The 288,358-nt window shown below is 40.6% G+C and overlaps 2 protein-coding genes and 2 long non-coding RNA genes across 9 annotated transcripts; 2 read left to right on the forward strand and 2 right to left on the reverse strand.

Moving 5' to 3' along the window:
* The first annotated feature begins 849 nt into the window (after window positions 1-849).
* Window positions 850-4,954, forward strand: LOC122460161. Its single transcript, XR_006281271.1, has 2 exons — window positions 850-1,238; window positions 3,428-4,954. It is a non-coding gene; the product is annotated as an uncharacterized LOC122460161 (long non-coding RNA).
* On the reverse strand, window positions 4,943-8,787 carry LOC119855530. The gene is made up of 3 exons (XR_006281270.1): window positions 8,640-8,787; window positions 7,112-7,401; window positions 4,943-5,688 (listed from the first exon to the last, which is right to left on the reverse strand). It is a non-coding gene; the product is annotated as an uncharacterized LOC119855530 (long non-coding RNA).
* Window positions 8,788-8,801: 14 nt separating this feature from the next.
* On the forward strand, window positions 8,802-110,255 carry ACER2 (alkaline ceramidase 2). Of its 3 annotated transcripts, XM_038401711.2 has the most exons (8): window positions 8,802-9,207; window positions 13,729-13,843; window positions 14,790-14,931; window positions 15,943-16,080; window positions 28,931-29,068; window positions 29,792-31,479; window positions 32,723-38,054; window positions 38,254-39,395. In XM_038401711.2, the coding sequence occupies exons 1-6, from the start codon at window positions 9,100-9,102 to the stop codon at window positions 29,976-29,978; spliced, it is 828 nt and encodes a 275-aa protein (XP_038257639.1). In that variant the 5' UTR covers window positions 8,802-9,099; the 3' UTR covers window positions 29,979-31,479; window positions 32,723-38,054; window positions 38,254-39,395. The 3 variants fall into 3 exon arrangements, with proteins under 3 accessions (XP_038257639.1, XP_038257641.1, XP_043370295.1); XM_038401713.2 differs by lacking the exons at window positions 28,931-29,068; window positions 29,792-31,479; window positions 32,723-38,054; window positions 38,254-39,395 and adding exons at window positions 41,070-41,154; window positions 41,505-41,605; window positions 110,111-110,255 and having other exon boundaries at window positions 8,832-9,207; XM_043514360.1 differs by lacking the exons at window positions 32,723-38,054; window positions 38,254-39,395 and adding an exon at window positions 41,070-41,410 and having other exon boundaries at window positions 8,840-9,207; window positions 29,792-30,033.
* Window positions 83,570-240,927, reverse strand: SLC24A2 (solute carrier family 24 member 2). 4 transcript variants are annotated; one of them, XM_038401707.2, is made up of 11 exons: window positions 240,430-240,926; window positions 236,646-237,737; window positions 164,048-164,086; window positions 162,456-162,564; window positions 137,044-137,094; window positions 120,485-120,583; window positions 117,435-117,541; window positions 102,483-102,617; window positions 88,319-88,408; window positions 86,412-86,578; window positions 83,570-83,891 (listed from the first exon to the last, which is right to left on the reverse strand). In XM_038401707.2, the coding sequence occupies exons 2-11, from the start codon at window positions 237,579-237,581 to the stop codon at window positions 83,642-83,644; spliced, it is 1,983 nt and encodes a 660-aa protein (XP_038257635.1). In that variant the 5' UTR covers window positions 237,582-237,737; window positions 240,430-240,926; the 3' UTR covers window positions 83,570-83,641. The 4 variants fall into 4 exon arrangements, with proteins under 4 accessions (XP_038257635.1, XP_038257636.1, XP_038257637.1 ...); XM_038401708.2 differs by lacking the exon at window positions 164,048-164,086 and having other exon boundaries at window positions 240,430-240,927; XM_038401709.2 differs by lacking the exon at window positions 137,044-137,094.
* Between the last annotated feature and the right edge of the window lie 47,431 nt (window positions 240,928-288,358).

The raw sequence follows: 288,358 nt of genomic DNA on the forward strand, positions 1-288,358 counted from the left end.
GGCGCCCCCCGTCGTCCAGTGTCTCGCCCCCGATCCACGGAGTCTCTGTGTGTGTACTAAACGCTGGGCCCCTTCGCGGGCTGGCCCGAGCCTGGTCCTTCCCTCAGAGCCCCCGCCACCCAACGGAATTCAAAAGTCACAGAAAAGGGCCCGGGCTCTGCCCCGGCCGCCGGCGCCCAGCGCCCCTCCTAACCGCGCAGAAGGGAGGCCACGCGTGGTAGCGCTCAGCTCTCCCCTGGCTCCGAAGGGGATGTGTGGAAGAGAACCGCTTATTTCTTAGAGTAGCAGCCCTCTTAGTCTGTATTCGCCAAAAGAAAAGGAGGACTTGTGGCACCCTAGAGACCAACACATTTATTTGCGCGTAAGCGTTCGTGAGCTACAGCTCGCTTCATCGGGTGCTCACGAAAGCTTACGCCCAAATAAACGGGTTGGTCTCTAAGGTGCCACAAGTCCTCCTTTTCTTTTGGCGATTATTTCTTACTCCACCTTCTTCTGATTTGCTCTCAATAACCTGCAGGCGGCGGCGGAGTTTCCTCAGTGTGCCAGGGAAACTTGCTGGGGACCCATTGTTCCGCCAACTGTACAACACAGGCTGGTTTCCAACAGCTTGGATCGCTCCCTTTTTGTGGAGGCCGAGGGGAGAGTATTGCCCATTATTAGGAATAAATGAAAACATGGAAGGGGAAAAAATATTCACCTAACTTCAAACTGAATGCAGCCGATGAAGTGAGCTGTAGCTCACGAAAGCTTATGCTCTAATAAATTTGTTAGTCTCTAAGGTGCCACAAGTACTCCTTTTCTTTTTTGCGGAAACAGACTAACACGGCTGCTACTCTGAAACCGTTCAAACTGAATGGTTATCATACTGTTGGCTTGAACTAGTGGCTGTCCCTCTTCAATTTTCTGTCTCTTAACTTTATGAACCGTCACATCTGGCTGCTAGGGGAATGTGGTTCTGTGGGGGTCTGAGAGACTAGATGTAGGAGTCCAAGAGCGCAGCCATAACGGGGCTAGGAAATGCAGTCTGTTGCAGCTGCCAAAAAACAGCTTGTGGATCCAGAAATAGTAGAGCAGCAGCCTGTGAGCCTGGAATGGGTGGAGAGGATGCCTGACAGCTGGGACTGGAAAGATTGAGAGCTGTGTGATGCAGTCTGATGAGTGAGAGTTTCAGAAAGATTTAAGAAAGACAGGCTGCGGCTAAGCGTTGGTGTCAGCAGAGAAACAGATTCAAAATGAAGGTAAAAACAGGATTATGTTGATTCAAGACCAGAATATGTGTTCCCTCTAATTTTTTACATCCATGTGCGGAATGAATTTTATGAGCACCAATGTGGAGGTGATGTGTGGCAAGGGTGGGGCCGAGGGGTTTGGTGTGTGGGAGGGGGCAGAGGGTTGGGATGCAGGGCTGTGAGGGCTCTGGCTGGGAATGTGGGCTCTGGAGTGGGGCTGGGGATAAGGGTTTGGTATGCAGGAGGGGGCTCAGGGCTGGGGCAGAGGTTTGGGGTGTGGGGTTGAGTGCTCCTGCTGGGGGTGAGAGGTTCAGGGTGAAGGAGGGGGCTAAGGGCTGGGGCAGAGGGTTAGAGTGCGGGGGGGCATGAGGGCTCCAGTTGGGGGTGCGAGCTCTGGGGTGAGGCTGGGGATGAGGGGTTTGAGGTGCAGTCTGCCCTGGGGCTGCGGCAGGGAGCGAGGACTCCCTCCAGCCCTCTCTCTCTCCGTAGAAGCCAGGGAAGAGGCTTCTATCCCCTGGCCGCGGCAGCTCCAAGGCTGGGGCCGGGGGAGAGGCGCCCCTCTCTCTGCCTGCGCAGCCCTTGATAGCCTGCTGCACAGCTTAAAGAGAACTTAGCATATGATGTACCTATAGTGGGCAATTCGCTTATGGTACACTACTTGTAACAATATGTACTGATAACATCTGCATTGCTCATTTGTTTGTTTACACATTGATCTTTCCTGTGTCCTGAAAGATTCCTCCTAAGGATACTTCATATGAGTTAGTTTCAGTGCTAATGGAACAACAGGAATACAGCAGTCACTCTGTAAGTGAAATGTCCTAGTGCTAGATATCCAACAGTCACAGTGACCTAAAAGCACACAACTACCCCTATTCAGGAGAGACAGTCCCAGTTATTTAGCAATATTTGTTTCATTCTCTACCTTCAAATATCTGAGTGTTTGATATTTCAATATAGGTGTGCCCCAATTGATTTTCCCTCCAGTATTCATATTTATAGCTTTCAAATGTTAGCAGATATGCAAAAGATAGCCTTTCTTCTCCGAGATCACCCAACATATTGGAAAAGGGCGGAAGTAATGATCCGGTTATTTTCCTTCCAAGTGTTGTGTGAACAAATATTTTGAATACAAAATAGTGGCATGAGCCAAATAAAGGTAGGAAGGAAGAAAGATATAAATTATCTCCTTTTCCGGAATCAGCTGTGGAAACAGAAAAAGAAATGCTTAAAGTTTCCATTGCCCTCTTTGGTTCCTTGTCCTCCAGTCTTGCAACAAGCATGGCTCACTCAGAGCAAAGAATCTGGCCCCTAGTGTAGAACATTGCTAATTCACACTAATGATGGAGACACCTATGATAAACTCATAAATTTTGCAAAATATCCAGTAAATACAGTAAAAAAAGGCATCTAAGGTACCTCATGACAATGTTTTGTTCATTTATTTTGACAAGTGTTCTAATTTATATTATTTCTTAATGTGCTAGCAAATATATTGTAGAATATTTCATAAAAATAATGGAACATGGAATCTTTCATTCTAGATCACTGATTTCAGTCTAGCCCAGGACACTAGTAACCAAAACTTGTAAGCATCTGTTGAATGTTCAGTGGTCCATGGGGAAAGATTTTTATGGGTTCTGTTCAGCTCCTAGCGTACAAGTGTACGTATCACAAAACCACTACCATAATCAGCACTAATTGCTTGCACGCTCAGCAGAGACACCAAAGACTGAATGAGCCATGGAGCATGGACTGCCCTCTGGCCCTTTGAGTATGTCTACACTGCAGTGTAAGCCCAGGGGTCTGTGGGATTTGAGCCCTCAGGCTCAGTGTTTGTAAACTCAGGCTTGAGCATCCATACTGAATATTGACCCTGGATCTAGAATTTCTGGACTTAAGTTTTACACCCACACTCATGCGTCAGCACTACACTATGCAGACCCAAGTCAAACAAGCCTATCCCATGCTTCCTAGCACCCTCCCCACTTGTAGCCGCCCTAGCCCTTTGTTTGTGGTACACTTTAGTAAACTTGACTGTCCATCCCCTGGCTCTTTACAAGATGTCATTGCAGCCTACCAACACATCCTGCTGAGCCATCTTTTGAGTCTGCATACTCCTGGCAAGTGGAGCCAGGAATATGAAAGAGTCACTATTTGAAGACCTTGTCTTACTTGAGCTTGCACTCCTGTTTCAGGAAACTGGCAGAGTATCCATGAGATGCTGGTGGACATTTTGGCGGTATTTTCTGACCTACCTCAGGCACCTGTCGGAGGAGGAGGACGATACATATATAGAAGACTTGAACTGGCTGATGCTGTTCACAACTCTCAGTATAACCGCTGATGCCCCTTTCATAGACCAGCGCTTCTTGAGCAGGACCACAAGCACAGACTGGTGGATCACTTCATCACTCTGGGATGACCAGCAGTGGCTCCAGAATTTTCACATGAAGAAAGCTACATTTGTGGAGTTTTGTGAGCAGCTTGCCCCAACCCTCCAGCATAACGACACAGACGGGGGGCAGCCATGTCAATCTAGAAGTGGGTTGCTATAACCATCCGGAAGCTGGCTACCCCAGACTGCTACATGTCTGTTGCTAACTAGTTTGTTGTTGAAAAGTCAACCGTGGGTAAAGTGGTGGTGGAAGTTTCTGAGGCAGTCAGGCGTCTGACTTACCCCAAGTTGATGGATATAAACAATATCGCTGAAGTAGATGCTGCTTTTGAGAGAATGGGGTATCCAGATTGTGCTGGGGTCATCAATGGGACTCATGCCCACAGTTTGCCTTCCTTAAGGAGTACATAAACCGCAGAGGGTACTACATCGTAATGCAGGCCCTTGTGAACTACAGAGGCTGATGTATGGATGCCAACATGGCCTGCACTGAAAAAGTTCATGATGCCAGGGTTTTCTGCTGATTGGGAGTCTAACTTCATGGACAGGTTCGGACACTGTTCTGACCAAATGATATTGTCAAACGGAGTAACTGTCCCCACTGTTATTCTAGAGGAAACCACCTTGCTTTAGCTTATGAAACTGTATCCTCCTCACAGAGGCCATGCAAAAGAAGGTTTAATTACACCCTCAGTAGGTGTAGAATGAGTGAGCATTTGGTGGATTGAAATCCCACTGGCGCTGTTTACAGAACTGTTTGCACTGATTACACTGGTGTACAGTCTGCATTATTGTGGCTTGCTGTGTGTTTCACAATCTTTGTGAATCCAAAGGATGAGCTATTTGGCACTGAATGGATGTATGACAGTAATGGATTGCTAGACCGGTACACTCAGCCAGAAGGTACACTTATCACAGCTGGAGAAGGATACACATGGGCAACAGAAATCATGGATACTTTGTGCACTTGTGTTATGGACTTGTCTGGAACAATGGAGGAGGGAGAATGGTATGTTTTATGGGTGTATTTGTACAGTAATTTTTATAATAAATGAAGTACTGTTGCTGTAATGCTACAAATGGAGTGTGTGTGATTGTCACGAATGGTTAACTGGATGAGATAACTGCTTATCTAGTGGGGTGGAGGCAGTGGTTTGTGTGTGACATGAAATGTGGATTTTCATTATGGATTGATCTGAATTGATGTATTAAGAACTTGTGTTTGGATAAAACTTCCTAGTTGTGCCTTATCATGTCTTCATTCTTTGAAATACACATTATAGGATGTGATGGAATGATGGCAATAGGCTTTTATTTTATTATAAAAGTTTTTATTTGTGAACATGTCTATTACAAAAAAACCCAACCAAACAATATTAAAGCATTGTCAGCCAGGCCAGCTGCCATTAGAACCCCCAATCACCAGTAATAAACCAACACCAAAATCCATAATAAAATAAAGTGCATAAGACAAACATTGAACAGTGAAGCCAGTACAAACAAATAAATTCTCTACTTGTGCATGTCCCTGGGCCTCCCTTTCTAGCACATTTAGTGCAAACTTGGTGACGATGCCTGGGGGTGGAGGACTGCTGGGGGTATATATGACCTGTCCAGCTACTAGTGTTCAGTCTTGGTTGCATGGGCCACCCAACTTTTGTATTGTCCAATGTGTTCCTAGTCTGCATGACATGGTACCATGGAGAGGGCTCAGGATGTGGTACAGGTGGAGCAGAAGCCTGAACTCTTGTGGCCATTAGCCCTCGCAGCCTCTCAAACAGGTCTTTCCGCCAGACTCTGTCTTCCTCCCTCAAGCAATGTTCCTGCTCCCGAAACTGTGCTGCAAGTCTCCACTGACCTGCTTCAGTTCTCTCCTTGCACTCTGTAGCCCGTCTGTGCCTTTCCACTTGCCATGAATTCTTTTCCCTTTTTGTACTGTACCTGCTTGTTGGCCCTGTCCAGGATGTCCACCTTAAGTTCATCGCAGAAATGTTTTCTCTTTGACCGTTAGAAATCTCAAGCTTCTGCTGGAGTGTGGTTAAGCTGCAGAGGTGGAAGGGCCTGCACAGGTGGAAGGGAGTGAAAGCTGCCATCAAACAGCACATTATTGTAGCAGTACTTCAAAAAAGGTCCACTATATCCTCAGAGAAAAGCGCCTGTGGAATCTCAAGGCCAAAAATTGATACTTTGTAAAACTCAGCTTCATTGTATTCTTAGAGAAGCGATTTGATTCCCAGAAACTCCATGGATATAACTGAGTTAAGCAGAGTGTAAAGAATGTACACACAACGGTAAGGTGAAATTTTAAAAGTATAGCATTTGTAAAGTGCAGAGCATTATACCCTAGGGGCAGGGGTCTGTGTGTCATGGTTTACTAGCTAAGGTTTCTCAGTCCTTTCAGGCATTTCATATTCTGGAGGACATAAGAATCCTGGAGTTCCCTGTATGGCAAAGTACCATTCTATTCCATGCTACCAGTGGCAAGCTAGCCATGTATTCCACAGAGGTTTTCAAGCTTACGATGAGTGAGCAACACGTTAACAAATGGAGTGGGCTGGTGCCCTATAGAGGAGGGTCTGGAAAATATGCCTTTCCCCGAAATGCGACTACCTATCTGGAGTTCCTACTACAGGAAAAGTTTGTAGCTATTAGCACTCAGGATTCATGGGGGAATGAACAGGATGCTGTGTTAGCATCCACATAGATTACTGCATCCCTACGGCTTATGATACAGTCTATTGTGAAAAGAAAAGGAGTACTTGTGGCACCTTAGAAACTAACAAATTTATTTGAGCATAAGCTTTCTTGAGCTACAGCTCACTTCATCGGATGCATCTGATGAAGTGAGCTGTAGCTCACAAAAGCTTATGCTCAAATAAATTTGTTAGTCTCTAGGTGCCAGAAGTACTCTTTTTCTTTTTGTGAATACAGACTAACACGGCTGCTACTCTGAAATCAATCTATTGTGACTACATCTGCTCATGGACTACATGTCAACACACACAATAATACGGACTCTCAAAGAACTGCACAGGCACCTCCTCTCCCTCAAAACTTTTCTGGACTACATACAACCCCTATTAGACATGGATTTAATCACCCATGAACTACATTTCTGCCTCCTTCCTGTATAGATTACAGGTAACCTGTTATGCTGTGGTTGGCCAATTTGTACTGCACAGCATACAAAAAGGAAAGGCAATATAAGGTTCTTACTTTTAACACCCCAGCATATCTTTGTAAGAACATACAAGTATCTAGGAAAAATTTAATGTTTACCGCTTAACTGTTGTTTGCACTTCTCAGTCTCCATTTTAATGCCGTGTGAATAGAGGGAGCAGATGCCAAAATGTTGAGGCGTGCATTTTGCCATTGGTGGATACACACTCTTACCCATGGTTTGTAATCAAAATTGTGTTGGCTCATAAATTGCAAATCTCCCCCATTTGTGTATTAATAACAAACATGGAGCCAAAATATTTACCAGGCATTGGAGTTATTTTTGCCTCTTCTGCTTCTACTTCCACAGCAGGCTGCTCCTCCAGGGGGTCATCGAATGGCTCCTCTGAGTGAGGACATGCTGCAGCTGCTCTGGCAGCAAAGGCTCCTTGGGGACTGGTGTGAGCAGCAGAGTCACTTCACTAGCCTGATCTGGCAGCTGCTGGCTTCCTTCTGGTGGCGTACAAGATTCAGAGGTCAGAAGGTTGCCACTGCTGTCCAGGCTATTGTGAACCACTGGGGGCTCAGTGCTCAATGCATCTGAACAAACTCCTCCTAAAAGAGGCAGGATGATAGGGAGTTCCCAGAGGTGCAGTCCTCATCCCTGGCTTTCTTGGTAGTTGCTCTTGAACCACTTAATCCACTCCCTGCACTGAGCTGTTGTATCCCCAACTCTGCCAGCTTGTCTGATATTTCTTAGTATGCATGGTCATTTCTGGTATTCTTATTGAAATTGAATGTCTTTTTCTCCTCACACCACAGATTTACCAGAATTTGACCACGGTCCTGTGACCAGGTAGCAGTGTGCTTGGCAATAGACTTCTTGTCGATGGCCATAACTAAGTTGGGAGACAGTTCCTGCTGTTTGCAACTCAGCAGTCAAAATAAAATGGAAACATTAAATGCCAAGCAGCTGTACATGCATCAGGGGGATGCTTCTGTTTCCTGGGAGTCAATTGGCTAATCTTGGGATAGAAAGGATAAGGCGGCTAGTGGGATAGTGTTTGCAGACTCTCAGGGTGTGAGACTGGGGGATCTGGTCCAAAGCTCTGTTCATGGTGCAAAATGATGCATTGTGGACCCAAGCCCCAGGGTGACTAGGGTGACCAGACAGCAAATGTGAAAAATCGGGACGGGGTGGGGGGTAATAGGAGCCTATATAAGAAAAAGACTGAAAAATCGGGACTGCCCCTATAAAATTGGGACATGTGGTCACCCTAAGTGTGACTCGGGCTCAGAAGCACCCATCTTGCAGGGTCCTAGGGTCTAGGTTCAGAAGGCTTACTGGTCTGAATCAGATAGATTTGTGTGTAGACTGAAGGGGGAGGTTGGGCATGAGCCTGAATCTGAGCCCAGGTTTACACTGGAATGTAGACATACCCTTAGAGGTTATTCCTCTGGAACAGGCTAAGGCACACGGGTGGGGCAGTGTGGGGAAGCTGGCTCTGCTCCTTTCTCTTTTTCTGTGTGTAAACAGACACCTTTAGTCTGCAAAACTGCCAGACTATGGATTTTCACGAGGACGAAAAAAAAAAAAACCCACCCTCAATCCAGAAGCTGTTCTAGGAAAGATTACTGCAGTTCATTAATTTAAGTGTTTCTAATACAGTCCGTTTTACTTGTGCTGGTGCCCAGATGCAGCGGATGTTGCACTGAAAAAATGTCTGCATTATCCTTTATTTCCCTGCTTGTTCACTTTGTGTCTTAAATGTTTCCGCCCACATTTGTGTGCGTTTCCGAGCCGGGACAGCCTGCAATCCCAGAGATAGAAATTAAGATTTATTAAGTCCCACCTGGTGCCTCCGCTGGGGACCGGTGCAGAACTATCCCGTACAGCCTCGTCTCTTCTGTGCTCCTCCCGTCCGGTCCTGCGCGACAGAAGTCAATCAACAGGCGCTTGCGCTGACTTCAATTGGAGCAGGAGCCGGCTCTGTGTCGGGCGTGGTAAATAGGCCTAAGGCGCAGGCGCTCTGGGGCTGAGGGCGAGCAGGCCGATCAGCTGGGAAGCGTGCGTTCACCTAACTAACCCACTGGGAGGAGGGAGGATGAGTCCAACAGGCTGAGAAGTGCTGCTTGTGGAGCTCCATATCCAGCTGGAGCAAAGGAAAACAGGAGGCAGCTGCTGCGGCGGGTGCTACCTCAGTGTTGTCTGGGTCTTGCTGATTAGTCCAGGGGAGCAACAGCACAGAGAGAGCCCCAGCACAGCCGCAGCGGAAAAAGCAGAAGCCGCCCCAAGACAGATCCACCCCAGTCATGAGCACCCTGTACTTGTGGGATCACCTGCGAGCCGGCAGCTCCGAGGTAGACTGGTGTGAAGATAACTACACTATCGTGGCCACGATAGCCGAGTTTTACAACACGGTGTGTATCGAGTACATAGCTTTGTGTTTGCGTGTGTGTACATCTGTATGCATGCCCCTGTGTCTTACAGTGCCTGCAGTACACTCGGTATTTACTTTTATATCTTATGTTTAATACATACGTGTGTGTGTGTGTGTCTGACTAAGGAATTATTTAAATATTATTGGTACATCCTGTCACTTTCATTGACTTTTAAATTAAAAAAAAAGATGCAAATAACATTTGTTACTTTTTGTTTGCCAACTTTAATAGGAAGTTATCCAAATATAGCAAAAATGCCATCACCTTCTTTTGTATTTCATAGTTTTTTAGTCTTGATTTCAAAGCATTTCCATGGAGAGTTGAAAGGAAATGAGATCTCTTGTTTTTCTAGCTTGGAGAAAATAGCAGCAGTCCCTCAGCTTTCCCTTGCCTTTTTGCACACAGGCTAGAATAAGGTCTTCTTGCATGTGACAGTGTTGATATTTTATTGCATTAGGGCTGTGGTCTTACTGTCCAACTGCATAGCAAGTTATCAGTTTTCCTGTAGCTTTATTTGGGCGGTGGGGGGGTGGGAAGTGTCTTTTGTGATCTGGTTTCCTGTGTCTGTTTTCTGTTGTTTTTGTTTCACCATCATATAAGGCTAACACTTTTATCTTACTGGAACTCTAAAACTTTTTCATTTTAAAATGAAATGGAAAATGTTATGAAGGTTGATCACAAAAATACCATCTACTATACTGATTGGAAATTTTTCTGATCCTAATTCTGTTTATACATCTCTCTTAAATCAACAATATATGGAAAGGGTAAGATATCAGTCTCATTTATGCTGGATTTACCAGTGTAACTTTGACTTCATTGGAGCTACTCCAGATTTCTACCAGCATAGCTGAGATCAGAACTGGGCTCAAAGACTAAACAAAATACAAAAGAGAGTTTTATCTCCACTCACTCCCACATTCTAATTTTTGGGACCATCTAACTTGTGTGACGCTCTTTTCTTTCTTTTGGGAGCAACATGCCCGGGGCCTAGGCTAGTAGCGTTTGCACTGGAGTAGAGGTGAACACAGAATGCTGTACATGGAAGAACTAAAAATTGCTGCTGTTGAAAGTGTGTCTCCCCCCCCCCTCCCAAGCTGAGTAAATTCCTTTCAGCTCCACAGTAGCAGCTTCTTATGTATCAAGTTTAGGGCTGGTCTATAGGTTTATCTATATTAGAAAATTTTAATTTGGTAAATTGCTGGATTTATATTGGCCAGTTCAAGTGCATCTCTGTTGGGCTGGTCTGCACCCATGCTTTTGGATTGATTCAACTATTTCAGTTAGGGGTATGATTTTTTTTTTTTTTTTTTGTAACTGAAATAATTATCCTGTTACAATCACTAGTCCTGAAAGCAGTTAAGCCAGTATAAAGGTGCATTCCACTGGTATAGCTTATTCCCCTATCCCCTTCCTGTAAGGGAATAGCTTTATACCACTATAACTGCATCCACATTAGGGGGGCATTGTACAGCTTCACAGATTTGTATGGAAAGTGTGGTGTACACTGGGATCCTGCAAATTCTGTGTAGGGCTTCCTTCAATTTTGATGGGTAATCACGTATGGAGGGCTGGCAGGATGGTACCCTGAGTTTCTCTGACTCTTTTCTTCCCACCTCACTGTCTTTTGGGGGTTTCTCGAACCCATCTTCCTAAAAACTTGCCTAGCTCCTTCCTCTTTGTCTCCTGTTCTTTCTGGCTTTTTTTTTTCCTTTCCAGGTTAGCAACCGATTGTAGCACTGCACGCAGTTACAGAAATATATTTACACACCAAACCCTCTGCTGAGCGAATCCGTGAGGACTACATGATCTCAGTCCCTGTCTTTTTTTTCTTGCTAGCTCCACACATTTAAATAAAAGCAAATCCCACATTTGAGCCCAGCATTGCTGATACTATGATTTCCCTAGAACCTCTATCAAGGGTGATCTGGTATATGGGTGCCCTATGATATCTTAGCACTTTGGGGAAAGTAGTCTGCTATATTTGCCCGTGTTGTCTCTGCACAAGAACCTAAAACATAGGGAGGAAGTTTTTAGGATAAACAAAAGAGAACACGTCTTAATGAAAGCAAATGTGACTTGGAGCAGGCTGGAAATGAGATGGGAGAGGGTGGTGAACACCCTCTACAGCAAAATTCTGAGTAAATTAGCTAAAACATGAATGGTAATACTATAGAATGTAGTCTTGGAAAGTGCAGGGGGTGCACCAGGATGAATGATCAGATTAGGTCATTAAAAGACAGCTGTTCACAGATATGATGGAAATCCTGACCCAACTCAAGTCAATGGGAGTTTTGCCACTGACCTCATTGGAGCCAAGATTTCACTCCATACCTCTAAAATGACTTGGGATAACATGGCTATGGGCCTAACCCAAAGCCCATTGAAGTCACTGGAAAGACTGCCCTTGTCTTGAATGGGCTTTGAATCCGGCCCTAAAAGTACTATAGCAGAACCTAGATATTATTCACTTCTCAGCAAAGATTTAACAGCACAGTCCTGTAGTCACAGGACAAAGGCCTTGTCTAAATACAAATTTTGAAACAATTACCTAAAGATATTTTAGAATTTTATTTAGCTAGACTGGCGCAAACTGTGTGCATACTCCTAAATTGAGTTTAAATCAGGTATGTATAAATGTCGTGGGTATTTTGGGTACGGGGAGGTTGTTTTGTTTTTAATTTGGCTTTTGTAAAGCTATGCTGTATCTGCGGCATTGCAAACCTTTGTGGAAGTCCTGGGTAACGAGAACTGGACAATCTTTCTTTATTGTGCCTTTGTTTACGCTCTTGGGTCTTTTGTTGACCAAAATGAGGGAACCAAATGTTTCAGTAGTGGAATTTGGTCCAGTTTGTGATGCAGCTCAAAGCAAAGAATGGTTACGTTAAGCCTTTTAATACAGTATATCAGGATCCCCTTTTCTATATAGTTTATTTTGATAAAATCAGAAATTCAATACAGTGGCTTCTAAAGATGTACTTCAAACCTCTTCCTGCTAACCATATATTGTTCTGTAACAGTCCTAGATGCCAGTCCTAAAAAAGCCACAGAATCCTTTCTCCCTCTTCTCAATATCCTGCTGATCTAGCTTTTTTTATTTTTAGGTGAAAGGAGAGGTGGGTTGGTCAATTTTTTTAATGTAAGTTTTTGTTGCATTTCAGCCTTTTCAACATTTTCATTGTAATCTTTTCTTAAATAAAAAAAAATTATTTTAAAAGTACAAGTGAGCTCATCTCTATATCATATTATCTTCTCAGTCTCAGGCTGAATGCTGTTTCCAAGGGTTCTGCTGACACAGATTCACAGTGTTTCTAGTAAAGAGTGTGCTTGCTTTTTCTAAATATTTTACTTTACTTAAACCTAAAGGTCAAGGCTTCTGAAGAAAATGTGATCCTCTGAGGAGGCATCTTTAGTTTGATTTAATGCTTCTTGCATACAGTGCTTGCAAATGAATACGCTTAGGAGCCCCTCCTTCAGTTCCTGTCATTTTGAATGCTGGTTTTAGGAACGCATTTTGACCCTTCCTGGGAATGTAAGTGAGGTGATTGAATTTTAATCTCTCTGAATTCAGTTCCTCTGTAAAGTGAAGACTATATTTGAGGACGTGAGTAGAGAAAAATATAATTGAAGGAGCAAACACACCCATTAAGGGTCCAATCCTACATGATTTGTCCACCTCAGACTCTCATTAACTTCAGTGGAAGGTTGAGGGGCACTGGGAATATATGATCAGGCCCTAAAAGGCCAAACTGGCCAGTATAAATTATAGGTTTCAAAGGCAGCTGTAATTCCCCCCCCCTTTTTTTTTTTCAGGGGGACGGTCTTTTATGACCAAGCTCTCTCTCCTGCCTGAGTAATTGGGCTAGGCACTGAGAATGTAATAGAGGCAATGATGAGGAATTCTGTCTCCCTCCCCTGCCTCTCACCTGAGGAGGAATTTGTAGGGTAGATGGGTCCAGAGCTGCCTGTTACAGCCTAAGAGCTGCAGCAGGGTTCCCCAGCCCAAGTGCCTCCGCCTTCCTCTAAGGGAGGACCACATGATCTGTATCCAGGCAGTTCCACAAGTTTTCATGCAAGGCTCCCTCAGTCATTAAGAAGAGAGTGCCACCAGTTAAGATTCTTGTTATTCACCTCTTGTCATTATATATTTTTTGAATTGCAATGACATGAATATTTGATAATGTATTTGTTTAATCACAGCAATGTTGCTCATGGGATAAATTTACAAGGTATTTTAAGGAAGGGATCATCCACATTATACATTGATCCCAGTTCTGATGGATTTATACTTAACATTCTCAAAGTAAAGACCTCCACTGCAGAATCTGGGTCAGCTTTGAAAAAACAGAAAGACATACGAGTTTTGGTGAGTTGCGGTTGTCATCAGATCAAGCAACAAATGTGCTTTTCTAGATGGTTTTAGACAGCTTACAAACTTGAAAAGTTTATTTAATTTTCCCCCTTTACTTAATACATTTTATTTTATTTTTTCTTTTCTAGATAAGCAACATCTTGTTTTTTGTTTTGCCACCCATATGTATGTGCTTATTTCGTCAATATGCAACCTGCTTCAACAGTGGAATATACTTAATATGGATTCTGCTAGTTGTTGTTGGTAAGTTGATTAGTGTGTGTGTGTCTGGTCATGCATGAACTGCAAGACAGAGGAAATTAGGTTCTTTTCCTGCCCGCATATCATGTTTTTGAAAAATAAAGCAACCCTGACTTCTAGTGAGCAGTTTGTTTGAACTTACTTGATCCTGAAGCATGTGCACTTTTACAAAGGAAAATGTACTGTGACAATAGAGGTTGGCTGGAACTCTGGCCGGCTTAGCTCCATTCTGCCCTTCCTTTGCATAATTGCTCTTGCTACGTTTGGGCTTGATCCTGAGCTGTGCTGAACACCCACATTCCATTACTTTAGTAGAAGTTGAGGATATTTAGCATCATTTGGGAGGAATTCAGGAGCCTTTTGTTTGTAACATGCTGATAATTTCTCTCCATAGAAGTGGATGTTTACCCATTTTATGTACAGAGGATCATTAATGTTTCCATTGGCAGCAACAATGGAAGATTTTGAAATACTACATAGATGGGGCAAAGAATTATTGTGCAGGTTGTATGGCTTTATAAAAGAGCATGGGATTTCCACCTATAAATCATGCTAAGGTTTAGCCACCATCTGCTGCTACCCTTGTTCGACTTTCTCACTGGCTGGGAGGGGGTATCTCTATTTTTAGTTTGTTTAATTTGGAGTTGTGGGTTTTTTTAAAAAATAATATTGTGCCCATTTCAATTAATAGTGATACCCTGATGTGCTTTTTCCTGTACGTAAGCTCCATTTTGCTATTTAGAGCTGACACTTGCCCCTTTCATAAATTGGTTGTTTTGCAATAAATTTTAGCTGCCACAGATTGTAGTGTTATTTAAGTCTTTCTACCATTTCCAGGAAGAATGATCTCCATATCAAAGCATGTACTATTAGGTCCATTGTTAAGTGGCATATTTTAGTGCTATACACTACTATAACTTCATATTGGCTTTTTAATTGATTCATCCAGGAATTGGATCTGTCTATTTCCATGCTACACTCAGTTTCCTGGGTCAGATGCTAGATGAGCTGGCTATTCTTTGGGTCCTGATGTGCGCTCTGGCCATGTGGTTCCCCAGAAGATACCTCCCAAAGGTTTTTCGAAATGACAGGTAATATATATGTATGCAGTGTCATTGTAGCTGTGTCAGTCACAGGATATTAGAGTGACAAGGTGGGTGCATTAGTGAAATAGTGTAATGAGCTTCAAGACACAATCAGGGAACCAACCTGAGCTCTTTAAGATATATTTTACCTGAGTTAATCTCTTTTATTGGATCATCATCTGTTGGTGAGAGAGACAAGCTTTCCATCTTACACAGAGCTCTTTTTGAGGTTTGGAAAAAGGTACTTAGAGTGTCACAGTGAAATACAAAGTGGAACAGATCGTTTAACATAAATAGCTAATTATACTGGGAGTATTGCCAAACCTGAACCTTAAACAAACAAAAAAAACCCCACAAGGCAGGTCCCCAAAAATCATTTGGTTTTAGAAACATGACATATATTAAAAAATCTAAAAATAAAGATATCTCTGTATTAGCTTTATGAGGTTTTGAACCTTTAGATTTCAGGTTTGCAAGCTTTTCTCTACAACCAAGATAACTAGAAAATACTTTATTTAATATAAATAAATAAATTAAATAAAAAAGCTGAGATTCTCACGTAACATGATTCCAGTAGATAGGGCTTTAAGGAAAATAATAAATGAGAATTGGCAACACTGCACTGGTTTTAGACCTTGTAACTCAATTGAATGCAGTAGAATATCTCACGAATTATACTGAAATAAGAGAGATCAGAATAGGGCCTCAGTTTCAAATATTTATGATCAGTGTGCATATAAAATATTAAACTCTCAAGGTTGCAGTCTTGCGAAGATATATGCACGAGACACACATGTATGCAAAGTTAAAGTCTTTGCCAGATCGGAGCCAAAGTAGGCATTCTGTACACACCATGTTATCATAATGTGTGTTGTATCTTATGCCTATTCAAAGAAATAAAATTTTGTTTACAACAATTTTAAACATTTTTAAGATCTTATTGTTGCCTTTTCTTGTTTATCTTTAATGTAAGGCTTTAATTAAACCAAAATGTACACCTTTTCTTTGATTATTCAGGGCAAGGTTTAAAGCTGCAGTCGGTGTCCTTTCTGGAGTCACTACATGCCTTGCATTCATTAAGCCTGCTATCAACAACATCTCGTTAATGACACTAGGTGTCCCCTGCACAGCTCTGCTTATTGCCGAGTTGAAGAGGTAGGCTTCTTTCTTCTGTATGTGAAGCAGCCTTTTTTGATGCTTATTTTCTGAGGGTTGCATTCTAGGTACAAATATACTTTTGGGCAGTTCACCTTCCAGATGCATGACCCACATAAGGGCTAGGCAGAATCTCAGTCTGTGTACTCAAGGGACTCAAACCCCCGCCCTCCACCCCCACACTGGCAGGCAGAGAACTGGGAAGCACTGGGCACACTGTTATCAGTTCTTGCAATTTTATCACAAGTCTCTCAACATTTAATGTCTTTACTTAAAGCCCTAGCTCCTGGACACACTTGGTTGTGGGAATCTCAACTTAATTTTTTTTAAATGAAAGTTTTCATGGTTTTCTAGTCTTCATGGTTGCAGAGAAAATCTCAAAAACCTAAACCCTAAAGGCTCCAAAGCCAGAAGGCAAATAAAAAGACCCAACATTTACTGTTGTTTTACAATCTCATGATTTTTGGGCTCCTGATTTATGATTTGTGAATCTTTGGGGTTGGCAACTGCTTCTCTGGCCTGGTCTACGCCATGAAACTTTGTCATGTTTGTTCAAGGTTGACAGTTTTTTGTACTGACATGACCACAGTTTGTCCTGGTCTGCACTGACTACTGAACATGTTCAGCATCTCGTATCAGAACACTAGTTCAATGGTGAGGAGGCATGGTAACATTGCTTAGTGCAGACCAGGCCTCTGAGACAGGGTGCTGCTCCTATAGCCATGCAGCTGCGCAATGCCCCCAGTGCAGGGCTGGACCTATAAGGCATAATCTAGCTGTTGGTCTTTCTGCTATACCGGCAATGGTGTGAACTCAGGCCTTGTCTACACTACTGCGTGGGGTTGATCTAACATGCGGAAATTCAGCTATGTGTCTAGCATAGCTGAAGTCGACGTACTTGGATCTACTTACCGCGGTGTCTTCACTGCGGTATGCCGACAGCTGACGCTCTCCCGTCAACTGTGCTTGTGCTTCTTGTTCTGGTGGAGTACTGGAGTAGACGGGAGAGCGCTCAGCAGTCGATTTATCGCGTCTAACTACCCATTGTCTACAGCCAAATTCTAAGATGCAACCGCATTTGCTCCAATCCCTCAGTCGGAGACAAACACCTACAAGATCTCTGTCAAGCATTCTTAAAACTACAGTACCCACCTGCTGAAGTGAAAAAACAGATTGACAGAGCCAGAAGAGTACCCAGAAGTCACCTACTACAGGACAGGCCCAACAAAGAAAATAACAGAACGCCACTAGCCATCACCTTCAGCCCCCAACTAAAACTTATCCAATGCATCATCAAGGATCTACAACCTATCCTGAAAAATAATCCGTCACTCTCACAGATCTTGGGAGACAGACCAGTCCTCACTTACAGACAGCCCCCCAACCTGAAGCAAATACTCTCCAGCAACCACACACCACACAACAAAAACACTAACCCAGGAACCTATCCTTGCAACAAAGCCCAATGCCAACTCTGTCCACATATTTATTCAAGTGACACCATCAGGACCTCATCACATTAGCCACGCCATCAGGGGCTCGTTCACCTGCACATCTACCAATGTGATATATGCCATCATATGCCAGCAATGCCCCTCTGCCGTGTATATTGGCCAAACCAGACAGTCTCTAGGCAAAAGAATAAATGGACACAAATCTGACATCAGGAATCATAACATTCAAAAACCGGTAGGAGAACTCTTCAACCTCTGTGGCAACTCAGTAAAAGATTTAAGGGTGGCAATTTTGCAATAGAAAAGCTTCAAAAACAGACTCCAATGAGAAACTGCTGAGCTTGAATTAATATGCAAACTAGATACCATTAACTTGGGTTTGACTAGAGACTGGGAGTGGCTGGGTCATTACACATATTAAATCTATTTCCCCATGTTAAGTATCCTCACAGCTTCTTGTCAACCTTCTAAACGGGCCATCTTGATTATCTCTACAACAGTGTTTTTTTTTTTTTTTTTTTCTCCTGCTGATAATAGCTCATCTTAACTAATTAGCCTCTCACAGTTTGTATGAAAACTTCCAACTTCTCTGTATGTGTATTTATATCTTCTTACTATATGTTCCATTCTATTCATCCGATGAAGTGGGCTATAGCCCACGAAAGCTTATGCTCTAATAAATTTGTTAGTCTCTAAGGTGCCACAAGTACTCCGGTTCTTTTTGCTGATACAGACTAACACGGCTGCTACTCTGAAACCTTTAGTATTTCTTGACTCTTTTGTAATTAAATATGTAATATTCATGGTGTATGAATAGGGTGGGTTTTTTCCATTCGATTTTATCAGACTACATAACAGCCTCTCCTAACTGTAATATTTTTGAAAAGGTATCATTAAATCCTTCTTGATGAAAAGCACCACTGAAACACATCCATCTCTGTGGTATGAGGAATGTGGGAACTGAGCAGTGCACTGCACAATAAAGGAGGGGGTGGGGAAATTGACCAAGGAGGCTGGTGGAGTTGGCTAAAATGCTAATGAAAGTGCCACGGGATTTTTAATGTTCATAGAGAGCCATTTGGAGGGATATCCTGTGTGACTTTGGGCAAATCACTTAAACGATCTGTGCCTCAGTTTTCCATTTGGAAACTGCATATAATAATTTTGCCTTTATCTCCCAGGGAAGTTGCAAGGAGAAATCATGAACTTGTTAGGGACTCAGACACTTTAGTGTCAAGTGTCATAGATATGCCTATAAGTAAATTAATACCTTTTTGTTTTAAGAGTTTCACATGGAAGATCGCATGGAACTCTGTTATTTACCTTTAGAAGAATGAAAGGCTTGAACACTCCTGCTTTTGAATCATTTTCTTATAAGGGACTCAAGGGAGCTATCAGTTTAATTGTGCAATGTGGGATCTAATACCTGTAACATTTTTTGATAAATTGCTAAATGTAAAAGCAAAGAATTAAAGGCATTATTTTAAGCCATACTGATCCCTGGGAGATTTAAATACAGACGCATTCTCCTAAACCCAGAAGAGGTCATCTAATCCCTTTTTACGATATAAAAAATATGAACATTATTGAAAACCAGTGGGATTTTTTCCATGCAAGTGCAGTCAGTAATCCAGCTGTACGTTGAAATCTGATTGCTCTGATGTGGAACCTTCACTATGAAACTATTTTGGGTAGAGAGGGGAAAAAACTAATAGACCAATAGTTTCCTCTGGTCCATGTAGAAGAAGATATTTGGGCCTTATTTATCATTGCATTACTCCAATTTTATGCCGATATAAATTGCAAACTGGATAGTGATGAATCAAGCCTTTTGTGTTTCCTAATGAAGATTTTTCTTACTCTAATTCAGTGGTTCCCAAACTTGTTCCACCACTTGTGCGGGGAAAGCCCCTGGCGAGCTGGGCCGGTTTGTTTACCTACTGTGTCTGCAGGTTCGGCCGATCGCGGCTCCCAGTGGTCGCGGTTCGCTGCTCCAGGCCAATGGGAGCTGCTGGAAGCGGTGCGGGCCAAGGGACATACTTGCCGCCGCTTCCAGCAGCTCCCATTGGCCTGGAGCAGCAAACTGCGGGCACTGGGAGCCGCGATCGGCCAAACCTGCAGACGCAGCAGGTAAACAAACCAGCCCGGCCTGCCAGGGGCTTTCCCCGCACAAGTGGCGGAACAAGTTTGGGAAGCACTGAATTAGAGTAAGAAAAATCTTTGACTGGATGCCTCTGCATATGCAGACCAAAAATCTCTTTGCCCTTTTCTGATGCCTTATTACAACTATTTAACCTTGAAGTGGAAAAAATCACTGCAAACACTACAGAAGAAATCTGTTATTATTTCATATAGTAGCTAGCATACAAAATGCATAAAGCTACCTTTATATCCTGTCCCCTCTCCTCAGGATTTGTTTTGATCGTCAGCCAGATCAAATTCAGCCTTTTTTAAAAATCTATCCTGGTTTGCATTCTACATGTAGTAATAAGTTCAATGGTAGCCATATAGGTGTTGTTATGCTGGGAAAATCACTTTATATTGATATACTTCTTGTGAAACAAACTGAATACAACAGCAACACAGAAAGCTGGCAGTGGAAGCATGAAGTCCTTTGTGTACAAACAGAGAAGTTGTAATAATTTTGAATGTCAGATTATTTATAGATGGCTTTAAAAAGGAAATATCAAATCCTAAAATTAATGTGCAAAAGAATGCAAGAGGAAATCCTTAGGAGCAAGATTGTGCAGCATGGTATCTTTTCTGTTGCTAATCTATAGGCTATAAAGGAATCTACTGTCAAACCTTATACCTGTTAATAAAGGAGTCTACCACCTAATCTCAAATGCACATTAAAAATTCAAATGTAACAGAATAATTTTAATAGTAAGAAAAATCTTTTCTATCTTTTTATGGAAAAATATCTTACTAAATCTTTAATTTGCAAACTCAGATGTTGTATCACTGTAGCTCCAACATCTTTAGAAAACTGTCACCTAGTAAAGTGTTTTTTATATTTTTTTTGTTTTGAATTTTTGCTGATGCAAAAGAATGTATACATTGGAAAAAGTCAAAAAAAATTTTTTTTTTATTTTTTTATTTTTTTATTTTTTATTTTTTTTTAAAGATTCCAGTGCCAGTCACAACTCTGCCCAACCTCTATATATGGGCTGGAGACCCTGTTCTCCTGCCACTTCAGCTACTCCTTCTATTCCCCCTCTCAATACAGAGTGAGCTGAGATTATATTATGTAAGAAAAAGTTGCAATGAACTTTTGCCAGGGTACAGAGTTAAGGTTGTCATAGCAGCAATAGAGGGAGAGGGCCTCTGACCTATATGTGATGTCTTCTGCTTTCAGATCCACACAGGTAATGACTGATGTTGGAAACCACTCAGAATTCCCTCAGTTGTCATGCTGGAATTTCAGAATTGAGGGTGACAAATTTGTGTGCGAGACCAGGAATTTTTACTTGTATGTACTGCAATTAGTTGTAAAACGACAAGGTTACTTAAACTGTTAGCTCTTCGGGTAGAGGCTGTCTTTTTCCTGGGTTTGTAGGATCCTGGTTCCTAGGTATTTCCTTATTATAAACAGTAATAATAGTGTTCATTGCAACACAAGCACAATATTTACTTTTTGTTGCTAATAAATGTTTGAGATTTATGCTGAAATCTCTGTGTCCTTGGTCCTGAAATACCAGGGGTTTTATTGAGTCTGAGGAATGAGATCTGCAAGGAATAGACAGGCTCTTGCAGGCAGCTCCAGGTCATGGCAAGGGGCCAGGTTTATAAGGGAACTTATGCTGAACTGTTTTCTTGCTATGAAATAAAATGCAACCTTGAAGAAAAGGGACAGAAATCCTTTTGAGAGTGGTTTTTGACCAATGGCCCTACTCTCGGTAGTAAGAACTATGCTTGGCAGTGTTTACAGAATTGGGCCCCAGGAAAATCCACCCGATTTTAAAAACAAAAACCAGAAGCATAATTTTCTTTTTGTAGAAAGACCAACAAAGCCAAATCACACTTCATCCTAGACAGCATATAAGAAAAAGGTCATGTCCCAAGAGATCTCATATTGTATAATTCCTGTATTGAACTCTCTCATTGGCTAAGTAAGATTTAATGCCATAAGGAACGTAGGCTCCTGAGCAAAACTATGGAGACCATAGAATTCAGTACTGCCCCCCAAAACTGAGGTGAACAAATTTCATTACATTTAAAAAAAAAAAAAAGTATTCCTACTTTACAGGCAAGGCAGCCTAAGCTAATTCCTTGTACATACATTGGCACCTGCTTTTGAAGGCAGAGCTGATCAGCTACAGGCCAAGCTGCTTATGGCCACAACAGATGGCTCTTTTCCCTCCCCAGTAGGAACTATTGTATATGGACAGGTTTGTTTCCTTCATCCATGGTCAAACCCCATCTTCTTCTTCAAGTGATTGCTCATGTGTATTCCACAACAGGTGTGAGTGCTCACCACATGCACTGGTGCCGGAAGCTTTTCCCCTAGCAGTACCCATGGGGGGAGCGCCCCAGCGACCTCTGGCATGGCGCCTCCATGGCTTGGTATAAGGGAAGCTGCGCGCTTCCCCCCACCCTCTGTTCCTTCTTGTCGCCAGTGAAGGTGCATCGGAATTACTCTGCTCCAGCTTTGCTGTAGCTCGTCCCCAGAACTGCTTGTTCATTCAGTGTTAGTACCTGTAGTTAGTTAGCTGCTCAGAGCGCTTGGACCCTGGGGCATGCCCCACGCCCCGGGTTGTAAGTCATGCAACACTTGTAGGCAATCTGTGCCAAGGAGCGACCTGCACACGGACTGTTGACGCTGTTTGGAAGAAACCCATATCGGCGATCGTTGCAAGATTTGCAAGTCATTCAAACCTCAGACCAAGCGGGAAAGAGACATTAGGCTCCGGACCATTCTGATGGAGCCAGCGCTTACTCTGACTCTGGCGTGCTGCTCCAAGCTGGCACTGGGCACTGTGACCTTCTGGAGCCTTTGACCAGTCGGCACCGCTTCCCGTCCATGGGGCACAAGAAGGCAAAAAAGATGCCTTCTTCGCAGTGGCAGCAAGGAAAACCCAGGGCAGAGGCTAGACCCATGTCGGGCAGTCCTCGATCCCCTCCAGCCTCTAGGCCTATGACTCATGTAGAGCGGAGTAGTCCGGTCGCTTCGGATCATGCCTCCCCGGGTGTCTGGATGTCCTCCATGCCGGAGGCCCTGCAGGCGGCCCGGGACGTCATGTCCATGCCGGTACCACGAGCGCTGCTGATGTCGGTCCCGCACTCCAGGGGCAAGCCACCGCTGGGATCTTTGCAGTCACCCCCGGCTCGGTACTGGTCTCGGTCCGTGGAACGTTCCCGACGCCATTTGCTGCCTAGCAACCATTCAGGGCAAAGTCCACGTGGATCACCCTCGACTCCCACGAGACTGTCTGGTTGGGTGCCATCCGACCGAGACTCTCGGCACTGCTCCACTTCAAGGAGTGAGTACTAACGGGACCGAGGCAGACATCACCAGAGGTCCTCATCTCGGAGGGGTTACCGCAGCTGGTCACGGCACAGACATTGATGCCATTCCCGCTCCAAGACCCTGCCAAGGCATCATCTCCGCAGCCCTGGGCGTCGATCGCTGCCATCGCGGGTCTGCCTGTCGGAGCCAATGGCAGAGCAGCTGCTACTGACAGTACTAGTCCTCCGTGTTGAGATTGGGGTCCCGTGGTCATCGTCGCTCCCGGTACCAGGACAGCAGCAGGTCGTTCGTCAGCCTGGCCTCCGCTCATAGTCGGCCCTCCGTGGGCCAGGCCAGCCGGGCCGAGCAACCGGGCCCACCGGTGCCACAGCAAGTGCAGTGGCTCCGGGCCCCGTGGGTGGCCCAGTGGTACCAATGGGTACCGTGGCCCCTGATGCAGCCCCGGTAGCCGGAGCCTGAGGCATCATTGGCCTCCCTCTCCAGACCTCCAAGGAAGGAATCACTGGGACGTACATCCGCGGCACCGTGCCCGGAGACCAACCAAGTGGTGGACCCTCTGATGCTGGCAGACACCCAAAGTACCGCACCAGCTTCCTTGCCCTCCCCAGATGAGGCGATTACGGCCCCGCTCCCCTCAGTCCCGCAGGAGGACTTTAGGGCCCACCAGGAACTCCTAAAAAGGGTGGCATCAAACCTCCACTTCCAGGCAGAGGAGATGGAGGAGCCCTCGGACTTCCTGTTTAATGTGCTGTCCCCGTCGGCACCAGGTGGGGTAGCATTGCCTCTCCATGTAGGGATGGCAAAAATTTCAAATGCCCTTTGGCAAACGCCGGCCTCATTGGCCCCCACCTCCAAGAGGGCGGAACACAAGTACTTTGTACCCACCAAGGGACATAAGTACTTATACACCCACCCGGCATCCAACTCCCTGGTGGTCGAGTAGGTCAATCACAGGGAACCCAGAGCCAGCCAGCCCCTACCCCAGAAAATAAAGATTCACGGAGGCTGGACTCTCTTGGAAGCAAAGTTTATTTGTCCTCGAGCTCCCAGTTACACGTGGCAAACCACCAGGCTCTCCTGGGCCAGTATGAATTCAATCTGTGGGGCTCCCTGCCCAAGTTCGAGGACTCCCTCCAGGAGCATGATAGGAAGGAGTTCAAGGCGCTGGTGGAGGAGGGTACAGCGGCTGCAAGCGGCTTTGGATGAGGCGGACATGGCTGCGCAGTCCATGGCCTCCACTGTGTCCATGAGAAGGGTGTCGTGGCTCCTGCTGTCCGGGCTGTCCAGTAAGGCACAGGTCGCCATGCAGGATCTCCCATTTGACGGGAAAGCTCTGTTTGCGGAACATACAGATACAAAGCTGCATGGTGTAAAGAACTCTCACACAACCCTCCAGACTCTGGTTATCTATGTCCCGGCTCCGGCTAAATCTAAGTTTAAGCTGCAGCAGACTCCACTCAGGCCTCCACCCAAAATATGAGGCCACCTATAAGAAAGCTCGGGACTATAAAAGGCGCCCTCAGAGGCAGTCAAGGCAAGCCCCGCAATCTGGGTCCTCTAAGGGCAAATAGGCGAGGAAAAGACAATAACGCTCGGGGGCGCCCTGCCAGTTCTCCTCAGGGATCCACCCTCAATAAAGCTCCAGTTAAAAGGCAAGGGGTTCTGCTTCCACTGTTTCCTTATCCCGAAGGCCATAGTGGGACTCAGGCCAATCCTGGACCTGCGAGATCTGAACCAGTTCATGGTGAAGCTCAAGTTCCGCATGGTCTTCCGTGCCTCCATCATCCCCTCCCTGGATCCCGGGGACTGGTACGCTGCCTTCCACATTCACATATTCGAGGGGCACAGACGCCTCCTCCATTTAATGGTGGGGCAGAATCACTACCAACTTATGGTCCTCTCGTTTGGCCTGTCCATTGCCCCCAGGGCATTTACAAAATGTATGTCAGTGGTAGTAGCCTACATCAGGCGCCGGGGAGCGGTCCAGATTTTTCCCTATCTGGACGATTGGCTGATCCAGGGCAGCTCCGGTCGAGTGTGAGGGATCATGCGTTCAACGCATGGAGTTTATCGGGGCACTCCTGGACGCCTCGTCGGCCACAGCTTCCCTCCCACCAGACAGGTTCGAGACCCTGAAGGGGCTCATCAGCACGGTCACAAGGTTCCTGGTGACAACAGACAGAGCGTGCCTCCAGCTCTTGGGTCACATGTCAGCATGCACGTACGTGGTCCGCTGTGCTAGACTCCGAATGAGGCCCTTCCAGCTCTGGCTTGCCTCGGAGTTCTCCCAGGCCAGGGACAGGATGGACAAGTTCCTCACCATGCCCAATTTGGTGATTGCCTTCCCTATGGTGGTGGTCCACCCCAAGCAACATGCTCCAAGGGGTCCCGTTCTGGGACAGGGCCCTGTCACTGGAGCTGGTGTTCGATGCATCGGACCTGGGTTGGGGAATGTTCATGCTCACGTGGGGAATGTTCGGACCCACGGTCTGTGGTTGTCTCAGGATCTGACCCCACACATAACGTCAAGGAGCTCAGGGTGGTACACCTGGTGTGTGTGGCCTTCCGCTTCGTCGGGGTCCTCATGGACAACATGTCCTCGATGTTTTATATCAACAGGCAAGGTGGGGCCGGGTCATCTGCCCTCTGCCGTGAAGCCCTCAGGCTGTGGGATTTCTGTATAGCCCATGGCATCTACCTAAAGGCCTTCCATCTACCGGGCGCCCGGAACGCGCGGGCGGATCGCTTGAGCTGGGACTTCTCTCGACACGAGTGGTCTCTCCACCCAGAAGTGGCTCACCAACTCTTCCAAGTGTGGGGATCTCCCCAGGTAGACCTGTTCGTGACTCGGCAGAACAGGCGCTGTCCCCAGGTCTGCTCCAGGGGGTGACTGGGACGGGGTGCTATCTCTGATGCCTTCCTTGTGTCCTGATCAGGCCAGTTTTCTCTATGCCTTCCCCCCCCCCCCCCCCCCGTTCCCACTGATCAGCAAGGTCCTGGAAAAGGTAAAGATGGACAAGGCCTGAGTCCTCCTGATTGCCCCAGCACGGCCCAGGCAACATTGGTACAGGACCCTCACAGGCCTGGCGGTTGCTCCGCCATGGCCATTGCTGTTCCGCCCAGATCTGCTTTCCCAGGACAGGGGCTACCTCCTCCACCCCAACATAGCAGCTCTCCACCTCACAGCATGGCTGCTCAATGGTTAGGTAGGAAGGAGAAAGCAGGCTGCCCTTCACGTGCTGCGCCTACTTGGCAAAGTGGTCCCGGTTCTCCAGATGGGCAGCTGAGCAGGGTGTCTCCCCAGTGGCCACCCCGATCCAGCTTATCCTGGACTACCTTCTCCACCTATAGCCCAGGGCCTGGCACCCTCATCAGTCAAGGTGCACCTGGTGGCCATGTTGGCATTCTATCCGCCAGTGCAGGGGCACTCAGTATTCTCCCATGCTATGACTGGCCGGTTCCTCAAGGTGTTGGGCTGTCTGTTCCCATACACCAGGCCCCCAGTCCCACAATGGGACCTGAACCTGGTGTTGATCCATGTCCTGGGGCCCTGTTTGAGCCACTAGCCACGTGCACCTGGTCCCACCTCTTGTGGAAGGTGGCCTTCCTGGTTGCGATCACATTGGCCAGGCGGGTCTCGGATCTCCGAGCCCCCATACACGGTGTTTCATAAGGACGAGGTCCAGCTCCGCCCACACCCTGCATTCCTCCCGAAGGTGGTCTCCACCTATCACTTGGGTCGGGACATTTTTCTGCTGGTCCTCTGCCCCAAGCCCCACGCGTCCAGTGAGGAGTGCCGTCTTCACACGCTCAATGTGTGATGGGCTCTGGCTTTTTACCTTGAGCGGACCAAGCCTTTCAGAAAGTCCTCGCAACTGTTCATCGCCTTGGCAGAGCACATGGGGTGTCGGTCGATCTCCACTCGGTGGCTTTCCAACTGGATCACTTAGTGCATCCGCACCTGTTATGAGCTGGTGGGTATCCCCCCGCCACCGATTATGAAGGTGCACTCGACTTGGGTGTAGGCCTCGTCGGCTATCTTCTTGGCCCACGTTCCCATCCAGGATATTTGGAGGGCTGTGGTCTTTGGTTCACACGTTCACCTCGCACTATGCGATCGTCCCCAAACCAGGGATGATGCCGGGTTCAGCAGAGCTGTCCTCCGTCCTGGGAACTTGTGAACTCCTTCCCACCTCCAACAGAAATAGCTTGGAATCACCTATTGTGGAATACACATGAGCAATCACTCGAAGAAGAAAAGATTTTACCTTTTCTGTAACTGATGTTCTTCGAGATGTGTTGCTCGTGTCTGTTCCACATCCCACCCTTCTTCCCCTCTATTGGAGTTGTCTGGCAAGAAGGAACTGAGGGTGCGGGGAGCGCGCAGCTCCCTTTATACCACGCCATGGAGGTGCCACTCCAGGGGTCGATGGGACGCTCCCCCCCCATGGGTACTGCTAGGGGAAAAACTTCTGGCACCGGTGCACGTGGCGAGCACGCACGCCTATTATGGAATACACATGAGCAACACATCTCAAAGAACACCAGTTACGGAAAAGGTAACTGTCTTTGAACCCAGATTGAGAATTTCATTTCTGAGGTTCAGAAGAATGCAACATCAGCTAAATTGTTCTTGTCAAAAACTTTGGGGCTGTTTAAACTTTTGGGTTAGCATCATTTGGAACTGTAGATTACTTGAATTAATGTGCAGAAAAAACAGCTAGTCGTCCGTCCCCCCCCGCACACACACACACCCCTGAAAGCATAGAATTCTTCATATTTATATAATTTAAAAAATGTTTGCTACGTCAAAGGGGCAAGTGAAAATTTGGCTCAAATTTTCCAAACTTTTACTCTCATTCTAAACCCAAAGAAATGTTTTGATAACGACAGAATTTTAAAAATTCAGCTACGTTTTCCTTGTGTTCTAACTGTGCCTGGGACCAAGTTGTTTTTAACCAGTTCTTGAAAACCGTACTCCAGTCTGAGTATTTGTGGCAAGGCTAGTATTAGACCACAGTGCCAAAGACTTGTAACCACTTTCCATCAGCTTTACCACTAACAATCAGAAAAACTCCTCTGTGTTGAAATGGTAAAAGTTGTGCTTAAATATTTGTTCTTTCCTTCAGACAGAATGCGGTTAGTGTGTTTCATGTTTTGACACCAAACCTTTCACTTATATGGGTGCCAATTAATTAAAATCTTGGTCTTAAAGAAAAAAACTAAAAAATAAAGAATTCAAGTGTAGTTCTTGTCTGGAAAGTGATGACATGGGGGGGGGGTTCCATGTTTATTGTTTCTCCGTGGCACCAAATACATTTTGCTCAGTTTACAAGTAAAAAGAGTAGTTTTTTTTTTCTTCTAACTGCTTACCATGCAAATTCACCCTGAGATCTGAAAGTTAAGCTGGGCATTTCTCATGCATCATCACCAGTTTAAAAAAAAAAAAAGATGCTGCACTTGGCATTTAGGTCCCTATCTTGCAAAGAGAACTGGGTAGGCAGATTCCTGCTTCCTCGTGATTCTTGTTGCAGGATTAGGGCTGTTGCTGACGTATGAAGGAAAATGGATTCCAGCTCTGGCTTCCAGAACTTTTACTTTGTCTGTAGTCCTAACAGGAGTGAAAACAATTTTTTTTATCCAAAAGTTGCTCAGTAATTAAGAGTATTCCAGAGCAGAGCTACTGAGTAAAGGTGCCATTTTGTTTGCATAGTCTCTTTACTCACCTCAGATTGATGGTAAGTAGATGGTAAGTAAAGCTCCTCACCATATGACTTTTTCAGAATGCTGCACTGGATGCAAAGCAGCTGCAGGCTTCTTAAAGGTGTGCAGCCTGGCGTTCCGGATTCCATGCCAAAACTCAATATAGCCAAACCACATAATAACTGATAACAGCTTTTCTTCCCTTCCTTACATCATTTTTTAGGTGTGAAAACTTGCGTGTGTACAAGCTGGGCCTCTTTTCAGGTCTTTGGTGGATGTTAGCACTTTTCTGCTGGATCAGTGACAAAGCATTTTGTGAGATCTGGTCTTCATTTAACTTTCCGTATTTGCACTGTGTATGGTAAGTACTGTGTGTAAACTCTGTTTTTTCATTTAAGGAACAGAAACCCTTAATAGAGATGTATGCACGTAGGCTGTCTTGTGCATTGACTGTTGTTCCTTTCACGATGATGAACAGCTTTACTAGTAAAAGACTCCCAACCAATAGTGTTCAGACATCCCATCCACTTGATAGATTTATGTGCCCCCCGGCCTATTAAGTTTCTGCAGACTCTAACTTCACTTTTAATGAAAACTAAGTTTCTTATGAATGCTGAAATAACCTTCAAAGTGTAAACCAATGCAGTGTTATCAGTCTGAAACAATGGGTCTGAGAAGAGAGAAATCTCTCCATCCTTAAAAAAGCCATGACAGCAGACAGGTAGACAAAGAAGGTCAGAGCTCAGTGCCACTCCTTCTTCACATCTATTCACCTGTGAGCAAAAGTCCCTTTTACTCAAGACCATATCTCATTGTTTTCCCCCAAAACAGTCTCTTTTGCAGCATATTCAAAGATCATCAAGTTTGGACCAAGAATGTTACAATTCACTGCATATTTGTAGTATAGTTATCTATATGCTACATCTTGTTAGTCCAAAGAGGACAGGGATTGACACTAGCCATGCTCAGGAGGGACAGGAGAAAGGGATAGGGGCTGATTGGTCTGAAAACTTGGTGATATATTTGACACCTTTACAGAAGCCACATGAATGGTTTTTTTTTCTTTGTTTTCCATTCTCCTCAGGCACATCCTCATTTGTCTTGCTGCTTACCTAGGCTGTGTCTGTTTTGCCTACTTTGATGCTGCCTCCGAGATCCCTGAACAGGGCCCTGTCATAAAGTTCTGGCCCAGTGAAAAATGGGCTTTCATTGGTGTCCCCTATGTCACCCTCCTCTGCGCACACAAGAAATCACCTGTGAAGATTACATGAAATCAAGCACCTAGTGGAGGGGACAATCTATTTTTTCATCCCAGACAGTATTTAGGTAAAGGTAGTGGCTCGGATTGTTTTTTCTGACTAATATGCATATGGCGTTCACAAGTGTTTTGTTAACACATGGTAAAATATGACCTTTCCTCGCTTTTCTGGAGAGGAGGCTAGAATGTTTTTTGTGATGCTCCTGAATATTTATGTTAGAACTCTGTATTGACACTGGTTGGATTTGTTTTGCACTCTGATGATATAATTCTTTCCAAATATCAAAGTTAAAAATATTTTTCAAGGTCGGCCAAAATAGCTGACTGCAAGAGACTGATTCTCTTTTCATATTGGTTCTTCCAGAACTCTATTTAGTGGAGGAACAGTGAGGGGGACAAAGGTGCCTTTAAGGCATCTTTGTTCCTCCTCTATTCTGTGCCCAGCTCCCAGTATACATTAGAGCAGTTCTGAGCATGCACCTGGATGCATTTACTTTGCACCTGGATGCATTTAGCCATAAGTGGCCACGGTGGTATTCCAGCTACATGTTTTTTTCCACAGTCATGTCTCCACATGTGGACTGCAGAGGGGGTAGTGTAGAGCCATTGTGGCAGCTCTGCACTGCATGGGAAATTCCCCAGTAGCTAAATACTTTAGCAGAACTGCAGAAGAGGGTGGTAACAAAGGAAAATCAGACCCAGAATTGTTACACTGGTGTAAAACAAGGGTAAGTGAGAAGACAAATAGGCCTTAAATACAAATAAGAAATTCAGGAACCCTAAATTCCTAATGTTTTCCTCAAACAGTTCAGAATGGAATGACTAAATTATTTTGGCTAAATTATTTACAGGATGTTAATGATTATCAGCTTGTGTGGGGTGTAGTGGAACCTGGTAGCCACTACAAACTTATTTAAAAATACATATATTCCCAATATGCATATGGAGAAGGTTATAAAAATCCCCTTCTATCTCTGGGCTTTCATTTTTTTTCTCCAGATGTGGTAAAGTTTAAGGGTGAGACTTTCATAAGCATTTGATATTGGCCTACCTGCTTCCACAAAATTATATGGGAGTTGTACCAATACCTTCAATGGGCGCAGTGTTCAGCCAATTTTGAAAATCCCGCCCTAAACTATTAACACTAAAATTTGGATCAAACTATTAATAAATAAAACAAAACCCTATACTCCAAGTGCAGTTGGTGAGAGTTAGCTTCTGGCTAATGCCTTTCAAGTAGAAATAAATGCAGTTGTATCCTAATGCCCTGGTAGTTGTATTTAGTAAAGGTAAATGACCACTTAAAACTATATTTAGGGCCTGCATGTCCTTCCAATAAGCAATGAAGTTTAAAACTTCAAAGATTACATTCTTTGAAGGAATGTGTGGTATAATTGTTGCCATTTGTATCAACCTGTCTTGTAAAACAATAGGGACACCCCAAAGGGGTAGCATCTGAATGCAGTTTAGTTTTAAAGCTGCTGTTTGGTTTTTGACTCCTAGTTAGGGCTACGGTTGAAAGTCAGGTTTCAGAGTAGCAGCCGTGTTAGTCTGTATTCGCAAAAAGAAAAGGAGTACCCGTGGCACCTTAGAGACTAACAAATTTATTAGAGCATAAGCTTTCGTGAGCTACAGCTCACTTCATCGGATGCATTTGGTGGAAAAAGCAGAGGAGAGATTTATATGCACACGCGCACGCACACGCACACGCACGCACGCACGCACGCACACACGCACACGCACGCACACGCACACACACACAGAGAGAACATGAAACAATGGGTTTATCATACACACTGTAAGGAGAGTGATCACTTAAGATAAGCCATCACCAACAGCAGGGGGGGGAAGGAGGAAAACCTTTCATGGTGACAAGCAGGTAGGCTAATTCCAGCAGTTAACAAGAATATCAGAGGAGCAGTGGGGGGTGGGGTGGGAGGGAGAAATACCATGGGGAAATAGTTTTACTTTGTGTAATGACTCATCCATTCCCAGTCTCTATTCAAGCCTAATCTTGCTTGAATAGAGACTGGGAATGGATGAGTCATCATGTTATAATTCTTGGCAGCCACACTATCAGAGGCTCGTTCACCTGCGCATCTACCAATGTGATATATGCCATCATGTGCCAGCAATGCCCCTCTGCCATGTACATTGGCCAAACTGGACAGTCTCTACGTAAAAGAATGAATGGACACAAATCGGACGTCAAGAATTATAACATTCAAAAACCAGTTGGAGAACACTTCAATCTCTCTGGTCACTCGATCACAGACCTAAGAGTGGCTATCCTTCAACAAAAAAGCTTCAAAAACAGACTCCAACGAGAGACTGCTGAATTGGAATTAATTTGCAAACTGGATACAATTAACTTAGGCTTGAATAGAGACTGGGAATGGATGAGTCATTACACAAAGTAAAACTATTTCCCCATGGTATTTCTGCCTCCCACCCCACCCCCCACTGTTCCTCTGATATTCTTGTTAACTGCTGGAATTAGCCTACCTTGCTTGTCACCATGAAAGGTTTTCCTCCTTTCCCCCCCCTGCTGCTGGTGATGGCTTATCTTAAGTGATCACTCTCCTTACAGTGTGTATGATAAACCCATTGTTTCGTGTTCTCTGTGTGTGTGTGTGTGTGTGTGTGTGTGTGTGTGTGTGTGTGTGTGTGTGTGTAAATCTCTCCTCTGCTTTTTCCACCAAATGCATCCGATGAAGTGAGCTGTAGCTCACGAAAGCTTATGCTCTAATAAATTAGGTTGAAAGTCACTTGCACTGAAATCTTGCAGGCTGTTTTCACAAGTTTTTAGGACAAAATGATGCAAGGAAAGAGTCACTGATTTTCTGAGACTTCTGTCATCTTTAACTATTGAGATCAGCTGTTCTTCTGAGAGTCTGGCTGCAACTGAACTAGGAGATAGGCTCCTTACTGTTTGAGATCCAAATCAATACCAAAACCGTAGGGGTAGGGTTTCAAGGAATTGGATTTGAGGTTCTGGTTGTGACCTGCCTCTCTAAAATATTTAACTTCTAAGCAATATCTTACTTTGTCACCAATAGTAGGAGCCAATGTGATATAATCTCTACTGTAATATAGAAAGTTTCCCTCTGTTTAAAATATGTATTGCTACTTACAGTGATAAAAGATGATCCTTAGTTTTACAATATATATTTTGAAAAATCAAACTGAAGTGCTCATACATTAGTTTATTTCATTTTGTTAAATATGCAAATATAATAATTGTTATAGCTGTAATAATTATTCTTTTCCAGTGAGCTGAAGCTTTTATTGCTTTACTTGGGATGAATTTGGGAGTTCTGAGTGTTACCCAGTTTTGGTCGATATATAACTAGCCTCAGGGATATTTCTGTTTTAACCTTATTCCAACACCTAACTCTTTAATTTGGATTAGGTAGGAAGTGTGTTGGGTAGTTTTAGGAAGCAAGGCATAGTAATTTATGATGAGTGTTCCAGTGCTGTTTGGTGGAACTAACTCTTCAGTATCATGTACTGAGGGCCTGATTCTTGCTGTCTTATATCAGTGTTGACTCCGTTGGCTTCAGTGGAGTCACTTCTGACTTACACCGGTTAAGCAAGAGGAGAACTGGGTCCTGGAACTTTAAGCATCCTCTTACGCTTGGCTGCTGTGGTCACAGAAATGAACTTTATAACAGTTTTTACTTGGGAATATGCTACTGAGAGATGAAAACCCAGATCCTCTGCTATGGAATGGTGCAGCTTGTGGAGCAGGGGCAAGGGAGTTTGTGCAAAGATCTGCTCCCGCAATGCTGGTCTGGCTGTATGCTGGTCTGGTCCCCTGGTGTAGCTTAAGTCAGCCTCGAAGGATCAGCTGGGTGTAGAGAAGCCTCAGCCAAACCCTGTATCCCAACAGCAGGGAAGGGAAGGAGGGTGAAGGAGCCAGTACCTTGGCTCTACACCAGCAGAGGGTTCCCATATATGAAGCTGTACCTCCCTTGGTCAGCTATGCTAGACTTAGGGCCAAAATCTGCCTGTGGTGTATCATGAAGTGAATATTGCACACTAGAGAGTTTGATATAAATAGTCCTGTAGAAAAACATAGACCATTTCAGCTCAAATGCTGCTGAGTTCTTTACTACAGAAGTACAAAGGGAGGAAGCATCCTCAAAGTCCGAAGAAAGTGATATATCACACCAGATTGATCAGCCCTTCCCATTTCAAGAGCCGCTATCTATGTGCCAGAATAAACACATTCCTCTATTTATTAGAACATGGTTCTAGAGGAAAGACAAATATAACGTGGTATGAACCAAAACGTACTCTGCTCCAATGAATACGTTAGTTTAATTGGAAAAATCATGAGTGACTAAGGGGATGAAAAGACACGGCCCGATTCTCAACTGCCCTACGCTTTGTGTTGTTGTTTCCACCAGTGCAAAGTGCTACCGAAACACTAGCATCAATGCAAAGTGCTACCATAACACTACTATCAATGACCACATGAGATACAGGGCAGTTGAGAATCAGACACCCCCCCCCCCCACACACACACCAAAAACTCTTTCCAAATCAATGACTCTTTCAATCTTCTTAAGTTACAGTGGGGTTTTTTTCCTCTCTCTCCTTGCAGTATAAATCATTTAGGCTGAGGGGGGAAAAAAACTCTTTTAAATGGGATCTGCAGCCACCTTTTTTTCACTTTAATGGTCCAATCCTATTCCCATTAAAGTCCATGGCAGAACCCTAATTGGTTTGCAGGAGCAGGGCCTTATTTCCCTATATTTCAGAAGTATAACAAAAACTAAGTAGAGATGGGATACACACAGGTCCATATTTTCAACAGATCTTTGATATTTTTTTGGGGGTGTGCCCAATTTGAAGCACTTAGGGCTTGATTGTCAGAGGTGTTGGGTGCCCAGAGCACTAGATGAAATCAGTGAGAGCGGCAGAACCTCTGACAAATCACATGTTAGGGGTGAGATTTTGTGTGGCCCCTCTAAGTGCAGCAGATAACTCTGAATCTAGGGGGAGGGTGACTAAGGCAGCCTTAACCATCTTTGCACTGTTCTGATCCTTGGCCATTCCAGGGACTGAAACAGCCCCCAGAATAACTTAGACCCCTCAGGGCTATGTAAGTTATGTCAGACTCCTGGCACTGCCCTATGGGTAGGGCCCTACCAAATTCACGGTTCATTTTGGTCAATTTCATGGTCATAGGATTTTAAAAATTGTAAATTTCATTATTTTAGCTATTTAAATCTGAAATTTCATGGTGTTGTAATTGTAGAGGTCCTGAAGGCAGCAGAGCAGAAGTAAGGATGACATGGTATGGTATTGCCACCCTTCTGCGCAGCTCCTGGCAGGGTGCTGCCTCCAGAGCTGGACGCCCGGACAACAGCCGCTGCTCTACAGCCACCAAGCTCTGAAGGCAGCTCAAAAGTAAGGGTGGCAATACCGTGACCTTCCCTAAAATAACCTTGTGACCTCCCTGCAACTCCCTTTTGGGTCAGGACCCCCAATTTGAGAAACGCTGGTCTCCCCTGTGAAATCTGTATGTTATAGGGTAAAAGCACACAAAAGACCAGATTTCATGGGGAAGAGACCAGGTTTCACAATCTGTGACACATTTTTCACTGCCATGAATTTGGTAGGGCCCTACCTATGGGTCACAGCATTGCCTGGAATCTCCACAGTACTGAATGTCGTGGCCCTGTCCTTCAATTCACCCCTCCCACTCCTGGACCCACCCTCAGTAAAACCCCTGTGTCGGGATTTGTGAGCGGATCCTCACAGGGCAGCCTTATGGATGTCTTGTGTAGTGCCTGCACTGGGGGAAACATAGCTTAGCTGGAACCGGGGCTTTAAAGCTTCTTTATGCCTGTCCAGTCCATTTTATTCAGGGTAAAGGGGCCAAAGAGGGGGTGAGGATTTCACCGTAGGTGTGTCAATATGGGCACCCCAGACCTAGGGTTCACATTTTGCCAATAATGTGTAATAAAAAGAAATACAAATCTGCTGTGGAACAAGAAGTAAAATTAGTGGTTTAGCAATATAAAGCAAAGATGCTGTCTCATACCAGCAGGCTTCACACTAGCCTTTAGTTGATAACATAAACCACATTTGTTAACATTGATTGGCGTTCAGATACAGAGTATTTGTTAGTACTCAAAATAACCATGAAAATGCAAATAATTGTGAACAGATCAGAATTATATGTAAAATGTATATTACATTCCCATAAACTTGAAAAATAGATGTTAAGCATTTGGCTTTTCTGAAATGTATTAAAGCCTGAATAGATAGAAATGAGCATAGAGACCACCCTCAATCCTTAATTAAATTCTAAATTCAATGGTTAGTGTTTTCCACCAATCTGATTTTTCCTCAACATTCTAGGCCAGATCCTCAGCACTTCTTTGAGCAGCTTCAGCACGTAAAAAAGGGCCGGGAAGCCAACTTAACTAGTTACTTGGGGAATCCCTGGGTGATATAGAGCCAGTGACAGCTGCATGTTACTCATCTTTGCACCCCATCCCTAGGGAAAAGAGCATGGGGCCAGACAGTCACTGCACTCTGATTCTACCCAGGTGCTGGCATGGCCCCTTAAGGCTGTGAACAGCTGGGTACAACTTAGAGCAACACTGACCATCTGGGCTGTTCTAAGTTGTGCTGTAGGTGGGTGTTTGAATTGCACCAGGGAGGCTAGGATCAGGGAGACTCAAAAGACTTGTGAATTCACATTTTCCCCTCTCACATCCCACTAGTCCTACACTAAGCTCTGCCAGACAAGAGGATCAGGCCCTTTGTGTTAAAGTAGCCGGCAGCACATTTCTGCAACTGTGACCAAAGAATGGCATTGGACTTCAGCTTGACTCTCCTGTTAACTAGGGCTTCATTCCTCTTCAGATTATGTGCAATAATCTCTTTTTTTTGTAAAGACATGTTATATTTCCTATCTGTGTGCTAGAATAAGGTCCCCCCCAACTTTGCTAAGAAGTCTTACTGATGGACAGAATTTGCCCAGGGACAAAAACAGGTGCACCAGCAGGTACTGGCTTTAGGAAACAATGTTTTCGATATTACAGCAATTGGTTGGAATAGCAGATTTAAAGTATTTTTACTTTATCTTCGTTGTATAACTTTTCTATCTGAATTCATTCTCAGAGATAAGGGGCCAAATTTTGCAGCCCTTAATTGAGTCAGACTCCCACTGAAGTTAATTGGGAGTTCTGTACCCACGCTTAAAGGAAACCTATAGATTACAGGCATATGCTATCTTTCTTGGGAGTTTAAAGCAGGTAAGCAACTTGCTACCTTTCTGAAAATTTTGGATCTTCTAGAATCTAAGAGTCAGATCCTACCTGTGATCACCCCCATTCTCTTCAGTGGAGCTGTGTTGATTTATACCAGCCGAGGATCTGGCCCTTCTCTCGTCTTGTGACTGTGGGAAACAAACAGTTTTTAAATTAAAATCTTTTGTATACAACCTGTTTGTTAGAGTTTATATAATAATGTTTGTTACTCTCTACTATACAATTGCTGTATTCCTTCCCTCCCTCAATAAAATTAGTGATCGCTCAGTTTATAATACTTCTCAGGTATTAAAATAGTTTTACTACCAACTCTTCATCAGAATGGTGTTCACTTGCTGGAACCTATCATTTTTATATTGCCTGATAAATCTCCAGTTCAGATAAGGTCTATTTAGTACTGTGTACTAAACTGTTTTGTATATTGTAAGTCATTTTCAGCATTGTTTTTGAGACTCGTGATTGCTGAGATTCACACTACTAGAAGTGATGATAATAAATTCTACTCATGCTTTTTATTAAATAAAAAAAACAACTTTCAGTGTTTTAAGGGCAGGCTGTGAAATCCTGATCACTAATCTCACTGTTCACTGGGAAGTAGTTTTCGTAAATGAGTGGCAATGGAGCACCTAGTAATCTCAGAAGTGAATGAATGCATGTACGTGTACTCTGTTTTGTTAAACTAACCACTGGCTTCTGTACTTATAATATATTCTTATGCAAACAAAAAACATTCCATTTGATGTACAGAAGTCTGTTGCAGAACTTACTGTGTAAGGAGGAATTCCACTCTAAATAAGGTTTCAGAGTAGCAGCCATGTTAGTCTGTATTCGCAAAAAGAAAAGGAGTACTTGTGGCACCTTAGAGACTAACAAATTTATTAGAGCGTAAGCTTTCGTGAGCTACAGCCGATGAAGTGAGCTGTAGCTCACGAAAGCTTATGCTCCAATAAATTTGTTAGTCTCTAAGGTGCCACAAGTACTCCTATTCTAAATAAGTGCTCTCAGTCCACCTTTTTTAAATACTGACTTTTCAAAATGTAACTGTTGCACTTTAAACTCCTTATAAAATATTCAATTAATTTAATCTCTTCTGTCAAGGCCACATGGTTCTTTGCTTTGTTTTAATTGTGCATTGTGGCCTTATGAGCCATAATGAAAACAGAACTCTGTGAACTTCAAAGTAAAACTTCTCTCTTTTTTTCTGAACTAAGGCCCTGATTCAGGACAGCCCTATCCAGGAAAGCACTAAAGCTTTAAATATGTGCTTAGGTGCTTTCTTGAGCTGAGCCTAAGGTCCTTATCCTATAGACGCTTAAGCACATGTGTGAATAATCTCTGGCGTGTAAAGTGACTTGAGTGCACGGGATTGGGGCCAAAGGGCCCAATCCATTTCCCATGGGAGGTAAACTGGGCCTTGTGTTTTTAGATTCAGCTAGTGTATGGTAAGATTACTATAGTTGACTATTGTTTTTTAAGATTGTTGTTCAGAATCTTGATCACTTTTGTAGGGGTGTGTTCTTTATAAACAAAAATATTATTTTAGGGTATAACTATTTTAATATAAAGACTGTGTGTGTATGTATATAAATAAATACAACTTCCTTCATACAAAATTGTTAAGCCTTACGGACTTCAATGGGTCTGATTTTCAACCCCATGCTAGAGTAATTTAACCACTGGAATAATTAACCAAGTGTCATGGTTGATTCTCCATCACTGACTATTTTTAAATCAAGATTGGATATTTGCAAAAAGATCTGCTTTAGGAATTATTTTGGGGAAGTTCTATGGCCTGTGTTATACAGGAGGTCAGAGTAGATTATCATCATGGTTCCTTCTGGCCTTGGAATTTATGTGCATTTACACACAGGCAAATGTGTGTCTGCTTTTCACAGGCATGTCCTGGAGGTACACAGGCATGTCCCGGAGGTAAACAGCCTTTACACATACATGTTCTTTTAAATATCTGAACATGTGCACAAATGTACACCTACTGGGGACTGAAAATCAGACCTAGTGTCTCTAAAAGGGGCAGTAAACGTAATACCTGTATTTTCTGTTTTACTTGAAGACTATGTATTGAAAGTTTACAGAAAGTGTGTAATTATTTTGCAATATTAAATTACCTTTAAAACAAATATTATTTGTATCTTTAAATTTCAAATGCTTATAATAATGTGAAGGATTGCATATTACAGTCAGCTATATTAATACAGGATGGTACAAGCTGTAGGGATAAGGTAAAGGGCAATGAAGAAGACTTTTACAAGTGTTTCAAGGGAGAGAGAAACACTAGATTGGAGGTAAGATCATTAATAAATGAGGCTGGAGATTCCATTACTGATTGATTAGCCTACTGGACTGACTTTGTATTTTTATTCTACTTTAAGAAAATAAAGAAATGTTATGTATAATTTAGTGCTTTTGAGTAAAATAAAATAAAAGGTAGGCAAACAAATACATAGAAAAATGAGTAGTCCACAAATCAGCAGTTCAAGCTGACTTGAACTCTTTGAGGCCAAAGAGAATCGGGAAAGTAGAATTTGGGAATTGAGCAGGGAAGATTCTGGTATTGATCTTCAAAATAGAAAATAAGCAATTGTCACACAGTGTGTCTTACGTAGTGAAATAATGGTCGTTCATTGGCTTTCTGTATCAACCTCCTCTCTGATCTTTTGTCTTAAAGACAACCTTTCTTGTGGCTGCTCACAGGGTGACTGGACTTGGATGTTGGGACAGGGAGGAGCCCAGGTTGCTAACACAAAGATGAACATTGATGTGTGTGTGTCGGGGGGCAGAGATAGTTTATCTTCCCGTTGCTTGTTGTTAGTGTCAGATAGCTTCACAGGAGCTCCATGCTGTCTGGCTGTTTGTTCGGGTCCAACCTGTGTGAGGAAGGGCTTAAGGAGATCCAACAGGAACATTTTGTCATACGTGTTGGCAAAGCACCAAAATCACAAGAGTCTCTTAAATAATCTGACCACTTCCTCTTCACTGTTCTTTTTTTTTTTTTTTTTTTTTTTTTTTAAAACACATGTGTTGGTGCTGTATGCAAAGAACATGGGGAAGTCTCTATTCCCTTGTCTATGGCCTGTAGCATTGCATCCCAACTGGATCCACCCACTTTATAGCTGTCTTGCTGCTTTCGGAGCCTAGATTCCACACCCCACTGTTGACTGGAGCTGGTTAAATAATACAAGATGTGACTTAGACTTGTAATTCACTCTTGTTTATTGTGTTTGCACTCACTTGCTGGCTATTTGCAAAAATGTGAGTAACTCAAAGAACTTTATGAATTTTTGCATGAAAGGTTATTCAAGAATTTGTAAGATTTACATTATTATTTTAAGAGTTTCAAACATCCAATCAGGATGCAAAAACATCTGATTTTAGGTGAACAATTGCATTACATAGACAAGAAACAGACAGTATTGTTCTATGAATAGGTAGGAATAAATCTGTTTGTCAGAAATGGAATCCGTTCACAAACAGGAAAAAAGGGCTCTTTGCTGGATAGCTTATTTGCATTGTATAATTTCTACACTTCTGTGTAGATCTGTGTATTTCCTTCTGTCTTGAAAAAAACATAGAAACCTTTAGTGTGATAAGAGTTCACAGAGCCTCCTCTTCATAACAATTCTAGGTCTCTGTAAGCAAACATATAGTAAAACCTATGTGAAAACCACAGGCCTAGATGTTCCTATGCCACTCAGAGGCTGTTGCTGCAGTTGTGGTTGGCCAGGTGTCACAGACTGAGTTGCTGGGTTGATTATAAACTACTCTGTCATACAGGGTTTCTGTCATATCTACAGATGGTTTTTCCACATCCCTTTGGCCAGGCAGCAGAATCTTCATCCAACATTAATGGAGTACCTCAGAAGTGGACAATGGGAGAACGTAAGCATCAGATAATAAAAGATGTTACCTCTAACAAGAGAAAAATAGTGACACTTTATCCCCCAGATTATAAACACACTTTACCTTTGGTTTTATGAACAACTACTCTGAGGGAAATTATGTTGAATTATTTCCTTCCCATTTTGAGGCTCAGACACATAGTACAAGTATGCACAGTGTGCCACATTGTACAGGTGTATGCAACGGTACACCTCTGACTCATTGTTTATATTTATATTTCCCTGCTTGGCCAAACAGCGTCCACAGGGATCAGATCTCTGGACTTGAGAAATTATTAAAATAATCAAAGGTGGTGCTGATAACTTACTCGCTATTTATCTTATTTACAGGAGCAGCTAGAATCCCAGTCATGGACCAGCACCCATTGTGCGAGGTGCAGCACAAACAGAGAACAAAAAGGCCATCCCTGGGCTTACAAAAGTAAATCTAGGTAAGGGAATTTGTTTAAAATGTGATTTTAAATATGATAGTTTGTGTCTCTCAAAAATCTAATCAGATATTTGCACCACAAGATGGCAATGTTGCACTAAATGCAAGCTGTGCCTGAATACAGTTATTCACAACCCATAAGGGATTTCAAACTGATGTTGAAACATGCAGAGGAGAGCTGAGAAACTTAACATCTTTAATGAAATTAGCTAAGGAACCTCTTTACCTTCAAAACAAAACAAAACACCAAACAAACCAAAAAAAAAGACTATGCCGGGTCATTTTCTACTTCAGTACTGACTATAAATTTACAGTATGTATAGAATGATTCCCAGTAGGGGATGACATGGTTTACAGAAACTATCCAGCATTGGAACATAGTGCTAAATGGGAAAATGCTGGATTGTTGTATTTGTTCTTTTTCCCTATGCTTGATGTTGGGAATGTTACCTGCTTTTTAACTACTATAGAGCCGGCAGATGGCTCTGCATCCAATGAAGTGAGCTGTAGCTCACGAAAGCTTATGCTCAAATAAATTTGTTAGTCTCTAAGGTGCCACAAGTACTCCTGTTCTTTTTGCGAATACAGACTAACACGGCTGCTACTCTGAAATCTGTCAGAGTATTCCTGCGTACATATATATAGAACTGACTTAAAAAGCAAACACATAACCCCACTTTCCACAGCCCTGCTCTACTGCATCATCTTGACTTCCTTCTACCAGCACCTATAATTCAGTGAGGCACATAAAATTTCCTCCTAGGATGGTGTATTTTGCCCTATAGAATCCAGTTCTTGTGCTGTACTTGCTGTCATGGTCTTTATTGATCTCTTTCCTTTTCTCATCCTGTGGGACTCCAGCTGTATACGTTGACTCTGGTTTAACAAAAGATATATATTTTTACATCTGTCTTAACAGCCCCTCCACCCATTCCCTGTTTTCTCTCCTCTTTTTACTGGTAGGGGATGGCTTACTCTAAATATCAGGTTTAGAACATCTAGACTTTCAAAACTACAGACAGATATCCTGCCAAGGTCAAGTCAGACTCTTCCGGACAGATTATCCGCTGGCAGACATCTGCAAAGCTCCACTGACTTCAGTGGAATGATGGCAATTTATATCAGCTGACGATCTGGCCATTAGTATTTATCCTTGGGAAGCAGATACATTCAGTCCCATGCATTTTCAGAGGTGACCTTAAAGCAGTTCTGTGATTTATTGTGATCCTTGTTCTGTTAAAGAATTGCAAATTCTGCTTCCTGCTGTGACGGATATCAGAGAGGGAAAGGGGACTCAGGGGGAAGTGGCTGGGTCTGTGGACATCAATGCATTCATAATACTTTGGCAGGAGAGAGGCAGCAGGCAATGCTTGTGCGAACCTGTACACTTTAATTTATTACTGACCCAGAGCTTTAATAATACGAGCACCAGGATAAGTATACCAGCTAATTTGCTTGCTCAGCAAGTTGCAATAAAAGTGTGACTCACAGGATCCAGGTGGGGCCTGTTTTTCAGCAGCATAGGAGTGCTAGAGTGGATCTGATCCATGGTGTTAAGGAGGCTGAGAAGCATAGATATAATGCATTCCACTCCAGAGCCAACTAATTAGTTGAAATGTTAATGAAATCACTGATGCAGTAACACATGACTTAACTTGACCATGTGTCCCTGTTTCCAGGTCAGTTTTTACAAAATATGGTGCCTGTGCACAGCCCTAACCCTGCCTTTGCACCACAACATGCATCCTAGTTTTTTCTACTTTTGAAGCTCTTATCCCCTTTAACACAACAGAGCTCAGGCATATCTGTGACTCCACAGTCTCATTTCAAGTGCTGTCTGTAACAGGGTGGCCTGTCCTTTTAAGGGCCCATCAGCCCTGTTCAGTTAGCGCTGCCACACCTGTGCTGTGTGTTGGATTTAGGAAGCATAAAACCCATCAGTTGAGGGCTGACTGAGGAGAAAAACTGGCAGCCAGAAGCCTGGCTGTGACCGGCTAGAGCCCATTGTAAGAGCATGAGCGTGGGCCTGGACTGGATGGATTGCTGAGCGAATTAGAGCTCAGGTGAGAGTCAGACAGGCTGTTGCAGCTGGGAGCTATATGTTGATCCTAGCAGGGCTGAAGTTGCCTCTGTGCCGGGCTTTTGGCGGGGTTTATTGAGAGGACTCCATTACGCTAGAAGGAGCGGGGAGGAACTCTCGGAAGTGGTGTGGCTGGAGTAGGCCAAAGACTGCTGGGGGCAAACTAAGGCAGAGCACAGCAGTGCTAGGTTTTGCGGTAAGAGGGTGCTCTGAGGCTATGGTTCTTGTAACAACACCACCAAAACTCAAGGTTTTGTTGAAATGGCTTCAGCCTCCAGTTTGAAACAAATTATGGCCCAGCTGTGCAGGCCAGCCTGGGTTGGCAAAGTGTCGCTGGAAGTTGGTTCTTGAGGAGCATTTCACTACAGTGCCAATTCAATAGCATAGGCAGGGCAATAGATAGGTGCTGTCATAGAGTTTAGGACCCAGATTTAGGACTTCTTTAACAAAGGTTTACAGAACCAAACTTAGAAACAAATGCTGTTGTTTAGAAAAAGGTCATTTTCATGTAATGAGTCCCCTGCCGTCGTCTTCACAGCCAAAGCAGAGCAGCAATGTGCGACTGCATGAACACTCCAGACGGTGAAAGTGACTCCTCAGTTTTCAGGTCTGAGCTGTGTGAAACACCGAGAGGGGACAAAAATACCCGAGGCCCAATCCTCAAGACACTTGCATTCATGCCTGACTTTACTGACCTGACTAAGCCCATTGACTTCCTTGGGAATTACTCACATGAATAACGTTACTCTCAAGCTTCTTTGCAGGAATGGGATCCTTAATGGGTTATTCGTGAGTAAGGCCCCAGTTCTGCCCAGGCTTATGAATATGTTTAACTTTATGCAGTGTGTCAATGGGATTACTCGCAGTGAGTACCCCTCTACTTGGGTGAAAGTTCTAGCAGAATTGGGGCCGTAAGTAAAAAATAGGCCTAAATTTCAATCATGGCAACCTAAATCCATTTTTAGGCAGTTGAAGTACCTGAATGTCAAAAGTACAATGTATCCACCAGCCCCATTGAAGTCTAAGGGAGCTGAGGGTTCTCTGTAGCTACCCCTGCTCTGTCTAACGTGAAATATTTAGAATCCACAATATCCCTTTTTATTTTTTCTTTTATTTACTAAGAAAAGTGTCTAATCAGCTGAGGCTGGGTTGTGCACTAATGCAGCTGTGCGGGGAGTAAGATGGGGCAAGGTTCCCTCCTCTACTTAAAGGGACACATTATAGCTACAGGTATGGGAGTGAAGGGGCTGCACAGAAAATATAATCTCCAACCCCAGCAGCAAGTGGGCAGGGAGCAGGTTCCATTCCCCAGCCAAAAGAGCTGTGAGGAAACTCTGTCAATCCACCAATGCAGAGAACCCCCTCATGATGTGACCCACCATTTCGGCAGTTCTGCCTAACTTCCTTCCTCAGAGCTCAGTGCTCTGGTGTGGTGAGGACTTGAGCCTCCAAGTCAGGCCATGCTGTATTTCCACCCCTTCAGGGATAGGGACGTTCGAAACAAGTAATGTCCAATGGAATAATGGTGACTAACATCTTCCACCCCACCTGGGCTCCTCTGCACTTTCACTTCTCTTCCAGAAAAGCTGCTCCCACTGGGCTGCTTCCCTGGAGTCCTTGCTCATTTTTCAAGGCCCAGCACATGAGTCAACACCACTCTTGTAGCTTTCCCCCAATTTTCCTTCTGCCTGGCTCCTGACAAGCCCTTCCCACAAAGAAGAAAAGGAGTACTTGTGGCACCTTAGAGACTAACAAATTTATTTGAGCATAAGCTTTTGTGAGCTACAGCTCACTTCATCGGATGCATGGATTTCATCTCATGATGAAGGGATGAAGTGAGCTGTAGCTCACGAAAGCTTATGCTCAAATAAATTTGTTAGTCTCTAAGGTGGCACAAGTACTCCTTTTTTCTTTTTGCGAATACAGACTAACACGGCTGCTACTCTGAAACCTTCCCACAAAGAAGGAACTGCAACCCACGTCTCTCCTGGGTCTCCTTCCTTTTAACTCCTCCCTGGGCCTGATCAGTGTCTCAAGGGAAAGCTAACAGAGCTCTCCAGCTCTAGTTAACTCCTTCTCAGTCAATGGGGGTGGAAGTATGCCACACTCTGAAAACTATAACTGAAGCACAGTTCCCCTTGGGACTCCCTCTGGGTGGCATAGCATAGTAAGGCCCTGATTCACTGCACACGGGCACAGTGCCCCGCTGAATTCAGTGAGGCTCTATGTGGGCACATAACTTTGCAGGATTGGGCCCTAAACTCCTCCTCAGCATGAGTAAGGGAGACAGAATCAGGTCCATGCTAATTATATCAATTAATGCCAGGGGTGAAAGTAATTTAAGAGACATACCGGTATGCAGGGCTGGGGTCCTGAGTGGCGGGGTGGGGCTGCAACCAGAAGGGGGGACCTCAGGCAGAAGGGAAAGGGCCTTTAAATCTTCAGGCCCTTTAAATCGCCGCTGCTTCCCCAAGGCTCCATTAACAATTTAAAGGGCCCGGAGCTCCACCTGTGGTAGCAGCAGCCGGGGCCCTTTAAATCACCACCGGAACCCTGGGGCTCCCGGCTACCACCGCTACCCCAGGACTCCGGCAGCAGGGCTCTGGCTGCTGCCAGGAGTCCAGGGCCCTTTTAAATTACCGGCCTGTGGAAGCTTCCCCCTGCTGGTACTGTCGGCTGTGTACCAACTCTTGCCAGTACGCCATACCAGCTTACTTTCACCTCTGGTTCATGCAAGATTTTTTTTTAATATTTTGAAAGTGTCACAAATACATAGTTTGAAATGTAACTGAAGAAAAACTGGAATTCCTTGAGGAATGAGTGAGTGTGTGTTAACATGTCATTTCATTCTGTTCTCAGGTCCTAAATATTTCCAATCCTTTTTAAATGACATTCTCTATTTGACCCCATAGACCATCAGTCCATGTTTCCTGCTTGGATACAGAGACTGTAACAGATATACAAAACTAAACCAGCCGATCAAAGAGTTCGAACAACCTTTTCTTGATCTGTGTGGGAATCTGAGCCAGCTGATGTCACTAAGTTCCTCTCTGCTTCTTGTCTCCCTGTTCCTAAATTGCAGCATGGCATTAATTCCCAGAGAGTGCACATTTCTCTTTGCACTGGGCGAAGATGCCCTTGCCCAAAGAAGGTGCACTTATAAGAGATTTAAGGATAAAGAAAGAAACTTGTGCCAGGTTTCTGCCACAGGGCATCTTTCTTCATTTCAGTTCAAGAGCAGCAGACTGAGGAAGTGGCGTGTGTGTGTGTGTGTGTGTGTGTGTGTGTGTGTGTGTGTGTGTGTGAGAGAGACAGACAGACAGACACTCCTAGTCATTTAATGAAACAGAGCAATGTCTCATAAAACACGATATGATGCGCCCAGGAAAGGGGCATCTGTAATCTGTCTATCAAGTGCTCATTCAGTACACTACACTATACTGGGTTCGTTTTGTGTCATTTCCCAAATTGTGATGGACAAGGGTATATATTTCCTCTGAGGGAAAAGAATAATTCAACTTACAGGCGTTTAGTGTAAAGCACTCCAGAAACCAGAATAGAACAGCTCTCTGTTCTACCTGTATCAATTTGATTTAATCACATTTATTTTAAAAGGGGGGGGCACTACAGAGAAAAATGTATAGAAAAGAGGAAGGGCCATATACACATGCATGTAGCTCTGTAGCTTTGTAAGACTATAGGTGCTTTGTAGCAGGGATGCAGCAAGTGTGTGTATAATGGTTGGGCTGAGGGATAGTTTAGTTGGCTCTGATTAGACAGTCTTGCTCTTTGGCCTTCCTACTTTGCCCCCTCCTTTCAATTTGTCCAAAATAGAGAGTCTCATACGCTGCCTGCCTCTCCCTCTTTGAATCTGTTCACTAGTTTTCTCTTGCTTTCTGCATCAAATTAAAGCTTGTTGTTCCAGTTTTCAAGGCTGTACCTATTCTAGCCACTTTTCAATCTATAATTCGCTATCTGTACAGCTGTGCTGATGTTAGCAACAAGTGGAAGCTGAATGTAGGCAGGACAGAGGAAACTAATATAAACTAGATGGAATGGTTATAAAAGCACACGATTCCTGTCTACGCTACAGCTCCCACCCTTGCTAACATCGGTGGTGAATTACAGTTATGAAGTTTGCTCGTGTGGAAAAGTTCCTACACCATAAACTGCACAAACTGGATCAGATACACTAAGAACCAGTTGGAACCCTTGCCCATTTCAAGAATCAAATTTTGGCTGGAATCAATCATGTAAGAGGGTTGGTGCTCAATGATGGAGGATATTTTCATATTGTTTTGAAACCAGAATTGGAAGTAGATGTGTTGGAAGTCTTATGAATTTTACTCATGAAATATCCAGGCTAATTGTGCAGACTCTAGAGCCTTGGATAATTCAGATATCTTTGCAGAAGTATCTCAGATTTTTTAAGGGGTACCCGTAAATAAATTTAAAATATATAAATCAGGGTGAAATCCTGACCCCACTCAGTTCAATGGCAAAACTCCCATTGATTTCAATGGGGCCAGAACGTCACCTTTTAAATGTATCTGACATTACAATAAAATTAATCCTTGGTTAGGCATTGAGAAAGAATGTGCAATGCTGACAAACAAAGGAATTGCCATAGTGGATCAGAACAGTGGTCCATCCAATCTTGTATCTTGTTTCCAGCAGTGGTCAGTGCCGGGCACTTTAGGGGCAGGAATAACCTGTCCATAAGGAAAGTGTGACAGGATCCCCAGGGTGCAGCCTGGGACTCTGGGACCTCTGTGCCCCCTTAATTCTCCCGCCTGGGCTGTCTCTCACAATGCCTTGCTAGTGACAAGTAGCAAACCCCTCCAGGCGCTGATATCACTCAGCACAACCACATGTGGAGCCCTACACCCAGCTAGATTGCATGAATGCTCCCAGAGCCACTCATGAATCGCAGAGAAAGGCACCAGCCAAATCCTCCCAGCCTTGTACCTCAGAATATACCATCTTGCACTGCTCAAGACGAGCAGTGCAAGCTTTACCACTTCATCAATGGAAAGTGGACATACACTACTTTTTGTAAACCTGAGCAGATTTACCAAATATGTCAGGGAAACTCACTGGTAAAAATAAACAGTAAAACAGGTTTATTGACTATATAAAAGAGAGATTATAAGTGATAGGCAAAAAGTCAGAGTTTGCTACCAAAGAAAACAAAATAAGCATACAATCTAAATCTTAAACCTTTAAGACACTAGGCAGTATTTAGAAAAAGCAATTTGCTCACCCGACTGAATGTTACAGTTCATAATACACAGGTTTCACTCTTGAAACCTGGGCCAGTCTCTGTTGGAGTCTTCTGAGCATCCTTTTTGCTTGCAGCTTCGGGGATGGAGGGAGGAGGAAAGGTGAAGCTGCATGGAGGCCACTTGTTCTGTTTTATACCCTTAGTCTATGTGCTTGGAGAACACAAGTTCAGGCATGTCTGGTGGGCATTGCTGAGTCACAAGGTGAAGCAATACCCCAGGTGCGTCTCCTGTGAGTGAGTCATTGAATAGTAAAAAGAAAAGGAGTACTTGTGGCACCTTAGAGACTAACAAATTTATTTGAGCATAAGCTTTCGTGAGCTACAGCTCACTTCATCGGATGAAGTGAGCTGTAGCTCACGAAAGCTTATGCTCAAATAAATTTGTTAGTTTCTAAGGTGCCACAAGTACTCCTTTTCTTTTTGCAAATACAGACTAACACAGCTGCTACTCTGAAACCTGTCATTGAATTGTAACTCCTTGGCTGGACAATGGCTGGTGATGTCTGTTCAGCACCCACCTGAGTGTTGGTTACCGCCCTTGTCGTTGTCTCTGGAGAGCTAGTATTTGAGCATTTCCCAAACCCATAATATATTTAAGTGAAAACCTTACAACACAATTCTTATAATTTCATATGCATTGATGATATACATATTCGGATAGAACCATGGCTTTCAACTGATCATTACCTTTCCCCTGGTTTACCTCACATGGCCTGGTTTAATGCAATATCACAATTATATGTACATGATGAATATGGGGGTTTCAGGGTGTACCCCCAAGGTTGAGTGCCACAGAAAGTTTTCTTATTAACCCTCATTAGTTAGACGTTGGCTTATACCCTGAAGCATGAAGGGTTTGTATTTTTTCTAAAATGGAGTGTTTTTTGTTGAAGTTCCTTGCTATTTTAACACTGTATGTTGTCATCTATATAAATGCCCAGTTCTTTTTTTGAATCCTGCTAAGCTCTTGGCCTCAAAGATATCTTGTGGCAATGAGTTCAACAGGATAATTGTGTGATGTGTGGAAAAATATTTATTTTGTCAGTTTCCTGCTTTTCTTATATATATCATTTCCTGCTTTTCATTTTCATTATTCTTGTGTCATACTAAGTTTGACTAGACGTGCCCAAGTCTACTCTATATCCTCAGACTATAAAATGGCATTTCCTAGCTCATTGTTAATTATTCTTTTTTATTATATTTAAGACACTAAAATGCTTTTGCTCTGCTCTGTAATTAGATACAGAGATTAGACAATCTTTTATACTGTACCGCAGTTTTCTTTTAACAGTGTTAAGCCTTTGCATTTAAATAAGGAAATAATTCTCATGACTTTAACCACTTTTCTTCTTCTGTGTTTCTTCTTATTTAGTGCCAGAATTATTTATTATTATTTTTCCTTTTGGAAGCATGGATATTGTGTGAAGAATCATTGTATCTCGTATACGTGAATGATTATAATAAGAATCTAGAAACAATGGATATTACTGTGATGTAGTTAACTGCAAGGTTATGCAATTGAACATAAAATCAAGAGTTACTGCAGAGCTCAGATCTGGCTCCTGAGGGTAGGGACTGTCCTCTTGTTCTGTGTTTGTATAGCATCTAGCACAAAGCGGTCCTGGTCTGTGATTAGGGTCCCTTGGCACTACCACAATCCTTGATTGGCAACCTGTATTGGCTTTGTGGCTGATTTGATGGAAACATTCCATGAAGAGCTTGTGTTTTTCTCTGTTCTTTATATATTTGCCTTTCCTCAGTGAGTCTTTGAGTGAGTGGATGCATTTGTTCCTAGAAAATAAAATGAACCTCCTAATGGGACACTGTTTTTGGATTTTGTGGTCATGTGGCTTTGACATCACGCGTGAGTGCAGAACAGTGCGCCTCAGATGCTTAGAAGACCCTGGACCTTGCAGTGTCCTAGAGAGTGATTGTACATAGTGTCTTCTAATGTTGGGGATCTAGGTAATTTATCTAGGGGTATATATGGATACCATAATATCTGGGTACCAAAGTACACAAGTGTCTGTAATAATATGACCCTCTAGTAGCTGGCCAATGTAGAGGGTAAAAGCCCTTGATATTGATGTCATCTAATGGAGCATCTCCTTTGCTATGGTGATGGTGGGCTATGTTTCTGGAACACAAGGTTTTGAGCTCCCGTGCAGCCATGAAGTTGTTATCCTTGCCCTTTTCCCAGCATAAATCACTCAGCTCAGACTGTGCACTACTGGAAAAGACAGCAAGCAATCCAGTGATACTGATGCTGTTGCTGTATGTGTGATGGGTGTTCTGGGCACACTATTTATCTAGACATGTCTCACCTTGTGGATCTAAAATACACAAAAGGCATCTCTTGCTTTCTGTCCATGACCACAGCCAGGGCTGCCATGAAGAGATCCAGAATATGAGTATGAATATAGGGTCCTCGTCCAAGGACCAGAGATCATCCAGCATTCAATGTTTATTCCATTCTGATTGACAGTGTACCGCACAGTGGCAGTAACTAGGTGGAATTGGATAGGGTTCTTTTAAGCTTTTCATAGGCTTACTTCAAAAAGAGAGATTACGTATGGGGAAGTAGTTTGACAGATTATCTGCATCTAACAATGGTTTCTTAAGCACTATTCAGACTATTGTATGTTTTAGGATGTGTGGTGAACTTCCCCTCTTAAAAAGTGTTGTTGTCTGTTACTAGCATCCCAGATGCTCTCAACTCTCCTCCATCAGACAGAAAGGACATGGATCATAGTCACAGGTGGTGGCTGGAATTCTTGCAGTGCTATGAATGCGACAAATTCTGAAATAAGAGGTATTGGGTTACTGGCCTGTGTTTGGTATGTAGTCCTGTGTTTGGTATGTAGTCCCTGGTGTCCAGTCAGGCCCTCTTTGATGCAGGCCGTCATCTCTGAAGTAGGCTGATCATTCTTTGCAGCAAGAGGTGCTGGGTTTTGGAATCAAGTAGAGGTGTTCCGTGGAGCATGAATTAGCAGATGCTATGGCAGAAAAAAAGTAGACTCTCTGGGCCTCTTCCACTGTGTGGGTGTGCATGCCCAAGAGACAAGGATTAGGTTTGAGGTTCTGATGGAGGTCATAGGTTCTAATCCAGTTGTCTTTAGATTGATGAGTTGCAAAAGTAGGGGGAAGAGGTCTGTGGTGCTGGAAGATTATAACACATTTGCAATGAAGTTAATCCCTGTATGGAGCATCTGTTTCTCCTTGGTTATATCTTCATCTGTACCTTAATTGTCAGTCTGAGAGTTATTAAAAATCAACAGCAATAGAGTTTTCTAATTAGATTATTGATCAAAAAAAAATCCTGAGTCATCCTTGTTTGTGAGATACTTTATTTCTAGTTACTTGATTTCACATGCCTTCAGTAAACAAACAATTAGATTTCCCTCTTTAAAACACTCACATCAGCCTTTTAAAGTGGAGTCAAGGAAAGTTTCCTGAAAGTAGGAAGCTGCTCAGTCCACTGTAGCCAAATTAAAATGGGATAACGAATAGGTATATAATAATTTATCCAGATCTTGTACCTTTAAAAAATATCTGTTCTTCTTTAAAACAAAACCAGCCCCCTCCCCCCCCCGTGTATTCAGCTGCCACAGTGATGCACCTGATAAATATGTACACAGAGGTGGAGATTAAGGACTATTTTTCTACTCTGCAGAGGTTCCTTAGTTTCTCTCTCTTGGTATGCTGATATACCTGGACTGGGTGCTTGAATTTCATACCTACTTTTCTTATTTCTCCAAGTTCACATTACTCCTAAGGAAATTCTGCGCACAATATTTTAAAATTCAGTATATTTTATTGTCAAAATAACACAATATAATCATACCAGTTTCAATTATTTTTGGTCATTTATTTCAAAATACCTGTCAGCAAGTATGTCTGTAACAATACAGACAACAAAAAAATTCAAGAAATGTTTTTTGACAAATAGATTCCTTACTAGGCATATTATTACAGAACTCGGAGTAATAATTCATTTAAACTACAATACAGAACTGTATTTCCCACATGCCTCAGAAGCACTGCAAAGGCTTGGGGGAGTCAGGGATAATGGAGGAGGTGAGGGAGAGGGAAGTAAATTGCTGGGAAAGAACCTGGGTGGAGAGTTGTTGGGTATGGGTGGGAAAAGTATGCAACAGGGCCAGGGAGGGATTGTTAGGGAGCTTCCCCCATGCAGACCCTGGCTGACCCCTTGCCTCTCCCATCAATCAGGCACATCTGCCCTTGTCCCCATGTGTTCTTGCACCACCATGTGTCCTTGCACCCACTCTCCACATGTGTCCTTCCACCCCCACTCAGACACCCACCCCCACGCATCCCTATGTGGCCCTTCACCCCTTCCCCTGTCCCCATGTGTCTCTGTGCCCCCACCCAGCCACTTCCCTGTACCTGTGTAGCTCTACATCCTCTTCCTCCCCCGTGTGACCCTGTGCCTCCACTCCCATTCAGCCCTTGCCCCAGTCTGTCCTCCCCCACTAGTCCTTATGAGCCCCTTTCTGACTCCCCAGCAGCCCCACGCTGTCTGTCTCTCCATAGCCCCTGTCTCCTGATGCGGTCTGCTGCAAAGAAGGCAGGCTTTTTCTCTTCCCTCGATGGCCAGGAGCTGCTGCTGGGGTCTATTGCCACAGCACCCTCTGGTGGGCAAAAGGCGGAACTGCAGAAATTATTTTCTGCTGAGACTTCAGAGTAGCAGCCGTGTTAGTCTGTATTCGCAAAAAGAAAAGGAGTACTCGTGGCACCTTAGAGACTAACAAATTAATTAGAGCATAAGCTTTCGTGAGCTACAGCTCACTTCATCGGATGCATTACAGCTCACGAAAGCTTATGCTCTAATTAATTTGTTAGTCTCTAAGGTGCCACAAGTACTCCTTTTTTTTTTTCTGCTGAGAGCAGCTGCTGTTCTTGCACCAGTGCCCTCTGGTGGGGAAAAAGGCAGAACTGCAGCAACATTTTGGTAGAAGCTTTTTTTTCTATGCAAAAAATTAAAAATATGCATGGCTCATTAATTATGTGTATGTGCAGTAGCACAAAATTCCCCCAGGAGCATCACATCCTACATTTCTTTCTAGTTTTTGAGGAATGGGGTTGCCTATATGCCCAACCCCTATCCCACATACGTTGCTGCATGGCCTAAAATTACACACATGGGCTCTATTCATTTTTTAAAAATTGGATCTGATTTTTTAAAGGGACCAGAGGTAATTGTGGGAGATTTGCATTAATTATTTATTAATAATCCAATTTTTTGTCTTTGAATGCACTGGATTGAGCAGCTTCATACTTTTGGGAAATGTCTTGAGTCCTTTTAAAAAAGCTGATGTAACTGTTTTAATTTCAACAGTTATTACACTGCTGACTGCTACTTTTTGCTCACCTTGATAGATTGACTTTGAACAAGATATGCCCTTTGTTATATGGAGAACTATACATAGAGTTAAAATGCATAATTTTCAGGGATTGTGTATGCATGCATATGTGTTCTCTTTTTTCCCCCTCTGTATTAGTGGATTTGTCTTGCTTTCATTTCTTTAGATGCACTGTGGAAGTGGCCATACAATTGCAGGTGTCTCCCCTAAAATAAGAAACTGAGAAAGAGAGAGGGTGGAAGATCAAAGCAGCACAAAACTTGCAAGCACAGAGAAAAACTTTTCCTCTTTCTCTTCCACAGTCCAAAGATTCCTAATACAATAATTCCTATAGGAGGATCATGCATCTGTGTGACATACACATATCTGTCTATATGAGGATTTTGTCTTCCATATGAGGATGTTAACAGATTAAGCATCACAACACACCCTATGACATTAGGAAGTATTATAATTACAGATTGGAAGCTGAAGCACAGAGATATCAAGAATCAGCTTTTGAAATGAGGCCCGAGGTCTGGACACTCAAATATGTGTGCACAATTACATGTGTAAATGGGGGTTTAGATACCTAAATAACTATTTGCATAGGCTGTTGAGGTAACTGCATAGGCCAGGACCTCTACCCACTAAAACTTTGGCCCTGCATAACATATGCAAGGTCACACAGTGAAATGGTGGCAGAGCTTGAACTAGACCTCACATCTCCTAAGTCCCTGACCTATGCCTTAAACCACAAGGCCTGACAATCTGAGTGAGACTTTTCAGATTCTTTAGCTAGCTGGGCTTAGGAAATGGCATTTTGGCTCTACAGACAGACCATTGGAAAGAAGAATGTGAGCCAAAGCTAGCTTATGCTCTCTCTTTAATGAAGAGTACACTGCTCAGTGATGCAGCCCCCTCCCATCCCATGCTCACTGAGGGTGTGTGGTGACCTTAGTATTTGTATTGGTGGTTTTCTTTGTCGCAGGATTTCTTTTCATGATCCACACTTCCTCCAGAAACAACGAGGAGAGAATCTGCTGGAGTGGCTTCTTTATGTACATAAATAACTGACTCTTATCGGCACAAACTACAGTGATGATGCCAGTTCACATCTGACTTCTTTTGTGATACCACTTTATATCATGACATCTCACATAGTAACTCCTTTCAGCTTACTATCGGTGGACCCAATCCTGCTCCTGTCAAAGCAGTGCAACAGGACCTTCAGAATCAAGACCTTCATAGCATGCCATGTTATCCTGTGCTATATAAGGTGTTAGCTTGGAAGATGACTCATGTTGCATTGTAAAATTAAATCAACTGTCCCCACACAAAATCCAAAAGTGGTCAGTACAGAAGCCATGGTGGGGAGGGGAAAAAAGAGGACTAAAAGGGGGTAAGATGAAAGGCTCCCCCCCTGAAATTGTGCAGTATTGTAACCATGGGATGAACATCACTACAGATGTATTTCTGTGTTCTCTGTAACTTCGATCTGAGGGGTTTAAAGAATCCCGTCATCAGGCTCTGGTACCTCAACTTTCTCTCATTGTCCTCTTGACAAAACCATTGAAGGGAAACTGAATAGACATTTCTTTAGTGCTGCTTAAGGGACTTTTTCCTGTGAGTCTTAGTACTTCTGGGCTTTAGCACTGCCTTTGACCCAGATAAGATCTCATACATAGCTCTTTCCAAACCAGTGGAGTCTGAGATTTCGTTTTCCTCACAGAGCCAAAAGAAATACCTTTTCCAGCCACAGACCTTTAAAAAAGGAGCAGCTATAAGAATTCATATTGTATTTTTTCTGATAGGTTCTTGAGAGAGATGGATATAATTCACCAGGGCTCCTCTCCAATTATCTTATAAGAAAACTAAAGTGGAATATAAAATGTGTTCTAACTATGTAACATTAATGAAGAGTAAATCAGATTTGTCTTAAACAGAAATATTTTATTATATCTCAAACATGTTTTAGCAGAGGAAATACATTTGTTTAATGGACATTTTATTGAAAAAAAAAGATGCTCTAATTGAAATTATCAAGTAATTTTTAATGATTAATTTTAAGTTTTGCCTTGATTTGTGTCAAAGCTACAAACTGCTTTGTCCACAGTAGCATTTTACCACTTGTAGTTACCACATTGTTGAGATTCCCTCTGAGACCTTTTCTACTTAGCTTATCCAGACACCTTGCCCAGTTCTGGGAGAACACTTTATCCAGTTCTCTGGAGTCCAAAACACTCAGTTCGACTCTGAATTTTGTCACTCAGGTTCCTTTATTTTGCATACAGCAAAGCTACACCGAGTGGTCAGACTCAAGCATAGGGGGGTGGGTAAAGGGTGTACCACACATCCAAAGTTACACAGACAACCTCTTTCTTTATCTATACTTACACATTACTTTGCATTTGCTATACATTAAATCACACATTTTTGGCTTGGCTTGGTTACTTTGCAGGAACCAATCCTTGTACAGCATGCTCTGTCCATATGCTGTTCACGTGGAACCTGATTTTACATGCCAAATTTATCTTGTCTGTAGTCCCTAGCATGAGGGTGTTGCTGCTTAATTTAGCTAGCACAGACATCCTGACTCCAGCACACTGTTTATCAAGCCTCTATTTATAACTTAACCTTCCATTCACCTTCCCAATTATGCCCACTGAGAAATGAGGCATGTTAGTTATGTCAGGACAGGCCTACTCACATTAGCTAACACCTGGTTTAAAAACAACAGAAACCCCTTTTTTCCTGACGAAGACAAGGCTTGTGAGTCCACTGAAGTTAAGGGACTAGATCCTTAACCTATTTAAATTGTCAGTGGAGCTATAGCAGTTTACACCAGCTGAGGATCTAGCTTCTCACCATGCATACAGTTAAGCATATGCATAAGTCTTTGCAGGGTTGGGATCTTGGTAGAAAAATTCATGACTGAGGCCTGGTTTTGTTGGCATAACTGTTCGGGATGTGGGTTTGGTTGGCTTTTTTTTGCTGACATAACTATGCTGGCAAAAGCCCTAGTATAGTTGCAGTTGCAGGTACACTGGCAAAACTGTCCTTTTGCTGGAATAATTTATTTGGCTTAGGGAACTGGTATAGTATAAACTATACTGCCAAAAAGCCTTTATTTTTTTGCTGGTATAATTGTGTCTACACTAGGGCTTTTGCTCTTGCAGATATAAAATGTAAAGAACTTGGAGAGTAAGTTTCCCAGACCTGAAGAAGAGCTCTGTATAAACTCAAAAGCTTCTCTCTCACCAATAGAAGTTGGTCCAATAAAAGATATTACCTCACCCACGTTGTCTCATCAAACATAGTTATAGCAGTAAAAGTTTTAAGTGTAAACCAGGCCTTGATGGCTGAACAAACTAAACATATAGTAAATGTAGTCCAACCTATAAAACATTGCATGTACAAAGAGCTCACATAAACCAGAAACAGCAATTTAGTTGAACCATATAATCTTTATATAAAATATTGAGTAATTTTGGCACTTTCAGTACTTTTCTATTCATTGATATAATTTAGATATGAATTTTTAAAGGATATTGTAAAGTCAGGTTAAATTTGACCCTAAATTAAAGTTATGTAAAAACAAACTTCTATAAAACTGAAACCAATCTAAATGTTTCCATCAACTACTTTTTTTTCCAGTGGAAACTATTTAATGTAAACAAACCTTCTCCTGGGGTGTTGGCAACCCAAAGCAGAGTTTCCACTAGAATTGAGAATCTGAAAATGAAATTGATTTGAAATTGGCTAGAAACATAAATGCAATTAGAGCCAAGCAAAAAATGCACAAAGTAACCAGCATCAACAGTAAATTCTATTTTGAAAAATTCTTAATGAAATCCTGGCATAGCTGAAGTCCGGGAGTTTTGCTATTGACTTCAGTGAGGCCAGGATTACACCCATAAGCATTAGTAACCAAATGTTATTTATAATATAGCTCTTGTCTACGCAGAATTTGTGCACCTTAGAAACTAGTTAATTCAGTAAACAATGCTGTGGGGACACTCTTATGCCAGTTTGAATGCCTGAAATCAATGCATTTTAAGGTGTGGGTTTTTTTAATCTAAATCAATATAAAGCATTCTTAATCTGAAAATGTCTACTCGAGGGATTTGCTCCAATTTAACTACATCGGTTTTGATTTCATTATATTAGTTCACAAAGTGTGTGTGGGCAAGATCATCAATAAGGTAATTAAGAATGTTTATGTTTTTAGCCTGATAGCATCCCTTTAACATGCTTGTGTTTTGTGACTTGTTTAGGTAATTTTTGTGGAGAAAGATGAAGCCTCATAATCTCTTGGATTATATTTTCAATATTTTAAAATTTGCATGAGGAGAAATAGCTGAGATTTTGATCCTTCTTGACCCTGTTCCTTTCTGAAAAGTTTTATTTTCCATTTCAGTATCCTGTGGTGGGTTTTGTTTTCTCAACTAAATCTGTCTTAAATCCATACGTGTAATACCCAAATGATGACTCTCTGTAAAGAAACTATTTTGCAAAGATAATGGCATTGGATAATCTGCACGTACTGATTTGCCTTTGTGGAAAATCCAGCTGAAATTGTTCCGCTGCTCTGTCGATATTAATTATTAATTAATTAATTAATTAATTACTGCAGTGCTTGGGAGCGCTAGTCATGGACCAGGACCCTATTTTGATTGCAGCCGGACAGTTAGATTTTGGAACAGAACAACACATCTGTTGGTCTACTGACTCCTGAGGCTTCTGTTCCTCTAGCTAAAGTCCAGTAGAAACAGACAGTTTGTCTAGACTAGAGTTGTTGGTTCTGTTTTAATGCCACTTAATGGATTGCCAGTTGCCTGTTAATTAACTAGAGTTAAAACAAGCCTCCAGCCTAAATATATGTGATAGGAATAACAGAAACTTGGTGGGGCAGTTCACATGACTGGAGCACTGTCATGGATGGGTTAAACTGTTCAGGAAGGACAGGTACGGGAGGAAAGGTGGAGGAGTTGCACTGTATGTAAGGGAGCAGTAGGATTGCTCAGAGCTCCAGTTTGAAACTGGAGAAAAACCTGTTGAGAAACTTTGGGTTAAGTTTAGAGAGCAACAAGGGTGATGTTGTGGTGGGCGTGTGCTATAGACCACCAGATCAGAAGGATGAGGTAGATGAGGCTTTCTTCGGACAACTAACTGAAGTCTCCAGATCACAGGCCCTGGTTCTAATGGGGGACTTCAATCACCCTGACATCTGCTGGGAAAGCAGCACAGTAGTGCACAGACAATCCAGGAAGTTTTTGGAGAGAACCGACTAGGGCGCGTGCTCCTTTTGAGCTGCTGCTTACAAACAGGGAAGAATTGATAAGAGAAGTAGAAGTGGGTGGCACCCTAGCAGCAGTGACCATGCGGTGGTTGAGTTCAGGATCCTGAAGAAAGGAGATTATCAAAATATGGACTCTGGACTTCAGAAAAGCAGACTTTGACTCCCTTAGGGAACTGATGGGCAGGATCTTCTGGGAGGCTAATATGAGGGGGCAAGGAGTCCAGGAGAGCTGACTGTATTTTAAAGAAGCCTTATTGAGGGCGCAGGAACAAACCATCCCGAAGTGCAGAAAGAATAGCAAATATGGCAGGCAACCAGCTTGGTTTAACAGTGAAATCTTCGGTGAGCTTAAACTCAAAAAGGAAACTTACAAGAAGTGGAAATTTGGACAAATGACTAGGGAGGAGTCTAAAAATACTGCTAGAGCATGCAGGGGTGTAATCAGGAAGGCCAAGGCACGATTGGAGTTGCAGCTAGCAAGGGATGTGAAGGGTAACAAGAAGGGTTTCTACAGGTATGATAGCAACAAGAAGAAGGTCAGTGAAAGTGTGCAATCCTTACTGAATGGGGGAGGCAACCCAGTAACAGATGATGTGGAAAAAGCTGAAGTACTGAATCCTTTTTTTTACTTTGGTCTTCACAGAGAAGGTCAGCTCCCAAACTGCTGCACTGGGCAACACAGCATGGGGAGGAGGTGAGCAGCCGTCAGTGGTAAAAGAATAGGTTAATAACTATTTAGAAAAGCTGGATATGCACAAGTCCATGGGTTCAGATCTAATGCGTCCAAGGGTGCTGAGGGAGTTGGCTGATGTGATTGCAGAGCCATTGGCCATTATCTCTGAAAATTTGTGGCAATTGGGAGAGGTCCCAGATGATTGGAAAAAGACAAGTATAGTGCCTATCTTTAAAAAAGGGAAGAAGCAGAACCCAGGGATATCTTGGAGCAGGTTCTCAAGGAATCCATTTTGAAGCACTGGGAGGAGAGGAAGGTGATCAGGAACAGTCAACATGGATTCACCAAGGGCAAGTCATGCCTGACCAACCTGATTGCCTTCTATGATGAGATAACGGGCTCTGTGGATATGGGGAAAGCAGTGGATGCGATATATCTTGACTTTAGCAAAGCTTTTGATACAGTTTCCCGCAGTATTCTTGCCAGCAAGTTAAAAAAGTATGGATTGGATGAATGGACTATAAGGTGGATAGAAAGCTGGCTAGATTGTTGGGCTTAACAGGTAATGATCAAGGGCTTGATGTCTAGTTGGCAGCCAGTATCAAGCGGAGTGCCCCAGGGGTCAGTCCTGGGGCCAGTTTTGTTCAACATCTTTATTAATGATCTGGATGATGGGATTAATTGCACCCTCAACAAATTTGCAGATGACACTAAGATGGAGGGAGAGGTAGATACTCTGGAGGGTAGGTATAGGGTCCAGAGCGACTAGACAAATTGGAGGATTGGGCCAAAAGAATTCTGATGAGGCTCAACAAGGAGAAGTGCAGAGTGCTGTACTTAGGAAGGAAGAATCCCATGCACCACTACAGGCTGGGGACTGGCTGGCTAAGCAGCAGTTCTGCAGAAAAGGACCTGGGGATTACAGTGGACGAGAAGCTGGATATGAGTCAGCAGTATGCCCTTGTTGCCAAGAAGGCCAAACTGGGCTGTATTAGTAGGAGTATTGCCAGCAGATGGAGGGAAGTGATTATTCTCCTCTATTCGGCATTGGTGAGCCACATCTGGAGTGCTGTGTCCAGTTTTGGTCCCCCCACTACAGAAGGGATGTGGACAAATAGGAGAGAGTCCAGTGGAGGGCAACGAAAATGATTAGGGAAATGGGGCACATGACTTATGAGGAGCGGCTGATGGAACTGGGGTTATATAGTCTGCAGAAGAGAAGAGTGAGGGGAGATTTGATAGCAGCCTTCAACTACCTGAAGGGGGGTTCCAAAGAGGATGGACCTCAGCTGTTCTCAGTGGTGGCAGATGACAAAACAAGAAGCAATGGTCTCAAGTTGCAGTGGGGGAGGTCTAGGTTGGATATTAGGAAACACTATTTCATTAGGAGGGTGGTGAAGCACTGGAATGAGCTACCTAGGGAGGTGGTGGAATCTCCATCCTTAGAGGTTTTTAAGACCCTGCTTGACAAAGCCTTGGCTGGGATGATTTAGTTGGTGTTGGTCCTGCTTTGAGCAGGGGATTAGACTAGGTGATCTCCTGAGGTCTCTTTCTAATATTCTATGATTCTATACCCACATGAGGAAATCATAGGGTTGACAAGGACCAGCTCACATGTCTTTGAGCACCATTGTTATAAGGCTGCAATAGGTGCTAAGTAGTGTTTAAAGGTGAACACATTTGCTAATCATGCCTACTTTTCCCAGGGTAGATGAGGTCTCATTGGCTCTGTGGCTGGTTTACTATGGGTATGACACACACTAGCTCCATTCAAGTGAACATGCTAAAAATAGCAATGTGGACATTGTAGCATAGGTGCCAGCACTGGCTAGCCACCCAAGTCCAAGCTTACCAACCTCCAGGGTGGCTAGTCTGTGTCGCTGCTATTTTTAGCATATTTGCTTGAGTAGAGCTAGTGTGTGTCTGTCTACCTGGGCTAGGAGGCATATTCCCAGCTGCAGTCTTGACATATTGTATGTGTCCTTGGGAAAGTCACTGTTGCCCATATTTTCCCAGTGCACCCAGTTTAGGCATGTAACTCCCTCAATGCATACAAGTCAGGGTTTGCGTGCCTCTAACTAGGTGTTTACATGCAACCCTGTACATGGTAACAGAGAGAGAGAAGTTTCAGAGTAGCAGCCGTGTTAGTCTGTATTCGCAAAAAGAAAAGGAGTACTTGTGGCACCTTAGAGACTAACAAATTTATTTGAGCATAAGCTTTTGTGAGCTACAGCTCACTTGAAAGCACTATAACCAGCCTGCCTGCAGCATTTATAAGGAGGTGAGCAGGCTGGTGTAGTTGTCGCCTAGCTTAGGGATTTTGCCATCTCCTTGTTTTCAGTAATTAGATCTCTTGCATGTGTCCATGAATGCATCTGCTGCTAAGCATTTAATTATTGACTTGATTCCAAGAAAGAGCGCCCCTGCAGCAACTTTGCTGGTGCCACATATTAATCCCAGAGACGATAGCAGTTTGTGTGCAGTAAAGAGGTGACCTGCTGTAGCAGCCATGCCCTCTTTCTGGGCATCCTGAGATATTCAAGCCTCTCATAGAACTCATTTTGCCATGGATCTCCTTATGGGCAGTTTGTGTCCTATGGGGAAAGCTGGGTTTTCCTGGATTTTCCTTTTTTTGCTTCCAAGAAAAATCTGTTCACAGAGACCTTGTGTCAGGCTCTGTGTCACTAGCTTAGCTCAAGCTAAACCATGACAGATGTCAAAGCAGCCTTATGCTAATAAGATTTTTTTTCCCCCGATGAGAGAGTTAATTTGCCAGGGCTGACTTTCAGGTAAAGCAATGTGTGTTTTTGAGCAGTGTCATCTTTATTCTGGCACCCAAACTTCAATGGAAACCAAAAGGAAACTGAGAATCTCTGATTTATACCAATTAAGCAAACTTTGGTCCCAGCATCACCGGTGGTCCAAAAAGAGCTGGCTCTCCTCCTTGTTTCCAGATGCCTAACTTGCATTAAAGGCAGCTAAAAATATATATCCCAGATTCGCAGATGAGATAAATTGGCCTTAATCCATATATTTGAATAGAGCTATGCCAAAGTACACCATCTGAGGCTCTGGCTCTTGTTATATACTTTCCTAATGTTGCTTTTCTGTGTAAGCAATTGCTCCAGTTGCCACAAGGATGTTACATGATTGCAAATGAGGATAGTAGGAAGAAAAGCAATCAGGGTGAATTGATGTAAATCAAAGTAATTTTAAATTTTGATCATGATTTAAATCATAAAGCAAAAAACATTGATTTAAATAGATTTTAATAGTGTTTTGCATTTGCACTTTAAGAAAATAACTAGGGCTGTCGATTAATCAGTTAATTCACGCGATTAACTTAAAAAAATTAATCACGATTAATCACATTTTTAATCGCACTGTTAAACAATAGAATACCAATTGATATTTATTAAATATTTTTGGATGTTTTTCTACATTTTCAAATATAATGATTTTAATTACAACACAGAATACAAAGTTCTCACTTTATATTATTTTTTTATTATAAATATTAGCATAGTAAAAATGATAAAAGAAACAGTATTTTTCACTTCACCTCATATACAAGTACTGTAGTACAATCTTTTTATTGTGAAAGTGCAACTTACAAATGTAGGGTTTTTATTTGTGACATAACTGCACTGAAAAAACAAAACTATGCAAAACTGTAGAGCCTACAAGTCCACTTAGTCCTACTTCTTGTTCAGCCAATTGCTAAGACAAACAAGTTTGTTTACATTTATGGGAGATAATGCTGCCCACTTTTATTTACAATGTCACCAAAAGTGGAGAACAGGGTGTTTGCATGGAACTTTTGTAGCCAGCTTGTAAGGTATTATGTACCCAGATATGCTAAACATCATGTGTCCCTTCATGCTTCGGCCACCATTCAGAGAAATGCTTCCGTATGATGACACTCATTAAAAATAATGCATTTAATTAAATTTGTGACTGAACGTTTTTTGGGAGAGGAGTTGTATGTCTCTGGCTCTATTTTTACCCACATTCTGCCATATATTTCATGTTATAAGAGTCTCGGGTGATAACTCTGCACATGTTGTTCGTTTTAAGAAAACTTTTGCTGCAGATTTGACAAAACGCAAAGAAGGTACCAATGTGAGATTTCTAAAGATAGCTACAGCACTCAATGCAAAGTTTAAGAATCTGAAGTGCCTTCCAAAATCTGAGAGGCATGAGGTGTGGAGCTTACTTTCAGAAGTCTTAAAAGAGCTACACACCAATGTGTACAGAACCCGAACCACCAAAAAGAAAATCGAGCTTCTGCTGGCGGTATCTGACTCAAATGATGAAAATGAACATGTGTCAATCTGCACTGCTTTGGCTTGTTATCGAGCAGAACCCATCATCAGCATGAACGCATATGCCATGCAAACGTCTGTTCTTACTTTCAAGTGATATAGTGAACAAGAAGCTGGCAGCATTCTCTCCTGCAAATGTAGACAAACTTGTTTGTCTTAGTGATTGGCTGAACAAGAAATAGGACTGAGTAGCCTCTAAAATTTTACGTTGTTTTCTTTTTTAATTCAGTTTTTTTTTTATCATGAAAGTTGAACTTACAAATGTAGAATTATGTAAAGAGATTGCACTACAGTACTTGTATTAGGTGAATTGAAAAATGCTATTCTTTTTACAGTGCAAATATTTGTAATAAAAATAAAGTGAGCACTGTACACTTTTTATTGTTATAATTGAAATCAGTATATTTGAAAATGTAGAAAACATCCATAAATATTTAAATAAATGGTATTCTGTTATTATTTAACAGTGCAATTAATCGTGATAATTTTTTTAATTGCTTGACAGCCCTAAAAATAACTAAAGAAAGGTTGATTCTCATTGCTGGGTGACCACTAAAACATGTTGATTTGTAACTAAATATAGCCTTTACACTAAAATGTGTGTAAATATAGCAGCACCAAATTAAGAAATTATATAGCTTAATTTATGTTTATTCAGATGGTTACATTTTTATATTCTTGTTAGCCAATGGTGAATGATTTACTAGATCAATTTTTTCTTATAATTTGTGTCGAGCTCTATTTGGATGAAAATTAAAATTCAATCAAAATACAAACAACATTAGTGTTTATTTAAAAAAAAAACAACTAATAGTAAATGTGCTTGATACTATCTTTTGTGTTTGTGAGAGACTATTCGTGTTGCAAATGCTCCCTAACTTATTGGGTAAAGTGTTTTTGGACCCTGGCTGTAGGATCTCTCGCCTCTACATCTGCCTGTTCCCCAGGCACCAATCAGTTCCCTCACCCCATATTCAGCTCTGCTTCTCCTTCATCCCCCTCACCCAGGCCGGAGGGGCTGTAGCAGGCTTCCCTCTCCCTCTTCCAGGCAGTCTTGTGTAAAATGAGTTAGCAGCTCCAGGCTGGGAGTAGCAACACCTAGATTCTATTTCTGGCTCTGCCATTGACTCACTTTGTGACCTTGGACACATCTATTGGTTTCTCTGTGCCTCAATTTAGGCATCTGTAAGTCAATTTCAATATTGTTTCCCTATCTTACAGGGATATTGTGAGACTTAATTGATTGGTTGTGTCACAGAACTGCAAAGATTATTATATGTTATTTGATATTTTGTTGACTTTAAAGTCTAGTTTAGAATTATTGCCCTCGTTTCTTGAAACCTAAATTTATTTCAAGTGAAATTACCTTTTTTTATATAGTGTGTGTGTGTGTGTGTGTGTGTATTGCAGTTAACTTTTAGCCTATGGGCAACTAGTAATTGGAACATAAGAGTCTCATACTCAATATTTTTGGCTTTGAAACTTTATAAATATAAATAAGTTGTTATGAAGTATTAATATACCCTCTCCAAGCTCAGGAAAAACAGACGCAATGAGTAAATTACTAGGAACCTGTCAGCATTTGTGCTCCTACACTTTGAAAAAATGGAAGAATATAGTAAAGAAAAACAACTCTGTTGTTTTTTTTTTAAATCGGAGACACAATTACCTTACAGAAAAAGAAAAGCTCAGTCACCACATAAATAACAAGATTTATTCATTGCAGGTGGGATTTTCTATTATGTCATTGTTACACTGATGTACTATCATTGATTTTAACAGATGAATGCAATAGCTCCCATACCATTTTTAAATGGATTGTCTAAAGCATTTTAAAAATAGTTTATAAGTAACATACTTGACATTTACACAATACATGATGATATGATGTGGGGTTAAGAGTTTTTTATTGGTGCTCATTTATATAATCTGAACCTACCTCATTACTGCAGTGGCATCATTAATCATAATTAATGCAACTTTCTCAAACTCATGACAATAAATCTTTTAAATCAAACCTGCTAATCAAATATTCTTTTTTCTCTATCCAGCAAAGTGCTAAGCACATCTATCTTCTATAGATTGCAAAATAGTGATTCCTCAGTCATTACATTATATTTTATTTACATTCCCCAGTTACAGCCATATGGAAATTCTCCATTTCCCTTATTACAGTTCCAGTCCCATTCTGGAAATCATATAGATCATATTATGCAACATACTATTTTTCATAGAACATTTACTTCTCAATTAGATTTATAGTTTCCCAAATTCTACAACCACATGAAATGATGTGTATCTGGAGTGATTTTGTTCATCTCAGTGGAGATACTCTGTATTTACACTAGTGTAGCTAAGAGCAGGATTTGGCCCATCATCATTAAACATTGCAGAAATATGTAGGTAACAAAAATAGCATGTCACCATTCGCCATTTTGGATATCACTCTGATGGTTCTTGGGTAAAGCACTATGGCCTGTGCATTTTTTTGTTCATTACTATTAGCTAATAACTGAATTACAGGATGTTGTTTTGTCTTTACACTTTTGAGACTTGTATAACCTTCCTCCATAGCCACTCATTCAGGATGGACTGTTGGATTAATATGCAAAAACAATAAGGTAGATCCTCCATTGGTATAAATCAGTGTAAATCTATTTAAATCTTTCTACTTTCAACCTTCTCTGGCATTATTTTTTACCTCCTAATGATAGCAATTGCGATTTACACAGCAAACGGAGGGAGTATGGTAATATGGGTGCTTTATACACAGATATACAGACAAACCTTGCTTTGAAGCAGGACCGGCTCTAGTTTTTTTGCCACCCCAAGCTCCAAGAGCACAACTGCTCAAGCAAAACAAAAAAAAAAAAAAGACAGCTGGAATGCTGCCCCTGGAATTGTGCCGCCCCAAGCATGTGCTTGCTTTGCTGGTGCCTACAGCCGGTCCTGCTTTGAAGAGCTAACAGTCTAAAGAGGATGAAATCTATCCCTGCTGAGAGAGCCAACATAGGGTCTATGCACCACTTAAATCTCACTCTAGCCATACAAGTGGAATTTAGGTGCAGCATAGGCTTTGTGCTGGCTCTCTGCAGAGGAGCAAATGTCACCTATGATGCCCAACATAATGGTTCTCCAACTCCTTTTTTCAGAGGTATTCCAAAGCCTGAGAGCATGTGCAACGCATAATACGAACCACAGAAGATTTAATTGTTGAATTCTGTTGCATAGACACTCATGCTTCTATGCAAAACAAAAACAAATAAACATTTTCACTTATTTAAAGAAAACATTCCAGATTATGTTAGTAAGACATGTCTACTGATTAATCATTTTTCTATGTCTGTGGGTATGTGGGGTGGGGGAAGTGGGAGTAGTAGTTTCTTATGTAGGATCTTGCATCTTTCTCTTCCATGCAATATAATGTTGTTCCAGAGACGTGAAATCTTGCTGTGGGCAATTTTGAAAAGTTGAATGCTGTTGAGGTTTCAGATCGATGCATTTGAATGCTGGCAAAATCTAAGCCCAACTGATCCCCCTCTGAGCAATTTCTCCCTTGCATTTCAGACAAGGCCAGACACACTTAAATGCATGTCGAGACGACACCCCGACTCCACCTATCAAAGGTTCATTTGGACTGAGAACATGTTTGTTCTTTTCCAGATGATTACAAATGGCAAGAAGGCTGAGTGCTTGCATAAAAGATACACAGCGTGAGCTTAATGAGCTACCTGATAGGCATGACAAAATGAAAGCAATCCAGATTCCCACTTACATTTTATCACAGGCCTTTAGAGCAACTAGCATGTGAAGCAAGACAAACCAAACTGCCTTGCACTGGTAATACTTAACAATGACATGCTGTGCCCCTAAGAGCATCCCTATGCCAGAAGGCAAGGGACTTCCTGGTATTTAGCAGTGAATTTTAGCTGGCCAGACCAACTCAGTGTTCCCTAACTCATTATTGTTCGTGATCGGTATCCAAAAGGTATTATGTCATGTATCATTGGAAAATGAGTCACTCATGATCATTAATATTCTTACGTGGTGTATGTATGGTCAACCCACAAAGGATTACACAGATAATCAGTAAAATGTGTTGAAACCAGGCATAGCAGGAGAGTTGATAAACGGGTTTTTTTTTTCCTGACAAAGAAACATAGCTCTACCTGCATGAATGTGTCTCCCATGTACATTGAATAAAGTGTGATCAAAGACAAAGAAAAGCACATTTGCATGCCAGGCAAACAAAGTCATCAGCAGAGCATATGGGGAAAAAAGTGATCACTTGCCAATCTCAACAGGGGATGGAGACTGCATACCCAGGAAGGCTTTCTGCCTCTTGAAAGTAGGGCCTGTGAACTTTGAGAATATACATTTCAAAGGTAGACTAGACTATAGAGAGAGGGCAGAGAACCCTTAAGTTATCCTTTACCTGAAGAGACAAGGAAAACCAGTGCCTTAGACTTTGTAGAGATCCTGTCTAAGAGCTACTCAGCCATTGCTGGAAAAGGAAGATTGATGAGGAAACTGCCTTGAACAAGGACTGTAGCTTGTTAAATTAGGTCTTAGTCATTAGAAAGCATATTTTTAATTTTGTTTGTAACACTTTCTACCTTTATCCCTTATATTTGAACTCACTTAATACCCATCTTTTTGATTAAATAAATGTGTTTTACTTGTTATCTAACCCAACCCAGTGATTTGATTGAAGTGAATATTAACTCCTGTCAAGATGATAAGCTGTCTCTTGAAAGAAGCAGCATGGTTAGTATGTTCTGTGAATGTGGGCTGTGCATTGCAGAAAGATATCTCTGAAGACATTGGAGGCTGGAAATTCACTGATTGTTTTCTGCTAGGCGAAGTTGGGGCTGGGAGAGCCCTGAGGAGTTTACTGGCAAGACAGGCAAGTTGATATGTCAGGGAGTTGTCATACAGTTTAGATGCAATAAAGCTTCTTCTTGCTGTGGCTAAGCAGGGGAACATGGTGCTTCACAGCTCTGGGTATCCCCAGCAGCTTGCCACACATAGGACACAATGTGCACCCACCTTCTTCTGAAATGAAGGATAACCTGAAGCTTGTCAGATCACTTTAATAGTCTGGTTATCCATTTAAATCATCAGCAGGGGTGTCACTCAATTCTCAGTACACAGGAACAGCTCAACCAATTCAAACAAACCAATCCCTCAGGACTTTTGCATTTCATTTCATTTAACCAGGAGCTTGCAGGCCAAATGACTTTCATGGTTGTTTCATGTACCTTGTGCTGGGTCATAACTTGGGAGGACTATGGTTCTAAAACTAAAAACATAAAGTGGTTCTGTTTCCGACAACTGCTGCATCATTATCCATTGGCTAGGCGTTTTTCTTTCTGCTTTCCATGTTGCTTTCCACATTATATACACTATATTATATGATGCCTGCATTCTTGGTCAGTCTGTCTCTATCCTGCTTCCTGAGTTCCTTTAGCCTGAACATTTGTAAGCGTGCTGTAGTAGTGACAAGCCATTGTTTAGACCTTTTTCCTGGACAGTTCGGCTGCCTTTCTGTTTGAAGGCATTGTTCCAGGGTCGGATCTCTTTCTCTCAGTGCTTTCTCCTATAACACAGAATCACATGTGCCACAAGTGATTCCATCTCTAAATCAAGCATCTTTTATGTTGCCAAAGTTATATGTGGATGCTAGAGTTCTCAGTTCCGCAAGTATCTATTCCCTCTTCTGTTTCTTGGTTTCAGGTAAAAAAACTGTCTTTCTACAGTCTCATTCTGTCTGGGATCACTATTCACCAAACACTTTTATCAGCTGTTTCAGTCATTTGGTAACAAGCTTTACTCACTTCTCATCCTTTCCCTCAATAAAACAGTAAAAAAGCTTTCCTGCCTTTCCCCTGCTCCCACTCTTTATTCCCCATGATCAGCTCTGTATACAGACTCAACTTTGTGCTTGTGCAAGATTTTTTTTTTTTTAATCTGGAAATCCAGCTTTTCCAGTGGCCTGAGTCCCTCTATGCTGTCTGTCTGCTCTGTTTCAAGGTGCTGTTTTGTTTTCCTGTTAACCACACTTTTTTCCTTGCTGGGGTTCTCACTAGATGTACTGCTGCCACCGTGTTTCAAATACCATGTTATTACCAAGCACATGACAGAACTTCATGTTTCTAAAAGTTAAACCAGCTCTTTATTATGAGAACAATTTACAAAGACCTTGCAACAACAGCTGGCATTCCAGCCAGATATGCAAACAGATTGCCTTCCTGGTGCTGTCTCTAAATTTTTCCCTCCTGCAACCTGTGCTCCTCGTTCCAAGTTCCATACAGGTTGCTGAAGGTTGAAGAAATTCTTCAGCCACTGGGGAGAGCAAGCGGTTGGGAGTCAGGACTCCTGGGTTCTATTTCCAGGCCTAGGAGAATGTGTATAGCATTAGGAGTGAAAAGCACTAGGCCATTATGGATTAAATCCATCCTTGTGCAGAGAGCCATTAGCAGATCTATGCACCATTAAACCCTTCAAACACGGCATATGTGGTGTAAATGTCTTGTGCTGGCCTTATGTACAGGGGTGAATGTCATCCTGTGGGTCCAGTGGGATTGGGGCAAGCAGCTGTAGAGTTCAAATGGAATTAATTGTCATTATCAAAATCATTCTTGATTTATGTGCATTTTCCAAAATTCAGGATTGGATTCTTCAGTCAGCCATGTTGTACCAGCTAGTTGACACAAAATGAATTTCAGCCAGCTAAGTTGCCCACAGGAGAATTGCCTCTGTTCAGGGAGAATCTCCATTGCTGTAAAGCTAGCACTGTAGAGGTGATGTAGTTGCCTCCTATGATTGATCCGCACCCTAACCCAATGTACAGGGAAGAATGGGGTGTGCTGGGGGTGGCAGGGAGCATGGTGGTGCTGAGCTCTACTACACTGATTCTCTGCTAGCGTGGACTCCTTATGGAGCTTATGCTACTGGCAGAAATTAGAGTCGTCCACCTGCTGCTCTAACTTCTGCCAGTGCTGGGCATCCAAGGTTCAGGGAGTCGTAAGAAATTTCCTGCCTCTGCCATGGTCCATAACATCTGCTCATACATAGTGGAGAACCAGGGCCTCTGTCTTTGATAGAAACATATGCCTTGATAACGAACAAACATTTTGCATTCTTCCTGATGCAGTGATGCTTGCAGTCTGGCAAGTAATTATTTAGTCAATGTATTATAGCAAGGTATTACAGTCTTCTTTACTCACACTTGATATGCAAAGTGAGTTATAACCTTATCATCAAGGCAGAAATAAATAAATAAATAAATACAGCACAATGCTTTATTTACAGGGGCCTATTGTGAGGGCCGAAATTATAACTGGGTTAAAAATGAGATAAATTCACAGAGGATAGGTCCATCAATAGCTGATACCCAAGATGATCAGGGATGCAACCCCAAGGTCTGGGTATCCTAAGCTTTGCCATCCTGTATCACCACAGGGCTTTATAATCTATAGATCATATAATAATTTCATTTAGCAGCACAATAAAAGTCAAATTATTTGCACTAATTTGACAATTTATAGTAATCTGGATTACTGCAGCTTTCTACAGATTGTATTAGCATGATAATATTATTTCTGCTCCTGGGATTCTGGTGGTGTTACTCTTTGTTTTGTTAGTTTACATTCATTGAATCATTATGAAAGTTGAGTACTTAAACTCCAAGAGAAATCGGTTTGTAAATATTTTAAGTAATGTGGAGGGTTCATGGCCATAACATCAGATGCACTGCATTTCCTTTCCTGGCTCCTCCTCATTCAAGACAACTTCAACTACTGTATTTTCAAAAGTATTCAGCTCACATACTCTGCTTCCTTCCCCAGACCTGAAGACCTATGTAGTTTGAAAGCCTGTACTTTCCACCAATAGAAGTTGGTCCAATAAATGATACTACCTCACTTACCTTGTCTCTCTTTGTTTAATGGCTGGATGGACCTTTGGTCTGACCCAGTATGGCCATTCTTATGTAGTGGTACAACCAAGAGAGGTAGAGTTGCTACCTGCTTTTCAGTTCCCTCTAGAGTTAGGCAATGGTGGGTGGGTTGGGGACAGGCTGAGAAGTTTGTTTATGGGCACAAGGATATCCCTTAAATCCTTCAGGGATGACACTTTCATGGAGTACTCTACAATTCTCCATTGATGGTTTCTAAGCAGGACTGCCTTATTTCTTTTGCCAGGGTAGGATGCTTTCCCACACCACTCAGTGATAACTTCAGCAGAAATCATTACAGTACATAGGCTAGCAGCATATGGACCTGGGTGGCTTCAGGATGCCTGCAGCAGCTATGTCGTCTCTGCTGCCTTTACCTTGTGGAGCATAGGCATCAACTTCTCCTGGCACCAGTGAGTGCTCGCACCTCCCCACCCCGCCCCTGCCCTGCCCCCTTCCCCTAAATCCCCGCCCCAAATCCGCCCCCTCCCTGCCCTTATTGGACTCTTTCCCTAAATCCCTGCCCCAGCCCTGCCTCTTCCCCGCTTCCTCCCTCGTGCACCGCATTCCCGCTCCTTCCCCCTCCCTCCACAGCTTTTTACGCTGTGAAACAGCTGTTTCACGATGGCAAGCACTGGGAGGAGAAGCGGGGATGGAGTGCTCAGGGGAGGAGGCAGAGGTGAGTTGGGGTGGGGAGCTTAGCTGCCGGTGGGTGCAGAGCACCCACCAATTTTTCCCTAGGGGTGCTCCAGCCCCAGAGCACCCACGGAATTGGCGCCTATGCTCTGGAGGGAGATCTCAACTAAAATCATCACCGCCTGTGGAAAACAGGGCCAGTATTCAATACCATTGCCCTATACTACTAGAATCATGCAACCGAGCAATTTCCTCACTTAGGAAAGGGATAGATAATAAGACAGAAAATATCATAATACCACTATATGAATCCATGGTACACCCACACCTTGAATATTGTACGCAGTTCTGGTCACCCCCATCTCAAAAAAGGTATATTAGAATTGGAAAAGGTACAGAGAAGGGCAACAAAAATGATTAGAGGTATGGGAAGGCTTCTAGCTGAGGCGAGATTAAAAAGACTGGGACAAAACAGATGACTAACGGGGTATATGATAGAAGTATGTAAAATCACGAATGGTGTGGAGAAAGTGAGTAAGGAAGTGTTATTTACCCTTTCACATAACACACCCAATTAAATTACCAGGCAGCAGATTTAAAACAAATAAAAGGAAGTACTGCTTCACACAAGACACGGTCAACCTGTGGAATGCATTGCCAGGGGATGTTTTGAAGGCCAAAATTATTACTGGGTTAAAAAAAATGAGATGCGAATAGGTCCGTCAATAAATGATCAGGGATGCAACTCCATGATCTGAGTACCCTAAGCTTTTAACTGCCAGAAGCTGGGAGTGAACAATAGGGGATGGATCACTTAATAATTGGCCTGGTCTGTTTATTCCCTCTGAAGCATCTGGCACTGGCCAGAGTCAGAAAACGGGATACTGGGCTAGATGGACCATTGGTCTGACCCAGTTTGGCAGTTCTCATTTTCTTAATACATTATGAATGGGCAAGGGAGACAGTGGTGAGTTGTGCTCATCAGCTGCTGAGCCATTTGCTCATGAATATAGGAGACTTTGCTCATATGCCACTCCCATTTTCTCTCGTTGAAAAGTGAGGCCCATGCTTAAATACCGTGCTGAATCTCGGTCTTGATCTCTGTGTGCCTCAATTCCTTATATGTAAAATGGGGATAATAATATCTCCTTACTATGACCCTTTGTCCGTACGGTCTACTTAGGTTTTAAGCTCTTTGGGGCATGGACTTTTGTTTATTCTGTGTATGCACAGAATGTATCACAATGGGGCTTCAAACTCTGTTGAGGCAACGAGGTGCTATTTTAATGCAAATAATTAATAATAATCTATACTTATAATAGAAGTCATAGAAATGTAGGACTTGAGGAGACCTGGAGAGGTAATCTAATCCATCCCCCAATTCTGATATCATTATAAAGTAACAATAAATCATTTAAAATGTGTATTTTTCAGATCTGTAACAAGAGAATCAAGACAGAAAGAATACTAAAGAAAATGACATCTGTTTAAGTCTTTTTTTTATATTTCACACTCAGAAGACTTAGTTACATAAAGTGACTTATATGAGGAGCTGATTATCAGTAGTACAAGGATGATACATTAGTGTGAAAGAGAGTACACAAGCACAGTGAAAAGTTCTGTAGTTATAGAGAAGTAATACATTTGACAGGAATGGATTATTTCCAAGAGCCTATGTATAAATAAATATAGCTTTCATACTATGTACAAACTTGTATTCAGAGAATATATCGATGCAGAGTTATAGTACAGTTTCATTCAGTGAATAATGATCAATACATACACACACACACCCTCGCGCCCCCCCCCCACAAGCTTGTAATTATCTTGGGGCTACATGAATCGGTTTTCCATGACAAAAGATTATTTTATATAAATAAATAAATAAATAAGGCTCGGGCTCCAGATTTCTTTTCCTTTAAGTTAAAAATAAAGGAAGGAAGAGTTTGAAAACTGCTGCATTTAAAAAAAATACTTTATTACAAAAATAACATCTAGTTGTCATTTATAACATACTACTAAAATTTTCAAGTGACAACATACGGGCCTGATCTTGCAAATCCTTAATAACATAAGTAGTTCTTACTCCTGTAGTAGCCTCTTTGGATTCAGGATTGCAGGAGGCGGCTCATTATGAGGAACTGAGACCAGATAACAAAAACAAAAAAGTAACATCTGCAATGCTTATTTTTGACAATAATTTCAAAGTTGTTGTGATTCAGCAGATAGTTTGACCCGGAAGAATTTAAGATACTCTAGGAATTATGTGATAAAAGTATCTTAGTGTCTGTAAACTTAAAACACAAGGTGCTTATTTTACTGAGGTTTCGTTTGGGGAATATATTAGAATAGTGATGCGACTTAATTGCCATATTAGGCCTGAGACTGAATTCTTTGCAAACCCAAAACATCCAGTTTGGGTGTACAAGGACTGCAGGATTAAATGCCTTGCTGCAAAATAATGCACATCATTTTGTAAAGTCATGCTGCAAATATTAAGAATATGGTTAAATTCTGCTCTCTCTTACCTCATTGTCTTTAGTAAAGTTGTGCTTGTGTAACTGAGGGTAGAATATGGCCCAACGTATATGTGTTATTCTACCTAGCTGAGGTCATTATGTTAATTACCACATTAACATTTGATTCCTGTTTTGTCTTTTTGTCATCAGAAGAGAGGATTGTCTGATATTTGTAAGAAAGTGTCAGCATTTTGATAACATATGATGACTGACTTTAACAATATTTTATATTAAACATTATGTAACAGAGATGCATAATAGATTATTTATTTAAAAATTAATGCCCATATTCAGAAATCCAAAAATGAGCTGTCTTTTTTTAAACGGCTTTACTTTACACTAAGAAAATTATGCAACATAAAATACTATAAAGTGCAATGTCTTTAAACATACATACAAATTTCATTTGGATTACTCTGGTTTGATGATTGGGAGTATTCGCTGTAAATCTATACTCATGTACAGTAGCATTACCCACTCCTAACTCATATACATAGTGTGTGTGTGCGTGCATATATATGTGTTAGGAGTGAGTAAACCTACTGTACATGAGGTTTTATATCTATAAACGTCTTATTCTGTAGGGCATCTTGTTTAGAGCTGTGTAGTCTTCATGAAATCATGAATAAAAACACACAATAGGCCTAGTACGAGCTTTGTCTACATAAGGAGTATGGGACTGTCTTATATATGGCATTTGTGTCGTATGATTACAATGATTTGTATAACTTTGGTCTGGAAGGTTTTGGTAGGCTACTTCTTGATTTCATTCATACAGGAAATGATTAAGACTGATACACAGACATTTCTGTACTTATGGTAACAAATTAAGAAGGATCATTTTGATGAGTGAAATTAACTCCTGTGCAGAAGGCCAGTGCAAAACCTATGCACAACTTGAATCAATCTTAAGTGCTCAAATTAGGATCAAAACCTTCTAGGCTAAAGTTATTCAAATTATTTTATACATTTGCAATACCTCAAGCTACCCATCTCATTCATATTAATCATATTAAGAATTAATTGGTCCAAGAAACACACACACACTATCAATTTACTAACTGCTTCATCTTATTTACAAGGGAAGGAAAATAACTTCCCAAAATACAAGTGTTTAAACTATTACATCTATCTGTAATTAGTGTTGACTGTATGCTCTAAACTGTCCCTGTATGTATTTCCAATGTATATATTTTACGTTGTCTATTTTTCTCTTCAATAAAATGAACACAACTCCCATTACAATTACACCTATTTTGCCTGTGTGTCAAAACCACATAGATTCCAGAGGTAAAATCCAGGCCTCACAGACGTCCATGGCAAAATTTCTGTTGATTTCAGTTGGGACCTGGATTTCACCCCCGGACATGGTGTGTCCTGATTCATACCCTCCTGCAAATCCATTAGCTTCAATGAACTGACTAGTTAAGAGCAAGATAATATTTGGCCAAAAACAGACAATATTGAATGGTCAGCATAGCAAGACTCAGTATCTAAAACCATTGGGAGCGTGCATAATTTGTTTACTCAACAAGATGATCTCAATCTTTCCCAATTTCTTGTAAAATTTTTTTCACAATGTCTATATGAATAAACAGCATTTCTTAAAATAAATGTCACCCAAAATAATGACAGTCAAATAAATATTTTATCTTTTTTGCTACATCCATTAGATCCAGTTCTGCTCTCATTTATACCTTTGAAACCCCAGTGATTTCAGTATGTGTGTAATAGAACAAAATTTGTCCCAGCCTGTTTATTTCTAATATCAAACAGCATATTAATGGAACTCCATGAAGTCAGAGCTCCAAGGTACTTAAATTTTTTTTCTACTCCCATTAGCCTTGCACAGCCAATACAGTTATTAATGGGTGAGTTGACTTCTGTTCCTTTCTGTGCATCAACAAGTGTTTATGACATTCCAATCCAACCTGTGTAATGTAACATTACTGAAGGCAATGCGGTTGCCTAAATGTCACTGAAAGCCTAATTTGGCCTGCAGAAACTTTATTACAGGTTATGACATGTGAGAAAGAAAGAACTAAGCTTGAATCTTGGATCCTAGGCTGAGTTTTAGGGCTGACAGTTAGAAAATAAGCGTGATATAGAATCAATGACCCACAATAAATATGGAATGACATGATGCCATTTTGCAGAATCACTGTTAAGCAGCCATATTTCCCATATTCCTTGAAAGATATAGTGGAAAAAATGATAGCTGCATAAAATATCCCACTTAAAAAGATTTCTAGGTACTTCAAATCTTTATAGAATTCAGGGTAATCGTATATGTAACTTATTTTCTGGTAGATCTTCACATATAGTGATAACAGTAATACTGTATTAGTATAGTGACCACAACATTCTTCAGAGTATGTGATGCACACTACATTTTAGGTGCATTACCATAACTGCTATTATATATGACCTCTTGATAAGCATCTGAATAACTTGTGTCACCAGTGTATTTTAATTCTGTGCTCTAGGAATATGTACACAGTGAGATCAATTGAACAAACAAGCAGAATACAGACAGGCACACAGACACAGAAGGACTATCTGCATTTGGAAACTAAACTGGCTCACAGTAAAATGCTACAGTTAATGTTGCCTGAACTGTTTGTTCCTGTAAAGATTTTTGCATGTTCACACAGCAGCGTCTCCAAGCACCACAGTTCAATGCATCCAAATTACCTACCCCATAGTTCCCAGCACAGTTGTCTCCACAACTGGTGTTTTTCTGTAACTAGCAAACGCTTGTAGGACCTAAGCAGAATTTTGCAAATATGGGGCCAGAGCCTCAAATGGTAGAAACTGGTGTAGTTCCACTGAATTTAGTGGAGCTATGCTGATTTGCATTATCTGGTAATCTAGCCCATGATACCATTTAAGTTCTATGGGAACTCAGGTGATTTCTCCCAAGAATTGTGTCCATTTATAGTAATGTCAAATGGAGTTGTACCAAAGTAATGAATTTGGGTTATTCAACTTCACGTTTTAGGATCAGACTCTGATTTTACTTATACTAATGTAAATCTGGAGTTATTTGGGATTGACACTTCTAGAAATGAGAACAAAATTTGGGCCTTAGCACCAAATTATATGTTAATTTATACTCAGACAGCCTTCATGAGGTAGCCAATGGGGTGTAAGACAGTGCAGAATTTTGGCTCTTTAGGCTTGATCCTGCAATTACTATGCAGGTTCAAATCCCCATAGAAGTCATTTAGAGTTTTACCTGCATGAGGCCTGCAGGAACCTATGTTTACTGTTTAGGGTAAAACACTCAGAAATGTATATGGGAGTGATTAATTACCTTATTGATTGTATGATTGTTAATCATAATACATTACAGCCATTCTGAAACCTTATGTACGAATAACAACTTACTCATTGAACAGAGTCATCGATTTCAATGGGACTATTCACAGAATAAGGTGTGGCTTAATGTAAAGGTATCAGAATTTGGCTCCTAGTAAATTTGCTACAGTTGTAAAACTGAGATTTCCTATCAGATATCATACATTTTTCACAGAAATGAATCTGAAGCCTGGACTTATTATGGATTTTCAATAAATTGAGTTTCAGTAAATTTATGATGTCCTGTCAACTTTCCAGTTTCAAGACTTTCAAACTCTTTCTCTGTGTGATGAAGGGACATGTTTCCCTTCTAATGCCAATTCTTTCCTTCCTTTACCAATAAAGCTATTGACTAATAATGGAAGAGAACATCAAGAAGAGAGTCTCCTGAAATAGTTTACTCAGCCATTTATGTAAAAGGCTGTCTTGATAAGTATTATAATAAGCTTTCACAGCCAGCTTCCATAAAACATTAGATTACTTCACAGAAAACACCCAGAGAGCAGAGCTGTCTCCTATTACCGCTGGACTGGAGCTGCCACCCACAGCACTATTATTCCATCATTTGAATAATGATTTGCCTGATAGACACAAGGCAGCAGAACCTGCAAGTTTTCTTGTTCTTGGGGCAGGGGCAGGGAATCACTTTTAATGTCTTCCAAGATAAATGTGTTGGCAGAGGCAATCTAACTCCAACTTCCTTGAAAGGGAAAGAATGAGTCAGATATTTTAACACAGCATACAAATGCCGTTACAGTATGCCAGCCACTAGGCCTACTCAAAAACTCACCTTAGAACTGTCTACGTGACCATTTGTCTGAAACATTTTCACTGAATACCATCTTGAAAAAATTATTGTTCTTTCTCTACCATGCCACAGTGCTGTACGATATTCAGCTGCTAATGACTTTACTCTCCAGAGCACGTCACAGCTCTCCTACTGCAACTCCTGTCATAGATGTAAATCAGAATGGTGGCTTTTCCCCTTCTGAGTGTGGAACAGATTCTGATGGTAGTTGAACTAGTATAAATGTGGCGTAACTACACTGAGAGCTTTAGTGCACTGAACTGAGATCAAAGTCTGGTCTTGTGTCTTTTATTGTTTTAAATGTCAAACAGGTGTGTTTGAATTTTTTTTTAAACTAAACCACAAATGCCTTTGTAAGCCTGCTCTGTTGGTCACTTGGTATAGAACTCCCTGAACACTAAATACTTCCTGTCTTTATAAAATGATTTCTGTGCCATGCCTGAAAGATAATTTCCTATTAAATAGAAATCCACCATTACAATACATTACATCTACCTCCGGAGCCACTGCTTGTTTGTGAGTTTTTCTGCTAGTTTTGACTGCATGATCCAATCTATGCCTCACGTGGCTGTGGAAACATTTGACGTAGCCCCTAATCTGCATATAAGCCATGCTTGGAAGATCAGCCTGAATAAATATGTTTCACTAGGTTGTTTAATTATACTGGTCAATTTTAACTTTCTTTTGAATTAAAAATGTATTCATTTTTGTCCAATTTCTCCTCTCTCTCCTTCTTACCTCCCTGAATTTCTCCTTTCAGTGTTGTGCCTGCACCAAGACCTCCTGGGTAATGGGGAAAAACAGCTGCAGGAAACTGTTAGGCTTTGCAGGAAATGTGAGATGTTGAACCTGGGGTATGTCCACCTGGACCAACAATTCAAGGTCAATGTCATTTTCTAACAGGGAAAGAATATCACCTGAAGGAGTGACTCACCTAGTCCAGTGTAAAAAGATTTTAAATCTCATTTGAAACATGATGTGTCTGCTTTAAATTACACTCTTGTGAGTTGTTTCATAGCACTGCAGAAAAGACTTTCCATCACAATGCACCTTGCTAGATGTTTCTGGTACTATTCAGATATGTATTGTAGCTTCAGCAAAATGCGTGTCCTCTTGTGAGTTTGTGCAGCTCAGTATATTGTGTATGATTACACATACACACAGACACCTCACCTAAAGGTGCAACACACTCACAAAGTCCTGCACATATTCTTTGTGGTCATCAGCTCTTTTTATTCCTCTCATCTAAGGGAAGAAGCCCTGGGGCCACTTGAAACCTTTGTTTTTGTTAGATAAAGCTTCTGTGAGTATTGTCATCTAAGATATCACAAATGATTTGGTGGTTTCCTCAGGATACATACAAGAATTGGGGCCAATTCTACCCTCACTTATACCTGTGAAAACCCTCTGAGATCAGTGGGATTTTAGTGGGATAACTGAGTTCAGAATTTGGGCCCTGCATTTTTTCCTCACAGGGACTTCCATTGCTTTCTGCTGAGGTCACTGTAAGTATGTACACCTGCTTTTACACAGGACTGTATCCATTTAAAAAATAGTGCATGGTGCCAGTGGCACCACTGTACGTACGACTGCAGCACAGATAAGGGGATTTCAGAGCAATAGGTGATATGAAATATACCGGGCAAACTTCTGCTCACTGTTACACAGGAACAAGTCCCACTGAAAATGCAAAGGGCACTGCAGGTGTATAATTAAGAGCAGAATCTTGACTTTGTATGCAATTCTGTACCTAGGTATTAAATCCTAGGCACACGAAGTGAGGAGCAGACTCTGTAGTAACTATAACTCCTAATTTTCTTGCTTTTGTTCATTAATATCTTAACTTTAATTATATAAACTTTTTAATTTTTGTTATAAATATATATATTTCTTACTGTTTAATCCACTGTTGTTTTCTCTGTTTTTATGCTCTACGCAGATTTAGTTACGTAGAGATATAAACATTCGTACCAGGAATACAATGAGGGGCAAAAGTGCTGAACGCATGGGATACAGAAAGAAAAGCCTGGCCATAACATCAGAACAGTCAACAAACCAAAATGTACTGAACCCTCCGTTTATAATCCTGGGCATAATATTTCCACTGCAGGGGGGATTTAAACCAGAAACAACTCTGAAATGGGTCACTTTTGGAAAACAGATACACAATGAAATTGCATAAACTCTAACCAAACACAGACCTTGGAAAAAACAAACAGGCATTACCTAAAATAATTTTTACTCAGGTTTCAAGTGTCCCATTTTATATCCAACTATAGGAAATGTAAAATCTTTCTCTGTAGGAACACTGATTTCTCTCTCTTTCCTGGGCCTTTTTTGTTCTAGTTTTGGACCTACTTCTCCTCTCATGAGCAGGAATGGGCTCTCTTCTTTCATGGGCCCCCTTAGACCACCATAATTAACACATGCTAACACTTCAGCGACTCTAGAAGATTCCTGCCTCGGTTTCATACGGCAATCCCTCCATGTTACAATTATTAATTAATTAATTAATTTAGTGTTAATTATGGTGGTCTAAGGGGGCCCATGAAAGAAGAGAGCCCATTCCTGCTAAATTCTCAGACTTACAGGGGTAGATCCTCAGCTGGAATAAATTATCATAACTTCATTATGGAGCTGTGACAATTTACATGAGCTGAGGATCTGCCCCAAAGCTGATAAGAAAGTATGCAACAGTGAAGGACTTATTCACGACAAATTATGGTGGAAAATAGTCTATAAAAGGATATTCAGTTCAGCAAGTAGGCAGCTTCCCATCATGCAGCTGCATCTAAATTTTATATGAAATACTACACACAAACAAATCCAGCCTTCTTTCTTATATGAAAAGGCAAGCCTATAGTGGTGATAGCATCAGAAAGACATTGGTACTATTTATAGTATTGCTGCACTATAGAAAAGTAGTGAATTCACTTAGTAGTTGTGTTTTCTACTTGCATGCTGGGATGATGCTAGAAGAGGCCAGTTTGGGTTTCAAACCCCCAGTTTGGGTTTCACTTTGACTATCTTGAGTCAGCCTACAGTGCACAATCAGTGCTAGAGCCAGAGTGCCTGGACGCTGCAGGATTTAGCAGGATTCTATTGAAACATCATGTTCACTTTGCCAAGGGCTTCTAAAGGTCTGCAATGTGGCTGTCCAAAACTGTGTGCAAGCTCACAGCATATGAGTGCATCTGAATGAAGAGATGCATAAGTCCTTTTCTTCCTGTTACTCATGCAGATGCTGTTGGCTAACATCTCCCACTGATACATTCAACAGGTAACTAGATAAATCCCAAACTAGAGGTTTGTGTTTCCCCAAAATGGATACTAGGGTTCTCCTTGCAAGGTTATACCTGTATATATATATTATTCTTTGTTTCCACATGTAGGCATATATTAATATAGAGAAAGAGAGATATGGGGAAACATAGCATATGTGTAGTATATATAATAACTTGCATTGTTATAACACACATACAGGACCTCTATCAGTGAACAGTGAGATCTTCCAAGTGACATGCAAAGAAGCCTAAAGGTAGCTGATCTCACCTCTTACATGTAACTGTTTTGTTCAGTAGCAAATGCATCAGCCAAATAATTTTTCCATTTCAAATCCAGCCCTTTTTATCCTCTGTATTTATTTATTTTTGTTGTGGATCCACTGTTTATTCTCAGGAGACGCAGTCCATTGCAGATATTTCTTTTGTTCGAGAAACGGCACTTCCTACTAGATGGAGACAGGGCACAAGATCACTTTGTCCTCCAGAAGGACACTGACAATCAGGAATATGAAATAGAGACCAAACATGGTGAAGCCCAAGAATTTATTCATCCTCCACTTGCAGAGCGCAATGGAGAGGATGACAAAGAGTAGCATGATGAAGAGGAGGACAATAGCACAGAACAATCCATTGCTGCTGACAGTCATTGGGGTGAAGTTGTTAATTGCAGCATACAGGAGCCATGGAAGGGGAAGGCTGAAAAACACAAAGAGAAATTGGAAATGCCATAGAGAAACAAAAAGTGGTATTAAGAATGCTCTGGAGGCACTTCAACATAAAGCTGTTGATTTAAACATAATGAAGCCCATCTAATAGGTTAGGGCAGGGACACAATAAGAGCGGCATTAGGTAACATACTAAAAAGAACAATTTTGTACTGGGCCCTGAGGAAGGGACTAGATTGGGCTGAGCAGCAGGTGTGACTAGGCCGACACACATCCTGTTTCTCAGCAGCAACCTCCAGCAGAGGCCAAGCCACAAATTGGCAGGTTGCAGAAGACTGGGCTCAGTGTACAAAGTGGTGAGGAGAATGCGATTGCCTATTTTTTGTGCCTGCACAGCACCTAGCATAATGCAGCCCTTTGGGCACTTCCAAAATATAAATATTTACCACTACTTTTCTGCTGCCCTCTCCACTGTTGGGAGGTCTGCAGCTGATGAGTGGGCAGGAAATTAAGGTAAATGAGTTCTCCATGCTCCCAAGTTCTCCTATACTTTCTTGACTCTCTTTTCACATTTTCCCCAATCTTCTCTCTGATCCCTACTCAGGCTATTCCAACCACAAGACTCCACAAAGGGTGAAGGACCAGGCTCTCATAACTTGTGTGGAAGAAAACAGAGCCTTCACTCTTTTCCTGGAAGCAACAAAATCAGAGACAGCTTTATCCGAGCAATTGCAAGGGAAGAATACAGCTGACAGAGAGCATCTTCTGCTTCAGTTTCTCCGAAATACAAGCAATATCATACAAGCATTTATACTCTTTTGTGGCACGCATTAATTGAAAACATCTACATTTTTGTTTATATTTTGTCCTGTCTAGTCCAGCATTTTCTCACTTCCCCTTCTCAAAACATTGTTATCTCAAGGCTAGGTCACACTGACTCTGCACTGCAAATTCTTGCTGCCCACCTGCTTCCTCGTGTGACAGGGTAATATTCTATCAGCCAAATACTCTCAGCTTCAGTGTGCTGTATGTCAGGGGTCTGACAAACAGCACATTTAAGGGGACAAGGATCTGCCTAAAGAATTCCCTGAATTTTTTGGCAAAACACTTCATATGCTAGAAAGTGAGCGTGCAACAACAAAGGAATGTCCCATTGAACTGCACAAAGCAGAATTTGGCCTTTTATATGTACTCATCTGGAGGTGTAGGGAAGAGGATTGTGCCTTTTACCCTGCATTAACTATAATTTTACCCAAAACACTTAGTGGGAAATGGTGGTATATGTTTGTTCCTATGAGTCAGTACAGAAATGGAAGTTCTTGTATGGAGATGACTCAATCCCACAGTTTGTTTAGTTTCCACTCAAATACAATTTTAAGTTTCTCCCATGACAGCACTTTATCTTGTTAAAAGAAACTACACTTTATTCCTATTCTTTCCTCAGCAATGCTGGTGTAACTCAGTTGATATCAGTGACGTTGAACCGGAGGATGTCAATGAGAGGACATTTGGCCCAATAACCTGCTATTTTCACATTAGAATCAATCTGATTATCAAAAATATAATGTGAAATCTCCTCCTGCTGGCATCCGATGGCAAACAAATAACTTTGGAGATGGTGCTATTAGAGGTGGCCAGATTCTCAGTTCTTATTCTTAGGGCAGAGATGGGGGGACAAAGGTGACTTTAACCCCCTCCCCCACATCCTGTATTCTGAGGCAGCCAGGAACCTGCCTGGCCCTGATGTAAGTTAAAACAGCCTCAAGGAGCCTTTTAACTTGTGTTCAGCTTCCTATGGCCCCGATGGGGGCAAACAATGCATTACACCTGTCCATACCCCTGATCACCATTATACCAGGGGCTGGAAGCAGGGCTGGTGTAGAACCCTTTTGCTCTATAGGGATGCCCCCTGCACAGAGTGTATTCTCAGGGTGCCATTTCTGTCCACTTTAAGGCCTCCTCACACTGTCAGAACTATGTGAAGGGGCCTTAGAATAACAGAATCAGTGCCTGAATGTCTGGATTAGTCAGGATTTATCTGGAGGGTGGAACACTCAGTAGTACAGACTACAGCTGGGCAGGTACTGCAAGACCAAAAAAGCATTCATGATCACTGATCACACAGACAGCTGTAGTTTGGAAACAGTGAACAAAAGGGACCAAATCCCAAACTGCTGACTAAAGCAAAGCATGCTTTAAATACGACACCTGCAACAATATTCTTAAATATTTTAAAAATGTGAAATTTACCTGACTGAATGGTTCTTTAAACAAACAAAACAAAACAAACACACAAACAGCAAATTGGAGGCTCATCCAATTGATTTATAACAAGCTTATTTAACAAATATTCACTTTTGACCTGATTATACAGTAACCTTGATACAAATCAAGAAAAACAGTAAAGCATGTTGCACGTGTAAGATACTGTATTTTGAAATCTTCTATTTCCATTACATGCAAACGAACAGAAAGTAATGGTAGCCAACACTATGACAAAACAATGTAAGTTTTTATAACTTAGCCATAATTATCTTTGTGCAGTACTTACCCCACTGTGATGTCAAAGATGTTGCTTCCAACAGAGCTGGATACTGCCATATCACCTAGGCCTTTTCGTGCCACAATAACACTGGTAATTAGATCAGGGATAGAGGTGCCTGCAGCTAACATAGTCAATCCCATGATTTCTTCACTAATGCCAATGGTCTCGCCAACCTAAAAAGTATTGAGAAAAGTACAAAAGAATACAGAGAGGTCATGAGAGGAATGGGCGTTCTTTGCTGTAAATTTGGTTAAAATGAAAAATCAGCTAGGGGTATATTCTAGCCTCAATCTTTGGTAGTATGCCAATGGAAAGAGAGTAGAATATGCTCCCTAGTTTTTGGAACATGACATTTTTTAGTTTTGGAATTAAATCATCAATATGACCCTACTGACAGAGTGACTTTCCTAATACTTACTGCTAGTAGGGAGAAAAAGAACATGTTTATACTATTAATAAAGCAGTCAGAATGGGGAGAAGTGGTTGGTTGCTTCTTTAGGGCCAAATACTGCCCTGAGTTGCATGAGTATGCTCATGGGATGTAAGAGGATAGGGGTCTGTAGGTAGCAGGGCATAAGATCTATGTGCTAATGACAGTACATTGCTATTGTGCTCGCTAGTCCCTCGCAGCTCCAAATGAGCATTTCCCACCAGTATGGGCATGTGGTTAGACCCTCAGCTGGCTAACATGTTTTGCAGGGTCCTGGATGTGCTAGCAGGATATGCACTCTGCTGTTTTTAAGGGCGCAACAGAGTGCATATACTACTGCTTATTCTACCCTGAGCCATCCTACCTTGTGCTGACAAGATGGCTCTAGGACCCATCACACAGCTAATAAAACTTTACTCCTCCTCCTTGACAACCATGGCTTGAGCAGCTAAGGGCAGCCCTTAGCTTCCAAGTTGTACAGGCAGGGACTTTGCTTTTAGTTGTGTGTAGCTTTACTGAAGTACAGTGGCATTTAAACCTACTGCACTAGATAAATAATAAGAAATTACTAGTGTGACCAATTCTTTTATGTCTTATAAGGCAAACCATCCCCACTAATGGCAACATCAGGGTTTACAATAGAATTTCAACTGGAGCTTGCAGGGGTTGAATCAAGCTACATGGTTCAGCTGGTGAATCCCACAGAAACCGAACACTGCATGATTCGCCGAGCTCTGCTTTTCACACAAGAAGAAACACTTAAGAAAAATATGAGGCCAAGGAAAATGACACTAAAAATTAGACAAACATGTGGAAACAGGCAAAAAGACAGGAAAAACTGAATAAAAATCAGCACTATGGAAAAGCTATTTCGTTTTGTAGGCCCTTTTACAAGGATTCAGCTCACTCAAATGTATTTCCATTAGGGCTGAATCCTACAAAAAGACAAAAATCTCCATTGAGTTCAACGGGAGTTTTGCCTGAGGAGGGATAGCAGGAACTGGGCTATTGTTAAGGATGAAATCCTCCCCAGCAAGCATGCAGGGCCTTTGCAAGACTCTTTGCTCCAATTAAGCCCTATGATGTTAATGTCAGGTGAGAGGGGTCATGGACAGAGTAACTGAGGAAGGGGTCTACATGCTAAGCCCATATAGGCCTTTGCATCATAGTTCCAGGTTAAAGAGGAATAACCCATATAAGATTTTCAAAGATGCATTATTTACATAGCTATCAGTGAATGGTTATTGCTGCTTCTAATGTGACCAGAATGATCAAATATTTATCAGCAAAGTGTAAAGAATCCACCTCTTTCAGGGCCACCTTTCCAGTCACTGAGTAGTACCTTACTCTGAGAATCATTCCAGCTTGCAGAATAAGGGTCTACTCAGTATGTGGTAGGGTTGCAGAATCTGGCCCTAAATGACTAGTCACAAATTGAGACACATTGGAAAGCTTACGTTTCACATCATTATCATTCTCTTACCTGATGTGCCCACCAGACCATTAAATAAGAAAAAACTGCTATCCAAGTGATTGCTCCAAAGAATGTGACAGGAAAAAATTTCCTGGAGGACTGAAAGAGAAATAAAACAGAAATAGTGGGCATTTATGTTAAATATTGACCAATGCATATACAGCCCCTAAACAAATTCAAAATTACAAATATAGTGATCTAAGAAAGTTAGAAGAGGGTTAAGTAGCTGAACCTCTGCATGCCTTAATCCTGCAGTTCTTACACAGGCAAACCTCCCACTGACTTCAATAGGAAAATAGCCTACGTCAGGATTGTAATATTAGACTTGGTCATACCGAATACTAAATATTGGTTTGCCATTCATTTTGTATATCCTTAGGCTGAAATTTGCTTCAGTGCTTCACTGAATCAGGGCCTTGGCTTTGAATTTACTAAAATAACTTTTATTCATAAAGAATCAGTTTGAAAGTGGAAAACAGCTTTAACAGGCTATGATATTCTTAAGAGCCATTTTCCACTTTTGAAGTGATTCCTTGTGAGTAAAAGTTATTCATATTCAAGCTAGTCCTTATCTTGAGGTCTCAAAGAATGAGTATCATTATCCCTGTTTTACAGATGGAGAAATGGAGGCACAGGGAGTTTAAGTGATTTGCCCAAAGTAATCCAGCAGGATAGAGATGGAAATTGAAACTAGGTCTTCTGAATGCAGGCTAGTGCCCCATCCTCAAGGCCATGTGCACACACTCAAAATATGCAAGGTACAATTCATATAAAAGGTAAATTTTTGCCAACAAACTCTATAGTGAGAATGTATTTTTTGTACAGTCAGTACCACAGAGGTTGCTGCAGAGTCCAGAATGATAAAGAAGTACATTTTGAAGTTTTTAGCTTGTCATATTTTGCTTGGAAAAATAACCCTTTTTATTTTCAATTAACGTGGTAGGATGCAATTAAGATGTACTCATTACTGTGGAACCCCTTTGCTTTGTTTTGTAGAGAGGATTGTTATAAAAGAAAGGTAAACCTGTACACACAATAATGTCTTTGAAGCCCATTAATGAGTTCCAAAATCTATATCACACCAAAGCAGATTCATTTTTAATTAGGATTTCTCCTTTACTAATGTCAAGCTTTGAATGACCAGTATTCTCATAACAAATTAATGGGTTATATTAAAATTCATGACTTATTTTGGTCTCTGTCCCTTTCAGTGTCACATCCCCATGGCCTTTCTAAGCCAGGTATACCTGTTTAAATGGGAGATCTTAAGTTAACTAGTTTGGCAGGGTTAATCTTGATTGTAATTCCGTTTGGAATAATCACAATGTAAATCAAATTATGGCTTGAGACTATATTTGTATTGTGAATGAATGCTTCAGCATTTGGTACTGCTGGCACAGCATGCTGAAGAATCAGAGAGGGCAGTGCAGAACGGAGAAGAACGTTGGCAACATGTGACCTCCAGAAGAAGGAAGAGAAGAACCCATGTGCCCCCAATGCAGATAGAGGCAAGAAACCGTTTTCAGGCTCTCTGCACAGGTACTACAGCGGAGGATGGTTTGGAAGAGTCATGTGAGGGAAGGGATCAGAGGGAGACCCCATCAACCGGAAGGCCTGAGATGCATTGTCCTATGGATGGGGGTTTCATGAACACCACTCCCAAGAGGAGGAGAAGGGTGGTGGTGGTCAGGGACTCCCTCTTAAGGGGGATGGAGTTATCCATCTTCCATCCAGACTGGGAAACTCGAGAAGTGTGCTACTTGCCTGGAACTAGAATTCAGGATGTGATGGAGTGTCTGCTGAGACAGATCAAGCCCTCGGACCGCTACCCCTTCCTACTTCTCATATGGGCACCAATGATACTGCCAAGAATGACCTTGCGTGGGTCACTGCAGACTACATGGCTCTGGGAAGAAGGATAAAGGAATTTGAGGTGCAAGTTGTGTTCTTGTCCATCTCCCCTGTTGAAGGAAAAGGCCCAGGTAGGGATCATTGAATTGTGGAGGTAAATGCGTGGTTGTGCAGGTGGTGTTGGAGAGAAGGCTTTGGATTCTTTGACCATGGGATGTTGTTCAATGTAGAAGGATTGCTAGGAAGAGATGGGATCCACCTAACGAAGAGAGGGAAGAGCATCTTCTCAGGCAGGCTTGCTAACTTAGTGAGGAGGGCTTTAAACTGAGTTCGCTGGGGGATGGAGACCTAAGCCCTGTGGTAAGTGGGGAAGTGGGATACTGGGAGGAAACATAAGGAGGAGGGTTCAATAGGGGAGGCTGCCTGGTTCAAACTGAAAAAGTAGGGCAATCGGCTAGTTATCAGAGGTGCCTGTACATGAATGCAAGAAGCCTGGGAAACAAGCAGGAAGAATTGAAAGTCCTGGAACAGTCAAGGAACTATGATGTGACTGGAATAATAGAGACTTGGTGGGGTAACTCACTTGACTGGAGCACTGTCATGGATGGACTGGCAGGGGAGAAAAGGTGGAGGAGTTGCACTATATGTAAGAGAGCAGAATGATTGTTCAGAACTCCAGTATGAAACTGGAGAAAAGCCTGTTGAGTGTCTTTGGGTTAAGTTTAGAAGTGAGAGCACAAGGGTGATGTCATGGTGGCCATCTGATATAGACCACCAGACCAGGAGGATGAAGTAGAAGAGGCTTTCTTTGGACAACTAACAGAAGTTTCCAGATCACAGGCCCTGGTTCTCATGGGGGACTTCAATCACCCTTACATCTGCTGGGAGAGCAATACAGCAGTGCACAGACAATCCAGGAAGTTTCTGGAGAGTGTTGGGGACAACTTCCTGGTGCAAGTACCGGAGAAACCAACTAGGGGCCATGCTCTTCTTGACGTGCTGCTCACAAACAGGAAAGAATTGGTAGGGGAAGTAGAAGTGGGTGGTAACCTGGGCAGCAGTGACCATGAGATGGTCGAGTTCAGGATCCTGACAAAAGGAAGAAAGGAGAGCAGCAGAATATGGACCCTGGACTTCAGAAAAGCAGACTTAGACTCCTTCAGGGAACTGATGGGCAGGATCCCCGGGAGGCTAATATGAGGGGAAAGTAGTCCAGGAGAGTTGGCTGTATTTTAAAGAAGCCTTATTGAGGGTGCAGGAACAAACCACCCTGATGTGCAGAAAGAATAGCAAATGGCAGGTTACCAGCTTGGCTTAACAGAGAAACCTTCGGTGAGTTTAATCACAAAAAGGAAGCTTACAAAAGTGGAAACTTGGACAGATGACTAGGGAGGAGTATGCAGGGGTGTAGGCAGGAAGGTCAAAGCACAATTGGAGTTGCAGCTAGCAAGGGATGTGAAGGGTAACAAGAAGGGTTTCTACAGGGATATTAGCAACAAGAAGGTGGTCAGGGAAAGTGTGGGACCCTTACTGAATGGGGGAGGCAATCCAGTAACAGATGATGTGGAAAAAACTGAAGTACTCAATGCTTTTTTTGCCTTGGTCTTCACAGAGAAGGTCAGCTCTCAGGCTGCTGCTGTGCTGGGCAGCACAGTATGGGGAGGAGGTGAGCAACCCTCACTGGTGGAAGAACAGGATAAGGACTATTTAGAAAAGCTGGACATGCACAAGTCCATGGGTCCAGATCTAATGCATCCAAGGGTGCTGAGGGAGTTGGATGATGAGATTGCAGAGCCATTGGCCATTATCTTTGAAAAATCGTGGTGATCAGGGGAGGTCCCTGACAATTGGAAAAAGGCGAATATAGTGCCCATCTTTAAAAAAGGAAAGAAAGAGAACCCGGGGAACTACACACCGGTCAGCCTCATCTCAGTCCCTTGAAAAATCTTGGAGCAGGTCCTCAAGGAATCCATTTGGAAGCACTCGGAGGAGAGAAAGGTGATCAGGAACAGTCAATATGGATTCACCACGAGCAAGTCATGCCTGACCAACCTGACTGCCTTTTATGATGAGATAACTGATGCTGTAGATAGTGGTGGATGTGATATTCCTTGACTTTAGCAAAGCTTTTGATATGGTCTCCCACAGTATTCTTGCCAGAAAGTTAAAGAAGTATGGATTGGATGAATGGACTATAAGGTGGATAGAAGGCTGGCTAGATTGTCGGGCTCAATGGGTGTGGTCAACAGCTCAATGTCTAGTTAGCAGCCGGTATCAAGCAGAGTGCTCCACGGGTTGGTCCTGGGGCTGGTTTTGTTCAACAGCTTCATTAATGATCTGGATGATGGGATGGATTGCACCCTCAGCGAGTTCATGGATGACACTAAGCTAGAGGGAGAGGTAGATAAGCTGGAGGGTAAGGCTAGGGTCCAGAGTGACCTAGACAAATTGGAGGATTGGGCCAAAAGAAATCTGATGAGGTTCAACAAGGACAAGTGCAGAGTTCTGCACTTAGGATGCAAGAATCCCATGCACAGCTAGAGGCTGGGGACCAACTGGCTAAGTGGCAATTCTGTAGAAAAGGACCTAGGGATTACAGTGTATGAGAAGCTGGATATGAGTCAACAGTGTGCCCTTGTTGCTAAGAAGGCTAACGGCATATTGGGCTGCATTAGTAGGAGTGTTGCCAGCAGATGGAGGGAAGTGATTATTCCCCTCTATTCAGCACTGGTGAGGTCACATCTGGAGTACTGCATCCAGTTTTGGTCCCTCCACTTCAGAAAGGATGTGGACAAATTGGAGAGAGTCCAGCAGAAGGGAACAAACATGATTGGGGTCTGGGGCACATGACTTATGATGAAAGGCTGGGGGAACAGACTTATTTAGTCTGCAGAAGAGAAGAGTGTATGTGTGTGGGGCGGAGGGATTTGATAGTGGCCTTCAACTACCTGAAGACAGGTTCCAAAGAGGATGGAGCTCAGCTGCTCTCAGTGGTGGCAGATGACAGAACAAGGAGCAATGGTCTCAAGTTGCAGTGGGGGAGGTCTAGATTGGATATTACGAAAAAATATTTCACTAGGAGGGTGGTGAAGCACTGGAATGGGTTACCTAGGGAGGTGGTGGAATTTCCATCCTTAGAAGTTTCTAAGGCCTGGCTTGACAACGCCCTGACTGGGATGATTTAGTTGGGTTTGGTCCTGTTTTGAGCAGGGGGTTGGCCTAGATGACCTCCTGAAGTCTCTTCCAACCCTAATCTTCTATGATACTATGAGTCAGATTTTAAATAACAAACATTCCTTAAATTCGCTCATTGTTTTGGCTCTCCCTCACATCAGATTATTTTTAATGAGCCAGAGGTAATGTTTTACAAGCTTATGTGAATGATCAATAGGACTGCTTATGTGAGTAAGCACTCTCCATTGGGAATACTGGTTCCACTGTCTAGTGTGTAATTGTGGCTTGACTCTATAGCACTTCTGTTTGTGAAAGTCCTTTAAACTTCACTTTTAATTTTTGGGCCCATGGACTACAGGTAAGGCTATGATTTAGTCACGGAGGTCACAGCAGTCACAGATTCTGTGACTTTACCAGACTTCAGTGACTTCTTTGGCTTCAGCTGTCAGGGGCTGAAACCAGGGCTGGAGGTGGGACTGTGTGCCCCTGCTCTGCAACTGGGGCTGGAACCAGGACCCCGCAGCCCCTGCCCTGCAGCTTGTGGTGGGGGCTGCAGTTGGGGCCGTGCACCCCCCTCGTGGCTTCCCAGGGCAGTGGCCCCCCAGGCTGCAGCTGGGGCTTGGTGGGGGCTAGAGCCGGGGCTGCACACCTCTGTCCCACAGCTGTGGCCAGCTCCAGAGCAAGGGCTGTGCGCCCCCATGGCTGCGCCCCACTCTGTGGCTGCTGGAGCCGGGGCTGTGCCCCCTGCCATGGTGTGGGGCTCAGCCTGTCAATCCTCACCTCTATAGGACTCCATTCCTCTCCCCACCTATCCCTGGACACCGGTTATTTTTGATAAAGTCACGGACAGGTCACGGGCTCCCCTGTGGAATATCTGTTTATTGTCTGGGACCTGTCCATGACCTTTACTAAAAATAACTGTGACAAAATCTTAGCCTTAACTACAGGCCATTTTCCTGCTTAGCAAAACTCTCTAAACAGTAACTTCCTCAGACAGTGCATTCAGATCAAACCATGAGATCTTAGGGGAATCCTGCAGCTTCCATTTGAACTATCATTTCAGAATGTAAAATGTCTAATACATGCAGCCTCTATCTGTTCCTCCATTCTCTGGAACACAGTTCTCCCCACACAGGCATGTGAGTAATTTCCAACTGCAGGGAGAAAATTAGGCTCAGAAATGTACTGAATGTTCCCATTACTTTTCCTGAACATGACTGCAATTAGAGTCAGAGAGCATGCACTCTTTGAATATTATCAATTCAGCATGCTTAAGTCAGTCTAAAGATTTCTTTTTCAGGGAGCTCACAGAAATTCAAGGCCAGTTCTACTATACATTACTCCTCACAGACCAGAACCCACTCAACCCACCCACATTAGGCAGAACAATATTCAGGAACTGTTTTGTGTGGGTGACTGCAAGCTAAATGGAGTGCGTGTAGATGCTACTTGTGCCAACGGGAGGTTTGCAACCTTTTTTAATTTGCAGACCCCAAAAACATTTTGAATGGAGGTGCGGACGCCATTGGAAATTTTAGACATAGTGTGTGGTGCCCCATGGGGCTGTGGACCAGAAATTGAAAATAACTATTCTATGGGAATGACAACCTTTCATGGACCCCTGAGACTTAGATTGTGGACCCATAGGGGTCTGCAGACCACAGGTTGAAAACCACTGGTGTATGTAATCCGTCTCCCTGAGAAGTGGTAGCTAAATTGACAGAAGAATTTTTCCATCAACCTCGTGCTGGTCTACACCAGGGGTTAGGTCAGTAGAGCTGTCTCTCGGGGGAGGGGGCTGTGGATTTTTCACACCCCTCAGAAACACAGCTATACCAAAGTACTGTCCCAATGCAGGCCAGGTCTGTGTACCTTTCCCAGGCCTGAAAAAGAGCTCTGCATAGCTTGAAAGTGTGTTTCTTTCACCAGTGGAAGTTGGTCCAATGTATTACCTCACCTACCTTGTCTCTCTAATATCCTGGGACCAACATGGTCAAAACAACACTTCTGGCTGCTGCAGCGAGTATATGTAATTTTACTTCAGTGGGAGTAGGACTGAGCCTGAATGGGGCAAATGATTCAAAAGGATTTTTTTTTTGTAAAGATCCATTTCTTGTTCAGTATTTTCTACTTTTTGGATTATTTTCTTATTTTGTGTAAGTTTGTAGTGTTTTCTTCAACTGAAGGCAGTGAGAAGATGAGGTGGTATGCATGTTGTTGGCAATCAGCTTTAAAATTCTAAGTAGGAGAGCCAATCAGAGCGGAGGGATTTGCATATTCTTGTTGTCAAAAAATAACAATACTGTGAATTATTCAAATTCTCGCTATTGACCAATAATGGATGTCAGTCAACCAGAGTACAGGGCTATCCATACCATATGGTTATTGTAAAATAATGATATAGTGTTTATGCAAATCAGACAAGGAATCAACCATAATGCAGGAAACTGCAGAGCTGAGAATTATGTCAGTAACTTTATAGCATACATGCACCCTGACTGTCTGAGCCAATTTTGTTCCATTATAATTAACTGATAAACAGTAGTTCAAGGCTATGTGTACTTTAACAGACTTTACAGTTTAATTATCTATTTTTAAAAGAGAAAACATTATAACTGGGAAAGTGCAAAATGTAAAGCCTGTGCCAATTGTAGAAGCTGAAATCATGCATAAATATGGTAATAATTTGCATACAGATGAATTTGAAAAAGAGTGGGAGTACTGTTTTTTCTGAGGCTGGATCCTCAAAAAAAATTAGATTGTAATTATTGTCAAAGTTTTGGATATTCATCCCTGTGAGTAATTCACAAGCTCCTGGGAAGGAGCAGAGCTGTCAGTTCTAAAAATTTTCGTGGAAGAAATAGTCAGAGCTGTCAGACAGCAATGTTTCTCAACATTTCTTTCCAGTGGCGTATGCAGCTGTTGTGATGGTTGCTTTATAAAGATACTAGCACCCAGTTTTGTTACCAGTTGGCTCTGCTGTGGTCATGGTAACAGGACAAATCAAAAAAGCATGGTTCATACAGTAAATATGCCATTTCCACTTAGAGATGTCAACTGAATTTAGTAGCTTGAATCTAGATTTGTTGGACTGGTATTGCTTCTGCATAGTGCCTTCTTTGCTCACATATTTTTCCTGGGGCACATATGTATAGAATTCCTAAAGGTCTTTGAAAAATATCAGAGCTTAAAACGAATAGGATTATGATCAAAGAATGTTTTCAGCAAATATGTTGTTTCTTAGACCCTGATCCTGCAAGGTGTTGAGCTTTTGTTTGGCAAAAAAATAAAGGATTTTTTTAACCTTTGCCCACTTTTATAACTGGTGCTTTTATTTTATATTTAATCTTAATACCTCATATATTTGTCTCATATGTACATTTATTTGTGTGAACTCTCTATTCTCTATTACTATAGGCATTTGATATAGTTTATCATTCATCATATTTTGCTCATTTAGTCTCTGATCCTGAAATGGGGTCTGTGTGGGCACATCTTTGTCCTTGTCCAGAGGCCTGTAGATGATAATGGTTCTATTTGTTGAAGGAAATGTTCACTTATATGGAGTCTCATTGTAGTTAATGGGACTCTGCACGGCCACCAGGGATGGATTAGGGTTTTGTGGGCACCTGGGCCAGAGCAAGTGGGGGCCCCTCCATACCCCTTTGGCCTGCAGTCTCCCCTGAATATCCCGATGTTTCTGCTGGGGAAATGGGGTTGGGGCATGGGTGCTTGCCCCGCTCCACCCGCCTGGCACTCCAGCCACACGCCCTGACCTCACTCCCCAGCTGGAGCACCAGACAGGCAGAGCGCGGCAAGCCCCCACTCCCTGACCCTGCTCCCCAGCTGGAGTGCCCAGCGGGTGGAGCAGGTCAGGGTGCAGGGGCACCCATTCTTTTGGGCCCTCCAGTTGGCCAGGGCCCCTGGGCACAGGCTCCATTGGCCCAGTGGCTAATCTGCCACTTATGGGCATAACGATTTGCCTCATGTTGGCATCATGGCAGAATTTGAGTCTTATTATTTTCTCTTTTTTCAGAGTGGAAAGGAGGGAGGCAGTTGGGGGCAGGGTCTAGTGGATTGAGCACTGAACTGGGATTCAAGATACCTGGTTTTATTCCTGGCCCTGCCTCTAGTTTGGTGAGTGACTCTGAGGCAGTCACTTTACCTCTCTGTCTCTCAGTTTCCCCATCTGTAAAATGGGGATAATGATATTTATATTCTGTGTATAGCTCTTTGAGATCTATTGCTGAAAAGCACTGTACAAGTATGAGTTACTATTATTACAACATCTAGCTATTATTATTGTTATTAATAATAAAGGCATTTGAACAAAAAGCCAACCACTAAATCCCCATGGAATAAATCAGTCCCTAGTGTACTGCCAGTTACTCCAATAGCATTACAGTGAGGATGGGTCTAGCTCCATAAGCGGCTGTCTTAAGTAAACAGTTTATTAAGCTAGCAAATGCTTATTAAAATGAGTCATTTATTGATTTAATTATGGAGCTGCTTTTCAACTAATATATAGACCACTGTAGTTACATTTCTAAAAAAAAAATCATTATCTGTACATTGGATAAAATTCAGGAAAAACAAAAACAAAGACAGGAGGGTTCCTACTGATTTAAAAATTGTATATTTCATGTTAGAGAGTTTTGCTAAATTTGGCGTTCATTAGACTATAAGGATTTAGAGAACTGACTGTAGTTTGCTCTAGTGCTGGTAAACACTATTAATACTTCCCCCTTCAGCTCAGCTAAAATATATTTCAGAAAGGAAGGTAAAAGAGAAAAGAAAACACACCCAGAAGAAAGGGAAGGACAATTTTCAGAAGTGGGCACCCACAGAGGACATACAAAGCTCTATATGGACTCTCAAATCTGCACTTACCACACAAGTGCTCATTTTATGTGCCTAAGTGCCAACAAGAGCCTCCAAATAGGGAATTCAAATTTCCTGTTAAAATTATCATATTTGCAAATTGTGTCCAAAGTGTTTAGTTTGCCTTCAAAATCTATTTGAATGTTGCAGTAGGTTTGCTCAAATCTTTGACTCACACTGTACATGTAAATCTGAATTCTGAAGTGCACTTTGAACCATCATAATCAATCATTAAGTTGGGTGGTACGGGTGGGGGAGTCAGGCAGGAGTAAGACAGAGAGTTTTAGACACAAACAAGCTAATGAAGCATCTATGACAAGTTAGGCAGCTGGGCACAGGGAGTTTCTGCAACTATCTGGTTAATTCTTTCACAGTAATGTTCAGTGTAAACAGTTAGTCACATTGATACATCCTGTTACCTCTCCAGTTATTATTACATGTGATTCCAAACTGCATATAATATCAACCTCTGTTTCCTGCTATTCGTGACAAGTCATTCCTTTCTGTGAATCAAATTCTTCTTTAGTTTCTGCCACCCTTTGACTTTCAGTATATACATTTATACTTCATTCTCTAAGTTATGATATAGTATGTCCTACTGGAATAAATTCTTTTTTGTCAATGGGCCAGATCTGGCATGTGCACTTCTGATGCAAACCTTCACGTGACTTTTACAGTCACTTGAATATTAATGAGATTTTTGATTTTCATTAAACATTTTTGTTAACAACTGGTTATACAATATAAATGTTTGAGGCAAATGAATAAAATGATTACAAGGAGTGCTTCAATTAGTTTGAGATTTTTATTCAAAACAATGCACACCACTTCCCAAGTCTAGGTGTAATTGAGGATAGAATTTGAAATCCTTTGTGAATAACTTTATACATCCTGATTCATATTAATAGTCAATGAGATTGCAAAACAAAGACCAATACAAAACTGAAACCTATATCATACTGTATGCTGTTATGTTATTAAATAACACATTTTAAAATAGTTGTTTGAAATCTAAAAGAAAAAACCATGAGAGCACAAAAATTAGATGGGAAAAGTGAAAATTTATGCCTTTTGAGAAATCTTTATCAAAGAACAATTTGACAGTCTTATTTTAACTTGTGTTCTTTGCACTGAACCGAAGTATTTCAGTGCATGGGAGGGGAAATGTGATGGGAGGAAGAATTCAGAACACTGATTTAGACCCTTATAAATTTGTGCATCCCCTCTCTTTGAAGTTTTAAATTTATTTTTGAACTGAGAAGAGGAGATTAAAGCACTGACTGAGGCATTAATCCAGCTATTGATTTTTTAGCTTTGATGAGTCTATAAGCTATTACCGTTTTGATATGTAAATACAAGAGAACGAGGACATGACAAACTATTACAGTCATTTTTATTAATATCCAACCTTCAGTGACTGCAAACACAAAGATCAGGATGAAATTAATGGATGGTCTGCATGTGGAAAGACTGCTGGATCTCATCCTAAAGTGATAACCAAGAGATTGTAAATAATATAAATAACTGGGCCAACTCCTAAATCCACCTTATTCAGTTTTTACTTAGTCCTTACTCAGGCTAAACTTCTTTTTAATGAAAGTTTGCCTGAGTAAGGACGAATATAACTGCATGTTATGTGTGTGAAAATGTTTAACAAATAACAACTAAGATTACTGTTCCTGAAAAAGACTACAGAAAACAATATATTTTAAAATATTTTTTACTTTTTTTTTATTTCAATAGGATGACTTGTACTTAACATAGGACGTGCTTAACTCTCTCCTTAATCAGGGACATAACTGCCAAATGATGATGAAATTTATGCCTTAGGAGTAATTAATCTTTTGATATTGTTTTTTCTGGTTATTTTTCTTCTTGCCTTAATAAAACATTTGAAACAAACAAGCCAAAATAAAATAAAATAAAAGGCAAATGTGGGTTATAAATTGTCTTGGAGGACTCAGGGGCGGATGTAATAACTGAAACTACTTTTAACTTGTTTTTTGAAGCTATCTAGATTTCACACAGATGGTATTCATGACCATTTTAAATTTAATTTTACTTGTGTTAAAACATCTTAAAAATAAAAAATGTTTTTTAAAAATTGATTTTTATAGGCCTAATCCCTCTTTCAGTTAGACCTTTACAACTTGCTTGCACTGGTCTCAGAACTGAATTTGGCTTTAAGTATTTAATCTTCCACTGTACTGTATTGTAGAGTGAGCCCATGCTGTGCAGTGACCCTGTCAGATGTCACAAGCTAAGTAGGGTCAGATAAGCTAAGCAGAGTCAGGCCTGGTCAGTACTTGTGTGGAAAATCTAAGTGCTGCAGGCAGTGGTTTTAGGGATCCAATAGGTGGCAATCTTCCCTTTGAATCAATACTGAACCAATACCTTAGCATGGTGTTCAGGGGTGAGGAGCCATCACTGGGATGGGATGTAAATCAAATGTTCTGATCTATTGTGGTCAATTGTGGTCTAATGGCCTTTTTAGTAAAAGTAAGCATGTTAACCCCTGTGTATTGGCTCTGATAATTATATTCTGCCTTCCTAAAACCCCTGAAGTGTCAATTAACTAAGGAAGAGCTCTGTGTAGCTTGTAAAGCTTGAAAGCTTGTCTCTCTCACCAACAGAAGTAAGTCCAGTAAAACATATTACCTCATCTACCTTGTCTCTCTATGGTACTCTTCTTCAGTTTGCCATAAACTGCTGTGCCCTGTTAAATCCAGGCGGGTGCTGCATTACCTACCATTCCTTGCAGGGGTGTTGTGGGGCTTAATTAACTACACCCTTGGTATACACTTAAAATTTAGATCAACCTAGATGTGCTTCTCTGGTGCGTGAAAAATTCATACCCCTGAACACCATAGTTATGTCGACCTAATCACAGCTAGGTTGAGGCAACAATTCTTCTATCAACCTAGCTACCACCGCTAGGTGAGTTGTAAGGAGTTTTAATGTCAATGTAGGTAATAGATGCCACTGTAGCACGTATAGTGTAGACATGCCCTAAGGATCTGATTGTCCCCCTGACATTCGTGGGCAGACAGTATCATCTTAACATTACAATCCTTCTTTTTGATAGCGAGAGTCAGCTGTTTCCCTAGTATTGTGTCCCACATTCCCCTCTCCTGTGCATGTTTCTTGATAGGGTCCAAGATCTGAGACTGAGAAGCAGGAGACTCAGAGACCAAGTCAGGAGGACATGCATCATCATTCTTTTAACTCACAGGGAATCAGTGGAGATAGTAATACTGGCTGAGGCTGCATTCATTTCTGATAGGTTTCAGAGTAGCACCCGTGTTAATCTGAATCAGCAAAAAGAACAGGAGTACTTTTGGCACCTTAGAGACTAACAAATTTATTTGAGCATAAGCTTTTGTGGGCTACAGCCCACTTCATCGGATGCATAGAATGGAACATATAGTAAGAAGATATTTACACATACAGAGAACATGAAAAGATGGAAGTTCAACCACTCTGAAGACTGAAGCGCCACTAGGGGTGGCTAAAGTATGTTTGTGGCATCGAATCAGAGAGCCATGTGGGTCCTCAGGACTGTTTGCTCTCAGGAGAAGCCCTGTTAGCACTTTGGCCACGTTGATGAGTTGCTGGAGGAAGGAGTGATGCAACATGGACCTTTGTTTGTAAAGTATTTTGAGCCTAAGTTGAAAGACGTGCAAAGTGGCACTATGATATATAATCATTTTATTTGACTAAATCTGAATGTTTAATTCTTAAAGTGAGTATTTATAGAAAGCACAGACTTTACTGCTGTTTCGGAGACACTAGGATACAGGAACTGTTAGTGGTCTGCGCGTTCCTGAAAGGTAGACTTCCTATGGTGTTAAGTAATGCATAGTGGACATCAAGAAATGCAATTATCAAGGCCCACAAGAAAGAGTTTATCTCTTTGTGCCATAAAATATTTATGCATATAATGGCAACACATTCACAATGATACCTCCCAGATTAATACTTGGTTTAAGGTTGATGTTTGCTTCAGAATTCTGGTGTTGTATTTTCTCCACGAGTGAAACTGCTGAAAAATCACAAACTCTACTTTTACATTAATCCACTAGGCTTTGTAAACCGCACAAAGTTCATTATCACATCTTTGCCTTAAAATAGAGGGATCCTAAACTATATTAAAACTATGCCAAAGGGGGTTAAAAATGTTCAAGAAGACGGAGAAGTTTGAATCTGTTCAATGAAACTATCCCATTGTGCAAAACACATCAACTTATAACAACAGTGTGGTACTCACAGGCTTTCTGACATCTGGCAGGGTAATCCACAATGGAAAAACAATGGGGAAAACAGCAAGATACATGAACTGTTTGCGTAGGGTGTCAGGCCAGGCCAGGCTGAGAGGCTGCTCTTCATCATCATCTTCTGAATTCTGTCATAAAAATGGAAATGAATAGAAGGTAAATTGGGTGAATAAAGTCAGCGATCTCTTAGGAGAAAGTCATGCGAACTTCACACCTTGAAGAAAGACTCATTGGCTCCAGCTATATTACAACTATTGGGCTTGAATTGCCAGTGTTGATGCAGGAAGGTGCAAGCTGCACCAGCCTGTGCCCCAAAGGGTTCTACCCCTGAAGAAGGGCAGATTATGTTTACACTGCCAGGAGCCTACGCGATAGCAGCCAGGGCGGTGGAGCACTAAACTGCAGCTAGAGCATCACGTGAATCCTGCTGGCAAAGGTTGCCTGGGGATGCAATGAATCAGTGGCCCCTCCATTGCCAATGCTAGCCATTCTTTGGGATTGCACTGATCAGCTTCAGGCATCTTGGGAGAGTGGGGATGTAGCCCAGTGGGCTAGTTTACTTTATTATATTCACTGCTACTGTAGCCCAGTGGGCTAGCTCACCTTCATTATATTTACTGCTTTGCATTATATTCGGCAATAATGCGAGAAACCTACAGGCCCGTATCCTGTCAGACATTAGCTTCAGCAAGTTAGCATACTTATGTCTGGGACCTTTCACCTAGATAAATGGAACTAAAGCATAAGGTCCATGTATAACTGCGACCTTTAACATAAAGGATGCATTAAAGCAGGTCGGCATAGGGGCTTTCCTAACTTTCATACCCTTTTAAACTTAAGAGGTACACCACAACTTAGAACTTGGAAAGAACCAAAATAACTAGTTAGGACAGAAATAACAAATGTGATACCTAACCACAAAAGGGCCATGGTAACGAATTGATGTATATAATAAATTGAGATCACTGAAATACTAACCTATAAAGAAAAGATACTCCAACATTAGTGAGGTGAGGAAATACAAATAATAAGAAGGGAAAAATCCCCTACTGAATATGCATTGAACATAACGGCATCAGGGTAACATATATAAAAGTGGCATCCCAGCCTAGGGGCAACAGGAGAGAGAGATGTAGTCCTTGGGTGGTTCCAGAAAGATGGCCACTGGTGATGATGGGGAAGGTGATGCTAATGAGGAAGATGATGGCTAACATTTCAGGTTGTTCTACAAGGGATGATGTGAGTATATGGATGTGCAGATGTATGTTCTGTAGTATCTCTATCTTACTGAGTCTGGGGTCTTTGTAAGTGTACTAAATGTATTAATAAACTATATTTCCTCTATAGTTCCTATATTGTGAGTGTTGCAACTGTGCACATCAGGGTTCCCAACTATATAATAATTTAAATAATACTGGGCCTGATCTTGGGGCAAGAACCTGTCAACCCTCAAAGTGATAACTGGAGATTCTTATGTAATTAATATAATTAATCTAAGATCAGGCTACAGGGATTGTATTCACTTTGTGCCTCTGACATATCTCCAGACAGACTTCCACCACTGATTCCTCCATCCTGGGTTATACTGGGCAAAACCAGAGTAACCAAGGTCTGAATCAAGACCATCCATAATGTTTTGCCCTCTGAGCTTCCAGTAGCACATCAATTTTTTAGCAACTAACCAGCAGAACTTTAGGGAAAAACTTTCACCCACATGATGGATCTTCACTCCAATATTTTAATCTCTCTACACAAGATGGCCATAGAGTGTCCATGTTTGTTGTTTTTTGTTTGTTTTTACACCCTACTGTTAACTGGTTTTCAGCCACTTGTTTTACCACAGGATAAGCTTGGAGGGATGTCTCCTGTGACATAGGACCTTTATGGCTGGCCACATCACTTTTCCTGTTTCTCTGCCCTTCTTTCACTCCTCAGCATGCAGGTGACATCAGACCCTTTAGGACTGCCATAGAATGCCACTAATGGGCATGACCTAGACTACTTTGACACTTACATCTGTTTTCTGGCCTTTTTGCCCAAGAGGCCAAATTCATCCTTGGTGTAACTCAAAGAGGCGATGTCAATGGGGTTACACCAGATCCAATTTACACTGCTATGTAAGCCAACATAAAATTCAGCCTGAATGGTTCTGTCCCAGAAAGGGCCTGATCCAACCCCCCTGAATTCACTGGAAAGTCTCCCATTGAGTTCAGTAAGAGAAAGCCCAAAAAGCAATACACAGTATAAGTTGGAGTTTCCTCAGAGCATGCAGGATGTGCCTACTTTTAAAAGTCATTTTAAAAAGAGATTATAATTGAGATCTCAGACCTTTCTGAAAATTACATACTATTCTTCCAATACGTTTATACTGTGCTGAGGAACATTAACATCACCTTTCTATGAGTTAAGACCCTGTGTTAACAGTGCTTAGTTAAGGTTTTTAACAGTGCTGCAAGAGGCTGGTTTCAGAATCTACTTGATTTGGTTTGTTAATTGCACAGCTCTGTAATTTTTGGGTTTTATTAATAGTTCTGTTTCAAAATCCATTCCTAATTATCCAAATGTTTGGAAGGACTAGAAAATCATCCATTTGATTACTCTACAAGTAACTCAAGGTTGTCATCTCTATAAAGTGATCATTTAAAATGTTCCTATCAACACTAAGGGACAAAAAAACCTGATTCTGACTGAATTTTTCCCAGTTTTATATCTGTATCACTTCATTGACTTCACTAGAGTTTTGCCAGATTTACAAAGATACAATCAAGCCCATATCCACCATTCCCTCTTGATGTGTTCATAGATGCAGCTGCCTTACCAATTATACACACATGTTAAGAGAAGATCATATCTTGTTAGTCCCTATACTTCTAGAAATTCCCAACTAATCTGAGTGATTAAAAAAATGACAGTGAACTGGAGTGTCACAGGTATTTATCATGACAAGATTTTACAAACAGATATGGATACAATTTGTCACACTCTCGCCACAGAACGTTAAGCATCTGAACAGTTTAAGAGACTGGCGTGCCCTTTTATCTTTCTGTACACTGCCAAAGTAGACAGATGCTCAGCACTTCATTTCCATAATCTATGGCAGTTTGATCTCTTTAGAAAACCTATGCAGGTGCAAGACTACTTCCTTCAAACCAAATCTGTTCTCTCTGTCTCCAGATTCTGACAGAAGCAACTAGGGGTGCGGGAATCAGATGAGGCTAGATACCTAGCTTTGAAATAATGATTATTGAGGTAAAATAGGAGCACAAAAGAAGCAACTGAAAGGTTGCCTAGGTAACTCTTTCTGAGTGGCCTGGGTATATTTCAAGCAGCAGACTCAGCAGGAATAAACCTCCATAAACATTAGTTTCAAAAACAGCACTGAATGACTAAGTATTTTCTGAATTATCATATTTAGAGATTAGCTGAGAGTAATAGTCCTCTTTAATCATTGTAACTTTGTACATATATTGATATGTATATGGACACACACACACATTTGTAGAACATGCAGATGTTAAACACACAATTCGTGTATGCAGTACTGTCCATTCTGATCATATGCCTTTTGATTCTGATCTTTCTTCTGTGTAAATGAGAACTAACTCAACTGGCAATGCAATTACTCATGATTTATCCAAGTATTGATGAGTTCAGAATGAGACCCATTGTTGTCTTACATGGGCATAGAAAATATCACAAACTTTGAAACGTCAGAAGCTCACCACATAATTCTACAGAGGGATGGAAAGGAGGCTAATTATAGTGACAAATTTGGAGCTGGTGACGTGAAGAGCGAGTTATCTGAACTAAATCAAAGCCTCTTCAATTCAAAACAAAAGCTTTTATTGTTTGCACATACTGGGAAAACAGTGTCATTTTATTCTCTGGTTTCTCTTCACCAGGTTTTAGGCACAAGTCTGCAGTTTATGTGGCAAAAAATTTAAAACTCACAGTTATAAAAAAAAAATACAATGACCCACAAGGCAACCACATGACACTGTGAATGGCTATGGAATTATGAACAGGTGGCAGCTTCTGTAATTCTGCATGTGACTCTGGGTTCTAAACAGAGATTTTGCAGATACTGTAGTAAAGAAAAAGGGAAGCATACACTACAATTGGTTGCAGGTCTCTCATTCTGGTGACAATACTTAGCAGAAAGATATTGTACACATCACAAGTAATTACCACCATTCTAGGTCTGAATTCTGCCCTTAGTCATATGCATACCAGTTCCACTGGCAATAACGGAAGCTGTGCATACATAATAGCAGGCACAATTTGGTTTTTAAGGTCTAATCTTTCATTTCTAACTTGCAAGAATAAAGGATGCAGAATCAGGGCTTGATTTGCAGAGTTAATGAACTCCAACAACTCACATTGAAATCAACAGAAGCTGAAGATGTTCAGCATCTTTGAAAATCTGACTCATGGGGAAAAGCAACACTGAGTTACCCACAAGAGTCTGGAGTGGAGAAAAGGAAAAAAACCCACCATGCCTCTGAGACAGTATAAGTGTTACACTCAGAGTCAACTCATCCAGAAGCAAACTAGAGAAATACAACCTAGATGGAGCTACTATAAGTTGCTTCAGAGAGCAGCCGTGTTAGTCTGTATTCGCAAAAAGAAAAGGAGTACTACTATAAATTGGGTGCATAACTGGCTGGAAAACCATTCCAGAGAGTAGTTATCAGTGGCTCACAGTCATGCTGGAAGGACATAACAAGTGGGGTCCCGCAGGGATCAGTTCTGAGTCCAGTTCTGTTCAACATCTTCATCAATGATTAAGATAATGGCATAAAGAGTACACTTATAAAGTTTGTGGTTGATACCAAGCTGGGAGAGGTTGCAAGTGCTTTGGAGGATAGGATTAAAATTCAAAATGATCTAGAGAAACTGGAGAAATGGTCTGAAATAAATAGGATGAAATTCAATAAGGACAAATGCCAAGTACTCCACTTAGGAAGGAACAATCAGCTGCACACATACAAAATGGGAAATGACTGTCTGGGAAGGAGAACTGTGGAAAGGGATCTTGGAGTCAGAGTGAATCACAAGCTAAATATGAGTCAACAGTATAACGCTGTTTAAAAAAAAGGAAACATCGTTCTGGGATGGATTAGCAGGAGCGTTGTAAGCAAGACACGAGAAGTCATTCTTCCGCTTTACTCTGGGCTGGTTAGGCCTCAATTGAAGTATCGTGTCCAGTTCTGGGCGCCACATTTCAGGAAGGATGTGGACAAATTAGAGAAAGTCCAGAGAAGAGCAATAAAAATGATTAAAGATCTAGAAAACATGAGGGAAGATTGAAAAAATTGGTTTTGTTTAGTCTGGAGAAAAGACGACTGGGGAGGTGGACATGATAACAGTTTTCAGGTACATAAAAAGTTGTTACAAGGACAAGGGAGAAAATTTTTTATCTTGAGTCTCTGAGGATAGGGCAAGAAGCAATGGGCTTAAATTGCAGCATGGGCAGTTTAGGCTGGACAATAGGGAAAAAATTCCTAACTGTCAGGGTGGTTAAGCACTGGAATAAATTGCCTAGGGAGGTTGTGGAATCTCTGTCATTGTAGATTTTTAAGAGTAATGTAGACAAACATCTGTCAGGGATGATCTAGATAATACTTAGTCCTGCCTTGAGTGCAGGGGCTTGGCTAGATGACCTCCTGAGATCTCTTCCAGTCCTACAATTCTATTATTCAATGATTCTAGGAGTGAAATAACTCAAGCTAGACCAGTCAGAGATGTCGTAATATTTCTGAATTAAAACCATCTGTGGGATACATTTTTGTGGGAGTATTTTCAAGTGTAAATGGATTTCCGTGTCCTTACTAAAATTCCTGGTTTTTAATAATTAACAATGAAACTTCATTTTGATAATCCTTGGCTGCCTGTATGATCAGAAGTCAATGTGCCAGTCTAACAATACTAAGTATATTTCCCTCATGAAATGACAAGAAAGAAATAAAGCAAGTAGGACAAAAAGATTCATTGTCTGGTGAAATTCAGTTGAGAAAAATGTAAGCTGATACCAATCTAGCACAAAGGGCACTGCCAAGGAAGAATGCTAAAAAGATACATTTGTGAGTGTTGTGAAGTACTTAGATATTTTCATTGCCTGGATTCCTAAACCCAGCCTAATAACAACTGCAGTTGCACAGAGGTCAGGTTAAGGTTAGGTTGAAAATCAGGCCATACGTGTGTAAAGGTCCATCTGTCCATACAAATATACATTTGTGTAAACAGATGGATGTGCCCACGAATTTTGCTGGAGCATTTTAGAGGCCTTATTTGAAAATGTGGATCAGAATATGCCAAGGAAAATATAACTATACATGTTATGAATAGAACTAATTCTTTAGTATTCTAGATAACCATCAGAATATATTTATACTATTCTTTTCAAACTGACTGCCTCAGTGAACTGTCAGTGAAGAGAATAACTTACCATTATATTCTTTATAGTATTCCCCATTAAACTTATTATACTGTGACAGGTATTAAATAAGTGGGGTATTTTTATTAAGAAATGTGTGAACTTGCTACAGTTGTTCATAAAACAGTAACTGTACCAAAGATATTACACGAAAAGGTAATTTGTGTGGTTTACTTGCTACACTAATCTTAATCGTCTCACTATTCTTTTGTGCTATGCTCCCTGCCCTCTCTGCCTGCATGCTATATTCACCTGTTTTCTCTCATCTTATACTTAATAAATTTTTTGGAGTAGGGACCATCTTTTTTATGTGTGCATGAACAGTGCCTAATACAATGGGCCCAGATCCCTGACTGAGCTTCCAGGTCAGTGATCTCCAAACTGCGAGGTATGGAGAAACATTTGGGGAGCATGGCAGGGCCCTGCCCTGCCCCCATGGGGGGCGGGGAGAGAGTGCTGGCCAGCCCCACTCTGCCCCCAGCTCTGCTCCGGCCCCACCCCCAGCTTGGGCCCCTGAACACAGTCCCCGGCTCGCGCTGGCAGCTCTGGCCCCACGCCCAGCTGTGGCTCCTGATCACAGTTTCCTGGGGGGGGAGAGAGGGAGCAGGGGGAAGGCATACAGCTTCCATTATGGGTAAGGAGGGAGGGGCGACGGAAAAAGTTGGGGGACCACTGCTATAAGTGCTACCGCAATACATATAAATAAATAAATAAATAAATAAATAAAAATGTATTGAGAACTACACTAGACAGATATCCCCTTTACAAGTTATATTGTGGGTCAGTAGGGTATTTTTGCAACAAAAAAATTCAAGTTTTTATTTTACAGAAATGAAGGTTGAGAAAATAATTTTGGAACGTGTCTCATATTTTAATTTCCACAATAAATTTACTTTCAATACTGTCTTTTGAGATGCTCTCTCTAAAGTCTGAGTCTGGTTTTTCTAGACTTCAGGTCTTGCATGTATCACATTACTATAAATGAAAATGACACTCTCCTCTAACTTCAGTAGCTTTTTCTTCACTGTAACTCCTCAGACACCATGTCCTATTAGTTTACTCATAATCAGGCCATTTCTGAGAAAACTATAGAGTGATAAGTAATGACTGTATGACTCACAGCATTTCAACAATGCCAACAGATGGTGACATTTCATCAGTAACTCTTTTGTTTATAACCAACAGATTATACCGATTCCCATCTGCCAAAATCATCGTATATTCACTGCTTCTAGCAAACAGCAGAGAAGAATTGTCTGTTTAGAGGTTTATGCTCAAAATATATTACTCAGGAAAAACAGCTGTTCATCGAGTAGTGCGTCTGAAACTGCATTTTATTTTGGATGTAAAAAAGTCTGAAAAACAAATAAAATAACCCACCCCAAAATTTATCAGTGTTTCCAAGTGTGAAAATACTTATTAACTGCTTACAATAAATTGAATAAAAATTGTAATAATTATAATAATTAACTGCTTAAATAAATACATCTTATAACAGGTATCTCATATGAGTTAAAAATATTAAGTTTTGAGGCTCATTATATTGCCCAAAATTAGACAAGGACTATATATTTTTATTTTTGTGCTTTTCTCCTGTATACTGATTCCTGACACAGATAATCAGCACAGAATTAGGATCAGGTTTCCAGTGAAAATGGTAAAGAGGCAGACAGGGACCATTTATGATTCCCTTTGATCATGCTGAAGGATAGATATCATACCATGTGTAAGAGTGTTCCTACCCATTTTCTGCTTCTTAGTGTTGCAAAAGACTGACGTGGCTATTTGTTTCTAGACAGTGGACACCACCCATCAGCATGAACTTTCTTTATGAGGGTATTAAGATAAAAATAGAATGACATCTCAAAATGTTGCCTGCCTCAAATTGATATCTTATTGTTCAATGTTAAGATCTACTTTTGTTCTTCAAAAAAGCAAATCTCAGGCTATTTTATGTCCTCATCGAGACAGAGAGGGAGGACAGCTAAGTGGATTAGAGTGCTAGTCTCGGTCTCAAGTCTGCTCCACCATAGACTTTCTGGATGATCTTGGGCAGATTACTTAGCCTCTGTCCCCCAATTCTTCATCTGTAAAATGGGAGGATTATAATACTTCCCCCTACTTAACAGAGGTGTAGTAAGGCTAAATAAATTAAAGTTTGTGAGGTGCTGAGTTCCTACAATAACTGTGGCCATATAAATACCTAAGACAGAAAGAAGAGCAACCTTTCTTTGTGGAATCATGTGGCAAAAATTCAAGTTATGCTACCCTGTACCTATTTCTTCTTAGGATACATGCCATTTACATAGGTAACTAACATTAATGGTAAGGGTCTATGTCAATCCTCCATGTACTGTGAAACCACCAAGAGGAGGTGAGATTTCTTTGGCTGGATTTTATGCTGATAAGGAATATGTGGAAAAAAAAGAAAGGAGTACTTGTGGCACCTTAGACACTAACAAATTTATTTGAGCATAAGCTTTCATGAGCTACAGCTCACTTCATCGGATGCATTTGGTGGAAAAACACTGAATGCATCCGATGAAGTGAGCTGTAGCTCACGAAAGCTTATGCTCAAATAAATTTGTTAGTCTCTAAGGTGCCACAAGTACTCCTTTTCTTTTTTGTGAATACAGACTAACACAACTGCTACTCTGAAGGAATATGTGGATGATTTTTAACCCATATGCCATTACTGCAATCTGTACAACTTCCAGGTCTACTGTTGGAATCCTGGGAAACTAGAAAATCCTGAATTTGTACCCATTTATTTCCCTCAAAGTTATGCTGCAGCATTCACTGGTGGGTATGGAAAGAGACACGTAGAGTGCTGTATTACAAACTATGCTCAGCAGGCCTGCAAATGGAAATAACAGTCATAGTGATCTGGAGATGCAACTGATGACTAAGCCCGTCTTGTAGCCTCTTTCCCACTGTCCTATTTTTCAAAAAAAGGGGAAAAAAAAAGGTGTACAGCAGAAAAAATGTAGAACACATCAATAAATAGGCTTGGGAATACAATGATCAATCCCATTTTATGGCAGTGCAACAATCTCTAAGTTACATAAAAGTTAAGGTGACAAGAGAGATCTGTGCAATTATTTCAGGCTCAAAGAAAAGGCAAAGAAGATTTTCAGGCAGCAGAAAATATATGCTTACTGATCAAAAGAATATCAGGCACTTTGGGATATATTATTACCTTTCAACAAAGGCTTTTGTCATCTCTTCCCCTTTCTTTCCCAAACTGAAGCATTTAAAATATTTTGGGAAACACATCCAGTGACTGAGAATACGCCTATAGATTCAAATCACACTAATTTGATGAAAAGGATCACACATTCCTTGGAAGGGAATAAATGCCACAGACAAAAGCTTTGTCCTGAAATGCACTAACCATGTACTGCTCTTTGGTGAAGAAAGCTAAATCCACTTTACCACAGTTGCTCAAGTAAGCTGTTTAGTAAGCACAGTGAAAACACTGAAGGCTTAGTGATGTGTTCTCATTGCATCCAAGGTGCCTTTTCTTTTCATGAAAAGTTATCTTTGAGATGGTTGGCATATATAAGTTTTCCAATTAGGTTTCCATGGAAACTGGTGAAAGTGTGTGTGTGTGTGTGTGTGTGTGTGCGCGCGCGCGCGCGCGCGAAGCGGGAGGAGAAGGTGTTAACTTGAAATTGGATGTTATTTTTAGGAAAGCCACAGGTTATAATGATTACAGCTGAAGCGGCTTAATCAAATACTTGTTAAGGGGGTCAGGGAGGGAGAACTTTCAGAAAGATCATTTCTCTATGTGGTAACCTGTAAATTATTTAATGAGATACCATCACTTCCTTCTAGTCCTCTTTTCATTTTGTCAGACATGCTCAGTACTAAGCTAGAAATATACCGTTTTATATAATAGAACTTTCTCCTTCATGGAAATCTGTTAAAGGTCAAAAGGATAGATACAATAACTAGGACTAAATCCAAAGTAAGATGGAATACATTGCAAGAGGGAAGAAAGCACAAGTTGGCCAGGACAAAAAAAGGAACATTTTACAGATTGAATTAGAAAAAAAAATTATCCCAGTGTATTTTTTTCCCTCTCAAGAGGGCTGAACCAGCACTCACCGAAGTCAATAGGAGTCATTCCTTTTGACTTTAGTGGGACTTGGATTGGACCCAACATTAATATAACTGGCTTGGATTGGTGGACAGGGCTACAAGGGAAGGCCTCTCAAGACTCCTGCAAGCAGTGACAGAATAAGCAGAGATCCAGGCTTATTCCATGGATTGGAGCCCTGGTCTGGTAAGAGATCCAGCAGAAGTTAGATCCTCTGCTGGAGAAAACTGGGGTCAGGAGGTGAGAATTTGAAGATGGGACTGGGAAGAAAGGAAGGAGCAAGAGACTGAGGATGGGGAAGAGAGAAAGATGAATGAGGAAGACAAGAGAGAGAAAAGAAAAGGAGTACTTGTGGCACCTTAGAGACTAACAAATTTATTAGAGCATTAGCTTTCGTGAGCTACAGCTGACTTCATCAGATGCATTTGATGAAGTGAGCTGTAGCTCACGAAAGCTTATGCTCTAATAAATTTGTTAGTCTCTAAGGTGCCACAAGTACTCCTTTTCTTTTTGCGAATACAGACTAACACGGCTGCTACTCTGAAAAGAGAGAGAAAGACGGTCTGAAGTAGGGTGAAATTCATCTAGCCTTCTACAAGTGGTTAATAGGCCTTGTGCTTGCACTCTTCATAGGAGTGAATTTCAACCAGAGTGTACAACACTAAAAAAAAAAAAAAAAAAAACAAGAGAGGGAAGGGAGGAGAAATTAGACTCAGGAAAAAATGTACCCAAACAAAAGAAAACAAAAAGAAAAGAAAGGGGGGGGGGAGACTAGGGAGAAGGAAAAAGGAAAGGGAAAGAAGGAAGAAAAAACAGAGGGGTGTCAGACAGAGTTATCTTTTTAAAATAAAGTGTAATTTCAAAATGTTATAAAATAAATTAAAAAAAATTTTCTTTGCTCCTCCAGCTTTAGTCTCCGATCACCCTAAGCAGCCCCTGTTCTCTTCTTTGCTGGGAGACCTTTGCTCATTGTTTTAATTTAAAAACAAGTGTTTGTAAACAAGAAGAAAGAGCTTATCTATAGACACTTCTGGGGCTGGTATATGGAAAACGATAATTCCAGTATTTAGATTGTGGATGCATTTCACTTCAGATAAATGTGCATCAAATACAGAACTTCACAATATTATGTTTCTGATCTAGAGATTTAGATTGAGCTATCACAATTTGGACTAATGAAGGCTAAAATTTCCAGAAATGAGACCCTGTGTATTCTTGACATGGGAACTGAACAACAGAAATATGATATGGTAGGCACAAGACAGAAGATAATTAGTTTCCCTTGCAGATCTTGCCGGCTCAGAATGCAAATAGGCTATGATAACGTTCCATAATCCAGTTTCTGGCAGTAAAATTATATCCTGAGCACACTTGTTCCCCAGCCATCAGTTTTCAGGACAGTGGTTTTCTCCTGAAGGCAAATGTGGGGCTTGATCCTTCAAGGTGGAAAATGCCTCTGACACCCTCAGTTGCTGTACCAGATGACTGGCAGATAGCTAATGTAACACTCATTTTTTAAAATGGCGCCAGAAGCAGTTCTGGTAATTACAGGCTGGTAAGCATAAAGTACCAGGCAAATTGGTTGAAACTATAGTAAAGAAAAGACTATCAGACATACAGATTAACACGATTTGTTGGGGAAGAGTCAACACGGCTTGTGTAAAGGGAAATCATGCCTCACCAATCTATTAGAATTCTTTGAGAGGGTCAGCAAACATGTGGAAAAGGGTGATCCACTGGATATAGTGTACTAGGACTTTGAAAAGGTATCTCACCAATGGCTCTTAAGCAAAATAAGCTATCATGAGATAAGAAGGCAGGTCATCTCATGGATCAGTAACTGGTAAAATGACAGGAAACAAAGGGTAGGAATAAATGGTCACTTTTCAGAATGGAGAGAGGTAAATAGTGGTGTCCCCCAGGGATCTGTATTGGAACCAGTGCTATTCAGCATATTCATAAATGACCTGGAAAAAGGGGTAAACAGTGAGATGTCAAAGTTTGCAGATGATACAAAATTGCCCAAGATAGTTAAGTCCAAATCAGACTGCAAACTGTTATGAAGGGACCTCACAAAACTGGGTGTTAGGGCAACAAAACAGCAGCTGAAATTCAATGTCAATAAATGCAAAGAAATGCATACTGGAAAACATAATCTGAACTACACATGCAAAATGATAGGGTCTATGTGAACTGTTACCACTCAAGAAAGAGATCTTGGAGTCATTGTGGATAGTTCTCTGAAAGTATCTCCGCTCAGTGTGCAGCAACAGTCTAAAAAGCTAACAATGTAAGGAACAATTAGGAAAGGGATAGATAATAAGACAAAAAAAAATCATAATGCCACTATAATAATCCATGGAACGCTTACACCTGGAATATTGCATACAGTTCCAGTTGCCGAAGTGGAAAAGGGCACAGACAAGAGCAACAAAAATGATTAGGTGGATGGAAAAGCTTCCATATGAGGAGAGATTAAAAAGACTGGGACTGTTCATCTTAAAAAGGAGACAACTAAGGGTGGGGGGATATGATGGAGGTCTATAATACCACAAATGGTGTGGATAATGTGAATAAGTAAGTGATATTTACTCTTTCAAATAGCACAAGAACCAGGGGTCCCCAATGAAATTAAAAGGCAACATAGTTTTAATGTTCCTTAAAACAAACATAAGGAAGTACTTCACACAAAGCACAGTCAACTTGTGGAACTCATTGCCATAGGCCAGAGTTGTATTGTGAAGGCCAGAATTATAACTGGATTTAAAAAGGAATTTGATAAATTCCTGGAAGCTAGGTCCATCAATGGCTATTAGCCAATGTGGTCAGAAACACAAATGAATGCTCTTGTCCTTAAACCTCTGACTGCCAGATGCTGAGTCTAGATGATAGGGGATGGATCATTCCATAATTGCTCTGTTCTGTTCATTCCCTCTGAAGCATCTGAACACAGTTGGAAGACAGAATACTGGCCTAGATGTACCACTGGTTTGATTCAGTATGGCCATTTTTACATTCTTATCAAGATTCTTTGTGAGGGGCAATTGCCCCTTTTACATAAAATTGCACCTTAATTTTCACTCTGCCCCCCACTCTTTTTACTTCCCATATCCTTTTTTCTGCCTCTCCTCTTCATCATCTCCTACTCTTCACTGAGTTTTCCTTCCACTCTACTCAAAGCCTGTCTTCCCCCTTCTGTCTGGTCTGTGCTACTTTCCCAGCATTGACTGGGCACTCCAGGAAGACCTGTTCCTTCTTCCTACTCCTTAGCTTTAGGGTAGTACTGCAGTTAGGCCCAGCTAGGACAAATATTCCAACAGTGTTTGAGCCAAAGACAAGCAGGGGTATCTTTGACAAAGGTCAATGTGCAAAAAAGAGAATTAGTGTTTATCCGATTCTTACAGAAGCATTTTCATGTTATGACAATCATAAAAAAACAGAACAATTTTTTAAAATTCCAGCTTATATGGAATTTATATTTATACAAACATATTTTTATGGATAATTAGCAGTGACTGTTTCAAGTGGCAATCACTAGAAAAGAAGAAAAGTAGAGAGACTGTGGAAATGGTGCCAGGAAAGACTGCCTCAAAATGTAACTGGTAGTATTTATAGATTCATAAATTTCAAGCCAGAAGGGACCATTGTAATCATCTAGTCTGACCTTGTAGCATGTATCTTTTAGAAAAACATCCTATCTTGATTTAAAAATGGTCAGTGATGGAGAATCCACCACAATTCTTGGTAAATTGTTCCAACGGTTAATTACTCTTAGTGGTAAAATTTTACACCTTATTTCCATTCTGAATTTGTCTATCTAGCTTCAACTTCCAGCTGTAGTCCAGCTGAGTGGTGACAAAGGCATGAATAACTGAGGCCAGGTCACTGTCTAGTTGCTCTCTGCCTGTGCAAGTGAACCCCTAAAACTTTTCTTCCAGACTGAAGGAGCTGAAGGTGCAGATCCTCACACAAAAGTTTTTTTTTCTCCTGTTGATAATAGCTCATCTCAACTATTAGCCTCTCACAGTTCGTATAATAACTTCCAACTTATCTATCTATCTACCTATCTATCTACATGTTCCATTCTATGCATCCAATGAAGTGAGCTGTAGCTCACAAAAGCTTAAGCTCTAATAAATTTGTTAGTCTCTAAGGTGCCACAAGTACTCCTGTTCTTTTTAAACATAAAGTAAACCATGGTATGAACTTCAATGCCAAGAATTGCTTTTTACGGGGTTTTCTCTCTCCATAGTGCCTTGAGCTGTAGGTTCAGGTCTAAGAGCATGAAACAGTAAGATCCTATTTGGTAAAAGCCAACTCACTAGCTTTCCAAAATAGTGAAAACAGGCAGGAATATGTTTATCAGGGTAAAGAAAAAGAGAGAGAAAGAAAATAAAAGACAGTAACCTCTTCAATTCCATGGACAATATTTCCATTTTGCACTGGTCCTGAACCATCGTTTGGTGGTGTTACTTCAACTTCCACTTTTGCAGTATTTGGGAGTTCAATTTTTTCTGTAACATCATCCATAAATGGGAAAAAAACAGAACAAAGAAACAGATAACAAATCTGTTAGTGACACTGCACTTATATTTCAGTCTATTTGAATTATCAAGTGTTACTAGTGAACTGTTTACCTTTATATATATACACACACATATATAAAAAATAAAAGATGAGAGAGAAAAATTCTGGCCTTGTTACACTGGTTCAAACCCATGGAAGCTATAGATGTAATTTAGAGACAAATTTTGACCTTTGGGAGCTTTGCCTGAATAAGGATTGCAGGATCTATTAAAAAACTGATTGCGTTTTAGAAATGTTCTTTTTAATGTTTACATTCTTAATTGCAACTTAAGAACTCTTTACTCATGCAAAAATCTTACTAAATCCATGGGAAGTCTAACACTTTTGAGTCAAAACTGACATTAAATCATTTTATCAGCAAGTAATAAAATGTAGGATGCTGCACTGGCAGATAGACAGATGGATAAACTCATAAACAGCTGCAGAAACTTAACTAATGAACTTTGTCCATCTGTCGTTAAGAAAGCTGGAGTTTTGTCACAGCTATCATGAAAGTCGCAGATTTTGTGACTATCATGTGGTTTTTGAAATATATTTGTCTTCTGAATAATAGCTAATGATGGATGGTAAAATGTTACTAGACCACCAAGAGCTTCAAAGGTAAACCTTGGGCTGGTCAGCAACTGTGATGACACAAGGGCTAGATCAGTGGGCTTTTGGCAAAACTGTCATCTCCTCAATGGGTCATAATTTTGCTCACAGGTTAAAATAAAAAATAACTTTTCAAAATATGGAGACCATGACTCAATTTCTAAATATTGTTTCTGGAGTGGCAATTCCTATCTTAAGAACTATTCACTTTTATCATCAGATATTCATATACTTTTTATTTGCACTAAAAATGGAAAAAATAAAACAATGCGCAGGACTTTCAATACTTCTACAAAGGAAAGGTCTGATCCTGCAGTTGTTGGTGAGGTAAATGGGAGAGAGTAGGGACTGCAGGATCTGGCCCTATTTTTGTGTAATGCAATTCCTTTCCCCATGATCATCCAAGGAATCTTCTAAACAATAGGCATGTCAAAATTTCAGCTGTTATTATTAGATAAAGATGGTAATGGCCAGAAATGCTTGAACAATCAGAAGTCATGAGGAAGTGCCTCTAACAACAGCTGACACAATAAGATGTATTTTATCTGATGTTGCTGTACAAAGAAGTAAATATAGCTGTGTGGCTGCATTACTGCTGCACTCAGATTCTTCCTGAATTAAAATCTGAGATCACAGCAGCAGTGCAGAGTGCACTATATCTGTGATTATTTAACTGCTTGCAAGGTATTTTCCTCAGCATTATGCTATATTAACAGAGTATTCCATCCAATTGCTTGACTCAGTGTCAAAGTGCATCTAGATATAGAGTGAGGTCATGGAAGTGTCAAACTGATCCCATTTTTACCAGATACATTTGATCGTTTTTTGTATTTTTTTCCCACTGCAATGAACATTAAGTGGTAAAGCAGTGGCTAAAAGAAACGAGAAGGTGACTTAAGTTGTTGTTGTTTTAACAATGTATAAGTTTTGAGCTGAATATTCTTTGTGAAAAACAGAGTAAATGGGGTTTCTGTAGTGGGTATACACAGGGCTGGGAAGGATGGATTTTTTCCAATTCATAGTCCGGATATGAAGAAGCTGTGCAGCAACTCTGCAGCTGCCATGGCAGACTGCAGGTAACAGTAGCCCACTATACAACTAGTCCACAAACCTTTTGGCTAGTGGATCAGCAGTTTGTGCAAACCTACCAACCACAAGCCTGCTCCTCGTGTGGCCCAGCCCCAATATTTTCCCCATAGGAAAGTTACCTTGCAGCAGTTCTCTGCAGCAGGCTACTATGAACCCTCATTGCAATTTCCCCCTTGCACAACAGAACCATTACTATCAAGGTTTGCGTGCCAATGTAAGATAGGCAGGATTTGCCTCTGACAGATCAAATTGCTCCCAGCAACAATCATAATACCGCTCTGAGGGCAACATTTTGCTCTTAGATCCACACACTAGATCTCAAATCCAATATTCTATTCTCTTCTCCTGGGAAGTGTGGAGCTACATGTCCCACATAAAATGCACATTTATTTCAGGTGTATGAAAAATGTATATAAGTGTCTAAACTGCACACCTGGTGGATCTCAGTGAGTATTCTCCACATACCAGTGGAGAACCCAGTACCAGAGTCAAATGGCCTGGTAATGCTATAAATAAATAAAGCATCATTGTCAAAATTTGGCTCTTACTTACACCTGCCAAACATCAATGACATCAATGAGGTTCCAGGGGCATAACCGAGGATTGAATTTGTCTCCATACTTCTATCAATCTTATTTTAGCACATTTACAAAATTAGTGCTACATTCTTCTCTCCAACCTTGCACAACAGCTGTCTGGATGTTTTATTCTGCTTTCTCCTCACGCACAGAACTCCCATTCATGTCTATGGGGATTTCATGCACAATTCTTTAAGGAGTCAGAATAGAATACATGGATGAGAGAGGAAAATTTAGTCCTCTTTGGCTCAAATGACTGACTCTAATTGCCTATCAGAAATGACTGGGCCAAAAATCCAGAGTAAATATTGTAAATGCAGAATAACACTTGTATAGCTTGAATCTGACCCACTGTATGTAATAGTTCATTGGTCAAACTATGAGTCAAATTTTTCACTCAGTTATACCAATCCAACCCATTTGGAATTACAGGTGCTACACATCTCTGAAAATCAGGTTCCCATTTGGGAGTCCAGACATGGATTTAGAGGGCTAACTTCAGGCTCTCAAGTCTGAAAAAATGTAGGTTTATTTATTTTCTTGGGTAAATAAAGTAACACATAGCAAATATACCCCAAACAGTAAGAAATAATTCTGTACTCCTATACTTACCCGCATGATTAGTAGCCCCATTCCGTCTTTCGCTGTCTTCCACCTGGCACTTCTTTTTGGCAATCTTATGAAGGATTGAGGCCTTCTCTTTGAACTTTCCTAAAAGAAAACATCAACATTGTTCAAATGCAGCTATTCTGAGATGCTACATTTCTCTGTAATAGCTTCCAGCTTTTGCTCTATAAATCAAAACCAAGAATTAATTTCTATCCATCCTAAATAGATAGTTAACTCATTAAGTTAAGAATTTTAAAAGATGTTTGTTCATTCCCTAAAACTCAAAGACAATAAAAAATATTATTTTTCTGGTGATGCAGTCAATCAAGTTTGCATAACAAAAGTGCTAATATAAAAAATTAAAGATGAATTGCAAATAAATTAAAATGCTGTAAATAAAAAACACAATTTCTGGTTTGCTATAGGAACATAGGAATTGCCATAGTAGATGAGATCTGTGGTCCATCTAGTCCAGTATTTTGTCCCTAGTAGTGACCAATACCAGAGACTTCTGAAAAACTCATAAGAATCCCCATAATGAACAATTTCTAAATAACCTTCCCACAGGCTAATTTTATTCCCAATCCCTGCCAGTTAGTGCTACATTCTTCTCTCCAATCTATACAGTAGCTCTCTGCATGTCTTGTAATGGTTGGTTTATGCCCTGTGTATCATAGTTTATGATGTATGTTGTAGTTGTATGTTTTTATCCTAATATATGTCTTTATGATTTATCTCTTCACTCCCTTTCCTCCCTCATTATAAATACTACTGATTAGGTAGAATGCAGGCTTAATTCAAAACAACCATATGACATGAAAATCCTAGCCTACAATTCTTGGTCTCCCTAAACTCCCATTGAAATCATTTGGAGTTTTGGGGGTGCAAAGACTTGCATGGTTTAGGACAAAAAGGTATTTCATTAAAATCAAGCAATACTACCCAAAGGATACTTTATGTCAATTAACTACAGAAAGTAAAGAGAAGCCATGCATAAACAAACTTATAGATTTACATTACAACGTCACCACTTCCAAATGTAAGTCAGAATTATAATAAAATCAGCCTGTGCTGTTTACATAAAATGGACAGATGAATCAGAGGTCTAAAATAAAATAAAATAAATACCTCTGCTTTCCCTGTCAAAAAAATATTGGGAATGTTTAGAAAACTGGATATCATAACGGAATAATTAATGTGCCAAGAGGTCAGCAATAATCATTTATGTGGGAATGGAATAAATGGTCAACCACAATCCACCTAGTGAGAAAAAATAATAAAAGAATCTTATAAAAATTCATGTGCTTTGCCCTTTCAGTTGCACGTATTATTCCAGAAACATTGCACTGTAAAGTAACATGTGTTCAGCCAGAAGAACAGTAGGGAATATCATAGGCAGTTTCTTTTTCAGTTGCTAAAAAAAAAATGTATATGGGATTTTGAAATTCTCAGTTATATTGTGCACATGGTGAAACAGAATCGTCTGCAGAACAGAGCAGCAGTGAAAAGTAAGAGGCCAGCTCACCTCTTCATTGTGCAGGGTCAATGCCAGAGAATATCATTCAAAGGCATAGAGGAAGAAGAGACAGAAAGTTGAATAAAGAAAAAAGGATAGAGAAAGGGAAGAGCCTGCAGTGTGAGATGAATTGAAGAGGGAAAGGAAAAGAAAAAAGGAGAGAACAGTCACACCAATTATTTTATAATGTAATGCCGAAAAAGTCAAGTATTTCTATTTACAACACAGGAGTTATCTTAAGTGTGTGCACAATTTTGTGCATGCCTGACTTGAGTGAAAAACATGGTGTGCACAGAAGTTGTGGAGGATTGTGTGCTTGCACTCACACAGACATGGCAGTTTGCACACATGAATTGTGGGTTGCAGTGTCCAAGATGGGTGCATAAGCATTTTTCAAGATCTGGCCCATAATGTCCCAGGTGTATTATTATATTCTTGGGAGCACAGGTAAATGAAAGGAAGAGTCTTTTTAAAAAGTCTCAGCTTGTATTTTGTGTGGAACATTTATTCTTCACTGTCATTTTAACTTGTGTTCTAAGACCCAGCATCCCTGCTGATGTTCATGCTATTTTATGATAGTTCCTTCAGCAAGAATCATAGAAATTGTTGATGGAAAAAGCCTATTAGACTATCATCTAGTCCAGCAGTGTCCAATAGAAATTCGATGCTAGCCACACTGCTAGCCACACTTGTGGTTTTGAATTTTTCTTATTAGTCACATTATAAAAAAGCCACATTATAAAAAAGCCACATGCATTAGCCACAAATCAATAGCCTATTAGAGGCATGTGGCTAGTGGCGAACGTATTGGATACTGCTGATCTAGTCCATAGGCTTAGCTACGTGAGAAGGCTGAATTGGTTTAATTTAAAGTGTGATTTTAAACCAGTTTAGTTAAACCAGGGCAAACATCTGCATAGAGGCTCTTATTTCAGTGCAAGAATGCCTTTGTGTGGTTTAGTTTCTGTCAGTTAGGAATTGGTTTAAACCAAACCGAACTAAGCCACTCTTAAACTGAACTAAAGCTGCCCACACTTTTGCACTCGTTTGATATCAGTTTAAAAAACAATTTAAATTAAACCAGTGCAACTTTCTGCTGTAGACCAGGCCAATCTTTCTCCCAGTATCGGGTTTTTCTCTCCAATACATTCTGTAACCTATTTTTAAATGTCCAAAGAGATGAAGTATCCATTACTCCCTTTGCAAAATTATTCTACAGCCAGAGATCACTTCAAGGAAGTGCTTCTTAACATTAAGAGAAACTGTTATCTTTCTTACTTTTTGCCCAGAAATCCTAGTTATGATCATTATATCACTCTACCTCCTTCTTCTCCACCCTTGGGGCCACAATGTGACTGGCCTCGCATTGGTGCCCAAGCGGTGGGGAAGAGTTAGACCTTTGTGGAGGGACCAGCCAGCAAATACATAGCAGAAACACTATCCCAGATGAACACCTGTGCACTGAGGACGGGTGGGAGGAAGATGGGGCAATGCCTCCCCCAACATCAGTCTGGGAAGTTTGCTGGGCACAGGAGGAGTGCATGATTCACCCTTTCACAGGGAGACAGTACCCCAACAAGGAATCCTGAATGAGCCAGAATGTTTCTAATCATTTGCCCTTGGCAAAATGCTTAAAACTTTTCATTTCACACCTGGATTTTGTCACAGTTAACCATGGCTTTGTCACTTTAAATCTGGATTAGTGCAATACACCCTAAATGGGGCTTGTATTACACCTATGCTCAATGATTTGCAATGACCACCAAATTATTTCCGGGGGAGTTTAAGGTATGGGTTTTGCTCTATAAAGAGCTAGGTGCTGTGGGACTAATTATCTGAGACACTGTTCCTCCCCTCATAAAATACTATGACAGCTGAGATCAGCCAAAATGATTGAGTTCATAGACTCCTGGGAAGCGCAGGTGCCCTAGAAATTTTTTCCCACCCTTTGGGTTAATATAATCCAGATCCAATGACCTACAAGAAAAGCTGCAGGGTTCATCTGCTTTCTTAGGCTTTTTTCATGGAGTGAGGGATGTTGAATAGGATGGGAAGGGAGATAAAAGGAAGGAGGAAGAGAGGAGAGAAGTTCTAAGCAGTGCTCTACATTGATTATTATGTACTTAGGGCTTGCCTACACATGAAAATTAATCCAGAGTAAGATAGTGTGTGAATTTAAAATGGATCAATTGTTCCCGATTAACACCACATATAGATGTCTTATTTCAGAATTAAAGCACCTTATTCTGAATTATCCTAATCAGTGGAATTCCAGAATAAGAGCAACCACATATGGTGTTAATCAGGAATATCTTTTTCAGAATAACTTCCCGTGTAGACAAACTCTTAGATTACTTAGGTCTTGTAGTTTGTATAGCACCTAGCACAATGGGCTTGAGTCTCCAGGTGCTACTGTAATACAAATAAATAATACCTAACTACTGAGGGGTAACTCATGCTTTATATCACTTTGGGTGCTATACAATTCTATTCAGATCCATCTTAGGGACATGCATGGTTTTCCCATGGCACCTCCTTGCCAGATATGTCCCTTTAGCAGCAGAGTGCTGTGGTTCTGAGTAGTTATGATGATGTACACTTTTCTTCTTTAAACAGAAAATTAAAGAAGGGCTGAAATGTGTAGGAGTGTGCATGTGCATGCATGTGTGAGAGACAGAAGATGAGTGACTGTAAAAATACAATTCCCCTAATAGGTGATCCTTGCATTCTTTCTAAAAAGATGTAAAACTCAGTGACCGCTTAGGGCCTTAGTACTATAATTAGAATTATTCTGAAGAACAAAAAGGGACAGGACAGACATTTTTTCCACATTCCTTTTTAGTGTAGACCAATGACTCTCAACTTTTAACAGGTGAAGAGTACTAGTTCATTAAACAAAGGGCCCAACTCTTCATTCCTTGTGAGCAAAAAGCTCCCAGTGACTTCAGAAAGTCCCCAAAATAATTACACATCATACACCGCCCAGTACTGCAAGGAGTCAATGGAGATTGTGCATGCTCCCCATCTCTTAGGAGGGGCCCAGGTTCAGGCCCACAATATACAAATGTATATGTAATGAGAATATCAGAAAGAAATTCCATCTCCTCTTAGTTTGCTATCACAGAGTAAATTTAGATTCAACCCTTCCATCTGTGTGTTTTCTGAGTGGTTGTGTTTCAGTTTCTGTATCTTTAAAAAACAACGTAATTGCCATCCTCATTAGGACCTATTCGTACATGAAAAAAGACCTGTATTCTAGGCTAGGCAGTAAAGCCATCTGCTTGAGCGCCATTGCTCTGGACATTTTGAGTAAACTCGTTGTTGGAGGGCAAGAGAACTGATTCAGTGAGGTGCTGAAGTCAATCAAAAGGATGGCTGGACCAGTGAAGCAATTCATTTAGATCAAAGATCCAGACAGAACTACAGATCCATTCAAGACTTACTTGATAAAATTATTGTAAAAAGAGAAAAAGCAAAACAAAGGCATTCTGTTGCTAATTTCCATCTGTGATCAGGACAAGCCCAGGAATGTGTACAGTGTACCTGGATTTAGAGAGCCATTAGTGAGACAGGTCAGACTGAGTTTGCATTAAGATGCTGTACAATCAATATATTGGTTATCATTGGCTTTCAAATGGCTGTTTTGATGATACATAAAGAAATATCCATTTTGATGAATTCTGTTTTTTAAAAAAAATCAATAACTGTACCATTTACTTACCTTTCAACTTCCTTGTTTTCCATTAACCTCTGATAAATGCAAAAAGCTGCATATATGCAGTGTTAAGTCTGCAGATAAGATCTCAAAGTCAGGAAATGACAAAGTTCAGGTGGCCCATACAACTTTAACTTTGTCCATTTGTGCTTATGCCTTATGATAGAATGTAATTACTGACTAAAGTCTCTGAGCTCTTGTCATAAATATAAAGGGAAGGGTAAACACCTTTAAAATCCCTCCTGGCCAGAGGAAAAACTCTTTCACCTCTAAAGGGTTAAGAAGCTAGGATAACCTCGCTGGCACCTGACCAAAATGACCAATGAGGAGACAAGATACTTTCAAAGCTGGAGTGGGGGGAGAAACAAAGGGTCTGGGTCTGTCTGTGTGATGCTTTTGCCGGGGACAGAACAGGAATGGAGTCTTAGAACTTAGTAAGTAATCTAGCTAGATATGCGTTAGATTCTGTTTTCTTTAAATGGCTGAGAAAATAAGCTGTGCTGAAGGGAATGGATATTCCTGTTTTTGTGTCTTTTTGAAACTTAAAGTTTTGCCTAGAGGGATTCTCTATGTTTTGAATCTAATTACCCTGTAAGGTATTTACCATCCTGATTTTACAGAGGTGATTCTTTTTACTTTTTCTTCTATTAAAATTCTTCTTTTAAGAAACTGAATGCTTTTTCATTGTTCTTAAGATCCAGGGGTTTGGATCTGTGGGCACTATGCAAATTGGTGAGGATTTTTATCAAACCTTCCCCAGGAAAGGGGGGGTTAAGATTTGGGAGGATTTTGGGGGAAAAGACATTTCCAAACGGGCTCTTTCCTAATAAAATAAAACCGGTTAGACGTTTGGTGGTGGCAGCGAAAGTCCAAGGGCAAAAGGTAAAATAGCTTGTACCTTGGGGAAGTTTTAACCTAAGCTGGTAAAAGTAAGCTTAGGAGGTTTTCATGCAGGTCCCCACATCTGTACCCTAGAGTTCAGAGTGGAGAAGGAACCTTGACAGCTCTGCTTTGCAGTATTTCTCTTTCTTTTACTCCTACGCTATACCTCTTGAAACTTTGATCTTTTCACTCTTCTGGCAAAGGGGTTGAAATCTTTTCTCTACTAAAGTCAATGGGAAAATTCCCATTGACTTTAATGGAGCTCAAGTTTCACCAAGAATGTTCAGACTTACAGCAAGTGTTTGTATGGGAGACTGCTAATCACAGACCTCCACTTTTGAAAACTTATGGTACCTCTTCTCTTCCAGATATGCACAAATTTTCGGGTGATTATCATTGCACAAAGATTTATTCAGTCATGTAGTGCAACATTCTTCACAGAGACAAACAGTCCTACAGACCTTACTGTTCTTTCATGGGAGTGGGTCATTGTCACCCCAGAATCATAAAAAGCTTGGACTATACTTTAGATACCTGTTACTGGCCAATTAGCGGGAAAATATATTGTCCAGTTTTGTAGTCAGTACACTATTTGCCTATCTAGCCCATGAAACTTGGTTCAAAGAACTTATAAAACATATGTCTTCTACAGGACTCTTCCAAAGGTTCACTGCAGATATCACTAAACCATTGACTCCCAAAGGTAACAAGTGTATGTGTTTGCTACTGAGGATTGTTTTCACTAATTTGTTAATTTATATCATATGCCTTACTAGAAAGCCTCCACCATCACTAAATATTTATTTAATTATTACAGTCATGATCAAGGTGTGCTGGAATCCTTACATTAGTTGAATCTTAACCAATAGTTGCAATTGTAACTGAGTTTCTTTTGTAAATCCAAATTGTAGCACACCTTTAAAATACACCAAAAGTCACACTGGCCTCAAAATTGGTAAGCTAAATCTGGAACAATTCTACAAAAGCTGTTCTACAACATCTTAAATAGTTACTTATTGTATATAGTGAAAAAATGTTTCTTCAATGAACCATAAGTGAGCTGGCAAAGTGAACCAGAAAGACCAAAACCCAGAAACCATATTTTGTGATTCAAAAAACAAAGCAAAACTAAACAAACAAAAAACAAAACACTAATAGGGTTAATTCCTAAAAAAAAGAGTGTGATGCACAAAAAGCTACTTACAAAGCAGGTACCTTTCTGACAGCTTTGGAATTTAAAACGAATGGATTTGTTGCAAATCATTTGAGGTGTTAATCTCTTTCACCTTCCTCAGAATCCAGCAAGAGCTGAAGGTACACAGCTTCTATCAGGGTTTGGGTGCCAATGGAACACTCCCCCAAAATCTACTAACAGGCCCACAACTTTACAGTGAAAGCTATACGAGGCAGTGGAGTTGGAAAAGGAATCCTGCAATGTGATAAGCCACATGCTGCTGTGTTTTATTTAGTGCACTAACCGATATAAGGCTCAGGAAAAAAAAAAGGATGACAAAAGGAGGTGTTATGTAAAATATAGCAAGTGGAGATTCTATTTTTTGAAAAATCCAAATGGAAAGCTCTAAAATACCATACTTTGATCTAAATTAAGTTTCTAGAACACTATCTCCTGTTTGGTTTTTTTGGGAAGTTATGTAGAAACAATGACAGGTTTCAGAGTAGCAGCCATGTTAGTCTGTATTTGCAAAAAGAAAAGGAGTACTTGTGGCACCTTAGAGACTAACAAATTTATTTGAGAATCTGTTGCATCCAATGAAGTGAGCTGTAGCTCACGAAAGCTTATGCTCAAATAAATTTGTTAGTCTCTAAGGTGCCACAAGTACTCCTTTTCTTTTTGCTGAAACAATGATGATAGATCTCTTGGAAAGCTAAAGGGAACCAGAGGGTCTCATCAGTATTAAATGTTGCTACAGAGAAAACAAACTAAAACTTATTACCTCCTTACTTTCTTTATGGGTAGAAAATGTATAGTATGGTCTCATAAGAAATATCTGTATTACCTACAGTACATGAAGCTTTGGAAATTGCATTATGCCAATCCATAAAGGGTGCTTTCTAGGTTCTTTTAATACCAATAACACACTACATGCAACATATGTATGGCAATATGTAGCAGTTACCTACTTTCTTCATAGCATATTTATAGGAATAAGTTCTCTCATGTATTTTTACTTTATAACTGCAAGACTTAAGAAAAATCAGAGGATAATGAATGTAGTAATTGTAGCATTTTTTCAAATGGTATATTTAATAAATATTTTAAGATTAAAAAAATCCCACCAACCTCTTCAACCCTCAGCCCATAATAAGAAATGAAATAAATAACTTTATTGAAACAAATATCTAAGATGAGATTTTCTGCAAAAGGCTTAAATGTAAATACCATAGCTGAGTGGGCTGGGTTAATGAGCCACTGAAGGAAATTGGGTGGTGTATTTAAACAAATTAGTCACCAATTTATTTCAAGCAAAAGCTTCTTTCAAGGAAAATAGTTTATAATATTTGTTAGCTAGACAATCTCATACAAGCTAATTGCATCTGGATGCTAGCTTTGACTGGACACCTGGCTAAGTTGGCATCTCCAGTTGTAAAGAGTTTACTGTGTTTATCTTGACTGAGAAAATAAATCAGCTTTGTAAACACACACACACACACACACACACACACACACACACATTTTAACTAAGAAACTTGAACATGACTTTGCACCTAGCATAGATAGAAAGATCCACATTTAAAAATGTATTAGTTGGTCATTGTCTATTCTCGGCCTGGGCTGACCATGAGCAGCAAACATGTTTCAAACAAATTCCAATCTGGACAAACTCTTTGGGGTGTTGGTTAAAACACACTGAGACACACCTCATGAGGCACTGTGTCTATTCTTCACTTTTGTTCAAGGAGATCAGAATTACATACATAATGTGAATAAAAAGTACTGCCGTATGCTGTTTCTTTGTCCACTCATTTCTCTTCCAGCAAGGAAAAGACTTTCTCCAGAAGCCCATATCCTTAATTAACTGTTCAGAAGCTATGACAACATATTAAAAATGTGTCAGTAATCCATCTTGAGTGGAGCCTAACGACAATCAAACTTGTCTACATTAGTGCAATAAAAAGCCTTGGAAAAGCTTTCAAAACATTTACAAATTGTGACAAAGTTCCTCCTCTACCTTGGTGGGTCCTGCGCTTATTGGTGGGTTTTGCTCGCCTCAGAGATTCACAGTAGCCCTCAGTTTGGCCACTTTTTTGGCTCAAATCTGCTGTTCACCCAGATAACCTCATCACTTGCCAGCATGGGGAAAAGAAAAGAGAACACTCCCCACAGTCTCTGCTGGTCCACCTAGTGGGTCGGGGGACAGGACAGGGACCTTCCCCTCTGGTGGAACCCACAGTCCAAGTCAACTCCTCCTGTATCCAATAGAGAGTTGAACGGATGGGGGGAACCCAGGCCCGCCTTCTACTCCAGGTTCCAGCCCAGGGCCCTGTGGATCACAGCTGTCTATAGCGTTTTGTGTAATACCTGTGTGACAGCTACAACTCCCCGGGATACTTTCCCATGGCCTCCTCCCAACATCTTCTGTATCCTCTCCACAGGACCTTCCTCCTGATGCCAGATAGCGTTTGTACTCCTCAGTCCTCCAGCAGCACACCCTCTCACTCTGAGCTCCTTGCACGCACCTCACTAACTGGATTGAGAGCCTTTTTAAACCAGGTGTCCTGATTAGCCTTAATTAATTCTAGCAGCTTCCCAATTGGTGTCCTAATTAGCCTGCCTGCCTGCCTGAATTAGTGTAGCCATCTGGCCTGACCCTGTCACAAAATGCAAATATCATGCAAATTTTAAAGTTCTGAAGTAGGCAAACAGTACACGTACGTCCAAAAATCATCAGTTCCTCTTCAAATCCGTCACGTATCCTGATTATGGATACATAAATCCTCCCACACAAGTATATCAATTCTCTCTTTTCCCTCATAAATTTTCCCACTCCTCCCAACACATTACTTTTCTTTCCTCTTCTGTTCTTAACCATCAATTCTATTTCTCCCTGAAATTCACTACTGCACATACCTCCAGGCGCTCCCTTTCAGTTCCTCCTCCCTTCAATGAAGCTGCTGCCTTAGCAATTGCTGTTGTTATACCTGCAGCTCCCTCCCCTTACTCCCTTCCCTATCTGGCTACTCATCCCACGGCCTGGTCAAAAGTCTTCCATCCAAACATTTGTTCACTAGAAAATGGGGTTTTTCTACTCAATGAAAGCGTTTGCAGAAAGTATTTACTGTCCTCAAAAAAACTCCATTTTTTCCCATCAGAAAGCCATTTTCCTTCAGCTGCGGTTGAAAATTTCAGTTTGCAGCAGTTTTTGGTTTTTCAATGGAAAGATGAAATTTTCATGGACAATTGCGATTCAAACTAAACATCTGTGGTTTTCATCTACATTTGGCACAGAACTGCCCCCACCCCCATTTTCTGATCAGCTCTTCTCTGGGCTCCTCCCCTAGTAGCTTCTGGGTACCTGATGGAGAAGAGGGATAAAAACTAGTCAGCAATCAGATCACAGCAATCAGTCCTGGCTACTCTCATGCTATCCAAAGCTGGAGACTCAGCAGGGCAGGCGGAGGAGCCAGAAAGTAGACTTTAAAGCTGAGATTTTATGATGAGTTGACATTTTCAGCCCTGAAAATACCACAGTAATTGTGGTATATATTTGATGTAAAAGGGAGACAGAAAAAAAGTGGAGAACTAGTTACTCTGCTGAAGTGCTGGGAGCATTCTCGAAACAACTTCATTTATTCAGTCTCACTACGACATTACATAGCAATAGCCTACTTACTGTGAGCAACAGCAGAAAGGGGTAAGTGCTGAACAGTCTGAATTTGTAAGGCCACTACAGCAGTAACCGCTGGTTGTTACCAGTCAGAATCCACTCCCATTAAGGCAAAGTGGCCACCCTAGCTTTTGGGCTATTTTGTACTGATTCTATAGATTTTGCTTCTAATTGCTTGTGTCATTTCTAAACAACTGTGGTGAAATGGAATCTGAAAAGCCTAGAATTGTACTTTCAATGACGCTGTTCATATCTCAGCGAAGAGACCAGTTTTAAATGGAACTTCCATCTGGGTATAAGCCATTCTGAAGAAGTGAAATGATAAATGAATAAAATACAGTATAGTTCAGTTCTAGTCAATGGGTTTGGGCACTTCAGTATGATTTCTTTCTGGTCACTGGGTATAGATTTGAAAATGAACTTGAGACTCCATGTGGTTCATGTGAGATTATGAAGAATACTGGTGATACGTCAGGCTATGTCTATACTAGAAATACTTTACTGTTATAGGAACACTGGTTTACGATACCAGCAAAGCACTCCTAGTGTGACTGCAGCAATCCCAGCAAATCTGCACTGTTTACTGGTATAGTAAATCACACCCACAAACAAAATAAGTACAGTTTTGCCAGTCTGAATATGTCTACACTAGGGGCTTCTGCTGGCAAAGAGATGACAGTCAGGGATTACACCTATTCACATCCCTGACCACCATAACTATGCTGACAGACATCTGTAGTGTAGACATAGCCTTAGATGTAAGAGAGACAGAAGAGAGGGTAATCAGATATTCTGGGCAAGACTCCCTGTCACATTCTGCTACCTAGTTAGGAAATAGAATTGCTATCAAGTGTAGATATGCTCTCTGGATCTGGAAATGGGATCATGAGGAAGAAAAAGGCAGGAATATGCTCTGCCAGATGTCATGAAAATTACTAAAGGTTAATGGAGTTTAAATGTTAAAATAATCTTTACAAAATTATCTTCTAATTTTTAAAGGATCATAGCGATGGCATAGCAATGAGACAATAGTACATTGAGTAGCCATGCAGTTGTGGTTTCAGATATAATATTAGATTTGGGTTCTTGCCTGCTGATCTTGACTGGCCCCCAAAATTTCTGCCTTCATTGAAATCAGTTGGGTTAGATGGATGTAACTGAGGGCACAGTTTTTCTGAATTGGTACCTGAGGAAAGTATTTAAACTGCTCTGCTCTTCTAGTATTACCATTCAGATATGTATGGACCAGTCTAGACAATAGCCAGGTTTCATCCATATTACTTTTCCTTCCAGCTTGAAGAAAAAATACTAAAAAGGAAGGATGGGAAGTGACTTAATAGTTTCACTGCTGCCTCAATGTAGTTGATATATGATGGTCCATCTAACTTGCACAACACTTTGAAATGTATATATTCCAATATAACATTACAAAGGAAGATCAATGCATTCCTGTGCAGCATAGAATCATCAGTGTGGATCAGTTGTCAAGACATTAAAATGGGAAAGTTCTTCCAGATAAAGAGATAACAGAACTCTCTTTTATACAAAAGTACAAGATTTTGAAATGGACAGATCATTTAATCAAGTGTGTGTGTGTGTGTGTGTGTGTGTGTGTGTGAGGGACTGAGAGGAGGGAGGGAATGTATATCCATTTATGTTATTGTAATAATGATTTATACTCATTTGGCACTAGATTCTGCTCTCAATTAGAACAGTGGAAAACTCGAATATCTCCACTAATTTCAGTAAACAATTGTAAACAATTTCATTGTTGTAAAGGGAAGAACTTCAAAATGAACAGAAAATAACATTTTCAATTCATACAAGTCACGTCTACCCAGTGAGAGTCAGTATTTAACAAATCCAGAAATATGAAAGCAGTATGGTCCAACATAGGAAAGAAAGCATCAGAAAGAACTGCAGTTCAATGCAAAAATAACATAAATAGGCAGGCACTTTGAAATTCACAGTTGTGATTTCAAGATGGCTGTGTTACAGGAAGTAAAGTTGTAACATTAAATACTTTTCAGTCAATCATCATATAGTTAGCTTAAGCTAACTTGCACATACTACAGTGCTGTACATATTGACTTAGATTTTTCTAAACATTAAGAGACACATGATATTTTATGGCTATGACATAACATCACTCTGACAACATGCAGCTACAAAATTGACATTTTTCCCCAAGTTGGCTGTGGAATTTTTCTTTTGCTCTGTCTGTTGGAGCACTGCATAACAAAGATGGGTGCAGTTTGGTCTCAATAGAACAAATATTACCTTCCCAGTCTATCTAGAATACGAGCTAGGTAATTTCTGTTATGGTATCTAACTTCATGAAGGTGGAGAGGAGACTTATGAATGTCCTAGTCACAATTAAGTTATCCTGATTCTTCTACAAATGAAGTTAAATGTTCAAAAAGAATCAGGTACCATTAAGCTTAGAAGAATTGTTTAATATTCTTCTGCTTCTTTGAGGCATGGTATACTGAAGAAGTAGGTTTTACTGTATGACCTGGAGATATAGAGGGAAGGATTTTTCTCAATACCCTTTGGGAAGATATTCCAGAGCCTTGAATCTGCTGTTGAGAAGGTTTGACCTCCAGCTATTGAATATATACCCAGGCTCTGCTAAGTGTAGAACAGATGATCACAGTGGACATAGGAAGTCTTGGAAGGAGAGGCAGTCTTTGAGATAACATGGGCAGATTCCATTTAGGGCTTTGTAAATCAGAAACCTGAATGGGGAGGCAGCGTAAATTGCAAAGTATAGTAGGTTGTCTTTGACTCATCCTTCATAGGAACCAAGCTGCCATATTCAGTAATAGTCATAGGTGGCAGGTATCGCAGGCCGGGGGAAGTTGAGCCTCCCCAAACAGCCAGGGGTGGCCCCGCCCAAGCTCTGTCCTGAGGCTCCTGCTTACTTTCTGCTCTTCCCCTGTGGCCCAGGTGGTTCACGTGCCACCTGGGGCCATAGTTTCTTCTTTAACTTCTTACCTAGGGCCAGTTACAAAGCATGACATCAGTCTGAAGGTGATAAATTCATGAAGCATTGTAGCTTGGTCATTTTCTGAGAGAAATATATACAGCATTCTTACTAGCCTAAAGTGGAGAATTATGCTTTCGATAGCAAATGCTATTTGATTGTTCTGGGTCAGTATTGAGCCCAGGGTACCATGCTTTTTCTGTTTCTGTCTAACCTATTTTTCAATGGAAAATTGGGTTCTCAATTTTTTGTTGAAAAACCAAACACCTGAAAATCAAAAAGTCTGAAAAGAAAAATCAAATCCCAAAATATATTATTCTGGAAATGGAAACTCCCAGGAGTTCTCTACAGGCCAGGTTCCACAGCTAGACTTTATCTCACATGATGCACTGCGTCTACTCACCAAGAGGGGGACCATGGTACCTCATGGGAGATGTAGTATGGTTAGAGAGCCCAGCCTCTAGAGGAGAATGGGGACATGATGCACCACAGTGGCATTTCTGAATCAAAATATTTAATTTGCAATCAAAATATGCAGTTTGATTTTTTTTGTCAAAAAGTTAAAATTTTCTGCAAGAAATTCTCCCTCCCCCTCATTTTCTGACTATGTCTAACAACCTCACTGTTGCTTGGGAACAATATAAACCAGAAGCTGCTTTATTCACTGGGATATCTGTCATGCAGAACTGTCTGTGCTGAATGAAAAAGGATATATAGAGCTGTGTGACAGCTTTTGATTATTACAGTTCCACAGTATAATTATATTTGAAATCAGCAACTTTTTTCAAGCATTTTATTCACTGGTGGAGGCAGCAGGGAAGAGGGGCTGTCAGAAAGTCAAATACTATGGCTGAGTAATGTACTGATCATTAATAAGCTAACATTTATAGTCATGCAAGATAAGGATAGTCCAATCTTATGCTCCAGGCCATAAAGTTGACTGCCACAAGGTAGGAAATGAAATTCCTCTCTCCTTATTTCACATTCAGGTACATCTGAGATACTAACAGAGGCAGGATATCAGACTAGATGGTACAACGTTTTGATCCTGTTGGGTAAATCCTTTTGTTGCTAATGGCAGCTTGTAACTTGGTTAACGTAGCACATTATTTTATTTCATATGAAGTCTATGCTATTCTGACAAAATAGGAATAAAGTAGTTTGAATTCATACAACACATTGTATTAGGCTATATCTACACTTAAAATGTGTAGGTGCAGCACTTCAATGTAATCCACCTTTCTGAGAGGCAGTCGCTAAGAAAACAGAAGAATTCTAGTACTGTCTACATTGGTGGTTAAGTAGCCTTAACTACATCTCTCAGGGATGTGGATTTTTCACACCCATGAGAGAGACAGCTGTAGACTAGCCCTAAGTGTACCAGATGGACAACCATGCAAAGTGCGGCAAAGCTTCAACTTTCATGGTCTTCCAAACGGGTCGGCAGCCAGCCCCATCTAAGGAAGAGGCCACATCTTGCAGCATGGGAGGGGAAGCTAGTGAAAACTGAGAGTACTCACTGACTTGCAGGAGCAGGCCTTTGGGTATGAGATGCTACTTGTTTTATTTCTCTGAGGAACTAACGCATATACAAGAAATAAAAACAAACTCATAATAAAACAAATAGTTTTGAAGGCTTCTCTTCAAAAATCCTAAAATTCAGCTTGATTTTATATACTGAAAATATCTCACTAACAAAAAAAATTGAGCTATTTGTCTCATATATGCAGCATTAGAAATGAATATGAACACATGGACAATTTTTACACAGCCTCAAGCTCGTCTTTGACTTTGAATGTGCAATTAATTACAAGTCCAAATGCTACTGTAACCACCCAGTTGGCAGATGCAATCAGTAGTTAGACAATGGTCCCTGATTCTGCAAACATTTACCCCTCAACTGAGGGAAACATCCCAATTAAGGAAACATTGACTGCACTAGTACTTAAACATGTGATTAAAGTTAAACATGTGTCTCAACGCTTTCCTGAGTCAGGGCTATAAGCATTGACCTTCTAAATTAATCCCAAGACTCCCATTGGTTTCACTGGGCATTGGATAGGCCCTAAGTACTTCCTACTTATAAATGTTGGCAGGATTGGGATCTTAATGCTAACATCTGTGTTGAAGTTAACTATGCCCTCAAAATTATGCCAGAAAAACTGGAGGGCATTTTAAAAAATCAGGTTAACTCATAGCTGTTGAATAATTCAGAAAACTGAGGTCATTAAATAATTCTTCTCAGACTTTGTGGTTAGGTCATCCATAAATGAACATATCTTATTGAATGTGTTATGTCAAAACCACAGTATAAAAGATATAGATACAAGTATACATTATATATTAGTATATACTTACTAGTATATATGTATTATTTACTTTAGTGAAAACATTATCTGTTGTATGTCTTTATCTGAAAGAAACAAAACTGCAAATGCAAATGACAAAAATATGAAAAAGAATGATGACAGATCACACTGTCAGTGAAATCATGCAAAGAGGAAATACATAATCCCCCAAAAGAAGGAAGAAGGAAAAAAAGAAAAAGCAAATACACCAAGGCAATAAAAAAGACTTACAGAAAGCGAATACAAACAATTCTAAAATATTTCTTACCTTCTTCAGTCATTGTGTCATAATATTTTAGCTTTCCATATGATCCAAGCTCTACAACATCACAGTAAAAGACATAAAGATAAGGAACCAGCAGACATTCAAGAAATCTACACATTTGCACATGTGCTTAATAAAGTTCAGAGGGATTATGTAAAATTTCTGCAGAATTATAGGCATAAATGGATTGTTGAAATGGTGAACCGTGATTTTTTTCACTTCAAATTTCAGAAGTCACTTGCTACAGTTAAGTGACTTGACTGGATGGGATCTGGGGACAAGCACTGTAGTTAAGGACTAAGACTATGTCTACACTAGAGACCTTACAGCAGCACAGCTGTTCCGCTGCACCTGCACTGCTGTAAGGTGTCCTGTGTAGCTCTGTGCTGGCGGGAGAGAGCTCTCCTGCCAGCATAATTAAATCCCCACTACGAGCGGCGCTGTCCACACCGGTACTTTTGTCAGAGAAACTTATATGGGACAGGGGTGTGGTTTTTTCACACCCCTGACTGACAAAAGTTTTACTGACAAAAGTGCTAGTGTATGACATAGCCTAACTTTCAGAGTGACGAGTGGTTTGTGGTACCTTAATTTATTTTAGATACCTTAAAGAAGTCTGATTTGCAGAAGTGCTGTGAACCTGCCCTTTGAAAATCAAGTTCTTTTAATGTGTTTCAAGTTGGGCACCTAAAAATTGAGACACCACAAATGACCTTTTTGAAAATGTATGCCCTAATAAATGGGACTGGGTCTCTAGGTTTGGAATCTAAAAACAAAGGTTCTAATGGTGGTTCTGATGCTGACTTGCTGTCTGAACATGGATACGTAACTTAGACTTAGTTTTATCATCTGTACAGCTAGAGAATTTATATTTACCTACTCCAGGGGATTCTTGGACATTTACTTAAATAATGTTTGTAAAGCGCTATACATGTACATAGTATTTATTAAGGCCAGTCAGTGGCAGAAGACAGACTAGAACTTAGGAGGACCCTCCTGACACTCAAGCTTTTGCTTATTCCTCTAGATAATTTGGCTTTTGTGAGGCATCACCTCCTCTTCATCCTGAAGTTTTTTAAAGTTCATTTTTTTTTGGTGAAGCTGTTTCTTTCAAGTTTTGCATGATTCATTATGAATAATTTACAATCTTCCAAAATGTTATGTAAAACGATATTTGAGGGATTCAAAATCATGCAAAATGTACTGGAGAAAAATTTTGCACAAATGTGACATTTTTCATCAATTTCACTCAGTTCAACCTTTAAAGTAAAACTTTAATAATTGCACTTCTGAGTACTCAACACTTAGCAACAATAGCAATCTTAAGATTTATAGATATGTAACAAGTTGATGATGGGATTTTCAGATCAATTATTCTTTCCTCATATTCATGAACGCATTTAATAAATTAATTATAAAAATGCTAGCCCATTATTTTGTTCTTAGCCCATTGTTTGGAGCTGATGTACTGCATATTCTATTCAAAGAGTTTTCACTTGAGTAAATTTCAATAGACATCTTGATCTTAGTTTTCATTCTAAGGTATTGTGATGATATGCAAATCTGGTATTTAAAAAGATCCTTTGTTTATACTAACAATTTCAAACTTGACTCTGTTAGATGAGCATTTCTGAGCCCACTTATGTGATACAGGGAAAACTATATGGCATAAAAACAAAGTCTACAGTCTTTTTTTTATCACTATGATTTTTAAAGTGCTGTACACTTATTCATTGTAAAAGATTGTGTTACATGAATAATCAACATATTAACAAAAATTGATCATATGTAATATGTATTCATATCTGTACAGTCTCTTGTTTTCTCCATGAATATGTAAATATGCACACACACACATACATGTATATAAATGTTATCGTTAGTCTCATTTAGAGCAAAGACAGCAGTCTGTAAAGAAAGGATTTTATATAGTTTTGTAAAAATCTTTCTGTAACAAAGGAATTTCTAGTCTGTACATGCTGGTTTTAACCCTAAATAAATACAGGTGATGATTTAGCACTTGAATTCCTTACCCAAGCAAAACTCCCACTGACTTCAGTGTGGATTTTCCGTGAGTAGGGAGCCCAGGACTCGATATATTGTTTAGTTAGAACTCTGGTTATCTTAACTACAGGGTTCAAATTAACTTTTAACAGTTCTTCCTCTTTTAAACTTGCGCTCCCTGATGATTGTCCCAGTTCCCCTGGGATCAGATGCACTGAAGACTGGGGAGAGAAGCCAGTGGAGGTTCTTGACAGAGAGAGGAGTGAAAGGAGGCCCTAAAGGAAAGAGGAGCAGTGAAATTGGACCCGGAAGTAGATGCATGGGAACAAGACAGCTGATAAGGGGATGGATATAGTAATCAGGAAGGAAGGGTCCAGTAGGAGTGGGGAAATGGAATAGGGGATAGGAAGGGAATACAGCACTGCGGGAAAGAAGGCATCACCCAAGAGGGGTTGGGGAACTGTCAAAACAATTATGTGGAACGGTATTAGTGTAAGACAGGGGACCTGCTGGGAAAGAGATGAGACACAGAGGAGATTCCAACAATGGAAGGGTGAAGAATGTAAACCCAAATACCCAGGCAGCAAAATCACATTAGAAGGGCATGAGAGGAGATACACTAGGGATCAGGTTTAGATCTGGGTTTGCTGCTGTCCCCACTGAAAGGAGGGACAAACAGACAAGAAGAAGAAAAAAAGACAAACTTAACACAAATAAGAGAGGGAAAGAAGACATATACACAGTAAGAATGCATGATGCCGGCACTGGTTGCATTCCTGGAGTTTAGATATAGCAAGTGTGCTGCCAAGATCAGTAATTTCAGACTAAAAGGATTTAAAATAGTTTAATTCCCACATTGTTAGAAAAACTACTGCCTGTGCAACTCAGACCTTGCAGGGGAGAATACATTCCCCAAAGCTTTTATAGTCCTGCTCATGCTTTGCACAAACAACAGGGTAATAAGCACACTGCACACTGACGGCACTATTTTGCAGTCCACTGTACTTACTGATGAGAATTATCCCATTGACTTGAATAAGACTACTTGGGTGAGTATGTGCTAGTCAACATCATTATACGTAAAAGAATTGGATACTAAATAGATACAACAAAAATGACAGTAAAAATGTTAGCAACGTCCGTTCTGTCACACGTTGCCACTTGATATGTCATCTTTGGAGTTCCATTGATGCAGGCATTTCCAAGACTACAGCTCTCGTATGGGAATTGCAGCAATGACGGGTCACAGTGAATAGAGCATGACACAGACCCACTGAAATATCTGAGGATTAAAATCCAGTACACAGACAATGTAGGATGCAATATGATATAACTAACTTTAAGATTCCCTCCTCAGATTGAGCCTACTTTTTGAAGATTTAGGCCAAAATATTCAGACTTGGGTGCCAAAAGTTAGGCACCAAAATCTATACATACAAATTTGTTGTTAAAATATTTCACATTAATATTAACCTGACATAAACCTTCCAACAGGTAGATTTTACTTAGTACATATTTTACACCTATTGTGCAAAAACTAGGCAGTCTTACTGCCACCCATGTCTCATCCCTGGAGTGCATCTGACCTTTGGGATTCATCTGTAATCTTCTCATTGTAATAGATTTTTCATTTTTATTATCTTGCCATTGTAAGATATTTTAATTAGGGAGGGAGTGAACTGATTTGGATACAATAGGGACCTACACAACTGTTCATCCAAAATTCAAACTGAATTAGACTACCTTTTTTGGGTTTTTTTGGAGGCTTTAAAAAACATTGCATTTCTCTGAACCTCCTGATTTCAGTCAGAACTGGAAATGAAATATTGTGAAAAAATTATTCTTGATGCTGTTTATGATTAGAGCTGGTTGGGATTGTGTGTCTGGGGATTGTTTGAGCCTTTGTTCCCTGGATCATCCTGGATCATCTTTGATCAGCTCAATCAGCCTTGTGATCACCCTCCCCTGTGTGATTAACAAGGGGGTAGGGCTGACCTAGGAGAGAAGGTCTTAAAAGCCAGAGGCTAAGCGACCAAGGGAAGCTAGCAAACAGGGGACCACAAATAGGGGACCGCAAACAGAGGAGTTTGAGAGGGATTTTGTGGGAGGGAGTCATAATATAATTGCTATGGTTAGGAAGGGATGCATTGCCAGTGCCAACACTGCTTCTGTCTCCTCCACCTAGTCCTGTATCCAGACAGAGAACCTAACCATGGATGCCTCTACCCAGATCCTGGTGTGGTTTGGAGAGACTGTGGCCAGCATTTCCCACTCTCAAAAAGCCAGGCTGTGAAAGGTGTGAAAGTGTGAAAGGTGCCTGCTGGTGGAATCTCTCAGGAAGCAGATGGGAGAGCTACAGGAGGAGGTGGCTAGGCTGAGGAGCATCTGTGCACACAAGAAATTCATTGACAATATTCATGTGGAGACTTCCAAGGCTGAGGATGCTATCCAGCTACAGAGGATTGCTGTCATACCACCGGAGGAGGAGGATAAGGCTCTGTCACAGGGAGGACACTGGCTACTCGTTACTTCTGGCAGCAGGCAAAGCTCCACCCCTACTCCCAACCCACCCACCATGATGATGGAAAACCGTTATGCTGCCTTGGCAGTGAGCGATGAGGAATCACCCCCAAAGATGGAGGAGGAGAAGCCATGTAACTCCGAGGCTGGGAGGATCACAGCCACCACTCCCAGGAGGAAACGTAAGGTAGTTGTGTTGGTGACTCTCTTCTGAGTCGGAGGCACCCATCTGTCGCCCTGCCCTGGCATCCTGGGGGGTATGCTGCTTGCCAGGGGCCTGTATCCAAGATGTTATGGAGGCATTGTCAAGGATCATCCCGTGCCTCTGACTACTACCCCATGTTACTCATCCATGTGGGCACTAATGATACTGCAAGGTATAACCCTCAGATCAGATCAGATCAGATCAGATCAGATCAGAAGTGACTACAGTGTGTAGTCTGGGTGTAAGGGTGAAGGAGTTGGTAGTGCAGGTGGTGTTCTCTTCATCGTTCTGGTCAAGAGTAGGGGCCCAGGCAGACACAGATGCATCCTGGAGGTGAATGCTAGGAGGTATTTCTATCCAAGGAAGAAAGACTGATAAGCAGAGATGGGGTCCACCTATCAAGAAGGGGAAGAGCATATTTGGATACAGACTGGCTAACCTCATGAGGAGGGCTTTAAACTAGGTTCAAATGGGGCAGGTGACCAAAGCCCACAGGTAAGTCAAAAACATGGAGACCTGAGAGAAGGGTAGGCATTTGAGGGGCTCATGGGCTGTTGTAGGAGGGATAAAGGAGAGACAAGCTAGAACTGTGGGGGGATGAAATCAAAATCAGTATCTTAAATGTCTGTATACTAATGCGAGAAATATAGGGAATAAGCAGGAAGAACTCAAAATGCTAGTAATTAAACTCAACTATGACATAGTTGGCATCACGGAGACTTGGTAGGATAATATCAATGACTGGAATATTGGTATAGAAAGGAAGAGCAATTGGTATTGCTGAGGAAGGCAGGTAGGGAAAAAAAGAAGGAGGTGTTGCCTTATGTATTAAAATGTATATACTTGGACTGAGGGTGAGATGGAAATAAGAGACAGACTTGTTGAAAGTTTCTGGGTAAGGATAAAAGGGGTAAAAACAAGGGTGATGTCATGGTCGGGGTCTACTATAGACCACCTGACAAGGAAGAAGAGGTGGATGAGGCTTTTTTTAAGCAACTTACAAAATCATCCAAAGCACAGGACTTGGTGGTGATGGGAAACTTCAACTACTCAGACATCTGTTGAAAAAACAATACAGCTGGTATAGATTATCCAACAAATTCTTGGAATGTATTGGAGACAATTTTATTTTAGAAAGTGGAGAAAGCTACTGGGGAGAGGCTGTTCTAGATTTGATTTTGACAAATAGGGAGAAACTGGTTGAGATTTTGAAAGTGGAAGGTAGCTTGGGTAAAAGAGATTATGAAATGGTAGAGTTCATGATTTTAAGGAATGGTAGGGGGAAAACAGTAAAATAAAGACAATGGATTTTAAGAAGGTGGACTTTAGAAAACTCAGGGAGTTAGTAGGCAAGATCCCGTGGAAAGCAAGTCTAAGGGGAAAAACAATTGAAGACAGTTGGCAGTTTTTCAAAAAGACCTTATTAAGGGCACACAAGCAAACTATCCCACTGCATAGGAAAGATAGAAAGTACGGCAAGAGACCACCCTGCTTAACCAGGAGATTGTCAATGATCTGAAACTCAAAAAAGAGTCCTACAAAAAGAGGAAACTAGATCAAATTATAAAGGATGAATATAAACAAATAACACAAGTATGTAGGGACAAAATTAGAAAGGTCAAGGCACAAAACAAGATCAAACTATCTAGAGACATAAAGGGTAACAAGAAAACATTCTACAAATACATTAGAAGCAAGAGGAAGACCAAGGACAGGGTAGGCCTGTTACTCAATGAGGGGGGGGGGAAACAATAACAGAAAATGTGCAAATGGCAGAGTGCATAATGACTTTTGTTTTGGTTTTCACCAAGAAGGTTGGTTGAGATTGGACACTAAACATAGCGAATGCCAGTGAAAATAAGATAGGATCAGAGGCTAAAATAGTGAAAGAACAAGTTAAAAATTACTTAGACAAGTTAGATGGCTTCAAGTCATCAGAGCCTGATGAAATGCATCTTAGAATATTTAAGGAGCTGACTGAGACGATATCTGACCCATTAGCAAATATCTTTGAAAAGTCATGGAAAACAGGAGAGATTCCAGAAGACTGGAAAAGGGCAAATACAGTACAAATCTATAAAGAGGGAAATAAGGACAATACAGGGAATTACAGACCAGTCAGCTTAATTTCTGTACCCGGAAAGATAATGGAGCAAATAATAAAGCAATCAATTTGCAAACATCTAGAAGATAATAAGGTGATAAGTAACAATCAGCATGGATTTGTCAAGAACAAATCATGTCAAACCAACCTGATAGCTTTCTTTGACAAAAAGAAAAGGAGTACTTGTGGCACCTTAGAGACTAACAAATTTATTAGAGCATAAGCTTTCGTGAGCTACAGCTCACTTCATCGGATGCATCGGATGCATCGGATGCTGTAGCTCACGAAAGCTTATGCTCTAATAAATTTGTTAGTCTCTAAGGTGCCACAAGTACTCCTTTTCTTTTTGCGAATACAGACTAACACGGCTGCTACTCTGAAACCTTTCTTTGACAGGGTAGCAAGGCTTGTGGATAAGGGGGAAGCAGTAGATGTGGTATATCTTGAATTTAGTAAAGCTTTTGGTACTGTCTCACATGACCTTCTCATAAACAAACTAGGGAAATGCAACCTAGATGGAGCTATTATAGGTTGGGTGCATAATTGGTTGGAAAACCATTTCTGGAGAGTAGTTATCAGTGGTTCACAGTCAAGCTGGAAGGGCATGTCAAGTAGCGTCCCGCAGGGATCAGTTCTGGGTCCGGTTCCATTCAATATCTTCATCAGTGATTTAGATAATGGCATAGAGAATACATTTATAAAGTTTGCGGACGATACCAAGCTAGGAGAGGTTGCAAGTGCTTTGGAGGATAGGATTAAAATTCAAAATGATCTGGACAAACTGGAGAAATGGTCTGAAGTAAATAGGATGAATTCAATAAGGACAAATGCAAAGTACTCCACTTAGGAAGGAACAATCAGTTGCACACATACAAAATGGGAAATGACTGCCAAGGAAGGAGTACAGCAGAAAGGGATCATAGTGGACCACAAGCTAAATATGAGTCAACAGTGTAATACTGGTGCAAAAAAACCAAACATCATTCTGGGATGTATTAGCTGGAGTGTTACAAGCAAAACATGTTACAGTGGTGTAGCTGTGCCACTATAGCACTTCTAGTATAGACTAGCCCTTAGTTTTTTAGATTTTCTCCCTACATGCTTGTGCTATTCTTTTGTACTCCTCTTTAGAAATTTTTCCACATTTCCATTTTTTGTAGGATTCCTTTTTGATTTTCAGATAATTAAAGAACACCTGATGCAGCTATACTGACCTCTTACTAATCTGCCAATCCTTCCTCTGCATCAGGATAGTTTGCTCTTGTGCCTTAAATACTATCTCTTTGAGAAACAGCCAAGTTCTCCTAACTCCTTTTTCCCTCAGATTTTCTTCCATGGAATCTTACTTAACCGTTCTCAGAGTTTGTTAAAGTCTGCTTTTTAAAAGTCTACTGTCTTTATTCTGCTGCTCTGCTCCTCCTTTTCCTTAGAATCACATCATCTATCGTTTCATGATCACTTTCACCCAAATTGCCTTCCTCTTTCAGATTTGCCACCAATTCCTCCCTCCTAGTTAGAATCCAAGTCTAAAATGGCTGACCTTGGTTACTTTTTGCACACTCTGAAACAAGACGTTGTCCTCAACACATTCAAAGAACTTTTTGAACAATGTTTTGCCATATTACTTTTTCCAACAGATATCTGGATAGTTAAAGTGCCCCATTACTTATCAGGTCTTGAGTTTTGGATATTTCTGTTATTTGTTCTAGAAATGCTTCATCCACCTCATCCTCCTGATTTCATGGTCTATATTAGACCCTCTACTACCATTTTGCCCATATTTCCCCCCCCCCCCCTTTTATCTTCACCCAGAGACTTTGAACTGGTCTGCCTCTCACCTCCTTTTAGACATCGGAACAAGTGTATGCATTCTTGATATACAATGTAGCACATACTTCCTATTTTCCCTGGCTGTCCTTCCTGGACAAGCTTTTCCCCTCTACAGCCATATTCCAGTCATGAGATTTATCCCACCAAGTCTCTGTCATAATTTTCCTTGTGTACTAAGACTTTCAGTTCTTTCTATTTAGTCCCCTTTTGTGTATAGACATCCTATGACCCTATTGTAATTTTCCACTTTCCCCCAAACTTCCAGCCCTTTGTCACGGTCACCATTTTTTATACTTAACTGTGGACTTTTGTAACTTGCCCCCTTTGAACTTAGTTTAAAGCCCTCCTCACTTGGAGAGTTAGTGTCCGAAGGTGTTGTACCCCTTCTTCATCAGGTGGACCTCCATCATTTACCAGCAGACCTCCTTGACAGAATGGCATCCCAGGCTCAAAGAAGCCAATGCCCTTCACTCAACACCATCAAGGCAGCTAAGCATTCATCTCCATGTTGCATCTGTCTCTGCTTAGTTCTTTACCCTTAACTGGCAGAAAGGACAAAAACACCACCTGCACCCCTGACTGCTTCACCCTTATTCCCAGAGCCCTGTAGTCACTACTGATCTGCTCAGAATCACAGAATCATTAACAAAGACCTCTCCCCAATTTTGCTTCCAGCAGAATCCACCTTTGAACCAAAATATTGAGCCATTTGCACCACATCATTCTGAAATGGAGGGAAGAAAGGGAGTGGTGAAAGGAAAATATAGAAAGAAAATTGATACATGATGGGAAAATGGTACATGACTCAGCTAGTGAAGTTGAAATAAGCATTCAGTTAATGAACCTCTAGCCCTAAAACATCTGTGATTCTACTTTCTGGAGAACATAAACATTTCTGAAAAATGTTCATCTCCAGATTCTGGGCCTCCCTGCTGATATTGAGAAGAATGGCCCAAAGGCAAACATTTCACAAATAATTAATAAATACCCCTTAGAAAATGAAACTCAGTTTTGTATTAGAGACTGAAGAGATTTTTCATACAACAGGATATACCCACAACTCCACTGTGTGAGAATCAGCAAGTAGCTGCCATTGGTAACTTATGTGTATTCTCCTGTGACCTCTTGACTGTACGTGGCTTAAAGCTAGCCATGGAAAAAGAGAAGACCTAATATACCTAATACAAGAATCTTTATTTATCTTATCATTCTGGTCCACTCAAAGTCAAAGATATTCTCTGTACTGTCTTGGTGTCATTCAGCTGTGCAAAAGGGATGCCACAGAGAACTAACATAAGAGGTTCAGCATCACCTGTATGCTGCAGAACTGTGCAACATGGGAGAACTGGAGGGTCAGTGACAAACACAGATCTAACAGCTAAATTATCTCATGTATATGGAAGGAGGCTTGAGAGACAGGGATTGAAGGCACAGCAGTGGGCTATTGACAGTGTAGTATTGACAGAGCTCTGCTGGTGCTCCCTGATCTGTGGAAGGGAATTCCATTCCTCTGACCCCACAGATGAGAGAGGTCTACTGTATGTTCATTTACAGCTCTTAGGCCTTGTCTACATACAAAAGTACCATTTCAACTATCCTGGAATGAGAGAAGAAAAACTTATACCAGTGGAAGACACCTATATATTGGTGTAATTGCATCCAGACCAGGGATTGTACAAGTATAACTATCTTTTTGAGTGGGGGAAGAAGGGGGAAATCACACCTCTAACCGAAATAGCTATACTGGTGTAAAATCTGTGTGTATACCAGGTCTCAGGCTCTGTGCTCTAAGGTGCTGATTCATCAAGTAACTTTAAGAACCTAAGCAGTCCCACTGGCTTGGGCCTTGCCTAGCTCCTAACTTGACCTGCTAAAAATCAAGGTAAAGCTGTTAAACTGTGTCTACATTGATGTTAAGTGCAATTTTCAATTCAGGTAAACTCTCTCAATTGAGCTAACTCAAAAGCATCTTTTCTTCTAATCTAGACAAGGCTTAATGGAGTGGAAAATCAGGTTTATGTCAGTATAAATAAGATGAATATAGCTCTATGACTGAGAAGACTGAGAATAGAGGCTAAGATCTATTGAGAGATCTGTAAAAAGCCTAGAATGCATTTTCTGAACAACTTGAAACAATTTATTTTGATAATTGTGTTTTGATTACATTGTCTTGTAGTGAGAAGGTGGTGGGTTTGGCACATGAAATGTAAAGAGTTTTGCAAAAAGACTCTTGAATGGAAATTTTTGTGTGTGTCAATATCCTACACTTTTTTTTAAAAAAGTGTGTAACTGCATTTTGATTAACTGTATATTTGGAAGTGACTTTAAAGAAGTAGAGAACTATTTTTTATCTTTGCCACATTGTTTATGGATTGGTAATCAAGATTTGTGCATTCATAATAGTCAACTTCTTCTTGGTTATATTCTAAGGTGGATTTCCCAGCACAATCCACCATACAGTTTTCCTATTTTGAGGATTTTTTCTCATTTAAATCCTTTGTATTATAAGTTCTCATTTGTTTTTTAAAATTTTTTAAATGCTTTATGGAGTCTTCTTTGCTTTTCATTCATGTCTCCTAAAAGAAGACAGAAGATCAGAGAGGGAGGAGCAATAGAAAAAATTCATATCATGACAACAAAAGGGATTAGGTTCTCTCTCTCTTCCCAATCCCCTTTGCAGTCTCTGCTAGCCATTATTGCTTTTGAGGAAATTCAATTACCTGAGATCTACTCCTAAACAAATGGTAATAGAGGCCACTTCAAAAGTTTTACTAGACACTATTCTAACAGCTATTCAATCTAAATTTGACTCAAAGTTGGATTTGGTCTCATCAAAGACGTTAGATTTAGAACAAAGAACCACCACAGTTGAAAAAATGCTAAACATCTAGCAGAGAAGATTAACAGAGCACAGGTGAAAAATGAGAGTTCTAAATCTCTAGCAGGGATTTAATAAAAGCTAATACTATTGTACATTGAAAGTCTATATAATCTACTAATAAAAGGATATTAGGCATTCTGGAATTTAAAGAAGAAAGAGTTATTTTGAAATAATTTCTTGTTTGTTCAATCTCACACCAAATTTGATTCCACTCCCCATCTTTTAAATATTCCGTAAACCTTTTAAGTCGTTCTTAGTTTATTCATTGTCTGTTTCATCTGTCTCAGATGGCATAATCACAATGACTCTGATATTGCTTTATGACTGAGAATGTATTATGACCGCAGCATGCGGAAGAAAAGGGAACAAATTTTTTTTAACAAAAAGATCTTATTTTTTTCCTGATATTTGCTGAAGTACTTAAAGCCAGAGAAGAAATGTATTGGTACAGAAGCCTAAATTCTTGTTAGACTTTCAAGCTTCCATGATCTTTCTTGCAAAACTTAGACTTTTCTACTGTGTTTGTACAGCATCTATCACAATATGGGGCACTGGTCCATGAGTGAAACGCAAAGGTGCTATTGCAATACAAATAACAAATAGTAATTGTAAAAGTACATCTTTTTTTACATCGATAATGCCAATGTCATCTCATTAACACATTTAAGCAAAAGTATTTAAGGGTACTGAGGACAATATGCTAATCCTCCTTTTCTTTTATCACACCTTCTACTTCTTGTATCATGTCACTAAGTACAGACCCATTATTCCTGGATGCAGAGCTTGCAGATATGATCCTGCTCACATTGAAGTTAAAGGGAGCATCGTCATTGTATTCAGTAGAAACAGGATCAGACCCCAACATCCTGAAGAGACATTACCCATGTGGCTGCTGCTTTTATGCTAAATAAACCAAGGAACCAATGACACTTTTTGACATTCTATTTTATTTCATAAATACTTTTAAAAAACAAAACAAAACCAGAACAAAACTAAAGCCCTCAGATGTGAATTGATAAATCAACTCAAAATATTACTTCAAAACAAAAATCTCTGCACTATTCTAAAATATCATTTGACTTGCTCCAAATGCACATATCTTTGCAGAAAGTTCAAACTCTCCAGCTGTCAAAATAAGATTTATTTCTGATATGTACCACACGGAAAGCTAGAAATTCAATTTTCTATTATCTTTGGCTTTGAAATCCAAAGTAATGCTCTGAGATTCCCTGAGGAGAAGAGCTATTTAGCTTGTTTCTTTCTCTGCTTTATGATAGGTATTAACAGGACTACATAAAATACCATCTGTAACTAGCCAAACACATTTGCATTTAGTTGCACACAATCCAAGATCTCTGTTGTTGCTCACCTTTTGGCTAAGCTAACCACAAACATTTTTCACATAGTCTTAGTTTGTGGGGGTTTTTTAAGTTTTAGGTGAACTAAAATGTGGCTGGGATCCTAAACCAGTAACATATTATTTCTAGAGGCAAAAATTTCCAATAATTCCCCATTGAAGAAAAATGTCTAGAATCTCATTCTCCTTTGCTTTCCTGAAAAGTCATGAGGTTTCTGTGTTCAGTCTACAAAAACACTGAAAGTAGGGCATTTTGCTGCATTGACTATCTAGAAGATCAGGGTTGGAAGAGACCTCAGGAGGTCATCTAGTCCAAACCCCTGCTCAAAGCAGGACCAACACCAACTAAATCATTCCAGCCAGGGCTTTGTCAAGCCAAGCCTTAAAAACCTCTAAGGATGAAGATTCCAGCACCTCCATAGGTAACACATTCCAGAGCTTCACCACCATCCTAGTGAAATAGTGTTTCCTAATACCCAACCTAAACCTCCCCCACTGCAACTGGAGACCACTGCCTTCTTTGCTTTAGATGCTAGGGAATCTCTTCAGATCTTTGCAGAGGAATGACAGAATCCTCAACTCAGTGAGATCTCCTCTTTGTCAATAAAGATCCCTGACACATTTTAAAAGTTATAGGGATGCTTGTCTCAATGGGAACAGGGGAAAGAAATATCTGCAAGGTTCACCCTACGAATAGTTCTGCTCAACTCAGTTTCACATAAATGTAGCCATTAATTCTTTTACTAATAAAATGCAGGCACTTTTGTGATGAAAAAAAAGCAAATATAATAAATCACAGCCTTTCAGCACCAGTGCATTATATAATAGGATATTTTGGAGGTGGAGTATAGAATGAAACAATAACTCATCCAACTGAAGAGATGCAAGATATAAATCTGGGAATTTGTGCAAGACACTATGATTTTTCAGGCAGAGATTCCCCCCTGTGTATGGGTCACACCTTTCTCACATGGCAACAGGGGAGTCAGTCATAGGAGCGTATAGGAGCATTCTTCCTATTGTCCAGACCCCAAGCAGAACCCTTTGTTAGTCTGGGGATTCGTGAGTCTCAACAAGCTGGAAACGAGCGGACTGGGGAGGGTGGAATTTGTCCTCCTAACAGCCCTGCAAAGATTCTGCAGGAAAATTAATATAACCTCAAGTTATATTAACTTTCTGAAGCCCCCACGCCATGACTGAAATCCCTCTTTGAGTGGAGCACTTTGAACAGCCACCAGTAGGAGAAACCACAGCTACATTGCCAGGGAGTAGGAGGCAAAGCTGTCAAGACACAGAGCCTATGTGAGATGGGGCCTTTGTACAGATGGTCCTGCCTCTCACTTTTCAGAGTAGCAGCCGTGTTAGTCTGTATTTGCAAAAAGAAAAGGAGTACTTGTGGCACCTTAGAGACTAACAAATTTATTAGAGCATAAGCTTTCGTGAGCTACAGCTCACTTCATCGGATGCATTTGGTGGAAAAAAACAGAGGAGAGATTTATATACACACACAGAGAACATGAAACAATGGGTTTATCATACACACTGTAAGGAGAGTGATCACTTAAGATAAGCCATCACCAGCAGCGGCGGGGGGGGAAAGGAGGAAAACTTTTCATGGTGACAAGCAAGGTAGGCTAATTCCAGCAGTTAACAAGAATATCAGAGGAACAGTGGGGGGTGGGATGGGGGGAGAAATACCATGGGGAAATAGTTTTACTTTGTGTAATGACTCATCCATTCCCAGTCTCTATTCAAGCCTAAGTTAATTGTATCCAGTTTGCAAATTAATTCCAATTCAGCAGTCTCTCATTGGAGTCTGTTTTTGAAGCTTTTTTGTTGAAGGATAGCCACTCTTAGGTCTGTAATCGAGTGACCAGAGAGATTGAAGTGTTCTCCAACTGGTTTTTGAATGTTATAATTCTTGACGTCTGATTTGTGTCCATTCATTCTTTTACATAGAGACTGTCCAGTTTGGCCAATTTAAATGGCAGAGGGGCATTGCTGGCACATGATGGCATATATCACATTGGTAGATGTGCAGGTGAACGAGCCTCTGATAGTGTGGCTGATGTGATTAGGCCCTATGATGGTATCCCCTGAATAGATATGTGGACAGAGTTGGCAACGGGCTTTGTTGCAAGGATAGGTTCCTGGGTTAGTGGTTCTGTTGTGTGGTGTGTGGTTGCTGGTGAGTATTTGCTTCAGATTGGGGGGCTGTCTGTAAGCAAGGACTGGCCTGTCTCCCAAGATCTGTGAGAGTGATGGGTCGTCCTTCAGGATAGGTTGTAGATCCTTGATGATGCGTTGGAGAGGTTTTAGTTGGGGGCTGAAGGAGATGGCTAGTGGCGTTCTGTTATTTTCTTTGTTGGGCCGGTCCTGTAGTAGGTGACTTCTGGGTACTCTTCTGGCTCTGTCAATCTGTTTCTTCACTTCAGCAGGTGGGTATTGTAGTTGTAGGAATGCATGATAGAGATCTTGTAGGTGTTTGTCTCTGTCTGAGGGGTTGGAGCAAATGCGGTTATATCGTAGCACTTGGCTGTAGACAATGGATCGAGTGGTATGATCTGGATGAAAGCTAGAGGCATGTAGGTAGGAATAGCAGTCAGTAGGTTTCCGATATAGGGTGGTGTTTATGTGACCATCGCTTATTAGCACGGTAGTGTCCAGGAAGTGGATCTCTTGTGTGGACTGGTCCAGGCTGAGGTTGATGGTGGGATGGAAATTGTTGAAATCATGGTGGAATTCCTCAAGAGCTTCTTTTCCATGGGTCCAGATGATGAAGATGTCATCAATGTAGCGCAAGTAGAGTAGGGGCATTAGGGGACGAGAGCTGAGGAAGCGTTGTTCTAAGTCAGCCATAAAAATGTTGGCATACTGTGGGGCCATGCGGGTACCCATCGCAGTGCCGCTGATTTGAAGGTATACATTGTCACCAAGTGTGAAATAGTTATGGGTGAGGACAAAGTCACAAAGTTCAGCCACCAGGTTAGCCGTGACAGTATCGGGGGTACTGTTCCTGACGGCTAGTAGTCCATCTTTGTGTGGAATGTTGATGTAGAGGGCTTCTACATCCATAGTGGCTAGGATGGTGTTTTTAGGAAGATCACCAATGGACTGTAGTTTCCTCAGGAAGTCAGTGGTGTCTTGAAGATAGCTGGGAGTGCTGGTAACGAAGGGCCTGAGGAGGGAGTCTACATAGCCAGACAATCCTGCTGTCAGGGTGCCAATGCCTGAGATGATGGGGCGTCCAGGATTTCCAGGTTTATGGATCTTGGGTAGCAGATAGAATACCCCAGGTCGGGGTTCTAGGGGTGTGTCTGTGCGGATTTGTTCTTGTGCTTTTTCAGGGAGTTTCTTGAGCAAATGCTGTAGTTTCTTTTGGTAACTCTCAGTGGGATCAGAGGGTAATGGCTTGTAGAAAGTGGCGTTGGAGAGCTGCCTAGTAGCCTCTTGTTCATTCTCCGACCTATTCATGATGACGACAGCACCTCCTTTGTCAGCCTTTTTGATTATGATGTCAGAGTTGTTCCTGAGGCTGTGGATGGCACTGTGTTCTGCATGGCTGAGGTTATGGGGTAAGCGATGCTGCTTTTCCACAATTTCAGCTCGTGCACATCGGCGGAAGCACTCTATGTAGAAATCCAGGCTGCTGTTTCGACCTTCAGGAGGAGTCCACCCAGAATCCTTCTTTTTGTAGTGTTGGCAGGAAGGTCTCTGTGGGTTAATATGTTGGTCAGAGGTGTGTTGGAAATATTCCTTGAGTCTGAGACGTCGAAAATAGGATTCTAGGTCACCACAGAACTGTATCATGTTCGTGTGGGTAGAGGGGCAAAAGGAGAGGCCCCGAGATAGGACAGATTCTTCTGCTGGGCTAAGAGTATAGTTGGATAGATTAACAATATTGCTGGGTGGGTTACGGGAATCATTGTTGTGGCCCCTTGTGGCATATAGTAGTTTAGATAGCTTAGTGTCCTTTTTCTTTTGTAGAGAAGCAAAGTGTGTGTTGTAAATGGCTTGTCTAGTTTTTGTAAAGTCCAGCCACGAGGAAGTTTGTGTGGAAGGTTGATTCTTTATGAGAGTATCCAGTTTTGAGAGCTCATTCTTAATCGTTCCCTGTTTGCTGTAGAGGATGTTGATCAGGTGGTTCCGCAGTTTCTTTGAGAGTGTGTGGCACAAGCTGTCAGCATAGTCTGTGTGGTATGTAGATTGTAATGGATTTTTTACCTTCAGTTCTTTCGGTATGATGTCCATCTGTTTGCATTTGGAGAGGAAGATGATGTCTGTCTGTATCTGTGCGAGTTTTTTCATGAAATTGACAGATTTCCACTCTATACGGCTAAATTCAGTGCCTTGCATAATGACAGGTTTCAGAGTAGCAGCCGTGTTAGTCTGTATTCGCAAAAAGAAAAGGAGTACTTGTGGCACCTTAGAGACTAACAAATTTATTAGAGCATAAGCTTTCGTGAGCTACAGCTCACTTCATCGGATGCATTTGGTGGAAAAAACAGAGGAGAGATTTATATACACACACAGAGAACATGAAACAATGGGTTTATCATACACACTGTAAGGAGAGTGATCACTTAAGATAAGCCATCACCAGCAGCAGGGGGGGAAAGGAGGAAAACCTTTCATGGTGACAAGCAAGGTAGGCTAATTCCAGCAGTTAACAAGAATATCAGAGGAACGGTGGGGGGTGGGGTGGGGGAGAGAAATACCATGGGGAAATAGAAAAGGGTACTTGTGGCACCTTAGAGACTAACAAATTTATTAGAGCATAAGCTTTCGTGAGCTACAGCTCACTTCATCAGGAGCCACTCTTAGGTCTGTAATCGAGTGACCAGAGAGATTGAAGTGTTCTCCAACTGGTTTTTGAATGTTATAATTCTTGACGTCTGATTTGTGTCCATTCATTCTTTTACGTAGAGACAGACCTAAGAGTGGCTATCCTTCAACAAAAAAGCTTCAAAAACAGACTCCAATGAGAGACTGCTGAATTGGAATTAATTTGCAAACTGGATACAATTAACTTAGGCTTGAATAGAGACTGGGAATGGATGAGTCATTACACAAAGTAAAACTATTTCCCCATGGTATTTCTCCCCCCATCCCACCCCCCACTGTTTCTCTGATATTCTTGTTAACTGCTGGAATTAGCCTACCTTGCTTGTCACCATGAAAGGTTTTCCTCCTTTCCCCACCCTGCTGCTGGTGATGGCTTATCTTAAGTGATCACTCTCCTTACAGTGTGTATGATAAACCCATTGTTTCATGTTCTCTGTGTGTGTATATAAATCTCGCCTCTGTTTTTTCCACCAAATGCATCCGATGAAGTGAACTGTAGCTCACGAAAGCTTATGCTCTAATAAATTTGTTAGTCTCTAAGGTGCCACAAGTACTCCTTTTCTTTCTGCCTCTCACTGTATCTGTAAGATGGTGGTCAGGTTCTACATCCTGTTCCATGTAGGGGTTGGGAGGGTAGACCTGGCACCTCAATACAACAAGTAGGGAGAAATAGTCGCAGAGTGAGCCTTGCAGCTATTTCCTTCCCCTGCTCCCATTGAGATAAGCATCCCTATAACTTTTAAAATGTGACAGTGACCTTTATCAACAAAGGAGAGATCTCACCAAAAAGATGGTACCCTCAAAAACATAATGCCCATTAGTGGCAGGCAAGGGCATTGCTTCCATACTCATTTAGAACTACTGTTTGCATCATCATCACTGCTTTCAACATCTTCCTGGGTTTTCCTAATCCGAAAAGTGTCATTCTAGATAAGGCTAGAACCTTATAGGATCTGAGGTTTGACATTCATAAGAGAAAAATTCAATAAAGGTAATTGATTCTCATGTTGTTTGCTTGAGACCAACTGGTGCACATTTTATTGGGGGTTCCTTTTTCCTTGTGGAGCTGATTAGAAACAATAAATCATTTATATCCTTTAGAACATGTCTGGATCATTTAGGTTGCATTTGATGATACACAATTCTGTATCATTTGCAGTTGGCCTGCCACCAAAATTACACTAAGTGCTTCTTTGTTTTTGTTGTGAGAGTCCTTGACAGAACAACAGTTTAAAAAGGTAGCCTTTTTCAATAAGGAAATGGAGATGCGGGGTAGGGATTTATATTCTTCATTAGTCTGACAAAGAAGGCTGAATACAGATGGGCACACAGGCCCCTTACGCCCTCAGAGTAACTGTAGCTACCCTAAATTATCCTGGGAATGGTCAGGTGGGCACAGTATGGAGCAGCTTCTCAGCCATGGAGCAGCTGCTCATCCATCTAATGGGTGAGCACCGCTAAAGCAGAGATAAGCTTCCCACCACCCTGACAAGCCTTCCACAGGTTTCAGCCCCCAAGTCTCCCCTGCAGAATTCCTACAGAAACTACTGTAACATTGGAGTTGCAATAAACAGGAGCAGCCTATACAGGGAGATGAGAGCCTCAAGGAATGTGTGGTCACCAAAATGGAAGTGGTGGGGATGGAATTGGAGGAGTCTGGTTCTGGCCTCTGAACCCAGTTGCTTGTTGGTTGATGGGCTGTTTCCTGCCATTCAGAACTGTCAGCTGGTACTCAGGGAGAGGGCACAACTTGGTCCCCTCACTCTCTGTCCAATTTGGACCCTCCACTGTCAGTTAGCTGGAGCTTAGGGATGCAGGGGAAGGCATTTTTTCACTGCAGTGTCACTTCCTGGCAACCCCCTTGCAATATATAGCATGGGGAGAACAGAGTCTTGGATTCTACCTCCAGGGATGGAGAGAAGCAGCTGCTGACAGCATGCTGGCTGTTGGTCAGGAGGGCCCCCCTCCCACTTCATGACTGCATGCAATATTGCTCTGTGGGTATGAAGCCTGGGCAGGCTGCAGAGTTTTGGCAGGTCTCTGCAAATGCTGAGTGTGCATCAATCAGGTTTTTAGATGGTTAAAATGATGACCATGGATTTGATTGTGTGAGTTGCTGGATACCTCACAGGTCAAGCTCACAAGGTAGCTACCATGGAATCAATTCAGGAAGGAGAGGTAAAAGGGAAAGGATTAGGAAACAAAAATAAATCATTCTGACTGATCTTTTCTTTGGCTTGTGGAGGCAATTTTCAAAGAAACAGTCTGAATGCTAGAGGTTATACTCTTGGGTGTTACTAAATGTAATGCCTGCACAGTCTTTCTGATGTTAAAATAAATAAGGCAAACAGGCTTGCGCTTACTGAAAGATCTGAAGGATCCAGATTTATAGAAATAGCCTATAGAATGTAGTAGGGATGAAATCAATAAGGTTATTGAAATCATTTGAAGCATGCTATGGGATATAATAGAGAATGATATCCCTTCCACAGAATTTTAAAATCAACGTATAGATTTTAATAGAGAATTATATCCTTGTTATAGAATTATATGGGTTGGTTTAAAAATTCTTTAGAAACATAACATTCTCTTTTAAATCCTATTGGATTTTTTCATACAGCCTAGTGGTTTTTACCTCTTCTCTGGAGGAAAGATCAACCTTCCTATTTTTTTTAATTTGATGTTCAAAGAAGACCCCTGCTTCCCTGCGTTAAATTGGTGAAGGGTCAGAATTTAAAATACCTAAGGTTACTTTAGCATGAGATCTGTATTTCTAAAACAAAGTGTGAAAGGTAAGATAGAAGCACAATGAAATGCCCTTTTGTATATTACAAAAAAAAAAAACCCATGAAAGGTCTTTGCAGACAGATCCTGAAAAGAGATTTGGCAGGTTTTTATTTCGAAATATAAAAAACAACAGAAACAAGTTTCTTAGAATAACAACTAAGCCATAGTAGTATGGTGTCCAGAAGATTAAGACAATCCATCTGTGAAACACTTAGGTACTGCAACGATGGGCGCAATAGAAAACCCCCAAAATAGATAGATATGGTAGATGGCTTGACCTGTGTAATCACTGTCATCATTTAATAGCAGTATTTGAACAAGAAAGAAACTGTAGAGACTGGCAAGAGGCTAGTACACAGGAGAAGAGGAGGGGTGGGATATTCATAGACCTATAAATTGCTCCTAATAAAAATAAATTGAGGGATTTTCTGCATCTTCCCAGCAGTAAGGCCCTGATCCAAAGTCCTTTAAAATCAATAGGAATCTTTCCACTGTCTTCAATGGCCTTTGGATCAGGACCTAATTATATATAAGTCTGTACACTGAGTCTGATCCTGCAGCCCTTGCTGTCATGAGTAATATTGATACAAATAATTCATCTGACTTCACCAAGACTATCAAGTGAGGAAGGGTTGCAAGATCAGCACTTAAGCAGTAACGAATTTGGCACAGGTCATTTCCTATAGATTAATGACTGGCTGGGAATAGTTGATGGCCTGAAGCACAGACAATTATTAATCTTAATCCCCAGGAAATGTCCTGCTGCAAGGTCATTATTGCTATAATAAAATAAAAATGGGGAAAAAAATCAATGCCACATTGATTTTGTTTTAGTGATGCAATTTCAATTGATATGCAGAGATCATTTCTAGCTAATGAAAGTCCTGTACACTTGCCAGACAGAGTGGTTAAATTGATAGCAGTGAACATCTATATTATGGCCAAGATTTTCAAAAACAGAAGCCTAAATTAGGCTTTTAAATCCATATGTGGAAACCTGCCTGATTTTCAAAAGTGCAGAGCACTCAACAGCTCCCACGGATCTAAGTAGCTGATATTAATTATTATTATCATTTGTATCAAACCCACATGTGTGTTAAGCACTTCGCAAAACAAAGAATCGGACAAAATTCTTGTCCCCAAAGACCTTACGATCAAGAATTCAGACATGACACAACAAGCAAAGGTGACAATGAACAGGAGGGAAATGTTGTGAGGAAGGACAGGATCACACCAATAGAATCATGTGGTTGTGACTAATAATTCATGTATATTTTGGGGTGAGTTAAAACAGCTTTTGTTATTTTTTTAACATGTAATTTATTTCTTGTTTTCTTCCCAGAAAGAAATGAAGTTTTAGGTATCTGAATAGGTAATAGTGGTGGCTTGACAAGTGAATTATTTAAGAGTGAATATGACTAACTATTTTCACTTAAGTACATTAGGTGCCAAGCAAATATTAGGTTACATAGGTCAAACTAACTTTTTTACTTAATAGACCAACTCTGTTTGTGCATTCAGACCCACATCCGCTGATTTTAGTGACAAAAAATAAGTTTTGACTTCTTTTCACTCTTGATAGCCTTACAGAGCTCTGGGAGAATGAGCTGGATTCTTTTCTGGCACATCCATTTTCTACACATTGTTTACTGAATTACAAGTGCAGAATTTTTATTACTGATGTTGATATATGAGCGAGAAAAAAAAAATAAAACATGTCTTGAGTTTCGAATCCCAGTGTGTCAATGTTGTAGAAGGTTTAGTAAACATCTGTAGAACTCTCCATGTGTCTGCTTTACAAACCTCTTGGAATGCAGAAGATCTGAAGCCCTGAGACTGAAGTGTCTCTCTGAAGAAGTTTGAACATAAACTTGGTAAGCCACAGCAACGGAATATGAAATCAGATAGTTATTTTCACATGCTTCTCCTAGACACAGGCTAAACAGTCATTACCATATTTATGGGCAAACCAGAGTTAAAATCCTTGTCCTATTGAAGTCAATAGGAGTTTGATATTTGCACATGCAGATAGTCATTATGGTGCCTAACTTGACATCTGTACATTAAATTAGTGTGGTCTATCACAGTAATTACATTTGCAAATGTAGGCATGCACTTCAAAGACATTTTTGCTTGTGCAAGTAGGTTTCTACTTTTTGAAAATTTAGCCCACTGTGTTTCTATTAAATGAAACAAAAAGGTGAATAGACTTTCTAAGAAATCTAGTTGGAAGCCAAGAGACTGTTCAATTCCAATTTATAAAGAAAAATCATGCCAGGATGGACATGAAGGCATGGAGAAAAACATGGGAAAGGTGACAGAGATGGTGGAACACTGAAGGAAGCTTCCTCGGATATAATTTCAGATTACTGCAAACACTGTATTAAATAGTATTGACTAAATGCTTATTTTACTAACATGGATTAACTACTATATACAGCCAAACATTATTGAGTTATTTGCTACAGTAATTACATGATCTGATTTTTAAAAGAGCCCAGCACCTACTGCTCCCAAATTAGAACACAGATTTAGAAAACTCTCCTTCTGAGACTATTCTAAGAGAGGATCCTAAATTCTTCTTTGATACATGTTATTTGGAGCAAGCCTTGCAATGGGGAAGAATCATGGACAATGGTATATAGAGGAATCAGCTAGGTCTGGCAAACATATCAAGTAGGGCTAGGCAAACAGGTTCTAGATAAATAAAAACTGGCTGATCATCAATCTTACTTCTGAATCTTTGTTCAGGCCTGTATTTGGGTTCAGTTAAGAAGTCCATTGTGACTCCCTCTCCTGCCAGAACCTTCCAATTTTCCCTTGGTCTTCAGTCTCTCACAAGGCCCTCCCCTGTTGACTGGCTCTCCCTAACTCACTTTTCTGCAGCAATCTACATAGCCTCTGGTAACTCCTACCTTTAAAAATGAGTTCAGGAATCCCATTTGTCTCTAGGCCCAGGTGCCTCCACTTTGAATTTCTGTATGTTCTAGCATGTGATGTGATTGGAATAGTTAAATCAGAGTGTGCAGTAGCACAGATGCAGCTAGGGACATACAAACTTATCTTTAAGAATGGGAATGGAAAATGGAAGGGTTGTGGGGAAAAAAAGAGAGTTTATAAGCTGTGGTAGTTGATATATAAGTTTCTGGAGGATGGAAGGCCTGCCTCACCAGTGGGTGGAGATAGGACCTGAGTTAGGATTGGGAAAGGAGTTGCAACATTGAGAATATCTGCTTGCTTTGATATTAATAGATTCATATATATCCTCTTGTATGGTTATTCAGGTGAAGGATTCCAAGTGGATTGCCCCAATATGTTTCCTATGAGCCAGTTTACTAGTTATGATAATAGGACTGGGCTCAGTCTGGGACTGACTGTATGCTGCTTAAAGGGGCAGACTTCGGCAGTTACATAATGCAGCATCTATTAAATGAAGAAGTGCAGCCTCAATTACATCAACAGAGAGAACCACAGGACTTCTCTAAGACCAAAAGCAGTGGAGGCTGCTTTCAGGTGGATAGGGTCATATGATTTGTGTTCTTAGTGTCCCTGTGGTAATGGTATAATTCTAACAAAAATCATAACCATATTTTTTTGGCAGATTAAAGCAACAAAGGGTTTGGATTTGTACTATAAACCTTTCTGAGTGCAGAATTAATGGTGTGGATAACAGGGGCTAAAATATCACACTTTCATTTTGCATAATGAGTGTTAACTTGCATGTCTGGAGAGTGAAATGGAAAGGGAGATTTACTGCTTCAGAGAGATGCAGAGCTGGGTTTATATTTTTTTATTGTGTGAAAAATGTTTGCAATATAAAGACATACCTAGTGAAATCTGATTTCTTGGTATGTATCATGAAAAGCAATTTAAATGTATTAGGGTACTTCATATATTTTATAATCACTCAAGTTTGGAAGTGAATAGGGCTTTCAATATTCTTAGAGATTTAGGACCATTTGAGCCATTCACATCTTTTAGGAGGAATTATAACTTTGAAAAACACATGATTGCAGAAGACATACCTTATTGCAGCAGGGAAAAGTCATATAATCGGAACACACACTTCACAAATAAATACCTGGGTTTGGATTTTTGGAAATCCACCTGAAGGGAGTGGTGGACAAGGTGACACTCAGATTCAGACCAAACCAATATATAATTATGTTTTCCATCTAGAGGATCACACAGTGAACACATTCCTCGGCACTTTGATAATATCAGCAAAAGTGAGTGTGTGTGTGTGTGTGTGTGTGTGTGTGTGTGTGTGTGAGTGAGAGATGGAGATGCAGTGGATGTATGGGAGGGCGGGGGGAAGGAGAAAGTTGCAGATCAATAATGGCTCTGAGTTGATTGTGGATAATCGTATTCTATCTGGTCTCAGTGAATATCCATCCAAAGCCAAGATTGCAATGTTTCAAAGTTGTCTATATTCCATATTACAAGTTAGTTCCATGTTTAGCTTCTCTGTGATATACTGACATCAAAGCTAGGAATGGAAAATTGACATCCCGTATAAGTAGCAGTAAAAACATCTTTCTAATTTTTACATCCCTGCCCAACATGAACTCTGTTCAAGCCCAAACTAGACAGAGAAAGAGAGAGAGAGTTAGTACTTACAGTGCATCCACCAGACAGTCATAATTATTATTGGTATCGCAGTGAAAGCAATCCCTATATGTCACAATCCTTCATGGGACTGTGTATACTGTGGCATTAGAGTGCAAGCCCTCAGAGATTGCAAACAACAAAAAAAGCAAAAACAAGCAAACCAAAACCAAAAAGAAAGTAGTTCAGGTACAAAAACATTTTTGTGAGTAAAGGGGAAAATCTTTTTTTTTGTTTTATACAGCAGAGAAAGAAAAAAAAGTTATTGGGATACCTTCGGCAAGTGGGTCAAGCGTGTGAATCATCAGCTGAAAAATGCTGTTTCTCATTAGACTGTTGTGAAGAGATGCAGAGCTCCCGCCTCGCTGGAGACGTGGCTTGGTCTGAATGAAAAAAGAAAAAGAATTTAGCCTTTTCTTGAAAATGGATCCAGTTACACTATGAGCTGTATTAATCTCCGAGTGAAAACATTTCTGATTTCCACCGGTCACATTTTGTACTAAGCAATGTCACGTATACACCCCCTTTCAACCCAAAGGATCCACTGGTCATTCATCAGTAGACTGGGACTCAAGAGATGTGGCTTCAATTCCTGGTTCTGCCACAGACTCCCCTTGACCCTGTTGGGCAAATCAACTGACCCCTCTGACTTTGTCCAGCCTAGGATTTAAGGGTGTGTTGTTAGAATGTATAACTAATATATTCTAAAAATCTAACATAGACAAGGCAGTGTAGACGTTATGTGCTAAATTTGTCAAGTTAAAACCTAGGGCTGATTCTTTTATGGGAGAGAAAGAGCAGCTGACAGTCATGGCAATCTTTAGTTTCATTGTGAAACCATTTAGCTCTGTCCTGAAGTACACCAGCTTCTCATTTCAAATGCCTACAGTCCATTAGATATCCTCAAAATGATGTAGAGAAAGGTAAAAAAAAATCCCATCTATATGATAGCATCTTAGACAGGCCTTAGATCAGTTATAGTAACAAAGAAAAAAAGAGTACTTGTGGCACCTTAGAGACTAACAAATTTATTTGAGCATAAGCTTTCGTGAGCTACAGCTCACTTCATCGGATGCAGTGAGCTATAGCTCATGAAAGCTTATGCTCAAATAAATCTGTTAGTCTCTAAGGTGCCACAAGTACTCCTTTTCTTTTTTGCGAATACAGACTAACATGGCTGCTACTCTGAAACCTATAGTAACAATGTGTGCCTCTGCTTATGGTTTTCCATCAGATGCTGTTGGCAAGGTTGAAGAAAAAAAAAGGACTTTCAGAATGGTGATAAATAATGCACACACATGTGCATACACAGACACACAAAATATAGAGCTAAAATAAAAGATCTTCAATATATTTTAACAGGCTTATAAACACCTAGAAGAGAGTTTCTTTCTTGTGCCGACAATTATATAGTGTAACAGCAGCTGCAGTTGTACAGCCATAAGATTCTTAGAGAATACAGCCATTTTGTGGATGGCAACGTTCATAAAACATTCCATTTAGTTGGATAATAAATAATAATCAGGGCCAACAATTTGTAAAAACTAACAAGTCCCTGGCAAACCGATTAAAAAAAAAACAGATGAAGGAAATATTCTGTTTTCAGTTAAAGTGTATACAGGGCACATACATTAATTCTTGGTGCCAAATGAAAAATTATAGAAACCGAATACCAGAATTAACTTGTCACTTTAACTTGGAACTTAATTATTTTTAATTGTATAGCAGCATTGGGGGTGGGGGTGGGGGTGGGGAAGGATGATAGCTTATTAAAATGCTGCAGTGTGCCAAAGCAAAGTAAGATTTGTCTCTCCCACACCTTCCAGAAACAAATGCCCAGACATAAAAATATAAACTGCTGCCTACCATCAGTGTTTGGTCATCCTTGTCCCCAGCATTAGGTGGCTGCATGCATAGGGGAAAAAAAATAAATGTCACATGGCGCATGCATACATTTTCAGAGAAGAACATCAAACAATGGAAGAGACAGTTAAACAGCATGTACTTGTGTACTGAGTGACAGATTCTATGGACTACAATGTGATTTCACAGGTCTTGAACTATGTGATGTTAAAGACCTTAAATATTCTGTAGGTACTAAGTAATAGGGGATTCTTTTGAAAGGTTCAGGCTGAAATGCTCCTGAAACCTCTTTATCATTGGCTACATAATTTGCCTCTGACATGTCAGTGAATTTCAGGATCTCAATTATAACCAGTGGGCTAAATCTTGAAATCCTCATTTTTTTTATACAGTCTTCAGTGAGGCAAACTCACATTGGCTTTGATAGGAGTTTGCCTGAATGTTGAGTGTAGTAAACTCAGTAAGATCCATCAGGATTGGATCATTATTGATAAGTGATGATCCTGATATCTTAAAAAAAAGATGTTCTGAGTCATTATATAAGCTTATTATGTTAAACACCCATCTTAATGGGACTCAGCAAAATGCCATGTAGCCCTAATTGACAGGATCAAACAGTTAAGAGCAGACAACATGGCAGCAGAGTATTGATCTCCCATGTACAAGAATCAGACTCTAGGGTGGATTTTAAAGACATTGCAAACTACAAAATAGGTGACTTGTGTCCCACAGATATTCTTTCAATCTTCTGAGTACAATAATGGCAGGACAATGACTTTTATAGGATGAAAAACTGGGGAGGTCTTTGAGTTTCTCTGTTTCTATAAATGTTTTTGGGAGGATTGTGATAATGGACAATAAACAGAGTCATAATGGTTTCTTAAATCTGCTGAAGCCCACAATACAGTGTTAATTCACCAGAATATACACACAAAAGCACCAGTGAACTATGATTAATAAAACACTGCATAGTCTACCTGTGTTACAGTCAACCTCATGTGATAATGTCCCTTCCCTCAAAAAGCAGTGCTGTAAACCATTTCCTCCATACCAAGTTTTCTTTCTTTCTATCAAACAGCTCAACAAATGGTGCTGTATACTACAGCACAATCCCCAGGGGGAATTATCCAGTGCAATGAGCTCAGCTTTTTGACACACATCGAGATTAACTGTCAACACGCCTTTTCAGTTAGCGAATTTAACCTTGGGGGTTAAGTAGAAGAGAAATAATTATGAGCAAATACTGATACTGAATCAGTTCATTTTTGTTCCACAGTGAGTAGAAGAAGAACAGGACTTAATTCTTTATGTCCAAAATGTCCCCAGCTGAGAACTCAATATGAAGAAAAGATTATGTGAGAAACGACTATCTTTTGGTCTGTAATGGATTTCCCCCATTTCTCAAGCCAGGCTGACTCAGTGCAAACAACTGGGAAATAGCACATGGGGAGAGAGCTTTTATTAGAACTTAAATAAAAGAAAAGAAAAAAAAAGAAAAGAAAATTTCTGCAGTAAAAAGGTCAACAAAATGTGCTCATTTATCTTTAGACAGTATTTTGATGAGTATTGTTTAATAATGGTGTGTACATATATACATACATATACAAATTCTATAAATGTACACATATATTATTCACATATACTGTCAGGGGTTGCTTTTGTATTCATCCTTCCCCACAAATCTGATCTGTGTTCATACTGGGGAAAATTCACCCTAAGGTGAAATTTTCACCTGAACAGGGACCAGCCCAAGACCACTTAAGTAGCTCTTGAGTTCAGTGGGCCTAATCATGTGAGTCAAGTTACTCTTCTGCGTAAGTGTTTGAAAGACTGGATCCTTAATATGAATGATAAAAATTATCAACAAAGGCTTTTGTATTTGAGGAGCTATGTGGTCTGGTCCATATCTTGAATTTTGAAAAAAGATACAATCAAGGATGAGAAAATATTACTGAGTTGTAGCCATTTATTGGACATGATCTTGCAAGGTGCAGAGCACCCTTGACTCCCATTAATGTCAATAAGAGCTGAGAGTGATCAGTTCTTCTCAGAAGCACCTACCACTTCGTAGGATCAATACATAATCCTATTCAACACCCCTTCAAGTCAGTGGAAAGACTGCCAATGACTTTAATGGGAGCTGGATCAGGCCAGGTAGGTATATTAAGATAAACAACTACCTTGCTTAAAATAAAATGTATAGCCTGTACATTTTAATTTGTACAAGATAATCATTGAAGTAAACAGAAATACTGGATTTTGGCAATACATATTCCATTTACATTTTAAAAAAAGATTGCAATAGGATGGAAATACACTTCTGAAATGACAAAGGTATTCTCTCTTATTACTACTGCAAAATGAAGTATAAAACTGTTAAATGGATATCTTTTCAAATGTGGTAAATAATATATTTGTTCCTGAGCTGAAACCTTGTATTTCAAGTTGCATTGCAGAAGAAATGTTCATGACAAAAATATAAATAGAGGTTTGGGAAGAAGATGCTCACACAAAACTTTAACAGCAGCAATGCAAATAGTGGGCCCACATTTGAGTTACTGAGCACTATCAGTTTCCATGGTCTTCAGTGGTAGGCAGGACATTTCACATCTTGCAGGACTGGATCAACAGTCTTGTACAACTGAGCATACTCTTTGGGCCTGATCTTGCAAATACTTATGCACGACTAACTTTTTTCACATCAGTGCTCCCACTGAGCTCAGATATTTTTGTCAATTATTTTAAAACCTTTAAATTTATTTTATATTAATTATAAACTCTTTAATACTGCAGTGCAAGCACAATTAGTTCAATTTGATGACTGACATGAATAAAGCTTTTTATAAACTCCAAATGATATCAAACAGACTATCTGTATTTGTGTTGTACAGCATATGAGCCAAAAAAAAAATCTAGTGGAAAAAGACTACACCAATACAACATTTCTGTTTGAAAAAGATACTTTTGAATTGACTACTAGTGTTAATGTTAAAGAGACACTGTCAACTAAAAATCACATATTGCACAGAAGCAAATTGTATTATTTGTTATAATAATGTCTTAAAATCAAATATATTTGTCCCTACTTATGCCCTAGTTTTATCTTTTCTTTTTTTTTTTCCAGTTTGGACAATGAAAAATCAGCTAAGCCAAGCCTATTTTTCTTTTGTTTCCAGTCAATTTCCCAGTCAGGTTCTCGGTGCTGCAACATTTGGATATTGAACACTTCAGGGGAATATTTACATTCAAAAATATTGTTTTATTTGGATTATTTTAATTGGAGAAGCCTATTTTTATTAGTCTTAGGTTTTATAAAAGCTTACTATTGAATATAAAATTTAAAATTTGGCCCAAATTTAAATTGATTATGTCCCTTTAAACCAACTGTGAATTCAGGTTTTTTGTACATAGCTACAATGATTTTAATCTTTTATTTAGAAAACAAACGTTCTGTACAAGAACGTGTGCACTTGTATCAGGACAATCACCACATATTAGCTCCTTTTTAAACGGCAATTTCCATCCTTTTGTTTTGACTTTTTAATTTCTGCATTGCAGATAGTTCTAGAACAGATACTAGGAGATGAGCACCATATTCTTTGCAATTCCACATCATAATTAACTTACAGCTGTTGGTAGTTTTTATAGTAATGCAAAATACATGCAATTGCATTCTGATATAGTATCTAGTGGACCAATCCTTATTGTGCTTACACAGTAGTATTCTTCTATCTTCCTATCCATATGATGGCTAAATATGTAAGGTTTTTAATACCTTACCTTAGAGCCCCAAGCATTTATTTCAGGAACAATCCTATATCTTTCCTGCTTGCCATTAAGGCTGGAACATTGGAAGCCCTCCCATGCCTATCCCTATGTCTACACTACCATTTATGTTGGTATAATTTATGTTGCTCTGGGGTGTGAATAATCCACCTCCCAGAGTGATATACATTACACCAACAGAAGCGCCGATGTGGACAGTGCCTTGTTGGTGGGAGAGCTTCTCCCACTGACATAGCTACTGCCACTCATTGGGGGTGGATTAACTAAGTTGATGGGAGAGCTCTCTCCCATTGGCTTAGAGTGGCTACATATTTCATAGATAAAGCTTTATATCCGTTTTTCAATTTTTTTTGTTTAGCCTCTTACTTTAAAAACATCTAAACAAATACCCTTACATGATGACACCATAAATACCTTCACCAACTGGTATAACATTGTTTGACACATATCTGACAGGGTCTATGTAGATATTAAATCTAATACTCAGGGGGTAGAGCCTGTTCACAATGCCTAACTGACTGAGATTATCCATCACCTCTCTCTCTGAAATCCCAACATCCAAAGAACTGACTCAAATTACATAAACTGTTAGCAAATACTTTTCCACAGAGGCACAAGGGAATGGGAAGAGCAAAAGCATGGCCTTGCTTCCACCTGCCTTTACTTACCTCCTTCTCATGCTCATGCATTAGGGTTAACCAGAACCTGTCTATAATTGCGACATAATTTAGTTAGACCCCAAATTGACATTAAAGTCCATGCAATTCTTTCTTTAAAATAATTTTGATTGTTCTAAACTACAGATAATAAAAATATAAATAATGATTTATTGTACTTTCTCTCTCAGTAAAACCAATGTCCATATACGAGTAACGTGCTGGCTGGAAATCTGTGCAGTGAAAAATCTGTGTAATCCACAGATGGCATTGTTCCTCTCAGAAAATATTTTTCCCAAAGAATGTGCCAAATTTTGAAGAATTCTCACCAAACAGCTACATATTCTTGTACACATTATAATAAACTAAAAGAGATTAATGATTTACTGGATGAACCATCACTGGAAGTACATTATGTGCAGTGACTGGTAGAGTATAGTGCATTACGAACTGTATTTAAACTCTGTAATCTGGTTTCTCTGATTATTTTTCTGATATAGAATGTGAGACCAAGGTTAGGGGCTTTACAAAGAAGTTATCCCAGGTATATTTTTATGGATGTCTTCTTGCATTGCTTTTCATAAGTAGTATATGGCTCATTGCAATTATACAGGTATCAGTAAGTCACACAAACATTATTTATGTATTTCCTACAACCCCTGTGTGAGGTTGGTAAAGTATTATTAGCCCTATTTTGCAGAAGTGGAAGCTGAGACACCAGAAAGTTATGGCCAACATTATTAAATGTGGGGGTATAAAATTAAGCACCTAAATCCAGATATCCATCTTTAGGTAGCTCAATTTGAAAATTTTGGCCTATGTAACTTGACAAAGGCCACAGATGGAATCAGAGCTGTGATTGGACTCATTCCCTTCCTGTGTGCAATTATAGTTTCCCGTGTTTAAGAAAGATGAATTCAAACTGGAACAGATGCAGAAAAGGGCTACTAGGATGATCCAAGGAATGGGAACTAGCTTCTGAGAGGAGACTCAAAGAGCTTGGCTTGTTTAGCCTAACCAAAAGAAGGCTGAGGGGAGATATGATTGCTCTCTATAAATACATCAGAGGGATAAATACCATGGAGGGAGAGGAGTTATTTAAATTAAGTGACAATGTGGATACAAGGACAAATGGATATAAACTGGCCATCAACAAGTTTAGGCTCAAAATTAGGTGAAGGTTTCCAACCATCAGAGGAGTGAAATTCTGGAACAGCTTTTCCAAAAGAGCGGTCAGGGCAAAAAACTTAACTGGCTTCAAGACTGAGTTTGATAGGTTTATGGAGGGGATGGTATGATAGGACTGCCTACAATGGCATGTGGCCCATCGGTGACCGCAAGTAGCAAAAATCCCCAACGGCCGAAGACAGGACACTAGATGGGGAGGGCTCTGAGTTATTACAGAGAATTCCTTCCCAGGTATCTGCCTGGTGAGTCTTGCCCACATGCTCAGAATCTAACGGACTAACAGACTAATATTATTAAGTCTAATAGACATAAATGAACCAACTCAGATGCAGAAAGGTGGCTGATAGGGAACTTGTTGGTAAGGCCTATCACTGGTAACATGGTCCTTTGTAGTAATGCATAACTCAGCTCTGCTAACAACCACTTAACACTAAACTTGTTATGACAGTTTTGGAGGAGAATTACCATTGTGACAGGAATAAAGCCCCGAGAATGAATTAACACCACTAGCGGGGGTTAAATAATTCATGGACCATAGAGAGGTTCTACAGTTCTGAAGGTTTGAGTAATACAGCAGGGAGCAGCAAATAAATACACAAGAACAGTCTACTAAGAAGTAAGGCCCTATGTTTAGGTGTTAGGCTGGGACTTGTGAGACCCCTAAAGAATTCTCTGCTGCACCACAGGCTTCCTGTGTGTCCCTGGATAAATCTTGTAGCGTGGTCTCTCATACACTACATCCCTATAGCAGGAAAAATAATGTGGATGGGAAGTGTATAAAAACAAGCCTGAGAGCTGAAGAGTAGACCAGAACCCACACTGAGATAGCTGGGGAGGGCAGTCTATTTAAAAGAAAGAATACTCTTTAATTTGCACTATGAATGAGCAAATACTTTGCAGTTGTTTGAATAATCGAACCCTGACTCCTGCAGCCTTATTTTAGATGAGTTTGTTATTGGTTCTGACCGTTTCCCAATATTTCAATATAAGTGCCTAGATTTTCTTGTAATGTACCATACTGTTGTACTGACAATTGTCTGGTCATTCCAGTTAAAAATCCCCTCTAGTTAGCAAAGAGAAACCTTTTGCCCTTGTTGAATTAATCATGCAAAGAAAATGATAAGATAAGCACTCTGAAATCATTATGCTTTATGCAACTTTAATCTGTCTGGAACTATCCCATGAAAAAGTCGTTGGTTTTATTAAAAAAACCCAGTACTCCTATTTCTATTAATCATACATCCAGCTCTCAAATCACCTAGTAAGTATGTAAAAGCAGTTGTAAATACATACAGCACAGACTATTCTCCTCACAGTCTTCACCTACACTTTGGGAAAATGCAATTTCTATCTAGCTAAATCATCATGAAAAGTGCTACTCTCATGTAAGATTTCTGGGGCTCCAATCAAGTTTTGATGAGCATAAGCCACAACCTATTACACAGTGTTTCTAGACACAGAGTTTTTATATTAACCAGAGTCTATGCTAAGCATGAAACAAGTGTATTTGATTTTTGGAGCAGCATAGTCTATCCATGTGTAAAATAGTCTGTTGCTAATGTGAAGAATAAGCAGATTAAACTTCCTCTTGTTTCCATCCATCGGCCTCATAAATTTGTTTTATTGATAACTGTATAGGAAATACCTTTGTTTATATATGTTAGGTAAACACTGCAAAAAATATACTTGTGGTGTCTCTGTTTGGACTTTTCAATAGACCAGGCAACATCTGAAAACATCTTTATTCTGGTTATTATTTTTCTTTTAATCAGAGATTGATCTTATTAAATGGGAAAGAATCACCATGACTACTGGTGACTAATTCATGTTCATAGTGTCCCCTTTGCATATCTGAACTCTTTTATATCTAGTCATGGAAATCTCCTCTTCATATCACACACATTCAGGATTTCACTTATTTTTCAGAATTCTGGTTAAGAGGAATTATTTATAAAAGCTACTCTTTCTGGATCAAAGAAGCTTAGCAATTACATGACAAAGGTAGGGAGATAAGGTAAAATCTGGATCTGAACAGTAATGAAGAAATGAATAAAGAACTGGTTCTTGTTTTGGTAAAAACAAAGCTTAGCTCTGATTCTGACTCTCACACCCATGTAACCCCATTGAAGTCCAAGGGGCTACACTGGTGCAAAACTAGTGTGAGATCAGAATCAGGCCCAGAATGTTTAGTGCCATCAGAACTTGGCACTTAAGCAATGTGAAATACAGTTACATCAAAGATCATTTTTATTTTGTAGTATGTTTTCTTAAAATGTTATTTTTTCATCTTCAACATGCTTCAAGCTAATGGGTCATATACCACTGAAACAGCAGCTAACATGGTGGCAATTCCTGGGTCTCAAACTTTCTCTAGATGTTATTGGTGGGTGGGTACACTACAGTTTTCCTAGAGGAAATGCCCAGAGGCACCCTCAGGTGGAGTAGAACTGCCATAGCAGCTCCGAGGCTACCCCTCTTCTATCTTTTGGCACAGAGGCCATTCCCAGGAGAAAGGTTAGGGTGTGCCAATGATCTGGAGAGCCTCAGGACTGTCTCTGTCCCTTGGCAGCCTCAGCACCCAGAGATCTTAAAGTGTCTTAAAGCCACATTTGCCCCACCCCCCCATGGTCTTGTACCAAATACAGCTCTGCTGGGCTGGAGGATCTAGGCCCAAGTCACTTTCTTTAAAACAATCCAACTAGGCTCAGGATGAGATGCTCTAACAGGATCAAACTCTAGAACATTTTTAGAAAAAACAGGTAATGTTATGTCCCATCCATACCAGCCAACTGCATTATCAGTAGCCATTTAAAAACAAAACATGCTTAAGACTGTTTCCTTACACCGAGGGAAACAACTGTAGATTAGCCCTTAGTATCATTCCCCACATTGGCTTCCACAGCATTGAAAATCACAGAAAAGAAGTTGATAAGAAAAGTACTAAAATCCAAAACTTTAAACTAAAACTACTAACTGTCCTTGAAAAAGAGGACAAAACAGAATTAATAACAGACAAAGCCTTTCGTCTTTCATTTCCAATCTGATCTCTGTCTAGTGCCTTGTGGAAATATTTCCTCAAAACAAAGGACACACCAGCGGGCACTATTTGGCATCCTTTTTGGCATAGCAGCAAAAAGATACAAGACTGAGCAGGCCTGGAGACTGAGTGGGTCTCTCACCAACAGGGCAGAGACATCCTGTCTAACAGGATTCTGAGGAAGTTGTTGGCCATGCTGTACCTTTTTTTGTAGAAGAACAGATTTCAGTCTCCAGGGCCATCAGTTACACCAGCAATTCATCTGTACACAAATATTTTAAAATAACAAAGACATAAACAGCAGAGAGGCTCCTATGGCAGGAACTCATTACTATAAAACATTTGGCTACAGAATAAAACCAATTAGTGTGCAATGTTGCAAACATTTAAAAGTGAAAATTACTTTCTTCACTCTCAGAATCATTATTCTGGACTGAAGGGATATGACTAGAATTTTCTTTAAAAAAAAAAGTAGCGAGGAGTAAGAAAGCAAAACACAACCCACCAATCTCTTTGACCATGGAGAAACTGAACTTTGTATCCACAGAAGCAAAAAGCCAACCTTGAATATATCCTTTTATCAAATAAGGGCAGACACTGAGAGATTGCAAATTTCATCTGTCAAAACTTCTCCTTTTTGTCCAAGAAAATGCCATAGCTGTGGACAGAATTCTAAGCTTCAGAGGTTAGAATTTGTGGAATGCACTCTAACTTATCCCATATAGACCTCAGAAACAGGGGGTTGAATTCTGTCATCAAAGGTAGACTTGGAAGCCATAGCTAACTTCTTGCAACAGTCACTTCACACAGAGAGATGATTATGAGTACTGGAACCCCTGCCTTTTCTCTAGGTAAAACCTCGAGCTCATGAAACATTAACAGAGTCACTCAGTCATATCGTGGACCATGAAAGGAAGCCACAGAAACAGGGTCACACAATGAAACCAGTGGAATTGTCAATAAATGGAATCCCCACGTCTGATAAGCAAACTGAAAATACAGGAAACCAGCTGAACAAAAGACAAAGATGATGTATCCAAAAGAAACAAGGCAAAACAAAAACATATATATATTACACGTACACATGAAAACAAAGAGAAAGGGATTCTGCTGAACAAATCCTAGTTATACACAAATCCTAGTTATACACAAACTTGTGGAACATAATTTAGCAAACAGTCGGATATAGTAATACTTCAGATTTTGCTTACATAACATTTATGTCGAGAAAACAAACTTCTCTGGTATTATCGCTGCCAGGGGAACTTCCTGCAATGATAGTATGTTTACTATTAAATTGAAATGAAAGAATTACAAGTCTTTACAGGAAATTCTTCATTATAAAGCATATTGCTTCTAGTGGGGACTACAATACTACTTCATTTAATTATTTCTGGCATTTTATCTATCATTCTCTGAGCTTCTGAACAGAACAGAGAATTAATGTTGTATCTACTTTGTTCTTTTTCATCAAGGACCTCACAGTTATTCTGACATTTGTGTTGGCTGGCTTCTTGATATGAATATATATATTCTTTTCCTCTTAAGTTGTTTTTCTTTTTCATTAGCAAAACAAATCTATGGTTTAAAGTCTACTAGATGTGCCTCACCAATGATCTGACAAAGGATCATTTTACCCGCCTGATAATTTCTTTTCTCTGAAATACAGGCCAATTCAGCATTCATGTAAATTAATGCGACCAAGAGCCCACGTGTTGAGCTTATTACACCTGTGGTTATGGGATGTTCTGATTTTGGGGGAAACTAGAAATATAAAGAAGTGTCCCAGCTTTCATTTATTTAAAAAAGTTTTGAGCCCTTTTTCTTGTGAAGATAGCCTTGAAAACACAAGTTTACATAAATTGATGTAAGCCAGTCACTAGGGTTAGAAAGAACAAGCAGCTGGACTTCATTTCTGCACCAGAACTTTGGGAGAGAAATAGAACACCCAAAGATCTTCTCCCACCCAGCAATCACACTTATGTAAAATGAGTTGGTTAAGTTGAGGGTATATCCCAAAGAATCATCCTGCTGTCCTTTGTCCAAAAATCCTTAGGCATATTATTATTTGTATTGCGGTAATACCTAGGAGCCCTAAACATGGATCAGAACTACATTATGCTAGGTACTGTACAAACACAGAACAAAAAGTACAGACCTAGCCTACTGGTGTGACCATGATGGAAAGTAATGGGTTATGTTTGGAGTATATGTATATGTGTGGGAGAATGGCAAAAAAATCATGTTCAAGTGCAGTTGTGATATTCACATAATTAGTGCACATGCAAAGTTTTCAGATATAATTCTGTCTACTGCTCTTGAAATGTCAGATATCAGATTAAGGTTCCAGATTAGATAATCACATGGACACTTTATCAGTTTTATTGCTTTTTAAAAACATCAGTATCTGAGAGTGAAAGATGGCAGATGTTCAGCTTTTAATAGCTATATCACAGTCAACAGTCACCACCTCTTGAGGGTCTAACAAAACATATCCTTTTAGCAATTTCAGAACTTCCAAGATTTTACCTCTTCTAGTCTGGATTCACATCTTTATATATAATTGTTTTAAATTTGGGCATAACTTGATTTATATAGGGCTAGTCTCTCCTGATTGCCACAAATACAAGTAATCTTTTTTTCTCACAAACTATGTCTGTGTAAAGACTTATCAATGCTGATTTACAGAAGTACTTTCCACTGGAGCAAACATGAAAATTGAGAACACCAATACGAAAATAATTTTTAATCAGCAATTTTCTGTCATTCCTTTACTATTATTTCACATATATTGGTATGAACAAATACTCCCACGTAGTACAAATTCCCATTACTATTATGAATGTTATAGCACCAAAACTAGTGAAGGCCTTGCTGGAGATGTCTGCATGGCTAGAAGTGAACCAAATTTAGGCTTGTTAGAATAATAGCAGTAGGTATTAGCCAACCAAATAAACACATTCCTGACCTAAGAAGATGGTCAGGTACACACAGCATTCTCAAGTAACTATGTAAACAAATTCCTAAGAGAGGGCACAGGGACAGACTTCTCGTAAGATAAGAATGGAATAACAGGATGAGGATGTTTTCTTCGCACTTGCAGGTGCAAGGTAGGTGGTGGTAATTAACAACATCTGGAATGTAACACTAACTTGTTTGTATCGAAGTATAAATGGTGAAGTCTTAGGAAGGGCAACTTCATACCAGCCTGGGGACAGAATCGTGTTATGCTGATTGAGCCTTTACCGTGTCATGGGCAGACATGTGTTAATGCTCATGACCCGCTGGATGGGGTGTTAGTACTGTGCTTTGCTGATAATAAACCTGGCCGAGTGCTTTCACCACCAATCTGAGCTTGTGGTCTTTCTTTATGAGTAACAAAGGTCTGAATCAGCAAGCTGCACTCTTTGCTAGATAACACCAGAGCTCCAAGAACAGGAGCACAAGCAGCATTAACAACACTGCAGCACCAGCACCACTTAGTAACACTAACAACAAATATGTTTGGTGCTTTGAAAACAGGTAAAAAGGCAAGTTCCCTGCCTGGAAAAGTTTACAATCTAAATAGATGTAAAAAGAAAGGAAGGAGGATTAGCAGGCAACTGAAATAATGTGAAGCAATGCTGAAATTAAGCAAGTCTTAGAGTCATATTTTTTTTACTTTGGTTTGTTAAGTTTAGTGGCTATGATTCTCAGTCATTTATTAATTATTGCTTCTGCTTGATCTTGCAGCAAAGTCATAATATCATGTTGTAAGACACTACGGAAGACTTTGTTACGGCCTAGCCAGGGAACTTCCGCTTTCTCAAGCCAAGAGGTTACTGTGGGACATAGATAGCTGCTTCGTTATTGTGGGATAGAGATAGTTCTTGAAGGACACAGCTTTGCATGGCCCTTCGCCAGGTAGTGGAAAGCCCCCCTTTGAGAAGTACCTAATTCTATATTCATGAGCTGTGTTTTTGTAGTGCTTATTAACACTGACCGTCTGCCCCTCCGTTGGACTCTGTCCCAGGCAGAGCTCCGGTGTGCTGGGTTCCCCGCCTTCGTGACTTCGTGAGTCCCCGTTGCAGGTGGGTCACTAACCTTCAGTAAAGCCAATAACTCACAGCTGTGTGATAGCCTCGTTTTTCTCAGAGTACTCCTGTCAGACCTGTGATGCTTCGAGCACTGTGGCCCAGAACACGTGTGTGACATCACAATCTGTTGTCATAGAAGTGGCTATCACATTATAAATTCTGCTTTATGGCTTCATTACAGGATCAATAAGGACTGATTGTAGACCAGTGGTGTCCAATCTTTCCAACCTGAAGGCCAGACATATTAGTTCAAAAAAGTCAACTGGTCACAATCAATTCTTTGGTGCAGATTTTCTGTGCTGATACTGCCCACAATTCCTATTTCAAGGATTATCTTGGAATGGGGATGGTCCTCAAAAAGCACAGAGCTGGCATAAGCTGGTTTGTGTGTCTTCCTTCCCTGCAGCTTTTGGTGTTGGGATCATGTTGTGAGCAGAGTGGACAGTAGCTGAAGTGAACTATGCTCAGGCTATCCTGAGCTCATATGTGGACCCTTGGGAACCATAGCCAGTTGGTGCAAATTAGAGCAGTACCCATGCTGCTCTAGTGGCACCACGGGTGGAGCAGAGAACCAGGGAGCTGCAAGTGGTTGGGCATTCTCAGCTTCTCATTTCCCTCCCTCTCCTGGGCTGCTGAGTCATAGAGAGTAGCAATTCTTTGAAAGGTGTTTCCTTAGGAGCCAGAAGAGCTAGTCGGGCTCCTATCCTGTTTTTCCCTGGGGCTCCTACAGCCCAACAGGGAAAAAAACAATGAAGCAGCTAGAGATATGCATTATTCCTCCCCTGCCATGAAACAGCCAGCTAGCAAGGGAGCTGTGGCAAGGGAGGGACAGCAACTGCTGACAGCGCTCCCAGTATGTCATAGCTGCTTAAGTGGCTGCAGGGAGACAGCTGTAGAGGCAACACCTCCTACATCCTCCATGTAGAGATTGTGCTGATTCAAAAGACTTCAGTTTAAAAACTGCAAATGTGGCACAGGGAGCATGTTTTCAATTAATAATTAAACACATTTCTTCTTAAGAGTCACCTTCAAGAGCCACAAATTAGTGCCTCGAGGGACTCAAGTTGAACACTGCTGTAAGCAGAGGGTGAGGGGGATAAACCATTTTATGCTTGTGTCTGATTTAATAGGTGTTTTCAGGAAGGAGGTCACTCTTCAAGAAATTTCTCTTTCCCTGGATGTCATCATGACTTTTCACCAGTCACTGCACCAAGTTTAAATGCTCCTAAAAAAACAGGTAGAGGATACTGTTGTCTGCACAGCTGCTGCTGCATAATTTCTTCTTAACGGTACCTCTATTTTTAGTCATCGGTGACTCATTCTTGCATGTAGGTTCTGAGAGAAAAACTTTCCCTTTGGTTTTTTAAACTCTTCCTAAACTGGTTGTAATTCCAGGGTCTTAATCATTCATTTGATGATTGTTATTTCAACATATCCTGGCCAGAAAAGTAGAATGGCCACTGACGTATCCCCAGAATACCAGACATTTGAGTACTTCCCACCTATGAGACCCCAACCCCACTGCATCATCCCACCCCCACAGTTTGTGTGAGGTTATGCAGCACAGAGGATACAATTTTAAAGATCACTCTATACCCACCAGCGTGACCTAGCACGCATGTCATGGCTGTGGGGGAGGAGTAGTGTGCTCTTCAAAATGGCATTCTCCATGCACAATACCAGACAAAACCATGTCCATTTTTATAACAGTACTGGACAGAGGATAAGCCACACGAAAACAGGACTGGCCAGCTTAAAACTGGATGAACGGCCTGCCTACGGAAAAGCATGATTCAGCTTTTGGGGTCAGATTCCTGAGTGCCTGATTTTCAGATCTCCATCCTCAGGTAAAGAATCCTCAGGAAGAGGACTGTTTGGTGTGTTGGGTTTTTTTTGGTTTGTTCAGGTTTTTTCTTTTTCTTTTTTAATAATTTTTTAATTAGACTTTATTAGATTCTGGAGAACCAGAAAATGAACTGTCCTTTCTTGGAGCATGCTTTCAATTTGAGCTTTCTTTAGACCTCCTTATTTCCCAACAAGGATCAAGCTCTGTCAATGGCTAAAAGTCATAAATGACTTTTGCTATGGTTCTAAAGATTTTACAGGGTACAGCTCCCATATTATACAAATATGAAATACTGACCTTTGCAAACTTCACTTCCTTAAAATAGCATACAGGGTTATCTTAAAAACCTTGATAGAAACATCTGCAGCAACAACAGATTCAGTTATGACTAAATCATATATACATACAAGGAGATATAACTAGATCCCTGGCCTCCTTCACTTCAAATGCATAAGACTTTTAGTACTTAAGCTAAAGGAGAACCCATTTAAGCTGATAGCCACAGCAAGCCTCTTTATCATCCCCATGGTCAACATCACTGTTGATGGGAAATTTTAAGGAAAAAAAGCCTATTCTAGAGTCACATAGTCTGTCAGTATGAAAATGGAAGATCCCCTTTGCTTTCATACCGCAAACATATTGTTCTCATTCTTCAGCAAAACTACACAAAGGGCCAGTACTGGCCCCCCCTCTGGCCTTTTTGTCTCTCTAGAACACAAAGGGAGCAAAAAGTTTCAGTTCCAAAGGTGGTGTAGATTTGGCATGACCAGCTTTACATCAATTCTTCCCAGCTATCCCAGCGAGAGTTGGAGGGGGAATGGCCATAAGACCTTATGTTTCAGCCATTTCTGGCTACATAAATGCCCCTAAGGGGCCCATACAACTTGGATCAGCAGGGCCACAGACCCACAAGTATAAAAATAAATAAAGGTTCTTAATGATGGGCAAAAAAGAAACTAATGACATCATGATGCTGTAGGATAAGAAACTTCTTTTCCCCCCATTGTCATCTGTTTGCAATAAAGATGTGTTTAAATAAATTTAAAAAAAAAATAGCAAACCGATACAACCTATTTGATCTTTGTTCAATTGCAATTTTAATGTGAAAAAGACCTTTAAATATTTTTGGATATGTGCTAAGAGAAATTGAAAATGATAGTCTTCAGAATTGAACTGAAAAACTAACAATTAGGATTTTCTGCCCTTTAATTTTCTCTGCAACATGTTTGTAAATGTAGAATGCAATCCTACAAGCCTTACAGATCCACTGGGACTTCTTGTTTAAAGATTACTCAGATAAGTAAGATTTTCGGGGAATGGGCCTGTAGTTTCTATGAGCAAATACATTAGGGTTTTATAAGCTCAAAAGGGCTTGTGAGAGTAATAATCCCTAAAACCTATTAAGCTATTAAGGTAACCAAATAAAGTATCTGCATTTTGGTCTGACTCCAATCTAACTGTGCAGCATGACACTTTCTTACAGATGTAAAGAAGACTGGAGAAATAGAGCTTTCCTCTCTGAAGAATATCACTTTTTATTTCAGTTTCACTTATAAGAGGACACATCACAAAACCTCAGCCATTTTACAACATTTGCTTTGTGGGAGTGTTATGCTTTCCATACACAAAGATTAACCATATACTTTCAGTCTGAATAACTTATTTTACAGGAAGAAAATAAAACAAGGAAGAACAAGGTCAAGTCAAGTGAAGGGATTTGCGGGAAACTTTTCAAACTTCTTTGGGCTGAGACAATGAATGGAAAATTTCAGTTCCACCAGAGTTTTTCCTCAGACAGTTATGAATATAATACAAAAATTAACTACTAAGATGGCTCTATTTCTTTAGTGCACTTTCAACTAAAATTTAACTCAGGGTCAAATTTCCAAAACTGGAGGCCTGAAGTCCATAGACAAACAACAAGCTCCTCAAAGTGCACTTTTGATCAGCAGTTACCATAGCTGTGTGTGCACATTTCTAACTGCACACACATCAGAGTTTTAGGTTTGCCAGATATAGAAACTGATCATGCAAATTCCAACTCATGTGAAGAGTGCCATTATGTTGTTATTATTAAATTGGGTTAACAAAAAGTATGGCATTTATGGTTTCAAATATTGTTATACATGATGTGGCTCTTTTGGATTATGTAACTAATAAGCAATGTTATTGATCAGCAAAGAAAAAGTATAGAAGTATCTTCACTCATATTTGATATATCCCAAGTTAAACTAAGGTAATACGTTACACCCTTGAGCATTGTATCCTTTAAATTCAGCCCTACTTACACCTGTTTGCTGGGGGTGTAATTGGCATTATTTGCAGAATAAGGAGTTGGAAGATGAGCTTAGCAAGCTACATTTTCTTGCTATGCTGTAAATTACACAAACTTCCATTCCTTTAGACTTTCTTATGCTCAGCTAGACTCTGCAGGCCAAATGTAGGGATGACGTATACAGTGACATATTAGTAAGTGGATATGCTGAGTTCAACTCTAAGGGCTTGGCTACACTTGCGAGTTAGAGTGCATTAAAGCAGCCCTGGGCGCCCTATCTCACTCCCCGTCCACACTGGCAATGCACGTAGAACACTCTGACTCCACGGCTAGAGCATTCCTGATACTCCACCTCGGTGAGAAGATTAACACTTGTTGCATAGTGGCTGAAACGCCCGGGTGTCAGTGTGAACGAGGTGTTGCATTAATGTGCTCTGATCAGCCTCCAGAAATGTCCCATAATCCCCTTAAGTCAAGTGGTCACTCTTCTCATTGTTTTGAACGCGCCTAGGAATGCGGATATGCCCTTTGAAAGCTCCGTTTCTGACAGCCGGCTCCGAGACAAAGCAAGCCTTTACTGTGGAATGCTGTGTGTGTGAGAGAGGGGCAGGGAGAAGGGGGAGGTCTGCTGCTGTCTGAACTTACAAGACAGCATGCTGACATGCTTTCAGCCCCCCAAAAATCCACTCTGTCTTCCTCCACATACACACAACACACTCCCTGTCACACTCCACCCCCCCTCCCATTTGAAAAGCATATTGCAGTCAATTGCATGCTGGGATATCTGCCCATAATGCACCGCTCCCAATGCTCCTGCAAGTGCCCCAAATGTGGCCACACCAGTGGGCTTGTTCCTGTCAGTGTGGACAGACTGCAGTGCTTTCCCTACTGCGCTCTCCGAAGGTTGGTTTAATTCAAAGCGCTCTACTTCTGCAAGTGTAGCCATACCCTAAGAGAGTTTAGAGGTAATTTAACTGTTGTGGGAAGGTGAAGGTGTATTTTACACCAAGTTTAAGACTTGCTCTAGACCCCTTTACACTCACCTCTGAACTTGCCCCTCCCCTTTATATAAACAAATTATTTTTCTATTACATCCTGGATCCAATCCAACTCCCATTAAAGTGAATGGAAATCTTGCCATTGACTTCATGAGAGTTGAATCAGCCTGTATATAAATAAGAAACAATGGTTTGCCATAACAATAATTGAATAATGTAATTAATCAAACAAGAGATGAAAGAGACCCATCATATCATTCAGTCCATCACTTTGTCAATTAAAGATTGTTCCCTTTAGTATATTTTCTATTGTTTTATCTAGAATATTTTAAAAGTCCCCAAGCAATGGGTTTCCACCATTTCCCTTGGGCAATTCCACAGGCTAATGGATTTTACTGTCAGGAAGCTTATTCTGATACTCTGCTTAAATTTTCCCTTTCTGAATTTCATCCCACTACCCCTCATTGTCTATTTATCATACTAAATAATTGCTTTTGCATCTGGGAGTTTATGCCCTTTAAACATTAGTAGACTGTGATCACACCTTTACAACCATTAGCCATCACTTAGCTGAGACATACATATTTTTTCATATTAAAGTCTTTTAATCTTCCATCATAACTCAATTACTGCAGCCAATTTTTGTAGTTGTTCGAGTTGAATTCCTTTCAATTTGTCAAGAAATGAATGCATGTCCAGTCAAACCAATTCCACATCCCTTCAAGGAATGACTGTATCTGGTCTAAATTCACTGGTTTATTTTATCTACATACTGTTTGCACAGTTTTACCTGTCACAAAGTAGTTGAACTGTGTCCACAGCCTATGCTTTAGACCTCATTTCTCAGAATGTTACAGCACCGCCACATGTGCTCCACCAATGGTAGCAGCTTTGAAGTTCTGTTCATCTACTTCTTCCATAGGCATTTCCATGCTTCCTGCTAAGTATGGAATGTCTTGCCATTTCTTGTCCATCAAGCCATGACCCTCCCTTAAATTCAAGATCAATTTAAGGACTCACTTCAGCATTGCCCACAAGAGGTGAGTTGATAATATGACAATCAATGAACAATAAAACCTGTATTGGTATCCCCTATAGGCTTCGATTTCCTTCCTGTCTACTCTGTCTTGATTGGACTGTAAATGCTTCAGAGCAGGGCTTTTATGTCTTAAACAGTATCAAGCACATTGTTGGTGCTAACCAATAATACCTGTATCAAGACTTTGATGGAACTCATTTGATTACATTATAACACATAAGGGTTGGCTCTCGGGGTTCTGTTGCCCTACGCAAAACAGTGAATGTCCATATCTGATAGCCTCTAAGCACTGACACATTTGCTACCTTTGTAGCCACCTCTTCAGCTTGTGTGGTAGAACCAGCCTTCATTCTGCAACATGGAAATGCTTTAAAATAATATTGATTAGGGGCCGTACTATAATCTTAGATGTGACAACTCACAAATGTATCTTGAAAAATCCATTACTATTCATGTGTGAGCAAAAGCAGTAGTGGATTTACCACAGGAGGCAGCAGTGTATACTATGTTCCCATGATTACACTCTGAAAATATTTATTTTATATTTTTTGTGGTGTCTGATTGCAAGAAAATATCATTTAAAAGGCACCATGTCTATCTGGTAAAGATGTAATCATAACCTAATTTGCTTTCTCTTCTTGAATGTGCAATCTCCATTTTTGTCAATTATTGCATTAAAAGGTATTCAGTGGTAGCCTTCTTTCCAATCCCAACAACATACTTCTAATTATAATTCACAGATAAAGACTGAAAATGCGTTGCAACTGAACCAACCAAACAACATTGGCTCCAATAAGGAGCAGAAAGGAAGGATCTGTTTCCATGGCAAAATATAATTGCAGCACAATGAATTCTGTAGGAATATAGAGAAACTGGAAACAAGGCACCTTTCTTTAGAGGTCAACATCAGACCAGAATGTATGGCTGATTTTTTTTATTTTTCTGTTCCTCATTCTTTGATTTCATCTTTTATGTTGGTTGATGTTCATTTACCATAAACTACATCAGATGCAGACATTTGTAAATAAGCAATAGATAATTAAATCTAAGGCTGCGATAGCAAATATTAAGGACCCACAAATATTCAGTTTACTGTGGATGCTTAAAAATACTTTATTTGGACCTGATTTTTCAACTGAGTAGTGTTTACTTATGGGGGTAACTCTACTGGTACCAATCAGTTACTTGCATGAGTAAGCACTACTAAACATGAGTAAGATTACAGAATTGGTCCTTTACCAATATATTGTTAGCACTTTTGTTATAGTACTATTGTATGGTTCTTATCTTTTCTAGCTGTATTATTGGCGCAGACTGCAAAGTGCCAATCCAGCTTTAAAAGTATTAGTAGCAACATTGATCAAAGTTAACTTCCATTGGTTCTTCCAATTTTTGAGTTTGTTTTGTTTTGTTTCCATGTGTTCTTTTTAAAGATCTCAAAATATCCGTATCCAGGGAAGCATTCAAGAAGATAAGAGCTAAATATATACCTATTGCTCATAGGTATATTCAGAAAAATACATTCCTCTAAGCCATTTTGCATAAATTTGTTTGATTTAAAAAGGAATAAAAGTAGAACCGGATATTAATCACATTTAAATACAAGATCATTAAACTGTCCAAATCACTCTGGCCAAAGATGCTTTATAGTCTGCTTAAACCTGCTGTGCTGTCCCTATGCAAATGAAAAAGATAAGCAGGATCTGGCATGCAATCAGACTAATCTCCTATCTCCATCTTCCTCATGATCTGCTACACAGCTGGGACACAACTGTCCCTGACAGTACAACACAGTGAGATCAGACAACGTTCCTAGCCAACTTTCTTCTACTGGTCTTTGCTCCTGTCTGAGCACTCCACTATTACAAAGCAGTACCTTACTGAGCTCCTCATACATTATTTCCTATGTAGCTTCAGAAGTAGCTCAGAGTATTTTTTCTGTGGAACAGAGATTACAGACAGCATGGGAATATCTGTTCATAAAACATTGCTGATTTAGAGCTTCGTTATGATTATTAATAAAATGCCTTCCCATATTACTGAAGGGAAAACATTTTGTTTTCATCTTAAACTACAGCTTTGTGTATTACTAAATACTTTACAGCTTGCAATACAATGGGACGGAATTTAACATCTAAGCCAATTTATTAAAAGGTGACCTTCACAGTAAGACGTTGGGGTTCTTTTTAATTGTACAGTTTAAGAAATGGATGTGGAATGGCACAAATAACCAAGGTCAGAGGGGTATTTAGCACATCTTAGAAAAGGTTCCTTCATGTCCAGACTTGCAACAGCTATCTGGAGCCATAGGTGATATCACTAGGCGTGCTATTGCACCTACCATAGAATCCTATTGTAGATGGGAGCCTAATCGCAGCAATGTAGTAAGGGAATTCCTTTCCCCTCAACACACATAATTTTGATATAAACTATATTCATTCTCAGACTAAGTATATGGGCCTGTAACCATGGCAGCTGCCTCCCATGCACCCACTGTTGGCCTTGGATCACACTGCAGGCAGCCTGCCTTAGCTTCCCCTTCTTAGACTGTTCAAGTAAACTTCACTTCAGGCTATCTCTTGGTGACAAAATACCTCTGCATAGGGACTGGGTTTACGAATACAAAATAAACTGTAAATAAAACTCAAACCCCCAAAACAAAGTCCATTCATAACTCTACACCCAAAGTTTCTCTTCCTTTTCCCAGGCCCCCCTACCTTGAGAATTCTACAGTATCTCCCTTGCATGGACAGGTCTCTCTCAGACTTCCCTGCCTACCTACCTAGAGAGCTCTCTACTGTAGCTCCCTGAACTTCCACTCCTTCATTGCACCCTGCTGCTGCTCTTTATAGGGCGATCATCCTGATGTCTCCCAGGTGTAACTCATTCTGTAATCAGGGTCAGCTAGCTAGCCCCAGTGTTCCAGACCTTAAGGGGCAAGTGAGCCATCATTTTACAGAGCCATATTCAGGTCTCCCATTCCTATGTGAACATTCAGAGTAACTCCATTCACATCAACAGAGCTACCCCGCTGCGATAACCAAGAACAGAATTTGACCCATTATACCAGACCTTATTAGGTTATTTTAAAGAAAATTCTGAGTCTGCTTATCTATAGTGGATCTGTGGTGTATCTGTTTACTTCAGTGAGAGAGTTCCCTGAATAAAGACTGATTAAAGATTTCAGGATTTGACTCACATATTGCACCCAAATAAAATAAGTAAAAACCAACTAAGGGTTCAATCCTGTCACCCTTATCCCATGAGTAATCCTTCTCTCATGTGTAATCTCAACAATAGGTGATTTGTGGGACTAATTATTACTCATAATGGCAAGAGTTGCAGGCTTGGGGCCTAACAAATCATAAGGAAGAGAAGTAGTGCCATGGGCATGTACAGACTAGGATATAAATAACTCTAGGGTAGGACTCAATTCTTCAAACTCGTAAGCATCTGTTTCATTTTACACATATGGAGTATTCCCAGCCAGGCACATGTAAGTTATGCTGCATACATTTAAGTGTTTATAGGACTGAAACCTAAATTTTCAGTCAATCTGATGCCTGCTTTCCTGTTTAAGGCGTAAACTGCACTTAAAAATTCTGGATTTAATTAGTGGCAGGGATGATGCTTCAAGACTTCTGCTGACAGCTTGCTCTAGTGCTCGGAGATGTTGTGGAAAGGAATGGTAGCCTCCCAGCACCGATGTCCTCTACTAGTAGGGAACTCCTTTATTTGGTGGTTGGTAATAATGCCATTTAAGGAGATAAGGGCTGCTGAGAAGTTCTACTGGCAGAAACCTCTTGAGTGGTACACAAAGTCATGGTACACAAAGGATGAGGTAAGAGATATACAGATCAGGTATCTCACTGCTATTTGCCCTTTTCCCTGCATGCTGGTTAAGCTCAGTAAGGGACTCTATTGAGGAAGCTGGTGAATTTGCGGAGATCTCGCCAAAGACATTGCCATTATTTATTTTTGGACCATTAAGTATTAAGTAATGGACATTTCCTTGGCACCAAATAAGGCGTAAATTTAATTATTTTAAAACAAGCTATAAACTGTTAATAAAGACCAAGTAATAGTCCGAACCAGGACAAGCAGTCTTAATGCAGTTTCAGGAAATTTAGTTAGAGAACATGCAGGGCCAGAACCAGCTGTGCACAAATACATGGGGAGGGCACGAGAAGTGACCCTTTGCAAAAGAGGCAGATACTTACAATTTTTATGATTTCTTGAGCACAAGGACTGCTTGCTGCTGCTACCAAAGTGGCATTGTGTACCCCAAACCAAAGATGAATACATGTTGCACCCTCTTAAAGGGAACTGCAGTTAGCCCACTACCCCTGTAAGTAAGGGAGCTCCAGGAAGTACAGTGCCTCATGAGGCACAATGCTTTCAAGAGCTCCCCATTTGGCACTGAAGCTTCATGCTACTCTCAGTGCAGAATAGTGCATAATAGAGGACAATCTAGTCTAGAGCTACCAAGGAAAGTTGAAATACCTGAGAATAACTCCAGGATCAGAAATCTTTGGTTACTGGGTGAACAAAGACAGGTTTCAGAGTAGCAGCCGTGTTAGTCTGTATTCGCAAAAAGAAAAGGAGGACTTGTGGCACCTTAGAGACTAACAAATTTATTTGAGCATAAGCTTTCGTGAGCTACAGCTCACTTCATCGAAAGCTTATGCTCAGATAAATTTGTTAGTCTCTAAGGTGCCACAAGTACTCCTTTTCTTTTTGGGTGAACAAAGGCTGGTGTCCCAGTTAACAGTATCATAGTGCATTTAGGAAGATTCTGGATGTGAAATTCCATCCACCTACCAGTTGGAGAAAGCATTTTGAGTCAGGTGCTTCTCCAGTTAATCAAGGTGATAATGTGGAGAGAGACTACTGCTGCCCTGTAGTCATGTGTTCTTTTCCTTTGATTAACAACAACAAAAAAAACCCACACACAACCCCCCCCCCCCTGTTGCTATTTAAGAAAAAAATCCTATAAAAAGAATTTAGGAAAGCCTGTTCATGTATCCCCGATATATCTTGGGTATCAACCCTCAGGAGAGTTACATTTGATGTATTGGTTTCAGAGTAGCAGCCGTGTTAGTCTGTATTCGCAAAAAGAAAAGGAGTACTTGTGGCACCGTAGAGACTAACAAATTTATTAGAGCATAAGCTTTCGTGAGCTACAGCTCACTTCATCGGATGCAAAATGCATCCGATGAAGTGAGCTGTAGCTCATGAAAGCTTATGCTCTAATAAATTTGTTAGTCTCTAAGGTGCCACAAGTACTCCTTTTATTTGATGTATTAAAATTGAAATAATCAACTATTGGAATGTAATAGGTGTCAGGTGCGAAGACCTTGTACAGAAAAATGCAGAGCTTTCTTGCTGAGTCACCACAAACCCAGCATCAAACCCTAAATTGAAATCTGAGTAATGCTGCAGAGTCATACCGGCAGGTGGGGTCTAACTGGCTTCAGGGAAGCTATGAAGTGGATGGTGGGGGTAACATTTTGAGCCAGAGGTGACTAAGACAGAAGAGCTTTTCTGGGGAAACTGCAGGAACAACCAAGCTAGGGAGGAATGAAACTGAGGCTGAAATTTACGCAGAATTGAAGTGAAGTTCAGCAATTCTGTATTAACTGAGAATGGACACTGTTGCTATGTGCTGTAAAACAGCTCCCAGGGCTCAACCCAGAAGTGTCAGCTTCTCAGTGATGGCTGAACTGGCACCTATGTATAATTTGTACATGAGTTTGTTAAGTTAGTAATGTTCTTTACAATAAGTGGGACATGTTATCAGTCTGATGAATGCTACTATTCGTACTATCATTAAACACCTAGAAAGACACTGTGGGGGATCAACACTTTGCTATTTGCAACATGCCACTAAATTGCATGTTTATCAACCTTTTCAAGCTGCTTGGTCCAGCCTTTGCAAGGATAATGGTGTCCTAAACTATCAGGATCTTAGCTTCATTAAGTCAGATAAGACTTTGATCACCTTAGCAGTTCTAGCAGAGGTGCGGGAGGAGGGATCTCAAAGAAGCTTACAAGTACTTTTGATATATCATACCAATGTCTGTATTATATGAGGTCTGAAGAAATGCATCCGATGAAGTGAGCTGTACCTCATGAAAGCTTATGCTCAAATAAATTTGTTAGTCTCTAAGGTGCCACAAGTCCTCCTTTTCTTTTTGCAAATACAGACTAACACGGCTGCTACTCTGAAACCTGAAGAAATATAGAAAGCTTCAAAGTTTAAATGAAGAGAAAACTTATTTCTGTGACATGAATATTCCTTTAGGGCTAAATTCTGTCTCTGCAAGTTCTCTGCCAATGGGAGTTGTTGTGTGGGTATCCCAGGGTAGAGTTTGGCCCTTAGCCCTGGATTCAGCAACAAGTATGTGCTAAACTTGAAGAATGTAATGAAGTCCCATTGTCTTCACTGGTACATAAGTAGGTGCTTAAGTGCTTTCCTGAATAGGGCCTTCAAATATAAAGGGAGCAGGCTCAGGTTTCAAATGTGTCCACTAAGTGTGGATATTGCAGTCTTGGTGACCAGCTTGCAATTCCTGAGACCAAATTTTCAAAAGTAACCTTTTTGCCTCATTTTTAGAAGGCTCAACTTTATACACCTACGGCCTAACTTTAGACACCCACAACTCCAGCTGAAGTCAGTAGGCCCTGAGAGTGGGTTACTTACCTTTCCCTTGCTCTTTTTTCCTTCCACAGAAGGCTGCAATACAGCTGTACCTTCACTGCAATTTTTGGACTTTTGGGCAGGAATTATTAGGCCTGTTTGGAGCCTCAGACTTAACTACTTGAAGCTCTTTTCTGAGGTTACATGTTTAAAAAATTGAGATTTAAACAACAATTCTGTCGTGCCTACCACATGGAAGCATAATGTTCTATGTATGCAGGAAAGATGCAGCCCTTAAGAGGGCTCTCTGTATAGGAAGTCAACTGCCCTCATAGAAACGTATGAAGAATTGACAAACAGGATGACAACTTAGAATTTTTGTTTTTTGAATTATTGCAAAATATAGTACCTATTCAGGAAAACTTTCCCCGCCCATAGGCAGTGTTTTCATTGCAAACACTGCACAGCATAGGTGACAAAAACTGGACATTCAGTGGAATCGTTAGGTATAAAATAAAAGTTGTGAGGTGATTTATGGGTTGCAAGGCCTGTACCTAGATGCTTCCTGAAACCAAAATGAACAAAGCCCATAAACATTAAAATAAATGAATTACTTCAGCCAAACATTTTTGGAGGCAGTGCCATGTCGCAGAAAGAGCACTGGACCGAAAACCATGAGTACTAAGATGTACTCCTGGCTCCATCACTAACCTACAGGAGCAAAAGACTAACTCTCTCTGCCTCTGTTTCCCCATCTACAAAATGAGGATAATGATACTACTTATCTTTCTTTGTAAAATGCTTTCAGGTTTACAGATGAAAAATAAAGGTTCTAAATATTATTTAGCTCAGTCACACAGTACCTTCACTACACTCTTGTCAATAAGTGTTTTGTTTCTATTTCCATCCGCTTTTAGTGGCGGCACATCCATTTTGGGGACTCTTCTTTTTCGATGTGGCAGACATGCACATTTCAATATCCACCCTTTTTAGTATCTGCTATTATAGATGCTCAAGGCTACTGTTTGTTCCTTAAATTCATAAATACATCCAAATTCCAAAGATCTATGGCATAGATCTAAATTTATATGCAATATTTTCTGTTGATTCTATTATCTTCACAAAATTAAACTTTTCCTTTTTGAATACCTTAATGAACGTCTTCTGAAATAAACACCATGAACAAACAACTTGAGCTGCGAGGACACTATCTATAGGGACCTAATCAGTGTAACTAGAACTGTCAGAGTAAAATTTATAGCATGAGGATTTTCCATTAGTGTGAAATAAATGTGTAAAACCTTCCATTTATATTCTCTGGAGTTCTACTGCTATATTAGATAAACTTTCCATTTAATGCTCTAGCAAGCTTGAGTTTTCTGAACAAAGCATATTGGAAAAGTATGTTATCTAATTAACTGAATGAGTTTCACCTGGAAATTGTTTTCTGATATACTTGGTTCCACTAATCTAGAGGGACCGATATTTCAGCAAGACTGTTGATCAGGCAGATAGTCACTTTGCTGTGTCTGAAATGTATGCCCTCAGATCTTCTGGTTTATTCCCCTGTTCTTCAACTACAGTTGAAACTGTATTAATTATATAATGAGACTATCTGGGAAGGAATTAGCTACCCTACCCTGCCAAATGAAGCTGCTGTCAGTAAGTCAATGGTAAAACTTCCATTGATTTCTATAGAGTCCCAATCCTCAAGTTGAGTGTGCTAGGCACATTGCGGAATTGGCTATACAACTTGCTGTTGATTGGGATGGTCTCTAAAGTAGTGGAACCAAATCAATAAAATAAATTCCATGTAACTGTTACCCCTTTAAAAAGCTTTACTGATAACAATCTGGGATGAAAGATTCTGAAATTAAACAGTCTAAAAGCAGAGTTTTCAAAGCTTTGGAAATATGAGATATACAACCATGGGATATATACCCATGTAGCTGTGAAATCAGGATTTTGTTCTTAATTCTTATATGCAGTTAATGCTAACTAATGAAATGTATTCACAGTAAATACATCTGAGTTACCTTACTCTGCACTCATAATTTCTCCCATCATGGGTCTAGAAATTGTGGTGATCATGGAAACTTAGCGTCTTATGAATTCTAAAAAATGCTTCAATACCTTGGCATGCATTACTGTAGGCCTCTCTCTTGGTGATTAAAACCAAATAGCAAAATATACATGTGATCTTCAATCCTTACACAGGCCTGTCTGTTTTTCACAGAGGCAAGGGACATTTAGTCAGATTTGGGATAGATTTATGCTGGTTGTGTTAATTGGAAATGGATTGTTTAATTATTCTTAGTTTTTGTACACAGGTGGAGAGATTATTTAATCAGCACATTTGGTAAATCTCAATGAATGAATATACCCCTTCTGCTTTAGTTAAGCCTAATACCTAAATTTGATATTACTCCACCAGAGTTTTGTTTGCTTGTTATTTGAACAGAGAGCTATCCTCTCTCCAAGGTGAAATTTAACCTAGCACCCAGGCCCCACTCAAACCCTTAACCTATAGCTTAGGTGGTACATAGGGCTTTATGCAAGCAAATTGCACCCTATGGAAAGTAAGGCCAGAATAGCATTAAGTCACTTGTCAGATCAGCATATCTGTAGGAATCCAAATCCTCCTTTCCCTGTTATGGGCCCTATACATTTTGTATCTGAAAAGACTCTAGGTGAAGTAAGTCAGTCTGTTTTTCAGCACCAACCTTGGCTGTAACTCAGTTACATATGAGTGAAATCACGTCCATTGTTATAGTTGCTTTTCTGCCCTGCAGACAAAGGCTACAATTATATTTACTCACTCAGTGTAGTGTATTCCATCCTGTATGTCGAGGGCAAGATTGGTATGGACTTTGTATTACAGAGCAGTAATTAGTATCACCAGTCTTCTCTGTTCCCTTGTGTTAATGGTCATTGAAGCATGGCTATGCTAGGCTTACTGCAATACTATTAAATATATGATGAAGGAATTTATTCTTCTACATGTCTTAGTTAATATCTATCTCTGGGTAGTGTGCATGCTACAGAATGTTGATTGCTCTAAACATTCTGAAAATCTGTAACTATCATCAATCTTTGATATTCACAACTGCATGTGACAGAATAAAACACTTTCTCAATCATTAGTGGCTGACTAAATTGCCTTATTCTTATCAAATCCACAAGTTGAAACTTGCTCAAAAGAGTCCTTTTCTTGATATTGGTAGAAAGCCTGCCTGTTCAACGTTCCCCTCTGACTCCAGCCCTTCTCACTGTGATTTTGAATGACACACTAGCACCCTTATTTAAATGTGAGATTAATGAGATTTTTCTGAAGTTCACACATTCTGCTCTCTCCTTATTTAAATAACATAGGGCAAGCTGCTTTGCAAGTTTCTCACTATTCTTCCTGTACTTCATATGCTTAACTGGGCTTAATGAGGAACACTGAAGGTTAAATTCTACGGATGACAAAATTGGTGCATTGATTGTCTGAGGATGTCTGTGTATGAGCAAGGCATTGGAAATCAATCTGAACACCTGCCTGCATGAGACATAGCATGGCTCTGACTGTGTGGGATAAGGAAGCTGGTCTGACATTCACTGCAGTCTGTTCTTCCCTAATGACTGGTCCACCAAAATCTCTCCACTGCCAAGATGACAGCCATGCAGTCTCTGAACTCCAGTCACCAGAGAATGAGCAAACCAGCAGGCAAAGAGGGCACTACTGTAGGCCTCAACCATAATGACTATGTCAATGAGGCAGGCAACAACTCCCTGACACCAATCATTCAACAACAAACACTTTGTCCAAACCATGGGAACAACCATGGGTATTAGGATGACTCCCTAATATGACAACCCGTTCATGGGCCACCTTGGGGAAGAATTTCTGGAAAAAATGCACCACAAAACCAATGATAAACCCTAGATATATCAATAATATTTTCATCCTTTGGACAGATGACCTAAACTCCCTCATCGACTTACACCACAACCTCGACAACTGCCACCTGTTCATCAAACTCTCTAGAACACTCCCACACCAGCATGAACTTCCTGATCAGCTTCAACAATGGAACCCAATAAACAACCATATACAAGAAACCCCTGTATCACCACACTTGCCTTCACGGATCCAGTAATCATCCCCAACACACCAAAAAATCTATTATCTACAGCCAGGCCCTCAGATACCACAGCATATGGTCTAAGAGAAAAAGTCTGAGATTAACACAGTTAAAACCTCCTTGACCAAACAAGGATGCTCCACCAGAGAAGTACATCTCATCATGCAATGTCCAACCCAAATACCACAAGAGAACCTACCTCAATACAGAAAAAAAACCCACACCAACTGCGCACTCCTAGTTGTCATGTGCCACCCCACACTGGAACCCATAAAGGTATCATCAAACAGTTACAACCCATATATGATGGGGACTACTGCCTGAAAGAAATCTTTCCTGAGCCCCCTCTTCTGGCCTTCAAACAACACTCCAACCTTGCCAAGCTCATCATCCGAAGGAGGTACCCCACAGACCTGGACACACCAACTCAAAGTGGCACCAGATTCTGCCAGAACAACAGATGCAAAACCTGCAGATGTATCTCCACTGCTACAATGATCAACACACTCCACACACACTTTTCAAGATCCATCAGTCCTACATACACCTATTGCAAAATGTGGTTTACCTCATCCAGTGCATGAAATCTCCAGTAACAACTCTGTGAGTGAAAACAGACATTCACTACACTATCGAAGGAACGCCACAGAAAAATGATAAAAAGCCAAAAACATTCTATAATCTGTGGGTGAACACTTTTCACAGAGTGATCAGTCCATATCTGACCTGTCAGTCCTCATCCTCAAAGGAAACCTGCAACACACCTTCAAAAAATGAGCCTGGGAGCTTACATACAGAACTCTAATAGATACTAAAAATCATGGTCTTCATATAGACATTGGTTTTATGGCTCATTATAACAATTTTTAACCTAACACTCTTTTGTACTATGACTGCAAAGATATTAATCGTCCACTTCATTTTAAGTGACTTATTGCAACACGTATTAACCTTTTTTGCTTAACAATCTGTCCAACCTTGTATTTAGCAATGACACTCTGAGTACCATTCTCAGATCTGAAAAAGAGCTCTGTAAAGCTCAAACGCTTGTCTCTTCCACCAGCAAAAGTTGGTCCACCCACCTTGTCTCTTCTCTACCGATAGCAGTGTATGTAGGCGCCTTCTCCCTCGGACATAAAAGCAGAAACTTTGAAGGTAGCGACTGAGGGACGCCTTAGAGGATTCCAGGTTCTGCACCCAGATACTATGGGGATTAGTATCATATAAACATGAAAGACAGAAGGAGCTAGCTGGCTATTTAATGAAGTGAAAAAATATAACTTCTGATCTGATTCTTTGATGTTTTTATTTTAATGGCCCAAGTAACAGCTAAGATAGTGACAGTGCAAAAAGTAGCTATTGTTAAAAATACATTTCAGAAAACAATCTTTGCTTTAGCCAGTATGTCTGGGCCTTTGAAAACTATGTTGCTGTATCAGACATGCTGTCAGCTGCTAGATACCTACAGCAACAGAAGAGATTGTATCTATGTTTTGTATCTACTGCTCTTTCTAGGCATCTATACTGCACTCATTACTGTGATATCCAGGAGTGATATCTGTTCTTATTTATGAACTCAGTATCCATGCTATATTAAAATAAAGATTGTTCAAATTATCCTAGTTTAAAAAATGCTAAATAGAATTAATGTAGTCTCAACACTATGTTACTTGATTTCAGCAGAGTATTTTAACTCCTTATTAAACATAAGAAAAAAAATTACACGGGTGTGTGTATTGCTTCTGATAATCATTTTCCTTCAGAGGTCATCTACTCTAACTGAAGAACACCAACCTGTTGTATTGCTCTGCTTACCAAAGAATAAAACTTATATTCTGAATTGGTCTCCACAGATGTGTCCTTGAGATGGAGAGATGCTTAACCAGATAAATCCCTACTCTAATACCTGCAGTCAGCTAAGATCTAGAAAACCACAGTTTAGTAATCTGATCCAAATTTCAAACCACTAAAAAGGTAGCAAGATGTCCAGAAAGATATTGTATTTTTTCATTAGAATTCAAGAGTTATGCAAAGGGTGGTCCCAATCCTATTCCTGCTAAATCAACAGGAGTTTCTTAGGTGGAGTATTTACAGGATTGAATTACGTGGGTTTTTTTGTCTTTTTTTTTTAAATCACTAACCATATGCATTAGACATAATTTGTCTAACAACAAAGGATACCTTGAGAAGATAGATGGGAACTAGCCAAACTGGGTACATACTGCAAACTTTTACCACAAATGTTTGTTTAAATTTGTAGAGAAATTTGCTTTGACAAGCAAGATTTGGAGATTTTTTTGATTTTATCCGTAGCCTACTGAGTTTAATGGTTTGCATGTGTTAAAAGGTGACACGGTTGTTGTGCTGACCCAGCAGCATGTTAGCAGGTGTCAGAACCTTGCAGGGAACTGCCCACGGATTCCTGCTGACTCATAGCTGGAGGGGGCTTCATGAGTTCTGCTTTGCAGGTAAGGGAGAGGGGGATGGCTCTTGGCCAAAAGCACCAACTCCGTGACTGCTCCGGGGCTGGAGCACATGGAAAAAATAGTGGGTGGGTACAGCCAGAGGTGAAAGTAAGCCAGTACGCCCCGGTACGGTGTAGCTGAAAGAGCTGGTGTGCCATACCAGGACCAGCTTTCCCAGATGGCAATTTAAAGCCGTGGGGTAGCAGCGGCGGGGCTCCAGCGGGGATTTAAAGGGCCCTGGGGCTCCAGCCCCTGCTACCGCCCCAGGGTCCTTTAAATCCCCAATGGAGCCCTGGGGCTGAAGCCCTGGAGCAGCAGCAGCGGGGCTCTGGAGGGGATTTAACAAAACCACAGGGAAAAGTACAAGAGAATTCTATTGACTTAAAGAAACAGCAGATTCAAAATTGGGGGGTGGGGCCAGGGCCTTGGGAAAGGGGTGGAGTGGGGGCAGGGCTTGTGGGGAGCAGGAGTCGAGCATCCCCGGGGAAATCAGAAAATTGGCACCTGTGCTCTCAGCACAAAGGTGATCTACTATCTGAACAGTTTCTAGAGAGGAAACAAGGAGCAACCATGCCTGGGGAGAAGGTAGGGTTTGGAATTTATTATACTGTAATTAATTTCTTTGTAAATGACGTGAGGAAGGAAATGAATTTTGCTCCTCTACAATACATATGGACTGCTTTGGAGCAGGATGGAGGATGACAGCTACCTGTTCTGATGTTGGCACCACAATAAGTTTCATGTTATTGGTTGGTGTGCCTGCATTGACTTAGCATCCCAAAGCAAACCTGGAGTTTTGAGATAACACGAGCTATAGCTAGTTTGGGATACATTAACAATTATTTAAAATTAATTAGGGCTGTTTCTAAAGTGACCAACCCCAGATAAACCAAGGCTTATTTCCTACTCAATCAGCTTTTAAAAAATGCTTGTTATTTCTTCTTACAAATTCCTAGAATCCTATATCTGGAGCTTAAACCACGGAGAGCTAGCAAACACCATCAAGAAAGAGTCAGCAGGGACTGTTTTTAAACCACAGCCCTCTGAACTCTCCTATCCTAACAAGTCCAGAGACTCATCCATGCTATGTCATGCAAGCATTTTAATCAAAATTAAGTCGAATACAATTTAAAGTTCCACAGCTTTAATAGCATTCACTCCCTGGAAAATCATAGCATTGATTTATTATAAGTAAATATAATATATTTTAATTTATCAGAACCTATACCCCCTAATATCTCTAGGTGAATTAAATATCTACCACTGTCTTTAACAAAACCACAGGGAAAAGTACAAGAGAATTCTATTGACTTAAAGAAACAGCAGATTCAAAATTTACTATGACATTTTTCATTGTTGGCACAGTAAAATCCATTTCATGTGCTTTTTGAACAGCTCCCACACAAGTAAACTACAAGTTTTAATGATATGAGGCAAGATACACAGAAAGTTTAAATATATGTTATGGCATGGATATTATGTCATATAACTGGATTTCACAGAAATCCATAAATTATCCTACTTTCATTGTAATAAAAGTAAATTTCTCTCATTCTTGCAAGTAATTTGCATATGCAATTAGAACATCTCTTTGTGCAAACCACACAAATGGGAAATTATGGTAACATGTGAACACAAGTACCTGATTTGTGCATGGAAGCTCAGTAACTGCAATTGAAAATTGTGTACAAATGGAAGTTTACATTGCTTAAAAAGAACGGATCCTATACAGTATGAGTGAGATTCCATGATTTGCCTCTTAGAGATGCAGAACAGAACTTGCAGTCCAAGGAGAGGGCTAATGGCTGTCTTCCATAGTTCCTGGAGCAGCAGAGTCTTCCCTGTCTGATATGGGACTTTTAGGGATCCTTTAGGCCACTTTGGCCCTTGTATGTAGTGTACTGGGGCTGGAGCTGAGGTGAGGATCACACCCTATGTTTAATTACTGTGTGTCATTTGTTTTTTTCCCTTAAACCACATCAATTACAAATGCATAGATTGTAAATCAAACCAATTAAAAATAGAATATCTAATCTGGATTAAACAAAAGCACGTAATTCTCATAATATTTTATGATAGTGTACAAGCATTCAATTTTATACAATTGGACACTTCAAAGATGATTGTACTGACCTGAAATAATAGTCTTCAAATCAGCATTAAGTAAAACCATAGAGGAGGAATTGTACCTTGAATATCTGTATCATACACATGATAGAATTCAAGTAACCTTTCTTAGGGCTGGTAAAGTGTGTCATACAGGAGCACACTGCTGTCCATGGTATTGAAAAGAGCTTTTATCACCAGAACTAAAAGCATTATTCCCAGAAAAGAAACTCTTAGTTCAAATGGAGTTCAGGTTGTAAGTATGTATCAATAATTTAAGAGAGAAATCCTTAGAACATGGCAATTTTAAAGTCTGCTAGGGTCTTGCTAAGAAAACCTAATTAAATGGGAGGTGTTCAGTTACCACAATGATGGGCACAAAAATCCCGTTTAAAAAATACAAAAATTCAATTGTCTTAAATCTTCCACTTCCCCCTATTTTTCCCCCTTGCAAAAAAAGTTAGACTCATAGTTACAAAACTTCCCAAACACTGGAAGATATTGAAATATAGTATTCAATGACATGCCTCCCCAAGTCTATTGTGCTATTGAAGCAAATTGACATGTTAAACATTGTATATCATGCTAGTGCAGCAAAGCATCTGGGTGGCTGAGGATACCTTAAACCTCACATACTTTAGCATCTGCAGCCATCTTAAACCACTTCCACATCAGTTTATATAGCCAACTAAACAGTAATAAGTCACCAGGACCAGATGAAATTCACTCAAGAGTACTGAAGGGACTCAAATACGAAATTGCAGAACTATTAACTATGGTATGTAACCTATTCCTGAAATCAGCCTCTGTATCTGATGCCTTAAAGGTAACTAATGTGACGCCAATTTTTAAAAAGGGCTCGAGTGGAGATCCTGGCAATTACAGATTGGTGAAGCTAACTTCAGTAGCAGGCAAACTGGTGAAAACTATAGTAAAAAACAGAATTATCAGAGATATAGATAAACTTGATTTCTTGGGAAAGAGTCAACATGGCAGCAGGTTTAATACAAACAAGAGGAAGTACCGTTTTCCACAACACACAACTTACCTGTGGAACGCATTGCCATTAGATGTTGTGACAGACAAAAGTATAACTTGCTTCAAAAAGGAACTGGATAAGTTCATGGAGGATAGGCTCATCAATGGCTATTAGCCAAGAAAGTCAGGGATGCAATCCCATGCATGGAGCAACCCTAACCCTCTGACTACCAGAAGCCGGGTGCGAAAGATAGGGGTGAATCACTCCATGTTTGTCCTGTTCTGTACACTCCTGCTGAAGCTCTGATATGGGCCACTGTCAGAGACAGGATCCTGGGCAAGAGGGACCATGGTCTGACCCACTGTGGCAGCTCTTATGTTCTTATAACTATTTACACAGGTGCTGCAACTGCAGCTAGCATTCTAGCTCTGTGCACTCAGAATGACTTCCTTGTGCCCTCTCCAAACTCTTCCCTCAGGCCACCTGTGCTCCTTTCTCTGAGTTCTAGGCAGGTTGCTACAGCCCCCATGCAATGGGACTCCAATCTATGCAGTGAGTATATATCCCCCACCCACAGAGATGGCACCAGTTCCTTTGCCGGGGAACGTGCTCAGCCATGGAGGAAGCATAGAAGTTGACTCGGTTCAAGTTAAAAGAATGCAATGAGAAGAATAAAGCATTTAAAATGTACTTTACTTATTTGACGACTATAGTTTAACACTAATCATTTATGATATTTCAAAATGTACTAACTACACTACAACAGATATAGTAAAAATACTGACTGACTATAGTCTTGACTATAGCAATCTGCTGTTAAATCTTTGCTGAGAAAGTAGAATGCCAATTTTTGGATTAGTGATATATGGTTCAGTGGGGTTCTACTGTATTCTCATTTAAATCAGATTATCATTTTTTAATTCTCTCCAAGATAATCCCCATGGCAAATAGCACACAAAGGATATTTAATTAAAAATGTATAGCTGTCTTCAAAAATTATGTAGTCTGCTTAATGTAGGTAATTGACTCATTTCATTAAGATCAGTTTTTAAGAAGAGGTTGGACAAATATCTGTCAGGGATGGTCTAAGTTTTCTTGGACCTGCCTCAGCATAAGAGGCTGGATTTGATGACTTCCCAAGGTCCCATCCAGCCCTACATTTCTGTCATTCTATGATTAAATGATACATATGTTGAATAAGTAGAGACAAATTCTCCTCTTAATTATATTATTGCAACCCCACAGAAGACATTGGTATTGTACCAATGTTAATGACAGGAAAATTTGATCTGTAATCTCTTTGATTTGTTATATTGAGGGACCTGTGTGTTCCATAATTCAGCAGCTGGGCAATTTACAAAGAAATCAGAAAACTTGCCAGAAAACTGTTCTCCAGAATCTAGATATTCATTTACCCAAATAAATTAATTAAATAAATAAAAATAAAGCAATCCAGCCCTTAGGGTTGTGAATATAACATTCCAAACATAAACTGCCGCAACATTGTCTCTGAGTCTGGTGACAACCTGAAACTATAAATGAAAATTTTGTAATCTGTCCTCATTCATGTGGTATTAATTCTATAACATAAGGTTTACAAATTAAACATCAGAACTGCTAACACTGTTGACTCCATGAGAGCTTTGTATACTGAGGGCATGCAGGATCAGCCCATTGCCTTAAGATGGTATTCCTTCTTTGAAAATCATCAATTGCCACTAAAACAGGTATTTCTGCAGTCCTTGTCTTCATTGTCTTCCTACAGTAATAAAAAGAAATGGTACTTTTAAGAGAAGGTTTTGATTTGAATCAGCAGGACCTTACTGACCTTTTCAGAATTCAACAGAGTGTGAAAAGTGATTTCTCTCCCTTCACACTGATAATTGAGTACCTGCTGGCTAATAAAACAGTTTGGCTCAACATATTCTCTAGTTCCCATGCTGATTACTCACTTAAGGTAATTACTGATTTCTAAGCTTTAAATAGAACACAGGAAGCATTATCACAGGTGCCTAGCTCACTTAAAATCATTATTCACTGTTCATTGTTTTACTGAACATCTTTGCATAGATCCACTGAGATGGTTATTCTTGAATTGGTAAAATCATTTGGGGCTAGATTGTGACTTTAGTCTTTGCAACTGAAGTTAGATGGCTGTTGTATTTCTCTTCTTGCAGTACATGAGCAGTCTGCACACAGTTCTTATTAACTTACTACAGGAACCTAGGAAGGGACTGATTGATCTACTGACACATCATATTATGTTCTTGCTTTGAATTTCCCTGTTTTATTATCATCTTCATTATCATACAGTACCGAAGATGATAGTGCACTACATTTGTGGAGGAAAAGAATTATGACTTCTCTATAAGCTATCAGATATTCAGTCAATCTTATAACAACCTCCTTCAAAGATATTTTGAAAAGTTTCCACAGAAGGAAAGATAAGAAAAAGAAAAATAACTCCCAGCAAAGTGTAGGTCTTGTTCAAGAATGCTAATCATTTCCCCCAAATGTTTTCAATCATGTACTAGTTGGTCACAAATCTTCATCTTCCTTTGTATTGGGCTTAGTGAGACCAGTGAGAGTGAGAGTACTTAGTGAGAGTACCAGAAGCGATTTGAAAGCATACTGCTTCTGGGCAGGTTTCCCTAAAAGGAATTCCACTGTGCAACTTCACATTCACCAGAAGGGTGGCGAAGCATCTCTGCATCCCTTTTTCTGGGGCAATTGCTCTTGGCTGCATAACCTAGAAAAAATAGAGCTGGTCTTGGTCAGAGTGCAGGTATGCAGGCATTCTGCATTCTATATGATGATAATACTATGCCCACTGGCAGAAAATATACTCCAGGCATTGACTTAATGTCAAAGGAAATACACTAGAGATTGTTGTGCCCTCATCATCTCCTGTTAGGGTTTGAGGTCCACGTCAGAGGAAAATCCATCAGTCCTGTTTGGTAGATGGATGTAGAACACTTCCCACCAGAATAAACATCAGAAAGGCAATTATACCAGAGTGGTACCCAGCACTATGAAAGCTGTGTTTGGTCCCCATCTCCTACTTTCAGGACTGCCATTTGCTTGTTGCTCCTGTACATCCCAAGCAATGTGGGAGCAACATACTTGATACTACCCAGATGCAGAGATCTGGCAAAACACCACTGAATATCAGTCAGTGCATACACACATTGCCATACATGAACAGATGCATTTCAGCCACCATCACAGAATAGGGGCCAGATAAAAAGTAACCAATTATTGGGGTAGACCAGACTCCTTAGCCCCAGTAGGTAGGTGGTCAAGGAGAAGGTCTGTATTCAAAAGGGCTGTCTGGCCTGCTAGCCAATTCATGGCCCTGGATTTTTGTGGAGCAGCTCTTTCTGCTTCAGTCTACAAGCTTTGGCAATGCTTTACTTGATCACTTTGGCCTTCAAAGGGTTATGCATGCAATTTTCTCAATTATTTTGCCTGCACCTTGTGAAGTGCTGCATGTTTGTTTGTCAGCCTGCTCATCGCAGCCTTCTGCACCAATGGACAAAATGGTCAACAAAGCCAAGGGTGTGTGACTAGTCATGCACAACCTAGTACCCCTTTAAATAAATCTTTTTGCAGGTCTACAGTCTTTATTCCTTGCTATCTCTTCACTCGTTCTGTTCTTTGAAAGCCCTGTGGCAGTGGGCAAATGGTGACAGGGACAGGCAGAGGATGCTGCTGGGGGTCCCTAGTCACAAACCTGCATTCAGGTGTGAGAATGATGGTCTTCCATTGTTGACTCAGAGTAACATTGCCATCTATATCCTTCTCATGCATCAGAGCAACCTCTTTGGGGATAGTGCTGCTCTCCCCAAACTGGGGAAAGGGGAGAAAAGGATCCTTAAACATTGCTCACTCCATTATTGACTTGATAGTATGCTGTTACCAGCTGGTCATCCAACTGTGCAGTAAAAGGCAGCATCACACACAAAGAACAATAAACTTTGCATCCTGGAATGTCCACGCTGTTTCTGATGACACTGGTGGGCTGGAAAGGTGCACAGCACTCACCAGAAGAGAACTTGCCAAATATAACAGCAATATAACTGCGCAGAGTGAAACATGTCTCCCAGGTGAGTCCCAGCTTGAAGAGGTTGGTGTGGATACACGGTAGTAAGAGGATTTATTATATGGACCTTTGCATTTGTGATTTGTATATGTTCACGAAGTATTGGGTAGGAAGATTTTAAAAATAAGTAACTACATCAGTGAAAATGTATATTTCAATAAAGCTCTTATGAGCAATTTCCTGTTTCTGCCTCTTCCTTTTGAATGCATTAAACCAATAATTAGTCCATCTTGATCATCCAATTCAGGAAGCCACATCTTTTCTGGCAAGATTTATTAGGGAAGACATGCTTTTATCATTAATACATGGCTGACATTAAAAGTGCATTGCTATACTGTCTCCCAGTTGATTTTTTCTTTACAATTTACAATGCATTTGGCAGTCATTTTCCACAGTTTGGTGGTTTTATGATTTTCTGCTACTGCTGCTACGCTAGTGATGTGTTTACAGCTGATGTGGAAGTCAGGGAAATACACTTCATTAAAATGCTTTTGGCTCTGTAGGCTGGATTGCAGAGGAAAGCAGTGGCTTCTTTAAATAACCAAAACAAAATTTGCTGTGAGGCTGCATAGCTTTGCTCTTTTAATACCTGCCAGGCATTAGGGAAAAAAGCTTGTCCTACCTAGCACTGTTGCTAGCTATAGCAAGGATTTAAGGCTCCATGTCAGCGAGGTCAATCCTGTATTAGAAACATTAGTCATTTCCATGAGAACCATTTGTGATGCCACATGTAAAGAATTATGATGGTGTCACTGCACAGAGAGGAACAAAAAGAAGAGAGGTTGTAAAAAAGACAACTTACATTATGCCTATCCCACTAGCTGCTCTAAATATTTGTTTCCCATTAAGAGCTCTGGTTGATTAGTGACTGATTAAGGACTTCAGGAGTGGGCTCAGTAACCAAAATAAAAGTAATTGATACTACAAGTTACAGGATGGCAGGTTCTAGGGCTCATTGGCTAAGTCATCTTAACGCCAGCTGATAGAAACCTACATAAATATGAGGAGTTATTTCTGCTGCCACTGGGTCACGTTAACTACAAATAGAATATAAGAAGGGTTGGAACCACTTTCTGGGGCAGAGGGAACTAAGTGCAAGGAAAAAACCTAGAAACAGCCAGGCTCAAGAGAAAGCTTAGGCTGAAGTTTGCTTAGGTTTTTTTTAAAATAAAAATTAATAAAGACAAAACCCAAGAAAGGATCATAGATATGGATGCTATATTTAGAGCAGATTAGAAATGGAACCTACTTGTACTATACAATACAGTACTTGCATCAAAGAAACATTTTCAGTGGAGAAATTGTTAGTATATTCTTCAGGATTTTTTTAGCAGCCTATAAATACTCAATGACAAATTCTGTGTTTAAGCTTCCCCCAGTTTTAAACAATTATGTGTTCAAAGGATACCTGCTTATGTCAATTGATTTTTCACAACTGGTTAAAATGGTAAACCTGTTTTTATATAGCCTTAAAATAATGCTGTCTTACTTTATTTCAATAATTCTAGATTACAGTAAGATGGCCAATCAGGGTATATTTCTTCCTGAAACAAGACAAGTAATATGACTGGTATAGTATGATAGTTTGATGTACACGTTCACTCGTTTGCAGACTTCTCTGCACTATTGAAAGAGCATTTTATTGGTTACACATTATTGGAATATAGACAGAACAGCAGCAGTAGCCTGAAGGAAGACCCCAGATTAATTCAACAGGTTTGGCAGTTACTAAATAAGGGCTTGTCTACAGGGGGAAATAGACCGGAATAGGTATTGCAGAATAGCTAGTCTGCACTAGCCCCCCTATGTGGACATTATTATTGCACACTAAAATTGCCTTTGTGTGGTTCAACTTAGTGCACTCTTCGAGAGCAGAATAAGAGTGTTTGCACCCGCAGCTAGTGCTGAATAACTATTGCTCTTTAAATTCACATCCTAGCTTATTTCACAATAGCTTTGCCATGTAGACAAGCCTTCATTGTAAATGAACATTGGCAGACATGACATTAAAGATACTCTTAATGTCCCATGCAATTAAAAATATTACTACAGGCTGAAGAAAAACTTGAGTTTCAGTGTGTATATGGGATAGAGGGAAGAGGTGGGTTGGAGACACAAATAACTCATAAAATAAGAATGATAATTCAAGCTCACTTTCCATCTGTAAGCAAAAGAAACAAACTGATGAACTGAGGAGTGTTATGTATCACTGTTCACTGAGGCAGCACAAGGAGGTGACTGAATTTTAGCATACATGAATGAAAGTTAACTCTGAGTTTACCCACCATAAGGAAAATAAAGGAGGCCTAGAAATTAATTAGAAGTCATCTAGCACTACGTAAAGCTTATAATGATTAGGCTGTAGAAAACTGAGACTCAGGAAAACAAAGGGATCAGGTCAGAAATTATTATAATTAGCTGGGAGGTCCTGGGTCTCAATGTAATGTCATTCCTATGGGAAAAGATTCATTCAGATATCTTAAGCTGATATCTGTTGAAGAAAGATTGCTCATGGAGTGTTTTTATTAGGTTTCATTGTTTAAAGTGAATGTTGCCAGGTCATTGTTATTTAAAATAGTCAGACTATTTCAGTTCTCTTTATATTGCATATGTTCAAAAATCCAGCAGACATTAATTTGTCTCTCTGCATGTTTTCAGAAACAAGGCAGCTCAAAATAAACCATCACATAAAAATAATACTGTAATCAAATATTTGTTTAATCCCTTTCTTCTCTAGTCTAGTTGTTCTATGTACTAAGGTGTGATTCCACAAGCAAAGTGTCAATTGTCAGAGACTGTCTATATCATTTGCATTTGGGTATAAAACCTTTTCCAGAAGGTATTCAGTTATTGTTGTTAGAAAGCCATTTTATTCTATTTTGTTAGAATCTACTATATTTAATCAGTTTAAAAAGTTATGTTTGTATGAGAAAATCCTGTGAAATATCATCATTGCTTTGCTCCTATCTCCCACCCAAGAGGTTAAGATTCAAGCAACAACAAAACCCAGTATGTCAGATCCACATGTTGCTACTATAAAAAGAGATTTCGACTGGAAATCTGATTAACTAAGCCCACTTTAAGCAACAAGTATCAAGGGGTAGCCATGTTCCACAAAAACAATAAGGCGTCCATCTGAAGAAGTGTTTTTTTACCTACTTTAAGCAATGTTTCTGCTAGCTAATTACAAAGCTCTTACCATGGTGGGAAGATGTGATTGTTTTGGGTGATGGTTTCACATATTCAAAAATAACTTCCAATACACACCAACAATATATTTTTTAAATTATGCTAACTGAATGCTAGGCTTATTATTAAGAAGGGAAAAGTTAGGAAATACCATAGTTAATGTTGCCTGCATAAACTTAAGTCTGCCTTCTTGAATATATATGCATTATGCAACAGTTTTGGAAATATAATAATGTACTAGTTCTTAAAAATACAATAGAATATAAAGTCTTTTTCTTTTTCTATTTCCTTTGTAGCCTTCTGATCCTGATACCAGCCTTGTGCCTCACCATAAATTAGAATGATCTGAGAACTACTTTAACTTATCCTGGCAGCCTGAAAGACCATTCCAACAGCTTGGAATTGCTGGGACACTGGCTATGACTCCTTTCACTCAGATATCCTGTCTATAAGCTACTATGGCCTGTCTACACTTCCTGAAGATCTGCCAATGCAGATGGAATGGCCGTTAATTTCATTGTAGTGTTGCTCTGTACAAAGCACCCAGAGCAGGACCAATGGAGCTGGTCTGTAGTATAAAAAAGTGACAAATATCTCAAGCATTTTCAACAAATACATCATATTTTGCACCAATAACAGAAATAATTTAAAGGTTTTCCCCCTATGCAGCTTAAAATTTTCTTTTAGATTTTTTGCCCCTTCACTGGAATTTCTTGCATAGGAGGCTTAGCCCTAGTCTACACTGAGGGTAGTGGGGGATCGATCTAAGTTATGCAACTTCAGCTACATGAATAACGTAGCAGAAGTCGATGTACTTAGATCGACTTACTGTGGTGTCTCCACCGCAGTGAATTGACTGCTGCTGCTCCCCCGTTGACTCTGCCTGCGCCTCTCATGGCGGTGGAGTACAGGAGTTGACGGGAGAGTGCTCGGGGGTTGATTTATCGTGTCTAGACATGATAAATCAATTCCCACTGGATTGATCGCTGCCTGATGATCCGGCAGGTAGTGTATACATACCCTTAGAGTCCAGGCAGACAAATGACTGCAGAACCACTAAAGTAACTTCACATTTAGTTACCTCAAACGTTCATATCAGAAGCTTGATTTAGTAATGCTGCATTGAGCATTTCAGAGCAGTTACTTAAGGTTATAATACACACGAGACAATTTCATCTGCAGTATCTAAAATATTTATTGAGAGGCATGTAATTTAAAATACATAGTAATATGTGATCAATGCCAGTGAATATGTTTTGAATTATTCTCCCTCTCTCTTTCTTTTTTGGGCAACTTTTCAAACAAGCCTAAATGAAAAGGCAGTGAAAACTAGAATTTTGCATTTGAATACACATGGGACTGGATTGACACTTTGCTATCTATCCACCCTGACGAAGGAGCTATACATACTCACAATGCCCCAGAAGCAGCCCAGAGGCTGAATTGTGGCTCAGTCATCATTCAATACCTGATTCCCCCTTGCGCCCAATGGATGAAGAAAGCCATACCATTTCCTGGACTGGTGCAGCTTTCTTTCCTTTCCATTCCAATTCAGCAGCCCTGGCTGGCACATTTTGGGATGAGGTCAGGGCTGAACCAAAGCTCCACCTATTGCCAACCAACTTCCTGCCCACCTACACAGGAGGGGGAATGGTTACTTCCATGTCCTGATCCCGATTGCGACTCGAGATGTTGGTAGATTGTGCAGGAGGGGAGTAAAGGTGTTCCTTATGTCTCTATATTCCCGTACATGAGAGCATAAGCAGCTCACAATTGAGCACATTGTACATAAAAATCTATGTAAAATAGCCTTCCACTCATTCAATACTGATCAGTGTTTCAATATGAGTGATGTTCTAAGTGTTAATTAAAAATAAAATGAGTCAGAGGGATTGGGTGCTTTGTACGATTAGTGATAGGATACAACAGGTTTCAACCCTGAGTCACTGGTTCAAATCCAGCCTAGGCTGGTAGGGTCTGAAATGTAATTTCCATCTGTTGTTCAATGTGAAATGAGATTGGTGAGTTTAGATCAGGACCCCGCAGCTCAGAAAAAATCTTCCACAACTGTCAACTTTGATGGCAGTGTCCAAAGAGAGATTAAATTATTGAATAGGCATGAGGCCAAAACTACCCTTTTAACCTTAGAGGGTTAAGCAGCTTGCACTGTTTCTACCCTGGTTATGCCTGTTCTGTGTATCAACAGAGAACCTCAGGGCTCACAACTCAAAACCTATCCCAAACTCTAAAATTCATAAAAAAAAATTGAATTTTTTTTTACAGTGCTACATGGCAGCTCCTTTGGAAGTCACCAGCAACTTCTGGTTCCAGAATAAGCCATGTTCCCATCTGGAAGCATAAATTATATATATCAAAGAATAGAACTCTGTTAAAATATATGTATTAAAAATATTTGAATTCCTATGAATAAGCTCTCCTGTGGGTCTCTCTTTTGCCTTCTATGTACAGACAGAGTCTGTATATACCATCAAATTCCCTCAATAAAAGAGAAGCTGAAAAATAAAATTAAAAGAAGGCTTGTCTTTCAAGATGCCTAAATATACTTAATGAGCTTGAGTTTCAAAATGTTCAGTATGCAACAACACGTGCAAACTTATCATGCAATTTTATGTCTTTTTATGCACACAATTACTCTACCTGTACATGGAAATAATTGAATTTGTGAATGTAATCCATTATGTATCCACACTCATAATAACCTGTGTGTTCAAATTAGTTATTGAATTACACCCTCATATTTGTACATCCAGCTTTATTCAAATACATATGGCTGAAAACCAGGCCATATATATTTGAATAAACTCAACAGGAGTGTACATGATGACTGATCTCTGTCCTGACATTTATCTTCAGGAATGAAAAAAGGATGGATAACTAATTAGCTACACGGTCAGGAACATGTTATCTCTTCTCCTTACAAGTGAAAATAAATGTCATATAGGAAATAACATATAATGTTTTAGCATATATGCAATGTATATGTTTTAGTTCTCTGCCATTCAGGTCTCAAACTGCTTTAGATGGTGGGTAAAATTTCCAAGAGTGCCCAAGATCCAGATTTTGAAAGATATTTAGGCATTGCTCTACTCAGCATTGCAATGCCTAAATTACTTATGAGCATAAGTCTCATTTTCAAAAGTAACTTTGGGTATGTCTATACTGCAATAAAACACCGGTGGCTGGCATTTGTCAGCTGACTTGGGCTCACAGGGATCAGGCTGCAGGGCTATAAAATTGCAATATAGACATTCTGGCTTGGGTTGGAGTCCAGGCTCTGGGACCCCACTACACTGCAATTTTATAGCCACATAAGTCCTAGTTAGCTTACACCCAGCTGCAGGTGTTTCATTGCAGTGTAGACATACCTTTAGGCACTTAGGAGCTTAAGTCCAGTTGATTTTCAATGAGACTTAGGCTCCAAGGACACTTGGACACTTTTAAAAATGTTACCCATTAGGTATGGAAAATTATGATGCATGAAATATATTACAGTAGATACCAACTTATAAAATATTTATTTGTAAATTGATGTTATCTAGGTAACAACACACTTATGTGTGGAAATAGCAAAAAGCATGAGCATCCTATGTATGGATACATTCAATATATGTACTGTGTACATATACTTGGAGAATATAAACATTGCATGAGTCATTTTCTCACCATGTGTATAAAACCAATAAAGCTTAGTATGCTTGGACAGTGTGGTTCCTTTCTCTGTCAAATATTTTATTCATATTCACAGTGTGCACTGTGCATGTGAGATAAGACAACATAAAACTTTAGCTAAATCTTAAATCTCAGCATGATAAAATGTGAAGCTGCCTCAGATTCACCCTGTGGAGGACTAATATTTTTCCCTACCCACACAGCAAATAGTATTTAGCAGGAGTTTATTTTATAATTTTATTTTTAATCCAATTACTCTTAAAATCTGAAATGGTTCAATTTCTGGTATAACCACTTCTTCCAACCCAAACCTTGTTTTAGTATTCTTTAATCTGTACTGTATATTACACAGTTCCTTTTAACTAAACATTTTGTTAGTAATTAGCAGCACAGAACCTTTCAGCATTGGAAGGTATTTTTTCTGTATGGGAAAGTACAATTTAACTACCTACTTCAAGTGAAACAACTGCTGCAAGCTGAAATAAAACGGTATAAGCTAAATTTGATTCTGGAATCTTATAAAAGGCAGTTTTGATGTCAAAAGGATGAAAAGGTCAAACATAGACAACTAAACTGGATCCTACATTGCACAAATTAATGCTTCCAATACAAAAACAAATAAAATAAAAAGTCTCGAGGCAAGATGGATAAGACAGTGGGAGTTTTGCCAGTTACTTAAATGGGATCAGGAACTGGCCATAAAACCAAACTTTTCATACTTAGCTACCTAAAGTTAGGCACCTACAGCCATATTTAGACACCTATACCTAATCAGGAGAGCACTTACTCATATACTTAAATCCCACTGGCTTAGAGGCTATGCCTACACTTGGCACTCATAGACTCATAGATATTAAGCTCAGAAGGGACCATTTTGACCATCTAGTCTGACCTCCTGCACAATGCAGGCCACTGAATCTCACCCACCCACTCCTGCAATAAACCTCTCACCTATGTCTGAGCTATTGAAGTCCTCAAATCATGGTTTAAAGACTTCAAGGTGCAGAGAATCCTCCAGCAAGTGACCCATGCTCCATGCTGCAGAGGAAGGTGAAATATCCCAGGGCCTCTTCCAATCTGCCCTGGAGGAAAATTCCTTCCCCAAATATGGTGATCAGCTGAACCCTGAGCATGTGGGCAAGACTCACCAGCCAGATACTCAGGAAAGAATTCTCTGTAGTAACTCAGATCCCACCCCATCTAACATTCCATCACAGGCTATTGGGCCTCTTTACCATGAAAAGTTAAAGATCATTTAATAGCCAAAATCATGTTATTCCATCATACCACTTCCTCCATAAACTTATCAAGTTTAATCTTGAAGCTAGATAGGTCTTTTGCCCCCACTGCTTCCCTTGGAAGGCTGTTCCAGAACTTCACTCCTCTGATGGTTAGAAACCTTCATCTAATTTCAAGCCTAAACTTCCTGATGGCCAGTTTATATCCATTTGTTCTTGTGTCCATATTGGTATTGAGCTTAAATAATTCCTCTCCCTGTCTGGTATTTATCCCTCTGATATATTTACAGAGAGCAATCATATCTCCCCTCAGCCTTCTTTTGGTTAGGCTAAACAAGCCAAGCTCCTTAAGTCTCCTTTACTGAAGATGTGATTCCCAGCTTGAGCAGACATACTCACGCTAGCTCTCATCAAGCTAGCATGATAAAAATAGTAGCATAGCTGTGGTAGCCTGATAGTGGTGAGCGGCAACATGGATTATGAGATCCACTATGAGATCCATTATGAGACCCCATGAGATCCAGGTGGGTTTGTACTCAGGGCAGCTAGCCTATGTTGCCACTTGCCACTGACCATGCACTACTATTTTTAGCATGCTAGCTCAATGAAAGCTAGTGTGAGTATGTGTATGTAAGCTGGAAATCACACTCTTAGCTCCAAGATAGATAGATATAGCCTGAGAGTCAAGCATGTGCTTGAATGCTATCATAAATCAAGGCCTTAATATGGTCTGATATTCAGTGGTGCTGAATAGCTGCAACATCTCAAGTCCTTTGAAAAGGTGATGTACTGTATAACAAACCAAGAATCTGTGAATAATGAAAAAGGGATCTGCAGGTCACTGGAGACACTATCCCCTATGCCACATGAAAAGTGTTCTGATACACAAGTGAAATCCAATACAAATGAAACAATTCACTGAAGTTTTCAACTTTTTCAGGAGATCTTATAATTCTATCAGTTTTTGCAACAGACATTTTAAAATAGAGATGGGCCAAAGTCAAAATCACCAGAGATCTAAACATCCTCAACATTTGGGGAAATTCAGATCTGGATCAGAATTTTGGAACTGCCCCTCAATTATAATGAATCAAACCAAAACCCTAGATCCAAATATCCCTAAATCTTGGGGGAAGGTTGGATCCAAGAACTTAGATGTAAGGCTAATGCTGCTTTAAAAGCTGTTAATTTTTTAAAAATCATCATGCAATGTATATGGTGAATAATTTACATATATACTACGTGTTATGGCAGCGGTTGCCAATGACACTGTTACATGTAATGTGACAAAGTTCCTGCTCTACCTTGGTGGGTCTTGCGCTTATTGGTGGATTTGCTCGCCTTGGAGCTTCACGGCAGCCCTCAACTTGGCCGTTTTTCTGAACCCACAGTCCAGGTTGACTCCTCCTGTGTCTGACCAGGAGTTGGCAGGATTTGCGGGGAACCCGGGCCCGCCCTCTACTCCAGGTTCCAGCCCAGGGCCCTGTGGAATGTAGCTGTCTCGAGTGCCTCCTGGAACAGCTGTGTGACAGTTACAACTCCCTGGGCTACTTCCCCATGGCCTCCTCCCAACACCTTCTTTATCCTTACCATAGGACCTTCCTCCTGATGCCAGATAGCGTTTGTAGTCCTCAGTCCTCCAACAGTCCGCATTCTCACTCTCAGCTCCTAGTGCCTTTTGCTCCCAGCTCCTCACACGCACACCACAAACTGAAGTGAGCTCCTTTTTAAAACCCAGGTGCCCTGATTAGCCTGCCTTAATTGATTCCAGCAGCTTCTTGATTGGCTGCAGGTATTCTAATCAACCTATCTTAATTGTCTCCAGAAGGTTCCTGATTATTCTGGAACCTTCCCTGTTACCTTATCCAGGGAAAAAGGGACCTACTTAGCCTGGGGCTAATATATCTACCTTCTATTACTCTCTGATAGCCATCTGGCCCGACCCTGTCACAGTAGTCTTATAAGTTCTTTTTCTTATGGTTCAGGCATAGTTCTAGTCCTGGTGGTGTTGTCGGTTTTGTGATGGTTTTAGTGGGAGCTGAGACAAGCCACAAGGAAGTTTGTTTTCTGCTTTAACATTTCTAACTAGAGTAAATTCTTGAGGCCGAGTTTTTCCCTAGGAACTGGCCTCTGGTCTTTGGACCGAGACTCTTGAAAAAGGGGATTGCCTGTGTGCTGTGTGCTCTGTTCAAGGACTGGTGTATATCTGTAATTAAAATAAGTCACACTAAGAATATAACCACATTCCCAACACTGATTTCTTTTCCAGTGGGAAGCTGACCTGCAAGGTCCCATCTCCGACCACTCAACAGAGAGACAACACTCCACATATGCTGCAAATACGCAGTTTCCTAGACCCTTCCTCAATTTTGCTGTTGTATATACAGAATAAGTGAATTGAAACTTTAACAAGAGTTTTAAAAGCATCTGAATGTTGATCAGCAAATCATTGCACATTAATGTGAATTAATCTGATAGTTAAAATGGAAAAAATTTTCTCTGGTCTTTTCTCTTGATCACTCTCTACAGTTCTCTTAACAATAGTGACAACATAAACCTCAACTCTCTTGCAGACACTGAAGAGACAAAAATTTGTTCCACTCTCAACATCAGCACAAGTCATTTTATTAATGCAACAGCTATCAATGAACTGGATAATTGCTGATGTGTCCATTTAATAATCTCAATGAATTTCTCACTTCTGCCACTGATAATGTCAGATCCACTAAATTGTAATTCTTCCTATATTAGAATTAACACAGACAGAGTAGAACAATAACTTAGACTTCCTAATAGTGTTGGGTTTTGTATTCTTTATTTTAATTGAATAGTGTCTTACTGAAACCTTGTATACATTAAACTCTTTTTTTTCTGATTTAAAGTACGCAGAAGTAGACTTAGCGAATTATTCTTTTGAATTCCATGTACCCCTTTCATATGGCTTCTTCTGAGACTATTTGCAAAAGGTGTGGTTCAGCATGCAGAAAACGAGTGCTCAAAAAGAAAAAGAGCTGGGGCAGGTGAGAAAATACAGTATCCTCTGGTATCAGTACTACATTCCCTACTATCTTATACACATTTTATACTCATGCGACTCCAATGGAATTACCAGTCAGCACATACAGCAAGCTAGAACTGTCTAGGGTGACTAATTTGAATCACTGATATCTGGGATGTGATTTATGTAACAGCAGCATTCAATAAAAAGTTTACTAATGATGACAAGCATATCATCTGCATATGCTACTTCTGACATATAGCAAATCTTATTAGAGAAACTGATTGGAAAGGACATCTAGAAACATGTCTTCACTATTTCAGTTGCACATCTAATCTTATTTCTTGAGCCCATCAATTTATCTTATTTCTTCTAAATTATATACTAAGGGTCACATAGTGCCATTGGTCTACTCACATAAGTGCCACTGATGCCAACAGGAACTCTGTCACAGATCAAGGGAAGCATATTTCTATTAGTTTTAATGATGCCCATTACCAGCACACAGACTCCTAACATAGATATTTTCTGAAATATTAAGTTCTCTGATGTAGCCTGCATATTTGCAGGATGTAAATTTACATGTTTGATGTGCAACTTTGCCCACAACAACAATATATTTGGAAAGCACAGTGCCATATGTTATGAAGCAAATCTCACAGGGCAATATACAAACACAAAAACATATATAAAAGCCAGCTGCAACTAAACAATGCTTATAAAGTGCTAGAAATATTTCAGTACATACTTGAAGAAACTATTTCCACTCACTTTCATGCTGTATCTAAACCTTAGAACATTTTAAGTAAATTCCTTTTTGGAAAAATTGTACAGAATTTAATAGAAATGAAGCCAATGGGGTTCTATAGAAATCAGTCTAAATGCCTATAGAATTTGATGGAGAATGATATTTTTTCTAAAAAAAATTCAGAATCTATTTTCCATATGGAAAAGAATAACTTGTGTATAACTTGTTCGATGCCACAACAATTTAAATAACATTAGTTTAAATGTTCTGGAAACTTTACTGTAATGACATAAATGTTTAGGAATGTAGAGTTATCCTGAGCACTGGATGACTGGCACACTAGTAAACATGCATGCTTTCACCCAATTAGAGAGCCCTAGAGAGCCAAACGACTCTTTCATGCTCATCTCTTTTTCCACAGAATATGTTGCAGTACAGTCACAGTTTCTCTTTTCCTACTGGCCTGATCCAAAACCCATTGTAATCAATGGAAAGACTCCTATTGGCTTTGGCTCGAACCCTATGCATTGGGACTTTTGAATGGAAGCTTTTTTTTTATGATCAAACAGGATAGTGCACGACGTGCAGAACATCTCACCTTATGCATAAGAAATTCAACCTTAAAACAACAGACGCCATAATTGCCAACTTTTCCTTGCGGCAGGGCATTCATTCCCCAAACATTTAATATGTTTCCTGTCTCTCTCACTTTTCAATAGTTAAGTCGCACTTCGGCAGCTGAAACAAGAACCCTGCCCTGCAGAACAGACCAGCGGTCACAAATGTTTTATTAGCACGGATTTCACCTTAATAGAAAAACTGTCTCATGCTCCACCTTCCCTCCCATTCACAATCCTGTAACATCTGTAGCAATTATAGCAATTGCCCACATGAGCAAGTAATATTAGAAAAGTGTTTCTGTGTTTTAGCTTTCCTTACCACCATGGAGCAGCTAGAAACAGGGAGACCAGCACCATGACACCAATCAGTTCACTGTAGTGCAATCCCCGGTTTATATGTGGAATGGATGGAGTGCTCCTAGCCCTTTTCTCTGTTCCAAAAAATACATTTAAGACACTGTCCTTTGCAGACTGCCAGGAAGTGTTTCATGGTCTACAGTTTGAGAAACCAGTAAAGTAGACCCACTGACACAACAGCAGCAAGGGAAAATAGAAAACAAAAAACACAAGAGCTTAGGAAGATTGGGAAAGTTAGTTCTCCTTGTTCATAGGATCATCTGTTTTCTTTTCCCTTCTCCCCCACTGCTTTCAGTGAAGTGCTGTACAAACTAAAATCTAAGGAAGCCCAAGAACGTGTCATCTGGTTCCAGCCAAGGTTTAACTCCCATCTCCCCCCTGCAATTTCACCCTTACTTCAATGAAACTGTTTGGTTGCTCAGACCCATCTCTCTCAGCTCCGGAAACTGAAAAATTGGCAATGTTTGAATTTCAGGTTTTTGGGTCAACTTCATATATTCTACAAAATCCATGATGGCCATGAAATAACATATGATTAAGAATGAGGTCTGAGACCAAAATCAGCCCTGGTGCAGGCAAATCGAGTTCCTTTTTTGATACCCTCCCCCTATTTCCAAAAGCTTTTATAATAAAATTAGTAGCTTAAAGCCCATACTATTGCATGGATGTAATTCAGTGGTTCTCAATCTTTCCAGACTACTGTACCGTGCCAGGAGTCTGATTTGTCTTGCGTACCCCAAGTTTCACCTCACTTAAAAACTACTGGCTTACAAAATGAGACATAAAAATACAAAAGTGTCACAACACACTGTTACTGAAAAATTGCTTTCTTTCTCATTTTTACCATATAATTATAAAATAAATTGATTGGAATATAAATATTGTACTTACATTTCAGTGTACAGTATATAGAGTAGTATAAACAACTCATTGTCTGTATGAAATTTTAGTTTGTATTGACTTCGCTAGTGCTTTTTATGTAGCCTGTTGTAAAACTAGGCAACTAGATCAGTTGATATACTCCCTGGAAGACCTCTGCATATCCCCAGAGATATGCATAACCCTGGTTGAGAACCAATGGTGTAATTCACAAAGTCGTGAGCATAAAAAAAAACCAAAAATGGCTCAGAACTTAAAAAGTGGATGGTGATAAATGGCAATATTCTAATAAAAAAGAGCTCTCAAGCTTATTTGTAGCTGTTTACATTGCTTCATACTGAATCCCCATTTTAGGCTTCAGAGTGATGTTTGGGGTTATATGTATGCTGGTTGTGTTGAGAGATTTGTGTTGATTTGTGTAGGTGGCAAATGAGGGGTATGAGTTGTGGAGAGGGTCTATTTGGGGTTACTGTGTATGCCAGTTGTGTTGATCTATGTGGGAGTAGTGTTGTGCTGGAAGATTTATGTTGATCTGTATAGGTGGCATATGAGGGATATGTGCTGCAATGAGGGGCTGTGTGTGTTTGGGGTTACTGTATATGCTACTTGTGTGGTTGTGGGATGGTTGTGTTGATTTGTATCTGGGGTGATGTGCTGGGAGATTTGTGTTGATTTGTGTGGCCCACAGTTGGGCCAAGTAATCCACCATCTATGCAGTCCCCTCATACAACCAGTTACACTGTTGCATGTAAATTAGCTGTGGAGTAAGGGCAGCGGTTGGTTGAACTGCCCCAGATATCACAATGGTTTAGGACTCTTGGAATGGTATAGATACATGCCTTATTGTAGCTGTACACTGCACGAGTATAATTCATAACATCAAAATGGCTGAGAACCTAAAAATGATTTGGTAACAGACTGTAAATCTCAGTGATGATTCAGCCTGGTGATATTCTGAAAAAAAAGAGCTCTCAGCCATGCTTCTTGCTGTTTCTGTCACGTCACACTGACTCAACAGACATTTTCAGTTCAAGAGAGTGACATTCCTGTATTATATAGATAGCAATCATGATTATTTTTCACTTTAATTGGGCCATCCATCTAAGGATGTCAAAGTGTTTTACAAACATAATTAAGGTAAGCATTATCACCATTTCACAGATGAGGAAACTGAGGCACCTGGAAGTGAACTGACTCGCCCAAATTCAAACAGCAAGTGTGAATAAGCCCTGAATAGAACCCTGATGATTCTCTTATTTCCCAGTCTTGAGATTTAAGCACCACACATGCAGACCATGCTTCTTCTATATACCACAAGTTATTTGAAAACAAAAATGTTAGTTAGTTGTGGAGCACTAGACTTGTCAATGACACTGAATCTGCATAACTGTATGCTAGTTTTTCCTTTGGGTTTAGAATTGCTGAATACTGCTAATAAGTACTTCCCATTGTTATTTTAGGAGCTGTATACAAATTAACTCAGCCATTATAAATCCTCAGTCTTTTGCATTAAAAGCTAATCAAAGCAATGAACAGAGAATCCAGTCAATAACAAGAAAAGGAGTACTTGTGGCACCTTAGAAATTAACAAATTTATTTGAGCATAAGCTTTCGTGAGCTGCAGCTCACTTCATCGGATGCATCGGAGCTGTAGCTCACGAAAGCTTATGCTGAAATAAATTTGTTAGTCTCTAAGGTGCCACAAGTACTCCTTTTCTTTTTGCGAATACAGTCTAAAACGGCTGCTACTCTGAAACCAGTCAATTACGTAGTTCTCTGAAAGTAATAGAGAAATGATTATCTAAGTTTAGCAGACATGAATTCTTATTGAATTTGTCTAATGTGTTTTTACAATGAGTAGTCTCCATGTACGCATTGAACTTAACTTTTATATGTACTAATGCTACTCCACCAGTAGCCTATTAGTCATATGCAACTCTTTGTGGAGTTACATGCAGTGCTTGTGACCTGGTCAGAATATTTGTGGAGCAGCCTTTCCATAGGCTTAACTCACATATTAAAATGTATTTTAATTTACTTAGTGGCAGCACGAGGCAATGAGTTTGCATCATCCTACCATGTTACATCAATACAAAATGTCACCATATAGCTAATATAAAGAACTGATGCAGTCTTGGGAATGGTATATTTGGGATAGGTATGATCAAGAAAGGAAGTATCTGGAGGTGTGAATTCCCACACCATCAAAACTGGCTATGCCTCTGAAGCCCCAATTGGCAGAGGGACAAACAAACAGGAACTGGACAGTGAGATGAAAGGAAATTGCACCTCAATTTCCTGTGGCAAAGTCACCTTGAAAGGGGAAGGAGGAGGACATGGCAGCCTGAGCAGTGGGTGGCTGTACCTACTGTTGCTGCAGGAACACAGCAGGAGAAAGACCAGCTGTAGGCTGGGTGACAGGTCCAGAGAGCAGCCTGACCACATGGCCCCAGTTAGTGTGCACTGCACTGCAGCTGAGAATCGGCTGGAGGCAGAGCCCCAAACGGAAGGACATCCTGAAGTAGTGACTGAACGGGGTGGTGCAGTGCGGCTGTGCAATGCATGTTGTGTCCTTGGGAGTGCACAGTGCTGCAGCTACTAGAGAGATAGCAGGGAGCAGAACTGCCAGAACCCCAGGTGAGGGGCTGACCCAGGGACCAGACACAGGACAGCCGAGACTCAGCAGAGAAATCTGGGCCAATACTAGGACCACGGCAGCAGATACTAAATGCAGAGACCCAGACTTGGCATTCGCACTGTACAGAGGCTCGAGCTGGGGTAGTTTGGATTTGCACTAATCAAGGTGACTGTTACTGATAAAAGGAGTGTTTGTACTGAGATGGCACTGCTGTGATTCCTGGGTGAATCACATAAAAATGAAATAAAAGAATGAGCCAGTAGCAACTCTCAATCCCAAACCAGAAAATAGTTAGCAAAATATTAGATTAATTTAACCATAAACACTTTCTCTTAGTAGAGAAATGGGCCTTGCAGATGGCCTAAAGCTCGACAGACTTGCACAATTCCAGACCAAGGGAGGGAGGTAGTTTCCAAAGTTGAGGGTCCCCAGTGGAGAACATCCGCCAATAGGTCCCTCTCTCATAGCAAGAGGGCTCCAGCTAAAGTGCGTTCACTGATTACAGCTGTGGCAGAATCAGAACAGCAGTATTTAGGTATGTTTCCCTGTTCTAATAGGTACTAATAAGATTCCTAATTATTATCTGTCAAATTATTAATGTAAAGAAAAAGTTAATCAGCTCTCTCCATTTTCTAGATATAAAGGCTGATTTTTTTAAAAACCTAAATTATCTAAGGTGTCCACTTATATATTTGTAAGAATATATATCAAATTTCATTTAATAAGTTGATCTTTCAAGCCACTTTGTTATGGATACAGATGTACAAATGACGTTACCAGAAACATTTTAATGGTCCTAAAAGTGTATATTTTATCATTCTAAAATATTTTTCTACAATGAATCCTGAGCATATTTGATAGCAATATTTAGAAATGATTTTTCTTCACCAGCTGATGCCTATTATATAATGTCATTTTCCTTGCTATTACTTTAATAAACAATTTAACTGCATCCTTTACAACAGTAGGAAACACTGACAATTGTTTTGAGTATTTAGTATCTAATTTGATGAAAAAGGTTTCATGTTCACTTTGCCAAGGAACAGTCATTTTAAAAGGCAAAATAAGAAATGTTAGGTTACTGTAACATTAATGTCCTGCTCTGTCCCCTTAGCAATACTTTATTTCTGAAAACATTTCCTCCAATGCAAATACCATTTACTGGTCTGTTCCAATTCTGTGTTTTCAAATAATGCTATCCATTCTGTCAAAATAGGCCCAGGAAAGTAGAATAAAAGATAACAGTTCTATGTCTTGATATTCTATCACTCACAGACTAGATTACTAGAGTACCCCACCAGCAATACAATAGTCACTTTGGTTTTGAGATTCATAACTTTTCTCCAAAAACTACATTTTGGCTGGAAATGATTGAGCCTGATCACATGGGGGTGCTAAGGGCCCTTCTCTCCAACTTATGTCAATGGGAGCAGAAAGTGCTCAGTACTTCAGAATGAAGCCCTTTGTGCCTGTTCTCAGCCCAGAAGTGGTGTCTTGGTGCATGTGTGGGTTTGTTTGTGAAGGTCTGAAGAAAATCAGTCCAGCCACTTGGAAATTATGAGATATCTGGGGGTGGAGGGAGGAAACAGAATCATAACTCTGAATGTCCTGACTTTTGGGCCCAGTTCTGCTTCCACTGAAATCAATGACAAAATTCTGACTTGCTTCAACAAGTGCAAGATCAAGCCTTTTTTGCAGCTCACACATAATATTAATGTAAATATTTTTCTTTAGCAGAAAAGAATTGTGGTCCCTATTTTGTTTGAATATCATGCATTTTTCTGAAAGACATCTTCTGTGGAAAAAAATGCTGTTAATCACAAAAAATATTCTTGCACGGGAAAATTATTGAGAATTAAGAAATGTTTTCCTGTCCTTCCCTATATATACTCGTGTCTTTGGCAATAACTGAGTACTCTGTGCAAGTTCAAAAGCTTGTTTCTCAGACCAACAGAAGTTGGTCCAATAAAAGACATTACCTCTCCCATCTTGTCTATCTGGATTAGTAACATTTGAAAAACAGTTGCATTAGTAGCATTTAAAAAACAGCCTCTCACTCAAATGAGCATCTCCTGTTCTTGTAGGCATTTCTTTGCTAGTCCCCACTATGCTGCACTATTACCATGTCTCCCACCTTCTTTGAAATGCTATGGCTGCTACCTTGTGTCAAGATTATTTTGCAGTCAAGATGCTGCCCATTGATTTACTTTCAGATATTAATCCAATCAGGCAAGCAGAAATAAAGCTTCCTACATCACATTGTAAAATGTTCTACCAGGCTTGAAAGCCACTGGTTTCTAAGAAGTTTAAATGAAAGAGATAATCACATCTAGACTCTTAAATCCTAAACTAAAGCATGAGTTTGCAATTTGGTTCTTGCTTGTTACTGTACATACGCGTCTAAGTGCTGTCATCTGCTATTTTAAGACTAACAGTCTACCTTGTTTTTTGTATTTATGCATCAACATTTTTTCACCATGGTCATCAATATAGCAGAAAAGGTTGCATGGCTTTTGCCAAACAAAAGCCACCCCTCATAAATGTGCAACTGCAGATTAGCACAACCATAAGATTTAATGAAACAAAATGATTTTTTTCTGTCTGGGGTAATCTATTTGGGGCTCACTGTGGCAATGGGAGCCCTAACCTAGCTTCCCAAGCTTCTTCAGGGGATGGCTTTCCCGAAAGCCAGTCCATTTGGGGTTTGTCAGGGAACTGGACTCTTTATGGAACAAGTATCTGCACTGGACACATGCCACCTGCTCAATTACAACTTGAACTGTACATGCTCTCCTATCCCACTGATCCCTGAGCTGCTGTGGAGAAGGTGAAACCCTCCCCCGCCCCCCATGCCAATATGGTAGTGAGGGAAAAATTTCTTCCCGTCCCAAAAAAGGTGTGTGTGGGGGGAAGGACTCAAGCTGGAGAACAGGGTTCATATACAGGGTTTATATAGCCCTGCCCCTTCTCACTCCATCCCCCTTCCCTCCATCACTCACTCTCCCCCACCCTCACTCACTTTCACCGGGCTGGGGCAGGGGGTTGGGATGTGGGAGGGGGTGAGGGCTCTGGCTGGGGGTGCAGGCTCTGGGGTGGGGCTGGGGATGAGGGGTTTGGGGTGCAGAAGAGGGATCTGGGCTGGCTCAGGGGATTGGGGTGCAGGGGGTATGGGCTCTGGACTGGGGGTGTGGGCTTCAGGTGGGGCCAGAAATGAGGGGTTCAGAGTGTGGGAGAGGGTTCCTGGCTGGGGCAGGGGGTTCAGAGTGTGGGAGGGGCTGCGAGCTTCATCTGAGGGTGTGGGCTCTGGGGTGGGGCTGGGGATGAGGGGTTTGGGGTGCAGGAAGAGGCTCTGAGCTAGGGCAGGAGGTTGGGGAGCAGGGGGTGAGGGCTCTGGCTGGGCATGTGGGCTCTGGGGTGGGGCTGAGGATGAGGGATCTGGGGTGCAGGAAGGGGCTCCAAGCTGGAGCAGGAGGTTGGGGTGCAGGGGGGTGTGGGCTCTGGGGTAGGGCCGGGGATGAGGGGTTTGGGGCACAGGAGGAGCCTCAGGGCTGCGGTGTGTGGGAGGGTGGAGACTCCGGGAGGGAGTTTGGGTGCGGGAGGGGACTTGGGGCTGGGGTAGGGGGTTGGGGTGCAGAAGGGAGTGCGGGGTCCCAGCAGCACTTACCTCAGCTCCCAGGAACTGGCTGCCAGGTCCTTGTGGCTCCTAGGCACATGGGTGGCCGGGAGGCTCCGTGCGCTGCCCTTGCACCCGCAGGTGCCGCTCCTGCAGGTTCCATTGGTCACAGTTCCTGGCTAATGAGAGCTGCAGAACTGGCACTTGGGGTGAGGGCATCGCGCGGAGCCTCCCTGGCTGCCCAGGAGCCTAGGGGCCGCAGGGACCTGTTGACCGCTTCTGGGAGCTGTGTGGCGCTAGGGCAGGCAGGCAGCCTGCCTTATCCCTGGGCCCCCGCTGCACCACTGATTGGACTTTTAACGGCCTGGTCAGCAGTGCTGATCGGAGCTGCCAGGGTCCCTTTTTGACCAGGCATTCCGGTCAAAAACCGGATGCATGGAAACCCTAGGTCTTGATCATTCTCCCATTATTTTGCCACAGGAATTTTGCCATTGTCGTCAATGGGAGAAGGTACCACCCATGTATCTATAAATTCCAGCCAGACTGGTTTCATTATTCCTCATTCCCAAAACAATCTTGCTTTGGATTTGCATCTTGAGTTGGTGGATTTAATTCCTACAGAGACCATTTTTTCTGGTATCTAATATATAGGGAAGAGAATCATTTGTTTAATTAATTCATGCTTTTCAGATTATTATTTTCATGATTAATTACTATTTGTATTGCTTTAGCACCCAACACAGCCAAAATCAAGGTCTCGATTTGCCAGGCACTGTACAAACATATATGAACACGTGCCCCCTACCTCAAAGAGTATACACAACAAATTGAAACAAGATACTACAAGTGGGTATAATAAACATTAAGGAGGACTAGGGTAATATGAATAACATCATGCAGATATATGAGTTAGCTATTGCACAACATGATGCTTTCAAATTATTTGAGAGGTTTATCTTGTAATGGATACCTGGATAATACGAATTATTTCCAACTACCCCATACTCTACTTTTGCAGTACTATTGCAATTCCAGAGTTCCAAGAAATGTTAAAAAAAAGTTGTTTTTCATTAAAAATGTAAATCCATCGTAAGTGTTAACTAACTGATCACTATGACAGAACTGAATCTGACAGGAAATCAAAAGGATTTTGATTTATTTGATCTTTAAGCACCTACAGAGTAGATTGATTGAACAACAAAATTATCATAATATCAAATATCAACCCCAAAGAAAGTTCAGACTCACACCCCCAGTCCCTGCGAACACAGAGAATCTCAGATTCCTCCCACACAGTTCTTCAAGCAAAAGCCTGTGTAAGTAGATAGGCCTTGAAGCCCAAATACAGGATCTGTCAGCAAATCCTCTGCTTCCTTAAAGGGTGTTCTACATTAGCTAGAGCTGTTCTACAACTATGTAAAAGGGTGAAATGTTGACACTAGGTGGTTATGCAATAAATGTCACTGGTAATACCATTTACTTTAGACTAGTCTCACAGCAGTAAGCAGTTAAGAGGTGATAAAGCAGGATTAATTCCTGAGCAAAATTTATGATTAAATTGCCAGTGAAGCTTGCAGTAATATTTCCTGATGTGCTCATTTCTCCTACAACATTAAACAATTCTACACTGTTCTATTTTTTCTTTAAGTGTTAGTACCTTTTAGAGCTGTTAATACCATCAAGCTTATGTCTTTTAAGCCTGTTCCCTCACCTCACCTTAAAAACAATCAAGGTCATAGATATTTATGGCTATCTACTTAAATGAATATATTTGTAACTGGGTGGAGAAGAGTAGATTGGTAATAGATCAATGCATAATATCTTAACTGAAGAAATAATTCTTCTCTGAATTTCATTGATAAAATTGGCTCTCTTTGCGCATACAGTAGGACTGTAAAAATTGCCAAAGTAAACTTTCAGTTACAGCTGATTTCAGAACAGTAGTGGATTTTTTTCTAAGATGCTTTGGAAGCAATGTGAGCTCTGAACCTTGCACCTGCTGTTGTACGAAACACAATCAAAAAGAATAACTCCTCATTGACCTCTGAAGACATAGGACCTGTTCCTGCTCCAGTTTAAATCAATAGGTGTTGTGCCACTGACTTCAATGGGGTCAAACAGGGACCATTTTATACTGGCTGTAGAGCTGGCTGGAAACATTTAGACAAAACATTGCTTCATTGGAATTCAATGATTTGGCAAAAACAAAATATTTCACAGAGACAATCTGATTAAGTTCTGCTGGAACCCCTGCAATATTCCATCAGAAATCTGCCCACTTTCCTGCCTAGCTCTTCAGCAACCCACCTGATGTGCTGTTGATGACTCCAGGCTTCCAGGGTCTGTGGCTCTGGGACAGCCAGACATGTGAACTGCCCTGGGGCCAGGAAACCCAGGCCTTCCAGGACCCACAGTTCCAGGACAGCCCCGCCATGTGGACTGCCTGGGGATGGGGACCATTCCCTTTTGTAAAGAATTTTGAAAGTTTTGTTCCTAATTGAAACAAAACCAAATTCTGAAATATCAAAATCCATCCACACAATAGAATTACCTTTCTCTGCCCAGCTCTAATTGGCAGCAAAATAACTGGTCATTTCCCCCATGGTAATAGATATTATAGACTCATAGACGTTAAGGTCAGAAGGGACCATCCTGATCATCTAGTCAGACCTCCTGCACACGGTAGGCCACAGAACCTCATCACCCACTCCTGTAATAGACTCTAAACTCTGGCTGAATTACTGAAGTCCTCAAATCATGTTTTAAAGATTTCAAGGTACAGAGAATCCACCATTTATTCTAGTTTAAACTTGCAAGTGACACATGCCCCATGCAAAAAGAAAAGGAGTACTTGTGGCACCTTAGAGACTAACAAATTTATTAGAGCATAAGCTTTCGTGAGCTACAGCTCACTTCATCGGATACAGACTAACACGGCTGCTACTCTGATGCCCCATGCAGCAAAGGAAAGCAACTCCCCCACCGGTCCCCCCCTTCCCCTCCAGGGATTCTTCCAATCTGACCCAGGGAAAAATTCCTTCCTGACTCCAAATATGGTGTTTAGTTAGACGCTGAGCACATGTGCGAGACCCATCAGCCAGCCACCTGGGAAAGAATTCTCTGTAGTAACTCAGAGCCCTCCCCATCTAGTGTTCCTTCAGGTCCTATGTCTTCAGAGGTTAATGAAGAGTTATTAGTTGATTGGGTTTGGTTCTACAGCAGGTGCATGTAAAATTCATTCATAGTGTCATACAATATTTTTCCTATCAAATGGAGCTACTTTTCTAGCAGCACCAATTAGCGCTGATGTAATTAAGGGTATTTCAGCCTGATTTTGATTAAGTTTGACTTACCCATAATAAATTACTCTTAATTAAAATTTAGCACAAAGGATTAAAGTCTAGGAGCATTTTCAAAAAAAAATATCTCTTGAGCTATTTCCAAGCACTGCCATGCAATTAAAATAGAGTGCTAGTTCCATTGCTAGTTTTAGTTCCTGTTGTACAAGAGAAGATTACCTTTTATTAAATTAAGTATTGGAGGACATCAGCCTACTGCTACATAACACAGAAATTCATAGCAATTCCTTCAGATCTTTCCTGAAGATCTACCTCTCTAACACAAGAAAAAAAGAAATCAGCTACACAATAATAACTAGGTTGCAGAACAGATGAAGACAGTTGGCACTTGATCTAATTATAATAATAAAAATAAGTAAATGTATAGAAGTATATGAAAATTGTATACATTGGATTACATCTTATTCCCCAAACCCATCACATGCCACTTGTCTTCTTCTACTATAGGCTCTTTATGGCAGGGACTGTGATTTCACATGTGTTTGTACAGAACCTGAAGAAGAACTCTGTGTAAGCTCAAAAGCTCCATCTCTCTCACCAACAGAAGATGGGCTAATAAAAGATATTACCTCACCCACCTTGTACAGAACCTAGCACAATGGGGTCTTGATCCAGACTGGGGCCTCTGGATGCTACAGTAACAAAACTGACAATAACTATAAAATGTGCAAAGATGATACAATATGGGGCAAAAGCATTTTGTAATATGGAGTCAGAGGAATGCGTGCTGTTTTCAATGGCTCAAATTATCAAACTCTTAACAACACATGTACACATAAAGTGCCATTACTATGGCTTTAAGAAATATTAACCTGACTTGTTTTTAATGCATGGTTGTTTTAATAAGATGATTGATCTATTTCTGACCAAAGGTGTTAAATCTTCAGTCTTCCTTTCCCTTTTGTAATTAACACTGGTTATGTGATCAAAAACTTTGTGGGTGGCCATGATGTAAGAGCATTTAATTTGTCTCACATTTTCATGCTGCCACATTTAGCCTTCTAACCCAGGGGAATACACACAAAAACAAGATAATCTGAAGGTGAAAATCACTATAATCATTACTCCTCTGAGGATCAATTAATGGTAGATGCTAGGAAAAACTGAGAATATCTATATAATGGTTCCAGCTGCTGCCTAGAAACAGCTAGTCAGAATCATGTACATCAGTGAGAATCGTAAGGTTTAGCACCCACTCCATAATCTTTAGTGCAACTTTAGTAGCACCATATATCACTCTCTGAGCTACCGCATTGATTTACATAGAAGTTTCCGCAATTTTTTTAAGACAAATACAAGCAAATAAGGTGTAAACGCAATGACTAAGTCTTGATCAGGCCAGAATTTGGCCCACTAATTTTAATGATGCAACATTTGCAAACTATGAGGAAACTCCAGTCTCCTCATTGAGTAGGCATGCAAGGTCCCAAATGTAGCAGGACTGCTGCATGTGGAGTGGGAAAGAGGCGGGCTGGCCAGCTGTGGAAAGGCTGAGGGAGGGAGATTCCAAACTCCTTATGAACCACAAAATAGTGCTTCACAAACTCTCTCTCCATTGTCGCACTAGAGGGAAGCAAGCATGCTGGGATAGGGTAGGTTCATGGCTAGAAGTTTTACAAACTATGTGGCTTCACTGGTGAAAAGTCCTGAGTAAAGTAAGCTCAGCAAGCCACAACAGGTACTTAAACGCAAGGCTTTAGTAGATGCCACATTTACTCTGGCTGTGCATGGTGACTAAGATTTTACCATAAGCAATTATATATTGGATCCAACCTGGTAATATTGAATAGGGTAATTGTTTTCTATTATAATTATAAGAAAGTAGGGTATTGCCTAAAGATATCTGAAAGTTTCACTTGTTAATTGCATGTCACTTATAGTACAATTAGTGTAATTTACTGAAACATGCCAAATCTGTATAGAGTACTGCACCTTTTAAAGTAGCATATGTGACACTGAATGTAACCTATTAAGACTTTTCAAAACAAGAAAGTCAGCAATAAGTTAATTTCAAACCATGTCTCACTGGTAAAAATAATTTATATGTTAAAGATAATTTTTCTTAATATGCAGACACTTATTTAAAACAGGCTGGTACATAACTTTAAGCCTATTTGTCAAGAATGTTATTCTCTCTGAAACAGATGTCATTTCATAACGTTTCTGTGCCACCCACATACTGTTTTTAGTTACCAAATGAAGCTGGTTTTGGATATTTATCAGGTGATGAGATTTGAGTCTTGCAGCAACAATGAATATCCTTGTCACAAAATCTTGTACAAAAAACCTGAAACATAGCCCTCCGCAAAATGGTCCATTACTTAAAATGATGTGCTTTACTTATGCTGTTTTAACTGGACTTAAAACTGAAAACAAAAGAGTTCTGAGAGAAATTCCAATTTGAACTAAGGAACAGATTTAATGCACTGCCAGAGGCAGAAGATGGCAAGATACAGACTGTACCCATAGAAAAATGGGCACTACTCAGAGACCATAGGATTCAACCTGCAGCTTGGATATCACAGCTTGGATATCACAGGTGGATATCAAAATAGACAAGACAAAGAACTGGATAAGCCAAGAGACCTGGTGTCTCATCAAGGAAAGAAAAGAACTAAAAGAAAAATTCCCAAATGCTAACACCAACGAAATACTGAAAAAAACAAAGGAAGATAGGAAACCATAGGGCTATTTACCAAGTGACTAAACCCTGTGTGGAAATTTCAAAACAGGAAATGGACCAATAAAAAGCAAAGATGGAAAAATGCTTGCAACTGAGATATAACAGATGGGCAGAGCATTTCAAAGATGTCCTCAACAGACGCAACTTCACTCCCGTACCAGATTTTGAAATGTGAACCTGACCAACTTGACATTAACAATGGTCCAATATAGATGTCACAAGTGGGCTGCAGTCAAGAACCTGATAATAACAAAGCAGCAGATGACGACCAATTCACAGCAAAAATGCTAAAAGCACCTGCTACCAACACCCAAATGAAACTGATATAGCTGTTCAATTAAGTTTGGGAAAAAAGAGATCCCTCCGGATCAGTGGAAACACTGAATCATTGCTAGAATACCACAAAAAATGTGATTGTACTGACTGGAACAACTGGAGAGGAGTTACACTACTCTCTATTATAGAGAGAAAGCTTTTTACAGTCTGATACTACACAGGATGAAAGTGACAGTGGATGTGAAGCTTAGAGAAGAACAGGCTGGATTCAGGTCCAAGAAATGTGTAGATCAAATATTCACACTAAGAACCATCATAAAAGAACATATAGAATGGCAAGTTCCCCATATCATCAATTACATTGATTTTCAAAAGGCATTTGATAGTCTGTACAGTTGTACATTGTGGAATATTCTTCAGTCCTACAGAATCCCAGCTAAAGTCATCAACATTATCCTGGACACGTACAAAAAGGCAATGTGCTCTGTAACGGTGAATAACCAAGCAACAGAATGGCATGAAACAGGGCTGAATTTTATCGTTGCTATTGTTTGGCATTTCCACTGACTAGATAATGAAGAATCATTGAATCATAGAACTGGAAGGGACCTCAAGAGGTCATCTAGTCCAGTTAGGGTGATGAGATGTCCCAATTTTATAGGGACAGTCCCGATTTTGGGGTCTCTTTCTTATATAGGCTCCTATTACCCCCCACCCCATCCAGATTTTTCACATTTGCTGTCTGGTCACCCAAAGTCTAGTCCCCTGCACTTGTGGCAGGACTAATTATCTAGACCATTCCTGACAGGTGTTTGTCTAACCTGCTTTTAAAAATCTCCAATGATGGAGATTCCACAACCTCCCTATGCAATTTATTCCAGTGCTTAATCACCCTGACAGTTAGGAAGTTTTCCCTAATGTCCAACCTAAACCTCCCTTGCTACAATTTAAGCCCATTGCTTCTTGTCCTATCCTCAGAGGTTAAGAAAAACAATTTTTCTTCCTCCTCCTTGTAACAATCTTTTACATATTTGAAAACTGCTATGTCCCCTCTCAGCCTTCTCTTTTCCAGACTAAACAAACCCAATTATTTCAATCTGCCCTCATAGGTCATGTTTTCTAGACCTTTAATCATTTTTGTTGCTCTTCTCTGGACTCTCTCCAATTTGTCCACATCCTTCCTGAAATGTGGCACCCAGAACTGGATACTCTACTCCAGTTGATGTCTAATCAGAGAGGAGTAGAGCAGAAAAATTACTTCTTCTGTCTTGCTTATAACACTCCTGCTAATACATCCCAGAATGATGTTTGCTTTTTTTGTAACACTGTTGACTCTCATTTAGCTTTTGATTCACTATGACCCCCACATCCCTTTCTGCAGTACTCCTTCCTAGGCAGTCTTTTCCCATTTCGTATGTGTGCAACTGATTATTCTTTCCTAAATAGAGTACGTTGCATTTGTCCTTATTGAATTTCATCCTGTTTACTTCAGACCATTTCTCCAGTTTGTCCAGATCATTTTGAATTTTAATCCTATCCCCCAAAGCACTTGCAACCCCTCCCAGCTTGGTATTGTCCACAAACTTTATAACTGTACTCTGCATGCCATTATCTAAATCATTGATGAAGATACTGAACAGAACCAGACCCAGAACCGATCCCTGCGGGACCCCACTCATTATGCCCTTCCAGCATGACTGTGAACGACTGATAACTACTCTCTGGGAATGGTTTTCCAACGAGTTTTGCACCCACCTTACAGTAGCTCCATCTAGGTTGCATTTGCCTAGTTTGTTTATGAGAAGGTCATGCGAGACAGTATCAAAAGCTTTACTAAAGTCAAGATATATCATGTCTACTGCTTCCCCTCATCCACAAAGCTTGTTACCCTGTCAAAGAAAGCTACAAAACGTTTTTTTCCACCCGCTCTCCTGCTGGTAATAGCTCACCTTAAGTGATCACTCTCGTTACAGGGTGTATGGTAATACCCATGGTTTCATGTTCTCTGTGTATATAAGTCTCCCCACTGTATTTTCCACTGAATGCATCCGATGAAGTGAGCTGTAGCTCATGAAAGCTTATGCGCAAATAAATTTGTTAGTCTCTAAGATGCCACAAGTACTCCTTTTCTTTTTGTGAATACAGACTAACACGGCTGCTACTCTGAAACCTATCAGATTGGTTTGACATGTTTTGTTTTTGACAAATCCATGCTAACTGTTACTTATCATCTTATTATCTTCTAGATGTTTGCAAATTGATTGCTTAATTATTTGCTCCATTATCTTTCCAGGTACAGAAGTTAAGCTGACTGGCCTGTAATTCTCTGGGTTGTCCTTATTTTCCTTTTTATAGATGGGCACTATATTTGCCCTTTTCCAGTCTTCTGGAATCTCTCCTGTCTTCCATGACTTCTCAAAGATAATTGCTAATGGCTCAGATATCTCCTCAGTCAGCTCCTTGAGTATTCTAGGATACATTTCATCGGGCCCTGGTGCCTTGAAGACATCAAACTTGTCTAAGTAATTTTTAACTGGTGCAATAGTGCAACAGTAACAGAAACTCTGGTATAGGATAGGGAGATGGAAAATGTCTAGAAGACCAGACTTTGCTGATAATATTGCGCTATTGAGCAACAACTCAAAAAAGTTACAAAGATAGACAAACCGGCAAAAACAGCAGGCCAAGAAGGGCTCAAAATTAATTAGGCAAAAACAAACATAATTGAAACCCAGACACTAACCACTAACATTTCATTAGAAGGCAAACATATCAAGAAAGTAGAACTGTCCACTTACTTTGGAAACATATTGGCCAATGAAGACCTCAAGAAGGAAGTGAATTCAAGGGTAGGAAAGGCAACCCATCCACAGCATTTACTAAACCCAGCAACATATGGAAATGTAAGATATACAGCACCAGAACAAAACTGAGAATTTTCTATTCAACCATAAGCTTAGAATCAACATATGGCTGCAAGAACTGGAGATCTACTAAAACTAGAAAACTAGACACCTTCTAAAGAAAGTGCCTAGGAAAGATTCTGGGCATTTGTTGGAAAGATTTCATCATCGATGAAGAAACCTGAGAAATCTCTAACCAGCAGCTAATTTCCAGTAGCATCAGATAGAAGGGCTGGACACATTTGGGGCATCTTACTCCAGATGCCAACACACAGACTCTCAAGCTGTCAAGTGGAAGCTAATTTGTGTGAGGAAACAAGGGTGCCCATAAAAAACCTTAAGAAGAACCCTTAGTAGCGAGAGCAAAACAGTTGATTTCAACAATATAGAGCAGATAGAAGCAGAGCAAATGACAGATAATTCATACAACAAGAGAAGACTACACCACAAAAAATGGATTTCTGTTTGTGATTCAGTGCTCACAATCAACTGGTGCCAACTATACTTCTCAGATCTATGTGAAACTTTCAACTATGTGAAACCTAGACACAACTGGTGACACAAGCATTAGAAATATCCTTGAAAAAGACTAACAGGCAGGCAGACAGATGATTTCATATGTAATTAAGATCTATTTTTAAGTTAATAGGAGATATTAATATTGGTTTATATTTAAACACAGACAGGGTGATTTACACCATGGGCAAACAAAATGATTTAAGCCTAAAAATACACCCGAAGACTCAGAAGATTGGTTTTTATAGGATGAAATTCACCCTGTGCTATATACACTACTTACGCCCTGCTTTAGCCTTAATTATGAGGGCTCCCACAATGGGGTGAATTTCCCTCTTAGAGCTTAGCAAGTTTCTTGCAGACTTTTACTGAAAGGGACTGATAATCAAAGTATTTCCGTATAATTCAACAGGACTTTTAACCTTTTCAAATGTTTTTCATCTATCACTATGACTATCTAGGTTTTTTACTCTTTGAGGTTGAGATTTGTTGCTAAGCCACTTAACCCTTCAGCTATCCAGCTTTATGATTTTTTATTTAGACCTCTCAGAACTGTGTTGACCTGCTGTCAGATTACAACTAAGTCTTAAAGTTAAATACCATAGATAACAGTTTCCTTGGCTGACCACTTTCGAGCTTACCCATGGTAGAGCTGGTACTGCACATTTAGAAGAAGCAAGAAAAAGGAATAGGAGAATTTTCTACTGAGTCTTGCAAAACCCAAAAGCATGAAACAGCTTTGCAGTAAGAGTCCCTGAGAACACCCTTACTCACTATCTAGCGATTGCAAAGAGCTGTCTCACTATTCCATGCCTCACAGAAAAACATCAAACAAAAGACAATATTGCATTAGGAACAATTACATTTGTTGCTTTTGAATATAAATATGCTTATTTTATAACATACAATATTATTTTGCCTTGGATACCATGGCACTTTCCCTATGGAGGAAGGGATAGTATGGAAGTAAGGCAGTTCTGCCTTCAAAGATCAAGAATACCAACTCTGCAGCTCTTCTAATCTCCATTGGTTGGGAAGTAAGCATCCATGTGCCACTGAGATTAACCACTCAATAAGTATTTTTATTCTCTGTTTTAGGAAATGATTGTACAAAGTGAACCCTTGAACATTTCTATAGGAGAGACTGCTGTATTTTCCAGTTTTTTTCATTTAAAAAGCAATACAATGCAATTATCTAACACTATAGAGTCATGATAAATAAATGAATGCAGAATTACAACAGGATTCTTATTGAAGCACTTACTATATGACATCCCCATTATTACCAAATGAGTTAATCCTGATCATTTTTTTCATATGAATACTAAAGGAATTGATAGTGAATAGATTATTATTTCAAAGTTTTAATAGAAGTTTCCAAAATCTTTTACAGCCTGACTCATACAAATATACACACACATATATATATCTGTGACTATTCTCTCAGAGTCCACTTTCCCAGTCTTTTCACAAATATGGTGCAAAGCTAATTTCTCTAGAAAAAAGTTGACAATTTTATGATTCTTTAATACCCATTTTACTTTAGCTATACATGCACATGAGTGAACCATTGATGGAATGCACAAGCTGAAATGGGTATGGAGTCAGCTTTAAGAAAATTAATTAACTATTCAAATATAGTAAATGAGTGAACTTTGCAAAATGGCTTTTGCCTAATTAGTCAAATCTATCAAGAGTACTTTAGTGTGCATTCAGAACATTTCATTTGGCTTTCAAATATTTTATTCTTCTGTTCAGTAAAGAATAAATAAATCCTTATGATATGCGTACAACACACTATGTTACTTTATAGACTGAAATAGACCGACCTGGATAATCCAAATCAGTTGACAGATTCCATTTTTATTTGGATGAGAGAAAAACTTCAAATAGTATATCATATGTCTTGTATAAGAAGATTAATAGATAAAGTAATCAGGGACTGATCAATTAGGAATACTCTATATACTGCAGCCGCTTCCTACAGAAACATTTAGTATAAAATGTGATTGTATTACAATTCCTTACCAGAGATTTCATTCTTAAGAAGCAGACGTATTTATACAACTTTTGAAAGACCCTGTATTATTTAAGGCAAATAGCTGTTTGCTATTTTCCTTCCTTTTTCATTTTCAAACAGAGATGTTGAGACAGAAAAAGTTGACAGTTCTGTTTTGGAAAAATGGATGGAATACAAAGGCCAAAAGGAATCTCTTTATTTAGAAACATTATTATATATATGCTAAAGCTGGTCAGAAAATGAAAAACATTTCATTTCCCGCCCCCATTTTCATTTGAATGTTGTTTTGATGGAAATTTTTCTGATCATTTTCTATGTCTCCAGTCCCACAACTAATAGCCACTAGGTGTACTGCAGTACCATATGAAGCCCCATTAACTTAGTTGGCATTCTGCATGGGTGCACCAGTCTGACTGTGTGCTATCAGCAGCAGGATTGGAGCCCATATGTATATCTATCTGTGTCTATACAATACACACACACACACACACACACACACACAGAGATCAAGATCGTAATTTTTATTCTGTTCCACCATTTTGTGGCTGCTGCAGACACACACAAAATGGTGGCTAATTCTATCATACTTTACTGAACAACAATTTTAACTAATGAAAAAATCTGACTGTATCATCTATGTGTAAATAATCTCCCTCTGCCAACATCTCATATTCATATGCAACTAGGCTCTCGATTAAACCCCACCTAGATGACAACATGCAAAGTTTGCACAAGTATTCTAAAGCCCTGAGACAAAATTCCATGCTGCCTACATGCAGTATTTATAAATTCAGCTTTCTAATTAGCTTAAATACCTCCTTTTTAAAGAAACTCTCTCTGTATAGTTATCTTCACCAAGTTGATGATAACCAGATCCATTGAATATCATTGCAAACATCCCCACATTTCATCACAAGGCCCAAGTCTGAGACTTATAACTGTAGTATGTTCAGCTGACAGACAATGTGCTATAAAGATATTTGTTTAAATTAAAGGCCCAGCCCTACACCATTGTAATCATTGAAATGTTGCAAAGAAAAATGAAAAGTTAATTCATATAAAAATTCTTAAAAAGTGATGAAATAGTGTAAATCCAAATAACTGGAAAAATAACAGGATCCTCTCTGTTGCTTCTACAGATAAATTTACAAAAGATGTACTTTTGTATATTGTTCCAAATTTGTTTACTTATTCCTGGTGAAGAAAGTGCAGTGGTAGTCATAAAAAAGACAGCATTTGCCAAGAAATACTAAAGCTACTGTCTAATTTAAGAGTATAGGGGTATATCCATAGTATCTCAAACACCATGATATGGTAAATGCTGACTTTTGAATGGTTACCCATGTGGCTTAGACTATTATGGAGTAAAAAGCTACTGGGAGTAAATAAGCTTCAAAAAGCTATTTCATGCCTTATTTGCCAGTTGACTGGTACAGTGGACTATATGGTAAGGTAGTCAGAGAAAACCTAGAAACCTCCATATATTTACTACATCAAGGACCCTTAAGACACAGAAGCATTTCAGATTTATATACGTATTAAAAAATAACCAACCTTTTGTTCAGAATCTGCTGTTGTTACCTTCTCAACTTTGTTCCTGTTTAAAATTTTTTTCACACATTCTTCTACCTGAACGTTGAATTTCATGAAAGTCACATAACAAAAATAAGCTGTCAGTAGTGTTAAGCTCTCCCACCACATGATTAAATTATCCAAAAAAAAGATTATTAGCAAGATCAAGTCCATGATATAAAAGGACACATCCCTAAAGAGTGGCCACCAGGTAAGGTTCAAGATCTCTCTAGAAAATAAAGCACACATTCCAATAACAAACAGGATATTGAATACTGCAGATCCTACTATTGTTCCAATGCCAACATTGCTGTGAGATATAAAGACTCCTATCAAAGAAGTGAAGAGTTCTGGAGCTGAGCCACCCGCAGCCATGAATGTTGCCCCAGCCACATCATCAGATATGGCTAGCTTCTCAGTGATGACAGTCAGTGAAGGAACAAAGAACTCATCACAGACTATGGCTAAGGCTATGAACATATAAATCATTCCCAGGATATGGAGGATTACTGCCCCCCTTCTTCTTTCCGCAAGAGAAAAAAGGTCTTTTGGGTACTCTCCCTTGGAGTGTTCTTCTTTTGCATTATTGTGTTCAGTTTCATATTTCATAGAAATAGGTGGATCTGGAGTGCCATTTTGATTCTGTTCCTTGACATCCAACAGAGTTCTTTGATGCCCATGCATTGACTTTTGGTTACCTAGACTGCTGGTCATCTCTGTGTTATGTGGCTCCATCTTGAAAAAGGCACTAATTGAAAGAGAGAAAGTGCTAATGGCCATTATACTCATGAAAAGACCTATTATTCGTATCAGTCTCATTTTTTTCCTGACATTCTGTTGCCTTCTACACCTAAACAGTGGTTCCTCCAAACACCATTCTTCAAGGATACTTGCAACAATGTTTTTAGAAAAAGCCATTTTTTGTTCTCTGCAAGATGTTGAGGCCCAGAAATTCAGTATCAGACAGACTGTTCTTTCATACTTCTTCCTGATTTTAACGCTAAAGGTGTTTTCACGTGCTTTTCCAGAATCAAGTACTTTTATGCTTCAGATGGAGTATATTCGTCATTCATGCTTAAAAGGAAAAACAACTTTTATTAATATTATAACACGTGATTAGAAACCTGACTTTTTAAAAGATGTTTTACTGTACATGATTAAACAAAGCATTTAATACAGAATATTAAACATTTTTCCTGTGACTGTAGAGGTTTTAATTGCCCACTTCCTTTTAAGTAATCTCCTGCAACATGTGTTAACATCTTACACTTATCAATCTATCCCACACATTTAGCTGTGACACGCTGGTTACCTTTTCCAGAACTGAAAAAAAGCTGTGCAAGCTTGAAAGCTTGTCTCTTCCACCAACAGAAGTTGGTCCAATATAAGATATTACCTCACCCACTTTGTCTCTCTCAGAGGCTGGACCCAACACGGCTACAACACTGCAAACAAAAACTGTAATGTACTGTCATGTTGCATCCAATCAAAACTAAGCTTTCCAGCAGACACAGCAACAAAATGTTTGTTTTAATACAAAAATAAATTCTGCACAGGAGGAAAATCCAGTGGATAAAAATCCATCAGTAATCAAACCATTTCATGCCATTCAGAACTAAGTCACTTCTCAGCAGATGACAAATAATTCCTGCGGAGACTAAAAGCTGTCCCCAAAGTATGTAAAAATGAATAAACAATTGTGTTAATGGATACTACGAAAAGCATTCCTTTTATTCATTATTTGTCACTCTGATTACACAATGCCTAATTCCCAAATGTTGTGGGAATATCTACATTAAATATTAACCTAAGGGCAAATATAGTCCTATTCAGACCTATTTGCAACTCAAGCAGTTTTAATTTAAACATTAAATTTAAATTAAACAATCCTGCAACAATTATTGAATTTTAGTAGGAATAACTCTGGTGACAATAGGATTGAAATAAAGATCAAATACTTCTGTGTCTTCTTTATGTCCCATTAAGACATGGACTTAAAGCTCCCTAAATTCAAGACAAAGACTCCCGTTGACTTCAGCCTGCTTTGGATCAGGCCCTGAAACATCATAAAGTGTTTGGACAACCGAAGACAAAAATATCATTTATCAATATTTTTTCTTTGTTTTTTGACAAGTAAAAGCACACGTGACATATATCCTCTAAAAACTTAAATGCCCAATCCTGCAAACCCTTAAGCAAATAGTCTTGACTAACACAAATATTGCCATTGAAGTATATGGGCGAGTAAGAACTTAAGAAAGAGTTTGGAGTATTGGCCCATTAGTGTGCTTTGTTAACACAGAACAACTACTGTGAATAATGACTGTTTAGATTAATGACTTTAAACTTTTTTCAAAGGCATATCTTAACACAGAAAATGATGTATACAATCATTAGATCTATTATGCTGTAAACAATAAAAATAATTACTATTACTACTGCATACTGAATATGCACATAGAAAGACTTTATATCATGCCAATTATTCAGGACATAAAGATATTAACATGTCTATTAGATTATATGAAATGTTAAAAATAAATTTAAAAATATGTTTAAAACCAGTGATTACAGTCTTGTTAAATACAGAATTTCAAATATTATCCACATTTGTGCACACAGCAGTTGCACAGTCAGATCCATTTCTTGATTTTATTAATTTTTTCCCCCCATTTCCAGATGATGCCAGGGGTATAAAAAAATTTTTTACAGCCCATAGGGGAGATATTTTGTTTTCCATCTTAGATTGACTCCCCACCAGTCTGCCACAAATAATATTAAACAGTCAAGATAAAGAAACATATTATTAGTGGCTGTGCTTGCAATTTACACAACCAATGATCCAAATAGCTCTCTCTTGAGATGTTTATAAAGGGAAATCAGAAATATAATTCTAGATGTGTGAACTGAATGACAAAATACACCCTGTACCTCCCCAGTTTCAATAATTCTACAAAATACTGATTAGATAGATGGACAACCACACACACTCAAGAGATTTGAGCCCTTAGAATAACACATATCTGCACATAACAGGTATCTAGGAATATGAAGGGGAAAACCCCTTTTCACTGACTTTCTTTTTTAATATATACCCTTCCTCTGGGTCATTGCAAAGATGTCTCAGACCCACAAATAGGTACCACTAACTCAGCTCCAACTTTGCAAAACTTTTCCTTTCTCCAAATCACCCCCCCCCCCCAAAAAAACCACCCAATCTCAGAACAACACTTCATATAAAGGTGAGGTATTTGGGGAGGGGGAACTATTTCCCGATTTCTCCCCCACCTCCAGCTTCAACTTCACTGCTGTGCACCGGCACCGTCTCCTTACATCTCATGTGACATCACAGAGAATGGGGGTGTGGTGGGGGGCTGTGGGTTGGGAAATACCTTGTCCCCTAAAGGGAGGGGGGGCAGCCCCATTTAGGGCAGGAAAAGCATTTGGGGTGGCTTTGCCTGCTATGAGGAGGTGGGTGCTCCCTCCATTTGCTTAATTTAGACGGGTAACCACATGGGGGGGGGAGTGGGGCCCCACAAAGAAACCACTTCAAAGGAATGGGGGGATTAGATACCAAACGATCAGTGTGGGGGGCAGTCCTACCCCCCTTGCCCCCCCATTCCCTATCCCTGCCAAGGGCCAACCGGGAGTGGGGGGGGGGGCTGAGGGGATGCACCCGGAGCCCTCCCCACTCGCCCTCCCGCCCGTGCCCCTTCCTCCCCGCAGCTGCCGCCGCCACAGCCCCGGCGCGGGGCCCAGCACTTACCGGGGTGCAGCGCTCTCCCTCGCCGGGCTGGGGCAGAAGGTGGTTTGCATGAGTGCAGCCCGCACGGCGCCGCCGGTGTTACAAGCCGGGACCGGTCCCCTGCCCTCCGCCTCCCCCTCCTGGAAGTGATGGGCAAACAAGGGACTAGCTGGTGCAGGATGCAGCTGTCAGCCGGCCGCCGCCTCTTCCCCGGCCAAGTGAGCGGCTGAGCTCCGGCTGAGACTGACCTGTGCCAGCTGCACAGCATCCACTGCCGGCCCTTTCTCCACCCTGCTCCGCTCTCCTCTGCCTCGGCCACTCCCTCCCTCGCTCTGGCACAGAGGACACCCTAAGTCAAGGAGCGGGAGGCTCCTCTCCCACATCAGTCCGTAGCTGCAAGCAGGTGAACATGTGCCTAGCTGCATGTGCCCGCTGAAGGTTATGACACAAAGTCACAGGGACCCACCGAAGCCTGGCAGCTCAGTGTGTGATGCACATCGCTGCACTAGGGAATGAGATTTCCCTGCCTATCAGCCTCTCCTATGTTCTTTCCCTCTCCTGCCTCCTCCTTCATACAATGAAGTTAGGGATGGTGAAAGGCAGGGCCAGGGAGACTTTCCCAGACCTGAAGAAGAGCTCTGCCTCGTTTGAAAGCTTGTCCCTCTCCCCAGGAGAAGTTAGTCCAATACAAGATATCACCTCACTCATCTTTCTCTCTCTAATACCCTGGGGTCAACAGGGCTAAAACTACTCTGCATATGGCCACAGAGACTGATGTCTTTCCCCAACCTGCAAAAAATTTTCCCTTCCCATCCTGAACTGGGAGGAAAAGTCAGAATCTCAAAAATTTTCACCACCTAAAAATATGAAGAACATTTCGGTTTGGGTCAGTCAGAAGATTTCGTTTTAATAATTTTGAAATCTTTCATTTGTTTTTGATCTTTCCGCCTTTCAACATGTTTTAATCTAAATTTACTAAAATTTCAAAACAAAGTGCATTTTGACTGGAAAAACTGAAACTTTCAGTTTGAAAATGTCAAAATAGGATGTTTTAACAATTAACAAATATTTCAGTGGGGGACGGGGGGTCTGGAGATTTCTTGAAACGCCCTGTTTTGGATATCATTTCCACTTTGACAAATTGGGGGGTGGGGCGCAAAAATGGCGTGTCAAAAAATTTCCAGCAGGCTTGACTGAAGATCTCCATCTACAGAACAGGTCCAGCACAAATAGTGGCAACATGAGGCATCCCACCCCATCAACAGCACTTTAATTCTATGTTATAAATCATTCCTATTACAAATTAAAATAATAATAAATAATAAAATAATAATAATAAACACAGACGGTCATCTGTACACACACACACACACAATCTCTTCCTAGATATGTTTTGTACTGCTACTCTATGCAGGGAATGGTAAAGGCTAAATGTCACCTGGACTGAGCAAAACATTAAAAAAAACAACCTGACCCAATTACTTCAAACCCTCCCTCCCCCCGCCCCAAGCCCACTCATATTATTCTGGAGTGAGTGTGGAGGAGTCAGGATGTAAGGGGTCATTTGGAAATGCCAAACTCAGTCTACTCATATTTTCTGATCTATTAAATCTTCCAATTTGTGCGAGACTCCTGGGCTCCTTGAGCAGTAGCATAATTCTCCTGAATGGGAACACTACACAGCCAGAGGGGAGAAACTCAAAGGACAGGATATGGAGAGTCAGAGGTAGAGGGATACGGTGGGACAGTTGGGCGAAGGGAGGGGGAGGAATTTGAGTGAAGGACCCAGCGGGAGGGAGTCGAGACAGGGAGGGAAATTTGAAAGGAAGAATGGGGGTAGGGGAGATACACAAAGGATGTATCGGGGATGGAGGACCAGCTTGAATGAGGAAATTATGGGTTTGACAGGAAGAATTTACTGATTTGACAAGGGAGAGGAGCAAGGAATTGAGATATTTGATGGTAGAAACCAGGAGTCCAGTGGCACCTTAAAGACTAACAGATTTATTTGGTCATAAGCTTTCCTGGTGAAAAACCCACTTCTTCGGATACATGGAATGAATATTACAGAAACAGGCATAAATATATATTGGCACATGAAGAGAAGGGAGTTACCTTACAAGTGGAGAACCAATGTTGAAGGCCAAGAAGGCTTGACAACTCCTCATCAATTACTGGGAGTGGACTACATCCACTCTGACTAAATTGGCCTTCAATATTGGTTCTAACAAACTGGTAATGTGTGTCAGCAGTATCCAAATGGACAGTTAGTCTGTGGCAGGCTAGTGCGGGTTAGATTCACGTCCCAGCTTGCTGTGAACTAATTGTTCTTGGAGACAAGCCCTGAGAAATATTTGGAAATGGCTTCAGGTTTCAATTGCTCACTAACATAATTCTATTTTCTGAATAAGTTTACAATGAAACTCAAGTTAACAAATATTGTTAGTGTTCACTTAGAGCTAAAGAACAGCTCTGTAAGTATGTCTGCTTGTTCTGCTTTCCTTTCATTCTGCTGTCCATCACACTGAATATTCATTCCACTGGACTGTTAGTTCCTGCCAAACAGAGAGCAAATTCTACTCAGCCTAGCAATACATCTTGAACAAACATAAAAATATCAATGTTTTGATTGATTTAATGAAAAGCCAGGACATTTCAAACATCCCAAAAGTAGTTATTGGGACACTGGGACATCAAAGTAAAAATAGGACTGTCTCGGTAGAACTGGGACATAACGTCTCTTTACATATCCAGTAGTGGCATTTGCAATGTTTTTAAGTCTACTGCCATTTCAGCAGAGGACAGCAGCTATGGTCTCAGTGGGGTGCTATGGAAATGACTGGAAGATTATGGGATATTTGCCTAGATGGATATCAGAGGCCAAGATCAGGTACACCAACCAGGGTAGGAATGTTTGAGGAGCATATGAGCATAGCAGAGGTTCATAACTTATTTACAGTGTCTTCATAATTTCAAGTTAGTGTCAAGGCTTGAACTGCTCATACTATTAATAAACAGTGAACACATAGAAAAGATGACCCTTAGATGCTAGAGCAGAAGTGGGCAAACTTTTTGGCCTGAGGGCCACATCTAGCACAGAAGTGGGCAAACTACGGCCAGTTATATATATTGAGATTTAAATCTATTGGAGACTGTACTCCAGGAACAGCCCCATTGGTAGCAGACCTATTACTGAGAATCCCTGTTGATCACCCAAATTCTCCAGAAGCTCAGGATGATACAAAGGCATATGTGTGTACCATTTTGACTGGCTGTCCAGAATCACCTCAAAAATAAAAAGTAATTAAAATAGAAACCAATGCAGATACATAATTACAAACCAGATCCAATTGTGTAAGACATGGTTGGATCAGATATTATTGGGGATCCTACATCCAAACTGTTACTTGTCTCCAGTGAATGGGGAATTCTCTGAAGCTAATGTGTGAGTACCTATGGCAATTGTATGGTAGGCCCATGGTCTGTATAAGCTGACATAGTGAAAAGGAGGCATGAAGGACACTAGGACTTCAAAAACTACTGGAAACAAGCCTGAATGCTCATGTAATGGCCCAGCATAGGTAGGTCGTGAAACACAAGGTGGAATCATGTAAGTCTTGCACACTGACCAGAAAGACTTACCTCAAAAAATCTCTCATACCCACAACATTATCCAATAGGCTATGGAAAAGAAAAGCCCTAGCCCCGAGTAAACAAAAGTACACACCTGCATGGTAGCCATTAACTATATTTCTAGATTTGTAGAAATTCTGTTTCCCACTAACCCCACAAATTACAGGCCAGAAAAAAATGAAAAGCTAACCCAGAAACTATTTGACTCATAAGACAAATCTCTCAGCTAACCGCATGAATAAACTGAATCAAATAATCATGTTCTGACACACCCACAACATAGTAGCAATGACAGGAACATAATTAGGTAACATAATTAGAATAATATCCTCAAAAATATCATAAAACTAAAATCTATATTTTTCTAGTTCCAGTATAAAATGTCAAAGTACACATTTGAAAAACATAAAACAATTAGATACAGCAAATAACACACACTCTGGTTTTTGTCTGATAGAACATTTTTGTTCTTCAGTGAGAAGACAAGAAATAACTAACAAGTAGTCTGACTATCAGCCTGCTAAAGCATGAAGATAAATATTATATCACATATCTACACCATTGGTATGTGTAACTATAGATTAGAAAAGAAGAGAAAGGATTTGCTATATTTAATTACTGTACCAAATGTAGACACCAGCTGAAGTCATCCAAGAGATAAATCATCCTTCTTCATCAGTTTCTATCTCCAGAAAGATTCATGCAGTGGTGCTTATAAGTATTCTTTTTTTACATTTTTATTTTGTCTCCTTTCTTATTGTTATGCAGCTTAGACTTTGCAAGGGCAGGTGTATGTCTTTTGTGCATGACGAGAAGGGAGGAGGGAAACAAGTGAAAAAACCTGAATGGCAGTTTCTAGAAGTATTGTGGCAGCACATTCTGAAGCTGGAAGATACTGATGAGGGAGGTTACCATGACTACCAAAGGCGGCATATTTGAATAAAAATGTATGTAAGTCTTTTAAATGCTAATTGTAACTGGGGAATGGGTGACATCTAAAATTGCAGACACTTTTTCAATACTTTACAACTTATGATTAATGTAAGGAGAGGACTAAAAAAAGGATGTAAACACTGTGAAGTTAAACAGAAAGAATGACATAGTTTACATCTTTAAAGTATATTATGTTATTTACTTGTTCAAAATCGTAAATTGGATAGGTACCTGTTATATGTAAGCCGAAAAGCATATGAAACACAAAGGCCATATATATAAATTGGTAATTATATTATAGGATGGTATGCAAAGAAAAATTTAAAAAGCTTTTATAATCCAACAACTAATGGAAGTTACTAGATGGCAGGCCCTGGTTCTCATGGGAAACTTCAATCACCCTGATATCTGCTGGGAGAGCAATACAGTGGTGCACAGACAATCCAGGAAGTTTTTGGAAAATGTAGGGGACAATTTCCTGGTGCAAGTGCTGGAGGAACCAACTAGGGACAGAGCTCTTCTTGACCTGCTGCTCACAAACCAGGAAGAATTAGTAGGGGAAGTAAAAGTGGAGGGGAACCTGGGAGGCAGTGACCATGAGATGGTCGGGTTCAGGGTCCTGACACAAGGAAGAAAGGAGAGCAGCAGAATACAACCCTGGACTTCAGAAAAGCAGACTTTGACTCCCTCAGGGAACTGTTGGGCAGGATCCCCTGGGAGAATAACATGAGGGGGAAAGGAGTCCAGGAGAGCTGGCTGAATTTTAAAGAATCCTTATTGAGGTTTCAGGGACAAACCATCCTGATGTGTAGAAAGAATAGTAAATATGGCAGGCCACCAACTTGGCTTAACAGTGAAATCCTTGCTGATCTTAAACACAAAAAAGAAGCTTACAAGAAGTAGAAGATTGGACAAATGACCAGGGAAGAGTATAAAAAAATTGCTCAGGCATGCAGGAGTGAAATCAGGAAGGCCAAATTACACTTGGAGTTGCAGCTAGCAAGAGATATTAAGAGTAAAAAAAAGGGTTTCTTCAGGTATGGTAGCAACAAGAAAAAAGTCAAGGAAAGTGTGGGCCCCTTACTGAATGAGGGAGGCAACCTAGTGACAGAGGATGTGGAAAAAGCTAATGTACTCAATGCTTTTTTTGCCTCTGTCTTCATGAACAAGGTCAGCTCCCAGACTACTGCACGAGACAGCACAGCATGGGTAGGAGGTGACCAGCCCTCTGTGGAGAAAGAAGTGGCTCAATACTATTTAGAAAAGCTGGACAAACACAAGTCCATGGGGCCAGATGCGCTGCATCCGAAAGTGCTAAAGGAATTGGCGGATGTGATTGCAGAGCCATTGGCCATTATCTTTAAAAACTCATGGCGATCGGGGGAGGTCTCGGACGACTGGAAAAAGGGTAATGTAGTGCCCATCTTTAAAAAAGGGAAGGAGGAGGATCCTGGGAACTACAGGCCAGTCCCTGGAAAAATCATGGAGCAGGTCCTCAAGGAATCAGTTCTGAAGCACTTAGAGGAGAGTAAAGTGATCAGAAACAGTCAGCATGGATTCACCAAGGGCAAGTCATGCCTGAATAAGCTAATTGCCTTCTATGACTAGATAACTGGCTCTGTGGATGGGGGAAAAGCAGTGGACGTGTTATTCCTTGACTTTAGCAAAGCTTTTGACACAGTCTCCCACAGCAAGTTAAAGTAGTATGGGCTGGATGAATGGACTATAAGGTGGATAGAAAGCTGGCTAGATTGTTGGGCTCAACGGATAGTGATCAATGGCTCCATGTCTAGTTGGCAGCCAGTATCAAGTGGAGTGCCCCAAGGGTTGGTCCTGGGGCCAGTTTTGTTCAATATCTTCATTAATGATCTGGAGGATGGCATGGACTGCACCCTCAGCAAGTCTGCAGATGTCACTAAACTGGGAGGAGAAGTAGATACGCTTGAGGGTAGGGATAGGATACAGAGGGACCTAGACAAATTAGAGGATTGGGCCAGAAGCAATCTGATGAAGTTCAACAAGGACAAGCGCAGAGTCCTGCACTTAGGACGGAAGAATCCCATGCACTGCTACAGACTAGGGACTGAATGGCTAGGCAGCAGTTCTGCAGAAAAGGACCTAGGGGTTACAGTGGACAAGAAGCTGGATAAGAGTCAACAGTGTGCTGCTGTTGCCAAGAAGGCCAATGGCATTTTGGGACGTATAAGTAGTGGCACTGCCAGCGGATTGAGGGACATGATCGTTCCCCTCTATTTGACATTGGTGAGGCCTCATCTGGAGTACTGTGTCCAGTTTTGGGCCCCACACTACAAGAAGGATGTGGAAAAATTGGAAAACATCCAGAGGAGGGCAACAAAAATGATTAGGGGGCTGGAACACATGACTTATGAGGAGAGGCTGAGGGAACTGGGATTGTTTAGTCTGCAGAAGAGAAGAATGAGCGGGGATTTGATAACTGCTTTCAACAACCTGAAAGGGGGTTCCAAAGAGGATGGATCTAGACTGTTCTCAGTGGTAGCAGATGACAGAACAAGGAGTAATGGTCTCAAGTTGCAGTGGGGGAGGTTTAGGTTGTATATTAGGAAAAACTTTTTCACTAAGAGGGTTGTGAAGCACTGGCGTGCATTACCTAGGGTGGTGGTGGAATCTCCTTCCTTAGAAGTTTTTAAGGTCAGGCTTGACAAAGCCCTGGCTGGAATGATTTAGTTGGTGTTGGTCCTGCTTTGAGCAGGGGGTTGGACTAGATGACCTCCTGAGGTCTTCTAACCCTGATATTCTATGATTCTATTAATTTAAAATAATTGCTATTTAACAGCAATTTTCAATAGACTACATGCTAGAGACTCTTAAAATTTGAATTTTAGACTTCAAGCAATGGAATGAAACTCTTCCGTCCAGAGATCCCATAATGTTTCACAAACACTGAGTAAACCTCATCACCTACTCCAGATTAGGAGGGTAGATATTATTTCTATTTTGTAGGTGGGGAAACCAAGATGAAAAGATATGAAGTGAAAAAACATTACTGTCAGTGTCAAGATTAGAATCCAAGTGTCCATAGAGCCAGTCCTGTGCTCTAACCACTAGACAACTTTGCGTTCATGGCAGCAGCCACAGGATCAAACCAAAAAGTATTTATCTACAAGTTGCATTCCATTGTGGGTTCTAAGCACTTGGGGTAAATATTGTTTTTAACATTACACACAATTCTCATAACATTTTAGGCTTAAGCTATAAAGAGCTAATTTCTACTTACAATTATACCCTCCATGCACCTGTAACTGATGTCAAATATTATTATAATTTACTACCGGGTGCAATGCTAGCAATAATGTTTTGGTATAGGTTAGTAGTCAATATGTCAAACTATTTAAGCACACCAAGAGGGGATCCTTATATAAGGATCAGTAGTGATTTAGCATTAACATTTTTGTTCCTGTTGTTATTCTCTTTAGGTTATACTGAGCCCTTTCTGTACAATGTCAGAATAATCAGGTTTTGTGAAGAGAACTAACTGGGAATTAGGAGGAAGGAATTGTCCAAGGGAATTGAGATCATATAGTGCTCATGGTACACACACTGAATCTTGTGTGAATAGATAGTACTATGTTGGATTCAATCTTTCCATTCAGACAGAACTCAGAGTAGTGAGGGGCTGAATACTCTCTCCTCTCCTTTTTGACACCTACATGAGACTGCTCACAGAGACAGACATGCTACAGACTCAGGTGCTGACAATATGCAGATGAAACTCAACACAATTTTATATCACCTTCTCCACTGATGTAGCCTCCAGCATCACCAAGATATCCCAATACCTAGAAGAAATCAGCAAAAAAAGAAGACAACTCTGACCTCAGCCCAGAAAAGCCAGAAGTGATATAAATAGGAAGGGGAAAACATTTTGAGGAACTTATCAATATACTACATTTACCGATGAGAGAGAGAGACCCTGAGACTATAGATCATCAAGGTGGTGTGAAGATTTGGGGGTGCTGCTATACATCTCAGTGTTCTGAACACACATTGCAAGTGGTGAAAAACTTCTTCTACCATCTTTGCCTTGTAGGCTTCAAACATTCCTCACAAATGAGAACCTAGCAACTGCGATCCATGTTATCAATGCTTTCAAGCCAGGCTGTTTTAATTCACTCTCGATTCTCTAATCAAAGGCTATTAAGGGTATGTCTACACTGTAATTAAAAACCTGTGGCTGGCCTGTACCAGCTGACTTGGGTTAAGGTGGGAGGGTCCGAGAGCAGAGGCTCCTACCTGAGCCCAAATGTCTACACTGTAATTAAATGGCTCCTTAGCCCAGGCCCGAGTTAGCTGGCACAGGCCAGTCATGAGTGTCTAATTGTAGTGTAGACGTACTCTAAGTGGCTTGCAGATCAGGACCAGTACTTTGAACTCTGCTGTGAAGAGAACGGGGTGCCAACAGTTTGCAAACCACTGATAAGACGTGTTCACTTTGGCCTTCATTGCTAAAGAGGGAACTTGTCAGTATCATTCTGTTGGCCTGATCTGCAACTGGTCCAAAGCAGCATAGCTCAATATAATGATGTCACTTTATACAAGCTAAGGAACTGGATGTTTGTGTTCTGGAATAGAGAGATATTCGGCAATACCTTAGTCTTCACACACGTTTAAAGCCACATAATGAGCTGTGCTGGGCACACACAGACCAGAAACAAGCATCTGGCACTTAGCATGTATTTATTGAATTCTCAGAGGACATAGAGATCAGGCCTAAGAGTCTGTCCTCCTCCTCCTTTTTGTACAGGGTGAACAAGCACCAACAGACACATTATTGCCTTTGAGTTTAAGGCACAAAAGGCCATTTATGTTCTCCTTTATACCAGTGTAAAACTGGTATAAGTCCATTATGTAGGTTACATGGAGTCCTAATATCACAGGATCAAACTAAGCTGAGTTATATCTGCTGACCCCAATCTAACTTTGGATCACTGCCTTAAAAGATATAATGGTTAATTAACTCTACCAGATACAAAAGTCTGTCCTTCCAGCTGAAGGAAGAGTACGCTGATACCATTAGAGTTTGTAATCAATTGAAGGGATTATGCAATTAGTGCCCTATAGTTATTTATTGATTTGGTAGTTCAGCACCATTATTTATTTCCTGCTCTTGCAATCAGAATGCTCCCTGCAATTTACTACATTTATCTGAATGATATTTTGACTGAGTTTACATTTTTGTAAAAAATAAATAAATAATTTATTATTGCTCCAGCTAAATTTTCAAGCATGGTAGGTCATTAATAACCATTAAAGTACTTACTTTAAGTGAGACAGATTTATAGTAATTTTTCCACTGTCAAAAACAGGATCTTCTAAAATTATGCCATTATGGTTATATCAGTGGAAATGTGATTATATTTTTCTTGTTCATATGCACTTAAATTTTAAGTACACTTAAGTCACTACAACTGAGCAGTTATTCCCCCAAAATGCTTTATAAATATGAATTTACATTTATAAGTTAATTTGATTTAACTGTGTTTGAGCCCCTTTTGTGTTTGATTTCAGTGAGCATTTAGCAAACTTGTTAACTGTCTTCAGGAGCAGTTGCTGTTTTAATGAATAAACTGCAATACTCTCATCAGTAGCTTGGCCACTTTACATTTTACTTCATTCAGAAGTCTTGGTTAGAACCCCTCTCTTTCGGGTGTTCACAATGCCAGTTCCTCATTGTAGGCTGCAATCTTACTGCAATCTTACACTTGGATTTCTCATAAAAATCACGTTTGGACTGAAACAGGCATTTCCTTGTCAGTGTGCAGAGCAAAGCTGGATCAAACTCCCACCCCCTCAACAAATCCATTTACCTTCACTGCTGTTCCATTATACATTAATTTCTCTCTTCTTCTTTGTTGGTCTGCAATAAACACATTCAGATGTACAGACTTCTTGCATTCCTTATATTTAATGTATTTTGAACTATTTATTTTTATCTGTCTGACGATCTGTTTTTCATAACATCTTTCAGTTTCCTCTGAAACAAAACAGCCTTGTAATAGTGTAACTCAAGATTAATGATCATCCTGATTAGCTAATTAATTATAAACAAAAATTGCACTCAATGGGACAGAAGTTAAGAAAAACTGGTGAGCAAAGCATCATGGACACTGAGTGAGTGCCAAGTTGACTGGACCTCTAGCAGTGAGAAGGAACTGAGAGGTGATTGGGGCCACTCCTCTTTTAGATTTGTATAATCCTGTATGATGGGGGGCACCGGGGTAAGCAACCCTAATGGGCACTGATGAGTACAAGATTCTGAGCTTGTGCCCTGTGGACCACATGTGGAAATATGCAGAGGTCAAGCTGAACAAGAATCCGTGGTTCTCAGCAGAATTTGCAAACATTACTTAAGAAATGGGAGAACCAGGAAATCTCAAAGCAGAGAAATTAAAGACCCTGCTATAAACTTAATGGTGTTCTTGATGGAGATTTTATGACCTCTTATAATAATGGTTCCTTTGGCCCCCAGCCTTACCAAAAAATGATCAGGCATAATGCATGCTACTGTGAACTATTAATATTGTTAAATACTATGCCTAGTAGTAAGTGTTTCCCAGACAGGCCCCGAGATAATATTGATCAGTGGTAAAACATGGTATTTTTTAATATTGTACATCCAGCATGTGTGACATATGAAATTAATCCTAAGGACCACAAAAACTAACAAATGCAAACTAGTAACAGGAAATTCATGGTACACACAAACAGAATATAAAGAGAGATTTTGGGTGCAAATAAAACAATATTTACAAGATATATTCAAAGGACAAGTTGTCATATATCCAGGTTTTCTATAAATGACAAACCAAATTACTGGGTGGGTACTTTCAATAGTTAGCTGTATAGCAGTGCATTGAATTATCTTGTATTTATTCAGTGACTTTTATCCAAATATAAACCAACACCCTTCAAAATTTTACTAACTTACACATACTACTAGAGAAATTTTGCCCACCACTGACATACACCGTCCATGGGGTGAATCTCAATAATTGTTTTAACAAAACAAAACAACATTACACAAGAGTTCAAGACAAAATGTGAAAAATAACTTCTCCAATTGAAATTACTGAGGAAATACAATAACTAAATTCATGCATACTCTATCCAACTCCAACATTATTACACTGTAATTCAGTTTTTGCTCAGACACGAATGAATGAACAAAAAACAAGTGAGAAATCTTTTGGAAGGTGGGTCCAACATATTCAAAAGCTCAGATGCATTACCCATTTGATACTCTAAAGGTCACTACAACAAGTTAATTACATTAGGAGCAATTTATGAAGGCAGAATGTAATTATCTGAGTTGGAATTTGGCCAGAGATGAAAGTTACTCATGTGATCTTTAATGATCAGGACCTCCGTTTTGTGTCATATCTTAAAGATGTCAATTGCAGCAGTCCAGTTTCTATAACACCAGGTTTGAATGCTGGTTTGGTATTGACTCAGAGGAACAATCGCCACTTACTGAATCACTACCATCACTTTCTGCCCTAAAAAATCTCCCTTTTAGGCACTGACCTTGCCCAGTGCTATTTTGCTTGAGATCTGATGTCATTACAGCTTGAGGTAGTACGAGTGGAGGGAATCAGTCTAAGGACACAATATTGTCAGAAATACAATGGAGGAAAAGAACTGGCAGATGTATCTATATGAGGAAAAATACACAGAACCCAAGGCAATTTCAGTATTTGAAAATGTATGATATGTATGTTTTAACTATGTCTTGACATAGAGAACAACGCTCAGAAGACTCTTAAGGTCCTTAAAGGATAACGTGAAGGATAACACGTGGATTTAAGAAGCTTTACAGCCTTTTATTTGAACTCCTTGCAATTCAGTTGAGACCTGATCTTACTCCCATTAAAGCACGTTAGTATTTCCTTTGACTTAAGTTGCAGCTGGATTGAGCCATTGCATGGGATAAATGAATGTGCTTGATTTGTGAATTTTAAAATATTTTTCTTTATCTCTAAAGAATGTGTAGGACACAAGGGATTAGAAATTGTTAATACAAAGAATTTTACAAAATACAGAAAGGCTAAAAAGTTACATTGAGGTTAGCTTTATCTTAATGCCAAAAATTAGTGAAACATATCATTGCGTTTCCTCTGCAATTTCATTTGCTTTTAAGAATTATTTATTCATTTGATTTGAGTTATCCCCTTTTGTGTACCCAACAGATAATGCCATGTGCCACCTCACTATTAAAATAAGATGATAATTATTTACCAGACACACACAAAAATTAAATGAAATCAAGAAGCATAATCATGGTATTAAATATTGCTAAGTTCTCAATTACATTTGATACACAAGTCTTTGTATTTCTCAAAGCGGCTGTGGTAAAAGTAATTTCCAGTTAGGAAATCTTAAATTGCACAACAGCTCTTTAGATAAAGAGATAACAAAGGATCTTTCTGGAGACTTGTGAAATCTTTATCATAGGCATACACAAAAAGCTAATTTAGCTATAAAAGTAAATCAGTAATTTCTAAGTGGAAAAACTTTTGGAAGAAATATAATCTGCAGTGTCTGACTATCGGGTACATTTTCAGATGAGTTTGGCACAGAATTTATGCTTAATATGGGACTACAATCATTTTAAGCAGATTTTTTAATGCATTCTGCACGTCAAAATTCCAAATAGTCTGGAATGATGAAAATGTGCGTTTTTCAATTATATGGTTATAATGATTTGGCTACAGCCCCATTGTTTGTCACCCTCACTCATTATGCCACATCTATAGCTCTTTGGAAAAGGGACTGCATCTTTTTAGATGTTCACACTTTTGGGAGCTATGAAAATAATCAACAACAACATAAAATACTCTAGGGCTAGGGTCAAATGCTCCCCCCTGCTTCTGCAAACAGAGAAGAACTGTCTGAGGCATGAGGGCAGCACGAAAAAAGGAGTGCGGCCTCCAAGGTATATTCTTTTTTTCCCTCCAGCCCCCCTGCATTCCTCCAGCCAGAGCTCTGTGGGTATAGACAGGGTAGATCAAGAAAGGAGGGTCAGTTAGGCTTTCCCCAGTCTCTTCCCTCACCCCCAAACCTGCAGTTAAGTTATTGCAGATGTGTGGCCAAAATCTCTGCTGGGCTGATGTTGTTGTAATGAGCTCACCGGAGTTATGGCAGCAGAAAATATGGCCCAAAGTCTGCAACAACCTATTAAGATCCCCAGACGATCTTGGGAGAAAGGTACATTTAGGAGATGGAAGCCCCAGCTTCTTGCTAAAGGAAGAATTAAAAGGAAAGCCAGTGTTTCCTCACTCTTACACAGCAATAGCTAAGGCCCTATCAAATTCATGGCCCATTTTGCTCAATTTCACAGTCAAAGGATTTTAAAAATTGCAAATTTCATTATTTCAGATATTTAAATCTGAAATTTCACGGTGTTGTAACTGTAGGGGTCCTGACCTAGCTGCGAAGTCAGCAGTACAGAAGTAAGGGTGGCATGGTATGGTATTGCCACCCTTACTTTGCATTTGCTGCTGGCAGAGTGCTACCAGCAAAGCTGGGTGCCTGACAAACAGCTGCTACTCTCTGGCCATCTAGTTCTGAAGGCAGCGCAGAAGTAAGGGTGGCAATACCACAAACCTCTTATAATAACCGTACAATCTCCCCTGCACCCATGACCCTCTTTTGGGTTGGGACCCCCAGTTTGAGAAACACTGGTCTCCCCTGTGAAATCTGTATAGTACAGGGTAAAAGTAGACAAAAGATCAGATTTCACAGTCCGTGATACGTTTTCCACAGCCGTGAATTTGGTAGGGCCCTAGCAATAACCCACAGAAGATTTTTAGCCCTTATTTAGGAAAGATGGACCAATAAAATGTATAATATGGTATATATCCTTTTTAATAAAGCATTATTGCTCCATGATGATTATTATGAAGCTGTCTACAGGCCAGAGATATACATAACTAGGACTAAGATTTTGTCATGGATATTTTTAGTAAAAGTCACAGACAGGTCACGGGCAAAACAGAAAAATTCACAGAAGCTGTGACCTGTCCTTAGCTTTTACTAGAAGTATCCCTGACAAAATGGGGCGGGGGTTCCCCACAGCTTCCTGTCCCAGTGGGCGATGGGGGACCCTGCAGCTCCCAACCCCCACAGTCTGAAGTCACGGAGGCCCCGGAAGTTATGGATTCCATGACTTCTGAGACCTCCGTGACTAAGTCGCAGCCTTATGCATAGCTTATACTCGGGTAATCATATGACTTTTGCCAGCAGTCAATTCTATTAGCAGATATTCTTGGTAGAACAGTGGATGGACACCAGAATAGATTAAAGTCCTGCAGGAATCTGGAAGGATAATAGCAGTGAATTAACAAATATAGTGTACTAAAAACTTAATTGCAAACACTGGATGTCTACTGAGTCTTCACTAACAAGAGATTGACATTCACAGAGATTAAAAGAAAGCAATTAATCAATGTCTTATCTACTTATTAGAGTTCAAATCCCACTCTCTCCATTCTGGGTATATAAAGCCCGACATGTATAGTGTGGAGATAGGTCACAGACAGGACTTGGTCACATCAGTGCAGAGAGTGTGCTGGCGTAGGGACAGAGTCAATGGATCTGTGACTACTTGCATTTGCTGGTCAAAACCCACTGTGGAGGCAGTAGCTATACTTGGACCCCAGCAAAACCTGCTGTGAATGACTGGCCTCCTCCCAGGCAACCTCAGTTTCCCCTCTTAGTTAATCAATAAACTCAAAAACACTTTTGTCCATTTCCATCCCTTCTTGGGCTCTACTTTATTAAATTAACTGTGATTAATATGAACAAAAGTATTGTCAAGATTAAAATGGACAAAGGTATTGTCAATGTTAGGCCTCAAACTTCTGGAAGCTTCAGAAAGAAAGCTTTCCAGAATTAAACTGAAACTTGTGGTCAGGATGCGCTGCAACCAGATAACACTTTAGGCTGACACATATGTATTAAGATAATCTATGTGCTCGTACCTGGATTATCGACACACATTGACCACATTTGAGATAATTGGCTACATGGAGATAAGCTATGCACCCGTGCATAGCTTATAAAATCAAAGCTACCACACTAAGAATTTGGCCTGCCCTGTTTGGTTGGTCTCTTTTAAAACACAGCCGACAGATAAGATAAAAAGTATGAAGGCACAAGACTAAAGGTGTGTGTTTTGGTCATAAGGGGACCCCTCTTTGATTGGGAACCCTGACCCACATCCCGTGGACCGAAAGGATGTGCACTTCTCGACTGTCTGTACCTGGCCAGTGCGGAAAGCAGCCAACTGAAGGGTAACGTATTTTTGGACGAATGCAGGGTAAGATTGTGGAGTGAAGAAGTCTGGTTGCTTGAGCTGAATTGATCTCAAGTTCATATCAATACTATAGTGTTCAGAATAGTAGTAAGTAGTTAATAAATAATAACTTTACATGTACTTGTGCTTGTCTTCAGTATAACTTGCCATTTATATTAAACCTTATTCAGTGCTAAGTAAGTCTTTAATCTTTCGTTTCTTATTTTGTCTGTGTTGCCTTTATAGCCAGAAGTCATTAAAAACCTTTTTTGAGGAATAATTAGTAGTTTTAATTTCTCTTATACGGGCACTACTCAACCTCATTACATCTGTGTTGGGTGGTGGGAAGTAGCGATTACCCAGGGCACAATTAGGACCCTGATGCGTGTCCCCTTCTTCCTTCATCTCTGCATTAACAAACATTCAGAATAACATTTTCAAGTCCACCCATTCTCCCAGCCTTTCCTGCCTGTTGCCTCACTTGTTGCCTCACTCCCCAGATTTTAGGTTTCTCTGCTGGAGTCCACTTGCTCCCAGCAGCTTCCATATTTCACTCTGCTCTAAGTCACAAATTCTTCACTGGAGCCTATTCACCATAAGCAGTTTCTCTGCATCTTAAGAATTCTCTCTGCAGGGTCAGCAGCTTGCCTTCCTCCTCATAGACTTCAAGGCCAGAAGGGACCATCATGATCATCTATTCTGACCTCCTGCACATCACTGGCCATAGAACTTCACCCACCCACTCCTGTAATAGACCCATAACCTCTGGCTCAGTTACTGAAGACCTCAAATCTTGATTTGAAGATTTCAAGTTAGAGAGAATTTACCATTTACTCTTGTCCAGACCAGCAAGTGACCCGTGCTTCATGCTGCAGAAGAAGGTGAAACCCCCCTAGGTTCTCTGCCAATCTGACCTGGGGGGGAGGAATTCCTTCCCGACTACAAATATGGCAATCAGTTAGGCCCTGAGCATGTGGGTGAGACCCACCAGTCAGATACTTGGGAAAGAACTCTCTGTAGTAACTCAGAGTCCTGCTGCTCTTATAGGGAAATCAGTTGGTTCCTGATCAGATATGCCTCCTTAGTAATCAGTGTAGGCTGGACCCAGATTTCTAGTCCTTAAGGGGCAAGCCAACCTGTTATACTGCATTGGTGTTTCATGGTATGGGAGAGGTATGGTATCCTACTCCTCTCAGTCCTATGAAGGTCCTCTACATAAAGCCAGTTTACTCCATCTGTTAACTTTGTGGTTTCTGGCCCACCCATGAAGAAAGGTTCACTGGCTGGTTTGGGCCTTGTTTATAAAAACCTGTCTGTAATTAAAGGAACACTTAAGTAGATGATACTAACTGGGAAATATCAGCTTCTGTTGTTTCTATATAGGCTTGCAAGTCATGCATATCAGATAAATATAGGCTCCAATTCAGTAAATCAAACAGTTTTTAAAAAGTGCCTGCTATACAAGACTGGTGAAACTCAGTTAAAATGGTTTCCGTGGGCTTGAAAAATGTGCAAGCCAAACATATTTTTGGTAAATTGCACCCTTTATGAATGATTTGCATAATATCTAAACAGACCCATGAGATATATTTTAAATGTTGTTCAATCTGTGGCCTAGTTAATCCAGGAGATCAAATGGATGAAACAGTCATGGGATTTGCACGAGTTGCCCATTTTTGTGTGTGTGTTTGAAGTACTACCAGCCTAATTAGAACTAGCAGCTTTATCCCAGCTTTGTGTTTTATTGTTTCAGGGATTTTGTTGGCTGGGATGCTGCTTTGGAAATAGAAGGCCTCATCCGGCACTAGAAAGTGAAAGTGTTTCCTTAATGCAAACACCAGTTATTAATTGGATTTGTTTCCACACAATTCACATTTTGTCAGTTTTTTAACAAATACAGTAATTCTACTAAGCTGCTGATAATACATTCACCTTCATTATTTATTTCCAGCCTTTGTTACAAACAGGGATCAGGGTTGTCTTTTATTAAATCAACACAGTTTAATGCTCAACTCCACTATTTCTCTCTGCTCTGCAACAAGTCTTAGTTTTCCCATAGTAAATTATATAGGGCCATATGCTGCATGGCAAAGAAGTGAGTAAAAATCTGCAGCAAATGGGTCAGCAGGTCTGCAAGGAGGGGAAAAGCAGGTAGAGGGAATCTTTCTCTCTTCACAGCTCATACCACATGTTCATGTACATGGGGAAAGGAAGCAAGTCCAGCTAGACTGAAGGAGCAATATGGGAAACATACTGGTCTACATGCCAGGTTTCCCTTGGAAACCGGTACATATAATACTAGTCAAAGTTACATATGTTTTCTTGTACAGGACAGTGTACATCATACAAACCCGTTCAGCGAGATCACAGGGGTGCACGTGGCAGCCAAATGGAAGATGGTAGCTGCTGATATTATACTGCAGATTGTCAGCTTTCATACATTCCACAGGCTATGTCCCCTATGATACCTGCCAATTCTCTAGCCTTGCCACCATAAAAGGAGGGCATGTGGCAGAAATGTAGTCCTCTCTCCTCCTTACATTTTTTTTTATGAGGGAGGGGAATGATACAGCTTATTTTCCCAAACACTGAATTACTGCTGTCAGGGCATAGATGATGAATGGCCATGGCTCAGTCTTCCCCTACTTCTGCTTCTGTTGCTGCAAGACTCCTGGGGAGTCAGGTCCTTATCTATTTATAGAAAATAATATCAATGATTACTATTAATAATAAATATCATTTAACTCAAAACCTTCCTAAAGATTTACTTAAGTGATGCTCAGGAGTGAGAAAAGTACACTGGTCCCTCATCTGGATTACCCAATCTATTATGTGTTCTTGACTAAAAGCAGTCTGGGGTGAAGCCTGTCTCTGCCTTCCTATTATATTGTGGCTACTCAGATGAAAACATCTTGTGCCAAAAATTCCCATCCGGCGCTGAATAGTTTAAATTCTGCTACAGTGTACTGGGGCCCATTATCTCAGCATAGTGTATCAGATATGACATACCTTACAAAATGCACCTTCAGTTTCCAGATCATAGTTCTTGTGTGAGTGTTCGCTAGATAGAGAAGATGGGTGAGATAATATCTTTTTATTAGACCAGCTTCTGTTGGTGAGGGAGATAAGCTTTCGAGCCACACAGAGCTCTTCCTCAGGTCTCTAGATAGTCCACTTCCCTGAAATTGAAGTAGTAATCTACTCTCTCGCATAGTCCATCATTTCGACAATGACGTTTTCATGCTCTCTTTGTGGATTCTGGAGTGACTCTGAAGTCCAAAGTGTGACACACATGCTCGTGAGCAGATTGGGCAAAGCCCAATGGCTTAGTGAGCCTCTTGGTAGCTATAGCAGGGGTATGACGCTTTTCCCTTACAGCAAACAGTCAATTATTTCTGTCCTCTTCAAAGGCTTGGAAAACTCTGGGTGTGGTATGTTGCCATGCTGATCTATTTGACACAACCTTCTTGAGCTCATCCAGTTTTATTGCACCAAAGTGTATGCTGTCCTTGATGCTGTCCTTGTAGTGCTTTCTGGGGCGGCCTTGATTCCAATGTCCTTGTGCCAAGTCTCCACAGAAAATTTTTCTGGGGAGTCAATGTTCAGGCATCCTAATGATGTGTCCAACTCAGCGTAGTTGGGCTTTTATCAGCATGGCTCGATGCTTGTGGCATTTGACTTTTGGAGAACCTCCAGGTTAGTAATTTTGTCTTGCCAGCGAATCCCCATAACGGCATGCAGAGACCACATATGGAAGGCCCCTAGCTGTTTGATATGCCATTTGTATGATGTCCAGGTCTCAAAGCCGTAGAAGAGAGATGTGAGCAGAAACACATTGTAAAGTTTTATTTTTGTTGAGAGGGTTATGTTGTGGGATTTCAGGACTTTGTTGTGTAGCCTTTTCTACTGTGACAATGTAAATCCTCTCATTAACAGTGAACAGGTCTGTTCTGATTTTTTCCCAATGTCAGGTTGGGATTTCGTGAAACTGTAGCATCTCCTGTTGTCAATCACCATATTCTTTACACATCTTGCAGGGGTCTGGGTATACTCTCAATTAGACATTCATGTTTGGACAGTAGATATACTCTGTGGCTCATCTCAGACATCCCGCTGTCCTCAGGTGTGAAACATATATCCGCCTCATGGTGTCAGCTCTTAAATCTTCTGTGATTACTCACACCTATCTTTCCAAAACTAATTTCAACCAGTTTAGGGCTTTCCCAGATACAGACCAAACTGGAAACTTTTGTGTGCTGTATATTTGAGATCAGTGTGGGAAGCAGCCACAGCTGGGGCCATGCCCCAATCAGGCCACACCTGGCCCTGTTATAAGAGCTCATGGAGAAGCTAGGTCCGTCTCTCTCTAGCTGTGGAGAGAGAAGGACCTGGCTGCCTGGGAGAAAAAGGTACCTGTAGTGGAGCAGGGCTGGGGAAAGGCCAGGGGAGCTGGGGAGACTCAGTCTGGCAGCTCCCCAGGCTGGGGCCTTGGTAAAGGCCTATGCAGGTACTGGGCCTGGGAGGTGCAGCCCAGAGATAGGCAGAGGCAGCTGGTCCAACCTCTTTGCCAATGATGAGTGGCCAAGACAGACTGCAGTTTGCCCCAGTGAGTGGGGGCTAGATAATGACTGGCAGTAGCCACTGAGGCAAAGTGGGTGAGAGGGTTGGGGGTTCCCCTGGGAGGAGAGACCCAGAGTGGGGGTATTACCGAGGGCAGAACCCAGGGTAAGAGGCACCGGGGTCTGTGAGGGACACCAGGCCTGAGGCAGGCGAGACACTGGCCAGGAGGAAGCGCTCCATATGCTGGAGAGCTAATTCCCGAGATGACCAGCAGGATGTACCGTGCCAGTGAGTCTTTGCTTCGCTACAGTAAACGCTAACCATGTTTTCCAAGTTGGAGTGGCAGAGGTTCATATTTTCTCCTGGCTGACTGATTTGCACAGACTTATATGGAAAAGAGAAAACAACCAAGAATTGGAAGTAGTTGTTCAGAGGTGATTTCAGAAACATGAGCTCTCTACTCTCTGAGCAGTTCCACAACTCCTGACCACAAAGTTGTTTGCTGTTTTGGCCTTTCCCCTAAACACAGTAGATTGGCCCAATTTACATATGCCCTAAACAGCTTTCCTGGGAGTGCAAGAAAAGCCATGTAAGATTTTAGTTCCAACACAGCCCCAAGAAAGCAAACTTATGTTTAGATAAAGTGTACAGAAAGACCAAAGGAAGTCATTCTGAGTTTTTTTTCCTAGTAGAGCTACAGTCATATGTATTTGAAGCTAAAAAGTAAATTAGAAATAACAATATGTGTGAAAAATTCCAATGAGAACTCTTGGCATGGCTAGGATAATATGAAAATTTAGCAACAAAATTACCTTATCAAGTTGTAGTCCCATTTTCAGCCATTAAATTTAGATGAGGAACTAATCAATGCTCATTTTGCTGAGCAATTTAGGACCCAAAATAATGTAGTATTATATTAAACTACTGCCAGAAAAAAATGGAATACATTATCTATACAGCCTGTAAATTGTTCATTATAAGATGAGTACAGTTGAGCACCATGGCATTAAAATGCTGTTTGCTATTCAATAGCAGTATTTATCACTATCTAACAAACCATGATTCCAATCTGATGGAATAAGTGAAGATTTCAGAGTAGGATGGGAATTTTTCTGTAATGAAATGGAAAGTAGAGTGACCTAACAGGTTCTTATTTCAACCAGAGTGAAAATGTATGTCTGCATTCAATAACATGCTGAAATGTTGTTGTAGACCTGAAGATGTAATATAAAATATTGAAGTTCTTTAGAAAAAACTCTACACACAATATAGCCATTAAAATGGAATTTGTTTTATTGTGCTTTTAGCTGAAGGGGGAAACTTGTATAACTTTTGGGGGTCAAGGAGTGGTTATTGCAGTGAATTGGTAACTTGAGTGTCACTATTGCTTCAGAATTATATAATTGCAAAATTAATCATTTCTGTTTCAACTTTTAAAGGATTATCTTGCCAATATAAAACTTGTGGACAAGATCATGACATCATTGTTCATTCCTACTCAGTGAGAGTTTTTCCTGTGCAAGGACTGAGTAAGGATTTCAGGGATTTGGCCCCATGTATTTAGGAAAATGTAATTAACCAGGCTACTAAAAGCATTTAAGTTTACTAAAACTTAGAAAAATCCAATATGCCCTCTCAGCATCCACAGATTTTATTTTTGGATTTCATTATTCTTAGAAAGTGAAGCAAAATGGGTCAGTTTGACTTTTGTTTGTTAATACTTAACTCCTATACTGCACTTTACATATTCTAATCTCTGTCCAGTAGTTAACAAATGAATCTTCATGACACCTATGTGAGGCAAGTAAAAGTATAGAAATTCTTTCCTCTCTATTTGTTGTCTGCATTATAAAACAGCACTGCACAATCAATGAGTGTTCTTGTTTCCTTCTGGACTGGCAGATGGAGAAAGCAAGCACCACAGATAGAATTTTGGTGCTATTTCTCCAACTCCTCCCCTTCTGCAGTTCCTGTTTCTTCTCAGTCCCCCCTTCTGGGGCAAGGATCCAACTCACTGATGATTAAAATGTAGTTATCAGCAACACTGAATAATATCAGGTTTCAGAGTAGCAGCCATGCTAGTCTGTATTCACAAAAAAGAAAAGGAGGACTTGTGGCACCTTGGAGACTAACAAATTTATTTGAGCATAAGTGAGCTGTAGCTCACGAAGTCCTCCTTTTCTTTTTTACTGAATAATATGCCACCAAAACAAATTGAGAGCATTTGCCACTTCTCAGTCAGGCACTGCCTCCATGGGGATCAGCAGACAGGGTCAGATATGCTTGACAGTTCCAGATAAAAAGGTAGATGGAAATTCTTCACAGTGAGAAAGATCTGACTCTTCCAGAGGGGAGGTATTCTGGATTTATCACCCTGAGCAGTTCTGCTGGTCAAATCTTCAGCAATGCTGTAGGCAAAAATGATTTGTTATCCTTCACTGCTTCACCAGCATGAGGATGAAAATCCTCTATGCCACACTTACTCAGATTCAGATCAAACCTTTTGCCATTGGTTCTCTAATCTCCTGCCCAGGGCCGGCTCTAGGCACCAGCTAAGGAAGCTGGTGCCTGGGGCAGCAAATGAGAAGGGGCGGCACTTTGGCCGTTCTTGGGGCGGCACTACGGCGGCAGCTTTTCCATTTTTTCTTCTTCGGAGGCCATTCTTTTTTGCTTCGATGCTTGGGGCGGCATAAAAGATAGAGCCAGCCCTGCTCCTGCCCTGCCATTTCAGTGATCACAGGTCATCTGTAAACCAGGTGTGATGGGGCAGATCCTCTCCTCAGTCAGGAAAGGGTTAGAGTTCCTCTAGGCACAATCGGCCCCAACCCAGCACTCCTGTGAGGCTTGTCAAGCCTAGAGATGGGTGTAGGGTGACTAGATGTCCCCATATTTGGGGCTTTTTCTTATATAGACTCATATTACCCCATTCTGATTTTTCACACTTGCTGTCTGGTCACCCTAGATGGATGGGTCCTTAAATGGAGGACCCCAGCTCAGTACAGGGTGGTACTCTGAAGGAGCAGGATTTGCAGTTCAGAGCTCCTTGGCCCCTGGAAACAAGTGTTGCTGACCAGGAAAATGGCTTGAGAGCCTTCGCTGTCCAGGCTCTCTCAGAAATGACATGGGCTGGAACTTTTCTCTTTGACTTGGCAAAGACCTAGGACTCCACATTTTGTGGGCTGTGGAAACATATTGACTTTTTGTTTGGACCACTAAAACACCCCCAGCAAAGGGGCCGATGGCAGAGGGCTGTGTATTAGCCTCAGCCAGGAGCAGTGCCCAACCTCTTCCTAAGGGGATGATAGAGAAGTATAGCCTAACATACCCTGGGGACCTGGAAAAACAGTGCAGGGTAATATCTCACTAAGCTATCAGCAGAATGGTCTAGCAACTGAGAATATAATCTCCCAAACTCTGGAATCCCAATTCGTTCTTTATATAGAAGAGCAGCCTTTAACTCAAAATGTGTATAGAGGATTATGGATTCATCATATTTTTTTTATTTAAATGTTTGAGATTATAATAAACGTAGGCCTTAACATATTTTGTATTGTATTCAAATTTCATTTTAAAACATTTATTTTTAAAAAGAAAAACATTATAAATTTAAATAACAATTTAAAAAGTCCAACTTAAATACAAAAATCATCAATTTGTATCCACCTTGGACTGTTCATAGCTGTAAGTACTACACTCAGTGGCAAGTAATTGCAGGTTTGGGCTCTAAAAGATGAAAACAACAGGACCAGACAAGTAGCAAATGGATCATCACACAGAGATACAGCTTTTCCCTCCCATCAGTGGTGGATTAACACATGTGCCCAGGGGCCCCTACAGGAGCAACAGAATTGGGTAGAAGTGGGGTGCCACTGGCGACAGAACTGCTCCTCCTCTTCTCCATGGGGCCCAACCCCCCTGGCTGAGCCAGGGTAAGAGCCACCCAGGGAGCCTGAGCTGCTGTGGGGAGCCCCAGACCTTCCACCTTCCCTGGGGGGGAGCTGGGGTGCCAGAGAGCAGCCCCCAGCCTATGTCCCCACCCCTGGGGTGCACTGCCCAGGGCAGGGAGAAGGTCCTGTGTTCCCTGCAGCAGCCTGGGCTCCCTGGGCAGCTCTTTCCATGGCCCGGCGTCTGGTGCTCAGAAGAGGAGCAGGGGGCGGGTCCCTGGGGTGAGCAGGAGCAATGGCCCACCTCAGCCCCCCACCGGGAAGAGGCTGGTGGAGCTGCTAGCAGGGGCTGTGCTTTGCGGCGAGGGATCCTTATCAGCTCCATGCCTGCCTGAAGCTACTATGCCCATGTTAAAAAGTGGGTGAGCATAGCCCGCCTGCCCTCCCCAGTGCTGGTGCCCTGGGACCTCCAGGGTATGGGGGGCCCAAATGTTCTTTGTGCCCAAGGCCCCAATAAACCTTAATTCACCTCTGCCTCCTATCATGTGTTTTAAAGTAAGTGAATAATAAATTACTAGTTTTTTATTAGTGGTTGGGTTCCCTGTGTATGTGGTTAATTCTGAATTCTGTCTCTGTACCACTTATTAATTATTGATATTGCAGTAGCAATGTACTCAGCCTCAATCAGGATCAGGGCCCCATTGGGCTAGATGTAGGGTTTCCAGGCATCCGGTTTTCGACTGGAACACCTGGTTGAAAAGGGACCCCAGCGGCTCCAGTCAGCATTGCTGATGGGGCCATAAGAGTCTGGTTGGCGGCGCAGTGGGGCTAAGGCAGGCTGCCTGCCTGTCCTAGCTCTGCACAGCTCCCAGAAGCGGCTCTAGGCGCTGGGGCAGCCAGGGAGACCCCTTGCGCTGCCCCCACCCCAAGTACTGGCTCTGAAGCTCCCATTGGCTGTGGCCAATGGGAGTTGCAGGGACGGCACCTGTGGGCTAGGGCAGTGCATGGAGCCCCCTGGCCGCCCCTGTGCCTAGAGGCCCCAGGGACATACTGGCCATTTCCAGGAGTCATCTGAGGTAAGTGCCACTTAATTGGAGCCTGCACCCCAACCCTGTGCCCCAGCCCTGAGCCTCCCCCTGGAGCCAGCACCCTACACCTCCTCCCACACCCCAACCCCAGCACTGAGCCCCCTCCCACACCAAAACTCCATCCCAGAACCCACATCCCACGCCCCCTCCTGCACTCCAAACCCCTCAGCCCAAGCCTTGAGCCCCCTCCTGAATGCCAAACCTCTCATCCCCAGCTCCACCCTAGAACCCACACCTACAGTGAGAGCCCTCCCCCCCACCGCAACCCCCTGCTGCAGCCCGGTGAAAATGAGCAAGGGTGGAGGAAAGTGAGTGATGGAGGGAATGAGAATAGAGTGAGAGGGGAAGGGGCATGGCAAGGGTATTTGGTTTTCTGAAATCAGAAAGTTGGCAACCCTAGCTAGATGTTGATGCAATACTAAACATTAATAAATCAAATATAAAAAAAGAATTGGATGTAGTGTAATTGTAGCAGCATCAGTTCCAGGATATTAATTTATGGCAGAAATGAGAATCAGCTACTGACATTGTATATCTTTTTTGCCCTTAGTTTTTGAAGTACTGAGTGTTCCTCACTGGGAATTTTTATTGGTGGCTGCTGCTGCTTGCTTTATATAGTATAAAAAATAAGGAGAAAGCTGCTTCTTCCTTGTCATGAAATATTAATGGAACTGCTTACCCTTCCACTCAGTGAAACGTATCATGCTATCAGGCACTGATCAGTGACTGGAGTCTGTCTGCAATGGGACACAGAGGCATAGAGATCTCTCTATCAAACCTCTTGTTTTTAAATAGACTCTGGCACAAATCCTGAAATTTAGTACCTCTTGCCAATTTGTTTCATATAAAGGAAGATATGAGATAAGCCCACTATAACTAACAAGCCACTTAACCATACATAGGTGAAAAAATAATGGTAGAGATTCAGAATGCAGCAGTCACAGAGGCTTTGATTTAGAAATTTCCAGTCAATACTTCCAAACTTTTATCTGGTCATGTGTGTAGGATGTTGGGTTTTTTGTTTTTTTGGGGGGTTTTTTGGCATCAGGTATGTTTTTAAAAATGGCTTCATAGCTAAGTAGAAGGAAATCTCCTTTTTACTGTACATCAAATTTTCAAAAGTACGTAAGTCAGCCTATGTCTGATTTACAAAAGTGACTTGGGCACTAACAAACTTAGGTCATTCTGAAAGTCAAGAAGATTTAGGTTCCTAATTGATCCAGTCCTCATCTGGGATCTGAGAATCAAGATGGTTTCTTTCCTTATGAAGGCTTTACAGGCCAAATTAGGCCCTTTATTATTCTTGTGCAACTGCATTGGCTTCACTGAATTTGCACAGAAGTGTAACTAATTGTTCCCACAACTAACCTTGGTGAACTTTCTGCTGATGAATAAGGAGAAGGGATAAGATTACATTCTTCTAGCTGCATTGGCACTGAAAGACCAAGGGGGATAAAAAATATTTAGTATTTTTGTCACTAAAATCAGTTGATGAGACTGAGTTTACACAATGAAAAGATCTGTGAAGTAAGAAGATGCTTCTCAAGGCTGAATCCCTACTCTGTCACCTTGAGTACAGAAGGTGGGGGCCTGCAAGGATTTAAAAAATTAATACTGGCCACTTCAGGCTTGTATTAAACTCCCAAAGTTACAGCTTTTCTCTGACCTTGGTTTGGTAAACGCTACTACCACCCAAATGCAAAAAACCCCCTTGAACCCAGGAAGGAGCACTTGGGAATTGCTCTCTGACGGGTACCCTCAAGCCCTTTCACTGTCCCCCTCTGAAGAAGAGCTGCCAAAGAAAATAAAGGAAATTAGCTGTTGCTACTAGCTAATCAAATAACATGCACAAACCTCTTAGGACCCAAAAATCCAATCCCGTTCTTAAAAACGGTAAATTTTATTAAAAACAAAAAGGAAGAAAATACATCTGGAACTTAGGCTTTTGCTAGATTTTAAAAGAGCAATTCCAAAAATTAAGCATCCAAAATAGCTTTCTGGGGATTATCTTAAAGGTTACGAGCAAACAAAAGCATCTGGGGTTAGCGGAAGCAGGGGCAGCTCTACCAATTATGCTGCCCCAAGCAGTCGCTGCTGAATTGCCGCTGCACCACATAGAGCGGCGGAGCTGCCAACGAATTGCCACCGTGGGACACAGACTGCCGTCCCATTCTCAATGCCGCCCCAAGCACCTGCTTCGAAAGCTGGTGCCTGGAGCCGGCCATGAGCAGAAGGTTCAACAGGCAGCAGAACCAGACTGGCTCGCCCAAACAGATGTTTGAGATGGAGGATGTGGGTACTTAGAATCATTAGAATATCAGGGTTGGAAGGGACCTCAGTTGGTCATCTAGTCCTGTTCAAAGCAGGACCAATCCCCAACTAAATCATCCCAGCCAGGGCTTTGTCAAGCCTGACCTTAAAAACTTCTAAGGAAGGTGATTCCATCACCTCCCTAGGTAACACATTCCAGTGCTTCACCACCCTCCCATTGAAAATGTTTTTCCTAATATCCAACCTACACCTCCCCCACTGCAACTTGAGACCATTACTCCTTGTTCTGTCATCTGCTACCACTGAGAACAGTCTAGATCCATCCTCTTTGGAACCCCCTTTCAGGTTGTTGAAAGCAGCTATGAACTCCCACCTCATTCTTCTCTTCCGCAGACTAAACAATCCCAGTTCCCTCAGCCTCTCCTCATAAGTCATATGTTCCAGCCCCCTAATCATTTTTGTTGCCCTCCTCTGGATGTTTTCCAATTTTTCCACATCCTTCTTGTAGTGTGGGGCCCAAAACTGGACACAGTACTCCAGATGAGGCCTCACCAATGTCGAATAGAGGGGAACGATCATGTCCCTCAATCTGCTGGCAGTGCCCCTACTTATACGTCCCAAAATGCCATTGGCCTTCTTGGCAACAGCGGCACACTGTTGACTCTTATCCAGCTTCTTGTCCACTGTAACCCCTAGGTCCTTTTCTGCAGAACTGCTGCCTAGCCATTCAGTCCCTAGTCTGTAGCAGTGCATGGGATTCTTCCGTCCTAAGTGCAGGACTCTGCGCTTGTCCTTGTTGAACTTCATCAGATTGCTTCTGGCCCAATCCTCTAATTTGTCTAGGTCCCTCTGTATCCTATCCCTACCCTCAAGCGTATCTACTTCTCCTCCCAGTTTAGTGACATCTGCAGACTTGCTGAGGGTGCAGTCCATGCCATCCTCCAGATCATTAATGAAGATATTGAACAAAACTGGCCTCAGGACCAACCCTTGGGGCACTCCACTTGATACTGGCTGCCAACTAGACATGGAGCCATTGATCACTATCCGTTGAGCCCAACAATCTAGCCAGCTTTCTATCCACCTTATAGTCCATTCATCCAGCCCATACTACTTTAACTTGCTGTGGGAAACTGTGTCAAAAGCTTTGCTAAAGTCAAGGAATAACACGTCCACTGCTTTCCCCCCATCCACAGAGCCAGTTATCTAGTCATAGAAGGCAATTAGCTTATTCAGGCATGACTTGCCCTTGGTGAATCCATGCTGACTGTTTCTGATCACTTTCCTCTCCTCTAAGTGCTTCAGAACTGATTCCTTGAGGACCTGCTCCATGATTTTTCCAGGGACTGGCCTGTAGTTCCCAGGATCCTCCTCCTTCCCTTTTTTTAAAGATGGGCACTACATTACCCTTTTTCCAGTCGTCTGAGACCTCCCCCGATCGCCATGAGTTTTTAAAGATAATGGCCTATGGCTCTGCAATCACACCCGCCAACTCCTTTAGCACTCTCGGATGCAGCGCATCCGGCCCCATGGCCTTGTGCTCGTCCAGCTTTTCTAAATAGTCCCAAACCACTTCTTTCTCCACAGAGGGCTGGTCACCTCCTTCCCATGCTGTGCTGTCCCGTGCAGTAGTCTGGGAGCTGACCTTGTTCATGAAGACAGAGGCAAAGAAAGCATGGAGTACATTAGCTTTTTCCACATCCTCTGTCACTAGGTTGCCTCCCTCATTCAGTAAGGGGCCCACACTTTCCTTGACTTTCTTCTTGTTGCTAACATACGTGAAGAAACCCTTCTTGTTACTCTTAACGTCTCTTGGTACAGTGATTTACATGCCTTGCATAACACAGAGATTTACTCCACAGGACTCCCTCTGCTGCAGTGCAGAGGGTGTTTTTGGGCAGGGTCCAAATGTGAATGCTGGATCAGCAACCATACACATCTACTTATTCTCTGCTCTGCATAAGGAAGCTGTGCCTGCAAAGGCCAGTGTAGCCCTGCAACTGCCGCCAGAATGTGGCTTCACATGTACTCCACAACCCTGAAGGATTTCCTTCCTCTGCAGGGAACCCTTGCCTGAAGCCTATTCACTTAGGCTTGCCACAGGAAATATGATTTGACCCTTGTGGAAATGTGAAGAACCATGGAGCAAATCGTCAGCTGGCACAAACTATATCTATACTGGAACTATGACATTTTACCCCAGTTGGGAAATTGCCCCATGTGAACTCTATGAAAAAGAGAGAGAGACCGAGCAATTTGCTCCATGTCAGGAAAAGGGAGTTTATATAATTGTTCCTCTTTTGTTGTACAGATGGATTCACAAAGTCTTTGTGTAATTCATGGACACTCTCACATGCATAAGCTCAACATTGACATGATACAGCAGTTTTAAAAAGAAGTTACATAAGTTACTGTAGGTTAATTAAATATGAGCTTGGCAGTCAGAACTGTTTTTTAAATTGTCAGCAACTTTCAAATGATTTCTGATCACATTAAAAATGCTGATTAGCTATTATATTGCATGGGGGCTGCCCTAGAGTCATCAAAATCTACTAAAATAAATTTCACTATTTGAACAGAACCACCACCAAGGCTGAGCACCCATTGCTTTGAAATTTGACCATGTAAATGTCTGAATCATTTATTTGTACAGATCTTTGCTATGTGTTTCACACCTCATTCCATCTGCTCTGCTCCCTGATCCTACCTATTATTGGATGCTGCTGCCCATCTTACCTCAATGCTACCAGGCCTTATCCTTATGAAGGATGCTTCACTCCACACTTTTGCAGAGAATCAGAGTGCTAATCAGCAGGTGATAACCATAACAGACCTGGTAGTGTAGGAGCTGCATGAGCAGCACTCCCACACTACATGTATAATAAGGAGACAGGAAGATTGCTGGGGAGTGGAAAGGAAATTTAGGGATCCTAGGATCTTGTGAGGTTTGGGGATCTGAGTCCTGAAAAAACAAACCCATTGAGCCTCTGGTTCCGCTTCATGCCATCCTTGAACCAGCTCAGTTGGGGGTCAGCACATTTTTATCAAATAATTTACTTTTCTTACTCCCCACTTTGTCCCTCTGAAAAAAAAACCTCTGCATGGTCCTGATTTTCCTCCTAAAAATGGTCCCTGTTCATAGTTCTCAACTTATGGCACTGCGGGATCTGCAAAATAAAGGCCCTTTGAAGCCAGTGAAAATTTTCTAAGGAGGGCAGAATCTCCCCCCCCCAAATTATACATGTTGGAACCCCTCCTATTTCCCTCAGTTTATCAGTCTTGTTGGAACAAAGAGACCTTAAACACTTCTGCTACATCAATTTTAAATACATTTAACTGACTTGTGAAGACATGTCTCTGTAGACATTCAAAACACAAAACATACAGTTTTTCAGGGTGCATCAGGAGGGCTGGGGACAGATATTTAATGAGTTGCTATGAGACTTCAGTTGGGCTTAGGTTTGTTCTACTTCATGAGTGAAAGCAGGGCTCACCTGATCATTTGCATATCCCCAAACTGTAGGTAAGGGCAGGAGAGGATGGTCATGAATCACTTCCCTGTTTGCTGGAATGGGAAATCAGGAAGGAGGGCAAGTTGTTCCTCTCACCACACCAGTAATGAGGAAGTAGACAAGGATAGGACCATCTTACAATTTGCAATGGCAATGTAGGATTCTAAGGTCCCCAACATGGGCAGGTGACGACAACATGGGGCTTTTTGCCTTCCCTCACTAGGTGGCCACACTAAGAAATATGATTTTTCTAAAAGCTGTTTTTTTAAACTTCCCAACTTTTCACCAGTAATAACCCTAAAACCTGTTATTGAAATGACCACTCTTTAAGGCATTGGGCTCAAGCCTTCTTTCTCTTACACAAGGGTAAATATGGAATAACTCTTCTGTGGTCATCAATAGGGTCACAAGTTTAAGTGACAGAAGAATCAGGCCCATTATCTCTTCCATGTTCTGGATGACAGTTAAAGATGAATGAACTTTACATTTTAGATGAATCTCTTATAATTTAGAAAGACAACATGGGTGAGTAATATCTTTTACTGGAACAACTTCTGTTGGTGAGAGAGACAAACTTTCAATGGAAAGGTGACAGAAGTTGATCCAATAAAAGATATTAGGTCACCCACCTTGCCTCGCTAATATCCTGGGATCAACACCGCTACAACTACACTACAGCTTACATTTTAGAGAGAAAGTGGTTAAAATGGAGACTTCTTCTCTTGGTATATGTGATTCAGATTATCATTTCCCCCACCACCCTGAAACAGATTATCACGAGACAAGACAGCCTTTTATTTAGATTTAAGGCTTTGTCTGCCCTTAAGAACAACAAAAACAAAAAAGTACCTGTCTATCCCTTTCTTCCTTCTCTCCACTGAAATTTGATCTTTTCATGTATAAGCATTTTCTTAGTTGTTTTTGCTCTTGTTAAAGGCCTGATACAGTATGTTCAATAATTCAAGACTGAGCTAAAAATGGCTTTAAATCTATTTTCTTTGAATATCCTCTGGGACTGAATTCAAGAGAATGTCAGGAACAACAGTTCCGTGCTCCAGCTGTACATTTAAATGTTTTCTTTTTCACAAAAACCCCATCTCCAGCCAAGGTAATTGAAGTATTTTAGTGTATCATTGAATACTGGGATCCCGTTACCATGGTATCCTGCATACTCACTTAGCTCCACGTTCATGACATACTGCAAAACTCCATCCGAGGATTTATTGCTATGGATATTTCACGTGAAAGTTGTGAGATGGCAATGTTTGTTCTGAACAGTAGTCCACTAGCTCCACCTTATAGTTTTCTTGGATTCATTAACTAATAATGTTTTCCATTCTGCATCTTTTGAGATTGCAAAGTGCTTTACAAACATTAAAACGAGAAACAAACCTGTGAAGTACCCATTTTAAATACGAGTTAGTTGAGGCACAGAGAAGTTAAGTGATTTGCCCAACATCATGCAGCACGTCAATTGCTAAGTCAAGACTACAACCCAGTCATCATGATAACAGTCTGCTGTGAAATGTTGGATTCTCCAGCTGGTATACAACTGCCTCCTCTCAGTCAACATTCTCATCTGGGAATTTGAAAATAAATCACAAGTTGTATTGTTTGCATCCTTGCATTCCCTGCCTTACAATGAGCTGGTGGGGTGACTCTGCAGAAATAAAACAGCAGTAATCATCATCAGCTAATCTATAGCAGCATAAATCAAACAAAATACAATAAGTAAGACATTACATGTGAAATAGATTAATCTAACATGGGGTGCACCAGTGCTCAGCACATCCATATGGAGCCCTTCCTTCTCACAGGCATTCTTTGTCCCTTCAGCAGCCCTTTCCCTGATCACCAATACAAAGAAAGGAAAAAGGGAAGCTTTGCTCCATTGCACACCTATAAAGTGCCACAGAGGAGCATTTAACCACTAAAAGAATCAGCATATGCAAGAAAGATAAGGGAACAGCTAGTGTAAGTTATCATTCCATTGAGGCCAACAAGCATAATTGAAAGCATTGATTTCAATGGAGCGGTTACAATTTACACCAGCTGAGGATTTGCCCCTTAATATATAAAGGGTTTGTCTATATTCTATACATAACAGAGTGAACCTGTGTGTGTGTGTCCCCTCTGCTGGATAAAATCAGAACTGCTCAAATGGTCAGGACCTCAGTACTTTTAGAGCAGAAGGACCCGATCTGATTCTATCTCCACTGCCTCCATGAAGTTCCATGTGCATTATATCTCTGTGATATCCCTAAGGGCTGTCAAATCAACATAGTAAGGCTGACAAAATTAAGAGAACAATATTCTCCCCCCCCCACCCCAGCTATCTCCTTTGATTAGTGGGATCTCAGCTGTTAGTTGTAAGAATACAAGTGGATACAACATCAGCTAGAAGTTTGATGTTTAGTTGACTGTATCTCTTCAAGATCTAGCTATATGACTCTTTGGAGTGCTGGTATTAAGGGGACAATGGTATGTAGGATGAGGTTTCTGAATTCAAAATCCCTGCTCCCTTTTCACCAGGAGGTAGAGTGATCATTTTAGATTTTACTGCATAGATTTGTAATTATTTTTATGAACATTACTAATAAGTAATATAATAAAATAATGATTGTAGGTGGTAATCTATGTACCCTAAGATTTTAAACTATTACGAAAGGTAGAGAGCCTCCAGCTCTTATTTCTAGTTCAGTGTCTCAGCTTTATCTGATAAAGCATCAATCCTTTTTACATCACTCCGTATCACTATTTTTAAAGCCCTGCAACATATTGTAATACAACAACCCTGTCAGATGAGGCCCTCCCCCCCCGCACCATGACACAACCGGTATGACACAGCCAGCACGCCTGCTTCAATTTCCCGTTTCAGTGTCCCCAGGAAATCCACTTCAGGCTCTCTTGCTTAAATAATATCCCTCCTTGGGGCAGGTTTATTCTCAAAGCAGAGTTCATTGAATCCCTAAAACACATCCTCAACATAATCCAGTTCTCACACCCTCTCTGCTAGGAGTCCTTCCATACCACACTCCAGTGTCTTCCCCACATCTAGGCTCATCTCTTCTGTCCCTCTGACAGGACAGCCCTACCAGATGGAGTGCAACCCTGTTCTTCACAGCAGGAACTCACACAGTCTCTCTGGTGGAGGAGCATCCCTCACACCTCCTGGCCCTTTTACTGTTCCCCTGGGCCCGGCTTGCATGTCAGCAGATTCAGTGCATCAAAGTACTTACAATGGATGATGATAGAACTACACAGGTATGACATACAGATCAAGTATTGCCCAGGCAAAGACTTGGTGTTGGCAGACACGTTGAGCCATGTATACCCGCCAGAACCCAGTCATGAGGTATTTATCTGTAGAGGCAGAGGTGAAGACAATAAATATGGTACAGTACTTACCTATCTCAGAAGAAAGGCTGAGAAAGATTCAGAGGTACAGAACAAAACAGAATGCTGCAGACATTGAAACTTATGATGCTACAAGGATGGCCAGAGACAGAAAACAAATTACCTAAAGAGAGCACTATTCTTTCAGATAAGAGACAAGTTATGTGAACAGAATGACATTATATTTTGGGGAGAAAGCGCAGTAATTCCAACAGCTTTTAGAAATGAGATTATGCACAAATTTCATTTGTCTCATCTGGGAACTGAAGGTTGCTTAAGGTAAACCAGAAAGACTATATACTGGCCAGGAATGAATGAGCAATTATGGACATTCATGGAAAAGTGTGATTATAGAGATTCTGGGAAGACTATCAATTGAAAGGTTTCAGAGTAGCAGCCGTGTTAGTCTGTATTCGCAAAAAGAAAAGGAGTACTTGTGGCACCTTAGAGACTAACAAATTTATTAGAGCATAAGCTTTCGTGAGCTACAGCTCACTTCATCGGATGCATTTGGTGGAAGTGAGCTGTAGCTCACGAAAGCTTATGCTCTAATAAATTTGTTAGTCTCTAAGGTGCCACAAGTACTCCTTTTCTTTTTATCAATTGAAAGAGACTCTGTGGCAATACAAAGTTCCAGAAAAAACATGGGAAAAGATGGAAGTGGATTTGTATACCTTTGGAGACAAAGGATATGTGATTATTGTAGGCTTTTTTTTTTCCTATTTTTTCTGGGAGATAAAACTATGTACCAGACGGCATCCAAAACAGTCATATAGAAGATAAAAGCACACGTTGCCTGGTATGGGATACCGGATATCTTGTGTTCCAATAACAAGATTTGTTTCAGGAGATTCCAGAAGTTCAGTAAGGACTGGGATTTTGATTCATAGATACTAAGGTCAGAAGGGACCATTCTGATCATCTAGCCTGACCTCCTGCACAGTGCAGGCCACAGAATCTCACCCACCCACTCCTATGAAAAACCTCACCTATGTCTGAGCTACTGAAGTCCTTAAATCATGGTTTAAAGACTTCAAGGAGCAGAGAAGCCTCCCTCAAGTCAACCATGCCCCATGCTACAGAGGAAGGTGAAAAACCTCCAGGGCCTCTCCAATGTGCCCTGGAGGAAAATTCCTTCCCGACCCCAAATATGGCAATCAGCTAAACCCTGAGCATATGGGCGAGATTCACCAGCCAGATACTACAGAAAATTCTTTCCTGGGTAACTCAGATCCCATCCATCTAATATCCCATCTCAGGGGATTTGGCCTATTTACCCTGAATATTTAAAGATCAATTACTTACCAAAATCCCATTATCCCATCATACCATCTTATGATGACATAACATCTTCATCGGGGTATCCTCAAAGCAATGGCAAAGTGGAATCAGTAGTAAAAGCTACTAAGAAATTGTTGAAAAAAGTGAAAACTGCAGAGGCTGACCCATATTTAGTACTACTGGATCACAGGAATACTCCCTCACAAGGCCTAAATTCTAGTTTGGCCCAAAGATCGATGAGCCAGAGAATGAAGACACTTGCCAACAAAGGGAAGATTTTTAGAGCCTGGTTACTCAGGAGCTTCACTTGGTGAACTATGGAGAAACAAACAAAAAAGACAAGCATTTTACTACAACAGATCCACAAGAGATTTGCCAGATCTGGATTACAAAATGGATATACAACCATTAATCAAACAGGATAAGTCTGGCACAAAGCTACAGTGGCAAGAAGTAAACCAAGGATCATATCAAGTGCAAATAGACAATGGACAGATAGTGAGGCGAAACTATAGGTACCTCAGGAAAATAAAAGAAACTCTAAGGACAGTATGGATGATACACATCTTAGGGTTCTACAGCAGGAGAATCCTGAGTCAGAGTTGTAAAAGCGGACAATGTCAGGGGCGTACCAGAGGAAAGACAGGAGGAAGAGAGTGTTTCAACAGAGACTCCAGAAACACCCAGCCTAGAATCAGTTGTTGACCAGATAGGAGGAAGACAGCACCAGGGACTATACTATACTAGAGGAGGGTAGATTGTTAAAGGACCTGCACAACTAAGGAATCCATTTTGTGCAACGGATTTACAAGTTTTACAGGTATATAGCTAGACAAACTGATAAGGTGATGAATAAAGTAACCGCAAGAATGGTCAGCATCTGAAAGGAATATGTTAGATTATGCCTTCAGTTATTTCTGGTGTGTTTAACAATTTTCTTTAAAAGAGAAGGGATGTAACAATATGAAAGTGCTAGCAGATAGTATACTATTCAGGTAGCATACTATTTCCTGGGGGGAACAGTTTAGAAGCAGCACCTCCTGAGGACTTGTTTGAGAAGCCATGAGGCTGAAGAAGCCCTGGTGTAAGCAGTCACAATAAAGCTCGACTTTGTTAATTGACCCTGTGTCAGAGTGAGATCTTATATGGCAGAAAACCCAGACACATAAAACTAACTAGCGACTGGTCTGAGACCACTCATTTGTTCCATACAGGCCATCAAAAAGCTATCCGATGGTAATGACGTAATGAAGCAATCTGGAGATGAAAGACTTGCTAGTCTGTTACCAAGCCTGGGACATCCAGTTCTACTATATGGAATACTAATGTAACTAATTGTCCTATTTTATTTTTAAGAACTGGACTAACTTCCAGGGAATTCCAGCACACTGCTAACACATCAGATCAGGTACATATCTTCCCCCGTTCTGTGCTTCTTCATGTCCCTCAACCATCTAATCTGAACAGGGTGTGGTCCCGAGTCCACTGAAGTCAGTGGCAGATCTTGCATTAACCTCAATGGGTGCAGGATAGGGTTCCTAGTTAGTAATCATTATCTGTTCCTCAGTTATGTATTTCAAGTAATAATTATTCTGATCAACAATTTATAAAATTGCTTTGGGGCGGGAGGGTTGTGTCTTTGTCGAATATAAATGAATCCAGAACAGAACCTACCTACATTCCATTAGCAGGATGAATTGGGTTCCATATTCATTGAGAAGTACAAATTGGGAATTTGTGACAATGTAAATGTTAAAGAATGTGATGCTTCAGACACAAAGTGAATTTAATAATTACCTGAACTTATGTGAAAAACACTTTAAAAATGAAAAAGTCTCTCATAACAAAAGATAACTATCATATTTGCACTGATTTCTCATTTTAATTCCTGTTTCCTCACTGGATTTGTAGCCTTAGATATCTCCACTGTTGATTTATAATCCTTAGAACCATTTCTTTGGCTGCGGGGTAGGGTCGAGGGAGCAGCTATATCCAATGTTACTGGCAACATAACTTTCTTCGGTTGGCTCACTGTTAAGGTTAAGATTTTATCAAGGTTATTTTTAGTAAAAGTCACGGGGAGGTCACTGGCAATAAACAAAAACTCATCGAAGCCCATGATCTGTCTGACTTTTATTAAAAATAATGGGGGGAAAGGAGACGACTGAAGCCCGAGATCCAAGGAGGGATGAGAACCTGAGCCCTGGTAAGGTAGGTGGCAAACATTCTTAAAAAGAAATGGGTCTGAACCAAAACTACATCTAAACATCTCTTGACTTTTGGGGAAGCTCAGATAAAAAGTCTGATATATATCAGTCTATTTTGGCCCCATTCTATAAAGAGCAGCACAAATCATCTCAATTTAACTCTTCGTCTCCCCCCAAATGATTCTTGCTCAGGATCATCTCTCACATTTTAAAAGCCTTTCTTTGGTCATAAGGCTGGAGGTCTGCTATATACTGGGCAGTATCTCAGCCATTGCACCATTCCCATCTTTACTAAGATTTTTACTAAGATTGTACAGTAGGAAGCCAGCTCTATTTTAAATGCACTATGGCACAACCAGTGAGCAAATTCTTCATTGCAAAAGCAGCAGACGTAGTTGCAACTTGGCTGTTTTGGCTTGGAATCTAAGGCACAAAGGGGAGGCAATCTTGAAAACCATTTATACTTACTGCACTTTTTTTTTTTTTTGAAAGAGGCTGCAAACATTTACAATGTGTATGTGGGGGGCAGATTTGCTCCTGAGAAAAATGGCCTAAATCCACCAAGGGTTGCCATGTCTCTACTGTACATGAAACAGACAGGGCCTATCATCAGGGAACTAATCAGCTGGAAGAGGCTACTTCATTGGGAAAATGTACTACATTAATGAAATCCTGTTCTCTTATTTATGAGCTGCAGCTCAGAGATACAGTGAAGCAGCTGGTATCTGTAGTGCTTTGCCACCACCCAGTGGGTAGAAATGAGGACTCACTTTCAACTAGTTTTAGGGATTTATTCTCCCCTTTCGGTGTATTATGTGAAGGTGTAATTCCTGATGATACTAATAGGACTTACGCACTTGCACAGAATAGGGCTCACATTAAACAATGAATATCCTATTCTACCTTTCCACATACAGAAGGCAATGGAACAAAGTCTTTTATGAACCTTGGCAACTGTCTAAAGTGGCTCAGAACCGCAAGTGCCAACCCCACGGCAGATTGTTAAGAAACAGGACACAAACTCCAAAGTGGTTGTGTGTTCTATACTTAGATTTCACCAACCAAGTGTCAGGTGTGAACTCCTCAGGCACTACAACAGCCTTAACTTGGAGTCAGACAGTCCCCTTGGGTACTCTGGTGTTTCTTGCCTTTGTGATAGATGGTCCCTGACACCAAAAATCACAACAATATTCATCTTACTCTCAGTCCCAAAGGACCAATCTCTTACCCCAGGTCAGTTGTACCTTGGATCTCTCATCAAAGACAACGCTTGTAGCCAATCCTATAATAAACTAACTAAAGATTTCAGTGTGGTAGCTGTGTTAGTCTGTATCAGCAAAAACAATGAGGAGTACTTGTGGTACTTTAGAGACTAACAAATTTATTTGGGCATAAGCTTTCATGGGCTAAAACCCACTTAATCAGATGCATGGAGTGGAAAATATACAGTAAGCAGGTATATATACACAGTACATGAAAAGATGGGAGTTGCCTGACCAAGTGGAGGGTTAGTGCTAATGAGACAATTCAATTAAAGTGGAAGTGGACTATTCTCAACAGTAGAATACCAAGGGAGAAAAAAATCACTTTTGTACATTAACTAAGAAAAAGACATGAGAGTTATTTACAAAGTTAAAGCAGGTAAACATACACACACAAATGAGTTACAGTCTTAGGTTTCAAAGTGTAATAGTAGCTGCTGTAATATGCAAGATTTATATGTCCTTTAGGTCTAACCCTAAAATAAATTTAAGATTAAAAATATATTGCCCTCTCCAAATTTCAAGCAGTATAGTAATCCAGTTCCTTCTGGTCAGGGATTTTTATTCCCTTCCCGCAAAATTCAAACAGATGGAACAAGTGTCTGTGCGCATCTCCTCTTCATGGGGGAGGGGGGAGGTAATCAACAAAGTCTTTGTCCTTTGATGTTTCATAATGGCTCATTTGAACAATGAACCTTCTTGTGTGCAGGACCAGCACTTTACATTAATTAATGTTTCATCTCTGCTGAGTTACACAGTTACAGAGCTTTACAATGCATACACTTAATATACATAAGAACATAAGAATGGCCATATTGGGTCAGATCAAAAGGTCCATCTAGCCCAGTATCCTGTCTTCCGACACTGGCCAATGCCAGCTACCCCAGAGGGAATGAACAGAACAGGTAATCATCAAGTGATCCATTCCCTGTCGCCCATTCCCAGCTTCCGGCAAATAGAAGCCAGAGGTATATAACTGGCAAATATAACTTTATACCATGGGCTACAGATGTTATAACTGAAATCAATATATGCAGTATCCTATAAGTATTTCACTGAGTCTAAATACATTATCATTAACATCTATTTTAAAATTCTAACACAAAGGTGAGCCAGACTGATTTCCAGCTATGCATTTGTCAGTGTTCAGTGATGCTTAGGGGCCTTGGCATGAGCTGGCACATGGTCTGCCAGCATCACAAATCTATTTCCAGGAAATGTGACCGGGCTATGGAAATTGGCATTGGTCTAGATTTCTGCAATTTGCTGGATTTCAGCACTGAGTTAAATTAGGAATTGCCTATTTCCTTTCCTCTAGTTGTGGAAATGTACACTTAGCAATCACTTCAATAAGCCTGTCTGAGAACCATATCCCAAACAACTGTTTTTGATGCAACCATTACCATAGTCTCTTGGCAGTTGTGCTCATATTTATCTGTTTAAAATGGCATGGTGCCCATTCACAATGACAATGTAATCAGTTACGTGCCCCATGGCGAAGTGCAAAGCAGTGATGGGTTCAGATAGCCATCCTGCACAATGCTCCTATAATGTTTCTTCTACAGATTCCCTTCCTCTGAAGCATCACTATTGCATCAGTAATATCTGTTCCTTACAACAGATTGCACACAGTGGATTTCTCCTGGCCCATTTAAAAGCTTTAAACCATCATCAATAAAAGCTATGGCTTGCCAAACAACACTTCAAAACTTCTCCTGAGGCACCAGGAAGTTAACCAGGATCCTACTGTACAAACACTTGAGGTGCTGATTTCAAAGTATAATCTTAAGATCCAGTCCTCTTTCCATCATAGCCCCCTAATAATACTCTAAAAAAACCCCTACAGAATATTCCCCGGGTAAATTAGAGTCTAGTGCCAGCAGAACTGCTCTACATTGCCCATCCTAGCGCCTCCTGGAGCAGGAAGTATATTGCATTGAGTTTGGCAGTGCAAGGAGAAAAGGAGCATGACAGAGGAGTGCTGTGTTTCAGCTATTCTTAGCTGTCGACCAGAAGTTGTTGCAGCCCAGTGTAAGTTAGAACAACTCTGGTGCTGCTTTAACTTATTCTGAGTGCCAGGATCCCAGTGGGATTTACAATATGGGAAGCATAAAGATGGCTTCATTTAATGTAGCTCAGGAGAAACACAGAATCTGGTCCACAGTAAAAACATGGCATCTTTGGGACTTTTTAAAGCTATTTATTTATGTTTCATAGGGATTTTACAGATAAGCGGGCAGGTAAAATACAGAGGGAAAAGCAATGTTTAGGGTGTGATATTTTTATATAGAGGCCAGGATATGATTTACAGGTGCGTGGCATAGCATCGTTCCACAAAGGGATTAGATACAGACAGGTCCACAGAAGCTGGTGGAGGGTTTTTAATACAGGCAGAACACAGTATTTGACACAGAATTGTCATTCTGAGGTAAGTATGTAAGAGTTAATTACAACAGAACCTCAGAGTTATGAACACCTCGGAAATGGAGGTAGTTCATAACTCTAAAATGTTCATAACCCTGAACAAAACATTATGGTTGTTCTTTCAAAGGTTATACGTGCACATTGACTTAATACAGCTTTGAAACTTTACTATGCAGAACAAAAATGCTGCTTTTTTTTTTTTGAGTAATTTACGTTAAACACAGTACTGTATTGTACCTCCCCCCCCCCTTTTTTTTTTTCTTGTCTCTGCTGCTGCCTGATTGTGTGTAGTTGACTCGTCAGTTTGTAACTCTGGTGTTTGTAACTCTGAGGTTCTACTGTATTTGTTATCTAATATGAGTGAAATACATCTTTCTAGACAGTGCAGTGCACTATTAGTTTCAGGTTGACTTGCTGACGTGGGTTGTTTTATATGTAGATAAAAATTTCTTCATGGCTAATAGAGATAGCATCCTATAGGTGGCCCTCTGACTGTATCTGTAATATATGTGTCATGATGTGTGATGATACCATCTGTAGAAAGTGGTTCTTCTGGGATATTGAAAAAAACATGTGTTGTACACAGGACACTTTTTATATAAAGCAAATGTTTACAGGGAGCAGAGGCTAGAACTATGGTTCTCTGTTCCTAACAAATAGGCCTCAGCCATGTGAGCTAATAGAATGATCTTTGGGGCCCTGCTTCAGAAAAAACCTTAAGCATCTTAACTTGGGCTTTACAAACTTGCTTAACATTAAGCAGGAGCGTAGGTGCTGTCCTAAATAGCAATGCTCCCCAGAATCGGGGCATTAACTAATAGCAATAGCAGGCTCTCTATCCTCTCTGTTGGGCAGCCTCAAGAGGGAACCACCATTTACTCATTCTTACACACAAAGTCAATGCTTTATGGAAGGCTGTTACAGCATCCAATCAACAATAATTTTTCCACTGAGAAATGTTTGGTACTGGAGAACATCATTATTTTCTTCTCTTAATCCTAGGAACAGTAGATTAAGCTGTTCCAAGTGGTATCCTTGTGTGAAGCAGCCCACCCAGTATATAAGTATAAAACCAGAATAAATTAAAGCTCAAAAAGTTAATGATATCTCTCTCTTCTAGGACACTGTTCAAATAACTAACAAAGGCCTGAAGCATTGGGATTGGCAGGATTCTAAGTGGTTTAAAAGGAAACAGATAGCTAATGTCAAGGAAAAAAGCAGATATAAAACTATGTTGAAATCAAAACATTGCAACAAAGAAGAAGCATGAGACCCACCACAAAAAGCTATTTCAGGGAAATAGATTGGGATCTGATAGTGAGTTAGACAATAAAAACGGCCTTAATGTCACATGCAAGGTCAGGACTAACTGAGGTCTAATACACAGCTGTAATTTCAACTGGCAGGATTTTCAAGACGGGGCAATATATTATCAGAGCTCGTCTCACATCAGAGTCAATTTAATTTTTTTTAAATGTCTATGCCCAACAAATAAGGTTGCAAAAGGATTTGAGACTGTGTGGAAACACTGATTCCTTTTCTACAGGTCTCTGTAAAATGGTCCTTTCATTTGGTTCTTTAAAAACAAAGCAAGATTCTTTTAAAAAGACTACATTAAACTACTGCAGGCCAGATTGTGCTCAGCCCTATAGGAGAACACAGGTGGGGAGACTGTGCAGCCTTAACCAATCTTAAGGGGTGGGTCAGGCACAGCCCGTCCAAGGATTCTGAAAGCGTAACGCCTCCACCTATGTTAGCAGTGTTTGTGATAGGCCCATGGCTTGGGATGGTGAGCATATGCTGGCTCCAATTCAGAGGCCTTGACCGTACACCCAGGTCTGTGCTTGAAATACTGTCCTCATTGTGGCCAGTGGTTTTGGAGTTTGGCTCCCTGAGTTGCAATAGAAGTTCTAGCAGAAAATTCTGCCCTATATTTTGTGCCATACAACCCAAATGACATCAATGGGGTTGCATATGGTTTAAATGAGGGGAAGCAGAAGGTTTTAAGCTCCTTGGAACAGGGACTGTGCTTTCTTTTGTGTTTGCAGAGTGCCTAGCACATTGGGGACACTACTAGAAACAAACAAATAATAATAAAGGATATAGATGAACTAGGGAATGGGATCTAGGGGTATTTCTCAGATCACAATGTGTGGCACCTAGAATTAGTTATTCCTTGACCTCCATATAATGGGAATTTCAAGCTAGCACAGGAATCAGTACAGAATTAGTACTCGGCTTCTTTCAGTGTCTCTCTCTATGAATGGAAAGCACCTAGCACAATTTGGGGATTTTACAAACTAAATACTAAAACATAAAAATATTCCATCACACCTGGTTCATTACAAGTATGAGCCACCAGTCAATATGACAGCAGATTTGACTAACTCTCACTGTAATTGTTATGAGGATGCAATGAATGCTGAGTCCAAGGCCAGAAATTTGCACATCCTAACTATTTTAAGAGATGATTTCCCTTGGAGATTTCAGTCAACCCTTTAGCATCCTATTACACTGGAGTTCCTGAAGACTCTTCAAAAAGATGTGCCCTTTCAAAAATCAGAATACAATAGTTCTACACAGCATCCTGTGGATTGTTCACAAACTGATGATGAGATAGTGTTATCACAGCCTCCCAAACAAATCAATGAGGAATCCTTGTGGCACCTTAGAGACTAACAAATTTATTTGGGCATAAGCTTTCGTCGGCTAAAACCCCCTTCATCAGATGCATGCAGTGGAAAATACTAGTAGGCAGGTATATATACAAAGTACATGAAAAGATGGGAGTTGCCTTACCAAGTGGGGGGTCAATGCTAACGAGACAATTCAATTAAAGTGGAAGTGGGCTAGTCTCAACAGTAGAATAGCAAGGGAGGAAAAATCACTTTTGTAGTGGTAATGAGGCCAATGTAATCAGGGTGGCCCATTTCAAACAGTTGACAAGAAGGAGTTTATTTTTGAAGTTTTTTTGTTGAAGAATTGCAACTTTTAAGTCTGTTATTGAGTGTCCAGGGATACTGAAGTGTTCTCTGACTGGTTTTTGAATGTTATAATTCTTGATGTCTGATTTGTGTCCATTTATTCTTTTGCATAGAGACTGTCCGGTTTGGCCAATGTTTGAGCCTTGCAGTAGGGGTGTGAAGGCTAACATAAAAATATGCCTAATAGCTTTCACACCATCAGGTCCCTGCTCTTGTCATCCAAGTAGAGAAGCTGCTCAGGCATCTAAAGAGGAAATGCTGAAGAGAAGCAGGTGCTGCAGGAGAGGAGGCATTCCATTTGGGGCAGTGCAATAGGAACAAACTAATTAAATTTCATTCCTGTGGTTACAGACACTAGAATCCCTGGAATCACAGTGACATTCCTGAATCTGAAACAGTTTAAGCAGCTCTAATATAGAAAGAAAATGAAAATCTAATATACTAGTCTCAGTTCCTGCATATCTACTAGTATGTAGAATAGGTACAGCAAATTAGATTTTCATTTTCTTTATATATTAAAGCTGTTCAAAATGCTGCAAATTCCACATTTTTTAAATTAAAAAAATGGGAAGAAATTACTAATTTTGCAAAATTTCTCCTGTTTTTCTGCCAACTTGAGAGCTGGTTGAAATATTTTGAATTTCAAAATTTCAAATTTTTATAATTAAAATAAAAGTATAAAGATTGAAAAAAATTACAAATCCCCCCATTTTTGACTATTGCTATTATATTTTATCTAGATATGTGTAATACTGATTTAGGTCTTTCTCTATCTACAGATAACTATGGAGATATTCAGACAGATAGTAACTAGTTCTGCTCTCTATTCCACCATTTTCAAATTGGTGTAACTCCAGTGGAGTTGCTCTTGATTTATGCTGGTGTAAATGAGAGCAAAATCAGGCATATATATATGTGAGAATTAAAAAGCGTCTTTTTCATTTTGCTTTCATTTCATCATGTTTTTCATTTTGTAAACCACACTGTTGTGATAATAATTCCACTCCAGACTGTCCTCTCATTTATCCTCTATAAAAGCAATATTTTGCTGGGAAGGTACGTGCCTTATGTTATGGCAACAACATTTTTTGGCTTTTAAATTTTCAGGAATTAGACTCTCTATTATCTATGTTTATTGCAGCAGCATCAAGAGGCACCTGATTAAATCAGGTCCCCACTGCAGTGTGTACTGCGTAAGCACATATTAACAGATACCCATATTCCAAAGAGCTGACAATCTAACCATAAATGACCTACTCATGGCTTCCTTCAGCCCAGCCTCTCAAGGATTCCATGATCAATCCTTAAATCTACAACAATCTATTCTAATATGTGTTCCACTGGCTACCATCAATGTATTGTTTCTCTGTACTGTACCAATGGGATGAACAGAAGTTTAATTTTACTGAGAACAGCTCCTACATATCAAAAGCAGGATGGATATACTGCCTGATTAGAAGGTGCCAATGAATCTCTGGGAAGGAGAAGGAAGGAGGGAGAAAGAAGCTAGTTCCAACGTTGTAGCTGGTGTATGTTTAAATTGTTGAAGATGTAGCAGTGTGCGTGTATTTTGCTAATGCATTGTAGTAACCATCTCACAGTGAATTTTAACTTACAGAGTGATATCTCGTTAGGCGATCTGCATGATATTACTAGCTGACCTGTGTAATCTGTGGTATGCCATTGCTTACTCACAAAAGAGTGCCATTCATTACAGTAATGTTCAAGTTATATATTCTGCAAATGGCAATTTTATTCAGGCAGAACTTCAGTAAAAATACTGTCTATTCATTCCCAAGTGTGTTGTGAAGCAATGCACGGTTCAAATTGTTGCCTAATGAGCATGTTGATCCCATATGTTATCCTCTTGTGAAGCTCAGCATTGCAAGGGAAAATGGGACAGTAGCTTCAGTTTTTAGTGTGTTCCTGGTCATTCTGAGAGCCATTTCCTTTTCTTTCAGGGAGATAAAAAGAGACATATATTATTGGGGCAGAAGATGCTATGTTCTGGTCAATAACACAGGCCACAGAGGTCAACGGCTTTAAGCCAAGCCTGTCTGAAAGCCCCTATAAATGTTCAAAGGTGGGGGAGAAAGATTTAGAGACTGATGTGCACTGTCTGAGCAGAAGGAGAGATAGTAGACATAAAACGCTACTCTGTAAAGGAGCACAGCATATTAAGTCCCATAAAAATCTACAACAGGCTTTACTGTCTCCGCAACATGGGAAGAATTTTGCCCACCCAAGCTTTATTGTACAGCAGGGACAAATAAAAGAAGGTCTGAAATGAAAGCAGTGAGGTCAAGCTATTCTGAGAATCAAAAAGCGAAGCTTCATATCCTCTTTCTTCTTCTTCACCCCTACTGTTTTTTTTAATCACCTGTTTTGATTCAGCACCTTCAGAACAGACAGTTTGTCATTAACACACAGTGATGCAAAACCTCTATTCTCCCTGCTCTCCAAACATTTCCCACTTTCTTTTTCAAGATCAAAATCGGGCACAAGGCCAAGGAAACATATATTCAGACTGCTAGTGAATAAGTGCATAACTCAACAAGTTCTGAAATCCAATTCAAGTTTTTCAGTGCACTTTGTGAAAATCATTCCAACCAGAAAACTCTTTGGAACCTTCTTCTCGTGTTCTCTATCTATAGAAACATCATCAACTTAATTTCTATACATATTTGTTTTATGTTGATTAAGTAAAGAGACAGACTGACAAAGAGTAAAATCAAGTGCTTCCTTTTATAGATGATAGTAATAAACACTGCCCAATTTATCATTGCTATAACACAATAAAATAGTAATACTTTGCACCTCTGGAAACTCTGCCACTGACTTCAGTGGGCTTTGGATGAGTCCCATGCCACCTTTCATCCAAAGACGAAAAGCACTTTATGAAGGTGGATATTAATTATTTTCATGTTTCAGATGTGAAACTGAGCAACAGAGAGTTTAAGAAACTTCCTGAAAATTACACAGTCAGTGGCAGAGTAGGGAAAAAACCTAGATCTTCAGAATCCCAATCAATTGCACTAACCACTGGTCAGAGCCTCATACTTTAATGATTTGGGCCTCTGTTGTCCTCCTGAGGCCCACACATAGATATCCTTCATGTGAGGAGAAGGTGGACTCTTTGGGTGTGTATTGAGGAATGGGGTGGCAGAATTTAGACAGAAAAGA

The sequence above is a fragment of the Dermochelys coriacea genome, chromosome 5 (assembly GCF_009764565.3).
Source record: "Dermochelys coriacea isolate rDerCor1 chromosome 5, rDerCor1.pri.v4, whole genome shotgun sequence".
In the NCBI taxonomy this organism is placed as follows: Eukaryota; Metazoa; Chordata; order Testudines; family Dermochelyidae; genus Dermochelys; species Dermochelys coriacea.

What these genes read in the sequence shown, in the direction of transcription:
- ACER2 (XM_038401711.2), top strand. Translation starts at nt 9,100, where the DNA reads ATGAGCACCCTGTACTTGTGGGATCACCTGCGAGCCGGCAGCTCCGAG. An exon ending in GATTCTGCTAGTTGTTGTTG is followed by an intron (nt 13,844 to 14,789) that starts GTAAGTTGATTA and finishes TGATTCATCCAG; the next exon opens with GAATTGGATCTGTCTATTTC. An exon ending in CCGTATTTGCACTGTGTATG is followed by an intron (nt 29,069 to 29,791) that starts GTAAGTACTGTG and finishes CATTCTCCTCAG; the next exon opens with GCACATCCTCATTTGTCTTG.
- SLC24A2 (XM_038401707.2), bottom strand. Translation starts at nt 237,581, where the DNA reads ATGGCTTTTTCTAAAAACATTGTTGCAAGTATCCTTGAAGAATGGTGT. An exon ending in CAGCAGATTCTGAACAAAAG is followed by an intron (nt 164,087 to 236,645) that starts GTTGGTTATTTT and finishes CTATGCATGCAG; the next exon opens with CCACCTAATGCTGGGGACAA. An exon ending in TTGTCCATGGAATTGAAGAG is followed by an intron (nt 102,618 to 117,434) that starts GTTACTGTCTTT and finishes TTTTTATGACAG; the next exon opens with AATTCAGAAGATGATGATGA.